At 46.8% G+C, this 283,414-nt stretch overlaps 8 protein-coding genes and 1 pseudogene across 20 annotated transcripts; 4 read left to right on the top strand and 5 right to left on the bottom strand.

The window, feature by feature from the left end:
* Positions 1–78,983: 78,983 nt before the first annotated feature.
* FZD2 (frizzled class receptor 2) lies at positions 78,984–80,920 on the bottom strand. Its single transcript, XM_045526746.1, has one exon. It carries the CDS (start codon positions 80,793–80,795, stop codon positions 79,089–79,091), a length of 1,707 nt encoding a protein of 568 aa, XP_045382702.1. The 5' UTR covers positions 80,796–80,920; the 3' UTR covers positions 78,984–79,088.
* Positions 80,921–111,523: 30,603 nt separating this feature from the next.
* On the top strand, positions 111,524–205,885 carry GPATCH8 (G-patch domain containing 8). 2 transcript variants are annotated; one of them, XM_045526740.1, is made up of 8 exons: positions 111,524–111,635; positions 132,802–132,876; positions 141,483–141,555; positions 163,105–163,172; positions 163,846–163,932; positions 179,770–179,913; positions 195,824–195,954; positions 199,645–205,885. In XM_045526740.1, exons 1-8 carry the CDS (start codon positions 111,591–111,593, stop codon positions 203,519–203,521), a joined length of 4,500 nt encoding a protein of 1,499 aa, XP_045382696.1. In that variant the 5' UTR covers positions 111,524–111,590; the 3' UTR covers positions 203,522–205,885. The 2 variants fall into 2 exon arrangements, with proteins under 2 accessions (XP_045382696.1, XP_045382697.1); XM_045526741.1 differs by lacking the exons at positions 111,524–111,635; positions 132,802–132,876 and adding an exon at positions 161,038–161,082.
* On the bottom strand, positions 175,727–178,488 carry LOC123620171 (cytochrome c, somatic-like). The gene is made up of 2 exons (XM_045525179.1): positions 178,459–178,488; positions 175,727–176,047 (listed from the first exon to the last, which is right to left on the bottom strand). The coding sequence occupies exons 1-2, from the start codon at positions 178,486–178,488 to the stop codon at positions 175,727–175,729; spliced, it is 351 nt and encodes a 116-aa protein (XP_045381135.1).
* Positions 205,886–210,576: 4,691 nt separating the features above from the next.
* On the top strand, positions 210,577–224,465 carry ITGA2B (integrin subunit alpha 2b). 2 transcript variants are annotated; one of them, XM_045526742.1, is made up of 30 exons: positions 210,577–210,923; positions 212,662–212,783; positions 212,872–212,969; positions 213,072–213,237; positions 213,505–213,554; positions 213,631–213,676; positions 213,770–213,898; positions 214,260–214,307; positions 214,463–214,506; positions 214,668–214,721; positions 214,862–214,914; positions 215,114–215,325; positions 218,037–218,219; positions 218,483–218,528; positions 218,634–218,738; positions 218,823–218,878; positions 218,972–219,123; positions 219,295–219,420; positions 219,825–219,892; positions 220,027–220,174; positions 220,692–220,784; positions 221,065–221,144; positions 221,456–221,536; positions 221,661–221,760; positions 221,863–222,015; positions 222,133–222,258; positions 222,741–222,854; positions 223,094–223,195; positions 223,404–223,520; positions 224,120–224,465. In XM_045526742.1, the coding sequence occupies exons 1-30, from the start codon at positions 210,736–210,738 to the stop codon at positions 224,282–224,284; spliced, it is 3,225 nt and encodes a 1,074-aa protein (XP_045382698.1). In that variant the 5' UTR covers positions 210,577–210,735; the 3' UTR covers positions 224,285–224,465. The 2 variants fall into 2 exon arrangements, with proteins under 2 accessions (XP_045382698.1, XP_045382699.1); XM_045526743.1 differs by having other exon boundaries at positions 210,581–210,923; positions 224,225–224,465.
* On the bottom strand, positions 211,424–211,491 carry LOC123621311 (annotated as a pseudogene).
* A 2,911-nt stretch (positions 224,466–227,376) lies between the features above and the next one.
* Positions 227,377–237,033, top strand: FAM171A2 (family with sequence similarity 171 member A2). Its single transcript, XM_045526745.1, has 8 exons — positions 227,377–227,633; positions 230,884–231,111; positions 231,334–231,426; positions 233,606–233,764; positions 233,858–234,037; positions 234,134–234,250; positions 234,370–234,496; positions 235,037–237,033. Exons 1-8 carry the CDS (start codon positions 227,516–227,518, stop codon positions 236,496–236,498), a joined length of 2,484 nt encoding a protein of 827 aa, XP_045382701.1. The 5' UTR covers positions 227,377–227,515; the 3' UTR covers positions 236,499–237,033.
* Positions 237,034–237,140: 107 nt separating this feature from the next.
* Positions 237,141–244,461, bottom strand: GRN (granulin precursor). Its single transcript, XM_045526739.1, has 13 exons — positions 244,372–244,461; positions 240,917–241,061; positions 240,677–240,802; positions 240,453–240,561; positions 239,948–240,060; positions 239,715–239,850; positions 239,485–239,609; positions 239,127–239,250; positions 238,773–238,870; positions 238,441–238,686; positions 237,994–238,209; positions 237,674–237,904; positions 237,141–237,584 (listed from the first exon to the last, which is right to left on the bottom strand). Exons 2-13 carry the CDS (start codon positions 241,052–241,054, stop codon positions 237,447–237,449), a joined length of 1,800 nt encoding a protein of 599 aa, XP_045382695.1. The 5' UTR covers positions 241,055–241,061; positions 244,372–244,461; the 3' UTR covers positions 237,141–237,446.
* An 11,838-nt stretch (positions 244,462–256,299) lies between these two features.
* SLC25A39 (solute carrier family 25 member 39) lies at positions 256,300–261,749 on the top strand. 5 transcript variants are annotated; one of them, XM_045526734.1, is made up of 13 exons: positions 256,300–256,506; positions 256,622–256,783; positions 258,207–258,306; positions 258,426–258,485; positions 258,609–258,653; positions 258,891–259,024; positions 259,338–259,405; positions 259,535–259,659; positions 259,825–259,998; positions 260,596–260,705; positions 260,945–261,026; positions 261,111–261,191; positions 261,274–261,749. In XM_045526734.1, exons 3-13 carry the CDS (start codon positions 258,222–258,224, stop codon positions 261,387–261,389), a joined length of 1,080 nt encoding a protein of 359 aa, XP_045382690.1. In that variant the 5' UTR covers positions 256,300–256,506; positions 256,622–256,783; positions 258,207–258,221; the 3' UTR covers positions 261,390–261,749. The 5 variants fall into 5 exon arrangements, with proteins under 5 accessions (XP_045382690.1, XP_045382692.1, XP_045382693.1 ...); XM_045526736.1 differs by lacking the exon at positions 256,622–256,783; XM_045526737.1 differs by lacking the exons at positions 256,300–256,506; positions 256,622–256,783 and adding an exon at positions 257,200–257,333 and having other exon boundaries at positions 258,915–259,024.
* Positions 261,750–262,499: 750 nt separating this feature from the next.
* On the bottom strand, positions 262,500–272,204 carry RUNDC3A (RUN domain containing 3A). Of its 7 annotated transcripts, none has more exons than XM_045526730.1 (11): positions 271,827–272,204; positions 268,061–268,176; positions 267,546–267,694; positions 267,294–267,379; positions 265,914–266,003; positions 265,724–265,804; positions 265,431–265,596; positions 265,180–265,337; positions 264,297–264,434; positions 264,082–264,188; positions 262,500–263,066 (listed from the first exon to the last, which is right to left on the bottom strand). In XM_045526730.1, exons 1-11 carry the CDS (start codon positions 271,931–271,933, stop codon positions 262,924–262,926), a joined length of 1,341 nt encoding a protein of 446 aa, XP_045382686.1. In that variant the 5' UTR covers positions 271,934–272,204; the 3' UTR covers positions 262,500–262,923. The 7 variants fall into 7 exon arrangements, with proteins under 7 accessions (XP_045382686.1, XP_045382685.1, XP_045382682.1 ...); XM_045526729.1 differs by having other exon boundaries at positions 267,546–267,679; positions 271,827–272,164; XM_045526732.1 differs by lacking the exon at positions 262,500–263,066 and adding an exon at positions 263,262–263,673 and having other exon boundaries at positions 267,546–267,679; positions 271,827–272,181.
* Between the last annotated feature and the right edge of the window lie 11,210 nt (positions 272,205–283,414).

Genomic DNA, 283,414 nt, shown 5'->3' with positions numbered 1-283,414 from the left:
GTCTTATCTACCCAGTGGAGTAACTTCTTTTTATTTATTTATTTATTAATAGAGAAGGGTCTCATTCTGTTGCCCTGGCTAGAGTACCTCTCTGGAGGTTGAGTTGGGGTCTCCTGCATGACTGAAGAAAGTTTGACGTCTGTAGAGGGTTCTGGAGATGTGGTAAGCCACAGGTCCGAAGGTTCAACTGTGAGAGTGGGCAATGTTGTATACTGGGCTTGATCCTGACCTGGTGATGGAACTGGCATCTCATAATTCACTGAAGGGTGAGCTACAACCTCCTTAGGGGGCTCTGGAGGCTGACCTGGAAACTCCTGCTGAGGTGGAGAAGGTCTGACCTCTTCAGTGGACTTTGGAGGACGGCCCAAGGCTTCCTGCTGGGTCCCAGATGGTTCAACCTCCATAGGGGACGCTGGTGGCTCAGCTGGGGCCTCCTGTTGGACTGGAGAATGTATTAACTCCTCAGGGTGATCTGGAGGCTGAGCTGTGGCTTCTTGCTGGGCTACAGAAGACTCAAACATTTCAGGGAGATTGTGAAGTGGGGCAAAGGGATCAGACTGGATTGCAGAAAATTCAGCCTGTTCAGTGGAAACTGTAGACTGAGCAGTGCCCTCCCACTGGACTGGGTAAGGCTCAGCATTCGTAGTGGGCTCTGCTGTAGTTATGGTAACGTCCAAATCCACATGGTTAACTGTGGTTTTAGGCAACACTGAAGGACCTCTGAAAATCATAGACAGATCTAGAGGTGACAGAGTAATTGCATCACCAATCGGACTGAAAACCGAATAGGATGCTGGGGGCTGAGTTACGTGCTGTTGCTGGCCTGGAGACGGTCCAATACCCACAGGGGGCTCTTGAGGTAATGCTGAGATTTCCTGCTGGCTTGGAGATGGTTCCTCAAGAAGCTCTTCAGGCTGAGTTGGGACCCCTTGATGCACTGGAGAATGTTCATCCTTTTCAGGGAAGTTGGGCTGCTGAAATATAACCTCTTCTTGGCCTTTCAGAGGTTTAAACTGCTGAGGGACCACTGAAGACTGAGCTGGGGCCTCCTGTTGGCTTGGAATTTCAAGTTCATTCGTGGACTCTGGAGTTGTGGTAACCACATGATCCACAGGCTGGATTTTCTTTTTTGTTTGTTTGTTTGTTGGTTGGTTTTGAGACAGAGTCTCACTCTGTTGCCCGGGCTAGAGTGCCGTGGTATCAGCCTCGCTCACAGCAACCTCAAACTCCTGGGATTAAGCGATCCTCCTGCCTCAGCCTCCTGAGTAGCTGGGACTACAGGCATGTACCACCATGTGCGGCTAATTTTTTTTATGTATATATATATATATATATATATATATGTGTGTGTGTGTGTGTCTGTATGTTTTTAGCTGTCCGTATAATTTCTGTTCTATTTTTAGTAGAGACGGGGTCTCGCTGTTGCTCAGGCTGGTCTCGAACTCCTGAGTTCAAACTATCCGCCTGCCTCAGCCTCCCAGAGTGTTAGGATTACAGGCGTGAGCCACCGCGCCAGGCCGATCCACAGGTTTTATAGTGACATAGTGTAACATTGGAAGCTGAACTTGAGAAACTGTTACCTCATGATGCTCTGCAGGATCAGCTAAAACTTCATTTGGGAGTTCCAAAGGCTGAGTTGGTGCCTCCTGCTGGGTTGAAGAAGGTTCCACCTCATTGACTGGCCCTGAGAGCTGAGCTGTAGCCTCTTGGTGGACTGGAGGAGTTCCCACCTCTGTAGCAGGGTCTCCTGGTACGGTGAGCTGCACATCTGGAGATGTAACAACATTGGGCAAGTCTGAGTGATGAGTTTGATGGTTATCTGGAGGCAAAAATGTTACTTCATGATGCTCTGAAGACCTAACTGGTTGCTCCTGCTGGATTGGAGGAGATCTGACCCGCTCAGGATGTTGCAAAGGCTGAGTTGGAGGCTCCAACTGGGCTGTAGGAGATTCAGTCTCCTTGGTAGGCTCTGAAGTGATGGTAACCTCCACATCCGGAGGTTTAACTGTAAGATAAGACAAGTTACAAGAATGAGGTTGAACTATCACCTCATGATTTGGTGGAGTTTGAGCTAGACTCTCCACAGGGGACTCTGGAGCTTGAGCTATGGCCTCCTGCTGGGTCGCAGAAGGTTCACTCTCCTCAGGAGACTCAGAAGGCTGAGGTGGCTGCTCCTGCTCACTGGGGAACTGCCTCCTGAGGAGGCTCACTGCTCCTGCTCATTGAACTTCAAATCAATTTGCATCAAAACCTCCTGCTCACAGGAGGAGTTGAGCCTCTACAGGAAAGCCTGGAGATTCAGCTGGGGTCTCCTCCTGGGTGGCAGAAGGTTCCACCTCCTCAAGGTGCTCTCGAGGCTCAACTAGGGCCTCCTGCTGGGCTACAGAAGATTCAGTCTCCTTGGTAGGCTCTGAAGTGATGGTAACCTCCACATCCGGGCTTTAACTGTAACATGGGACAAGTTACAAGAATGAGGTTGAACTGTCACCTCAGGATTTGGTGGAGTTTGAGCTAGACTCTGGACAGGGGACTCTGGAGCTTGAGCTATGGCCCCCTGCTGGGTCGTAGAAGGTTCACTCCCTCTAGGAAACTCAGAAGGCTCAACTGGCTGCTCCTGCTCACTGAGGAAAGCTTCAGCCTCCACAGGAAAGCCTGGAGACTCAACTGGGGTCTCCTCCTGGGTGGCAGAAGGTTCCATCTCCTCAAGATGCTCTCGAGGCTCAACTAGGGCCTCCTGCTGGGCTGCAGAAGATTCAGGCTCCCTGGTAGACTCTGAAGTGATGGTAACCTCCATATCCGGAGGTTTAACTGTAACGTGGGACAAGTTACAAAATGAGGTTGAACTGTCCCGTCAGGATTTGGTGGAGTTTGAGCTAGACTCTACACAGGGGACTCTGGAGCTTGAGCCATGGCCCCCTGCTGGGTTTCAGAAGGTTCACTCCCTCTAGGAATCTCAGAAGGCTGAACTAGTTGCTCCTCCTCACTGGGGAAAGGTTCAGCTTCCACAGAAAAGCCTGGAGACTCAGTTGGGGTCTCCTCCTGGGTGGCAGAAGGTTCCACCTCCTCAAGATGCTCTCGAGGCACAACTAGGGCCTCCTGCTGGGGTGCAGAAGATTCAGTCTCCTTGGTAGGCTCTGAAGTGATGGTAACCTCCACATCCGGAGGTTTAACTGTAACATGGGACAAGTTACAAGAATGAGGTTGAACTGTCACCTCAGGATTTGGTGGAGTTTCAGCTAGACTCTCCACAGGGGACTCTGCAGCTTGAGCTATGGCCTGCTGCTGGCTTTCAGAAGGTTTACTCCCTCTAGGAAACCCAGAAGGCTCAACTGGTTGTTCCAGCTCACTGGGGAAAGTTTCAGCCTCCACAGGAAAGCCTGGAGACTCAACTGGGGTCTCCTCATGGGTGGCAGAATGTTCCGCCTCCTCAAGACGCTCTCCAGGCTCAACTACGGCCTCCTGCGGGGCTGCAAAAGATTCAGTCTGCTTGGTAGGCTCTGAAGTGATGGTAACCTCCACATCCGGGTGTTTAACTGTAACATGGGACAAGTTACAAGAATGAGGTTGAACTGTCACCTCAGGATTTGGTGGAATTTGAGATACACTCTCTTCAGGGGACTCTGGAGCTTGAGCTATGGCCTCCTGCTGTGTCGCAGAAGGTTCACACTCCTCACAAACTCAGAAGGCTGAGGTGGCTGCTCCTGCTTACTGGGGAACTGCCTGCTGTGGAGGCTCACGGCTCCAGCTCACTGAACTTCAAATCAATTTGCATCAAAACCTCCTGCTCACAGGAGCAGTTCAGGCTCTACAGGAATGCCTGGAGACTCAGTTGGGGTCTCCTCCTGGGTGGCAGAAGGTTCTACCTCCTCAAGATGCTCTGGAGGCTCAACTAGGGCCTCTTGCTGGGCTGCGGAAGATTCAGTCTCCTTGGTAGGCTCTGATATGATGGTAACCTCCACATCCGGAGGTTTAACTGTAACATGGGACAAGTTACAAGAATGAGGTTGAACTGTCACCTCACGATTTGGTGGAGTTTGAGCTAGACTCTCCACAGGGGACTCTGGAGCTTGAGCCATGGCCCCCTGCTGGGTTTCAGAAGGTTAACTCCCTCTAGGAATCTTAGAAGGCTGTACTGGTTGCTTCTGCTCACTGGGGAAAGGTTCAGCTTCCACAGGAAAGCCTGGAGAATCAGTTGGGGTCTCCTCCTGGGTGGCAGAAGGTTCCACCTACTCAAGATGCTCTCGAGGCTCAAATTGGGCCTCCTGGTGGGCTGCAAAGATTCAGTCTCCTTGGTAGGCTCTGAGGTCATGGTAACCTCCACATCCGGAGGTCTAACTGTAACATGGGACAAGTTACAAGAATGAGGTTGAACTGTCACCTCAGGATTTGGTGGAGTTTCAGCTAGACTATAAAGAGGGGACTCTGGAGCTTGAGCCATGCCCCCCTGCTGGGTTTTAGAAGGTTGACTCCCTCGAGGAAACTGAGAAGGCTGAACAGCCTGCTCCTGCTCACTGGGGAAAGGTTCAGCCTCCACAGAAAAGCCTGGAGACTCAACTGGAGTCTCCTCCAGGGTGGCACAAGGTTCCACCTCCTCAAGATGCTCTCCAGGCACATGTAGGGCCTCCTGCTTCACTGCAGAAGATTCAGTCTCCTTGGTAGGCTCTGAAGTGATGGAAACCTCCACATCCTGAGGTTTAACTGTAACATGGGACAAGTTACAAGAGTGAGGTGGAACTGTCACCTCAGGATTTGGTGGAATTTGAGATACACTCTCTTCAGGGGACTCTGGAGCTTCAGGTATGGCCTCCTGCTGTGTCGCAGAAGGTTCACACTCCTCAGGAGACTCAGAAGGCTGAGGTGGCTGCTCCTGCTTACTGGGGAACTGCCTCCTGTGGAGGCTCACTGCTCCTGCTCACTGAACTTCAAATCAATTTCCATCAAAACCTCCTGCTCACAGGAGCAGTTCAGGCTCTACAGGAAAGCCTGGAGACTCAGCTGGGGTCTCCTCCTGGGTGGCAGAAGGTTCCAGTTCCTCAAGATGCTCTCGAGGCTCAACTAGAGCCTCCTGCTGGGCTGCAGAAGATTCAGTGTCCTTGGTAGGCTCTAAAGTGATGGTAACCTCCCCATCCGAAGGTTTAACTGTAACATGGGACAAGTTACAAGAATGAGGTTGAACTGTCACCTCAGGATTTGGTGGAGTTTGAGCTAGACCCTCCACAGGGGACTCTGGAGCTTGAGCGATGGCTTACTGCTGGGTCGCAGAAGGTTCACTGCATCTAGAAATCTCAGAAGGCTGAGGTGGCTGCTCCTGCTCACTGGGGAAAGGATCAGCCTCCACAGGAATGCCTGGAGACTGAACTGGGGTCTCCTCCTGGGTGGCAGAAGGTTCCACCTCCTCAAGATGCTCTCGAGGCTCAACTAGGGCCTCCTGCTGGGCTGCAGAAGATTCAGTCTCCTTGGTAGGCTCTGAAGTGATGGTAACCTCCACATCCGGAGGTTTAACCGTAAGATGGGACAAGCTGCAAGAATGAAGTTGAACAGTCATCCCCGGAATTTGGTAGAGTTTGAGCTAGACTCTCCACAGGGGACTCTGCAGCTTGAGCTATGGCCTCCTGCTGGGTGTCAGAAGGTTCACTCCATCTAGGAAACCCAGAAGGCTCAACTGGTTGCTCCTGCTCACTGGGGAAAGTTTCAGCCTCCACAGGAAAGCCTGGAGACTCAACTGGGGTCTCCTCCAGGGTGGCAGAAAGTTCCACCTCCTCAAGATGCTCTCCAGGCTCAACTAGGGCCTCATGCTGGGCTGCAGAAGATTCAGTCTCCTTGGTAGGCTCTGAAGTGATGGTAACCTCCACATCCGGAGGTTTAACCGTAACATGGGACAAGTTACAAGAATGAGGTTGAACTATTACCTCAAGATTTCGTGGAGTCTGAGCTAAACTCTCCACAGGGGACTCTGGAGCTTGAGCCATGGCCCCCTGCTGGGTTTCAGAAGGTTCACTTCCTCTAGTAATCTCAGAAGGCTTAACTGGTTGCTCCTGCTCACTGGGGAAAGGTTCAGCTTCCACAGGAAAGCCTGGAGACTCAGTTGGGTTCTCCTCCTGGGTGGCAGAAGGTTCCACCTCCTGAAGATGCTCTGGAGGCACAACTAGGGCCGCCTGCTGGGGTGCAGAAGATTCAGTCTCCTTGGTAGGCTCTGAAGTGATGGTAACCTCCACATCCGGAGGTTTAACTGTAACATGGGACAAGTTACAAGAATGAGGTTGAACTGTCACCTCAGGATTTGGTGGAGTTTCAGATAGACTCTCCAGACTGGACTCTGCAGCTTGAGCTATGGCGCGCTGCTGGGTTTCAGAAGGTTGACCCACTCTAGAGAACTCAGAAGGCTGAACTGGTTGTTGCAGCTTACTGGGGAAAGTTTCAGCCTCCAGAGGAAAGCCTGGAGACTCAACTGCGGTCTACTCCTGGGTGGCACAAGGTTCCACCTCCTCAAGATGCTCTCGAGGCTCAACTAGGGCCTCCTGCTGGGATGCAGAGATTTCAGTCTTCCTCATAGGCTCTGAAGTGATGGTAACCTCCACATCCAGAGGTTTAACTGTAACATGGGACAAGTTACAAGAATGAGGTTGAACTATCACCTCAGGATTCGGTGGAGTCTGAGCTACACTCTCCACAAGGGACTCTGGAGCTTGAGCTATGGCTTACTGCTGGGTCGCAGAAGGTTCACTCCCTCTAGGAATCTCAGAAGGCTGAACTCGTTGCTCCTGCTCACTGGGGAAAGGTTCAGCTTCCACAGGAAAGCCTGGAGACTCAGTTGGGGTCTTCTCATGAATGGCAGAAGGTTCCACCTACTCAAGATGCTCTCGAGGCTCAACTAGGGCCTCCTGCTGGACTGCAAAAGATTCAGTCTCCTCCGTAGGCTCTGAAGTGATGGTAACCTCCACATCCGGAAGTTTAACTGTAACATGGGACAAGTGACAAGAATGAGGGTGAAATATCACATGAGGATTTGGTGTAGTTTGACCTACATGCTCCACAGGAGACTCTGCAGATTGAGCTATGGCCTCCTGCTGGGTTTCACAAGGTTCACTCCTTCTAGGACACTCAGAAGGCTCAACTGGTTGCTCCTGCTCACTGGGGAAAGTTTCAGCCTCCACAGGAAACCTGGAGACTCAACTGGGGTCTCCTCCTGGGTGGCACAAGGTTCCACCTTCTCAAGATGCTCTCGAGGCTCAACTAGGGCCTCAAGCTGGGCTGCAAAAGATTGAGTCTCCTTGGTAGGCTCTGAGGTGATGGTAACCTCCACATCCGGAGGTTTAACTGTAACATGGGACAAGTTACAAGAATGAGGTTGAACTGTCACCTCAGGATTTGGTGGAGATTGAGCTAGACTCTCCACAGGGGACTCTGCAGCTTGAGCCATGGCCCCCTGCTGGGTTTCAGAAGGTTCACTCCCTCTAGGAATCTGAGAAGGCTGTACTGGTTGCTCCTGCTCACTGGGGAAAGGTTCAGCCTCCACTGAAAAGTCTGGAGACTCAGTTGGGGTCTCCTCCTGGATGGCACAAGGTTCCACCTCCTAAAGATGCTCTCGAGGCTAAAATTGGGCCTCCTGCTGGGTTGCAAAAGATTCAGTCTTTTTGGTAGGCTCTGAGGTGATTGTAACCTCCACATTCGCAGGTTTAACTGTAACATAAGACAAGTTACAAGAATGAGGTTGAACTGTCACCTCAGGATTTGGTGGAGTTTCAGCTGGGCTATCCAGAGGGGACGCTGGAGCTTGAGCCTTGCCCCCATGCTGGGTTTCAGAAGGTTGACTCCCTCTAGGAAACTCAGAAGGCTGAACAGCCTGCTCCTGCTCACTGGGGAAAGGTTCAGCCTCCAAAGAAAAGCCGGGAGACTCAACTGGGGTCTCCTCCTGGGCGGCAGAATGTTCCACCTCCTCAATATGCTCTCGAGGCTCATCTAGGGCCTCTTGCTTGGCTGCAGAAGATTCAGTCTCCTTGCTAGGCTCTGAAGTGATTGTAACCTCCACAACCAGAGATTTAACTGTGCCATAGGACAAGTTACAAGAATGAGGTTGAACGGTCACCTCAGGATTTGGTGGAATTTGAGATACACTCTCTTCAGGGGACTATGGAGCTTCAGGTATGGCCTCCTGCTGTGTCGCAGAAAGTTCACACTCCTCAGGAGACTCAGAAGGCTGAGGTGGCTGCTCCTGCTTACTGGGGAACTGCCTCCTGTGGAGGCTCACTGCTCCTGCTCACTGAACTTCAAATCAATTTGCATCAAAATGTCCTGGTCACAGGACCAGTTCAGGCTCTACAGGAAAGCCTGGAGACTCAGCTGGGGTCTCCTCCTGGGTGGCAGAAGGTTCCAGTTCCTCAAGATGCTCTCGAGGCTCAACTAGAGCCTCCTGCTGGGCTGAAGAAGATTCAGTGTCCTTGGTAGGCTCTAAAGTGATGGTAACCTCCCCATCCGAAGGTTTAACTGTAACATGGGACAAGTTACAAGAATGAGGTTGAACTGTCACCTCAGGATTTGGTGGAGTTTGAGCTAGACCCTCCACAGGGGACTCTGGAGCTTGAGCGATGGCTTACTGCTGGGTCGCAGAAGGTTCACTGCATCTAGAAATCTCAGAAGGCTGAGGTGGCTGCTCCTGCTCACTGGGGAAAGGATCAGCCTCCACAGGAATGCCTGGAGACTGAACTGGGGTCTCCTCCTGGGTGGCAGAAGGTTCCACCTCCTCAAGATGCTCTCGAGGCTCAACTAGGGCCTCCTGCTGGGCTGCAGAAGATTCAGTCTCCTTGGTAGGCTCTGAAGTGATGGTAACCTCCACATCCGGAGGTTTAACCGTAAGATGGGACAAGCTGCAAGAATGAAGTTGAACAGTCATCCCCGGAATTTGGTAGAGTTTGAGCTAGACTCTCCACAGGGGACTCTGCAGCTTGAGCTATGGCCTCCTGCTGGGTGTCAGAAGGTTCACTCCATCTAGGAAACCCAGAAGGCTCAACTGGTTGCTCCTGCTCACTGGGGAAAGTTTCAGCCTCCACAGGAAAGCCTGGAGACTCAACTGGGGTCTCCTCCAGGGTGGCAGAAAGTTCCACCTCCTCAAGATGCTCTCCAGGCTCAACTAGGGCCTCATGCTGGGCTGCAGAAGATTCAGTCTCCTTGGTAGGCTCTGAAGTGATGGTAACCTCCACATCCGGAGGTTTAACCGTAACATGGGACAAGTTACAAGAATGAGGTTGAACTATTACCTCAAGATTTCGTGGAGTCTGAGCTAAACTCTCCACAGGGGACTCTGGAGCTTGAGCCATGGCCCCCTGCTGGGTTTCAGAAGGTTCACTTCCTCTAGTAATCTCAGAAGGCTTAACTGGTTGCTCCTGCTCACTGGGGAAAGGTTCAGCTTCCACAGGAAAGCCTGGAGACTCAGTTGGGTTCTCCTCCTGGGTGGCAGAAGGTTCCACCTCCTGAAGATGCTCTGGAGGCACAACTAGGGCCGCCTGCTGGGGTGCAGAAGATTCAGTCTCCTTGGTAGGCTCTGAAGTGATGGTAACCTCCACATCCGGAGGTTTAACTGTAACATGGGACAAGTTACAAGAATGAGGTTGAACTGTCACCTCAGGATTTGGTGGAGTTTCAGATAGACTCTCCAGACTGGACTCTGCAGCTTGAGCTATGGCGCGCTGCTGGGTTTCAGAAGGTTGACCCACTCTAGAGAACTCAGAAGGCTGAACTGGTTGTTGCAGCTTACTGGGGAAAGTTTCAGCCTCCAGAGGAAAGCCTGGAGACTCAACTGCGGTCTACTCCTGGGTGGCACAAGGTTCCACCTCCTCAAGATGCTCTCGAGGCTCAACTAGGGCCTCCTGCTGGGATGCAGAGATTTCAGTCTTCCTCATAGGCTCTGAAGTGATGGTAACCTCCACATCCAGAGGTTTAACTGTAACATGGGACAAGTTACAAGAATGAGGTTGAACTATCACCTCAGGATTCGGTGGAGTCTGAGCTACACTCTCCACAAGGGACTCTGGAGCTTGAGCTATGGCTTACTGCTGGGTCGCAGAAGGTTCACTCCCTCTAGGAATCTCAGAAGGCTGAACTCGTTGCTCCTGCTCACTGGGGAAAGGTTCAGCTTCCACAGGAAAGCCTGGAGACTCAGTTGGGGTCTTCTCATGAATGGCAGAAGGTTCCACCTACTCAAGATGCTCTCGAGGCTCAACTAGGGCCTCCTGCTGGACTGCAAAAGATTCAGTCTCCTCCGTAGGCTCTGAAGTGATGGTAACCTCCACATCCGGAAGTTTAACTGTAACATGGGACAAGTGACAAGAATTAGGTTGAAATATCACATGAGGATTTGGTGTAGTTTGACCTACATGCTCCACAGGAGACTCTGCAGATTGAGCTATGGCCTCCTGCTGGGTTTCACAAGGTTCACTCCTTCTAGGACACTCAGAAGGCTCAACTGGTTGCTCCTGCTCACTGGGGAAAGTTTCAGCCTCCACAGGAAACCTGGAGACTCAACTGGGGTCTCCTCCTGGGTGGCACAAGGTTCCACCTTCTCAAGATGCTCTCGAGGCTCAACTAGGGCCTCCAGCTGGGCTGCAAAAGATTGAGTCTCCTTGGTAGGCTCTGAGGTGATGGTAACCTCCACATCCGGAGGTTTAACTGTAACATGGGAAAAGTTACAAGAATGAGGTTGAACTGTCACCTCAGGATTTGGTGGAGATTGAGCTAGACTCTCCACAGGGGACTCTGCAGCTTGAGCCATGGCCCCCTGCTGGGTTTCAGAAGGTTCACTCCCTCTAGGAATCTGAGAAGGCTGTACTGGTTGCTCCTGCTCACTGGGGAAAGGTTCAGCCTCCACTGAAAAGTCTGGAGACTCAGTTGGGGTCTCCTCCTGGATGGCACAAGGTTCCACCTCCTAAAGATGCTCTCGAGGCTAAAATTGGGCCTCCTGCTGGGTTGCAAAAGATTCAGTCTTTTTGGTAGGCTCTGAGGTGATTGTAACCTCCACATTCGCAGGTTTAACTGTAACATAAGACAAGTTACAAGAATGAGGTTGAACTGTCACCTCAGGATTTGGTGGAGTTTCAGCTGGGCTATCCAGAGGGGACGCTGGAGCTTGAGCCTTGCCCCCATGCTGGGTTTCAGAAGGTTGACTCCCTCTAGGAAACTCAGAAGGCTGAACAGCCTGCTCCTGCTCACTGGGGAAAGGTTCAGCCTCCAAAGAAAAGCCGGGAGACTCAACTGGGGTCTCCTCCTGGGCGGCAGAATGTTCCACCTCCTCAATATGCTCTCGAGGCTCATCTAGGGCCTCTTGCTTGGCTGCAGAAGATTCAGTCTCCTTGCTAGGCTCTGAAGTGATTGTAACCTCCACAACCAGAGATTTAACTGTGCCATAGGACAAGTTACAAGAATGAGGTTGAACGGTCACCTCAGGATTTGGTGGAATTTGAGATACACTCTCTTCAGGGGACTATGGAGCTTCAGGTATGGCCTCCTGCTGTGTCGCAGAAAGTTCACACTCCTCAGGAGACTCAGAAGGCTGAGGTGGCTGCTCCTGCTTACTGGGGAACTGCCTCCTGTGGAGGCTCACTGCTCCTGCTCACTGAACTTCAAATCAATTTGCATCAAAATGTCCTGGTCACAGGACCAGTTCAGGCTCTACAGGAAAGCCTGGAGACTCAGCTGGGGTCTCCTCCTGGGTGGCAGAATGTTCCACATCCTCAAGATGCTCTCGAGGCTCAACTAGGGCCTCCTGCTGGGCTGCAGAAGATTCAGTCTCCTTGGTAGGCTCTGAAGTGATGGTAACCTCCACATCCGGAGGATTAACTGTAACATGGGACAAGTTACAAGAATGAGGTTCAATTGTCACCTCAGGATTTAGTGGAGTTTGTGCTAGACCCTCCACAAGGGACTCTGGAGATTGAGCTGTGGCTTCCTCCTGGGTCGCAGAACGTTCGCTGCCTCTAGAAATCTCCGGAGGCTGAGGTGGCTGCTCCTGCTCACTGGGGAAAGGATCAGCCTCCACAGGAATGCCTGGAGACTCAACTGGGGTCTCCTCCAGGGTGGCAGAAGGTTCCGCCTAATCAAGATGCTCTGGAGGCTCAAGTAGGCCCTCTTGCTGGGCTGCTGAAGATTCAGTCTCCTTGGTAGGCTCTGAAGTGATGGTAACCTCCACATCCGGAGGTTTAACTGTAACATGGGACAAGTTACAAAAATGAGGTTGAACTGTCACCTCAGGATTTGGTGGAGTTTGAGCTAGACTCTCCACAGGGGACTCTGGAGCTTGAGCTATGGCCTCCTGCTGGGTCGCAGAAGGTTCACTCTCCTCAGGAGACTCAGAAGGCTGAGGTGGCTGCTCCTGCTCACTGGGGAACTTCCTCCTGTGGAGGCTCAGTGCTCCTCCTCACTCAACTTCAAATCAATTGGCATCAAAACCTCCTGCTGACAGGAGCAGTTCAGCCTCTACAGGAAAGGCTGGAGACTCAGTTGGGGTCTCCTCCTGGGTGGCAGAAGGTTCCACCTTCTCAAGATGCTCTCGAGGCTCAACTCGGCCTCCTGCTGGGCTGGAGAAGACTCAGTCTCCTTGGTAGGCTGTGAAGTGATGGTAACCTCCACATCCTGAGGTTTAACTGTAACATGGAACAAGTTACAAGAATAAGGTTGAACTGTCACCTCAGGATTTGGTGGAATTTGAGATAGACTCTCCACAGGGGACTCTGCAGTTTGAGCCATGGCCCCCTGCTGGGTTTCAGAAGGTTCACTCCCTCTAGGAATCTCAGAAGGCTGAACTGGTTGCTCCTGCTCACTGGGGAAAGGTTCAACTTCCACAGGAAAGCCTGGAGATTCAGTTGTGGTCTCCTCCTGGGTGGCAGAAGGTTCTGCCTCCTCAGGATGCTCTCGAGGCTCAACTAGGGCCTCCTGCTGGGGTGCAGAAGATTCAGTCTCCTTCGGAGGCTCTGAGGTGATGGTAACCTCCGCATCCCGAGGTTTAACTTTAACATGGGACAAGTTACAAGAATGAGGTTGAACTGTCACCTCAGGATTTGGTGGAGTTTCAGCTAGACTATCCAGAGGGGACTCTGGAGGTTGAGCCATGCTCCCCTGCTCGGTTTCAGAAGGTTGACTGCCTCTAGAAAACTCAGAAGGCTGAACAGCCTCCTCCTCCTCACTGAGGAAAGGCTCAGCCTCCACAGGAAAGCCTGGAGACTCAACTGGGGTCTTCTCCTGGGTGGCAGAATGTTCCACCTACTCAATATGCTCTCGAGGCTCATCTAGGGCCTCCTGCTTGGCTGCAGAAGATTCAGTCTCCTTGCTAGGCTCTGAAGTGATGGTAACCTCCACATCCTGAGGTTTAACTGTAACATGGGACAAGTTAAAAGAATGAGGTTGAACTGTCACCTCAGGATTTGGTGGAATTTGAGATCCACTCTCTTCAGGGGACTCTGGAGCTTGAGGTATGCCTCCTGCTGTGTCGCAGAAAGTTCACAGTCCTCAGGAGACTCAGAAGGCTGCCGTGGCTGTTCCTGCTTCCTGGGGAACTGCCTCCTGTGGAGGCTCACTGCTCCTGCTCACTGAACTTCAAATCCATTTGCATCAAAACCTCCTGCTCACAGGAGCAGTTCAGGCTCTACAGGAAAGCCTGGAGACTCAGCTGGGGTCTCCTCCTGGGTGGCAGAAGGTTCCAGTTCCTCAAGATGCTCTCGAGGCTCAAATAGGGCCTGCTGCTGGGCTGCAGAAGATTCAGTCTCCTTGGTAGGCTCTGTAGTGATGGTAACCTCCACATCCGTATTATTAACTGTAACATGGGACAAGTTACAAGAATGATGTTGAACTGTCACCTCAGGATTTCGTGGAGTTTGAGCTAGAGCCTCCACAGGGGACTCTGGAGCTTGAGCTATGGTTTCCTGCTGGGTCGCAGAAGGTTCAATGCCTCTAGAAATCTGAGAAGGCTGAGGTGGCTGCTCCTGCTCACTGGGGAAAGGATCAGCCTCCACAGGAATGCCTGGAGACTCAACTGGGGTCTCCTCCGGATGGCAGAAGGTTCCACCTCCTCAAGATGCTCTCGAGGCTCAACTAGGGCCTCCAGCTGGGCTGCAGAAGATTCAGTCTCCATGGTAGGCTCTGAATTGATGGAAACCTCCACATCCGGAGGTTTAACTGTAACATGGGACAAGTTACAGGAATGAGGTTGAACTGTCACCTCAGGATTTGGTAGAGTTTGACCTAGACTCTCCACAGTGGACTCTACAGTTTGAGCGATGGCCTCCTGCTGGGTTTCAGAAGGTTCACTCCCTCTAGTAAACCCAGAAAGTTCAACTGGTTGCTCTTGCTCACTGGGGAAAGTTTCAGCCTGCAACGGAAAGCCTGGAGACTCAGTTGGGGTCCCCTCCTGGGTGGCAGAAGGTTCCACCTCCTCAAGATGCTCCCGAGGCTCAACAAGGGCCTCCTGCTGGGCTGCAAAAGATTCAGTCTCCTTGGTAGGCTCTGAAGTGATGGTAACCTCCGCATCCGAAGGTTTAACTGTAACATGGGACAAGTTACAAGAATCAGGTTGAACTGTCACCTCAAGATTTGGTGGCGTTTGAGCTAGACCCTCCACAGGGGACTCTGGAACTTGAGCTATGGCTTACTGCTGGGTCGCAGAAGGTTCACTGCCTCCTAGAAATCTCAGAAGGCTGAGGTGGCTGCTCCTGCTCACTGGGGAAAGGATCAGCATCCACAGGAATGCCTGGAGACTGAACTGGGGTCTCCTCCTGGGTGGCAGAAGGTTCCACCTCCTCAAGATGCTCTCGAGGCTCAACTAGGGCCTCCTGCTGGTCTGCAGAAGATTCAGTCTCCTTGGTAGGCTGTGAAGTGATGGTAACCTCCACATCCGGAGGTTTAACTGTAACATGGGACAAGTTACAAGAATGAGGTTGAACTGTCACCTGAGGATTTGGTAGAGTTTGAGCTAGACTCTCCACAGTGGACTCTGCAGCTTGAGCTATGGCCTCCTGCTGGGTTTCAGAAGGTTCACTCCCTCTAGGAAACCCAGAAGGCTCAACTGGTTGCTCCTGCTCACTGGGGAAAGTTTCAGCCTCCACAGGAAAGCCTGGAGACTCAACTGGGGTCTCCTCTTGGGTGGCACAAGGTTCCACCTCCTCAAGATGCTCTCGAGGCTCATCAAGGGCCTCCTGCTTGGCTTCAGAAGATTCAGTCTCCTTGCTAGGCTCTGAAGTGATGGTAACCTCCACATCCGGAGGTTTAACTGTAACATAGGACAAGTTACAAGAATGAGGTTGAACTGTCACCTCAGGATTTGGTGGAATTTGAGATACACTCTCTTCAGGGGACTCTGGAGCTTGAGGTATGGCCTCCAGCTGTGTCGCAGAAGGTTCACACTCCTCAGGAGACTCAGAAGCCTGAGGTGGGTGCTCCTGCTTACTGGGGAACTGCCTGCTGTGGAGGCTCACTGCTCCTGCTCACTGAACTTCAAATCAATTTGCATCAAAACCTCCTGCTCACAGGAGCAGTTCAGGCTCTACAGGAAAGACTGGAGACTCAGCTGGGGTCTCCTCCTGGGTGGCAGAATGTTCCACCTCCTCAAGATGCTCTCGAGGCTCAACTAGGGCATCCTGCTGGGCTGCAGAAGATTCAGTCTCCTTGGTAGGCTCTGAAGAGATGGTAACCTCCACATCCGGAGGTTTAACTGTAACATGGGACAAAATTACAAGAATGAGATTGAACTGTCACCTCAGGATTTGGTAGAGCTTGAGCAAGACTCTCCACATGGGACTCTGCAACTTGAGCTATGGCCTCCTGCTCGGTTTCAGAAGGTTCACTCCCTCTAGGAAACCCAGAAGGCTCAACTGGTTGCTCCTGCTCACTGGGGAAAGTTTCAGCCTCCACAGGAAAGCCTGGAGACTCAAGTGGGGTCTCCTCATGGGTGGCACAAGGTTCCACCTCCCCAAGATGCTCTTCAGGTTCAACTAGGGCCTCCTGCTGGGGTGGAGAAGATTCAGTCTCCTTGGTAGGCTCTGAGGTGATGGTAACCTCCGCATCCAGAGATTTAACTGTAACATAGGACAAGTTACAAGAATGAGGTTGAACTGTCACCTCAGGATTTGGTGGAATTTGAGATACACTCTCTTCAGGGGACTCTGGAGCTTGAGGTATGGCCTCCTGCTGTGTCGCAGAAGGTTCACACTCCTCAGGAGACTCAGAAGGCTGAGGTGGCTGCTCCTGCTTACTGGGGACCTGCCTGCTGTGGAGGCTCACTGCTCCTGCTCACTGAACTTCAAATCAATTTGCATCAAAGCCATCTGCTCACAGGAGCAGTTCAGGCTCTACAGGAAAGCCTGGAGACTCAGTTGGGGTCTCCTCCTGGGTGGCAGAAGGTTCCAGTTCCTCAAGATGCTCTCGAGGCTCAACTAGGGCCTCCTGCTGGGCTGCAGTAGATTCAGTCTCCTTGGTAGGCTCTAAAGTGATGGTAACCTCCACATCCTGAGGTTTAACTGTAACATGGGACAAGTTACAAGAATGAGGTTGAACTGTCACCTCAGGATTTGGTGGAGTTTGAGATAGACTCTCCACAGGGGACTCTGGAGTTTGAGCCATGGCCCCCTGCTGGGTTTCAGAAGGTTCACTCCCTCTAGGAATCTCAGAAGGCTGAACTGGTTGCTCCTGCTCACTGGGGAAAGGTTCAGCCTCCACAGGAAAGCCTGGAGACTCAACTGGGGTCTCCTCCTGGGTGGCACAAGGTTCCACCTTCTCAAGATGCTCTCGAGGCTCAACTAGGGCCTCCAGCTGGGCTGCAAAAGATTCAGTCTCCTTGGTAGGCTCTGAGGTGATTGTAACCTCCACATCCGGAGGTTTAACTGTAACATGGAACAAGTGACAAGAATGAGGTTGAACTGTCACCTCAGGATTTGGTGGAGATTGAGCTAGACTCTCCACAGGGGACTCTGCAGCTTGGGCTATGGCCTCCCACTGGGTTTCACAAGGTTCACTCCCTCTAGGAACCTCAGAAGGCTCAACTGGTTGCTCCTGCTCACTGGGGAACGTTTCAGCCTCCACAGGAAAGCCTGGAGACTCAGTTCGGGTCTTCTCCTGGGTGGCACAAGGTTCCACCTCCTCAAGATGCTCTCGAGGCTCAACTAAGGCCTCCTGCTGGGGTGCAGAAGATTCAGGCTCCTTGGTAGGCTCTGAAGTGATGGTAACCTCCACATCCTGAGGTTTAACTGTACCATAGGACAAGTTACAAGAATGAGGTTGAACTGTCACCTCAGGATTTGGTGGAGTTTGAGCTAGATTCTCCACAGGGGACTCTGGAGCTTGAGCCATGGCCCCCTGAGGGTTTCAGAAGGTTCACTCCCTCTAGGAAACTCAGAAGGCTGAACTGGTTGCTCCTGCTCACTGGGGAAAGGTTCACCTTCCACAGGAAAGCCTTGAGACTCAGTTCGGGTCTCCTCCTGGGTGGCAGAAGGTTCCGCCTCCTCAAGATGCTCTCGAGGCTCAACTAGGGCCTCCTGGTGGGATGCAGAAGATTCAGTCTTCTTTGTAGCCTCTGAAGTGATGGTAACCTCCACATCCAGAGCTTTAACTGTAACATGGGACAAGTTAGAAAAATGAGATTGAACTATCACCTCAGGATTTGGTGGAGTCTGAGCTACACTCTCCACAAGGGACTCTGGAGCTTGAGCCATGGCCCTCTCAGGGTTTCAGAAGGTTCACTCCCACTAGGAATCTCAGAAGGCTGAACTGGTTGCTGCTGCTCACTGGGGAAAGGTTCAGCTTCCACGGGAAAGCCTGGAGACTCAGTTGGGGTCTTCTCCAGAATGGCAGAAAGTTCCACCTACTCAAGATGCTCTGGAGGCTCAACTAGGGCCTCCTGCTGGGCTGCAAAAGATTCAGTCTCCTTGCTAGGCTGTGAAGTGATGGTAACCTCCACATCCGGAAGTTTAACTGTAACATGGGACAAGTGACAAGAATGTGGTTGAAATGTCACCTCAGGATTTGGTGGAGTTTGAGCTACATGCTCGACAGGAGACTCTGCAGCTTGAGCTATGGCCTCCTGCTCGGTTTCACAAGGTTCACTCCATCTAGGACACTCAGAAGGCTCAACTGGTTGCTCCGGCTCACTGGGGAAAGTTTCAGCCTCCACAGGAAACCTGGAGACTCAACTGGGGTCTCCTCCTGGGTGGCACAAGGTTCCACCGCCTAAATATGCTCTAGAGACTCATCTAGGGCCTCCTGCTTGGCTGCAGAAGATTCAGTCTCCTTGGTAGGCTCTGAAGTGATGGTAACCTCCACATCCTGAGGTTTAACTGTACCATAGGACAAGTTACAAGAATGAGGTTGAACTGTCACCTCAGGATTTGGGGGAATTTGAGATACACTCTCTTCAGGGGACTCTGGAGCTTGAGGTATGGCCTCCTGCTGTGTCGCAGAAAGTTCACACTCCTCAGGAGACTCAGAAGGCTGAGGTGGCTGCTCCTGCCTACTGGGGAACTGCCTCCTGTGGAGGCTCACTGCTCCTGCTCACTGAACTTCAAATCAATTTGCATTAAAATCTCCTGCTCACAGGAGCAGTTCACGCTCTACAGGAAAGCCTGGAGACTCAGCTGGGGTCTCCTCCTGGGTGGCAGAATGTTCCACCTCCTCAAGATGCTCTCGAGGCTCAACTAGGGCCTCCTGCTGGGCTGCAGAAGATTCAGTCTCCTTGGTAGGCTCTGAAGTGATGGTAACCTCCACATCCGGAGGATTAATTGTAACATGGGACAAGTTACAAGAATGAGGTTGAACTGTCACCTCAGGATTTGTTGGAGTTTGTGCTAGACCCTCCACAGGGGACTTTGTTGTTTGAGCTATGGCTTCCTGCTGGGTCGCAGAACGTTCGCTGCCTCTAGAATTCTCAGAACGCGGAGGTGGATGCTCCTGCTGACTGGGGAAAGTTTCAGCCTCCACGGGAATGCCTGCAGACTCAACTGGGGTGTCCTCCTGGGTGGCAGAAGGTTCCACCTCCTCAAGAGGCTCTCGAGGCTCAACTAGGCCCTCTTGCTGGGCTGCAGAAGATTCAGTCTCCTTGGTAGGCTCTGAAGTGATGGTAACCTCCACATCCAGAGGTTGAACTGTAACATGAGACAAGTTACAAAAATGAGGTTGAACTGTCACCTCAGGATTCGGTGGAGTTTGAGCTAGACTCTCCACAGGGGACTCTGGAGCTTGAGCTATGGCCTCCTGCTGGGTCGCAGAAGGTTCACTCTCCTCAGGAGACTCAGAAAGCTGAGGTGGCTGCTCCTGCTCACTGGGGAACTGCCTCCTGTGGAGGCTCAGTGCTCCTCCTCACTCAACTTCAAATCAATTGGCATCAAATCCTCCTGCTGACAGGAGCAGTTCAGCCTCTACAGGAAAGCCTGGAGACTCAGTTGGGGTCTCCTCCTTGATGGCAGAAAGTTCCACCTCCTCAAGATGCTCTCGAGGCTCATCTAGGGCCTCCTGCTTCGCTGCAGAAGATTCAGTCTCCTTGCTAGGCTCTGAGGTGATGGTAACCTCCACAACCAGAGATTTAACTGTACCATAGGACAAGTTAAAAGAATGAGGTTGAACTGTCACCTCAGGATTTGGGTGAATTTGAGATAAACTCTCTTCAGGGGACTCTTGAGTTTGAGGTATGGCCTCCTGCTGTGTCGCAGAAAGTTCACACTCTTCAGGAGACTCAGAAGGCTGAGGTGGCTGCTCCTGCTTACTGGGGAACTGCCTCCTGTGGAGGCTCACTGCTCCTGCTCACTGAACTTCAAATCAATTTGCATCAAAATCTCCTGGTCACAGGAGCAGTTCAGGCTCTACAGGAAAGCCTGGAGACTCAGCTGGGGTCCCCTCCTGGGTGGCAGAATGTTCTACCTCCTGAAGATGCTCTGGAGGCTCAACTAGGGTCTCTTGCTGGGCTGCGGAAGATTCTGTCTCCTTGGTAGGCTCTGAAGTGATGGTAACCTCCACATCCTGAGGTTTAACTGTAACATGGGACAAGTGAGAAGAATGAGGTTGAACTGTCACCTGAGGATTTGGTGGAGTGTGAGCTACACGCCCCACAGGAGACTCTGGAGCTTGAGCTATGGCCTCCTGCTGGGTTTCACAAGGTTCACTCTGTCTAGGACACTCAGAAGGCTCAACTGGTTGCTCCTGCTGACTGGGGAAAGTTTCAGCCTCCACAGGAAAGCCTGGAGACTCAACTGGGGTCTCCTCCTGGGTGGCACAAGGTTCCACCTCCTCAAGATGCTCTCGAGGCTCAACTAGGGCTTTCTGCTGGGCTGCCGAAGATTCAGGCTCCTTGGTAGGCTCTGAAGTGATGGTAACCTCCACATCCGGCAGTTGAACTGTAACATGGGACAAGTTACAAAAATGAGGTTGAAGTGTCACCTCAGGATTTGGTGGAGTTTGAGCTAGACTCTCCACAGGGGACTCTGGAGCTTCAGCCATGGCCCCCTGCTGGGTTTCAGAAGGTTCACTCCCTCCAGGAATCTGAGAAGGCTGTACTGGTTGATTCTGCTCACTGGGGAAAGGTTCAGGTTCCACAGGAAAGCCTGGAGACTCAGTTGGGGTCTTCTCCTGGGTGGCAGAAGGTTCCACCTCCTCGAGATGCTCTCGAGGATCAAACTGGGCCTCCTGCTGGGGTGCAGAAGACTCAGTCTCCTTGGTAGGCTCTGAGGTGATGATAACCTCCACATCCGGAGGTTTAACTGTAACATTAGACAAGTTACAAGAATGAGGTTCAACTGTCACCTCAGGATTTCGTGCAGTTTCAGCTAGACTATCCAGAGGGGACTCTGGAGCTTGAGCCATGCCCCCCTGCTGGGTTTCAGAAGGTTGACTCCCTCAGGAAACTCAGAAGGCTGAACAGCCTGCTCCTGCTCACTGGGGAAAGGTTGAGCCTCCACAGGAAAGCCTGGAGACTCAACTGGGGTCTCCTCCTGGGTGGCAGAAGGTTCCACCTCCTCAATATGCTCTCGAGGCTCAACTAGGGCCTCCAGCTTGGCTGCAGAAGATGCAGTCTCCTTGGTCGGCTCTGAAGTGATGGTAACCTCCACATCCAGAGGTTTAACCGTAACACAGGACAAGTTACAAGAATGAGTTTGAACTGTCACCTCAGGATTTGGTGGAATTTGAGATACACTCTCTTCAGGGGACTCTGGAGCTTGAGTTATGGCCTCCTGCTGTGTCGCAGAAGGTTCACACTCCTCAGGAGACTCAGAAGGCTGAGGTGGCTGCTCCTGCTTACTGGGGACCTGCCTGCTGTGGAGGCTCACTGCTCCTGCTCACTGAACTTCAAATCAATTTGCATCAAAACCTCCTGCTCACAGGAGCAGTTCAGGCTCTACAGGAAAGCCTGGAGACTCAGCTGGGGTCTCCTCCTGGGTGGCAGAAGGTTCCACCTCCTCAAGATGCTCTCGAGGCTCAACTAGGGCCTCCTGCTGGGCTGCAGAAGATTGAGTCTCCTTGGTAGGCTCTAAAGTGATGGTAACCTCCTCATCAGGAGGTTTAGCTGTAACATGGGACAAGTTACAAGAATGAGGTTGAACTGTCACCTCAGGATTTGCTGGAGTTTGAGCTAGACCCTCCACAGGGGACTCTGGAGCTTGAGCTATGGCTTACTGCTGGGTCTCAGAAGGTTCACTGCCTCTAGAAATCTCAGAAGGCTGAGGTGGCTGCTCCTGCTCACTGGGGAAAAGATCAGCCTCCACAGGAATGCCTAGAGACTCACCTGGGGTCTCCTCTTGGGTGGCACAAGGTTCCATCTCCTCAAGATGCTCCCGAGGCTCAACTAGGGCCTCCTGCTGGGTTGCAGAAGATTCAGTCTCCTTGGTAGGCTCTGAAATGATGGTGACCTCCACATCCGGAGGTTTAACTGTAACATGGGACAAGTTACAAGAATGAGGTTGAACTATCACCTCAGGATTTGGTGGAGTCTGAGCTAGATCCTCCACGGGGGACTCTGGAGCTTGAGGCATGGCCCCCTGCTGGGTTTCAGAAGGTTCACTCCCTCTAGTAATCTCAGAAGGCTGAACTGGTTGCTCCTGCTCACTGGGGAAAGGTTCAGCTTCCACAGGAAAGCCTGGAGACTCAACTGGGGTCTCCTCCTGGGTGGCAGAAGGTTCCACCTCCTCAAGATGCTCTCGAGGCACAACTAGGGCCTCCTGTTGGGGTTCAGAAGATTCAGTTTCCTTGGTAGGCTCTGAAGTGATGGTAACCTCCATATCCGGGTGTTTAACTGTAACATGGGACAAGTTAGAAGAATGAGGTTGAACTGTCACCTCCGGATTTGGTGGAATTTCAGATAGACTCTCCAGAGGGGACTCTGCAGCTTGAGCTATGTCCTGCTGCTGGGTTTCAGAAGGTTGACCCACTCTAGGAAACTCAGAAGGCTGAACTGGTTGCTCCTGCTCACTGGGGAAAGGTTCAGCTTCCACAGGAAAGCCTGGAGACTCAGTTGGGGTCTTCTCATGAATGGCAGAAGGTTCCACCTACTCAAGATGCTCTCGAGGCTCAACTAGGGCCTCCTGCTGGGCTGCAAAAGATTCAGTATCCTTGGTAGGCTCTGAAGTGATGGTAACCTCCACATCTGGAAGTTTAACTGTAACATGGGAGAAGTGACAAGAATGAGGTTGAACTGTGACCTCAGGATTTGGTGGAGTTTGAGCTACACGCTCCACAGGAGACTCTGGAGGTTGAGCTATGGCCTTCTGCTGGGTTTCACAAGGTTCACTCCGTCTAGGACACTCACAAGGCTCAACTGGTTGCTCCTGCTCACTGGGGAAAGTTTCAGCCTCCACAGGAAAGCCTCAGACTCAACTGGGGTCTCCTCCTGGGTGGCACAAGGTTCCACCTCCTCAAGATGCTCTCGGGGCTCAACTAGGGCCTCCTGCTGGGCTGCCAAAGATTCAGACTCCTTGGTAGGCTCTGAAGTGATGGTAACCTCCACATCCGGCAGTTGAACTGTAACATGGGACAAGTTACAAAAATGAGGTTGAACTGTCATCTCAGGATTTGGTGGAGTTTGAGCTAGACTCTCCACAGGGGACTCTGGAGCTTGAGCCATGACCCCCTGCTGGGTTTCAGAAGGTTCACTCCCTCTAGGAATCTGAGAAGGCTGTACTGGTTGCTCCTGCTCACTGGGGAAAGTTTCAGCTTCCACAGGAAAGCCTGGAGACTCAGTTGGGGTCTCCTCCTGGGTGGCACAAGGTTCCACCTCCTCAAGATGCTCTCGAGGCTGAAATTGGGCCTCCTGCTGGGCTGCAAAAGATTCAGTCTTCTTGGTGGGCTCTGTGGTGATGGTAACCTCCACATCCGGGGTTTAACTGTAACATAAGACAATTTACAAGAATCAGGTTGAACTGTCACCTCAGGATTTGATGGAATTTGAGATACACTCTCTTCAGGGGACTCTGCAGCTTGAGGTATGGCCTCCTGCTGGGTCGCAGAAGGTTCACACTCCTCAGGAGACTCAGAAGGCTGAGGTGGCTGCTCCTGCTTACTGGGGAACTGCCTCCTGTGGAGGCTCACTGCTCCTGCTCACTGAACTTCAAATCAATTTGCAACAAAACCTCCTGCTGACGGGAGCAGTTCAGCCTGTGCAGGAAAGCCTGGAGACTCAGCTGGAGTCTCCTCCTGCGTGGCAGAAGGTTCCACCTCCTCAGGGAGCTCTGGTGTTTGAACTGGGCCTTCTTGTTGGCTTGAGCGAGGTTCACCTTCCTCAGGAGCTGGGGCCTCTTGTTGGGTTGAGGAAGGTTCTACCTCCTCAGCGTGCTCTGGAGGCTGAGCTGCGGCCTGCTGCTGGCTTGGAGTAGGTTCAATGTTGTTACCTGCCTTTGGAGTTACTGTAAGCTCCAGATCCACTGGTTTAAGGGTGACTCTGGAGAAGAGTGAGTGCTGAGCTGCAGTCCGACTTGGAGATGGAGCATGCACTTCATGATGTGTTAATGGCTGAGCTTCACCTTCTTCAGTAACCAGGTAGCTGCTGAGCTGGGACCTCCTGCTGGGTTGAAGAAGGTTCTACCTCCTCAGGGGATTGTTCTGGGACTTCTTGCTGGAGTGAAGAAGATTGGATCTCCTCAGCGGTCTCTGGATTTTGAGTTTCATCCCCTAGGTGGAATTGAGAAAGTTTAGGGGGCCTTGGAGGCTCATCGAAGTTCTCTGGGAATTCCAGAGGTGGACCGGTAGGATAAACTATACCCATACTTGGGTCTAGCTAAGTATCATCCTGTAGAGTTTGTGGTTGATGCTGAGGTTTTGATGCAAATTGATCTGAAGTTCCAGGAACCACCTTAGCAAGCCGTCGATGCTGACCTAGATCATTCTTCAGGTTCTTTGGTGAAATAATAAACCTTCCTGGTCTTGAACTCTGACTATCCACAGGTGGAACAAGTATTTCATATGCTTGGTGATCTGCAGCCTGACCTAGACCTACAGCTTGAATCTTACTTCTGAGTTGGGAAGCAGAGCTATGACTTGAGTCTGATCCCAACCTGGCACTGGAACCACCTCTGGGAGCCTTTGTTGTCGAGTCAGCTTGTCATTCGGATCCCGATGTGGAACAGCAAACCCATCTGGCCCTGGAGGCAGCTCTTGAGCTGAACGGGTGTCCAGGAAGGGAGCCAAAGTGTCAGTCAACTCCTGAGGCGGGGCCGACATCTGGGAAGAAGCAGAGGACCCCAGGTAAGCAAAGCCCTCGGAGTGTGCCGAGGGTGTGAGCGCATGGGGCGATTCGGGTGGCGGATCAGAGGAGCGAGAAAACCAGGGCTCGGTCGGTCCTCGGGGTTCAGAGGGCAGCGGGACCGGGTCCCGGGCCCACCCCCGAAGCGGAGCTGCCTGGATCAGCAGCCACAAAGATTCCCACGTGAGAAGGACCCGTAGGGTCCAGAGGCTCAGTAGGGACATGACGTGCGGAGGCTCCTGCGCGAGCGGGAGCCAGAACACTTCTGGCAGCCCCGCCCGCGACCCTGTAGCAAAGGCGCGCGCGGCCCCGCCCTTTCTCTGTGACACCTGTATTTCCGCAGTGGCCTTTATTTAGCTCTGGTCGTCACTGAGTGGTGCCTGCTGGCCTATAAGGAATGACGTCCATTCTCCCAGCCGGACATAGGAGGCTTTGCTGGCCTCCTCTTCTCCCTGAACGGAATCTGCCACCTCCCTTAAGTCACCAAGCCATGCCGTGCCCCGGGGCTGGCCAGCAAAGCAGAATGTCCACTCGGGGAGGGCACGGGAGGCTGGACCTCACCCAGCCCCGGTCCTACCTGGCAGGACCTCTCAGTTAATCCCGATGGGTCCCCTCGTGTGCTGGCCTGCGGGGTGCGCTCTTCCATCTCTGCTGCTCTGGTCCTAAACAGACAAAGTACCTTCCCTATGGCACTGCTGGGCTGAACTCTTGAAAAGGGACTGCTCTAGAGCTCTGGACACAAAACGGTCACAGGCCCAATGTGCTGTCCTGCCTCGAGGCAATCTGGCTGCACCCCAGGGGGACCTCCGTGACCCTTCTGCATCTGGCTCCTTCAGGCCCTGCCGCAGAGACTGTCTCATCCCGGGACCCAGGACGATCCTTGGCTCTAAGGAATGAAGGCCAGCGAGACTGCGCAAGTGTTCCTGCACCAGGTTCTGGGCAGTGCATGTCGCACATCTCAGTTTATAATCCTAAGGAGTTTCTGAGTTAGGCGTTAATGTCCTACCTTTACAGGTGAGCACGTTGAGGTGAGCAGCTTGCCGACGATCATGCAGTAGGAAATAGCAGAGCTGGGGTTCTCACTCGGGCTGTCTCCCTTTTCATGTATTGGCTTGAACACCTGCTATGTGCCAGGCACTGTGCTGGGCGCTGGGCATAGGATGGGGAGAACAACAGAGTCACCACCCTCCTGCGCTTATAGGATAGTGGGGGGAGGGACACACAGCAATAATCATGATGTGTAAATGTAAAACGACAAACTGAAATAGAAGCGTATGGGTCTCTGACGGTGTGTAGCAGAGAAAGCTGACCCAGCTGGGCACTCAGAAGAGCTGCCTGAGGAATGGTTACCTGGGCACAATGCTAAGAGATGACTAAGCAAAGGGAAAGAGAACTGCAAAGTGGACACAGCATGTGCGAAGGTCCTGGGGTGGGGGTGGGGGTGGGGGGAGCATGAAACATTTGAGAAACCCAAGGGAGGCCAGTGAAGCTGCAGTGCAGAAACTAAGACAGCAGGTAGGCACGAGGCCCAGCGAGTGTTCCCTGAATGTTCACTCTGAACAGACTCTGTTCTCACAACCTTGCAGGTGTCATCTCGTCATCTGCCCAGCCCCCCTGAGGCTGGTGCTGCTGTTGCATCCCTATTCTCTCCAGATGAAGAAACCAAGACACAAAGGATCAACTGATTACCCAGAATCCTCTAGCATGGTGGAGCTCAGATTTGAATCCAGGTGGCCTGACTCCAGAGCCCACACTCCCAGCCACTGAGCCACACTGCTTCACGAGAGGAGGCAGAGGCGTGGGCAGGCCATGCTAAAGCTTGGGGTCTTCTCCTTGGGCAGGTGAGATGGTTTCTAAGCAGGGCGATGATATAATCAGGTGTGTGTGTTTAAATGAGGCTGGGGGGAGTGGGGGCCACGAGGATGTGGGAGGCGGAGGGCTGGGAGCAGCTGCAGTGTCCAGGTGGGAGACGTTAGCCCCTGGGGCCGGGGAGGGGCCCTGGCTGGAGAGGAGGAGTGCGGCAGAGAGGAGCAAGGACAGGACTTGGACACAGGTCAGGTAGGGCGGTGGGCAGAGAGGGGGAGATGGAGGGAGCAGGCCACGTTCCCAGGTTCCCGGCTTGCCTGGCTGGGGACATGGTGGAGCCTGTTCCTGGGACAGGTAAAACCCTGGAGGAGGACAGGTGTGGGGAGGAGCATGAGTCCAGTCTCGGACTGGGGACTGTCCCAGAGCAGACGTCATCAGGTTGTCAAGGGGATGCTGGGGTTGAGAGTTTCGAGGGGCAGCCATGCCTGCTCACTAGTCACTGATGCGGTGGGTGTGGACGGCGACATCCAGGGAGGGAGGCCAGGGAGAGGAGGGCTGGCCCCACGGGCTCTGCCCTTACTGGCCACGCAGCAGAGAATGGGCTGCTTGGCCAGAGGTAGGAGGAAGATGAGGCTGCGGCATCGTGCAAGCCGAGAGGAAGGGAGTGTTTCCAAGGCAGGAGAAGCCAGCAGAGGACAGGGCATCCCCAAGAGGACAATGACTGTGAAGACCCGAAAGTACCCAGCAGACATGACGTGGAATCTCAGTGGTCTGCTGCTGTGTGGGGGTTGGGGAGTGAACAGGAGCAGCACGTGGGGACAGTGAGTGTGGAAGACTCTTTCAAGAAGTTTGGTGCGGAGGAGGAGGAGGAGGAGGAGTAAGGCGGGCAGTTGCAAGGATGTGGGGTTGACAGAGGATTTTTCAGAGAGAGAGACTTGACCACGATCCCATGGTTAGGGGAAGGGGCCTGTTGGAAGTCAGAGCGGATGCCATGGGCACCACCCATAATCCCTCCTCCAGGGCTGAACGTGAACTGTCCCAGCTGCAGGGGGTCGGAGGCTGATGGCTCTCCTGAGACCCTCTCTCCAGGACGCACCCTGGGCCGAAGAGCCCTGTGGCCCAAATCCGTGCCCTCCCTGCCCCAGCCCTGGAAGGCAGTGGCCTGACTCTGAGGCTGTCCCAGCTCCAGAGCTTCCCGTGGGGTGGCTGAGGCCTTACATGGGCCTGCGTCACAGCTCAACTGTCCCTCGGCCCCGTCCTGCCTGCCCCAGCACAGGTGTCGGTCCTGAGAGCATGCCCAGTGAGCTTCCTGCTCGCTGATCTCCGTCTCCCGGGAACCTCAACCCCAGACAGCAGTTCAGTGAGCAAGACAGAGGAGCGGTCAGTGATCGTGGATATTTCCCGAAAGTCAGAGATCAGCTGTGCCCTAGAGAAATGTCTGGTCTGAGCTTCCAGGGGAGAGGAGGCCGGGGAGGGTGGGGTGAGGGAGGTCTGAGCTGGATGCTGGGACAGGTGTTTCCATTTTCCTGGGAGGTGGAGGCAGGCCCTCTGTTGAGAGGGTGGGAAGGTCGGGAGGGCCAGGGGCTTGAGGAGAACGAAGACCCGAGACAGCTGTTGCAGAAAGGGAGCGAGAACAGAAACCCTCCCGCACTCTGGCAGGTGTCAGTCGTACCGCTGAAAACAATCCGATGGTCCCTCAACAGGCTCAACTCAGTTACCTTATAATCCAGCAATTCCACGCCTAGGTATGCACCTGAAAACACTTAAACATGAGTCATGGGCTGAATATTTGTGTCTCCCCCCCCCCAATTTATGTGTTGAAGCCTAGCCCCTATTGTGATGGTATTTGGAGGTGAGACCTTTGGAAGGTAGTTAGGTTTAGATGAGGCATAAAAATGAGACTAGTGTCCTTGTAGGTAAAGGAAGAGACCGGAGCTCAAGCTCTCTCTGCCCCGTGAGGACACAGCCAGAAGGTGGCCGTCTGTGAACCACGAAGAGGATCCTCATCAGAACCCGACCATGCTGGCACCTTGATCTTGAACTTCCAGCCTCCAAAACTGTGAGAAACAAATCTCTGTTGTTTAAGCCACTGGTCTATGGTACTGTGCTATGGCAGGCCGAGCTAAGACAATATGTGCACATAAAAACTTGTACACATGGCCGGTCGCGGTGCCTCACACCTGTAATCCTAGCACTCTGGGAGGCCGAGGTGGGAGGATTGCTCGAGGTCAGGAGTTCAAGACCAGCCTGAGCAAGAGCAAGACCCTGTCTCTACTAAAAAATAGAAAGAAATTATCTGGACAACTAAAAATACATAGAAAAAATTAGCCAGGCATGGTGGCGCATGCCTGTAGTCCCAGCTACTTGGGAGGCTGAGGCAGAAGGATTGCTTAAGCCCAGGAGTTTGAGGTTGCTGTGAGCTAAGCTGAGGCCATGGTACTCTAGCCCGGGCAACAGAGTGAGACTCTGTCTCAAAAAAAATAAAAATAAACATAGCAAATATTGTTATATCTAGGTGACAGGTATAATTGTATTCATTTAAAAAAATATTCTTTTTGAGCAGCCTGAGCAAGACCCTGTCCCTACAAAAAATAGAAAAAATTAGCCAGGCATGGTGGCACGCACCGGTAGTCCCAGATACTGGGGAGGCCAAGGTGGGAGGATTGCTTGAGGCCAGGAGTTCAAGACCAACCTGAGCAAAAGTGAGAACTTGTCTCTACAAAAAATAGAAAAATTAGCTGGGCGTGGCAGTGCATACCTGTAGTCCCAGTTTCTTGGGAGGCTAAGGCAGGAGGATCACTTGAGGTAAGGAGTTCGAGGTTGCAGTGAGCTGTGATGACACCACTGCACTCTAGCCTGGGTGGCAGAGTGAGACTCTGTCTCAAAAAAAAAAAAAAAAAAAAGAAGAGAAAACAAATTGAAATTATGTTTTTTACATATTGGGTTAAATAAATATTAACATTAATTTTACCTTTTACTTTTAGTTTTTACATGAAGTTACTAGAAAATTTTAAATTATGTATGTGGCTCTCATTATATTTCTTTTATTTTTATTTATTTTATTGAATTTTTTAGAGTCAGGGGTTTACTAAGTTGCCCAGGCTGGACTAGATCCCCTGGGCTGGAGGGATCCTTCCACCTCGGCCTCCTGAGTAGCTGGGACTACAGATGCATGCCACCGTGTCCGGCTTCAGCTCTCATGTTTATATTGGACAACGTTGTTCTAGACCACAGGTCTGCAAACTCAGCCCGCGGGCCAAATCAAATGTGCCCACCTGTTTTTGTACAGCCCATGAGCTAAGGATGGTTTTAATTTTTTAAGAAGTTGAAAATAAATTTTTAAAAAGAATGATATTCTCTAACATGTGAAAATTATATAAAATTCAAGTTTCATTGTCCATAAATAAAGTTTTATTAGGACACGGGCACACTCATTTGTATATCAGCTATGGCTGCTTTTGCACTACAATGGCAGAGTTGAGTAGCTGTGACAGGGCCTCTAGGGCACGAAAGTCTAAGATATTTACTATCTGGCCCTTTACAGCAAGTGTGTACTGGCCCCTGTTCTAGACTCTGTTAGCTTCCACGTACTCCCTGGAAGAGGACTCTGCTTTAAACTTACTCCTATTTTGTGTTCCCAATTCTTGCTTAGCTTTTAGGGCCAACTCCTTGATATGCTACTGCCCAAATCTCACTGGAATTTTGGGGTTACAAGATTTGACCTATGCATTATCTAGGCTACAAAGAGGTAGGCCAAAAATGTTCTTGCCTTCCTAGAACTCCACATGGAATCGATGAAGCTAGCAAAAGGGAAAAGAGAAGTGTTTAATAGCTTCTTTTTCCAAAGGTAGGGACTTCCTTCTCAGAGGACAAGAGAACCCAGGATTGACATTTCATCAGATTGAGACGGGAACCTATGATTTAGGGCTAGTCTGTTTCTTTCTTAGCTCAGCAACACCTCTTGAAATAAAACTCATTCTCCCTTTCCCTCCCCTCCCCTCCCCTCTCCTCCCCTTCCCTTCCCTTCCCTCCCCTTCCCTTCCCATGCAGCTTAGCCTACTCTCAGCCAGTTTAGTTGGCTTCTGCATCATCTTGTCCTGCCAGATATATTGTGGAAATCACCATGACATTTTTCCACTCCAGTGAAGCAGACATCTGGATCCCGTTGTGAGCCTCCTGGACCCTATTCCCTACCACCCGCACCAGTGTGCAGCCAACACCTGTTGGCTCAATTTGTGAATCTTTATGTTCTCATTTTATAGGATCCCCAAAGAAGAGAAGTAGGGCTGTGGTTTTCAGAATGTTAATTGATAATAGTTCTTGGCAACAGTGCTCTTATTGGCTTTCCTTCCTTAACCTGCTCCTTCCACCTACAATAACATCATTCCTTAATAGACTGGCACCAGTCTGGAAAGAGTCTCTCTATCTCTCTCTCTTTTTCACACACACACAGTTCCTGTATTTTTTTTTCCTTGCTCTACTGATTATACTTAGGACTGTTTAACTTTCTAATATTATTTATTATTATACTATAAATGGTTTATTATATTGTAATAGTTTATATATTAATAGTTTGTAAGAAAACTTCCTGAATATTGTAATTATGTGAATATTAATAGTTAAAATTAAAACTTCCAAAGTTGTTGGGGGGGGTCCTTATATCTTTATTCATTTAAGAACCCTCTCCTTGAGACAATTTTCTTTAGATTTTATAGTAGACTTGAATTTAGGCCTGGGAGTGGGAAAGGCAGGAACCCTATCATATAGGTAAACCCTAAACAAACTTGTTTCTCCTGTCCAGCTTATAGTAAATATTGGGTACCAAGAGAGGCATCTATTGAGGGTTTCTATTGGAAAACAAGCCAGGGGATCAGGTAGCCTAGTATTTTATTCCAACTCTTGTCCAGATGATCTCTGGCCTTTGCCTCCTCCACGTCTCACTTTTCTCATCTTTAAACTAAAGGGTCTGATTAGTTAACCTTTACATTTCTTTCCAACTCTAAATTATTCTGATTCCAGCTATGTAGTGATGGTGTACACGCCTGTAGTCCCAGCAACTTGGGAGGCTGAGGTGGGAAGATCTCTTGAACCTAGGAGTTTAAAGAAAACTCCAGTGACTTATGATCTCACCACTGTACTCCAGCCTGGGCAAGAGTGAGATCCCATCTCTAAAATAAAAATAAATAAGTAAATAGTTCTGATTCCACAGCCCCATTTACGGCCTAGAGACAATCATCTTATCTTCCTCATTCAAAGATCAATATTAATGAAAGGCAAAAAACAAAAACTTGTTGAACTCCTCAGAAGAGAGATCATTGACCATCTCTTACTCAGAACGAGGAAGAAATGGGGTATTCCAATTTATTCCACGTGTTGGTTAATGAAAGTTGTTATATACTGTATATGCATTAGCAAATATTTAGATAATTAGAACATAGTAAAATACACAAAGTAGAATTAAACATAATATGAACGTTTTGATTCACCCTATTATAGTGCCCTCAGAACAGAATCCTGAAACTCTTGTAACCATTGTACAGCCCTGCAGCTATAGATAAGATTGGGCTGAATTAATGATAGCACAATTGCTTCTTGAAAGTTTTGTTTACATGCAATTTTTCTTTCTTGTCAAATTAGAATGTAACAATTCAATCAATTTATTAGGACCATAGAATTAAAGAATTTTGGATCTTGAGGGCACTTGAGGATCCTTTGGCCCAACCCTCAAATGTACAGCTAAGAATCCTAAAACTCGGAGAAGTCCAATTCCAGGGCTGCTGGTGCCACAGCTGACTCTAGAATTCACATTTCATACAAAGGTTGCCTTCTGGAGAAAGGGATGTTAATAAGATCACAGTTACTTTGTTTTTAATTCTCAGTCTATAGTAAAGCCTCATAATCTTCTCATAATAATCTGCTCATGTAATCACCATCATAATTGCATCTGTCATTGAGATAATTTCCCAGTAGCAAGACACTGCGTCTGTCTTTTGGAAATAATCATTAAAAAATGGAGCAAGTAGGGCTACATTAATACTGTTTTTTCTAAAAAAATAAAATTGAAGTTTTTTGAAACCAACATTTTAGAGCTTAAATGGCAGCAAATATTTTATTTGCAAAAATTTTCATTTTTCACCTAGGTGTTTTGACACTGTATACATCAGACTTCCTGACTAATAGTTAGGTCTTTGCCTATAAATTCAGAAACAACTGTCCTGAGTTTGCCCCAATTTCTTTCATAGGAAGGAGAACAAAATATACAATAATGCTTTTTCTTACTGTCCTTTGTCCTTTCTTTCTATATATATCTAGGATTTTATAACTAACACACTCAAGGACTCCAGGACCATAAAAAGTAGCTCCTCCACATACAAATGCTGGGGACCTTTGGAATAAGACACCAGTTTTGTGTGGCTATACTCACATCCATTTTGGAAATCAAACACATTTTGAAAATTAAGTTCTGTGCCATTCATCTTGTTCTGATCTGCCCCAGTCATACTTTTTGTGTCATAAGCAACATGGCTGGCTTCAACCAACAGTTGAATAATTTTATCTAAATCAATGGTTCTCATACTTCAGTTTAAGTCAGAATTACCTAGAGGGCTTGTTAGAAAACAGATTGGCCCAACACTCAGATTCAATAGATCTGGGGTGAGGCCCAAGAATGTGCATTTCTGGGGTGATGTTTATGCTTCTGGCATAAGGGACTGCACTTTGAGAACTACTGTTTTATCTCTGCCTTTCAGCCAAGAGACTGCTAGTGTGCTGAATGATGAATTCAACACATGATGCAGGTGATGGTGAGTTTGATTGTTATTATTTTTGCTATCTATAAGCCAAACCAAGAACAATGTCATCATCCTATTGTCATAGTAAACATAACTCAGCTATCTGAGATCAGGGGTTCTTGAAGCTTTTGTTTTTTTTTTTGAGACAAAGTCTTACTCTGTTGCCTGGGCTACAGTGCAGTGGCATCAGCCTAGCTCACAGCAACCTCAAACTCCCAGGCTCAAGCAATCCTTCTGCCTCAGCCTCCCGAGTAGCTGGGACTACAGGCATGCGCCACCATGCCCGGCTAACTTTTTCTATATATTTTTAGTTGTCAGGTTAATTTCTTTCTATTTTTTAATAGAGACTGGGGTCTCGCTCTTGCTGCTGGTCTCAAACTCCTGAGATCAAGCAATTTTCCTGCCCTCAGCCTCCTAGAGTGCTAGGATTACAGGCGTGAGCCACCACGCTCAGCCATCTTGGAGCTTTTAACAGGGAGGTTTGATTGTCTGGTCCAGCCCTTGTCTTTGTGCAGAAAAGGCATTTATTCCCCTCTTACCACAGGCTCAGAGAGGTGAATTGTCATGTTCATGATTACACAGCTGTTAACAGCAGTACCAGGACCAGAACCTTGGCCACTGGCCTCCCAGTCCTTTCCATTACAACAAAATTACTTTGTCGGTAGTCACTGCTCCCTTGTTGCTTTTAGAACAGCTTTCCCAGCAAATATCTGCCTGATTTCAAACAATGGATATTCTTCTGTGGTCACTGGCTGAGAGGATTTAGAACTTCCCATTAATGTCACTGCTCTTCAACCACAGTGTGTCCTTATAGAGCCAGCCAGCCATTGGCCAGGTCTGTTAAAGTGTGAGTAGATTAGAGAGTATGGACACAGCAATACAAATCCATCTACACTTTTAGAAAACAAATGTATGTTTCATATTAAAGATAAACAAGCCTGGCTTCCTATAGCCTTTCAACTAAAAGAGATGGATTATGAGTCATCTCTCCATACAGCGGTCAAGGTAACTATGTAGCCAGAAATCTAACTAATTTGTAATACCTGTGTTGTGAAATAGATTTTTTTTTTTTTAAGCAACCCCCTCTGCAGTTCCCCATTCCTGAAAAGAGATGACATAGCTTTGAGGTTGAGTGGAACTGGATGGAACAGAAAAAGAAGGTAGACTTAAAGACTTCATATATGGAGACAGTATGTTTAAGAGTAGAGTTCCCCCACTAATTTTTTTAAATGTTTCTAGAGATCATACTTTTTAAGAGGGTGTGGACCAATAGCAAGCCTTACACTCACAAGAGCCAGCTGAAACTGCAATCTAAGCCAGAGGTATAACTCAGAAACAACAATTTTTCTGACAAACTGTTTTTCCCCAACTAAAGTTATGTCCATATGATACAAAAACAACTGAACAAGTGTTTGGCTTAGGAAACTTAGCTGAATTTACTGGAAGAAAAGAAAAATAACGATCTCTCGAACTGAAGATCAAAGTTATTTGGCATTATGTACAGTAGACCAAAACACTGGTATCAAAAATTTCCACTTTTGACTGGGCTAGGATCATGACTGTAATCCTAGCACTCTGGGAGGCCAAGGCGGGAGGGTTGCTTGATCTCAGGAGTTCGGAGACCAGCCTGAGCAAGATCGAGACCCCGTCTCTACTAAAAATAGAAAAAAACTAGCCGGGTGTGGTGGCACAGACTTGTAGTCCCAGCTACTTGGGAGGCTGAGGCAGGGAGATTGCATGAGTGCAGGAGTTTGAGGTTGCTGTGAGCTAGGCTGATGCCACAGCACTCTAGTTCTGGGCAACAGAGCGAGACTCTGTCAAAAAAAAAAAAAAATCCGCTTTTTAATGGGTTGATATTTTATTGACATACCTATCTACCTTTATTTTTGTCATTTGAGTGAATTCCACCAATTCTGGATCTGTTTTGGTGTTACACAGACAAACCCCACCCATATAAACAGTTATATGTGATGTAGTTTTTTATCTGGTCATCTGTGTGGTTATTGCACTGTTGTAATTTAGGACAAAGGAGGACTCTGTCTGATCAGCCCTGGTGGGAAGCTGTGTTCTGTACTGGGTAGAGCTCCTCAGCAGTTGTGGTGATGTGGTTTGCTGTTAAGACCAAACCATGCCTGGAGAGTCCAGCTGTTTCTGTTTACTCAGGACTCCCAGGCTCACGCTCCCCCTGCCATCTTTGGTTGTTGGTTTTGTTGTTTGAACTTTCTTTTTGGCTTTAGGAAAGTGTCAAACATTTGATGGTGGCCAGGGGTGGGGGCCGAATGGGTCATGACTGATTATTCTTTGACCAGGACACTGTTAACATTTTTAGGAATTTCTTATGCTGGGAGCAGTTACTGAAAAACTCAAAAAATATATATATTATACCTACTTTCCACTTCTTTCTTTCTATTTTTTTTTTTTTTTTTTTGAGACAGAGTCTCACTTTGTTGCCTGCGCTAGAGTGAGTGCCGTGGCGTCAGCCTGGCTCACAGCAACCTCAAACTCCTGGGCTCAAGGGATCCTCCTGCCTCAGCCTCCCGAGTAGCTGGGACTACAGGCATGTGCCACCATGCCGAGCTAATTTTTTTTTATATATATATATATTTTTAGTTGTCCAGATAATTTTTTTATTTCTATTTTTAGTAGAGACAGGGTCTTGCTCAGGCTGGTCTCGAACTCCTGACCTCAAGCGATCCACCCGCCTCAGCCTCCCAGAGGGCTAGGATTACAGGCGTGAGCCACCTCGCCCAGCCTCCACTTCTTTCTTAAATGTGATTTTTTTCATTTTACAAAGAAAGTCCTTCTGCTTATAGAAAAGGTAATATACAGTGGATTAAAGAAAAAAGAAGAAAATTCCTAGAAAGCCCATCCTACTGTCAAAGAAGAACTTTCCGTCTCTCTCTTCTTTACATATAATATATGCATACACGCGCGCGCGCGCGCACACACACACACACACACACACAAACACACAGAAACACTGGGACGTAGTCTAACATGGTAATAGTAAGTATCTCCATAAGATGGTGCTCAAAGATTAGTTTTAGTCTCTATTCTGACAATTGTGAAATTACAGCTCACAATTCACGTAGGTGAGTTCATGCCCTATAAGGTTCTTATACAACTTTGTGTGTGTGTGTTTTGTTACATTTAGGGTGATTATAAAATTTTGCCCCTTTGGGGCTTCTAGTTATTACATTATTTCTTTGGAAAATGTTATAAAAGAGATGAGGGAGACATTGTGATATATACCCCATTTTTACCAGAAAAAATTTTATGGAAATCTTTCTAGGTCAGTATATACGTGTGTGTGTGTGTGTGTGTGTGTGTGTGTGTGTGTATCGTCCTTTTATTTTTTTATTTTTATTTATTTATTTTTTTGAGACAGAGTCTCACTCTGTTGCCTGGGCTAGAGTGCCGTGGCGTCAGCCTAGCTCACAGCAACCTCAAACTCCTGGGCTCGAGCAATCCTCCTGCCTCAGCCTCCTGAGTAGCCAGGACTACAGGCATGTGCCACCATGCCCAGCTAATTTTTTTTTCTCTATATATATGTTTTTAGCTGTCCATATAATTTCTTTTCTATTTTTAGTAGAGACAGGTCTCGCTCTTGCTCAGGCTGGTCTCGAACTCCTGAGCTCAAACAATCCGCCCGCCTCGGCCTCCCAGAGTGCTAGGATTACAGGCGTGAGCCACCGCGCCTGGCCTGTATCATCCTTTTAGATGGCTTTGAAGTATTTCCTTATTTCAATGTTCTATACTTTATAATTCTAGAATTTAATTGTTTTATTTGATTGTAAAAGTAATACATGCTTGCTGTAAAACATTTAAGATAGTACAGAAATGTACAAAGTAAAATTTACATTCCAGACTTTTTCTTTTTTTAGAGACAATGTCTTGCTCTGTCACCTAGGCTGGAGTGCAGTGGCATGATTATAGCTCTGTAGCCTTGAACTCCTGGGCTCAAGCAATCCTCTCACCTCAGCCTCCCAAGTAGCTGGAACCACAGGCATGGAAAATGTCAAACATTTGATGGTGGTGGGGGGGGCCAACATGCTCAGCTAATTTTCCTTATGTTTTTGTAGAGATAGGGTCTTGCTATATTGTCCAGGCTGGTCTCTAACTCCTGGCCTCAACCAATCCTACTGCCTCAGACTTCCAAAGTGCTGGATTACATACGTGAACCACCTTGCCTGGCCTGTTTTTTACTTTTGATACAAACAAAAGTAAGTGATCTATAGTTGGGCTTTTAAATTTTAAAAAGATTTTACAAAAATAGAGTCATAGTACAGTGTACTATGATTCTGCAAATTTTTTCAACCAACACTATATCATGGTATATGCTTTGGTTTTTTTTTAAGTGATTGCTTAATTTTACAGTAGTATTACACAGTCTTCCACTGATTAACAACATTTAGGAGGCTTTTTCTCTTGATTTTCACTTTTTGTTTGTTTACTTGTCTTATTAACTCTTTTGGGGTTTTGTTGTTATTGTTGTTGTTGTTCAGCTGGGGGTCTTGCTATGTTGACCAGGTCAGTCTTGAACTTCCGGGCTCAAGTGATCCTCCCACTTCAGTCTCCCAAATTGCTGGGAATATAGGCATGGTGGCCACCATGCCTGGCCTTATTAACTCTTAATGATAAAGTCATAATACCACCCCCACCAACCCCTGGCAACCACTGATTTTTTTTTACTGTCTCCCAGTTTTGCCTTTTCTAGAATGTCACGTAGTTGGAATGATACCATGTGTGGCCTTTTCAGATGGGCTTTTTTACCTCAGTAATATGCATTTAAGGCTCCTCCTCAGATTTTCGTAGTTTTATAGCTCTTCTCTTTTTAGTGCTGAATAATACTCCATTGTCTGGTGGTTCCACAGTTTTGTGAAGCAGGCTTGCTGGCACTGGGTACCAGCTTGTCTGAGTCTAGTGAAATGGGACATCCACACACACAACAAATTACATGAAACAGATTTATTACTTACACATAGGCAGCCAGGGACAACAGAAGCCTTGGATTCATGATGAGCCAGTCTCCCAAGGCTAAGGGAAGCTGCCTGGGGCCGATGGAGTCTTGTCTGTGCATGTCCTGCTTGCACTGAAGCTGAGGGACTGCAGAAAGCGATCTGCCCTAGGTTTTATATCCTGGGTGACATAGGATTTGCTGGGCTAAAGCATTGAAGGACATCCTGTTTCTAAGAGGGACTGGAACAGAGCTTAGGCTGTTCTGCTCAGTCCCTCCTGGTTTCAGGATGTTGCATTCCCAGTACATTCTGTAGTTATTCCTGAGAACTACAAACAAGAAACAGGGAGCACTGGGTTAGCCCAAGGCTACCTGGAGAACTGTCCTGCAAGTCTGTTTATCTATTCACCTATTGAAGGACATCTTGGTTGCTTCCAAGTTTTGGCAATTGTAAATAAAGCTGCTATAAATATTCATGTGCAGGTTATTGTGTAGACATAATTTTTCAGCTCATTTGGGTAAATATCAAGGAGCTTGATTGCTGGATTGTATGGTAAAAGTATGTTTAGTGTTGAACGAAACGGCCAAATGTGTCTTCCAAAGTGACTGTACCATGTTGCATTCCCATCAGCAATGAAGGAAAGTTTCTGTTGTTCCACATCCTCACCAGCATTTGGTGTTGTCAGTGTTGCAGATTTTGGCCATTCTAATAGGTGTGTAGTGGTATCTCATTGTTGCTTTAATATGCATTTCCCTGATGACACAGGATGTGGAGCATCTTTCCGTGTTCTTACTTTCTATCTGTGCATCTTCTTTGGTGAGGTGTCAAAGTCTTTGGCTCATTTTTTAATTGGGTTGTTTGTTTTCTTATTGTTGAGTGTTAAGAGCTATTTGTATATTTTGGATAACAGTCCTTTATCAGATATGTCTTTTTGCAAATATTTTCTACCAGTCTTGCCTTCTCTTGACGTTGTCTTTCTCCACCTGCACACTCATTAGCAGAGTTTCTCAACCTGCAATATTCAATCCATTAGTGAGTTGTAAAGTCAATTAGTGAGATGTAAATAGTATTTTAAAAAAGAGGGATAGAATGGAATAGAGATCAGAGTGCATCACTGGTAGGAAAGGTAAATAATGTCTTGAGAAACTTTTTTTCCCTTATATATTTATACAAGTGTATGTGATGTGGGTCATATGTCAAATATATTTCTTACTATGGGTTATGATTTTTTTTAAATATTTTTTAGAGGCAGAATCTTGCCCTGTCACCCAAGCTAGAGTGCAGTGGCCCAATCATAGCTCACTGTAACCTGAAACTCCTGGGCTCAAGTGATCCTCCCACCTTGGCCTCCCAAAGCACTGTGATTACAGGTGTGAGCCACTGTGCCTGCCCCCAGGTTCTTATACTCTAATGAGTCAATAAAAGCATAAATGTCTATGAATTAATTAAAGAATCCTTTGAAAACGTTATGGAATAGGTCAGTTTATACCAGTTTTTCTCCTGTTCTCAGGGAATGTGAGGGGCTAGATGTCTGACTGGTAAAGTAGGGAAGACTTGGCTCCCACAAAATCCTGACCCTTCATGTTCCACTCTCTGCCTGGTGCCTGGCCTGTTGCCTTCCATTTTCCCAGCCTGGAATCTTGTCCCCTGACCCTTGATTTCCCAGACCACACCTTGACTGTCTACCCACACCAAGCCACCTGCATTTTCCTTTCTGCCCTAGTGGAACCCTGGACTTGACCTCCTGTTTGCTTAACCTACAGCTCATTTGTGCTGCTACTTCCATCCTTTACTTTCTTCTCAGGATGTGATTTCTTGTCCTTCCAACTTACTTAGCTGCTTTGCCCGCCTGCACCCTTAACTCTGACTCCTCTTACCACTATGTGTTTTGTTTTGTTTTGTTTTTTTAAGATGGGGTCTTGCTCTTGCTTAGACTGGTCTTGAACTCCTGAGCTCAAATGATCCTCCCACCTCGGCCTCCCAGAATGCTAGGATTACAGGGGTGAGCCACCATGCCCGACCACCCTACCACTATGTTGTTACTACTTCCCTGCCTTACCCTCATTCACGTTCCTGATGCCTTGCTCCAAACCGACAAGAGGTTGAGACAACTATTTGCCAAGTACCCTGTCTTCATTTATCACTCCCCAAGAGTCACCTGATGTACTGGGTTGTGGCTGGAGGACATTGCCCGTCTCTCCTGGCTTCTATTCCCCCTACAATAGCAAGTCATCAACAGGAAGAATTTTAGACTGGTTGTCCTGAGTGCAAAAAAACTCCTTAATCTTCTCAACTCCACTGGACCCAGGGCTTGGCATGGGAGAAGTCTGGAACCAGGGTGATTCTTCTCTTTAGCTATCTACAATGGCACCAAAAGGAGCAAAGGTATAACAAGCCATTTTGTCCATTTGGAACAATTACTTAGACTGTTCCCACCAAGACGAGAATGTTTCAAAGTCAAGATGTCTGTGAGCAGGCACCGGTTAGAAGGTTCTTGTGAAAACCCGAGATGTAAGGACAAGAACCCACACTGGAGAGAAAGCAGTGAACAGATAAGAGTGAGCAAGAGACAGAAACAAGATGTTTTAATGAAAAAGAGCAAAACAGCTAGGAAACTAAATGGATATGGAGAATGGAGAGAAGGATCGGTCAACGCCAAGGCTATTGTTGGAAGTAATCAACTTATCTCCAGTTGGGTGACCCCTGAGCAGCTACAACCAATGAGTCTAAAACTTACATTCAGTGGTTCTGTCACTGCCTCAGCTTCCCCCATTTGAAATCTTGAATGGTCTTTGACTCCACCCACATATTCTTTCTTAAATCCAGTAAGTCACCAAGTCCTGCTGATGTTTTCTTTAAAATATCTCTTAAAATACACCCCAGCCTTTTATTCCTAGCGCTCCCACAGTGGTTTAGGGTCTCTGAGCTTCTAGCCGGGTCTCTGAGCTTCTAGCCAGGTCTCTTGCTTTAGTTCTGCCTTCTCCCTTGCTTCAACCCATACCATACACAGCCGCCACGTAATCTTCCCAAAATGCCACTTTCAACACACTACCTCACAGCAAAAGATAAATAAGTACAGAAAAATACACCCATGACTTCTGTCATGTGGGAAATTACCTTGCTGCAATAGTGGCCTCCAAGTTCATTACCAGAGAGCTATCCCTGAGGTCGCAGAACAGAATGGCTGACGGATCAAGTAAAATGCTTGAAGCACATGGTTTATTAAATCAATTAAAAATATACAGCAAGATGCAAGGGGAAAGGGATGAGACTACCTAAACAACTTAGGGCAGGGCACAAGCAGGGTGGAAGGACCACACTGCCTGAACCTGGGCTGCACACTGCCCATCTGTTCTGTATCTTTCTTTATTGCACCAGCCTTCCCTGATGATGATGTTACAAGGACCAGAGTTAACATTCAAGCAAGGGTACCCACAAACAGAAGGTACCCTTGGCCAATGACACACACTTGCTTTTTCAGACAGACAGAGGAACAGGTTCACAGGGCCATAACTAATTAGCAGGCTAATTAGCAAGCTACAGCTGTATTTGTATTTATATATCTTAGGCAGAGGACACATGGGACCAGAGTAAGTTCACCAAGGGGTTGAATTAAAACCTCACGAGAGGTGATGGATATGCTAATTGCCGTGGTTTGATCATTACGCAATGTATATATGTATTGAAACATCACACTGTTTTCCATAAATATGTACAATTATGTGTCAATTAAAAACAAAACTCATTTTTTAAAAGCCTCATAAATATTAAGTGCTTGTACATATTTAATGCATCCTAAATATTAATACCTTTGGTATATTTAGTGCCTTGCATATCTTGTGCATGTTTAGGATATTGTGACTATTTGGTACCTTTTGTGCATTTAGCATACCATGGCAGTTCCGCACCCAGGTGCCTCATGAATATCAGGCATCTCTTGGTCCTTCCTATTGTGTTTGACACACAGATGCTCTGCCCTACTTGCTAACTATTTAACACCTCCTATGGCTTCTGCCTAACAAACATTTTGCTTAAACATCTGAAAATGTTTCACCCATCTTTTCCAAACTTTGAACTTACTTATCTTTTAGAACAGGATTGAATATTCTCAAGGTAAATATACATAACAGCCTTCTCTTTGCTCCCTCTGCCCTAAATTAAACTCCTGATCTATCCCCCACCGCCCAGGTCTCTGCCTCCTTCCATCTTTCCAATCCTGGAAGCAGCATTTCCTAACCTCAGTGTCAACCTTGACTACAAACTCTCCTAACCGTCCTCATACCCAGTTTGTCATCAGCACCTCACACTTCTGTTCCCAAAATATACTTCTATGTACTTCTCACCGTTTCCATTGCCACCCAGTCCAAGCTATCATCAATTATCTGAGATGACAGCAATTTGCTCCTGTCTTCACTCGGCCACTCCAATCCACACAGCAGCCCAGAATGACCTTTCGCAGATATCAGTTGGATCACGTCACTCCCCTGATTAAAACCTTTCAGTGGTTTCCCACTGCCCTTAGGAACAAATCCAAAACTCTCAACATGGCGTGTGAGGGACCACATGGCATCGTCTGTGCTATCTCTCTAGCCTCATCTCACCTTCTTGCCTTCACAAGGCTCCGCCATGTGATCTTTAGTTTCTTCCTTATGGCCTTCCATAATGCATTCTGTGTCTTTCACCTGGAATCCTCCTCCCCTGCCATACACACACCAATCCTACTCATTCTATTTTTTCTCCTTTCTCTGCCACCCAGGCTGGAGTACATTGTCTCGATCATAGCTCACTGCAGCCCCGAACTTCTGGGCTCAAGCCATCCTCCAGCCTCAGCCTCTTGAGTAGCTGGGACTACAGGTGTGCCCACCATACCTGGCTAATTTTTAAAAGTCTTTTTGTAGGGATGAGGGTCTTGCTATGTTGCCCATGCTGTTCTCAAACTCCTGCCTCCTGAGCAACTGGGATTACAGGCACGAGCCACCATGCCTGGCCAATCCTACCCATTCTTTACCTTCAGTTTAAATGTGATTTCTTCAGACAAGCCTTTGCTGACTTCCCAATCTAATTAGGTCCTACACCATTCTCTCTCACAGCACCCTCTCATTCCTTCACAGCATTTATTTGGGTGTGAAATTTAAAATCTATTCAGCCTTCCAAGCCATAAAACTCCATAAGGGCAGGGATCATGTCTGTTTTATTCACCATAGACTAGCCAATACTTAGCACAACGCCTAGCACATAGTAAACACTCAATAATTATTAGCTGAATGAATGAATGGGAGAATAAAACTCAGATTTCCTTAGCCTGATATTTCTAACTTTAGTCCCGTTATGTGGATTTTGTGGTCAGAGTTCTGGGTTTGAATTTTGATTCTTCCATTTGCTATGTGACCTTTGGTTCTCAACATTTCTCCTTTATAAAATGAGGATACAGAGAAGTGCCTCACAGGTGCTGTGAGGACCCTGTAAGATTAGGTCTGGGGCAGCGGCTGGCGTTGTAACTGACGCAGGGTGGACAAACGCTCGCTCCTGCTCGCTGCTCTCTAGATCTGCACATTTCCTCTGCTCTCCTCCACCTGGGCTGCACCTCACTCTTCTTGGCTCGACTAGTGCCTCAAAGTCATGTCCTCACGGAGCCCCTTTCAGCAGCCCAGCCCTTGGTGGGTGCGCACGCCTCAAGCTCTTTAGCTGCTCATGTACGGCGGTGACTGTTTTTTGTTTGTTTAAACCTCTTAGGCATCTATCCTGATTCTCCAGTTAGACTCCAATCCCTTTGGCAATAGGGTTCCCATCTCACAACCATGTCAGGACTGGCTCAGTGCCCTATGTAGGGACGTACAACTTAAATTGGCTAACGCTGTGTGTGCCCATGGGATAGCAGGCCCTGTGCTTGGCTTTCACATTCATTATTACCCAATTTCATTTTCCAAGATAACCCTGGCAGGTAAGTATCATTATGCCTGTTGCAGAAACAGAGGCTCAGAAGGTTTAGTCATCTGCTTAAGAGCACCCAGTTAACTCCATGTTATGTTTATAGCCTGGAACACAATAGGTACTCAATAAGCACTTGTTAGTGTTCTCTCTACCACACCATGTTGCCTTGGGAAATATTTATTCAGAGCGAGGAGGGTAATTACCATCATGTTCTCAATTCCTGCACCCCAACAGCTTGACTGAAAATCCCCCATCCTTGATCCTCTACCCTAAAGTTTTTCCAGGGTCCTGTACCCCTAATTCTCACTCGGTTTTCTATTAGTGCCACATCTCTTTGCTAAGTTCTTCTACAATCTGATGTAAGATGTGCCTCTGTTTCCCCACAAACCCCATCCTTCTCCATATCTTCCTCCCAAAGCTTTTCCTCGTGGTCCTCCTTCCTCTGTTCTCCATCAAGCCCCGATTTAATTCAGGTTGTAGCAATTAAGACACACACACTTCTACTGGGAATGCCCTCTAAAGCAGAGCACTTGTGTCCGGGGTATGTCTAGGGTTTGTGGAGGGGGAATGATCACTACTCGTTAGTTGGGTGGTTTGGACAAGTTTTGTCCCTTCTCTCCCGGCCCCAATTTCTTCCCGTGTAAAATGGTACTACTTGCTTTAACACATATCAAGCACCGCATAAGGTGCGTAAGCATTGCATATGTTAGGAGAATCAGTAATAGCAGATGCTTCCATAGCACTTACTGTGTGCCAGGCACTATGCCAAGTGCTTTATATATATTTATTCACTTCATCCTCACAAAAACCCTATGAAAATGTTATTATTAACCCTATTTCACAGATGAAAAGCAGAGGTCTCCAAATTAAATAATTCACCCTACCTCACCCCAGACGGTGGTGAAGCTGGGCTTCAACCTCTGGCGGTTCTGGCTCCAGGGTCCCTGTCTTAACCGCTGCCCTATACTTCCTCTCATTACCTCATAAAATGAGGGGGGCTAGTTAAAAATAATCCCTTAGCATTTTTATAGCACTTTTCTAATTCTAACGCACTGTTCACATTCTGTGCCCTGTTTGATCTTCACAAGAGCCCTCAGGGTAGACATTATTAGCCCAGTTTACAGGGCAACAGCTGAGACTTACTAGAAAGGTCATGTGTCCGAGGGCACACAGCTGGCAAAGGCGGATTCGGTGTCAGACCCAGGACGGCCAGGCCCAGTGCCACTCCCGCTCTACCTCATGCCACACGGCACTTCCTGTCCTTTCTGAGTCTCCTCCAGCTCCGACAGCTACACTACTCTATCCTCTCTCCGTCCTTCCTTAAAGAGGCTCCAGAGTTCCCTCAAAGAATCCCCAGCCCTGTCACCCCGCACTCCCTCCGCTCAGCGCGTGCTCACGACCAGCAGCAGGGGGCGCTGTAGACTAACAAACTGAAACCGGCCGCCTCCGTAACATTCTCTTCTTTTTAATCTGTTTATATTTTTTAAATGTTTTTCGTAAGTACCACTTGTACATAGCATAAAATTCAAGAGGTACAAATGAGTATACAATGTACCTGCTCCCCAGCTACCCTTACTGGTGGGACAAACCCAGGAAGTTTTCCAGTGTCCCATTCTAGCCATAGTCTATAAGCAAAAACGTATTTTTCCCCACACCAATGACATTATTATATAAACATGCACACGTTGTTTTTTATTATTCACACAAACGGTATCATCCTATACACACTATTCTTCCCCTAGCTTTTCAAGGTAATTTTGCAGAATAGTCCGTATCATAGTTCATAATATTTCATTAAATGGATAAACCATAATCAATTTTTTTTTTTTTGAGACAGAATCTCACTCTGTTGCCCGGGCTAGAGTGCCGTGGCATCAGCCTAGCTCACAGCAACCTCAAACTCCTGGGCTTAAGCGATCCTCCTGCCTCAGCCTCCCAAGTAGCTGGGACTACAGGCATGCGCCACCATGCCCGACTAATTTTTTCTATATATATTTTTAGTTGTCCAGATCATTTCTTTCTATTTTTAGCAGAGACAGGGTCTCCTCTTGCTCAGGCTGGACTCGAACTCCTGACCTCGAGCGATCCACCCACCTCGGCCTCCCAGAGTGCTAGGATTACAGGCGTGAGCCACCGCGCCCGGCCAACCATAATCAATTTTACCAGCACCCTATTGTTTTCCATCTTGTACAGTTACAAGCAAAGCTGCAAGAAACACACTTGTACCTAGGTCACTTTGCACATGTGCATTTCTGCAGGATAAATTCCCAGAAGGGAACTTGCTTGCCTGCACTGGGCACACATTGGTAATGTAGATCAATATTGCCAAGTTGCCTTGCACAGAAGCTGCTCACTTACCGCTACATCAGAGGGGCACACAAGGGTCTCTTTGCTACATTCTCACCAACACAGAATCTTATCAAGCTTTCTAAATCTTTGCCTATCCCACAGGTGAAAGATGGTTTCTCACTGCAGTTTAAATTGCATTTCTCTTAGGTTGATGAGCGTTGCCTGACCTCTGGGATTCACCCACGCAACCCATAAATTATTAGCAGGTATTTTGTGTGCCAGGCATTGTGTTGGGGCATCCTCTTCCAGCTGTCCCTGGTCTGACTGTCACTGTCATTTCTTGCCTGCCCTGTACTTTCCTTCCTTATCGTATCTTCCAAGAAGCTTTCTTCATGGCTTGGCCATCCTCACCAGGTCAAGCAGGGATGATCTCACTTGACCTCTTCTCTAGAGGGTTAGGAATGAGGGGAATGTGGTTTCTTGGCTTTTCACTGTTTCTCCAGACTAATTCCTGTAACCCAATTAAGCCAATGGAGAGGTAGGGGACATGTGTCTTGAGGGCAGAGTTAGCCTTGAGTCCTTGGGCTTCCCGGACCCCCCCCCTCCCCAGTCCAACGGGTCAGTGAGTGCTTCAGTTCTTGCATGCTCGCTCCTCTGGGGTGTTAGGAAGGTGGACTTGCGGCCAGTACCTGGACACGGGGGTGTGTTAAGTGGATGTTGTTTGCTTCATGACTGGCTGGTTGAAATTTCCTGAGATTAAGTGTCGGCTAAACATAAAATACATTTGCTGGCATTATTATTTAGATTAAAGTGGAGCAGAGAAGTTGGGATCCATGTTTTTTCTTCTATGTGGGAAACCGCTGCACCATTCTCAACTCCCCGTTTCTTTGCAGTCCCAGAGCACTTTACATTGACAGGATGAGTCTGATCTACCTGGTGGGGTAACGGCTCCTTTTCCTGCCTTCTCCCTAGGGCTGGGAATCCACTAGAGGCTCTCTCAGAATAAAGGCGGGATCAACACGTGGCAATTTTGAATGACTCTTCCAGCCTTCCAGGTCCCAAGAATGCCATCACTGAGGAGGCCACACCATTCTCTAGTAGCTTAACTAACTTAACGGGACCTCCAGTTCATCCACTGCAAGAGTTTTCCTCCTTAAAGCACACTTCTAATCCAGTCACTCCCGGAGGTTCCCCGTGGCCTACTAAATGAAGTGCAAATTCCTTAGCTTGGAATTTAAGGGCCTCCATGATATGGCTCCAGCCCACCTTTCCAGGCCTTTTTTCCACTACCTCACGCTCCCGCTCCCGCTCCCATCGAACTGAGTCATTCCACATTTCTCGAATGTGCCCGCATTCCCTCCCAGTGCCTCTGTGCCTCTGCCGACAGCATGAGCCTCTTCCCTCCCTCCCACCACTGATGCTCTCCTCTGTCTCTCTCTTCCCACCCACGCTTTGTTTAGAAAGTAAGGGTAATAAGGGTTTTCCTTAAAAACAGAAAGACATACATTTTACATATCCTTCAGGGTCTTTCCCAAACATAACTGCCCCACAGACACCTGTTCTGATCCCCCAGCAGGATATGACCCTTTCAAGCTGGGCTCCCCAGGCAGGCTTGTGTGTCCTTCTCCCCAGGACAGGAGAGATGGAGAGCCAGCTCTCTGCTCCTGGCCTGGTCTCCCCTGAGTGAGCAGCTGGACACAGATACTTCTCTGCTAAAGGCTTGCCTGCCGTGTTGGGTGGTGACATGGTGATGTGTGCACTGGCAAGGCCGGAGGAAGACAACCTGGTCCCCTCTGGGGCTTTCTTCTGGTGCCTTCTGCAGAGGCAAAAGTGGGACTGTGGAATTAGAATACCTGAGTCTTAGTCCTTACTCCACCATTCAACAGACTCAACAGATGACCTTGACCAAGCCCCTTAATCTCTGTCAGCCTAAAAATAGACATAGCTGCACCTTCTCTATCTTCCACATGGGCTTTTCTGAGCATCAAAAGAGAAAATGGGTGGGGCGTGGTGACTCACGCCTGTAACCCCAACACTTTGGGAGGCCGAGGTGGGAAGATCACTTGAGGCTAGGAGTTCAAGATCAGCCTGAGCAACATAGCGAGACCCTGTCTCTACAAAAAATAAAAAATTAGCCAGGTATGGTAGTGGGCACCTGTAGTCCCAGCTACTCGGCAAGCTGAGGTGGAAGGTTCATTTGAGCCCAGGAGTTCAGGGTTATGGTGAGCTATGATCTCACTGCTGCACTCCAGCCTGGCTGGCAGATCCTGTCTCTGAGAAAAAATAAAAAATAAAAATAAAATAAAAAAGAGAAAATGTATATGAGGGTATTTTGCAAATCATATTTTTAAAATGTTATTTATATCTTGCCTTTTGTGGGATAGATTTACAGAGGCTTAAAAGATACGTAAGATGTAAAGATAGCATCCATTTCAAAGTGGGAGTAAGGAAAAAAAGAGTGAGGACATAATGAGCCAGAAATGGGGTTAAATGCATGCCACATATTAATTGCTGGGGATGGAGTTCAAGGTTGTTCGTAAACTGTAAAGTGCTTTCTGAATCAGCGGAAGGGGTCACTTGAGGTGGTAGTGTTTCCGGGTCTCTGACATGGAGATTGAAGACTCCTAACAGAGCTGAAAAATTCTGTATAGGTCTTGGAGCTTCATGGGCAGACGATGGTCCCAACCTCACCCTTTTCACAGACACCGCTGCTTTAGTCCAAACCCAGATCCCTTTGAATCTGGAGGCAGCCCAGGTCCTTCTAACCATCTTATCCATCCCCCAACCCACTGCACACAGCCATCGTTGCCTTCCTCCAGGGACAGACTCACTTACCTTCTACCCAGATACTCTTTTAAAAAAAAAAAAAAACAGTTTTATTGATACATATATATTATATATACCATAAAGGTCACCCTTCTAAAGCATGTATTAATAATTCAATGGTTTTGAGTATGTAAACGCTCTTGACCTCTTGTGTTAAACGCCATACAATCCAGCCTTCTTTGCCCCAGTTCTTTTTCTTTGCTTTTCCCTGCCCTAATTCTTAACTCCCTAAGAGTTCTGGACTCAAATTTTGCAAAAGCTGCCCCATATTTCCTGCATGTTCCACCTTTGACTCATCTCTTCAGCTGGGTTCCTGCATTAGACTGACTGAAAGTAACTGAAAGTAACACCTGGAGCTGCAGCGGCCGGTGGGGAGCGTGCAGAAAAGCCACCAGTGTGACCTCCACATTTGTAAGACTGAGGAAGGCCCAGCAAGCATCCAGGCTGCAGGAGGCTGCAGGCACGGCCAGCCCAGTGAGCTGCAGCACTTGACAGATAACATTGTTAGACTGTGACTCACTGCTGCAGTCTGGAAAGCTGGATCTCTCAGCACGGCCTTCACAGGAGGGCCACAGGGACGGTGCGTGCGTGGGCCCCGAGAGCAGCCCTCCGAGGTCCCGACCAGGCACGCAGAGTCAGGGCCTCTTCATTCCTGAGCCAGACTATTTCATACCCCTTTACCCCACAGTGAGAATCCCACACGTTAAGAAATTACGTGTTGCCAGCCTGGGGGGAGGAAAACCTTGTCCTCTTTGTGCTTTACAAGACAGAAGGAGCCGTTTGAGCTCCTGACTCTGCCCAGAGACTTGGCACCTGGGTCTCTGCTGACCCACTATAGGGACCCAAACCCCAGCTCTGGAGTCAGTGAGAATCAGGCAGGGGCCCCTACAGCAGCGGTCCCCAATCTTTTTGGCACCAGGGACTGGTTTCATGGAAGATAATTTCTCCATAGAATGGGGGATGGATGGGGAGGGGGAGCTGAGGCGGTGAGGTGAGCGCTGTAAATACAGATGAAGCTCCCTCCCTTGCCGGCGCTCACCTCCTGCTGTGCTCCTTCCCTCCTAAGTTTCACAGAAGCCAATGTTTCCATGGATGAGGTGGGGGTGGGGAGCGGCGGAGCTCTGTGGCTGGTCCCTAACAGGCTACACCAGGTTGGGGACTGCAGCCCTACAGAGCCCGCCCATTCGTTTCTTCCTCTGCTGAAGGGTGTTCCTTGACCTTGTGGTGCTCATATACCCCTTTTAGCTCCTTCTCCTCTTCCTACCCCCTCATTTTTGTCACTTTGCTGTTTCCCATGAGCCACATATGTCCGTCAGATCTTTCACGACACAAGGGGCAGTCTTCCTTTTCCATCTTACTACGTCGGCTTTGGATTCCCTCTATTTTGAGTGCTCACTGAAGTCCGGATCTCAAACAAGATTGTCCCACTCTGAAGGCGCAGGGAGGGGCTGTGGATCTTTGCCATCTCCAGTTCTAGCCTGTCACACAGTCCTGCTCTCTTTGCATTCTTGGGCCAAGACCTGACTGGAGTGTTGAGAGGGTGACCCAGAACTCCCTGTCAGAGAGGGAGACAGAGTTTGGTCCCTGGGAACTCCCAGTCTGGTGGAGGAACTTAGACTAAAACAATGAAAGACTGTTTTACAGAGCAATATGTTCTCAATTGCAAATCCTGCAAAATGCTGAAGCTACAGAGGGTGATTTGGCACTGCGGCAAGGCTGTCTAGAAGCAGGTTTTAAGCAATTCTGAATCATGAGGGGGGCCAGGATCCTTTAAAAGCTCCTTCCTTAAAGCCCTTGTGGGAACCATCACACATATATGGTCACAATTTCTAACGCTCCTTAGGGTTCCACAAAGCCAGGTGGAAAATGTGTCCGTTGTGCAGGGAAGTTAATGCTGAGCTGAATTAAGGGAAGCTATCCTTGGGTTAGGTATCTTTAAGAACAGGAAGGGCCGCCAGATCGAGTGTCTACTACCCCAAGCCACTACCACTGACTCCGGATGATATGGAGAATGTTGGGAGTGGGCATGGTGGTGGGGGCTGTAGCAGGAACGTGAAAAGGCCTTGGGTGCGGTGAGACCTGCTCTGTCTAACAAGGGCAGACGGATAAAGAAGTTGACTCAGGTTTCTTGAGACAGTATTTTCTCTTCTGTGGGATTAGCCACAAGTGCATCTGGATAAGCAGAAAGAGAACTACCTAGTTTGGGAGAAGATCGGCCACTTGTACAAGTTGGGACACTATCTCATAGCCAATAATGACACTGGTGTGGTCATTTTCCCCAGCTACACAAGCACAAGTCACTTCCAACTCACAAAGTGATGTTGCTGTTATTACTTCCATTTTCTTTCTTTCTTTTTTTTTTGAGACAGAGTCTCACTGTGTTTTCCGGGCTAGAGTGAGTGCCGTGGCGTCAGCCTAGCTCACAGCAACCTCAAACTCCTGGGCTCAAGCAATCCTCCTGCCTCAGCCTCCCCAATAGCTGGGACTACAGGCATGCACCACCATGCCCAGGTAGTTTTTTCTATATATATATTTTAGTTGGCCAGATAATTCCTTTCTATTTTTAGTAGAGACGGGGTCTCGCTCTTGCTCAGGCTGGTCTCGAACTCCTGACCTCGAGCAATCCACCCGCCTCGGCCTCCCAGAGTGCTAGGATTACAGGCGTGAGCCACCGTGCCCAGCCATTACTTCCATTTTCCTTTTTTTTTTTTTTTCCTGAGACAGGGTCTCACTCTCTTGCCCAGGCTAGAGTGTAGTGATGTCATCACAGCTCACTGTAACCTCAAACTCCTGGGCTCAAGTGATCCTCCCATGTCAGCCTCCTGAGTAGCTGGGACTACAGGTGCACATCAGCACATCTGGCTAATTTTTCTATTTTTTATAGAGACGGAGTATCGTTATTTTGCTCAGGCTGGTCTCAAACTGCTGGCCTCAAGCAGTCCTCCCATCTCAGCCTCCCAAAGTGATAGGATTACAGGCGTGACTTACCGCACCCAGCCAATTACCTCCATTTTCTAAGTCAGGTTCCGAGAAGTGAAATCACTGGCGGCTGGCTTACTGCAGATTTGGGACCCAAGCCCAGGTCTTCTAATTGTAGGTCTGATGCTTCCACTATGCTGCTTGGTCACCCCATGAAGCTGGTGTCTAGGGTCATTACTGGCTCCCAAGTCCCCATTATATGCCTGTCCCTGACCCACTCGATTTCCCTATGCAGTGTTTTGGGGGAAGGCAGGAAGGCTCATCCCCCGGCCCATCAAGCTGCGTTTAGACTTGGTTTGACACCTCCCTTCCCCTACCCACCTACACCTCCCACCCACACCCCTCCTAGCTCTAGCTGACTTGGAGGCAGGGAGAGGGAGGCAAGGCCAGTAGGCTTTTGTTTTCCAGTGATGGAGAAATGGCTGCAATCCCGGCATCTCCCACAGAAGACAGAGGCAGCTCTGGACTTCCTGTTGCTCTCAACATAGGCCAGATAATTAGAGACAGATTTTTGGGCTTGGGTTGGGAGGTGAAGCTTGAAATACAGTCATCGGGCCTCCTGTGAGTCTGTGTGTGTGTGTATGTCCACCCACCAGATGCGTGGTCACCTCCCTGGACAAGACTGGCAGGTAGATTTCACTCATATGCCACCTCACAGACATTTCAAACTCGTGTACGGCCGGCCTTTTCTCATTAGGCTTTTTCTCATTGACCACCATCTTCCAGCCCAGCCCCCACATTTGGCCTCCTATTTCCCATATCTTTCTCTCCTCAGGCAACTTCTCCGTGACAGCCCGGCGACTCGTTTCTCCAATGCCGCCTGCAGGAATTATCCAGAGTGACAGTAAATCAGATGCTTCTTCATCCCTACTCTCCTCTTCCAGTCACCCCTCTACCAGCCCACTCCAGCCCACAGCCCCCACTGCACCCCTCAAAAGCAGGAAGTAGCCAGAAAGACCGAGGCACCCTATTATCACTAAAAGGCCGGAATGTAAGGCTGGTGGTGGGCACCGCTCCCCTCCCTAATGGAAAAAGAAGAAGCCCCTCCTACTCCTCCATACCTGCCCTAAAGCTGAAACAAAGAAATTCCTCACTCTTCCCGGCTGTCCGAATCCTTCCCTCCAGAGAAACTCCCCTCCCTCACCCCTAAAAAACGTATATAAGCCCACCCAGACTTCTGGGCGGGCGGCTTCTCTGGTTCCACTCGTGGGACCACGAGGCTCGCCCGGGCCCCTCTCTTGGCACCCATTACCCCCACCCGGGAGCACCCCAATAAAGCCTCTTATCCCTTTCAACTCTGCTCATCTTTCTTTCTCTGGCGCTGGCCACTCCAAAAACCTTACATTTGGTGCCGAAACCCAGGAGGGTGCTTTGACTTTCGACTGCACAGCCCCTCCCGTGGACTCCGGTCTTAAAACCTTGCAGTTACAACCATGACATGCAGGGATGGAGTCCTTCCGGGCTGTGGTGTTCTAGGAGCCATAGAAGTCTCCATTTGCTTGGTAAAAATAAGAGCCCAGTTTTGAGAGATGGAGTTAAGATTAGGAGTGGACTCAGCTATTGTCCCTGCCATGGGACAATGGGAAAGGCTTTGAGTCGGAATCTCCTGCACTTCTGCACATACTTGTGAACCAAGAGCGAGGGCTTTACAGGAAACTCTTGTCTAGGAACTTGGCTAGGCAAGGGCGAGCTCCCTGTTGTATGGACTCTCCCATGGGGAGCCTAACTAGGGCTTCACCTCAAGATGTGGAAACTCAGAACGCCTGGGCATGGGCTCCCCATCTTTAAACCAGTGTCTTTAATGCCTTAAGGAACTGATCTCCTGATTAGGAAGGAATGTAGTTTTGAGCCACCCTCTCCCAGGGTGGCCCCTTGGCTCAGTCATACAGCAGGTGCCACCCTCTGCACCCCAGCCCGTTGCTCTATGCTCACCCCACCTTAGCAGACTGCTCATTAGTTAGTAATGTTAATGTGGCTGCAGCTGGTGATTAAAACCATTGGTTGCACTGAGGGTTGGTGATCAACATCCCTGCTTAGTCGCTAATCCCTTGGAAACACGTTTTTGGTTATGATTATAGGGGAGGAGGTCAGGGTGGGTGGTCCTAGGAGCTGGGATCCAGTCATCTCCTGCCCCCCACCCCCAGCCCTCCATTCCTGTAGCTGCTCCTGGGCAGGCACTCTGGGGTGTGTCGGGCACGAAGTTGAGGAGCCTGGCCAACTCCACAGCAGCTGGAGGTGGTGCCGGGTGCACAGCTGCCTCTGTTAGCACGACAGGGACAGGGTTATGCCAAGGGTGAGGCCGGGGTGGCTAACTGAAGTGCTCAGCGTCAAGAGGCTTTAGCCACGTGCAAGGATTAATTCTGAGCCTCGTACTGCTCACTTCTATGCCAAAGGCCCAGGGAGGAACTGCAGGTTCCAAGGGTCCCCTCACCAAAGCAACCTCTGCAAACTTCCTCAATCTCTCTGTCCTTAGCAGAGCCTCAAGTCAGAAGGGATCCATTCCCACTCCCTTAGGTTCCTTGGTGCCCCCATTTGTCCCATTCAATCATTTAATTTTCATAATGCCTTTAGTTATATATAATGGCTATATTAATAATAAAATAGTGGGCACATAATGTAAACTACATATGAATATATTATGTGCAATAATATAATCATTATGGTTAACATTGTACTGACTGCCTACGTTGTCAGTCCGTTTCTATATATTACCTCTTATGGTCACAGCATTCTGCCAAACAGGCCTTATTATCCCATTTTATATATGAGAAATCCAAGACTCAAAGAGCCTAACTTGCTCAAGGTCACAAAACTAATAAGAGACAGGGCCAGCATCAACCCTAGGTCTCTGGCTAACCCCAAACTCACTCTAATGCTGGAGGGAACATGAAGAATGAAATGATACGTAGTCAGTGCTATCAAAACTCTGATGTCCCGGCTCCCCAGACACAGCACATGCACCCCAAACGTTAGACCACAGTACAAAATAGCTTTTGGGGGGCTGTTACTAGGCAGTGTGGGCGAGGGCCCAGAGAGTGAGACTGGCAGTAAAAGCCACAGGTGTGGAGGAGAGAGGGGTCACCAGGACAGCAGGGATCACTGATGACTTCACAGAGGACAGGGACTTACAGGATGGGCTGGAGTTGGTGACGGTGGGAAGAGAGGAGCAAAGGCAGACAATTCAGGGGGACCGAACAGCAGTGCGTATGTCAGTCTGGCTTATTCCATCCAGATAACTTGTGTCCCCCAATCCCCGATCCCTGCAAGCAGGCCCGCCTTTAACATTTGCAGGGTTTGGGGGAAGAGCACAAACAAAAGGCCACAAACAAATTTCCAAATATTTAAAACTAATAAATCAAGCAAACTACTAAATAAAATATATCCTGTCCTCTTACTTGACCAATAGCCTCTCATAGTGAGTTTTGCACAGGACCATGGTGGAGCTGCGCCCTCCTCTGCCCACCCACCTTTTCTTCACACCAGCAGTTCCTTTCTGCTCTGCGCCTGCACAGACCAGCCCATGTGTCCCAGTGCCACCCGCCCCCATGGGCAGCCACCCCTCGACCACCCTGCAACCCCGAGGGCCCTTGCAGCTTGGCCTGTCCTCAGGAGGATGGATGGGGCAAGGGGCTCCTCAGGCCTTGGAAATAGGCTGGGGTCACTTGGACGGGGAATTCTGGAGTCCAAGAGGGGACCAGGACAAGGGTGAGTCAAGTGAGGACCTCACCTCAGGTGCAAAATTTCAGGTACACAAAAAAAACTCAGTAATAAAGATAAATGATATTTTAACACAATGTTTTAAAAATCAAAATTAATGCAAAATATCTGTAATAAGATATCAAATTTTTAAAGACAGGATCAGTATGACTAATTTTTTTTTTAATGTCTCAGACTCTAATAAGGTTTCACACAGCCCTGGGCCAGGAACTCAGAGCAGGGTCTAGAAGGGAGGATGGAAGGGGCTGTGCGGGCTCTGGGTATGCACATCCCACTGAATCCTTGCTCTGTGGGCTGGGGGCAATTGGAGGCTTCCAGAACAGGGAACCTTCTTGCCCAGAGCCTGAGAGTCTCAATAACTGAGAGCTCCATGAGGGCTTCAGCACCTAGCTGAGTATCTGGCATTTACAGGCCCTCGATGAATAGTTCTTGAATAAATAAAGAAAGAATGCTAACTTTTCCAAAATCACCTTCGCTGTCCTAGTCATTACAAGGGTTGCCAGGTCGGTGGCTCTCACTCAGCCCCGGTATCCTCACGTTGGCAGGGTCAGGAGCTTGAGCGGGGCTGGGGGCAGCCAGGATCCCGGAACAGGCGATATGGAGGCCAAGGTCCCGGCGACTCACCCAGCGCTGGGTTTAGAAGGCAGGAGCGGGTGCGGAGTGCAGGGTTATGGTGCAGGATGGAGGGATGACAGAGGGGCGGGCCAGGGAGTGAGCACCGGCAGGGAGAGCACAGGGGTCTGGCAGTTGTGTGTTTGCTGGGGGTGGGTTTCTGCACAGTGAATAGGGGCCTGGAGAAGGGGAATCAAAGGCTCAGAGTGGGCATCCCAGAAGGTCAGTTCCTCAAGGATTCCAGCAGCCCCTCCCAGTCCACTCGGGTTACACGCGGGTGTTTCCTATTTCAGCCCTAGGCTCTTGCCAAAGGCCCAGCCTCTCCTCCCTCCCTCTTGCCCCCACCTTCCCCAGGGAGGGACAAACACATTTGATATATGAAGTGTTTCCACCTAGACGCTTGGGAACCCCACAAAGGCTTCAGTGTGTGACAGCCCCTCCCCCTTCTTCCCCCAGCCCCTTTCTTTCGTCCTGTTTGGGAGTCTGTGAGTGCCTCCTTTTCCTGGGGGTGTCATGGAGAAGGAGCACATGCAGTGGGTGGGGACGTTCCTTGTCCTCTCCAGGCCCCCAGCTCGGGTAGGCTAGTATGGGTGAGCGCTGGGGGTGCAGGGTGATGATCACCGGCTTCCCAGTGTCGGGGGGTGGCTCTACTTTTGCCTCTTTGCAGACCCTGCCCACATGGCTCCTTGCTGCCAAAGCCCCTCCCACTGGTCAGGGGGAGTGTTGCACACCCCGTTTTCCCCCACACAGAACCCAAAGGAGAAAAGAAACCAAATTTTCAAATGCTCCCTATGTACCAGGCATTGTGCTAGGCCGTTTTATAAAAATCGTTTCAATTCCTTCCTGGAAAGCTTCTGGGGTAGGTATTTTTACAGCTGAAGACACAGTGAGGTAAGTGGAGTTGCAGGCAGCGTGGCACGGTGTTCAAGACCACCGACTTGGCAGCAGACAGACCTGGGATCAAATCCTACTTCTTGGCCTCATTGACTCTCTGAATGGGGCAAACCTCAGTTTCTCCATCCCTAAAGGAACGATAGAGGGCTCTCCATAGAGTTGTTAGAAGTATTATATATAGTATTGTGCATTAAGTACCTGGCAGGTAGCACATGGTAGGTGCTAGGATCGATATATATTGCTATATTGATCAAGATTGACCAATATACCAATATATACGGGCCCTGCAGGCTTGGACCCGGATATTTGGGCCAGGCAGAGGAAGTGTGTGTGCAAGGGAGGACTCCATTCGATTCCTAGGAGCCCTCCATGGAAGTAGATGGTGGCTGGACTCCAAAAGAGCCTGAAGTCAGGGGCCCTCAGGACACAGACATCCCACCTCCCACCCACAGGCAAGGGGGAGGACCCACTCCACTGCAGTGGGTGGTCTCTCTGGCTCAGGGCTCCTCCTCTGACTCAGGGAGAAGCTGCAGCTGGCCCTGGGCCACACAAGCCACTCACACTGTCCTCACACCACATGTGTCTCTCACTGTAACTCCTCTTGCCACCAACGGCACAGTGAAGAGGGGAAATGGGCACACTTGTGTGTTTGGAATAATGTCCTGTGTGTGAATGAGTGAGGTTATACGCTTTGGGTACATGTGCCTTATATCCTATTCTACATGTAGGGGTGCATGTGTATGTACATCTTTGTGGTCACACAACTCCCAGACTCACCCTGGGCTCCCTGGGTGGATGGGTGTGCCATGTGCCAGGATGTCGGCATGTGTCCACGTGTGCGCCTGCTTGTCAAACAAACTCCCTGGAGCTGGGGCTCTGCAGGAAGGGTCAGACAGCAGTCTGAGACACTTTTCATGTGTCAGGAAAACCAGGCTCCCCTTTCAGGAAGGCTCCCCAAGGAAAATAAACTAGCCCAGCTCCTGGGGCAGAGGGGGAGGGAGCTGGGACGGGAAAGAAAGAAGGTGGCCAAGAGTGGCGAGGAGGTCACAAAGCAAGGCAGTCTGATGACACCCCTTTGACCCCACCGACCCCTCTGGAGAGCCTCTTCCCTTAGCTCTGTCCTAAGAGGGCTTTCTCCTCTGTCTCCTCTACAGATTCTTTTTTCTCCTCTCCATCTCGCTTCTGTCTCCCTGCTTTCTCCTCTCCCTTCTCTTCCCTCTGCCCTTCTCCCTCCATCTTTCTCCCTTCCTCCCAACTCCCACTACTTTGCAGCTGGCTGCCTGCCAATCACCTGTCTCCTCTCTCACCTCCACCTTGGGAGCCAAAACTATAGTCTACCTATGAGAGCAGGTGGTCAGAAACGTCCCCAAAGCAGCGGTATAGTTTGTTTTTAACTTTTATCCTTTGGTGCCAAGTTGGCCACAAGTCCCTGGCTATTGCCTCCAATCATAGCTGACTGCACCATTTTCCATATGTTTGTTAAGCACCTGGTTTGTGCCAGGTGCTGTGGTTGGCTCTGAAGCCGCCATGGTGGGCAATGAGCAGGAGAAACGAAGGGACTCTGCCCCACAGAAATTTCAGACTGATGGGGAGTCAGAAATTGATTAAAGTCATACACATAAATGTAAAATTCAAACATCTTAAGGCGGTGGCTCACACCTGTAGTCCCACACTTTGGGAGGCTGAGGTGGGAGGATCACCTGAGCCCAGGAGTCCAGGCTGCAGGGAGCTATGAATGCGCCACTGCACTCCTAGGAGACCCCATCTCAAAAAAACAAACAAAACTCTTAAGGGCTGCAGGCAGAGGGGTAAGTATATGTACACAAGAGCCTCTAATGGGGGAATTAACATGGCCAAGGGGAGGGGAAAGACTCCCTAAGGAAGCAATTAGCCCAGGTTTAAGGGACAAGTAAGGTGTGACCAGGCCAAGGAGTAGGGGGAGTGGGTGTGAAGTGAGGCAGCTTATTGCAGGCAGAAGGAACAGTAAGTGCAAAAGCCCTGCAGCCAGAAGGAACGAAGCCTATGTATGTCATTGAAATGAGGACTGGGAGGGAGAGGGGCCTGGAGGAGGCCGAACTACAGCCCAGACCAAGCCTTGCAGGCTCTCAGGCTATGTCAGGGACCCTTCATCTCAGGGAAAATCACCTTGACAAAAAGCCAGTTATATTTCGTAAGTGGGATATATCTTATAAGTTTTTAAAAGTTAAGAAAGTAGGCCGGGCATGGTGGCTTACGCCTGTAATCCTAGCACTCTGGGAGGCCGAGGTGGGAGGATCACTTGAGCTCAGGAGTTTGAGGCCAGCCTGAGCAAGAGCGAGACCCCCGTCTCTATTAATAATAATGATTTTTAAAAGAAAGTATAAATTCATCAAGAGTTTTAAGATAATTTTATGTTTTTTCATCATAGCAGCCAGCCTCTACACACATTTGAAGAACAACAGGGCACAGACCCGCACAGGCCACGAGTGGCAAGTGTGCAGTCTACAGAATTCCCAGGACGCCCCCGGGCTGAGGGTCACTGTGCCAGAGAAGAGAGGAAAGAGGAGGCTAGAGAATCACGCCAGCGTGTTGCTGGGGCCTGGGTTAGACGGAAGAAGCCAGGCTGAGCCCGGCTCCACAGCTCCCCACTTGGGCTCCCACACACTCTCCCGCCGAGGCGTCTGACCCTGGCCCTCAGCCACCCCTGCCATGTGCTTAGCCCCTAACAGCTGGGGTGGCTTGTGCTTAGGGAGGGGTGGAGGACAGGCAGGGGCTGGGAGAGGGATGAGACAGCTGAGCAGGGAGGGGGAAAGGATTATAGCGCTGCCCACAGAGGGGCCGGTGGACCGGCAGCATCAGCATCTCCGGGAAACTGGCTGGAAGTTCAAGTTCTCAGGCCCCACCTAGACCTACAGAATCAAGATCACGGAAGGGAGGGGCCTTATGCACTGTGTGTTCTAACAAGCCCACTAGGCGATGCTCAGGACGCTAGAGTTGAGAACCAGTGCGTAGAGGGCAGAAGGTTGGTGGGACATGCTCTAGGCTGAATGAGTGAAAACAGGCGAGTCCTCCATCTGTTACGGCAAGTGTTACAGCGAGTGGTCCCGAGGACAGATCGAGCGGCACACGGAGAGTCGGAGAATCAAGGTTTATTCGCCGGCGGGCTCAGAGGGGTCTCGCCACCAAATTCTGAGCCCCGTCTACCCAATTTTTCCCATTTTTATTAAGTTGGGGTGATCCAAGGGGAGAGGTCTCAGGTGACTAATGCCCGCCAGGTAATAAGTTTAGGTTAGTGTCTTGCACCAGGTAATTAGGTTTAGTGATATGCTGATGTACTAGATGTTAGGTTAGTGATATGCTAATGTGCCAGGTGTTACGTTAGTGGTATGCTAATGTGCCAGGTGTTAGGTTAGTAATATGCTAATGTGGGTATTCCGTGAGGGGTGGGGGGTCTCAGGTGGCTGCTGTGCTAAGTAATAGATGGGAGTTTTCCTTATCACATCCAACCACCCAGCCGTCATCTACTGCCACCTCCTCCATGTCACCCAAGCGATTTTCGTGTAAGCCTTTCTGATAGAAATGTGCAAAGATGGAAATGACCTGGCTTCCTCAGGCCAACCCTTCTTTCCTCTCTCCCTGGTCTCTTGCTTTGGGTGGGTGGAGAGCACCCCCTCATCACAGCCCGAGTGTGTGGGGGGAGGAGAAGTGTCTCGGGAGGGTGTCAGGCAAGGCTTTCTGGCAGACCCAGCTGTCCCTTCCAATCCACACCCCCTTCCACCTCCCTCACTACAAGCACACCCAGCAGCTGCAGAAACCACCCAGCCTGGCCCAGTGCTAGCCCCAATGTCCCCAAGCTCAGAGGAAGTGGAGTTCAACCTGTTCTTCCCTGACAGCCCCTCCCAGACCTCCCCAAGGGACCCAGACCCACCACAGCCTGAACCAGGACACCTCCTGAACCCTTCTCTCCCTCCCCACAAGTCTCCCCTTCTAGAGGATTTCGGGAAAAGCTGTTGAAAGTCAGGTCCTCACCCCAGAGCCCCCACCAAACACCACCCCACGCTGTGGGTGGGATCTCATCTCCACACAGGCCAAGCAGCTGGCTGGACCACCTGCCTCAGGAGAGACCAAATGGAAGGCCAGAGGAAGGGCAGCGGTGGGGAGGCCCTGAGGGAGAGGAAGCAGGGGTGAAAGGGCCGGGCCAGGAAGTCCAGGATGCTAGAGCTGGAAGGATCTGAGGGACCAGCTAGGGCAGTCTTGATATTTTACAAGCTCAGAGAGGTTGTGTCTTGCCCAGTGTCACACAGCAAACTGGTGTCAGAGCCCAGCACAACCTGCTCTCCCAGTCTGATGCTCTTCCCACAGCTCTCCCCCAGGGGACAGTAGTCAGGGGGTCCGTGCAGAGAAAAGTGCCCCCCATAACCTGCTGTAGTCCCCTCTATTACCCGGGCCTTCCTCCAGGGAGCTTTCTTTAGTTAACTCCCCCCTTCTCCCCGGTCACTCACTCCGCTACTCCCGACTGCCTATGACTCGGTTTATGAGTTTGCCTCATATCAACTCTACCGTGTGTGTGTGTGCGCGTGCGCATGTGTGTGTCCTGCCTCCACCATCAGACTAGGGGATAGCCCAAGGACAGAGGGCATATCTCTACAATCACACTAGGTGTTCCTGGAGGACAGATGATGTCCCCCTTCCTTTAGAATAGGAGCTTCCTGGGGGCAGGGGCTGTCTTCTTTATTAGACTGGGGTCCCTAAAGGCAGGAACTGAGCCCCCAGAATTGTGCATGTCTCCTTCTCACCTCCACAGTTCTCTTCAGCTGAGACGGCCCTGGTGTTAGACCTCAAGAGCAGGGTGGCCCCTCCACAAGCAGTCCCCAGTTCAGAGACTCTCTATGCCTGAAATGGCTGGTGGCATTGGAAGCCATTGAGGCTATCACCTTGGGACATGACTTAGGGATTCTCACACAGCTGTTCCCATTCCTTGCCCATCCCAAGATTTCAGTTTTTCGTCACAGTAACTACCAGCCCTGGTTTTCTGTGGTTTCTGTCCCTCCGGCCCTCCTGGGAAATTCTCTAAAATTTTAAAGGGACCTCACTGTACCTAAGTGGACCCTCTGAACCAAGGGAGTCTTGTGGACATAAGGGGTCAGAGGGGAGCTTTCTTCCTCCCCTTGACCAAGGCCTCTGGGGATGGCTAAGGCAGATGACCACCTCTCCAAAGCCACCCCTGGTGCCCGCCCCACACGTGCCTTCCCTCCCATATGCCCCTGCCCCAGCCCTCACCGACGCCCACTAAGAGCTGGGGCTGCAGTTCAGCAAAGGCCATCAAAGCTAACCTTCTCTCTGAGGACCTGGTCATGGGGCCTTCCTCCTATTTCTCAGACAGGGTGCTGGGACTTTTGTCATAGCTCCCAACCTCGCCACGTCCTAGTAGAGTCCTTTCTGGAACATTTCTGATATCATCACCTGAGCATCTAACAGCCCCAGGCCCAGCTGGAGGTGTGTCAGGGTCTGAGTGAGGGCAGTAAGTAAAGGGGACCTCAGCTCTGTCCCAGAGGACCCACACGGTGCTGGGCCTCACAGATGTCACCCTAAGAACACATGTGTAACAGGCTGGCGAGCAGTGCTTCCTCTGTACCTCACGGAGGGTGACACTAGGTTACAACACTACCGTGAGATACATAGGACAGACCCTATTCCGATGCATGGAGAAAGGAAGTAAGGCTCAGAGAGATTTAGAAATGGATCCAAGGCCCCACAGCTAGTCAGCCAGGCTGGACCGCCATGCCAGCCCTTTTGTTTCAGTGCCACCACCCTTTATACCACATCTTACAAGCTGTGCCAGCTTGGAACCAAACCCAGGCCCCCAGACTCCCAGCCTACACCCAGGAACACTGTGTGTGGTTGAGCAGGTTGTACACTGCACAACCCCAAGGGGTGCTGCTCATATTGGAGTCTCGGTAAATGGCATCCCCTGTAGTTGTTGCAGGACATGGCCCTCACAGCTGCATGTGGAGGCCCTGCCTCCACACTCACTCCTCAGCCCTGCTTGTGCATGCATTCAAACACTTAGGACAACACGAATTCATGCCCTCCTTCTCCTCTTCCTCCACTCGTTAGGGAACCAGGCAGCAGGAGGTCTTGAGCCAAGGTGAGGATCCCTGAGGAGTATGCAGCCCCACCCCCAGGACCACTGTGTGCCTCCTGTCTCCCCAGGTAGGGGCACTTTCTGTCAAGCCTCGCCATACTCCCAGAGCCCCTCACTGTGCCACACCCGCCTGCACACTCATCTCCCCACACATGTGGGTGCACACACACGTGCACCATGCGAGCGAGGTGCTGGGCCCCAGATCTCCAAGCTCCTGTCTGAGACTCCACCAAGCAGGGGGCTGAGGGCTGGGGGCTGGCCTCCCTTAGCAGAGCCCCCTCCCCCTCCACTCGTGTGCAGGGCCCTGGCCCCTCCTGGGGAACAAGGCTGGGATTAATAAGCGCCCGGCTCCCTCCCCTAATGGGCTCCAGCTGCACAAACATTCCCAGAATTCAGAGCCGGCTCTGTCTGGGGCGGCCCAGGCCTCAGCCCCAGCATTCCTGGCCCCCTCCCCCCAAGCCTGGGACAGCTGCTCCGGAACTTTGGCAACTGGCTGGGGATCGAATCCCAATTCAGCTTCTCCAGAGGTGGGGGGCAGTGGAATGGCTGGGGCTGGGGGTGGGGCGGGAGGAGAGGAGAAGGGAAGAGGTGAACAAATTCTGAAGGGTCAGCTCAGTTCCTGCCCTACCTGCCCCTCCCCTGCCGCTCTCTGCCAACCCACCCTTCCCCCAACACTGCTCACACTCCTAGCAGTAGGTACTGGGGGCCCAGCTCCTTCTTGCCTCATTTGTCTCACCAGGCAGTGCCCTTAGCTGGCAATGCCCAGGAGGAGGTAACCTGGCAGGGCTGGGAGTGAAGTTAAACATCTCCCCTTGTGCTTTTAGAGATCCCTCAGGGTCTCTGCTGGACTCTGTGGCCTGGCAGGAGCTTAGTTCAAACAGATTCTTATCTAGAAGGGGGGGAGGGTGGCAAAGGGAGCAGGAAGAAGGAAAGTGGGGTTCTCACCTCTTCCCATTATCCACCTAGGGAGTGACATTTAGGGACCCAGTGGCCAGAGTCCTAGGTGGGACAAAGATGTGCCTGTGCTGATGGTGGCTCTGGACCTGTCTTCTCTTTCCCACCTCCAGCTCCTGGGCCAGAGGTGTCATGCATCTGTCCTTGACCTGTCGCTCCCAGTTATGCCAGCTGTAGACACCAAGGGCTGAGGCCAGGTACAGAGTCCTGTGACCTGTATTGGTGCCAGGGCCCACCTGAGTGGGGGGACTCGTGGAGAGCACACTCCCTGATGGAGCTACGTGCGACTCCGCCCGTGCGCGTGTGTCTTAGGAGCCAAGCAGACGCAGCCGGGTAAAGCAGCCCTGCTTGGCGTGTTTGGACGTGGATGAGTGTGTGCAGCCACGCACATCGCCGGTGTGCAGAGATGCTGTAAGTTCCACACTCAGAACGGCTGCCTGCCGGCCACCCCTCCGCCACCAAGGGGCATGTGCCAGAGGGAAGCTGAAAAGAGAGAGTGCAAAGAAAAGGGAGGTCAGTGAGGTGAGAGCCCTGCAGGACGCTCTGCGGGCAGCTGAGGGCACCGACTGGGGAGTCAAGACATCAGGGCATGTGGGTCCTGGCCTCAGCTCTGCCATGGACCAGCTGGAACCTTTGGACACGTCACTTCCTTAACCTGGGCCTCAGTTTCCTTCCCTTGAATATGAGAAGGTTGGGGAAGAGTCTCTCCTGAGTCCTTTCTCGGATTCCACTGTGACAAGAGCTGGGTTGGGGGACTAAGGGAGGAGGCTCCATCCCCTCAGAGCCACAGAAATAGGGCTCTGGAGGGGCCACCAAGAGCAGTCAATGGGGACTGCATGGAGGGTCCCCAGCTCTCCCTGGCTGGGAGGGGAATTCAGAGAAAGGGGTATGGTTCCTGTCCTGGGGAGCCCCAGGCTCTAGGGAGGCCAAGTGCACCACACGGTGGAGACAGATGAGGCAGACTATCCCAGCTGGCTGAGCTCCTGGCGGCAGCCCTGGGTTAGGAGAAAAGAGGGTCACTGAGTCAAAGAGCAAGGGGCCCCTCGCCCTCCACCCTCTCTCCCTCATGTACATGGCAAACACGCTCCTCCCTAGGCCTCTCCTGAGGAATGCAGACAGACCTCTCCAGGTCTTTGTCCCCATCAATCACACTGCCCATGCATGTCACATCACCTGCTTCCTGGCCGAGTCACAGAGGGGATGGTGCTCTCATGGTGTGTGAGCCCTTTAACGCATCACTAATTTATATCTCTGCCCAACCTACGGGACCAGAGGGTGAGGTGAGACCTTCTCCTTTGCAGAAATGGATAAACTGAAGGGCTTTAGGTGGGGACAGGAACTCAGGAATCAGACCCCCTTTAGGATTTTACCCAAGTGAGCCTCATCTGGCATTTAGTGAACAGCTACTTTGTATTTAGCTCTGTGTTGGAAACTGAGGAACACAAAGAAATCACATATTCCCCAGGTTTATGAAGCCAGAAAAAAAAAAAATCTTTCCCCAAACCAAAGGTAGATTGGAACCAACCCTAAACTGACCCAAAGAAACAGAATAATCAACATGCAATTGTAGTTGGAGCTGTTTATGTGGGGCACCCGAGAGAAAACAGACTGGACACCTGAACCTCCTAGACGGAGGCTCTGGACTACTAAGCTGTGGATGTTTAGCAGGGACACTTCTGAAAAGAAGAAAGCAGATGACCGTGGTTTTGGAACTCTAAGGTGTGGACGGGCAAGAAACTGAATGCAGTCTCTTTGCCCCTCCCCCCTCCCTCTTTCAGTTACCTATTGAGTAACAATCCACACCAAAACTGAGTGGCGTAAAACAACAGCACACAATTCTGCGGTTTTAGCAGTGTTCACTGTGCACAGCCTGCCTCCGCTCCATGTGGTGTTGGCTGGTTCTGGCGCATCCAAGATGGCTTCACTAACATGTCTAGCACCTCCACTGGCGGTGGGGGGGCTGGAAGAGATGGGGGCTGGCTGGGCCTCTCTCTCTCCCTTCGTAGTCTCCCATCCTCCAGGGCTTCTCTCTCCTCGGGATGGTAGGACTTCTTTACATGGTGACTGGCTTCCTTCCGAGAAGGCAGAAGTAGAAGCTGCCAGGTCACTTAAAGACCTATACCTGAACTGTCAGGGCATCAGTGTTGCTGCATATTATTGGTCACAGCAACTCACAGGCCACCCTGACTCAAGAAGAGGGAGAGCGGACCAAGGAGCTGCGTGTGGCGTGAGGGAAAGGCATTGCAGGCAGCCCTTTGTGCAGCCCAGCTCCCCTGTTGTTTCTCTTTGGCTCACGGAAAGGCACTATCCTCCTCCCTGGGTGTCATCCTTAACTTCCTTTCTCATACTCCGTGTCTAATCAGGCCCCGTGTCTAATCAGGCCCCAAGTGCTGTTTTTTTTTACGTTTCCTCCATGTCTCTGAAATCATTTGCACAGTCGCTATTGCTATCCTCTCTTACCTGGAAACCTCAACAGCTTCCTGAAAGTGTCCCATTTCCACTCTTGCTGCATTGCTTCACACCATGTTGCTTTCCACCTTGCAGCCACAGTAAGCACCCTAAACCCACACCTGCAGGGAACTGGGTGGCCCAGGGATGGGAGAGCCAGGGGGACTTGTGCTTCAGTATGTGCCCTTTTGTACCAAGTGTGTACCTTTCCAAAAACTAAAATACCTTTTAAGATTTGACTCAAATTCAGCTGGGCGTGGTGGCATATGTGTGTAGTCCCAGCTACTCAGGAGGCTGAGGTGGGAGGATCCCTTGAGCCCAGGAGTTCAAGGCCAGCCAGGGCAACATAGTGACAGCCCATCTCTTAAAAAAAAAAAATTGACTCAAATCAAATTTAATAATAAATAAACCAAATCTTCATTGTGTCACTGTTCTACTGAAAACTCCTCAGTGAGGGCCCCTGGCTCCCCGGGTAAGGTCTGGACTCCTTCATGGAGCTGAGGAGGCCCTTCAAGATCTGCCCTGCAGGCGCTTGCTCTTCCCAGCTTTGCACCCTGTGTGCCAGTCAAGTGGAACTTCTTTGAGCTTCTTGCAGTTCCTCGAAAACATCATTTTCTCTCTCGCTTTGCAGCTTTTGCACAGGCGACTGCTCACAACACTCTATTCATCCCTCAGGTCTCAGCTTAGTTATTGTTTCCTCCAGGAAGTCTTCTGTGGTCCCTAAATTGGGGTTTGACGCCTCTTCCACAAATTCCCATAGTGCCCTTGACTTTTCTAGCATTGTGGTCATCACGTTCTAGTGTCATTGCCTGGTTCTTCCCCCATCCCTCCCACCAGAGCGTACACTTCCAACAGGGCAGGGACCAAGGCAGCACTGCTCACTGCTGTTTCCCTATCCCCTGTGCAAAGGTGCTGACTACACACAGATGAAAGGAAGAAAGGGAGAAGGGGAAGAAGAAAGCAAAGGAGGAGAGAGGAAGAGAAGGAAGGTAAGTTGGTTTAAAAGCTGCAGCAGCTCAGAAAACTAATCTTCGAGCATGAAGGGGAGAGTTTTATGTGATTACGTGATTCAACCACATGGATGAATCTCATAGACATTAGATACAAAAGAGGACATATTATATGACTGCTTTTCTAGAAGTTCTATAACAGGCAAAATTAATAACGATAGAAGTCAGAATAGTGGTTACCTCTAGTGTAGGACTCACTGGAAGGTGGCAGGAAGAAAATGTCCTGCATCTTGAGTTAGGTAATGTTTACGTGAGTATAGACACACACAAAAATTCCTGAAACTGTACTTAAAATTAAAATGCACTTTATGCATTTTACTCTATATCTCAAGAAAGTGGAAAGAAAGGAAGGAAAGAACAAAGAAAGGAAAGGAATAAGATTATGTGGCCAAAAATTTAAGTCAACTGCCTAGTTGGAGAACAGCGATAAGGCAGTTACAATCTAGAACAGAGGCATAGAACAGGGATCTAGGCAGAAAAAGCCACGTATGCATGTTTGTGTGTACACAACTGTGCATGCAAGTGAGTTCATGAAGAAGCTGGTTTATATTGAAAGGAAAAAAGTAATTCAAAAAAATTGCCTATATATTCTTTATGCATCTACCTATTCCCTTCTGAAAGCTTCCACTGGTTTTTCTATAATTACAGCATAAAGCCCAGTCTCCTTGACTTGGCATTAAAGCATTCCACTACATGCCCCCGCATCTGCCCTTCCAGATGTATCTCTGTTGCCTCATGCCCTCTCTCCCCACATCCACCATACCATGCATGCTTCCAGGTACTCTTTATCTGTATAGGTGTCCCAGGCCACAGAGATCAGCTATCAGTGCTCTTTGCTTATGGGACACCAGCTACCATTATGGACTACCTGCTCCTTCATCTTTCTTTTCATGACACTTTGCTTGTAGCTGCTTAGCATGTAACTTGCCCTCTTGTGGATCACACCTATTTGTGTATGTTACTGTCCCCGTCTATAGCTCAAGAACTCTAGAAGGCAGGGACGATGTCAGTGCCCAAACCTACAGTTCTAGCTCCCAACTCTTCTCCGCATCAGAACCACATTGCCAACTGCCTACTGTACATCTCTTTCTTAAAGTAAATGTGTTCACAACTGAGCTCATTATAGAAAGCCCAGAAATAAACCCTCACATATATGGTCAAATGATTTTTGACAAGGGTGCCAAGACTATTCATGGGGAAAGGATAGTATTTTCAACAAGTGGTGCTGGGAAAATTGGATAGCCATGCACACAAAAGAATGAAGTTGAGCCAGGCATGGTGGCTCGTGCCTGGAGTCCCAGCTACTCAGGAGGTTGAGGCAGAAAGATAGCTTGAGCCCAGGAGTTCAAGACCAACCTGGGAAATATAGTGAGACCCTGTCTTCTAAAAAAAAAAATAATGAAGGCTAATTAAAAAAAAACAGAAAGTAACAAGTGTTGGTGGGGATGTAGGGAAATTGGAATCCTTGTGTACTGTTGGTAGGAATATAAAATGGTATAGCTGCTAAAGAAAACAGTATGGCAATTTCTAAAAAAAATTTTTTTTAATTATTATTATATCAAGCCGGCCATAGTGGCTTGTGCCTATAGTCTCAGCTACTCAGGAGTCTGAGGCAGAAGGATCACTTGAGATCAGGAGTTTAAGCGTGTAGTGCACTATGATCATGCCTGTGAATAGCCACTGCACTCCGGCCTGGGCAAGACCCTGTCTCTAAAAAGAAAGAAAAAAAAGATATGATCCAGCAATTCTACTTCTGGGTATATACCGAAAAGAATTGAAAGCAGGATCTCTAGGAGACATTTGTATACTCATAGCAGCATTATTCACAGTAGCTAAAACATTGAAGCAACCCAAGTGTCAGATGGATGAATGGATAAACAAAATATACACACAATGGAATATTATTCAGCCTTAAAAAAAAAAGAAGAAAATTCTGGCCAGGAGTGGTGGCTCACACCTGTAATCCTTGCACTTTGGGAGGCTAACATGGAAAGATTGCTTGAGACCAGGAGTTCAAGACCAACCTGAGCAACAGAGCGAGACCCCATCTCTACAAAAAATAGAAAAATTAGGTAGATGTGGTGGCACGCACTGGTAGTCCCAGCTACTCAGGAGGCTGAGGCAGGAGGATCATTTCAGCCCAGGACTTTGAGGTTGCAGTGAGCTGTGATGACACCACTGTACTCTAGCTCAGGCAATAATGCAAGACCCTGGGCTCAAGGGATGCTAGTTCTTAAGAAATGCTGGTTGATCTAATGATTGAATGAGCAGCTATGGCTCCCAGATTCAGCAACTATTTCTCCTCCATGTCTCCGCTCTATCCAACTCCACCCCAACTCCCTGGGCCCGTATGAGAAGGGGCAAAGGTTTCAAAGGCCGCGGTGGAAAGTTAGGGCTGGATTCTTGAGGAGTCAAGCATCTGCAGAGTCTTTGAAAACAGGAAAGGACACAGTGCTGTAGAGGTGTGGCCAGCAGACCCCCAGGCCCTCACACCCATAGTGGGAAAAAACTGGAGAATTCTGCAAGGTTTTTCCATTTGGGGGGAGGATGTCTGAAAGTCTTTGTGCCTCAGTTGAAATAGTCCGTAAACGTTGGGTTAAGTGTTAGGGTCTGTTGGAAATACTTAGACCTGGGCCTGAGCCAGCACCTTCCTGGAAGAAATGATTCTGGCTGCTGAGGTGGGGGCAGATGCATGAGAAAAGAAGTCCCCCAGACCAGTGCTCCTCACACTTGGATGTGCAAACAGATCTCCTGGGAATCTTTTCAAAATGGAGCTTCTGACTGAGAAGACAGGAGGTCAGACCCAAAAAGATCCTGCTTTTCTAACAAGCTCCCAGATGATGGCACTGTTGGAAGGGTGAAGAGTGGGGCCCGAAGGCAGTTGGAATCACACTTCGAGCAGCAAAGACCTAGAAAACTAGCATTATGATCCAGACACTGAGGTCTCAGGCCTTAAAGAGAGAAGCTGCCATCAGCAACATCAGAAAAACATTCAGGAGATGATGCAGGAGACAATATAGTATAAAGCCAGCCTGACAAATATCTGCCGTGCTTGCCAACCCTTACATTCTTTGATTCTATGACCATGGCAGACACCACTAGTAGATGTCAGCACTATCTCCCACTAAACCAAGAGGATGTCTCATAATCCATCTCAACACAATACTCCAGGCAGCCACCCAATTAATTACAGCTGGCATGAGAAATAACCCCATTTGCTATTTCTGGTATTGTGGTTAAAAGTCTGTCTTTGCTCCACTCTGGCTAGTTTCATGCCCTTAAAACTGTGGTTTCCATAAACTTCAGTTATTTTAATATGCTGTAATTTGATGGCCAGTCACGGTGGCTCACACCTATAATCCCAGCATTCTGGGAGGCCAAGGTGGGAGTGTTGCTTGAGCCCAGGTGTTTGAGGTTACAGTGAGCTATGATTGTGCCACTGCTCTTCAGCCTGGACAACAGAGCAAGACCCCATCTCTTAGGGAAAAAAAACGCAGCACTCATTGCATGGTTACTTTGAACATTAAATGAGATTATGAATGTTGAGTGTCTGGCACATAGAAAAGTACAGGTATTCAATAAATGGTGGCTACCACGTAGAGGGGTGAATATGTGGGCTGCACAATTAGAGGGGATGTGATGGTGAGGCAGGAAAGAGTACGGCAAGGGAGAAAGGAGCCAGGGCTAGGGGTGAGGAAGGATAGGTGGACAAAGGCTGTGCCAGCCAGCGATGGCTGGAGGGTTTCCAGCTCCCTGGATGGCACTGGGCTCCCTACTGGCGCTAAAGCTCTGATTGGAAGGGGTGAGTGGTACTTGTCATCTTGAAATATATGAGTACAGAGTACAGAACTTCTTGTCAAGGAAAGTTTTCAAAGACTTTAAAATGGTCAAAAAGATTACTGCCTATCCTTGTATGTTATCTCTTGAGCTGTTTTACAATTCAGGTAACTGATAATAATAGAAATGATTCTTGCCCATAGAAATGCAGATTGTCTCCTGGAGATGCAAGTGTGGTTTTTGCCCAATCTGGCATCTATTAAGCAAATTTACTTAATCATTCTTGATGACCTAGATATGTCTCTGCTCTTTGAATTGTCTTTTGAACTGTTTGTAATATCTTACTGGTTCCTTCATTAATTAATGAGTTACAGGCTAGAGTGCAGTGGTGTGAATTCCTGGGCCCAAGGGATCCTCTTGCCTCAGCCTCTGGAGTAGCTGGGACTACAAGTATGGGCTGCCAAGCCCAGGGTTTTTTTGTTTGTTTGGTTTTTTTGTAGAGAGCCAGTCTCGGTACGTTGCCCAGACTGGTCTCAAACTCCTGGCCTCAAGGGATCCTCCCACCTTGGCCTTCCAAAGTGTTGGGATTACAGGCATGAGCCTGGCCAGAAAAAAATGTTAACATTCCCATTAGCAGTGAGGATTGGCCAGGAGTATTCTAGGACCCTCTGGCCTGCACAAGCTTTTCCACATGCTCCAAACACCATTACATATGTTAGGTTTATAAGGGATTGTCCCCAATTTCATTGCTTGTTTTCCACTATCCAAATAGATACATAATGACTATATTTGTGCTAGACACATCTTCAAACACTTACATGAGCTTATTTAACAAAACATATAACAAACTCCAAGTACTACACCTCATATTTATCCATCTATTCATTCATTAAACAAACTAGATAGTAAGCTGCATGTGGGCAGGGACTCAGTTTCTGCCCCTTTAGGGCTTAGCAAGTGCCTAACTCATGGCAAGTACTAAGTACACATCCACTGAGCCAAAAACATGAATGAATAAGTGTAACTAGCATGTATTAAGTACTTACTATGTGCCAAGCACTGTTTTAAACACTTTACTTGAGTTAGTTTGTTGAATCCTCATACCAGTTGCAAAGAAATTACAATTACTATCTCCATGTACAGGTAATACACAGAGAAGTTAATTAACTTGCTCAAAGTCAACAGCTAGCAAGTGGCTGAGGCAGGATTCAAGCCCTGGTAGCCTGGCTCCAGAGCCTGTGACTTTGGGTACCCACCTAGCCAGGGATCTTGCTAGGTTCTGAGATACAGAGATAAAAGACACCAAACACAGACTCTCCTCAAGGAAGTCACTCTCAAGAAAGAGACAAATAACTAACAATCACATCGTGTGCTCTGACAAGTGAGAACACAGTGCTGGGGACAGAGGGTGTCAGAGGGCTGGCCAGGGGTCTGGCTGTCTGCAGAGGGGCCATCTGGCCTGAGGTCAGTTCCAAGGCACTGGTAGTTAAAGTCCAGAACAGAGGAAGCGAAGGGTATTCGAGCCACAGGGACAGTGTGTACAAAGCCGTGAAGCATGGTTGGTCTGAGAACCTAAGAGTTCCAAGGCCAGAGCATAGGTGTGCAGGGAAGAGTGGTGGGACATGAGACTGGGGAGGTCAGAGCCAGATCGTGAAAAGCTTCGTGTGCAGAGGGAGGGAGTTTGGATGCCCCTTAGGGGCCTCTTGGGATTGTAAGGTAGGGAGTTATGAGTTCAGACCCCACACTCTGCCCCCCAACCCAGAACACTAAACCCGGTACACAGAATTCCCTACAAGCCATATCCCACCCCAGAGTGCTCTGGGAGGCCTAGACAGGAGGGAAATGCTATTGGAGTGTGGGGCACACCCAGTGCCACCTGGCAGCAGTGGCTGGGAATCCTCTCCCCAGCCCTCCCACTGCAATTTCTGCAGTCGCCCCCCAGCCTGCCAGCTCAGGCACATTTCCTCCTGTCACATCCCCCATGAGGCCAGAGATAAGAACATCCCCTCCCTCGCCCCCCACCTCCATCTGAAGCAGCTGCGGAGCCTGGCACACCCCAGGCCCCAGTCAGAGGAGGGAGAGTGGGGAGACAGACGGTGAGGGGAGCTTCCTGGGGGGCCCTGGCTCTGGGCTGTACCCTCCCCTCCCATAGGACTGAGGCTGGTGATTAGTTGGGTTAATTATATCCAAGCCATTTCCGATTGGCATAAGCCCACCCACCCACAGAGCCTGCCCAGAAGGCGGGCAGGCTTGGCCCAGGGTCAGGCTGCTGGGGCACCCGCCACTCTGGGAGGGGTCCTGTCCCCTGTGATAGCCAAACAGAGGCTGGCTGTCCTCCCTCTCTCCCAGGTCTCCTTCTCATCACTTTCAACCCCCATCCTCCTTTATTGCTTGTCCCCACACAAATCCCTTTCGTCCCCCCCTTCTCCCCTCAGGTTTGGAATGAAATCATGGGGCTCTGAGTTCCGCACTAGGCCCCAACATAAACACTCTGATTGGGGCTAATTATAAGGGCCAGGTTGGGAGGCTGGAGCCTTTAGAAAGCTTTGGCTTTCAAACAAAGGGCCCAGGGCTCAGCCCCCAGCCCAGGCCGGCTCCTTTCCAGGCTTCATGGGAATAAGGAGGGGTCCCGGGGGTAGGCAGTCCTCTCCAAACCCAGTGGTCTATGGCCCTATTCCATGTCCCAAGTCCCATCTTGTCCTTTCTCTGTTGCTTGTTGCTTTCGTTCACCTCAGCCCTTCCAGGCCTCAAACCCTGGGGCCTTCCCAGATGGCCTGGGGGAGCCACAAGTCTGCAGTGGAAGGCAAGGCAGCTGGGGAGAGGCTCTCAGACTATGAGGGGCTGGGGCAGGGGGTGGCGCAGGGGAAGCCAGCTGTGACAGCCCCAGCCCTAATTAGCCAGCTTCAAAGCTGGCTGGAGAGAGAGCCCGCCCGCATGTGTGCCCTGCTCACTCAGGCGAGTAAGACATTTCTGTCCTAATCAGGGGAGAGAGAGGTAGAAAAACACTGCCCAGCACCACCCTGAGGAGCCGCTAGACACTGGGCTGGAACCCAGAGTCAGGTAGAAAAACTGGGAGCACAGGAAATCATTCTATTCAAACTATCCCTAATGACAGGTTATAAAAGCTCTCAAGAAATGCACATCCTTTGAGTTGGTGATTCTATTTCTAGAAATTTATCCTAAGTAATTACAAAAGTGCTACAATTTATTGAACTTCCACTATGTGCTGGTTCTACACATGCATCATCCGATCTAATGCTCACAACCACCTTGCCAGACGGGTACTATCACCTTTTTATATGAGGACACTGGGGCTCAGAGGTTAGGAAACTTCTGCACACAAGTGCTCAAGGCTGCTGCGGCAGTGAGCCGAACCAAAGCATCCCAAAGCCTCTGCTTCCCATACATGGTCTGTCTCTGTATACATCCTTCTCCTTTTTACCCCAACTACAAAAGTATTACACATTCATATTCCACTCTGCTGCATCAAGATTGTCCATTAGTGAGGGCAGGCTTGGACTGAGTGAATAATGTGGTTTGGGGCTGCTCCTGGTTTTGCAGGCCCAAAAGTTTTCCCTCCTCATCCCCTTTCTGTAGCAGAGGTGCTTAGAAACTGGGGATGTTGAAGTCTGGAAGGTTAAGGCTGTCCCTTGCAGAAGTGGAGACAGGCAGCAATCAGGACTGGGAATGTCTAGACCAGGGCCTGGAAAACTAGCTTGGGTGTTGGAGGAGGGAGAGGAGAGGGTATGGACTGATGGTCTAGAAACCTCCTAAAGCTACACAAAATATTGTGTTCATGTGATCTGGCCATTTTTTTTTTTTCTGGAAGAGGTCCAAAGATTTTTCATATTCTTGGTGGCCCCCAGAAGGTTAAGATTCATTTAGAGGTGAGGAGGGTGACCTAGAGGAGGAAGGGACCCGGGTACAGTGAACAGCGAGACTGCAGAAGGGAGGACTCGCCTCCCTAGGCATGTGCCCCTGGCACCTAGACAGCCTCTCCCCACTTCCAGAATCCAGCCCAGATCAGGAGCCCCAACACTCCCTTGGAGAGGTTTCTGGAATAATCCAGAAGTCTGGCACCTCTGGATCCCATTGAGCAGAACCCAATCCTCACTCTTTGGGGAGAAGAATTTTGTCTTGGAAAACATTAGTGGCCTTTTCAGGGTCTGGCTCTTAAAGGATCCTCTTAAAGGACAAAGAGTTTGTAACAAATGGAAAAGATTTCAGGAAGGAAAGTCTGATCCACAGGAGAGGGAGTCTCCAGGAGAAATGTCCCGCCCAGGACCTCGAGAACCAGCAGTGTTGCTCCTTTGTGGGATGGGGTGAGGGCGGGAGAGCAGGTAGAAACCAGCTGCAGGCCTGAGACCTGCCCCAAGCCCAGGGGCCTCAGGTGAGGGGATTTCTTTCTTGGCTCTGACCCTCCACCAAACACAAAGCCTCACACAGGGACCAACCCACTTGCACCGCAGAAACCCTCTCCCACCCAGAGGGCGACCTAGCAATCCGCACAAGCAGACCTTCAAGCCCGTTTTTAACTGGGCTTTTCTGAACGAGGGAGTAGAGACACCCTCTCCTGGAGTGGCATTGAGCTCAGGTGATTTACCTCTGGATCTCCCTACAGGACACGTTTTCCCCACTAGCCTAAATTCCCCTACTGTGGTCTAAAGCTTCTCTTCTTCTAAGAGTTGCTTCATTCATTAAAGGAGTGCGGGCTAGGTGTGGGAGGGAGTGTTCCTCCACAACCTCCTGTAGAGTAATTCAGTCCCTGGCTACCCCCTCGAAGAAGAGGAGGGATCTATGAGATCTATTCTTTCCCAAAGAGGCAATTACCTTATAATCTATCCTTCTCCCTAGTCATAAAACCTATTCTGTGCGGGTCTTAGGCCCTCTTCCCCTGTGGTGGCAGGAGACTTTCAGGCGGGGGTTGCTAGTCCACCACCAGTGTGAGGGCCCAGGGACAAATGTACCCAAAGCATGTACAGAGAGCTAACATCCTGGGGGAGCTTAGAGGTGGAGAGACTCTCCCCAAATCTTGCACAGAGACCAGCACTCCTCTTCCCACTGGGCTCAATCCCAGGCACTAGAAAACCCTAATGGATTCAGGGGCTTTCACCATTATTACCTGCAGAGGCACACAATTTGTTTGTAATTTAACTCTTTCCTGCAGCCCTTGTGGGGTTCCTTTAGAATTTTGCAACAAGTGGAGCTAGGGCGGTGACATATCTCCCTGCCTGCTGCTTTGATAGTTGAAGTAAACTTATGTTGAGATTTCACACTCATCATCATTTAATAAAAAAAAAACTAGGTTTAAGTAGCCACCAACACAAAAGTTTGGGGGGGGGATTATATATTTTGGGATGGGGGCTCTGCTGAAATCCCTAGGCTTCATACAATACCAAACAAAGCCCCACATATGACTTCAATTACCACCAAACATTTCCAGTTCCCCTCCCCCAACATAAACTAACACAAGCAAACACTTCGAAGTAAGTGTTCTAACTTACTTTCTCCCTAGTCCCTAAGACAGCCAACAAAGGATGGTAAAGCACCATTTTCTTCATAACCATTTAGCTAAAAAAGCAACCTCTGGGGCTGGGAACACTCTTCTCTGCCCCACCCCCAACCAACTAGGTAAAGGGGAGAGGGGAGGAGGTGGTGTGGTTTGGTTAAACTAATAAAATGTTACAACCCTGTTAAATACAATTAAAGGGCTAGATCTCTCTAAGATAATTAAATGCACTTTATTATTATGATTATTAGCTTTTAATTTGCACTATCAAGAAACAGGAAATGGTGAAAATTGAGTTATGTGGCACACTTGTCTTCAAATCAATGTTTTGGAATTAAAATTCTAAGATATTCCAAATAGTTGAGGGAAATGATGTGTGTTGGAAACTGGAATCCTCATACCAGCAGATACTTTATATTATACATCACTTCTCAGGCAGCTAACTTAAGAAAAGTCTTGACTTTAATTTGTGGGGGGTAGGGAGAAGATAAGAAACATCTGTTACAAACATTCTATCAATCTTGCGATATAGAAAGTCTTGTAAACACTCAACCCCACCCCCACAGCTACAAAGAGCCTGTCCAGAGCCTTCTTCTAAAGCAAAGATACCCACTTTTTTTTTCTTCTGGATAAGTTTTAAAGAAACCAGTCTTTTGTCAAAGAAAAACTAAAAATCCCACCAGCCCAGCAGTCCCCTCCCTCCTACCCAACCCATTTTTATTGCTTTTTGAAACAACAACAAAAACCCACACACTGCTAACCTGCATGCCAGATATTTTCTATTGGGGAGACAGCAGACGGCAGGGAAAGAAGGGGAGGGGTGCAAAGAGATTTCAAACCCCCAAACTTTACAAACAAATGCTCAAAAGCTAATGCTTCCCCTACAAACGCAGGCGGTCAGGATCAGTACTCAAGGTGGCGAGCATGTTGTGTGCGTGGGAGGGGGGGGATTGGTTTCAAAACACACTTCACAAAGCATTTTCTGCCCACTCTAAGCGCTTGGTGCAGCCGGTTGAAAAGAAAAGTCAGAGAGAGGAGAAAGACCTTCCAGCCTGCAGGGGAGTGGGCCGGGGGTGAAGGCCGTTCCTCAGCCGATCTCCGCCCCCTCCCCCCGTCTTTTTTTTTTTTTTTTTCCACGTCTTCATCTCGGTTGGGAAGTTTCCAAAGATCGAGTGGAGACAGGACAAGTGAGGAGAGAAAGAAAGGGGAAAAGAGAAATAAAACAAAACAAATCTTGTTCGAAAATATCCAACAGCGTTCACAGGCCCCGCGTCTGTGACGAGGCTCGAAAATTTGGCTTTTATAGAAGTTGAATGGAACAAACTCCCAACTCACAGCTCCCAGAAACAGCGCTCAGGCTGGGTGCCTCTCCCAGCAGGCCCGGCCCTGGCCCTGCCGTATCACCCCAAAATTCCAACCAAGGACTTGCAGTTTTTAAAGGGCATGTAAGAAAGCAGGGAGCCTCCCCAGCTCCCGCTTCACCCCCTCCCCGCCCCGTAGTCTTCAGCCCTGGAGCCCTAACCGCTGTGGGCTTTTTTTTTTTTTCCTTTTTTCTTTTAAATAGAAAATATATAATTAAATTTACAAAGACTATTTACAGTTTTAATTACAAACCTTGTGGGAGTGTTGGGCAGAGTTCTTTTTAAAAAGCAAACCTAAAAAAGAAATGGTTTCGATTGTTCTTTATTTAAAAAAATAAAATAAGGAGTCTGTGGGAGCCCCCCCCCCCAGAACGAAGGAAAGCGCGGTGCCCGTCCGGCCCGGGGCGCCCCTCACACGGTGGTCTCGCCGTGCCGGCTGTTGGTGAGACGGGTGTAGAACTTCCTCCACGAGTGCAGCGTCTTGCCCGACCAGATCCAGAAGCCCGACGTGATGCCCACGATGAGCGTCATGAGGTATTTGATCATGTAGACGGTGAAGTCGGGGGACATGCGCGGCGTGTAGTGCGCCGGGCACGGGATGGCCAGGCTCTTGCAGTGCTGGCTCACCCACGAGCGCTCCCAGTGCTCGCGGAAGGCCTGCTCGTAGAAGTAGCAGGCTATGACGATGGTGGCGGGCACCGTGTAGAGCACAGAGAAGACTCCGATGCGCACCATGAGCCGCTCCAGCTTCTCAGTCTTGGTGCCATCGTGCTTCATGATAGTGCGGATGCGGAAGAGCGACACGAAACCAGCCAGGAGGAAGGACGTGCCGATGAACAGGTACACGAAGAGCGGCGCCAGCACGAAGCCCCGCAGTGGGTCCAGGCTGTTGAGGCCGACGAAGCACACGCCGCTCAGCAGGTCGCCGTCGATCTGGCCCATGGCCAGGATGGTGATGGTCTTGACGGCGGGCACGGCCCAGGCGGCCAGGTGGAAGTACTGCGAGTTGGCCTCAATGGCCTCATGGCCCCACTTCATGCCGGCTGCCAGAAACCAGGTGAGCGACAGGATGACCCACCAGATGGAGCTAGCCATGCTGAAGAAGTACAGCATCATGAAAAGGATGGTGCAGCCCTCCTTCTTGGTGCCCTGCACCACTGTGCGGTAACCGTCCTCGGAGAATCGCTCGTTGCACACCACTCGCTCCTGGAGCACGAAGCCGGCGATATACGCCACCGACACCATAGTGTAGCAGCCCGACAGAAATATGATAGGCCTCTCTGGGTAGCGGAAGCGCTGCATGTCCACCAAGTACGTGGTGACAGTAAAGAAAGTGGAGGCACAACACAGCACCGACCAAATGAGGATCCAAAGGCGCGCAAAACGCGTCTCCTCTTGCGAGAAGAACATAGAGCCATCGGGCCGCGCCGGTTCGCAGGGCGCAGCACAATCACGCTCACCCAGAAACTTGTAGCTGAGATAGGATGGCACCTTGAGGACGCGCGGGCAGTGGAACGGGTGTTCCAGCGTGGCGTAGCGCGGGGGCGCACCGCCGCCGCCGCCGCCGCCCGGGCCACCCGGGGTGCCGCCAGCGCCCGGCTGCAGTCCCTGCGGCGGCGCGGTGGTGAGCAGCGCCGGAGCTCCGTCCTCGGAGTGGTTCTGACCCACGCAGATCTGCTCGGCGCCGTGGCGCGGGAAGTGCTCGCAACGCAGGCGCTCGGGCCACTGGAAACCAAACTTGTTCATGAGCGCCTCGCAGCCCTGGCGCGCGCGCTCGCAGATGGAGCGGCACGGCGGGATGGCCTGTTCCAGCACGGTGCACACCGGTGCGTACATGGAGCACAGGAAGAAGCGCAGTTCAGGCGAGCACTGCACCTTTACCAGCGGATAGAACTGGTGCACCTCCAGGCCCGCGTCCTCCTGGTTTGTATGGCCCAGAAGGTTGGGCATGATGGTCTGGTTGTAGGCGATGTCCGTGCACAGCGGGATGGAGATGGGCTGGCAGAAGCCGTGGTCCGGGATGGAGATGCCCTTCTCCCCGTGGAACTGGGCCGGCCCGGCGGCGGGCAGCAACAGCAGCGACAGCAGCAGGCGGGGCAGGGCGCTGCGGGGCCGCATGCTGGCCGCCGCCCCCCACCCGGCTCCTGGGCGGCCCCCCGCCCCCGCCCCCAACCCCGAGACCGCGCGCCTTCCCCGCCGCCTCCTAGCTGCGGCCGCCGCCTCCCGCGCCTCTTAGCAAACTTTGCTCGCGGCCTCAGAGTTGGGGAGGCCGGGCGGGGGAGGGGGCGGCGCGCCTGCCCGCTAGCTCGCCGCGGTCCGACTGAGCCGCCCGACACACCGCGCGCCGCTGCCCTCTCTCCTCCTCTTCCTCCTCCTCTCGCCTCTCGGCTCCCCCTCTCCCCTCCCTTCTCCACCCAGCGACTCCTTTGTGCCTCCTCCAGCCCTCACCTCGGCCTCTCGGATCCCAATTAGTCGGTTTCAAGGGGGCCCCCGCTGGTGGCCCCGCCTTCGCCTCAGCCCCCCCAAAAAAGGGATCCTTGAAACCGCCCCGTCGAGCTCTAAGCACCATCCCAAAATGTGCTTTCAGCCAATCAGATTTAAACCCGAGGACCAGCCCCGAGGGCTGGATTGGTCGACCACAACATAATGAGATCAGAAACCAGATGCCAAGAAAACTTTCCCCCCTCTTTTGCTTTTTAAAGAGACAAGCTATTATTACATTAAGGGCTGTTTGCCCAGCCCGGGATTTCTCCGGAGTTGCCGCGGCGAGATCCGGAGACACATTCCCGAGAGCTGCGGTGGACCCAGGCCACTCGACCCCATCACTCCTCTTCCGGGGGCCAAGGCGCTCTGCCGGGCAGGGGCTCTTTAAATCCTTGCTCCGGCCCCGGCTTCTCGAACCCCACCTATTCCAGTCCAGTTTTTCAAATCAAGTGAAAAATCTCAAGTTTAAAAATTTTTAAAACCCCCCCAAACCAAGAGACTTACAACCTAACAGTTTACAAAGACTTTTCTCTCCACCCCTTCTCATGGATCCCAGGCAAAAGTTCCACTTCACTTTACACGTAGACCCCCTAGGAGTCCGCCCCTCCCCTCCCCCTACACACACCCTTAAATAACCCTCTGAAAAAAAAGGGAGCCTGTCTCTTTAAGAGGCTCTTAAAGGGACCTGGACTCCCGGGCGTAATTGCCCCGTAGCGAGCACAAAGGAGCCCATTATGGTTCTTTGTGTTCGGTGGCACCTCAAAGTGAGAAAACTCAGGAACTCCGAGGCCCGGAGCTAGAGGGTTTTGGGGGGAGGTGTCGGCGAGGTGAAGGAGAATGGCCCCGAGCTTCGGCTTCTCCCGCCCCCTTCTTCCGAGGCAAATCTTAATAATGCAAAGTAAAGTTTAGTTGCCGTAAGGAGGAGGTCTTAATCGAAAATTAATGGTGGAGGGTTGGGGGGTGACGGGCAGTTTTGAGTAAAGAGACGACTCTCTTAGGCCTGACGAATGTTTGGGGGAACTTTCCTTCTGCCTCCGCACCTCTGCCTCCGACCCCTAAAAGCTTCCAGATACAGTCTCCAGGGAGAGAGGGGAGTTTTACCCAAACCTTAAGCGATTCTACACCAGAAAAGGGGTGGTGTGTGTGGCGACGGAGGAGGCTGGGGGTTTTGGTGGATTATTCTCCTCTCCCCCTCTCTCACCTGGTTGTGGGGTGGGAGGTGGCCGGCAGAGTTCCTACTGGTTTAGAAAGAAGTTTCTTCCCCCCCTCTTCTAGGATTTTAAATTTGAGAGGGGGTCTGGGGAGGAGAGGAGGAATTTGTATGTAAATCTCCTGGGTCTGGTACTGGCTGATGGATCAATTATTTCTGTTGTCTCTCTGGACTGAAAGGGGAGGGAAGACTTAAAAAGAAGAAAGAAAATTCAGTTTAGAAAGCCCCTTTGCTTCTCAGTATGGGCCAAATCCTCCCAGTCTGGAGAACTGTTTCCTGCTCTAATATAGAAACAGATTGCTTTAAACAACAGCAGCAGCAAAAAGAAATTTAAAAGAAAGAAAGGGCCGGGCGCGGTGGCTCACGCCTGTAATCCTAGCTCTGGGAGGCCGAGGCGGGTGGATCGCTCGAGGTCAGGAGTTCGAGACCAGCCTGAGCAAGAGTGAGACCCCGTCTCTACTAAAAAAATAGAAAGAAATTATCTGGCCAACTAAAAATATATATACAAAAAAATTAGCCGGGCATGGTGGCTCATGCCTGTAGTCCCAGCTACTTGGGAGGCTGAGGCAGTAGGATCGCTTAAGCCCAGGAGTCTGAGGTTGCTGTGAGCTAGGCTGATGCCACGGCACTCACTCTAGCCCGGGCAACAAAGTGAGACTCTGTCTCAAAAAAAAAATAAATAAATAAATAAATAAATAAATAAATAAATAAATAAATAAATAAAAGAAAGAAGAAAGGGGTGGGGAAAAGGAAAGAAAATAAGTAGATGGATACAAGGATGCAGGTTTGACAGGATTCAAAAAAAAATTTTCCTGATTGAATAAATAATATAAAGATTTTCAGGTTCTTTACAACTTCAAAATGCTCCTTGTTGTATCTTGGAGAAGTTGCCTTTTTCCTACTCTAGGAAGAAAGGTTTCCTTTAAAATCAGGAGAATCAGTTAAAATGGCTTCTATCAAAAGACAGGCAATAAGAAATGCAGGCAAGGATATGGAGAAAGGAGAACCCTTGTACACTGTTGGTGGGAATGTAAATTAGTGCAACTATGGAGAACAGTACGGAAGTTCCTCAAAAAACTAAAAATAGAACTACCCTATGACCCAGCAATCCCACTGCTGAGTATATACCCAAAGGAGGAGAATTCAATTTATCAAAAAGATGTCTCCACTCCCAGGTTTATTGTAGCACTATTTGCAATAGCAAAGATTTGGAATCAACCGAAGTGTCCATCAACAGATAAATGGATAAAGAAATTGTGGTACATATATACAATGGAATATTACATAGCCACAAAAACAGTGACATCCTGCCATTTGCAACAACATGAATGGAACTGGAGAACGTTATGTTCAGTGAAATAAGCCAAGCATGGAAAGACAAACCTTACATGTTCTCACTCGTATGCGGGAGCTAAATATTAAAAACAATTGATCTCATGGAGACAGAGAGTAGGATAATGGTTACCAGAGGCTGGGAAGGGTAGTGTAGAAGGCAATAAGTGGAGATGGTTAATGGGTACAAAAATATAGTTAGATAGATAGAATGAACAATATTTGATAGCACAATAAAGTGACTATAATCAACAATAAGTTAAGGTATACTATGAAATAATTAAAGGAGTGGAATTAGAATGTTCCTAACACAAAGAAATGATAAATGCCAGGGGGTGTGGGGCTAAGAAAAAAAGGAAAGAAATGATAAATGCCTGAGGTGATGGATACTCCAATTATCCTGATTTGGTTAATTCACATTATATGCCTGTATCAAAATATCACATGTGCCCTATAAAGATATATAACAATTATGTACCCATAATAATTAAAAATTAAACAAAACAAAATGAGGGGGATATGACTTTTTTCTGTCCATCCCATTTCCATTCTAACCCTAGCTATTCTACCCACAAGCCCATTTTCTCCCAGAGCAGACTAGAGATGAGAAAGTTGTCCCCTCAAGTTGTTCCCTCTCTTCTCCACAGGGCCCCATCTGAGCCTGAGCTATTGCTCCTTCTGTCCTCCCACCTAGGCCACCTCGAGGCATCTTTAGAGCTGGTACCAAGCCCTGGAGCTAAATGGTGGAAACAAAAATGAATAAGACAGACTCCTCCACCCCACTTAGGAACCTCACAGTCTGGTAGGAAATTGAGCACAAATCTCCAATGTAAACACAGCATCTTCAATTTATTTCCATGACAAATCTGTTTTCCTGCCCTAGGGCCAGGCCTACATGACAGTTATCCCTTCCCCGGCCACCCCAAGGCAGAGGGAAAGCTGGAGCTGGAAAATGGAAACCAAGGGCATTCTTCCATTCACTCCGTCAACCTTTCATTCCTTCAGCACACTTTTATTGTTTCCAAACCACCATAGTAGGCGCTGTGAAGAATGCAGAGAAAGATGGCACAGCTGCCCTTCAAGAGTTTATAGTAGCCTAGGAGAAAAGTGATAATGATACGGAAAACCCCCATCTATTACTTGGCATATCAGCCACCTGATACCCTCACCCCTCACAGAAAACACTCATCAACATAATACTAATCTATTACCTGGCGCATCAGCATAATACTAACCTATTACCTAGAGCATCAGCATAACACTAAACCTATTACCTTACCCATCAACTAACCTATTGCCTGGCGCATTAGCCACCTGAGATCCCACCCCTCAGACTACCCCAACTTAATAAAAGTGGGAAAAATCAGGTAGATGGGGCTCAGAATTTGGTGGCAAGACCCCTCTGAGCCCGCCAGTGAATAAACCTTGATTCTCCGACTCTCCGTGTGCTGCTCGGTTTGTCCTCGGGACCACCCACAGTAACACTTGCTGCAACAGTTCCACAAAGATCTTACATTTGTCTAGCATTTGTACATGAAATACATAGAAATCACAATATTTCATGATTACTCTTGCCTTTCATGTGAGGGACCTGAGTATGAACAGGAGCAGAACCCACATCCCCAGATCGCAGGCCCACAGCACTTTCCACTCTGTCAACCTGCCTCTGGACAACATGTGCAAGGGCAGGGTGTGGTGATCGTGCGAAACAGATGGAATGGGCAGGGAGCACAAAGTACCTTGGCCCTGTTAGAGCCCCACATGCATCTCCAAGAGTGATGGCAGAGGGGGCTCTAACTAGGCAGGGATATTAGGTACTTTGCACACAGTCTGGGCTCCTGGAGAGTTTAGGAAAGGCCACACTCGAGTTTTAGATAGTGCCTTTGGGCAGCTTTGAGGAACATGATGGGAGAAGCCTGAGATATCAGTTAGGGATTGATCACAAGAGACCAGGCAAGAGATGGAGAGAGCAGGAGCTGAAATGTGGCAGTGCAGACCGTGAGGAGAGAAAGTAAGGGAGGAGACCAACCAAGGCTTCTGACCTAGGTGCCCTGATCCACTATCCAGCTTGGGGAACATAGAAAAAGGGCAGAGAATGGGCACAGTCAAGCAAGGCTGAGCCTGTGGTACATCCATGAGAAGGCGTCCAGAAGGCAGGTGGCTATTCTAAGCTAGTGCCCAGGTGGGAGCTTTGGGCTAGATTTAGATCCGGTACTTTTAGCCTATGTTTGGAGGTATGAGCATGGTGGAGATCATGTAGGGAAGACAGATTGGGTGGGAAGGCCAAAGCTTGGGCAGATACCCACACTTAAGGGCCAGGGGGCCAAGGAGGAGGGAAACTGAGGAATGATCAGGCCAGGAGTGATTCTAGATTCTAGCCAACATGAATATGTCACAAGGCTCAGACTCTTCTCTTGCAGGTCTGAGAGCCTTAAGTTAGATTTTTTTTTTTTCCCCCGAGGCAGGGTCTCTGTTAGAGACAGGATAGAGTACAGTGTCATCATCATAGTTCACTGCAACCTCAAACTCCTGAGCTCAAGTGATCCTCCTGTCTCAGCCTCCCAAGCAGCTCGGACTACAGACACGTGCCACCACGCCTGGCTAACTTTTTTACTTTTTGTAGAGACAGGGTCTCACTATTGCCCAGGCTGGTCTCAAACTCCTGGCCTCAAGCGATCCTCCCACCTTGGCCTCCCAAAGTGCTAGGATTACAGACATGAGCCACCGTGTGCCCCACCACAAGTTAGAATTTTTATTTGCTCTGTTTGGGTTGTGAGAATTCAATGAGACAGTGTATGACACTCACTATGACCTTGTGCTACACAAAAAAACTTGGTAAATAGTAGCTATTATTTTTATCCAACAAATTGTTGAGCACCTGCTATATGCAAAGCAGACAGTCTGCAGAGACTCAGGCTCCAGCTTCATGGAGTCTACAGTCTAGGGGACCATAGTCTGCTGCTCCTCCCTAATGATCATTTCTGCTTGGTCTTAGGCTTCTGCTGTGGGCCGGGAGCCTACGTGTCCCCAAGACACAGAAGTGCCACTTCTCTCCCAAATCCTGGGGCACTACTGTCAATCATCTCAGCTTATAAATCTGATATCTGGGATAATTGTTGGGTTCCCACTGTAAATCTGCCACACGCTCCATTCCATGGCATGGGAGGAGGGCTTCGCTGGAGCAGAAATCTCAATGTGACAGGAGAGCAGAGGAAATAGCTGACAGAGAGGAAAGAAACCTGGTCTGGGGCTCAGAATGTCTGGGCTGCAGGCCTGGCTCCACCCACCCTGGCCTACTGGTAGCCTCAGGCAAGTCACTTTCCCTTCCTTAGCTTTCGCTTTCTCATCTGTGTAAAGGGATCATCAAACTATTTATTGATTTTACCTTTGGGCCAGATGTAGGGGGCTGTGCAGATATTCAGATCATTGAAACTGTCCTTGCTTAATGCCACCCAAAGAAGATGAATGGCAGCCAGTCGGCAATATCCAACACACACAGGCAAGCTCAGAAGAGAGCACAGAGGACCACTCCCAGCCCAGGGGTTCCCCACCCGCCCTCAAATCCTCCTGTCTCCAGCCTTTCATCTTGCCACAGGCACAGTAGTTGCATATGTCCCTGTAATTGCATATGTCCCCTGTCCCTTCAATCCTTACCACGGGAGCCCATTCCTTCCAGAGAAACCATCCTCTCTCTTTCCTCTGTGTGGCTCTTCTAAGGGATAATGGCTGGTATGGTGACTCTCCAGGGAATCCCCCTGCTCCAAGAAGCCCTGGCAGAGGACAGGACCCCTGTTTGTTTCCTCAGTTCTGGGTCAGTGTTCTTTCCTTTGTTACGGCAAGTGTTACAGTGGGTGGTCCCAAAGACAAACCGAGTGGCACACGGAGAGTCGGAGAATCAAGGTTTATTCACCCGTGGGCTCAGAGGCGTCTGGCCATCAAATTCTGAGCCCCGTCTACCCAATTTTTCCCACTTTTATTAAGTTGGGGTGATCCAAGGGGTGGGGTCTCAGGTGACTAATGCCTGCCAGGTAATAGGTTAGGTTAGTTGTTGCACCAGGTAATAGGTTTAGTGTTATGCTGATGTGCCAGGTAATAGGTTTAGTGTTATGCTGCTGTGTCAGGTAATAGATTAGTTGATGGGCCAGGTGTTAGGTTAGTATTATGCTGATGCGGATCTTTCGTGAGGGGTGGGGGTCTCAGGTGGCTGCTGTGCTAAGTAATAGATGGGGGTTTTCCTTATCACCTTCCCGCTGAGGTCCCTCCACCCTAAAGGGGGAAGGGCTGTGTGCATGTTTAGGAGGCAGGGAGTGAGGAAGAGGACATAATTTCAGATACTATAAGACTCAAAGATTTTTTTCTCTAGGTAACAATATCCTACTCTAAATGGGATAGATCCTAGACACTTTGTGGACAACAGGTCTGACCTTCAGAGAATCTATTTAATAGTTGGCTACCCCCTCCCCTGCCCCACACAGTTTTCCTCTGCTTTGGGTGAACCTATCTTTCCTCCCCTCTTCCGAGCCTGTCCACCTGTCCACCAAGACCTTGAATCCACCTTGAGGTGAGATACCAAATTCCCTCTCCCTGAACTCCAGCCTCCATTTAGCTCTCAGGGAAATGGCCCTTATAAACTGGCCACACAATAATCAGGAAACCTAGGACTCCTGGGGCACCACTTCCCACCCACTTGTGGGTCCCTTCAGTGCACCTCACCCTACCCCAGCCTGGTCCAAGCCTGCCCCTGGCTTTGGGGCAGAGGGAGAGGAGACTTGGCAGAGTCTCCCCTTTATCTGTCATCCCCTTTATCTCTCCAGCACCCTGCCCCAAGGGCTCTGCAAGGCAAAATGGGTCATAAAAGGATTAAACAGATATAACAGATGATCTATTAATTAAGGACTTTAATTAGCCCAGGCCTAGGCTGAGCAAGAGGAAAGGGTGGGCTGGCGCAGAGCAGACTGGGGAAAACGAAGCTGAAAAATCAGTGCTGGGTTAGGTTAGTGAGGTTCTTGGGTTGACTCTGCCTTCTAGATCTGGGAAATAAATGTCCATGGGAATGAATGGGTTAGAAATGTTGTCTCCAGAAACTTCTAGAGCTTAACACCATGAGGAGAGGGACAGGAGAGCCTGAATCATAAGCTTGCGGGTGTGGAGGGTTCTCCAGGGTGGTGGGTGTGGGGTGCTTGCTGGGGAGGGAGGACTGAGGCAGGTTGACTCCCAGCTGGGGCTCCCCTCCTGCTTCAGCAGAGCCTGCTGTTCCATCCTGGCCCCCCCATCTCACTCCCTCTTCCTCTCTTTCCACTCTCCCTTCTCCCCCTCACTTCTCCCAGAATTTCTCTTCTTCCCCCCAGGCTGGGCCACCTCACCCCTCCCCTTTCCCTTTCCTGTAACTGAAGCTGTTGTTGGGAGTTGGAGGAGCTGGGCTGGTTTGAAAGGAGGCCCCGCTGCTTTTCAGGGAGGAATTGAAACCGTGGAGCTGGGGGTGAGGGGAGGCAGCAGAGGGGGAGGGGGCGCCTTGAGAAATCAAAGCGGCTGCAACTCCATCTGGGAAACCAACTTTGATTTACTAGCGAGGACCTGGCTCGCCAACTACCCCCACCCTTGCCCACTCCCCCTCCTTCCCTGAACTTTGCTTTGTGGCGATAACTGGGGGATGGGGGCACTGACCCCCTCCCCCAACCTGCAAGCCTGCTCTTATCCTGGGAGGATCAGCCTGAGGAGGAAGGCCTGGGGGACCCCGGCTAAGCCAGGCTGCAGACACTTCTGAAGGCGGCCCAGCATCTCAGGAACTGGGTAGAGGGTACCCCTGGGAAGCAGGGAAGGCCAGAGGCCCAGGCAGACTTGGCCCTGCTCTGGCTTTGGGGCTGAGATGAGGGTGCCGAGGGGAGGAGGCCAGGGCTTTTTCCTCTATGGCCTTCCTCTCAGAACTGGGGGACGTGGGGGCTGGGGGTGGGTAGTAAGAGCCAAGAAAAGAAAGTGACTGCGAAGAAAAAGGAAAATCTATTCTAACCGACTATTTTGTGTTGCAATTCAGTGTGAGCTGTGGACAACACTGGGTTGTGGTGGGGGCTCAAGCCCATTTTGGGCAGAAGAGCTCCCTCTCTCCTCCAGTCCTCTCTTGTCCCCTCTGTTTCACTCTTCTTCTCTGTCAAATTCATAAACTCCTCAAGGTTTAAGACTCTCTTTAACCAAACCCCTGCAATCAAAATAGGATCCTGAAGATCCTAAGCCCCAGGGCCAGAGCTGATATTCAGAACAAAGCAAGTCATAACTTAAGGAAATGCTTCTGTGTGTTGCTGGCAGGCTCCATGTAGGCCACGTAGCCATGGGACGGAGGGGGTTTAAGCCTGGGACTCCCAGGTTCTAGACAGAGCCCCCTTCTCCGGAGCCTCCACTGCACCAGTAGTTTTCAGAAATGCAGGGCTGGGATTTTCCTATTAGGAATACAGATTCCTGGGCCCTGCCCACTGATCCAAATTTATAATCCCCAAGTGATTCTCATGCACACTCTAGAACTATCTGTCTTCCAGACCACTCAGCTTTTGGAGCACTGGTTACTCTTGGCAGCTACTTAGTCCTGCTCTGTCCCCTACTCCAACACATTCAAGGCCCTTTAAAATCTAACCCCAGTGGATCTTCCCAGCATTAACTTCTACTGTACTCTCCCCACTGTGATGGACGATGGATGGATTGGCCCTCAGCATCCATTTCCCCCTCCTTCCTGTACTGCAGAGGTTGGAAGCCAAAAACCTCATCTCCCAGCTTCCTTTGCAGCTGGACCTCTGGATGCAAAATGTACTCTTTTGAGATTTGGAAGATGGAAAAGGGAAAATGAGGCCATGCTCCTCTGACTATTTCTGCTGGCAGTCAAGGCCCTGGAGATGGCGTTTTTCTTGCAGCAGCACCCAATGTTCCGTCTCTGTGACAGCAGTAGCAGCAGTGGCACTGATTCTGAGGTGCAGCTCTGGGCCTGCATCCTTGCCTTAGTTCCATCAGCAGCCTCCTCATCCCCCTTACCTGCTTGTGGCGGAGGTGGCAGCTCTTACTGGAGGATCATTTCTGTGGCTTCGTTGTAGAGTCTGCTCCTCCAGTCCATCCAACAATTTTATAAGCACCTAGTTCCCTGTTGTCTCAGCCAGCTTGGACTGCCATAGCAAAATACCATGGATTGGGTGGTTTAAATGACAAAAATTTGTTTTCTCGCAGTTCTGGAGGCTGGAAGTCTGAGATCAGGGTGCCAGCATGGTTGGGTTCTGGTGAGGGCTCTTTTCCTGGTTTGCAGATGGCCACCTTCTTACTGTGTGTTCATGTGGCCTTTTCTCAGTGCTGCCTGTGGGGACAGGGAGAGGTGAAGGGGGAAGATGAAGAGGGGAGAGGGGGAGAGAGAGAGAGAGAGAGATTTCCCTCTCTTCTCTTATAAGCCCACTAAATCCTATCAGACCAGGACCTCATCCTTCCAAACTCATTTAACCTTAATTACCTCCTAAAAGCTCTATATCCAAATACAGTCACACTGGGGGTTAGGGCTTCAACATATGAATTTTGTGAGGACAGAATTCAGTTTATAGAGCCTGTATTAAATCCCCTTTTGCAGCTGAGGCAGGATCACTTGAGGCCAGAAGTTAAGACCAGCCTGGGCAATAGTGAGACTCTGTCTCTACAAAAAACATAAAAATTAGCGGGTGTGGTATTGCACATCTGTAGCCCCAGCTACCCAGGAGGCCTCAGCCTCAGCCTCTTGAGTAGGTGGGACTACAGGCATGCGCCACCATGCCCAGTTAATTTTTTCTATATATATTTTTAGTTGTCCAGCTAATTTATTTCTATTTTTAGTAGAGACAGGGTCTCGCTCTTGCTCAGGCTGGTCTCGAACTCTGAGAACTGATTTCTTATTTCCATTTTCTTATCTATCTCAAGAAACTGGGTTGACATGCATGTCACTTGAAACCAGGAAGGCAAAATAAATAAAAAGCACTCGTAAATACACTTTCTTAGTTTTACATATATGTGTGTGTGTGTGTGTGTGTGTGTGTGTGTGTTTTTCAGACAGAGTCTCACTCTGTTGCCCGGGCTAGAGTGCAGTGGCATCAGCCTAGTTCACAGCAGCCTCAGACTCCTGGGCTCAAGCAATCCTCCTGCCTCAGCCTCCTGAGTTGCTGGGATTATAGGTGCTTGCCACCATGCCCTAATTTTTTTTTTTGTTTCTATTTTTAGTTGCCTGGCTAATTTTTTCTATTTTTAGTAGAGACAAGGTCTTGTTCTTGCTCAGGCTGGTCTCGAACTGAACTCCTGACCTCAAGCGATCCTCTTTCCTTCTCAGCCTCCCAGAGTGCTAGGATTACAGGTGTGAGCCACTGCACCCGGCCCAACATAGTCTCTTGAGGGCAGAGGCTATGTCTTAGTTTTTGTGCACATACCAATGCCTGGCATACCATAGGCAGTCAAGAAAAATTTGTTAAATGAATCAGGGTGCTCTGTAAGTAGGGCAAGATCTGAAGAGCTTCCTGGGTTGGGTCTTCTAGAGACTCAGGCACCTTGCCCTGACAGCCAACCCGACTCGCTTATCTGGAACATTTTGCCCCACAGAACCCACACTTAGGGAGGGCAGAAGCTGAACTCTGAGGAGGAGAAATGGGCTAGCCAGCTTTCCAGGGTCCCGATTTCTAGCCTATCACTAGATTATCTAGTTCCTTGAAGCCACATTTAATTGCAAATATGTTCTAGTCTCCAGTCTGAGAAGGGGGAAAGTGAAAAACAAATCTGACATCATGGTGAGAACCCACTGAGTGGACATGGGACATCTAAGTGTTTGGGTCCTGGCCTTGGTGCTTAGCAGCTTTCTGACCTTCGGTGTGTCATTTTGCTTCTTTGAGGATCAGTTTCTAATCTCATAGATTATTATGCAGAATGGGCATAAGAAATCCGTCCTGTTCCCTCTGGAGTGAGGACTGAATGAGAAAATGGATTTGTAGGGACAAATGATTTGGGAAAGGAGCTTGGGCGGTACCTGCTGCCTTGTAACCCCGGAGCAGATCAGCCTGGAGGCCTGACCAGCCAGAGGAGTCGTGGGGCGTGTGCTGGGGCTGGGCAGGGACTTGGATTGGCCTGAACATGGACTGGACAGAGTTAACTCTACTTCCTTACTACGTTCCCTTGGACAGGACACTCAAGCTTTCTGAAGCTCAGACTCTTCATCTATACGATGGGGATATTAATCATCTCTCTCAAAGGGTTGGGAAGATAAGATAAAAGGGGTAAGTAACTTCACTTAAGGGGACACTCAGTACAAGTCTTTAGTGTTTGCTTTTCCTCCTCTCCCTAGATCAGGTAGGGGCGGCTGGAGAAGGAAGTTTTTCAGGGAGTTGGGGCAAGTGTCAGACTTCTAAGACCCTGGAGGTTGGGGGTTTCAGGTTGCTTTCTCCCATGGCTGGGTCACTCTGATTAATCCTTGAGGAATTCTGTGGCCTAGGGGTTGCTAGTCTAGACAGACAAATACACTAATGCTGGGGTAAAATAATCTACAGGGAACTTCAGTTTTGGGAACAGACTGACGTGGTCTTTTTGAAGCTGGGGCTGACCCAATCACTCTCCAGGCATCCCTCTTTTGAGAACCCCCCCCAACTCTTCTAAACATCTCTAAGCATCCCAAAAGGAGGGAAATTGCCTCATTAGGAAGCAAAGAAAGAGACCAGGGCCTCAGCTCTGAATATCTCCTTTCATGCCCCTTGGGAGGGACTCTAATATTGAGGCAGCTGGAGGGGGGACTCAAGGATGGAATTGGGCGAGGCAAGTCCTATGGTCCTACCCCACGGATGGGGTCACTAGGAGGAGGAGAAAACACGCTTCCCTCCTCTCCCCAGGAAGCTTTCCTTCCCTGCAGCGGGTGCCCCAAGGATCCCCGCCCCCTATCCCAGGCCCTTCCCTTGGAGAGAGCCTGCTGAGCCTGGAATGAGAAGAATCTGAACTACAAACAGACCTCCCAGAGGCACCCCCAACTCTGCTCTAACCACTCCTAGGCAGCAAAAGGCCGGCTTCCTGGAGCGAGATTGGGAGGCTGGGCTGGGGTTTGGGCTTTGGAATAGGAGCCTAGATGGGGAGATATTTTTCCTGGAGAGAGAGGGGAGGGAAAGGTTGAGGGCAGGGTAGGGACTAAGCTATACAAGAACCATGTTTTCCAAACCAAAAAATCAGAACCAGTAAGAATATATACCTGCAGGAGCCATGGGATTAGGGGTTTGAAATCTAGCCTGTCCTAGAATGGTCCAATCTGTGAGGTCCTCACCCCGCGTATGACAAACAGACACCCAAATACAGGAAGAGAGACTGAATCTGTCGGTTTCGCCTGCCCCGCACCCCTCTCCTCCCCTTGGCCTGGCTCTATTCCCATCTGAAACACTCAGTTGCAGTGGTCTCCAGGGCACCTGCTCTCTGGAGCCTCAGTCTAGGCTGCATAACTGAGTCTGAGAAGGCTGCGAGTGGGCTGTAAGGAGCTGGGGGCAGGAGCTAGAATGGAGGAAAGATGTTGAGACCAGCCAATAGGACAGGTGGCACAGAGCCAGAGGGGCCCCTCCTGCCTGCCACACTTCCCCAGTCCCTGGCCTTCTGCCCACTGGCCCCCTAGCGTCTCTCCCCTCACCTGAGGCTTTGATGTAAGTGAGCCAGGACTGGCAGTTCCCAGGGATGCCCAGGCAGTATATACTAGACGGGGAGCCCTGGGGAGGGGGCCAGGGAGGAGAGGCTGCTGGAGCTGGAAGCTGCCTTAGGCACGATGACCTCTTTGCTGGGGCCTCTCTCTCCAGCTTGTATAACACAGCTCCTGCCAAGGGTGGTATAGAAAGGCACAGAGCCCGCAGCAGGCTGGGGAAGGCCGCTGAAAAGGCAGCTTAAGGGCTTCCTGCTGGGTGAGATGGATTAGGGGCCTGTGGGGAGGGAGCCCGGCAGTGAGAAAGGCACTGGCCCAACACCAGAGCCCCTTGGTGAAGGCCCTCTGGGACCAGGAGCCCCTGGGTGTCTGGCAGGCAGGGTCACCTGGCTGAGGAGCTGGGAGAATGGGGGCCCAGCCAGGGTGACACATGGGGATGGATAGATCATGGGGCCCCCATAATAGCGGGGAAGGAAGAAAGGTGACACTCCTGGTTGAACAAGTGGACTTCCAGCAGGAAAAGGGAGGAAGGAAGGAACTGACTTACCCAGCTATTTCACTTGTGTCTCCTGCGGCCTCCCAGAGTGGAAGGTTTCATCCAGGAGGTTTCCCAGGTGGGAGGGGAGGGGACACCCCTTCCTACCCTACAGCCAGCCCTCTGCTTCTCAAGGACCCCAATGTGGAACCGAATGAAGGCACATGGTGGTAAAGTTTCCATACAAGCATCGATTTAGGGGAAGAGGCCAGGTGGCAACTAAGACAAGCTGTGCAACTGAGAACCCCTGGGTGGTCCCTTGGACTGTGACAGTCCAAGGCTGGTTTTGTTCTGGTCCTGCGCTCTCTGAAGCCACGCTGTGGAGTGGGACAAGTACTGGGGCAGGACTTACCCTTTTGGAATCTTGGCTTTGCCACCAATCAAATATGGATAAAAAAAATTCTGTTCTTTTTATTAGGTAGCATATTGTTAAGAGATGACACACGCGTGCTGGAAATTGTAAAATGTTATATGAATGTGAGGTATCATTATCCCTGGAGTGTATGTGTACAGATGTTCCAGGGTAGGGGAGAGGATGCATTGAGAACTAGGGACTGCCATGCAAGGTGCTCTGCATCTCTGTATATCTGCCCAAGGATTTTAAGAGGATGTTATTGTTGCCCCCATTTTACAGATGAGAAAACTGAGGCTCAATAGGTTATATAACTTGCCCACATGTACAGAAGCTCATAAAATGGGGCATCTGAATTAGAAAGCAGGGCTCTCAGGTCTTTAACAGGTTATATGGCCCCAGGATCTGGAAGCATTATTCAAATGTCCCTATATTTAGAACAAGGGTTTCTCTAAAGGTTTGATTCCTTCTTCTCCCTCAGGTTAGGCTTGGTTAGGAAGTAGCCTTAGCTCCTCAAGACCCATCCCCCACAGTACAAATGGTTAGAGAAAGTTTGCAAAGTGGGTGAGAAAGTCTGAATTGGGCTGAGATGACCAGATAAGATACATGTGGCCACTTAGGACATTCTCTGGGGAGAAGGGGCTCCTGGGCTGGGTACTTCAACCTCAGGGTATCCCTGGATCGGAGCTGCCCTGTCTCCCAACTCAGCTGGGCCAGCCCCCTTCTTTGTGCTCGTTTTTTTCCCACAGCCCAACGTGGGGGTGTGCTGGATCCCAGGCCCACCCCCTCCTGCTGGACAGCACCCCATCAACCCCCACATAAAAAGCTTGAGAGTGGGGAAGGAGGGGGGACGTTCTCACTCTGAGGGGGGCTCAGCACCCTTCTCCCTTTCTGGGGAACAAGAAACTTGCTAATGGCTTGGGCCCCTTCCGCAGCCCCTGGCCCCAGCCCTGGCTCCCCCAGACAAAAAGCTGCTTTACATGAGAAGAGCGGGCTGGCCTGGCCTTACCCGGGCACTCAAAGAGGCGGTAGCCCCTGACAGCCGCGAGACTGCCCCTTCCCCCACGCCGAGGCCTCGTTTAGTTGCAATTAGCAATTCTTTGCATATCCGCCCATGGGGCTGAGAGGGACACTTGCCCTCACCTCCTAAACCCAGCCTTCAACCCTCCGCAGCCTCCCAGCCTAGACGTGTGTGGACGTGGGTGGACGTGAGTGGATGTGGGTGTACAATAGTGGATGTGAGTGGACACGAGTGGGCATGTGTGGACATGAGTGGACAGGACTGGACATGAGTGGACGTGAGTAGACGTGGGTGGACGTGAGTGGACATGGGTAGACGAGAGTGGACATCGATGGACATGAATAGACATGGGTGGACATCAGTGGACGTGAGTGAACATTAGTGGACATCAGTGGATGTGAAGGGACGTAAGTGGACATGAGTGGACATGAGTGGATATGAGTGGACATCCGTGGACATGAGAGGATGTGAATGGACATGAGTGCACATGAGTGGACGTGGGTGGATGTAGGTGGACATAGGTGGACATGAGTGGACATGGGTGGATATCAGTGGACGTTGGTGGATGTGGGTTGACAAAAGTGGACACAAGTGGACGTAGTGGACGTGAGTGGACATGTGTCGACGTTAGTGGACTTGAGTGGACATGGGTGGACGTCGGAGGATGTGGGTGGACATGGGTGGACATGAGTGGACATGGATGGACGTGTGTGGACGTGGGTAGCCATGGGTGGACATGTGTGCACGTGGGTGGACATGAGTGGAACCCCATCCTGGTGACAGCCCCTCCCTCTGACCCACAGTCAAGGCCTCCACGGTCTGGGTCAGTGGGCTCCCTCCAGACTTGCCTTACTAGCTCTCTCCTCTGCTGTTTGGCTTTGCTGTCGCCACTGCTCTTCTCACCAGGGCAGAATCCTGCAGGTCCTTGGAAATCCAGCTGGAACCTGCCCCCACTGAGACAGCCTCCTTGAAACCCCCTCCCCAAGGGGTCCCCACCTCTGGGCTCCTACCCCACGTTGTTGTTCTCACTTCTCAGAACACAAACTACATTTCCCCTTGCTTTAGAATTGTTTGAATTATGCTGTCTGTCCTTCCACTGAGCTGAGAGCTCCCAGAGCATCTCTGCCCCACAGAAATAGAATGCAAGTCACATATGCCATTTAACATGTTCTAGTAACCGCATTTTAAAAAGTAAAAAGAAACAGGTGAAATTAATTTTAATAATACATTTTAGTTAGGCGTGGTGGTGCATGCCAATAGTTCTAGCTACTCAAGAGGCCGAGGCAGGAGGATCTCGTAAACCCAGGAGTTCAAGTCCAGCCTGGCTAATATAGTGAGACCCCCATCTCTAAAAAATAAAATAAGTTATATTTTATTTAACCCAGCAGATCCAAAATAGTATCATTTTCGCATATATGTAATCAATATAAAATTATTAATGCTGTATTGTACATTTTTTTCAAACTAAGTCTTTGGAATTCCGTGTATATTTTGCCGTTCAAGAGAACAGGGAGGGACCCCCAGGTTTATACCAAAAAGTACAGATAACATCTTGTTTAAAAAGTCCAGTTGTTGGAACCAGACAGCTTTGAATACTAGCTGAACCACTAGCTTATGTGACCTTAGGTATGTCCCTTAACCACTCTGTGCCTTAACTGTCTCACCTGTAAAAACAGGCCTAACAACCCTCATAGAGTTGTTGTGAGGATTATGTGAAAAGCTCAGAACAATGTGTGGCACACAGTAGGTGCTCAGTAAAGGTTATTGGTCTTCATCTCTGCAGGATGCTAACCTCAGCCCCAAACAATTGTTTGCTGGAAGATTGGATGAAAAAAACAAGTCCTTTGCCCTCCAGCAGATTGAGGCAGAAGTGAGAGCTGGGTGGGGCGAGTGCGTTTTGCCTGGAGAAGTTGGACTAGGGCAGAAGACGAGCAGGCTGTGGGTGGCAGAGGCTCTCTGGAGGTTTACAGCTGTGCTGCCATGGAATTTGGAAACAGTAACAGAGCAAGCAGCATACAGCCTGGATGATTCATCCCTGAAATGAAGGTTCTGGAGCTCAAAGAGGGCTGGAAACACTTCATGGAGCAGGGTGAGGTTCGGAAAACCAGGAAGCAGTAGGTGATGTGGAATTTGCCTAGTGCTTGGAGAGAGGGAATAATTGGGACAAAGGGTCTGATTGGAGTCAGGCCTACTGCCCCTGCCCGGGACCGTCCCTCCCTAGCCCTGCAGGTCTCCTTGGGAGGGAAGGGGCTGAGGATTGCATTTTGAGCCCACAGCGCCCTCTGCTGTACTTAGGGCCTGGGGGGGTAGCCTCAAGAGTGAGTGGTGGTGGAGATTTGGGGAGCCGGTGTGATAAAATTCTGTGCAGGGAAAGTTCTGTGCCTATTTCCCAGACACCCCCAGGAAGATCACACAATGCAATTTCTTAATGAGCGCATAGGAAGCTTATGCAAAATGAGGAACACCTATTGCTTCATCTTTATTTGCTCACAGTTGGTAGAGGTAAACTTGTAATATATTAAATTCTTTGGCTATGGGTTAGAGACAAATAATAATAATAGCAGTTAATGCTTATATAGCCCTACTATGTGCCAGATGCTATTCTTATGTTATTTTACAGATAAGGAAACTAAGGCACAGAGTGGGTTAAGTCACCTGCCTGATGTGACACAGCTGACAGATGCAAGAGCCAGAATGAACTGGGCAGTCCAGCTGCAGAGTGTGTGCACTGAACCACCAGGCCACCCACTGTTTCTCTGAAATAATCAAGACCGTTCCCTCCGCCCCTTACATGAGATATGGTAAGTCCTGGTGCTTCTGTGTCTGATTCTTGGACCACTGCTAAATAGTTTTTAAAAAATCAATCACTTATTGATTTATTTGTTGTGCATGTAGAGGAGAAAAAGTAATGTTTCTCCCTCACCTATTGCAAGGTTCATGACCGACACCACTATAACAAAAGGCAGATTAACAAGAAAAAGGCTTACAAATTTATTTAACCAAAGTTTTATGTGACACAGGAGGCTTCAGAAATGGTGCCCAAAGACCCAGGGAAAACGGTATTTTTACGATAGTCTGATGAAAGAAGTGGATATTTGTGGAACAACATGATTAGAGAAAAAGGGGTACAATCCAATAAATCGTAATAAACTAGGGAGGAACTCAGCGAGGTGTATTTTTTCAGATTCTTATCTGTGTCTGTGTATGACATTCCTTCACCTTCCTCTCCCATTCCCTGGCTATGAGGCAGGACATCTGTCACATGAGGGTCTTAGGACCTATTTTCAGGGGAGATGGGTCAGAGAATTTTTTTATGGACAGCTTTCACACAGCAAGACCAGAGAAGGTCTGAGAGTGACCTACCTCCAAGGTGCCATATTTTGGGGTGCCGTGTCCTCACCCTGACATGCACTAAATACATGGCAGGCACCGTGCTAAGCACGCTGTAAGATTATCTCACTTCAGCCCCATCTTGGCCCTATGAGATGACTATTATTATTTTCCTCCTTTTACAGATGGAAAAGTGTATTAGTTTTCTATTTCTGCAGAACCAATCATCACAAACTTAATGGCTTAAAATGACACACATTTATTATCCCATAGTTTCTGTGGGTTAGACGTCCAGGCATGGCTTAGCTGGGTTCTCCACTAAAGGTCTCACAAGGCTGTATTCAATGTGTCAGCCAGACTGTGTTCTCATCTAGAGCTCTGACTGGAGAATGTGCTTCTAAATTTGTTCACGTTGTTGACAGAATTCATTTCCTCACGGGCATAGAACTGAGGGTTCCACCTTCTTGCTGGCTGTCAGCTGAAGGCAGTTCCTTTCCATGTGGGCTTTCCCAACCTATCAAAGAACTCCAGAGAAACAGTAGGACACACACACACATACACACACGTTTATTTCAAGGAATTGGCTTACATGATTGTAGGGGCTGGCAAGTCTGAAATGCATAGGGGAGACTGGCAGGCTGGAAACTCTTATTAGGCAGCAGCTGATGCCACAGTCTTGTGGCAGAATTTCTTCTTTCTTTCACGGGAAACTTTAGTTTTGTTCTTAAGCCCTCTCAACAGATTGGATGAGACCCACCCCCATCGCTTAAGAGAATCTTTATTTGAAATTCAACTGATAGTGGATATCAACCACATCTACAAAATACCACCATAGCGACATCTAGATTAGTGTTTGATTGAATAACTAGATACAATAGCCTAGCCAGGTTAACATGTAAAGCTAACCATCATGCCCAGCATGGCTGCTTGCTTCAACAAGCCAGCAAGGAGAGTCTCGAGAATGAGTTGGCTGGCAGGAAGGAGTCTATTGGGCCGGGCATGGTGGCTCATGCTTGTAATCCCAGCACTTTGGAAGGCGAAGGTGGGAGGATCACTTGAGGCCAGGAGCTTGAGACCTGCCTGGGCCAATATAGCAAGACTCCCATTTCTACCAAAAAAAAAAAAAAAAAATTAGCTGGGTGTGGTGGTACTTGCCTGTAGTCCCAGCTACTTGGGAGGCTGAGGCAGGAGGATCGCTTGAGCCCAGGAGTTCTAGGGTGCAGTGAGTAGCACTGCTGAACTCAGCCTAGGTGACAGAACAAGACCCTATGAATAAATAAATAAAGTTTCATTGTGATGTATCTCCATGTGGATTCTCTCTTATTTATCCTGCTTGAGATTCTTTGGGCTTCCAGACTTGTGGATTGATGCCTCATCAGAACTGGGAAATTCTCAGATGTTATCTTTTTAAATCTAGCCATTGACACATTCTCTTATTCTTTCCTTCTAGAACTCTGATTAGACTATGTTAGACCTTTTCAATGTATCCTCCATGTCTCTCAAACTGTCTTCTCTTTTTGCCCCTCTTTTCTGCATCCTGGTTAGTTTGCTCTATCTTTCAATGCCTTTCTGGGATCCCATTTTCCTTTAGGTGTTGGCCTGGAAATTCACCTCTCTTATCAAATACCTATGATATTGTTAAGGATATTTTAATTTTTAAAATTTTTTGTCATGTCCCCCCCCCCAGTTAAGGATATTTTTTAAAAAAATCCTTTATCCAGCATTTGTATTTTTTTTTTTTTGGAGACAGAGTCTCACTCTGTTGCCCAGGCTAGAGTGAGTGCCGTGGCGTTAGCCTAGCTCACAGCAACCTCAGACTCCTGGGCTCAAGCGATCCTATTGCCTCAGCCTCCCAAGTAGCTGGGACTACAGGCATGCGCCACCATGCCTGGCTAATTTTTTCTATATATATTTTTTAGTTAGCCAGATAATTTCTTTCTATTTTTAGTAGAGACGGGGTCTCGCTCTTGCTCAGGCTGGTCTCGAACTCTTGAGCTCAAACGATCCACCCGCCTCGGCCTCCCAGAGTGCTAGGATTACAGGTGTGAGCCACCAAGCCCGGCCTGTATTTGTTTTTAATGGGAGGGTTGATCTGAGTGCCTTAGCCTGTCATTACTGGAAGTGGAAGTCCTGCCATCCTCCTCATTTTCTGTGTTGGCTGTGTGTTCTGCCTTCCCTGGTGGTCTCGCAGGGCCACCTCTAGTTCCACCTCTTCCATCAGCCTGCTCTGTCCTGCCTCTGTTGAGCTTTCCTACTCCAGGACTAGAATCCATTGTCTCCTATTCATTGGCAGCACCTTGGGATCTTTCTTGCATTGTTTACTTATCCAGTAATTTAGGGATTGACTTATTGTCTCCCATTGTAGATGATCAGCTCTTAGAAAGCAGGAATACTTACAATTAGTGACTCAAAATCTTGGTAAATCAGGAGATGCGGCGGGGTTGGGGGAGAGTGGGTTCAGTAGGTTTGTAATCTTTTTTTTTTTTTTTTTTTTTTAGAGACGGGGGTCTCACTCTTGCTCAGGCGGGTCTCTCGAACTCCTGAGCTCAAGGAATCCTCCCACCTCAGTCTCCCAGAGTGCAAGGATTACACGCATGAGCCACTGTGCCCAACGGGTTCGGTAGGTTTGAAGCAGTTTCTGGTACCTGACTAGGCATTTATTGGTGGAGGTTAAGACCCTCTGCCCCCCGCACTGCTGCTTTAAGCCCCTATTGGCGCCCAAGGGACCCCCTACCCAGAGCCGGAGGCTGCTAAGAGAAGGAGCTTGGGTCTGGAAACCCGGGTCAGACGTCCACCTGGAGCAGGCGAGGAGGCTCGAAGGCGACTGCATTGCCTCAGAACGACGGTAGGTGGCAGCACACGCATACCCATCGCAGACCCGGGAGCAGTTCGCGCACTTCGAGGTCGGGCCCGAACTTCACTGGTCATGAAGGAACGTGACTGCCCCAAGTTGGGCTCTCTTTCAGTCCCCAAGACCCAAAACAGGGTAAGGCGAACGGCCTCCTCTCCAGCCCTCTCCCTGTCCCTCTCCTCTTGAGCCCCATGGTAAGGGGCGGTGCCCCATCTAATTACTGTTCCTGGGCCATTGTCCTTTCTCTTGCCTGCTTAATCTTTGCCTTTGCCGTATGTGCTACCTCCTGAAATGCTCTTTCCATGCGCTCTCCTCAAGCATTCTCAGTTCAAAAAAAGTCTTGCGGGGGAGTGGGGAGGAGGCCAGGCGTGGTGGCTCATGCTTGTAATCCTAGCACTCTGGGAGGCTGAGGTGGGAGGATCACTTGAGGTCAGGAGTTCGAGACCAGCCTGAGCAAGAGTGAGACCCCCATCTCTACTAAAAAATAGAAAGAAATTAGCTGAACAACTAAAAATATATATAAAAAATTAGCCGAGCATGGTGGCACATGCCTGTAGTCCCAGCTACTCAGGAGGCTGAGGCAGTAGGATTGCTTGAGCCCAGGTGTTTGAGGTTGCTGTGAGCTAGGCTGACACCACGGCACTCTAGCCCGGGTAACAGAATGAGACTGTCTCAAAAAAAAAAAAAAAAAAAGTGGATGACAGCCTGGGAAACATAGCAAGACTCCATCTCTACCAAAAAAAAAATATATATATATTAGCCGGGTGTGGTAGCACACACCTGTAGTCCCAAATACTTGGGAGGCCGAGACAGGAGGATCACTTGACCCCAGGAGTTTGAGGCTGCAGTGAGCTGTGATGATGCCACTGCTCTCCAGCCCAGATGACAGAGCAAGACTGTCTCAGAAAAAGCAGAGAAGAAAAAAAGCAAAAAAAAAAAAAAATGGATGAATACAAACTGAGTCATGGACATGGGTTACCTGGTTGGAGGAGAAGGAGAGCAAAAGCTAAGTTTAAAAAAAGAAGACTACTATTAAAAAAGTGTGGAAGATAGGATTACACCTATGTATTTAGGTAAAATCGTTTATGCTGATATGTGATAATATTGTTTAAAAGAATAAAAAGGAAAAAAACTCTAGTTCAGACCTTCATCACTTCCTATTAAGTCTTCCCCTGTCAAGGAGAGTTGAGCTCTTCTGAGTCACACCTCAGCCCACACTGTGACCCTTACAGACTCCTTCATATCCCTACACCTGGCCCACAGACATTGAGGATCACGTCTAAATCAGGTCTGTTCCCACAAAGTCTGGGTGCTCCTGGGAGTCAGGGGCCATTCACAGTAATGTCCTAGCATAGGCCATCCCCAGGTTAATATTCAGTAAGTCTCTGGAGGTCACTGCTTCATCACACAGCCTGGCGAGTCTGTAGAGGGAAGGTGACTGCCACAGCTCCTTGCCTCCCAGAAGCTCTTAAAGCAGTCGGCCTCAAATTGTCATGGCATAAGAGTCATGGCTTGGGGATGGGTTTGGGAGTGGTACTCTGACTTGGTAGGACTGGGTAGGCACAGTAGTCTGCATTTTTCACAAGCACTCTCTTGTCATTCTGATCCCACTACTTTGAGAATCTCTTCTAAACCCAAGATCCACACAGACAATTGATTTTTTCATCTCCATTTAAACTCAGAGACATCTCTGATTTAGCATGTCCAAAATGCAACTCTTGAGACCCTCCCAAATTTCTCCCTCACCCACCCAACCCTCCCAACCGCAATAAAGGACTCCACATTCCACCAGCAGGAACCTGGACGCCATTCTTCATTCCACCCTATTTCTCATCCCCAACATCTAATGTGTTATCTTCTTGCCAAGTCACTTTCAAAATCTATCTTAAACTTGGCTCCTCTCTATTTCTATTGTCACCACCTTAGGCCCACACCATCTATCATCTTGCATGGAAATGACTGTAACAGCATCTTATCTGGTCTCCCCACTCCCGTTCTTGTCCCCTTACAATCCATACTCCCCATACAGACAACAATGCGTCTCTTGAAAACGGCAGCATAAGCCGTGGTGGTCTCTGGACAATGTAAATAAGATCACATTGCTTCTCTTCTCTAAATCTGTCAAAGGCTTCCCTCATGTGCAGAATAAGCTCCAGTTCCTTTCGGTGACTTCAAGGTCCTCTGAGGCGAGCCGGTCCCTGCCTCACTTCTCCACGTCACCTCTGAACCTTTTCCCCACCTCTTCTTGTGGTGCCTCTAAACAGAACTGGCTTCATAATATGTGGAGCCCAATGAAAAATGAAAATGTGGAGCCCTCGTTTAAAAATTACTAAGAATTTCGGCTGGGGGAAATTCTGGGTGCGGTGGTTCATGCCTGTAATCCTAGCACTTTGGGAGGCTGAAGCAGGAGGATCACTCAAGCCCAGGAATTCGAGACCAACCAGAGCAAAATAGAGAGACCCTGTCTCACAAAATATGAAAAAAAAGTTAGCTCGGTATGGTGGCGTGTGTCTGAAGGCCCAGCTACTCAGGAGGCTGAGGCAGTAGGATGGCTTGGGCCCAGGAGTTTGAGGTTGCAGTGAGCCATGATGATGCCACCACACTGTAGCCCTGGTAATAGAGGAAGACCCTGTCCTTAAAAAAAAAAGAAATTATTATTATTAAGAATTTCAAGATGCCAACATCAGAGTGTGAAACCAAGTGTGGGGCCCTTCTGAGTGTGGATCCCTGTGCAAGTGGCCCTGCTGCTAGCCTAGCTGGGGCTGTACCTCTGCCTGGAATGCTCTGCCCTAGTTTATAACAAACAGCTCTGAGCTCAAATGTCACCTCCCCCAGAGGTCTCACCTGACCGTTGCTGAATTTAAAGTAGCTTCATCCAGTTCTTCTCTACCACATCATTAGGTGTTATTATCTCCTTCACACCTCGCTCTGCCTGAAATGATCTCATTTGTTTACTTGTATATTGTCTGTCTCCTCAGCTACTCCCCTGGCCAGAACATAAACTCGATGAGAACAAGGACCTTTCCTGCCACGGTCACCTTGGCGACTCCAGCTCCTGGAGCAGAGCTGATTCAGACTAGACACATGATAAATATTTGATGAATAAAAGAATATGCTGAAAAATGCACTCCAGGAAACTAGTCTAGTGTACTGGCTGCCTGCCAGAGGGGTCTTGCTTGATCAGTTGTGTTTTCTATTCTTTTTCCTTTCAAAAATGCTCCTTTCCACTCACTGCTTTAATTCCATCCAATTCACACATTTATGTTCCCCTGTCTTTCCTCTGGGCTTGCAGGGAAGGACAGACCACATTTGAATCTCAGTTGTGTGACCATGAACAAATTATTTGACCTTGGCTGGGCATGGTGGCTCACACCTGTAATCCTAGCACTTTGGGAGACTGAGGCAGGAGGATCACTTGAGGCCAGGAGTTCAAGACCAGCCTGGGCAACATCGAGACCCCGTCTCTACAAAAAATAGAAAAATTAGTCAGGTGTGGTGGCACACACAGTAGTCCCAGCAACTTGGGAGGCTGAGAGGCAGGAGGATCACTTGAGCCTAGGAGTTTGAGGTTATAGTGAGCTATGATGCTGCCACTACTGCAGTCTAGCCCAGCTGACAGAGTAAGACCTTGTCTCTAAAAAAAAAAAAAGAATAATGATAATATTGGATTTTAAAGTTGAAAAAAAATCCATGAGTCCACAGTGATATCCTAAAAAGGTGAAGGACAGGAGGAGAAAGCTCTTCTTTATAGAATTTCTACTAAAAAATGTAGAAGAAATGATACAATTAGAGAATTATCATTTTGTAACTATTGTTTGCAATAAATGATTCAGGCAAGGATCCTCAGTGGATGATAAAACTGTTGAGTGAAATGTTGTTGAAAAATAAGGTATTCACATGGTCTCAAAGTACCAGCCTTTACAATGGAGCAATCTGGCTGACAACACCTTAACCAAGAAATGAAATTCAACATCACCAATAATGGGGACAAATGAATACCATGTGCCTCCTCCTGTGGCACACAGAGAAGAACACAGTGTCGCCTATTTAGCATTCTTGCAAAATGTTTAACCTGAATCTAGTCATGAGCCAGACAGATCCCAGTTGAAGGGTGTGGTACAAAACAACAGGCCTGAGCTCTAAAGATGTCAATGCCACGAAAGACAACCAAAATCAATGGAACTGTTGTAGACCAAAAAATATTGAAGAAGCATGACAGCTGAAAATAATGCCTGATCCTTGCTTAAATCCTGGATCAAAAGCAAGTAGCTATAACAACCCAAATTGGAGGACTTTGAATATGGACTTTATATTAGATAACATTATTGCATCGATGCTACATTTCTTGTGTCATAATGGTTTTGTGGTTATGGAGATGGATGTTTTCATTCTTTGGTAATATATGCTAAAAGTATTTAGCTATGAAGTGTCAGAATATCTGTAACTTATTTTCAAATGGTTCAGGAAAAAAAACCAAAACACAAACACATACACAAAAGGAGAAAAAGTAAATGTGGCAATTTAAGAATTGAAGAGTCCTGAAGTATATACCCGCAAATGGTCAAAATGGTAGATTTTGTTATGTATATTTAACCACAGTTTTAAAAAAAAAGAATTACTGTACCCCCGTAATATGCTGAAATAAAAAAGGAAGTAATAAATAAATAAATAAAAACACCCTAGTTAAAAATAAAGAAAGAAAGAAAGAATTGAAGAATCTAAGTGAAGAGTATGTGGATGTTCACTGTTCTTTAATTTTTCTGTATGTTTGAAAATTTTCAGAACAAAATTGGGCAAAAAATGTTAACAAAAAATTTAACAACTTGCTGGGGTCGTACACCCCCAACCCCTATCAGAATTGACCTGGTTCCGGCCAGGTGCAGTGGCTCATGCCTATAATCCAAGAACTTTGGGAAGCCAAGGTGCAATGATCCCTCGAGGCCAGGAGATTGAGAGCAGCCTGGGCAATATAGCGAGACCCACCCCCCTATAAAATAAAAAAGCTAGCCAGTCGTGGTGGTGTGCACCTGTAGTCCTAGCTACTTGACAGGATCACTTGAGCCCATAGCTAATCATATAATCTATGATTAACAGCCAGTTCTATTTACTAAAAGTTGGAAACTTTTTAATATTTTAACAACTGCTGCTGCAGCAGTGTCTGTGAGTACTGGCTTTAAATTAGCTCCCATTCTAAAATAAGCTCTGCTCACGTCACTTCCCTGTCCAAAAACCTAGAATGCCTCCCCATCACCTGCCTAAAAGATGACATCAAATTCTTTAGTTCTACCATCATATTAAAAATAACCATAATAATAATAACAGTGGCTATCACTTTTCAGGAGATTATGATAGCCAGGACTGTTGGGTACTTTACATAAGAATAGTTAACATAATTCTTCCAACAACCATCTGAGGTGAGTGTTATTCTCCAGATAAACTGAGGAGGAAAATTGACCAGCTGCTAAGGGACTTGACCAGCATCATACAACCTGGCTGTATCTTTCACAGCTGCAGGAGTCAGGGCAAGTTTCTTATTTCTAAACTACTAGACCACCAGGGAATATACTTTCTTTCTTTCTTTCTTTCTTTTTTAAAGAGATGGAGATCTCACCATATTGCCCAGGCTGGAGCGCAGTGGCTGTTCACAGGCATGATCATAATGCGCTACGGCCGAGCAAACTCATGGGCTTAAGCTATCCTCTCACTTCAGCCTACGAGGTAGCTGGGACTACAGGTGTGTGCCACTATGCCCAGCTTTTTAATGTGCTTTTCCTTCCATTTTTCCCTGTTATTCTTGGAAATCCTATTGATACTATTCAGATGTTGGATTAATCTTCACATGTTCTTTCCTATTTTCCATCTCATCCATTCAATGACTTTTTATTTAGTGCCCACTATGTGCCAATCATTGTTCTAAGAGCTGGGGAGAGAGAAAGGAACAAAACTGAGAAAAATCCCTGCCCTCATAGAGTTTACATTACACATTAGAAAGTGACAAGTACTATGGAGAGTGATAAAATTCGGGAAAGACGCTAGGGAGCTCAGAACGTAGGGCTCTATTTTAAATAGAGTGATCAGGGAAGATCTCACTGAGAAGGTAGTTTTTGAACAAAGACCAGAAGATGAGGGGGCAAGCCATGTAGATATCTGGAAAAGAATGATAGGCAGAAAGAACATCAAATACATAAGCCAGTAGGTGGGGCAGGCTGAGGCAGGAGTGGTCCTGGTGGGATCAAGGTACAGCCAGGAGAGAGAAGGGAAGCAGGGAGGCAGAGAGGAAGATGAAGTCTGAGTGGTGAGGTGGTGATAGGTGAACTTTATATTGTGAATGGCATGAAAAACCACTGAGGGTAGGAGCAGGGGGCTAATGTGATCTGATTGACCTTTAACAGGATCACACAGTGCCTTTGTAGTGTGTACGCTGGTAGAGCAGAAGCAGAACGATTAGTAGCTACTGCAATAATTCAGGAGAAAGTGACGGTGGCTTGGACCAGGTGTCTTTCCACCCTGTTTCCTGGGAGATTTCCCCAACTTTATTTTCTAACCCTTCTATTGGGTTTTTCATTTCTCTAAAGAAAATTTTTAGCATCTGAAAGTTTTTTAACCTCTGAATATTCTTTTTTCTTCTTTGGCATCCCATGCTCCTTAGTGTGGTCCCTTATTCCCTGATGTGTTCCCTAGTATCCAGATGAGATCTTAAGGCTGGGTGTGGTGGCTCATGCCTGTAATCCTAGCACTCTTGGAGGCCAAGGCGGGGGGATCCTTGAGCTCAGGAGGTTGAGACCAGCCTAAGCAAGAGCGAGTCCCTGTCTCTACTAAAAAAATAGTAAAAATTAGCCGAGTGTGCTGGTACATGCCTGTAGTCCCAGCTACTCGGGAGGCTGAGGCAGGAGGATTGCTTGAGCCCAGGAGTTTGAGGTTGCTGTGAGCTAGGCTGACCACACGGTGTTCTAGCCAGGGTGACAGAATGAGACTCTGTCTCAAAAACAAACAAAAAAACCCCAAACCAGATGAGAGCTTATATCTCTGTGGATATTGATTATAATTCTTTTGATGATTTCCTCTGTTCCTTTCATTATCTCTGGTTCCTATGAATTCCTTTTCTTGGAGGGGTGTGCTTTTGTTTTTCCTGTTACAGGTTCCCTTCAAATGTCTGGTAATCCTTGGCTATCCATTCATACGTAAGAGTGAAGACACTAAAAAGCTGAGTGGCAGCTCTGTGTGGATTAGGCTTCCTGAATGGTGGACTTCTCTGTAGGGTACTTGTGCAGGAACGTTACCTTTATGTTGAGGAGACCCCACCACCACCCTGCTCCCATTGTTGATGCATGAAGGTGTTTCTTCCCTAAGCCAGTCAATTTTCCAGAGAGGGTTCCTACGGTCTCTCGTTGGGAGAAGTCTGACTCTCTGACCAGAATGTCAGCTTTAATTAAAGCCTCTCATCTTCAGCATGGTATCACCTCCTCAGCTGTGCCAGGTATGTTAAAGTCCAATCTCTCTGGTTCATCCTTTCCAGAAGGAAAATTTTCAGTTTGCTTCCTAAGTAGGAAAAGGGATTTACAGTCTAACTGCTCCTTAAATTGCCTTGTAACCAGTCTTCCTGCTTTCAGCTCCATCTACACCCTCGCTTTCAGTGGTACCAGGTGCTTCCAATTCCTAAGCCTTTCTGGGGCACTTCAGCATTAATTAACTTCTTTCTGGCTTCTTCCACTCCATAACTTAGTTTTCTCCATTCTACTACAGCCATTTCCATTTATTTATGCTCTCCAGTTCCCAAAATATTGTTGACATCTGTTGTCTGCTATTGTCCCTCCTCCAGGTCTCCTTGTCCTGTGAGTTTATGCCTTTTTTATTCCTTTCCTGTCATTTTAATGGGGTTTTGAGAAGGAAAAGAGGTAAACGTGGTGTGTGTATCCAAGTGATTCAATCTACCGCATGTACCCTAAAGTGTCTTTTCCATGTTTGAGTTCTGTGTGCCCTATCTCCCCTTAGATAGGGAGCTTGGGCTTAGGGTTGGGTGGGGCAGAGGGTAACAAAAGAATAGAAGATACACACCCTTCCTCCAAAAAATTGCATTCCATTTGACTCTTTCAGGGTAGCATAAGGACCATTTTTCTATTGTGTGATTTCAGCCAACTATTCTTTTCAGAAGCAGGGAAGTCCTACCACCCTTCCTATGAGTTTTATGTATTTTGGCTAAGGGTGCTGGAGGGCTGTGGGTGAGGTCCTCAGAAGGTCATAGGATGGAAAAATCTCATTCTTGACCTACACAGTGTTAGACAGGAGCAGTAGAGATGACTAAATTCAATTTCCTTATTTTATAAAAAGGAAACGGAAGCCCAGAGAGCTTTAGTTCATTTTGATCAACTTCTGTCCTTTGAGAAATACTTCTCTCAAAGGATTGCTTTGAAAATGTCAAGCACTTTGTAGTCCTTGGGCATTTAGGTGTAAAGGTCTCTATGCCCCAAGGCTGGGGACCCCTCGCTGTGCCTCAGGTCAAAGGTCGTTTTAGAGGTTGTCCCTCTTACCACTGCATCGTTTTATTTTTTGTGGCACTCATTAATATTTAAAATTATATCACTCTTGTATTAGTTATCTGATTTCTCCCACTGGAATGAAAGCCATATGAGAGAATATTTCTTTCCTGTTAACCGTTTAATCCTCAGGGTGAACTGAGATTCGAAGCCAAGCAGTCTGGCTCTAAAGTTCGCGCTTTCAACCACAACGTTATTACTACTTGGGGAATAAAGTACAAGATGGACTTCCGCGTACTCAGGGAAGTAACAGCGAAAAACAAATATTGCACCCGGAGAAGTGAGCAGGTGGAAAACATCCAGACCCACCCGCACTGTGCCCTCTGTGACCTTTCCCTCCGGAAGCGCTTGCGGCTTTCGGGCACGAGTGCGCACGCGCGGCCGTCGGGTTTGCTCTGGGCCGCGCGCGCGGAGCGGGGACGCGAGGGAAGGTTCCGCCTCCAGGGCTGGCAGGCGCCTGCGCCCGCGGGGCTCCCGTCAGGACGCGCGTTCTCGCTCGCTCCCTCCCCCGGCTGCGCGCGCCCGGTGGGCGTGGGAGGAGGCGGGGAACAGGGGAGGAGCGGGTGTCGCGGGAGGGAAGGAGCGAACCGGAGAGCGTCGTCCTGAGAGGAGTGAAGGCGGCAAAATGGCGGACCGCTTCTCCCGCTTCAACGAGGACCGAGACTTTCAGGTAAACACTGGCGTCGCTGAGGAACCAGGGAAGGTGCTGATCCTGCCCAGAACCTCCTTCATCCCCGGCTCCCAGCCGTCTTTCCTTCCTGGCTGTGCTCCGGCTTTCGAGCCGGCTCGCTCTTGATTTCTCCCGGGGCCTCCCGGTTTGAGGCGAGGGCGCATCTCTTCTCACCCCGCATTCTCTCACCTCTTAAACCCAGGCCGCCAGGTTTGCGGCGTCCGGCTGTTTTGCGTCGGGTTTCGGAACCCCAGCCTGGGCACTGTGCTGTGTCTCCTCGGGGTCTGCCCGGCTTGTGCCGTCAAGGACTGGTCCCAGGGGGAAAGGGTTGGGTTGGGTTGGGCTGGAAGGGCTTCCGAACCTCTGGATTTCGCTCGCACGGATCTTCTTGGGATCCTTCTCCCCTTTTTCTTCACTCTGATAAATAAATCCCTTTCATTGTCTATTTTTCCTTTTCTTGCTTGAGAAAAAGGTTGCCTTACTTAGCAGACGCCTTCTTGATTAGTCAAACATTGAGATTTCCTGGGACGTAAATGTTGCTTTTGTTACGAGGCCATTAATTGGGCTTGGAAAACAGTGTTACAGGACTATGGTCCAATGTAAGCTTAACCTCAAATCCTACTTCGAAAGATTTGTAAGAAGCCTAATGATAATGAGCCTTCCGAGCGTGTATAACTAGGGCCAAAAGCTTGATTTTTCTTTCTTCATTCGCAAATGTTGGTATGGAAAAACGCCCTTGTGATGGCAAGCTTTATTGAGGAAAAAATAAAGGCCAAATTAGAATAAGTCGTCTTTTGGCTGTTTAGAATACCTTGCTCTTGAGCAGTTACCGCGGAAATCTTGGAGACTAAAAGGAATTTAGTAGAGATTGGCTATTTCTAGGTAAAATATATCCTCAGAGTTATAAAGAAACCACCGCATTACTACCGCATATCCTGGCAACTGCAATTTGGGTCAGGGGATGAACCTCAGAACTCCAAGTTTTTATCCCACTCTAGATCTTACTCATAGTAATACGGGAATACTTTAGATGTGTTTCAGCAGGCAGTTTAAAGGGATTGAGTTCCCTGAGGTGATTGGGTTGGCAAATAAAACAAGTGAAGCAGTTTAACAGTTTTAACACAACATTGTTAAGTCTGATAGGGAGAACGCTCATGAGAAGTTTTGCAGCAATAAGGGATCTGGGGGCTGTTGAAAAGCCTTGTGATCATGGGCCTGCTGTGTAGCTGCAGCACAGTACAGAATCTCAAGGTGTTTTAAGGATATAATGCAGTCCACTGAAGTTTGAAGCAGTTCATATTAACCTTTTGATCCCTGAGAAATGTGATTTTTTTTTCTTTTTTTCTTTTTTCTTTTTTGCAAACACCATAAACCATGAGTAGGCTACAAGGTGTATGAGCTTTATTGGTAATTTTTTTTTTTCTTTATTGGTAATTTTTAAAGAAATATATTGATAACTAAAAACCTCAAATGCTTTTCAGAGGAGAGAATTTCAAGGTGACCTAATAAAATTAAAAATAGATACTATGTACAATTAAGTTTTGAGGAAAAATAACTGTCAGCCACAGAATTACAGCAGACTTAACAAAGAAACAGGATCTTCAGGGCTTTGGATGAAGATTTTGAAAATTGGACAGCAAAGTATGAATGCTGTCGCCTGAAAAAATTGAGGAGGTTAGCCTCTACCTTTTCAATACCCAGCTTCTAAGTAAAATGACCCGTTAGTCTGATGCTTTAGTTGGGTTAATGTAAAACCCGATATTGGTTACTTGGTAGTCCTTTGAAGATACTATGTATATTTTAACTTTATTTTCTGCCTTTATGTTGAAAGAACCAATTCCTGTAGTGGATCAGCCAGGAAAGTGTTGGTTTTCAAAATTTAAATGCCCTAGCATTTTTTGATAAATAGGGTATTGAGAATGGAAAACTTTTGGACAGTTATAAAATGTTAAAAATTTTATAAGTTGTTATGCCAACATTTCTAAAAAGCATTCATTTAAAAATACTTAAAGTGGGTTTTCTCCTGGATGTTTTAATAAAGGGAAAAATACAGGTAGACTTTCATTAATGGTATTTTTTGATTTAAAGTTACTGGAGAGAGAATGTAATGTAATAGGATGTGCCTGTGAATAATGTATGTGAAACATTTTTCAACTTCAGGTTATTCAGAATTAAATATGGCCTCCTTTTAAGGGTTTAAGTGATAAATGAAGTGAAACCACTGACTACACTTGAAAACAAAGCCATAATCCAGACATAGTGGATAGATCCTGTTGCTTTAAACAGATCTTATAGCACTATATAGCACTTACAGCACTGGAAATTTCTCTGGTGGTCTTCTCTGGTAAGTTCTAGATGACTATCATTTTCTTTGCCTTTAATTTGTCAGGATAATTTAAAATTGTAGAATTTCACTCTTTATACCAGTTTGCTACCAAGGGCAAATTTTGGAGAGTTTGAATGTCTCTTGAACTTAGTGTGTAGTCAGAGAGTTGGGCTCACTTTCAGAATTTGTGAACACCTAAAGTTTCAAAGGGTGTTTTGTTTAATATAGTGAGCAGCTTAACTGTGTTATGCCATTTGAAACATTTATAACTGTACACAGTAATCATTATCAGGGACATACATTTTTTTAAAACTTGGTAACTTTATTATAATAACAAATAGGACAGGCTTTATGTGTATTATGTCATAATCTTCACAGTAGGTAATATTTCTCACATTTTCAGATGGGGCAGCTGAGGCACAGAGAGTTAAGTAACTTGGCCAAGTACACATACCAGTTAAATGGCAGAGCCTGGATTCAGATTGGCTTTTGGACTCCTGAACTTATACTCATGACCATTATGTCTGCTGATGGCAATTATATATTTTATATAGCTGTAATTGAATCATCAAATGTGGAGGATAAACTTATAGGTCACAAAGAATAAGTGAGCTTTTAGAAAGATGATACGATTACAGTTTCTACTCTGTTCTCTTTTGTCCAGCTTTGTTACTTGTTAGTCTCCCAAGAGCTTCTTGGGAGGCTTCTGACAGAGATAAGTTACTCTGTGTCATAGAGGATATATTGTTAACTGTTCTAGTTTAGACATTCTTTTGCCTAGCCTTTTTAAGTGGTTTTTATCTTTGAAAATCTTAGTAATCTAGTCTGATGTATTTACTTATTTAAATGTTTTAAGAGTTTTAACTACTCCTTTAAGAATCTGACCTCAATTTCTGAATGAGACATTACTTCTGCCAGCATTTACCAGGTTAAGAAATATTTGTTCACAGATTGAAGAGTAACACAAACTAATGGAAAATATATAATATAACTTAAGATACAGGTGTATTCAACACTTTGGATTACAGCTTCATTAGAGAAAGTTTTGTTTGTACAGTGATGTACAGCTGTAAGATGCCATTAAGATACGGTGCTTAGCATTTTACAGTTATGCAGCTATTATTGATGATGCAGCTGAATGCCGTGAGGAAATGTTTTTTGTGTACCTGCAGAGGAGTGAAGATTCTTGTTCCAAGTGTTCTCTGCATTATATTTCTAATGAAAAGAAACTACAGTGATAGATTAGTGAGTGATAATGTGATGAGAGAAACAAGAAATATTATCTTATTAAAGGTCATGGTAAAAATACAGAAATTGCCCAAGAATTTTATATAATCTGTGTACGTAGTTTTAGTGATAAATAGCAATAAGCAAGTCACGTGTTACTTCAAGTCATGTAGTATGTTTGTAGGATTGATTCCGCCTCATGTTTCATATATGATGCCAGGATGTGACCATTGGGCAATTCGTAGTTGAGACCATTAAGTGGGGAAATTCATAGTTTTAAGATACTTAAGTCACAGAAGCATATTAGTATATTTTTTATGTGCAACTGTGTAATAGAGTTGGCATTCTAATGCAGGCATGCCAGAGATGACACATAGGCAAGTGTTCTAATGTTTGTTTCCTGGGTTTCTCTCCTGTCATCTGGAAGAAATGCCACAAGCTATGGAAATTAATGTCAGCTTGGCTTACTTGGGATATCGAAACTTATGCAAAATCATTACTGTTCCTGTTTCCATAGGATGATAGGTGGAACCAAAGCTGCACCAGTTTCAAAATACTGATGCTGAATTGACATGATCATTAGCAAATGCAAATTGATATTGTTTAATATATTCTCAGGGGGTCAGGAGTGACCAAAAGTAAGGTTGTCATAAGAGACATTTCCCTGGAGGTGATTTGAAGGGTAAATGGTATATATTTAAGGCAAAATCACTTTTAAAATGTGAGACATACCAACAAATAACATCACAGAGAAGGACATAAGATGTATTGGGGAGAGATTGGGTTTGAGAAGAACTGTGATCATGGGGCTTCATGTGATGGTATACTTATTTTCAGAGTAGGCAGAGGAGGCCAAGAAGACACAGATCTGGGCAAATATGCCATTAGGGTGATTATTATTTTAGGGCTATTCTAGTACAGTTTAAGTGATAGAAAAACAGGTGTCCCTGTTGTATTCTTTCCTTTTCTTCTATGCAGGTTGTACTGCAGAAGGATTCTTTTATCACATTTTCTCAGGTCTTTATGATAAATTATATAACCAAAGCTAAAATTTGTGACTTAAGAATTTTTAAAACACATATAATTAGCTATCCTGATTGTGCTGCTTTGTAGCTGAGATAGGGTTCCATGTGATTTCTATTTGGGTACATGATAACATTTTTAAACAGGACAGTGTTTTCTTGATGTGGTCAAGATTACCATTTTCTGAAAAGGGGTAGCAGAAGTTCACGAAATATTGAATTATGGATCTGAAACCATGTAGAGGTTTCATCTTTGTTTTTGTTACTTACACAGTTTCTAGCATTTTATTGATGAAAATGGATTCTACTTGATGTAAATATCCAGTTCTTGAATTCTATTAAAATTCCTTCCCTGAAACAGTTTGGTACTTTTGCTTGTATGTCTGGCTCTAATTCTCTTTTCATATTAGCATTGCCATTTAGCAAAGTGAAAGCAGATTCATGGTAATTACCAAAGGAATTACAAATGCCCACCACAAATACTGAAAGAAGGCATTGATTTGATATTGCAGTGAATACCAGAGGATGTTGTAATGAGTTTCCACTTATAAAAAGTGAATTGTCCATTTAACTGTGAAAGTCTAACCAAATGTGCTTAGTGCATATTGTGTTAGTTAGTGCTAATAGTTAAGTATGCCCAGGCCAAAAGAAGGCATATGCTGTATGGGCGCTTATGCTAACTGATTTCTTTGGTATTTAAACAAATATGTTTAGTATTTTATAACTAATTTGGAAATGTGTAGAAGAAAAAGTAGCTTAAGTTGCCCTGGCATTGTACGTAGGTTAATAACACATGATATTTAATAAGTACTATAGATGGTTAGGAATTAAAGTTGTTTGGGAGCAAAACAGGAGTTTCCTGTTATTTGCCTCAATTCTTTTTTGACAGTTTTGAGGTAAGATAAATCCTGTGTTGTGTGTCACTCAAATAACCAGAAAGTATCTTTGTAATATTACATTTGCTCTTGTCTTATGAGATTCCAATTATTTGTTGTTATCCTTGCCACTCTTTGGCAATTACGATGTTCAAAGAGGAATTCCAATTCATCTCAGCATTTCATAAAATTGAAACACAAAACAGCTCTCCAGGTTTAAAATTGTAACAGAAAAAAGTGGATATTGAGTTTTCTGACTGACATTTTAATAATGATTGTTGGAAAAGTCAGTACCTACCTATGGTTCACATAACGTTATTTTTCCAGAGTTAACGAGAAAAAAGGAGCCTAATTTTTCATCCTTTTATAGGCAGTGTTGATCAAAATCAAATTAATTTGGTACTCTAGGTCTTGACTAGAGCAGAAGCTAAAGCTGCTGCTTTTGGATTATATGCTGTAGTGTCAGTAATTTCTCTTGTTGCTATGAGTAAAACTGTAAGATTATGAGGTATTTTAAAAGAAAGGGCAAAAGTGGTTGAATATATAATTGGTTTAATGTTGTTTTAGGATATCATCTGTGCAGGAGATACCAAGCGGTATATTTACCTTGAGAATAGTTTGTAGAATATAGACTAATTTTTGAAAATTTGCTTAACACATTGCCACACTAGAAAAATTTTTTATTTTCCTTGGGGCCACACTGTTTTATTATGAAAATAGAATAAAAACTTCAAAAATAAAATGATCCTTTCTAATTCAATGAAAAATAAAATTTATTGACTTCATTTAATGCACATTTTTAGAATTAATTTGTCAATATTAATTGTAACAGTAAGAACATTAGCAAGTAAAATTTTCAGGACCCAACTGCAGGGTTTTGCGCAGATTTTGCTTCACGAGGCCCCGGGCTCAAAACTAGCATGAGTTAAATACAACTCACATGGCAGTTAATGTGTTAAGTAAAACAATATTTGAAGAGTGGTTGTACTAAGAAGTATGTACAGTGTAAGTATATCTATATGGGAAGTTAGTTAAGTAGTTTTTTATTCCAAGGAACTTTTGTTCTGAATGGTGAGATAACAAAAGTAATAATAATATTTAGTTCATTACTTATAAGACCAGCATGGTTATCAGATGAATAATACAGTCAATAAATACAAAACGCTAAGGAAAGGAGACTCCTTAAAGTGGGCATGCTTTTATGAAGAAATTAACATTTAAGGGGGATCTTCAAGGATGGGATTGCATCCTTGCAAAGGAAATGAATGGAAGGACATCAGTTGGAGAAAATAACCAGGGCAAAAGTAAAAGAAGTGGTACAACAGAATTTACTTTTATTTATTTTTTATTTATTTATTTTTATTTTTTTCAGAGACAGGGTCTGGCTCTGTCACCCAGGCTGGAGTGCAGTGGCCAGAGATAGCTCATTGTGACCTTCAACTCTTGAGCTCAAGCAATCCTTCCTCCTCAGCCTCCCGAATAGCTGGGACTACATGTACAGCCCCAAGACCCGGCTAATTTTTCTTTCTTTTTGAGACAGAGTCTTGCTTTGTTGCCCTAGGGGCATCAGCCTAGCTCACTGCAGCCTCAAACTCCTGAGCTCAAGCTATCCTCCTGCCTTAGCCTCCCGAGTAGCTGGGACTACAGGTGTGCACCACTACGCCTGGCTGATTTTTTCTATTTTTAGTAGAGACGGATCTTGCTCTTGCTCAGGCTGGTCTCCAGCTCCTGACCTCAAGCGATCCTCCAGCCTCGGCTTCCCAGAGTGCTAGGATTACAGGCTGTGAGCCACCACACCTGACCGAGAATTTGTTTGTTTGTTTTTTTAGGGCAATGAATAAGTCATTGGGCATAGGGAAAAAGTGAAAGGGCTGCAAAGATAAGTTTTATTTGAATACTTTAAGCAGGCACTAGCTATTTAAGGTGCTTAAATTGAGGGATAGATATCAAAGCAATCTTTTTTTACAAGAAGATTAATTCAGTTATAGTTGTGTTAGCTATGCTATACCCATACAGTTAAAGTTCTGATAAGTAGTCTCTGTTAAGCAGAGTTAATGTGAATAAGGGTAATGGAGTAGAGGGTGTATACAAGGGAGTTATTACAATAATAGACTATGTGATTTTAAGCTTGGTAAGGAGATAAATGAGGACTTTTGGGGAGTGCTGCAGGTGTGGCAGCCGCCCTGGTGAGGGGTGAAAAGTTGGTAGGATCGGTGGATTTTAGGTTCTGATGGGGTTTAAGAGTTGTTAGAGTTAGGAGTGCTAGAGAATGAGCTAGAAAGATAGAAGGTGGTGGTTGGAGAGGACAGTGTTTGAAATAGAGTTTATGGAAGGATTTAGATTATTGTTAATGACCATGAAAATACATGGCTAAAGCAGAATGGAGGACAAGATCATTTTAGGAAAGGAAAGGTACTGAGGTACCAGGATGTTATAAGATAATCTGACCTGGATATGAGAATGGTAACATGGTATAGTTGTATACTGTCATGATGTAATATATGTTCTTTTCTGATTCTTCTAGTAATTCATTGAAGTAAATAGAATAGGTAGTAACCCTATTTTATAGATGAAGAAACTGAGGCCCAGATAAGTTTTTTGCTTAATGTAGAGCTGAAGTTTGGTCTTCTGACTTCTCTTTTTCTTTTTTTTTTTAACAGATAAGATGGGACAGGGCGGGGGTGGGGGAGTCTTGCTATGTTGCCTAGGCTGGACTCAAACTTGTGGGCTCCAGTGGCCCCCTTCCCTCAGCCTCAGCCTCCTGAGTAGTTAGGATTATAGTCATGTACCACCATGCCTGGTGGATTTTTTTTTTTTATAGTGTTCTTTCTGCTGTGGTATATATATTGGCTTCTCTTCAAAGAAATAAGTATTGATATTATCTACAGTATGCAAAAAGCATTATTCTCTTTAATACATGGCAGCATTTTCGACCAGTTAGTAAACTAATAGCAAATGGTATGCTTATTAAAGATTATATTTTTTGTTTCAGAAACATCTCAGTATTGTAAACTTAATTGGTTGTTTATGACAAGATTCTTGCTGGTCTTTTCACTGTGTGTGGGTCTAGCAGAAAATCCCATTCAATTTCCCAAACATTTCAGTGCCCATTTTTTAGCTTGGCCTCATGTAAGGATAAGAAAACAAGACAAAAATCAGTCCATTTGTTCCAATAAAAGAGTAGGTTGGAGAGGAGAATGGTACTTCTGCTGGATACTGTCAAGTTAAGGTACTATAAACTTAACCTTGACCATTATACCTTCAAAAGTTGACTGCTGTGATATCTGGTGAGGATAATATATCACCTACTATTTTGTTCAGTACATATTACATGCCAGGCCTGATGCCAAGGCATCTTAGAGATATGTATCTAATCTAAGTAACCCTCCAAACCAGGTGGTGCTATCCCTCATTTTACAGATGAAAAACTGAGGCTCAGAGAAATTGGGGCCACACAGTAAACTCAGATTTGAACCTCACTCTCTCTTAACATGTGACTTTCCCTGTGGTTCCTGTTGTCTAAGGTATAAGATCCAAACCCACTAACTTGGCTTATAAAACTCTTAACTGTCTGGTGCCATTTTAACAACTGTGTCTTTTTTCTTTTCTCTACATTGTTCTGTCATCCTGTTGTTTCTTTTGTTACCTGGACGTGGTAGGCTCTTTCATTATTGCTTTTGCATATGCTCTTAGCTGTCTAGAATGGTCTTTCTCTAGCAAGTTCCTACTCATTCTTCAGGACTCAATTTGATGTCACCTCTAACATCTTCCCTAGGCAGAGTTAATTGCTTAATTTTCATTACTCCCACAGAGCTTTGGTCATATTTCAATAACAGCACTTTTACTAGCAATAGTAGCAGCTAACAGAGCACAGAGCACTTACTCTTTGTTAGGCACTATGTTATGCACTATTATCTCATGTAATCTCCCAGTAACTCTAGAAAGTAGATTCTATTATTATCCCCAAATCAGAAACTTATCCAAGGTCACACAGCTCACAAGTCAAAGAGCTAGCTTTCAGTTAGTTTGGACCTGTCTCAGCCTTTAACCACTGTGCTGTTCTACCTCTTCTACTGTATACTTTTTTTTGGTTTTTTTTTTGTTTTGAGATAGAGTCGCACTCTGTTGTCCAGGCTAGAGTGCCATGGCGTCAGCCTAGCTCACAGCAACCTCAAACTCCTGGGCTCAGGCAATCCTCCTGCCTCAGCCTCCCAAGTAGCTGGGATTACAGACATATGCCATCATGCCCGGTTGATTTTTTTCTATTTATATTTTTTAGTTGTCCATATAATTTCTTTCTGTTTTTAGTAGAGATGAGGTCTCGCTCTTGCTCAGGCTGGTCTCGAACTCCTGAGCTCAAACGATCCGCCTGCCTCGGCCTCCCAGAGTGCTAGAATTACAGGTGTGAGCCACCATGCCGGGCCTACTGTATACTTTTTATAATTTGTTTTATCTATCTGGACTTAGAACTTGAATGCAAAGTCTTGTTTTATTCATTTTTTTAGTCTTGAGTCAGGGTCTGGCCCATAGAAGTTGCTCAGATATTTGAATTAGTGATTGAATAAGGCACATGTATAGGATGGAGAGGCTTCATAGAGTCTGAGAAGAATGTCCAGACTTGGGAGCTCAACTCCATGCCGTGCCATGGATTATCTAGGTTGAGCTATTAGTTTCTGTGATATCCTGTAAAACTAGTTGAGGGATATTCAAGAATGGAAGTTGTGTTATGGGTAGTTATAGTCACACTTTATTGTAGAAAATTACAGCAACCACCCTTTAGTTGTGAGTTTCCTTTTGTATGACACATTTTACATGCACTTGTTTTTCTGTGGACTGGTGCAGAACTTTTGTCAAAACACCTTAAATAGATAGGCGTCTATCATACCAGCCAGTGGTAAAAGAAATAATAGCCATTACCATAGGTTCCAGAGGAATTCTTAACTATTACCTGCCTACATTTTTGAATGCCTCAAGAATTGTTGGCTGTATTTTGCATGCATTTCTGGAAAAAGGTCAATTTCTCCTATGGAGTTTTTAAAAGTTAACATTTATATACATTTTATATAGAGACAGTCTCGCTATGTTGCTCAGGCTGGACTTGAACTCCTGGGTTTATGGGATCTTGTGTCAACCTCCTGAGTAGCTAGGACTACAGGTACATGCCACCACCTGCAGCTAAAAGTTAATAATTTTTCAGTGCAGTTCTTTTTTTTTTGGAAACCAGTTCTTTCTTGCCCTAATCAAATTATCCAGAAAATTTGTTATGTCAAATGGGTGTATTTTTAGAGAAGTGTATGGTATGTTCATACCCTTGACCCCGTGTAATGTGTTTTCAGATTCTTAGTTATTTGCTGAAATTGCTAGCCAATTATCTTTTCTACCAATTTACATACAATTGAGCTTATATAATAAGGGAAGTTTATTCCTCTGGGTTATTGACTGGCCTCAACAGTGCTTTAAAATAATAATTTATTACTTTGTACCTCTTTAAATCTCACAAACTATGTGGCAATACTGTAGTGGATTTGATGGGGGGCGGAAATGAGCCTAGAGAGAGATTTGGTAATTTGCCCAAGGTTGTACAACCAGCAAATGATAGAGTAATGATTTGATTTCTGGTGTCTCTGACTTCAGAGGGCTTTGGTTTTTATAATAATATACTGGAAATTTAAAATAAGACTATATGATTATGGAAACAACAGTGAAGAATTGGGTTTATGAGGAATTGATCACAGTTGTGTTTTCTGTCTACCTTCTAAATTGAAAGAAATTTTAAGTGTATTAGTGAAATGACACCAACAATCCTCAGAAGGTCCATTTATTTTTGGATAGGTTTTTCCTCCTGGGGCATTTTCTTTTTAAATTTTATCATTTAGGCTAGAATTTTATTTGGAATGTGTAGGGGAGAGGAGGACAGAGATGAAGTCGTATTTATTTGGGACAGAGGAGGACTGGTTTTGTTCACAGATGGAATATGAAGCTATCCTATCTGGTTCTATCTGCTAAACATACTATTTTTTTGTCCATGGCAGTTTAAATCAGCATGAGTATTATGTTTTGAATTTTAAAAGTTCAATATGTAAACAAGTATGTTACTTGAGTTGTGAGATAGGGCTATGATTATTACATCCACTAAATAACATTAGACAATCTCTAAGGAAATAATGGTACATACAGTACAAAAGAAAAATTTTAGTTGGTGAGATTTGGAGCAGGGAGAAACAGGAAAGTGTACAATATGGAACTTAATAGCCAGAGACAGGTGTTAACATGAGTGGTACAATATACTGTCAAAGATAAAACTGCTTTAGGCCAGGCAGGTGGCTTACATCTGTAATCCTAGCACTTGGGGAGGCCAGCATGGGAAGATCACTTGAGGCCAGGAGTTCAAGACCAACCTGGACAGCATAGCTACACCCCATCTCTAAAAAAATAAAATAAAAAAATTGCTAGGCATGGTGGTGCACATCTATAGTCCCAGCTACTCTGGAGGCTGAGGTGGAAGGATCCCTTGAGACCAGGAATTAGAGCTTGCAGTGAGCTATGATTGTGCCATTGCACAATAGCCTGTGTGACAGAGCAAGACCCTGTCTCAAAAACAAAACAAAAAACCCCCCCACCTACTTTAGAGTTGGTTCAGACCTAGTCTAGATGGGAAAAGTCAGATGGGATTTAAAATTTTTCTCCATGTAAGTGTAATCCATATGTTAATAATTGATTTGACTATCAGAAATTTAGAATCCACTGACTTTGGGCAATATTTTTCATTAAAAATTAAAAAAATTTTTTTTAGAGACAGGGTCTTGCTGTCACCCAAGGCCATCCTCCTGCCTCACCCTCCCTAGTGGCTTTGGCTACAGGCATATACCACCACACCTGGCTAATTATTTAGTTGTTTTTTTTTTTTGTAGAGATAGGGCCTCACTATGTTGCCCAGGCTGGCCTCAAGCAGTCCTCCCACCTTGGCCTCCCAAAGTGCTGGGATTACAGATGTGAGCCACCCTGCCCAGCCTTAAAAGAAATTATCTTAAATTTTAACAGTTATAGAAAGAGGGAGGAGAATAAGATCAACTCTTACGGAATTTCAGTTTTGTGTTTTGCTGTTTGAGATTATGGGCTGTTAATTGTGATCTTTAAGAGTTGTCCTGATAATCCAGCTCTAATTTCTCCCTGCTAATTACCATATAGTTAATCACATAAAGGGTACATCTGTGGGATTATGTGGATGCCAAAGTCAGCACTGGTTAGCAAATAAGATTCCACTTATCTGGATAAATTTAGTGCAATCCCTGTCTCTATTTATACTTAAATGATCACCACAGCTAAATTTGTAATAGAGAAGTTTCCACATTTGTCCTGTGTTTGGAAGCAGAATCCTTGACCTGTAAGGAACTAGAGTACTTTGTATTTTAATAACATTCAGGGTAGGTCAGCCAGGTTGTATTCATTTGCAATTAGACTTGTCACAAATTGGAGCTTTTTTTTTGAGAGAGGAGGCAGTTGAAGGAAAATCAGATGGGTGTATGTGTATATGTGTGTACATTTAAAAATCTTTAACACATTTTTTGTAGAAAAGTGAAATTGCTTCTAGTCTGATCCTTTTGAACTTAAATTTTTGATCAGTATAAATGAAAAGCTATATTTCAACTCTGAAAGCAGATACTATTGAGAAAGGAAGAGTTGATGTAGATAATAGAATAAATGTAGTAGTCATTGAGACTAAATTTTAGGAATGCTCTAACATAGGATCTGTGAATTTTTACTAGGATGACCATGTGTTTTGGTTTATGCATTTTGTCCTGGAATAATTACTGTTAGCACCCCTTTTTACTCTCAAACTGCACTGGTTTTTATGGTACATTATATGATTAGCTTTAAAGGGCTTTGAGAGATCTAAGTGAGATTTTCAAAGCAAGGTAAAGCAGCGGCAAAAACTTCTTTTCAAATCCTGTTGAGGCCTTCAGATATTCAGATGCTGTTGGGAAAATAGGCTAAGAGACGTGAAAAGTTTCAGGAGTTTTGCAGGGCTTTGCCTTGAAGGAATCTTTGGACATGTTAGTTCACAGAATAGAAACTGCTTCCAACAAAGACAGGCATTGTCAGAGCCTGTCTGCACAGCAACATTTCTTCTTTGCTGCCAGCCATCGCCTTGAGCTTTTTTGCAAGGCAAAAAGCTCGGTTTGGGTCCCTGGTAGAGAAGCTGATTAAAATGCCTGCCCAGCAGATAATTTGTAGCTGAAACTATCCTAAACTTCAAGGCTATTCCTGCTTCACTACTGACTACATGTCTCTGTGTTTAGAAGAAATAGATTAGAGTAGTACACAGACTCAGTGTTCTCATTTTATACATTTTATCTTTAATTTGTATGCTCAGCTAGGTCTGTTTCTAACTTAGGGCTTAACATGCTTATCCTAGAAAAATTTTGTAACCATCTATTCTTATAGACAGAATTAGGTAAGGTTCCCCTGGAAACCTCAAAGAATGAGCTGTACACATAGTTCTTTAACAAAAGATAGCTATTTGCTGTAACAGTAAATACTGATGTGGGATTTCACTGGGGGCCTCACAGCTCACAGGAACGCTGGAAGACCCCTGACTCCCCCATCAATTTAAACTGCACTTTTCCTCCATCTCAATTATTTCTATATCTATATTATTTTTCTATTTCTATTATTTCCAAATCACAATCCTGCCTTGGGGCCTGTTTTGATGGGAAAGTGTCATGCTGTTTTTAGAAAGAATTATCCTAATAAGTCTAAGTTCATCAGAATGACTTAAAAAATTTTTTGGGGGGGGATGGGGAGTCAAGAAATAAAATATTCATTATTACCAACACATCATCATCATCATTTCTGCTACTGTAGTTGTGAGCTAGGGGTTTGAAATCACGTTTTCCTTCTTCCTCCTCTTCCTTTTGCTTTTCCAGTATAACAAAAGAGACAAAAGGGATTCAGAGTGGAAAGTAAACCACTTAGTTACCCTTCTCAAAGACAACCACTATTTCCAATTGATGGAGGGAGGAGTTTCTTTCATAGATGCATTATCCATATACAAGCATTCTCTACTTTTACCTTCCCACAGAGGGTAGCATGCCAGCACATTTTCCAGCAGTTTGATTTTTTTTCCTCCCCTCCTCTCCCCTTCCGTCTTTCTCTTTGACAGGGTCTTTCTCTGTTGCCTGGGCTAGAATGCAGTGGTGGTGTCATTATAGCTCACTGCAATCTCAAACTCTTGAGCTAAATTTTTCTATTTTCAGTAGAGAACAGGTCTCGCTCTTGCTCAGCCAGTCTCCAACTCCTGGCCTCAAGCAATCCTCTAGCCTCGGCCTCCCAGACTGCTAGGATTACAGGCGTGAGCCACTTCACCTGGCCCTTTTTTCCTCTTAATAAAATGTCCTGAAGATTATTCATAACTAGAAAGAAGTTTGTGTTTTAATTTTAGATTTATAGAATAGTTGCAAAAACAGTAGAGAGAATTCCACTCACCCATCTTCCCTTACTGCAATATCCATACCATAACAACAATACAATTATGAAAACTAGGAAATTAACTCTGGTACAGAGTTTATTAACTAAACCACACACCTTATTTGAATTTTACCTGTTTTTCCAATAATGTCTTTTTTTGTTGTGGGATTCCATCTAAGATTCCACATTGATTGCATGGTTATTTCTCCTTTGTCTCCTCTAGTCTGTAATAGTTCCTCAGTCTTTCCTTGTCTTTTATAACTAGAAGATTGACTACTTCTGCTTTCTTTTTTAAAAAGTTTTTATTTTATCTATTAATGTTATTTTTAGACCACGGGGTCTTGCTATGTTACCCAGATTGGTCTCAAACTGCTGGCCTCAAGAAGTCCTCCCATCTCAGCCTCCCAAGTAGCTGAGACTACAGGTGTGAGCAACTTTGCCGGGATAATTCTGCTTTCTATAGAGAATATTGTTTCAGAATTATGGAGATAAGGTTATTCTTTTTTTTAAGTCTTTCAGTCTTGTATAGTATACTACAATGGTGGTAATATGGGACTAAGAATGAGAAACCTTTGTTAATTTGTGAGTTAATCTCTGTATCAGTTTTCTTTTCTTTTTTTCCTTCTGAAGACAAGGTCTCGCTCTGCCGCCTAGGCTGGAGTGCAGTGGCTTGATCATAGCTCACTGTAACCTCCAACTCCTGGACTCAAGCGATCCTCCTGTCTCAGCCTCCGGAGTATCTGGGACTTGTGTGCGCCACCACACCTGGCTAATTTTTCTATTTTTTTGTAGAGACAGGGTTTTGCTATCTTGCCGAGGCTGGTCTTGCACTCTTGGCCTCAAGTGATCCTCCAGTCTCAGCCTCCCAAGGTGCTAGGATTATAGGCGTGAGCCACTGCTCCTGGCTAAAATGCATAGTTAAAAACAACACAAATGTAAATGTGGATATTGTTAAAAGTTCAGGCTACGTTGTTAAAAGTAAAAAATGAAAGCCCACCTTTCTCCATTTCATTTCTTGGAGAGCTAACCATTGTTAATCAATTTGTTACTTTAAAGTTTTGTAGTAAAGTTTGAAAGCAGACATGCTGTTTGGAAGAAATGCTTTAGAGATGTTGAACATGGGTTTATTCTAATTATTAACTTTTGTGTTGTTTACTTTTAAAAAATATATAGATTTTAATTTTAGGTTCACAACAAAGTTGACCTGAAAATACAGAGTGTTCCCCCCTTCAGAGGCACAGCCTTCCCCACCGTCAACATCCTGTGCATTTGTTATGATCCATTTGTTACAGTACATGAACCAACATTGACATATCATTATCAGCCAGAGTCTACAGTTTATATTGGGGTTCACTCTTGGTGTCATAGTTCTGTCGGTTTTGACAAATGTATAATGACATTTATCTACCACTATAGTATCATAGAGAATAGTTTCACTGTCCTAAAATCCCCTGTACTTCACCTGTTCATCCCTTCTTCCTCTCAGATCCCTGGCAACCACTGATTGTTTCACTGTTTCAGTAGTTTTGCCTTTTTTCAGAATGTCATACATATATTTGGAATCATAGTATATATGTAGCCTTTTCAGATTGTCATCTTTCGCTTAGTAATATGTATCCAAGTTTCCTCCATGTCTTTTCATGGCTTGATGGCTCATTTCATTTTAGTGCTGAGTAATATTCCATTGACTGAATGTATCACAGTTTATCCATTCAGCTACTGAAGAACATCTTGGTTGCTGCCAAGTTTTGGCAGTTATGAACATATAAAGCTGTTACAAACATCTGCAGGTTTTTTTGTAGACATAAGTTTTCGACTCCTTTGGGTAAATACTAAAGAGTATGATTGCTGGATTGTATGGTAAAAATGTTTAGTTTTGTAAGAAACTGCCAGACTGTCTTGTCTTCTCATTCTCTTGACAGTATCTTTTGCAGAGCATAAGTTTTAAATTTTAATGAAGTCCAGCTTATCAATTCTTTCTTTCTTGGATTGTGCCTTTGGTATCTAAGTGTCATTACCAAACCCAAAATCACCTAGTTTTTTTGTTTACTTTTACTTGGTTTTTATGTCATTGTGTTGAGGCTACATTCATTTTGGGGCTAGATAGAAAATGTTTTATGCTTCACTACCAAAGACTACTGCTGTTGTGGTTAACATTTTGCTTTTGAAGGAGTTGATAGTCTTAATGTTTTTGTGTTAAATTTAAAACAATCAATTAGCCTTTTTCTATAGGGTAAATTTAATTTAATTCAGCTTAAATCTACAAATTTGTGGAATTTTAGACCAAGAAATGACATAAAAGAATGCCTAGTTCAAGTTCTTCACTTTATAAATGAAGGCAGAATGAAAAATATGATGTGATTTGCTTGAGATCATACAGTGAGTTACTAATAAAAACAGGACTTAGAACGGGTGATAACCAGTTTAAGGAACTGAGATGACAAATGTATTGAATGAAAATTACTTCTTTTGAATTATAGGTGTTTATTTCTTTGTGATTTGGTGTTGTTTCCTAATTTTTAAAAGGGTATGTTTTAAGTCAGTGAAAAGTATAAACAGCTTTTACATTTTTCAAATGTTGCAGCTAATTGGTTTATTTATTAGGACAAATCAAACAGATACATAAATGTTGGGAAGCAATCTCTCAATTCACAAAGTTCATTATTATTTGTACCTTTTTTTTTTTTTTTTTTTTTTTTTTGAGACAGGGTCTCACTCTGTCACCCAGGCTGTAGTGCAGCAGTTCAATCATAGCTTACTATATAATCTTGAACTCCTTGGCTCAAGCAGTCCTCCGGCCTCAGCCTCCCTGATAGGCTAGGACTGCAGGCATGAGTCACCATGCCTAGCTTATTTGTGGAATATTTCTTTATAGGCTTTTAAAAGTCTGCTGCCATCACTAAAATCAGATACTTAAGGGTTTTTTTTGTTTGTTTTTATTTTTTGGTTTTTTGGTTTTTGTTTTTTCCGAGACAGAGGTCTTGCTCTGTCGCCCATGCTAGAGTGCAGTGGCATCATCATACCTCACTGCAACCTCAAACTTCTGGGCTCAAGTGATCCTCTTGCCTCAGCCTCTGGAATAGCTGGGATCTTAAGCGTTCATCACCACACCCAATTAATTTTTCTGTTTTTTGTAGAAACGGGGCTTTGCTATGTTGCCCAAGCTGGTCTTACACTCCTGGCCTCAAGTGTTTCTCCTGCCTTGGCCTCCTGAAATGCTGGGATTACAGGCATGAGCCACTGTGCCTGACCTGTTTTAACCACTTAAAAGTATACAGTTCAAGTCATTAATGGTGGCATGATGCCTATAGTCTCAGGATGAGGCAGGAGGATCACTTGAGCCCAGGAGTTTGAGGCCAGCCTGGTCAACATAGTGAACCCCTCTCTTTTTTTTATAGTGTACAGTTCAATGGCATTAAGTACATTAACAATATTGTACGACCACCACCACCACCCATCTATTAGGTCATTAAATATGAAATGTCCAATTTCGAATCAAAAGTTTAGTTTATTACATCTCAAACAAGAAGCAGTACAATTAAAGAATAATCAAACTATCAAACTATTGACACAGTTTTGCCATCTTAATGGTAGCTTGTTTATGCCAGCAGTGAAGAAACCTGGAGAGCAAGTGGTGATGAAATTGCAAAAGGCGTTTTCCACAGCTTGTTGAGAATTGAATATTTTTCTTGCAAGAAGTGATCCAAAGCCTGGAGGAATTGGTAGTCAGCTAGTGCAAGGTCTGTTGAATATGGTGGATGACAGAGAGTTTCCAAGTCCAGCCTCTGTAGTTTGAGCAGCATTGTTTGTGCACCATGTGGTCCAGCATTGTCTTGCAAGAGAATTGGCATGTCTCTATTGCCCAATCTCAGCCGCTTTATCACAAGCATCTTCATCATTTCATCCAGCTGGTTGTAACAGACATCTGTAATCGCTTGAGCAGGTTTCACGAAGCTGTAGTGGGTACACCGGCCAAACACTATTAGCTTTGTTTGATGAATGTTTGGTTTTAGCTGTGTTTCGGCACTTCATTTTTTATCTAACCATTGTGCTGAACACTTGCGATTGTCAAAAAGCATCCGCTTTTCATCACACGTAACAATACGTTTTAGAAATGGTTCGCCTTTATGTCAGCAAGGAAAGGCAAGCTTTGAGATGGTTTCTCTTCTGAGGCTCATTTAATTCATGTGGAACCCATCTATCCATCATCTTTACCTTGCTGATTTGTTTCAAATGGTCCAATGTTGTTGGAATAGTAATGTCAAACCTTGCTTCTAATTCATGCGTAGGTTGAGATGGATTCTCTTCCACTACAACTTTAAGATCATCGTTATCCACCTTGGTGTCAGGTCTCCTACGTGGCTCATTTTCAAGATTAAAATCACCAGAACGAAACTTCTCAAACCATCAACGTACCATGCGTTCATTAGCCACATCCTTCTCAAACACTTCGTTGATATTTCCAGCTGTCTGCACTGCATTGGTTCCACATTGGAACTCATATTTGAAAATAACACCAAGTTTTTACTTATTCATGGTCACAAAAATTGCTCTAAAAAATTTTGAAAGATAATCACAAGCTAAACAGTGAGTGCATTTGAAAGACTGAGGATGTACCTTCATAATAAAAATAAAACAAGAAGTGTCAAAGTGAAATGTCAGAGATACCAACTGTCAAACTTAGTACTTAAGGAAATTGGACATTTCGTACTCAATAACCTAATAGTTCCAGAAATACTTCATCACCAGCACACAATTTTAGTACCTAGTTGTCCTCTTATGTTTAACCACCATATTAAGTTATTAGGTTTCCAAAGGTAGACAAGACTCAGTTCTTGTCCTTAAGGACTTCATAGTCTGGTGAGGGAGACCTAATATTTATGATACAATATGGCAAATTATGTTAGTGCTCTCCATCAAGTTTTATTTATTCAACTAGAATTTTAATTTTACTTGAAAAAGCAAAGTAACTTTGTTAGGTTTATCAAATTGTCATTTCATTCCATACACTGAATTAATTTAGGCTAGACGGAAAGACTAAAATCTTTACTATTTTGACTTAGGTCAATTCAAGACCCACAAGTCTTCATGCCCTCTACTTTATAACAACAACAGAACCAGAAAATTGATATTTTGATTTAAAGTCACATTATGACCTATTCCTTCCTAATAAAGCAGGGAGATATGAGAAAACCATGATTAGAGAGAACTTCCTAGTTGTCTGTACCTATCATTTGGATTTTTTTGTTTTGTTTTTTGTTTTGGAGACAGAGTCTCACTCTGTCACTCCGGGTAGAGTGCAGTGGTGTCATCGTACCTCACTACAACCTCCAACTCCTGTGCTCCAGTAATCCTCCTGCCTCAACCTCCAGAGTAGCTGGGACTACAGGCATGAACCACCACCTGGCTAATTTTTCTATTTTTAATAGAGACGGGGTCTTGCTTTTGCTCAGGCTGGTCCTGAACTCTTGAGCTCAAGGAATGCTTGTGCCTCAGCCTCTCAGAGTGCTAGGATTACAGGCGTGAGACAGTGTGAATGGCATGCACCTATCATTTGTCAAACTGTTTTGACATATTTGAGTTACAGTGAGAGCTTGCTTGATTATGACCAAATATTGTATTGTACAGGCATGTTTATCTTGCTTGGTAGGACATCTTGAAGAATAGTTGCATTTGGAAACTGTGTTGGGAGGTGGTTTTTTAATTCCTTGAAAACCTGAGTGGTAGCAATTGATCATTTTAAGTTGAATGTTTTAGCAGTTTTAGTTAAAAGTAATATTATCAACTGAACAGTATTATAGATTTTATTTGCATTCTTCTATTATGACTTATTTTCCTTAGTATTAAAAATTCAATACATCCTCTTGCAAGCCTTTAAAAAAATTCGGTACAATATTGTTTATGAAAGTAAAACAGCATGGCCCTTTGTTTTTAAGATTCTGCAGTATTCCTAGTGTAGTCAGTCTGAGAAGAAATTGGTATCCCAAATGGTTGATACTGTCTTAGTTTACAATTTCAACACTTGTCAGGGGAAGAAGTTCAGATTACTAGTCCTACCCTTCTAATAAGTTGTTCTTACAGATTTTTAAAAAGTTTGAATTTGCCTGAAGGTTTGATTGTCTACTGAAGAAGAATAATTGTAGAGTCTCCTTTTAGGTTTAAAAAAAGGTTAAAAATACCCGCTAGTTTGGTTAGGCTATTAATAATTTTACTGTTTTTGAAAAATAACTGTAGTTGTCTTTTTTCAGGGTAATCACTTTGATCAATATGAAGAAGGACACTTGGAAATTGAACAAGCATCACTTGACAAGCCCATAGAATCGGTAAGATGATCAGTGCTTAATTTTGGGTCTTAGCCAGTTAGTTAGGTAGTGTTCGTGTGACACTTGATGTGAATGAAGTTAAATTTATTAGTAACTGATAGTACAATTTAGAGCTATTTTCTTGCATGCCCTACAGTAATCAAATATAGTTTTGGATATAATCTAATATTTTATATGTTGGGCAGTCAGTCCAAGAATAATCTAGAAACAAATTAGAATTTTTATAGAAAAATATCTTTTTGGCCCATATCGATATTCTGTTAAAGATAGCAAGTTTAATGTTTTTGTAATTGAATAAAGGAGTGAAATGTATTTTGATCCTTTAATAGGTTCACCTTTCCTGGGCAGTATACTTATATATGAAATGTTCCTTTAGAAACAGTTAAGGAATAATATGTTTTATTTACCAGACTCTTGTGAAACATGGTAAACTTGGTCTCTGTAGCTTAACAAATGTCTGGTTTTTGTCAAAAGTTGGTTATTTCTATCTTTTCACACTGCTTAGTTTTAGACATTAATGATATCAAGCAGTAGAACAAAGAGATTTATTTACCTGGCTCTTAATTTTTAAAAATCTTCTTAATTTTTGAACATTATTTTCATTTTGAAAAAATGCATTATTTTAAAATAACACAATCCATTGTTAAAATGTCTAAACTTGTCATTGTCAGCATTTAATATTTGTGATTGTGTACATATTTTATAAGGGTTTCAGTTGAGTTATTGATAAAACTTGAATGGGGGAAAAAGTCAAAGAGGGAATCTTAATCTTTGTAACAGTCTAGTCCCCCCTCCCCCTTTAAGAAACACTATTTTTTTTTCTTCCTAAGGAAAATAAGAAGGCAATTTAGAGAGCATAGATATTTTAACTTTAGCTTTTGTTTTCAAAACTGTAACATAGTAAAGGATCAACATATATTTATGTTCCTAATTAGGTTGGTGTTGTGTGTGTTTGTGTGTGTGTTTAGATGTTTATAGAAATTTACACAACTTGGGGTGTTCGACATTTTTCTTCCACAGCAGTTGGCCCATATTAGCTAAGCAGCCATGATCTGGTTTGTATTGCACGGTCTGCCTTTTTTTAATTTCTTCTCTAGGGTTTCTTTCTCCCCCACCTCCCCTTCTTATTTCTGTCCTTCTGGTCCAGTGAACACTGCATATAGTACTTTCTGTCTTAATGTGCTGGCATGATGCTAGACTTAGGCATGGCAGTACTTGATGACGCATGTGATAATGCTGCAGAGGGAGAATTCACATTTAATGTTTCGCTGAATGTCCAGTTTTGTGTTTTGACATAAGGAGAAAATGCCACGCCCACTTTGCTAGTTAAAAATCACTGAAGTTTGTGCCTTGTTCCATATTATCTTGTGGATTATCACAAGGCAGAATTTTGTAATGAAATCTGTAGGCTAGATCAGTATCTTGTACTTGAAAAATAATTTAAATTTTCTACTTTAAATATTTTTTTGGGTGGTCGGAGTTTAAGAACAGAACTGTCAGAAGCAAGGCCCCAGTACCATATTGTGCCAGGTGCATGGTTAGTTAATATTCTTATATAAGCTATCTATAGTTTTGTGGGTATGCTGACTTGACAGTAGCAGGAAATTTAGACTAAGTTTGCAGCCTAGTATTCATCATTACTATACTCAACAAAGATTTTTAAAAACCACTAAATTAAATATTTAACATTTTTAAAGCCTTCTTTTAGGGTTACTTTGAAAGATTTTCGGAAAACTCATTCCTGTGGCACATGAGGATAATGCTATTTTACCTCTCACAGTGTCCAGGATTTTTTCCATCACGTATCGTAGAAAGAACACTATCAGAAATAGTCTGATTGAGTAAAATCATTGTTGAGTAATCTCAATGAGTAGGAGTAGAATTGATATATGCCTTACTCGTTAAGTTGTATGTCTTTTCCATTTAAAATAGCAAATGGTATAGTACTCAGACTGGATATTTAATTTTCTTATAAGTGAAGGTATGCTCAGAAATGTATATTATATTAATAAATTATACTTCTAATTAAAATTTACTCCTGAAACAAATAAATATATGCATTATTTGTGATGTGGTAGTTTAGGTAGTAGTAGGAGGAACTTCATAGCCTACATTGTATTAGATGGAAGTAGAACACACAAGATAGGAGGGATCTTACTTCTGCTACCTAATCATTTGGGAATAAAATTTAAAGTTTTAAAAGAAACTCCTATAATGATTGGCATAAAAGTAGGGTAGTGTTCCCTCTCCCCCTACTGTGGCCCCCTCCAAGAAAAGAAGTCCCCTGTCACCTCAGAAATGCCCACCAAATAATAAGTAAATAATGAATTATATGGCTGGCTGGCTATATTGAGCTGTTTTGTTCTTAGGGGGAAATGGCATTGCTTTTAACACAGAAAAGAGTCTCTGCTGAATTAAAAATCTTTCTCTGCAGCAATATCTATTGAGAGGTGCTGACTGTTTTGCTACAGCATGCAACTCAAAAGTGGCTGGAAATATGCAGCTTTGGGAGTCTACAGATCATTGCAGGAGCTAAAGGTCTAGTCATTTTTTTTTTTTTAACAAAGGTAATCTGCAGCAGCTGGTAACCGTGGAAGTCTCTGCACAGGTTTGTGCCAAGAATATGCCTGTGTGAAGGGTTATTGTGAGTATAGGATTAAGGTCTTTTTGTTTTGTAGTAGGGTAAATTTGATGCAAACCAACAGAATGGGAAATGAGATACAAAGATGCAATAATGTATTATGTTTTTAGTGAACTTCTAAAGCCTAGATTTGTTAGTGAGATGATACAGGTATTTCAATTTCAGTAGGCAATTGTTGAAAACACATCAAAATCCATCATTTGTAAAGTATTTAATAATATGTGTTTTAAAGTTTTATTTTTCCTTCTTTATTTCAACCAACCACATATCTTTCAATAAGATTTCTGCTCAAGAATAAACCACTTTTCTAAGAAAATTATGAAAGAATTGCTAGACAACTTGATTATCTGAATTAAAGAGACTTTGGAAAGTGTTAACATTTTATCCTTATCACAAAAACTTTTCTTGAACTAGAATTTCAAAAGTAATTATTGCTTTAAGAGATTTTTAGGTCCTAGCCAATATAATTATGACCTCCACATACTTAAAGATAAAATATTTAGAAAGCTTGATCTAAAGCCATAGTCCAGGGTAGGATTCCATTATAGTTACAAGAATTGGTTGATGTTATTTATGGTCCTTCATGACCTTTATCAGAGTTAGACGATAAGAAATCAAATGAAAGAATGATTTTAAGCTACATAGAAGGCAAAATGCCTGCATCATTGACTTAAAATATGTTGTCATTTTTGCAGTTGGAAGAACAGCTACCCATCAGCCATTAGTTGGTCTTTGTTCTACCTGATTAAAATCCTGTCTTTATAGTTGTCAGGTTAACGGAACAGGTTTTAAAAATTAGTGTTTAAGTTTTCAAACTCCAGTTGCTGATGTTTAGTTTTGTCATCTAGGGATTTAGGAGTATTTGTATATTTGGGTTTTGTCATGTTTCATATCTGTTTAGATCTGTGGACTCCATTAGTTCCAAACTGTAACTCTGTAAGACTGCTGATTTGATATTTAGCAGTGACCATATGTGGACTGCACTATAAATATTGTGCTTCTTGGAGCTGAATGGTGTAGCATTACTATATGGCTTTTCTCTCTAGTCTTCATTGTGTCATCTGTAGTGAGCTATAGATTTTTTTGTTTTGGGACCTTTTACAACTTGTTGTTTGCATGGGTTCACTTAGTAGCATTTGGTTCTTGCTTACAGAGTCTTTAATACACAATCAGCAAAGCTTACAATCCACTCAAGAGACTTACATTTTTGTCACTGTTGAAAATGGGCTAAATGGTGTAAATTGAATATGGCTGTCAACTAAAAGAAAATTCGGTATGGAATTAATATTCATCCAGTCATTGACATACCTGTAGTATAGTTTTCTCTTGAGACGTGATATTTTTGTTTCCTACTATAAAAACTTGTAGTCAGTTCCATACAATAAAGTAAATTTTATCTGTGTTTTGGCAGGCTCCCATCATATAAATTGGTGGTGCTGTTGCCAAAATGGTCATTGTTACTCTGGTGGTATACAGCTTCATGGAGCAGAGAGATGTTCCTGGGAAAGTTCCTAGTTGATATTTAATTAATAAATAAAAATGTTGAGGAATAGCTGAAACAGTTAATAATGAGGTATTTTTAATTGCTGATATTTTTAACATGTTGGTAGTTGTTTATAATATACATTTCTTGCCTTCAGAGGTCTTCCCATTTAAAAATTATATCCCTCTTTCACATTTAATAGACAGGAACAAAGGATAAAAGTGTAACATTTAAGAGCAGAAATAGGAAAAATAAATAAATAAAGGCCAGCTGAGGTAATCTAGGTGAAAAATCTTTAGATTTTCCTCTCAGCTTTGTGGTTTAATCAGAATTAGAACTTCATTTCCAGCCAAAGAACATACTACACTGCCACCATTTTGGGGTCTTGAGCAGAGAGGGTAACAAATAGATGGGAACTCTTTATGAATTATGTAGAAAATCAGCTTTTTGCTTCCCACTCTTGGTCAAAATTCAGTTGCCTTATTAATTAATTTAAAATTAGAATTTCCTCACAGTTCTTCCACGTACATTTAAATTATAAACAGCCTACCACTATCATGTATCTTTGTTAGTTATAAACCAGATTGCTTTATAAAAGAATAAAATTTCCATAAGTTGTTTTTGGTTGTGTGAGATTATAATTAGCACATTAACTGCCAGGTGAGTTGTATTTAACTCACGCTAGTTTTGAGCCCAGGGCCTAGTGAAGCATATGTAAGTCACAGATCTCTTTACCATGAGATCCTGGAGAACTATTTTTCAAGTTGCATATAACTCGCGCACATAAAACAATAAAAAAAAATTTCATTAAATTAGGACAGATTGTTTTGTTTTCCAAGTTTTTATTCTGTTTTTGTAATAAAACATCATGGCCCCAAGGAAAAAAAATTGTTTGCTAGTGTGGCAATGTGTTAAACCCCAGATTATATATTGTATTTAAAAAACAAAAGCCAAAAGATTTTTAACCACTATTATTAGTGACTGAAAGTTAACTATTTAAAAAAATTTCTTCTTTTAAAAAGGTGACTGAGTTAATATTTAAAAGAATTTCTTTTTAGTTACTATTTTAGAAGTAAATTTAGCTCTGATTGCCCTTGTTCTGTCTAAATTACCTGTGTGAGCAAAAAGTTATTTGTGCCACCTTACTGTTATAAATAGCATCCGTGGGAATAATTGGCAAAAATCACAACCCTAAATAGAATAGACGGCTTATTTTCTACAAGTGGGTGATTGAGTTCCTTGTGGTTGTGCAGTAAAAGTTTTCATCATTTCAGAGGTAGACAAGTCTGATTTGTTCTACTTTGTTATAAGTTATTTTGGTGTGTCTTACTTGTGTTACCCATCCTCCTTAAGCCTGCTGAGTTTTTGGTGAGTGTTTATAAAACCTTTTTTCTTTCTTTGATAGGAAAGGGGACCGTACTGAATACTAGCCCTTTCTGAAGAGTCAAAAAACTGCCTTTTTTTCCTCCAAAAGCAGGTAGTTTGAAATGATAGGAATGGTCCAGATTTTCTGTATTAGTCATTCATTTACTCTAGGCAGTTGGTGATGGGAAGAGATTCAGGGAGACATGTCTATTTCTGTTGCCTTTATTATAATCGAAAGGGCTTAGAGTGGCATGTTAAATATTTTAATATAGCCCCCAACATTTCAATGCCTATTCATACTTGGGAATGTGGATTTAATTAAAGAACAGTTTTAACCTAAAGTTTTCTAGAAGAGAAATGCCATTACCATTTTGTATCAATAGTTTTTTTCTGAGAAGGTGACAGCCATCCTCTTGAGTGGTTTTGTAAAAGTGGTGCTAATGTGTATAACCCTAAAGTTTTCTTTTTTTCTCCCTCTCCCTTTAACATTTGCTTTTCCTTTCACTGTTGTCAGTCACAACATGCTGCTCTTGAATCTCTCAGCTGGTCTTGACTCGTGAATTTACTTATGCTTTCACTCTTCTTTAATAAATACATTACTTGCAAGCAGTGAATTGAAAACAAGACAAAAAAAAAAAAACGACCATTAGTGATTGGACAGTTTCTTACTTTGTGTTACATTTAACTGTTCTTTTGACAGCCCAGTTTTTAAAGCCAGGTTCGTATGGAAATGCTTTCACTCCACTTGCACTGCTTTTGGAAATAGCATACTGCTTCATCTGTCTGTTTATTTTAGTGCATTCATAATATAACACAGTCAGCATAATGTCTCATCTCCACTTAGCCAAAGATAGAGTTTTCTTTAGAACAAAAAACCAAAACCAAAATGGGGTGGGAGCAACAATTTTTATCAGCATTGTTTAATACCTAAATCTTTATGCCGAGTATAGTTATAACATTAGTCTGTTAGGAGATCAAACAATAACTTAATCAACTATATGCTCTTAGAATCATTTTGCTATCCCTATCCTTTCTAGAATTACTCAGTTGTAGGAATTATGATATGAAATAAGGATTGTATGTACAGGTAAGTTTGTTTTCATAGTAGTAAAATAAGGGCCTCTTTACCTTTCCATTTTCTGCTAACATTAATTATATTGAGACTTTTAATCTTTTTTTAATAATAAAGTTATTTGTAAATAGTTAAGACATTGAATAAGGGAATGCTTTTACTGGCAGTTCAGTTGGGAGAGAAGGGACAAAGCAGTAGCAGCCGCAACAGTGTTGGATTAAGCTTTTGTGATGTCTAATAATATAGAAGTCATCACCTGGGATTACATATACCATAGTGTTTCTTATTATTTCAGTTCTTAGCAGAAGTAATTTGTAGTGAACTTTTTTGCTCTGTAACGATTATATATATATTTAAAACAATAATATGTTTTGTTTTAGAAACAAGTTTTTCATTATACTTTGCCTTTACTTTTTGTTTTTTACAAAGTGTCCTGATTTTCTCCCCAGTGATGAAATAATCACCTGCTCAGCCTGGTTTTCTAGTTTGCATGCTGTCATAAACTTGTCCTTTTTTCAAAACAACAACGGAAAAAAAACAAAGCATTGGGGAGGCTTAATAGTTAGTCTTCTAACTTCCTGTCAGAGAAAATAACAGTAAAATGATGTTTTTCCTCTGTGACATCAGAGAGCATTTTATCATTGAGTATGGAATTGGAAGACAGTTTAATATGAGAGATACTTGGGCTTTTGTTTTTTTTTGTTGTTGTTTTTTTTTTTTTTTTTTTTTTGAGACAGGGTCTTGCTCTGTTGCCTGAGCTAAAGTGCAGTGGCATCATCATAGCTCACTGCAACTTCAAATTCCTAGCCTCAAGTGACCCTCTTGCCTGAGCCTCCCAAAGTGCTAGGATAACAGGCATGGGCCAGTATCCCCAGCCTGAGATACTTGGTTTTAATGCAGAGATTTGTGGTTTTGTTAGCATAATTTTCAAATGGTGATACCAGATTATACTATAAATTACATTTTAATACATACAGAATACTTTGTGTTTAGGATTTTTCAGTGTTTTCCTTTGGATGACATTTTTTCTGTTAACAGTTAGTGGTTATTTTAGCTTTATCTTCTTGGTACTTCACAATAACTATAAAAAGCAAAGACTTGGACAAAGGGCTGCAGATGTTTTTGATACCATAATCCCTTAAACAAAAGCTGATATTTAATTGTTGTTTCTGGTGTTTTTTTCATACAATTTTCATTGAAATACCTTTTGCAGTGTCCTCCTGGGAAGATGAGACATTATGTATGTTGGTTTTTCCCTCCTACATGCACTAATGGTTCTTTACTGTTAACTTATTGCTAGGCCTGTTTCATTCTAACATCTTAGCATTTTTGTTAGACTACATGTTGAAATGCATCACTCAGTCTGTGCTTGAGCTCATTTTATTTTTCTGTTTAATCAACTTAAATTCTTGTTTTACTAACCTCACTGTTTTTTCAGTTTAATATTGGCTGCATGCTAGTTAAATATTTATATTATATATATTTATATATATAAAAAAACCAATCAAGTCTAGCCTGGATTTTGCTCTGATTGTTTTTTCATTTCTAGTGGTGGGGCAGTCTTACACTTACACCTTCCTTTGTATCATGAAAGCCTGACACATAAACAAAATAACTAAACACAATGTAGATTTTCTTTTTGGAAAAAAAAAAATCTTAAAGTGGTGCTGTTTAGGTGGTGGATATGATTGTATAAGTACCTTGATCTTATGCTTTTTAATGTTAGTTTTAAAACTTCATAAATGTATTCTACCCTTTTCCCCTTCCCTTTTTTCTCCTTTTTAAAGTGTTATGTATAAAAGTTGCCCAGCACACCATCAGAAAGGACCCTTACCCCCATATGTTCTTTCCATATAAAATACTAGCCAGCATTTCTTTTTACATTAATGTCCCTTTTATTGGGCACATTTTACCCTATTATTAGCACCTTTTTGCATGCATATTTGTAGAATTATCTCTTGCTCATCACCTGTTTAAATGTCACTAGGAAGGGAAGAATATATTATTGGAATATTTTTGGTTTGTCTCTCTGTTCTGTCTGTCAGGATAATATTGGACACCGCTTACTCCAGAAACATGGGTGGAAGCTGGGCCAGGGATTGGGAAAATCTCTTCAGGGTAAGTTTTTAAAATTTACCAAAGAAAAAGAAAGAAAGAAAACTATATTTCTGATTCAGATCTTATACCTGAGTATATTTGTTGTCTTTTTTAAAAGTGTTTGGGTTTTTCCCCCCTGCCTTTTCCTCCCTAGAATAGTCTATTTTTCCTATAGCCATAGTTTAAGTCACTGTTAAACCTCCATATTTGCCAATAATTTGCAAGAGTAAGCTGCTATGTCATTAAAACTTTCAAGTCGAACATATTGTGTGCGGCTCAACCTGTTTTAAATTTTTTTGGTGGAGGTGATAGGTGGGTGGAGTAAAAGGAGTACATAGTATCAGAATGTGCTTTCTTTGTATCATTTAGTGATGTTGTGTTGTGGCTTCAGTATTGTAAAGAGAATCATTCAACAGCAGATTTTAACTTTTCGTCCTTCTAAATTCTCCCTGAAGCTGGTGATTGCCCTGGCTCTTTTGCTCTGCAGTGAAAATTAACCCACTGGAAACATAAATGAAAGCAGAGATTTCCTAGAACTCTCTGAATAGAGAAGCCATTTCTAGGGTTCAGATCAAGCTCTGGAAAGTGTATGGCTTAAAGTTTCCATTGCATTTATTACTCCGTTTAACTGTACCAGTCATTTGGATAAAAACAAAATACTGATATTTCTGCTTCTGAGTTCTTGTTAGATGGAAACCAACCAACTACATTCACTTTTAGCTCTCTCAAATTGAAGAGATACTGTTTGTTTTTTGCAGATGTGATGTGACTGCTACTTCAGAAATGATGGGAAATCACTGTGCCTTTATATACATCTGGTCATGGAAGGGCTCATTGTTTAAGGGGATCTTTGGGGAGAGGTGTGCTACTGTTGACTAATTCTTTGAATTTTGGAAATGGATTTTCACAATTTGAATGTGGAAGTCTAATTAATTCCATTAAGTTAAGATGAACAAGCAGAAAAGACGTAAAATAGGACATTTCAATCATTAAAATTGTACTTTACTTTTAAAATTGTACTTCTGCAAATTCTGTTCCATGGTGACACACGGGAGATGCTCGATAAATATATTTTGACTGAATATTTATTGCTAAGCAGTAACCTATTCTTTGGGGGAGATAGATTTGATTACCTTTAAACTTGTTTTCCAAGTGGCACAAGGACTCTTTGCAAACAATACAAAGAATACTCTAAGAGCAATTTGTATAGCATAGACCACAGATTTTATGAGTCCAGAAAAAAGATAGGGTAACCAAGGTTGAAATAGAGATGGTTTTTTGATAGAACTTGTCCTAGTTTTTTGCATAGTTCGATTATATTGAATTGAGTGGAGATGATTGCTCAGAAGAAGGTCGTGAGACTAGATTTACTCTTCCCTCCAATTTGAAAGACCCCTTCTATTCAAGGATGCCCAGGAATATTATTGATTGTTACTCTCTTTGTTTAGCCACACAGGATGGGTGAATTTCATAAGGGCTAGCAAATCTGTTTGAATCCCAGGACTTTTCAGTTTAAGCATCAGAGACTTTAAAATACAACTAGAACTTGCAGAGAGGGAGGGGATAGGGGAGAGAGTTTTTAAGAAAGGGTAGGTAAATGGATACTCACCTACTTTGGATAATCCAAAATTGTTGTTAATTTTTGTTTTTAAGAAGAGTTTAGAGGCCGGGCGCGGTGGCTGACACCTGTAATCCTAGCACTCTGGGAGGCTGAGGTGGGTGGAACGTTTGAGCTCAGGAGTTTGAGACCAGCCTGAGCAAGAGTGAGACCCCGTCTCTACTAAAAATAGGAAGAAATTAGCTGGACAACTAAAAATATATATAGAAAAAATTAGCTGGGCATGGTGGTGCACGCCTGTAGTCCCAGCCACTTGGGAGGCTGAGGCAGAAGGATTGCTTGACCCCAGGAGTTTGAGGTTGCTGTGAGCCAGGCTGATGCCACGGCACTCTAGCCTGGGCAACAGAGTGAGACTCTGTCTAAAAAAAAAAAAAAAGAAGAAGAGTTTAGAATTTTGGTTCTCTTTAAGCTTTGAGCTTCTTGAAAAGAGAAATTAGGTTTTATTCATATTTTACCTGCCTCTCCATGGTAATGGGCATGTATATAAGCACTCAGTAGCTCAAATCTATTATTCATTTAAAACTACAAGAGAAATTTGAAGCACATTTGAAGATTTTTAAAAAAATAACAAAATTTACCTTCTTAACTATTTTTAAATGTACAGTTCAGTAGTGTTAAGTGTATTCACATTGTTGGTGTGAGGTCCCTCTGTTTTAAATGGCTATCTTTACCTTTCAAAAAGAATGGAACCTTATTCTGTTTCCAATATTAATGGTTGAGTTTGTTTTATAAATGGCTCACTATTTCTTAGTGTCAGATTCAACAGTATACAGGCATTGTACTGGTTTCTTTCATGTAGCTCTTTCTGTAATAACCCACATGATTTGACCTAGAATATAACCACAATTATGGCATATTGAGGCAATTTATGACAGATTTCTTTGACTGTACTAAACATTTGCTATAAATAACCACTGAGGAAAGTTCTGTTGATCCTAGTGTAAGTGATAATGCCTCCTTGGTATTTTATAGACCAGTCACTGCATGTAATTTCTAGGCTTACACTTTGTAAGTTCTCTGCATTTATTTGAGTTTAGGACTCTCTAACATATCTAACATGCAAGCATCTACTAAAATTTAAACCTGGTCTCTTTGGGGTTTTTTGTCAAAGTTTCAAAAATTATTTTCATTCATGCAAACCTTTTGCGAACAGTTCTAGTCCAGTGCAGGTATCTTGTCACTGGATAGATTGGGGAATAGGGCATGCTGGCTCAGAATGAAGTTATCTGTTTGTAGGATATAAAATTATACCTTGAAAACTAGGTTTATTTTTGTACTTGAACTTTTCCTCCGTGCCTCCCTTCCTCTCTTTCTTCCTTCCTTCCTTTTTTTGAGATAGGGTCTTTCTCTGTCTCCTGGGCTAGAGTGCGGTGGCATCACCATAGCTTATTGCAACCTCAAATTCCTGGGCTTGTGCGATGCCGCTGACTTTTCTCTTTTTTGTGGAGACAGGGTCTCGCTCTTGCTCAGGCTGGTCTTGAACTCCTGGGCTCAAGAGATCCTCCCACCTTGGCCTCCCAAAGTGCTTGGATTATAGGTGTGAGCCATCACGCCCAGCCAAATTTTATTATTACCTTTTGTTCTCCCTTAGTATTTATTAAATATTTCAGAAGTTTATGCAAGATGAAAAGAAAATATTTTAGAAGTTTTAAAAAAAGAACTTTTATTGTATGTGGCAGATTAATGATAGTATTAAAAAAAAAAAGGCCTGTAGTAGAAAAGATATATTGACAAGGTATCTGAAGGAAACAATATAAAGAAAGCTCTGTTGATGAGACATATTATGGACAATTGCTTATTGTAGAGGTAAAGGATGTGTTTAATTTAGAATAAAGCAACAGTGAATGATATTTGTATTTTGTGGCAGTTAGACTGGATTCGGTTCCCGAAATTGTTTTATAACCTTCTGGCAGCTTTGAAATATAATGGACTGTAGCTCAAAATCTTTATTTTGCTATGAAATAACGTTTAGTCAGTAGATGTAGCCCAGAAATGGTGCCTGAGGTTTCTTTGTTACATTGTCTAAGGGCTATTTGATGATACGGCTCCTTCTTTGGTCACAAACAAAAGTTCAGCCCCTGGGAAAAATGAATGGGTTCTGATGTTATTTCATATTTCACCCTATCTAGAAGATTCAATCAATACATTTAGACAACCCGCAAATATTTACTGACAAAACAGTATATTCTACTTATACCAGCCATTAATAGCAAAAGACATAGACAAAGTGAACAAGATATAATTCCTGATCTTCAGGTTTATTTTCCAGTCCCCCAAGTCTTGCTTTTTTAACTGAGTAGACCTTTGAAGGTTTCTTTTTTTGTTTGTTTTTGAGACAGAGTCTCGCTTTGTTGCCCAGGCTAGAGTGAGTGCCATGGCGTCAGCCTAGCCCACAGCAACCTCAAACTCCTGGACTTAAGCGATCCTACTGCCTCAGCCTCCCGAGTAGCTGGGACTACAGGCATGCACCACCATGCCCGGCTAATTTTTTCTATATATATTTTAGTTGGCCAGCTAATTTCTTTGTATTTTTAGTAGAGACGGGGTCTTGCTTTTGCTCAGGCTGGTCTCAAACTCCTGACCTCAAGCGATCCACCCACCTCTGCCTCCCAGAGTGCTAGGATTACAGGCGTGAGCCACCGCGCGCGGCCGACCTTTGAATGTTTCTTGAGGCCAGGGACCCTGTTTTACTTCTATGTATTCCTTTCATGCTTAGAATTAAGTATGTGATTGTTCTGAATATTAGTTGACAAATTGCTTCAAGCTCCTTGAGAGTAGGGATTCTCATTTGTTTTTGTGTAAAAGTAGTTGGTGTAGAGTATGAAGGCAGTGTGTTAACAACATTTAGAAATACAAGATCTGGGTTGGCTCACACCTGTAATCCTAGCACTTTGGGAGGCTGAGGCAGGAGGATCACTTGAGCCCTGGAGTTCAAGACCAGGCTGAGCAAGAAAAAGACGCCCTTCTCTACAAAAATAGAAACTTAGCCGGGTGTGGTGGCACCCACCTGTAGTCCCAGCTACTTGGGAGGCTGAGGCAGGAGGGTTGCTTGAGCCCAGGAGTTGGAGGCTGCAGTGAGCTATGATGATGCCACTGCACTCTAGCCTGGGCAATAGAGCTAGACCCTGTCTCAAAAGAAAAAAAAAAAAATCTGGATTTGAGTTGGGTGCTGCCATTTCCTTTAAGTAAAGGGGCAAGTTACTGTCACTGAATTATTTTCTTTGGCAATAAATGGGAATTATAATCTATGCCCATTTTCTCACAGAGTGGTTATGTGAGTGAAGTAAATTAATGTAAGTAAAGTTGCTTTATAAAAACTGTAAGATTAGGCCAGTGGTGGTAACATTTATGGGAGGCCAAGGTGGGAGGATCACTTGAGCCCAGGAGTTCAAGACCAGCCTGGGCAACATAGCAAGACCCCATCTCTAAAAAAAAGAATTTAAAAAATTAGCCAACATGGTGGTGCATGCAGAAGGATCCCTTGAGCCCAGGAGTTTAAGACTACAGTGAGCTATGATTGCACCACTGCATTACAGCCTGGGTGCCGCAGCCAGACCCCATCTCTTAAAAAAAAAAAAAAATTATTAGGATGAGCAATGGTAGAATTATTTTAAAAATAATTTTTGAGTAAGAAAAGCTTTTCCAAGTTTAACCCAAAACAGAAGCCATTAAGAAAAGGACAAATTTGGCTGTATTTCATCATAAACAAAGTAAAAAAAAAATATCTGTAATATCTCATAGGCTAAGGACAACTTTCCTTCATGTATTTATTTATCAGTTTGAGAAATACTTATTGCAAAGTATACAAAGTAAAGAGAAAAGATGAATGCTGTACAGAAAAGTCACGCAGATGGCCTTTAAACATAGGAAAATATTCTCAACCCTTCTCATAGTAAGAGATGTGTTTATTAAACTACAAGATAATCACTTGAATAGGAAAAAGTAAAAAAAAAAAAAAACACAAAATTAGCCTGGTCAGATTATGGGAAAACAGGTAGTTATAACAATGAGAATATAAATTGGTAAAACCACTACAGAGAATAATTTGGATGAAAATTAAAATGCATGTATCCTTGAATCCAGCAATTCTATTTCTAATTATCTAGCCTAAACTTATTCTTGTAATGCACAAAATAATGTATAATTGAAGGTATTCATTATATCACTGTTTGTAACAACAAAAGATTGGAAACAGTCCACCGTGTGTCATTGATTCTAAGATACTTTTCTTGTATTTTAATAAAGCTAAAATCAGATGCATCTTATCAGTGGTATTATAATTTTATAATTGGCAGCTTTTTAAATTTCTTTCTTAGTGACACATAAAATAATGTGTTTTATGGTTAATGGCATTTTAGGTTTGAAGAAATAGAATACTAAAATGGTATAAAGGGGAACTATGCAGCTTTAAAAGGACTGAAGTAGTTTGGAATATACTCAATATGCACAGAACAATTTCTAACATATTAAGTGAAAAAACAAGGTGCAGAACAGTGTGTAAACTACCATCTGTGTTAAATGGTAATAAATCTATAGATATATATGCACCTCCTACTTAAAATCAGTATTTTGTTCCTGAAAATCAGACTTTCTGTGTGAAAACCTTGCCTGGGAACCTGTTTCCCATTATTTTAAATGGATTGTATGTCAAGTCCAGTTTTTGACTAGTTTTCAAAACAACTGACATAGAAAGCCACCTATGGGTAAAATTTTTTAAAAATTTAGGATATAAAATACTTAAGCCTTTCTTCCTGATTAATAAGTAATTAATATGGTTATTAACACAGTTGCTTTTTGTGCAATAATGTGTACATCCCTTTTGTTGATACAGAAGTAGCTTTTTCAAAGTTCTATATTAGTTTTATTTGGAATGTATCTCCAGATTTCTCACTCATCTTTTCAAGAACGTTGTGTTAAGTTTTTGAGATTGAAACATTAAAATTTTACTATATAAAATCATTGGCTGAAAATGTGTTGAGTCCAGCCTGAGCAAGAGCGAGATGCTGTCTCTACTAAAAAAATAGAAAGAAATTTTCTGGCCAACTAAAATATATATAGAAAAAATTAGCCGGGCATGGTGGCTCATGCCTGTAGTCTGAGCTACCCGGGAGGCTGAGGCAGTAGGATCGCTGAAGCCCAGGAGTTTGAGGTTGCTGTGAGCTAGGCTGACGCCACGGCACTCACTCTAGCCTGGGCAACAAAGCGAGACTCTGTCTCAAAAAAAAAACAAAAAAAGAAAAAAAACAAAAAATGTGTTGAGAGAGATGAACATCCTTTATAGTTCTGGTATTAAAACTAAGACATTCTACTGTGAAACATTAAGAGTACATTCTGTAGGTATACAGGTGTACCTGTATATTTATATTTGTATTTGCTTGACCATGCAGAGAATAATCTTTGTAAAGATGAATCTCTGAAGGGAAACTGAGTTGCTTTTTAATGTATTTTTTTGAGTTTGATATTATGTACTTGTATTACTATTCAAAAAATGTAGAAAATAATTGTTTTGGAAAATACCTAGAATAGGCAGAATCAAAGCAGAGTGGTGTTAGGGGTATTTCTTTGGTTTTATGTATGTATACCCCCTTCTCACCACAGGACATAAATGGTGAATTTAATAGGGTAAGGCCTCCATTGGATAGTGTTTTTACTATATTTCATGACTAAAGGAAAACTAGACTTGGAATTCAGTACAGTAGAGCAGAAATATATAATGTTACAATTCAGACTTTATTTTAAAATCAGAATGTTGGTCTTTAAAACTTCACTAACTTCTTAAGAAAAACCATTCTTTGGTTGAGGAAAAAACAGCTTCCCCTTAATATTATAGTGACATAGATATATTTTTATAGATAGGGTCTTTGCAAAAGCTAAGTTGTCCTTCCACCTAATTTTCCCTTTGAAATTTATGTTTTCCTTTGGAAAAAGGAAATAACATTGAGTACACATGATATGCCAAATATTGATCTAGAATCTAGATGTTTTACATTGTCCCATTTAATAAAATAGGTATTAGTGTGCCCATTTTATAAAGTGAAACGGTTTTGGAATAGTCATATAGCTATTAAGTCTCTGCCATTCAAATGTAAGCCTGACTTTGGAATCAGTGTTTCTACCTTTATATGTTTTTTTCTTCTTAGAAAAAGCTGATATTGAAAAAAGGAGTGGGTTGGGGGAGGACAGGAAACATGTAGCTCCCCCTAGATCACAAAGCAAGGTACGGATTGTCAGAAAGGCTAAGTTACACACACAGCTGATCTTCCCAAAGGAGCATGTAGCCATAATAGCCTCTGCACTTATTAAATGGGACTTGGAGTATTTATTTATACAGTTGCAAAGGCAAGCATAATTTTATTTATTCACAAATCAGATTTAGTAAGGCACAGGTTCTATAGAGCCTTTGACCCTAGTGGAAAAATATAAACAATAGAGATGAGGCCCAGAGAATAAATTAGTCAGAATTGGTAGACTACAGTAAGAGGTCTAGGTTTTAGGACTAAAACAGTAAAGGAAAGGGATTGGAGGAGAGGGGATGGAAGGGGAATGGTGAACTCAGACATTGTATAAAAAGAGACTACTTGTTTCTCAGCACAGAGATCATCACATTTAAAGGTTAAATCAAAAGACATTAGGCTGGGCACGGTGGCTCATGCCTGTAATCTTGCACTTGGGGAGACCAAGACGGGAGGATCTCTTGATCCCAGGAGTTCAGGACCAGCTTGGGTGGTAGCAAGACCACATCTCTACAAAAAAAGAAAAAGAAAATTAGCCAGGCTTGGTGGGGTGACCTGTAGTCCCAGCCACTCAGGAGGCTGAGGTAGGAGGATCACTTGACCCCAGGAGTTGGAGACTGCAGTGAGCTATGATGATGCCACTGCATTATAGCTTGGGCAACAGAGTGAGACTCTGTATCAAAAAAAAACAAAAGACATTAAATGTGAGTTAAGTTGTGGCCAAATAACAATCAGCAAAGAGTGGCAGCCAGGTGCAGTGGCACATGCCTGTGGTTCTAGCTACTCAGGAGGCTGATGTGGGAGGATCGCTTGAGCTCAGGAGTTCAAGTTCAGCCTGAGCAACATAGCAAGACCTCTGTCTCTATTTTAAAAGAAAAAGTGGCAAAATTTTCAAATGAAGATTTAGAACAGATACGTGTAGATAGCTATTTTATTGTTCTAGTACCTATTTTTAGTTAGAAAAGACAGTGAAACAGCACATTGGATATTATCAGGGTAAATTACTTTATAAGAGGCACTCACTGGTGAAGAATTAGTTGCACAATTATTGAATACTTACTATTCAGGAGACCATAAATAAGGGGATATATAATGTTATAACATACTGCTCTTTCAGAGAGTTTGCCATTTATTTTGGGAGATAAAGGGGAAAACTGTAAGAGTAAATGCTCTAAGAGCTCAAAAGAAGGAATGACTAGGGAAGATTTCACAGAGAATTCTTGAGGAGGGAGGAATAGCTTTTACCAAAGACTGGATATACTAATGTTTACAAGGTAATGGCAGTTGACAAAGTAGGCATAGCTAGTTGGAGCAGAGAATATCCATAGTGCAGTGGATTTCATATATTTTTTAACAGAATGAACCACTCCAAATATATTTCTTTAAATGTGGAACCTCAATATGTAAAAGAGAAGGAGGGAAACTCACACAGTTGTTTTGGCTGAAGCAGAGTTCTAGATCTCTACGAACAGTATGAAAACTATAACTAGAAGGCAATAATGGGAGATTGGTTAGAATAGATACAAATCTCATACTTACTGTTTACTATGTGCTAAGCACTTACCAAATATCTTATTTAATTCTTATAACAACTTTGTGAGATAATTATTGTTATTTTCCATTTTGTTAAAGAAACTGAAGCTTAGAGAAGCCCAGTAAGTTGCCCAAGGATAAGCAAATAAACTACAGAATCAGGGTTCAAACTTCGGTCTTCTGGGCTCCAAAACTGATGCTCTTAACTACCACACTGAATGTGGAAGGCTTTAATACTGGTCCAATTTATTTTGTAAGCCAAAAGCAATTTTTGATCAGAGGAGAGATATAGACTTTTATAGCAAGAAGAGATATTAAAGGTAATTGAATCTAAAGTCATTTACAGATGAAGGAATTTAGGTTTAGGATTCCAAAATGGCTTAGTGATAGTGCAGAAACCCAAACCCAAATCCTTTGATTTATAATCTAATGCTCTTTCCATTATACCAGCCAGAAATTTGTAGTGGAAATAAAATACTAGCCTGGTCAAAGTATGCCTGAAGATGGAGAAAGATGCCTGAAGATGGCTTCCAAAGAAAACCATTTAGAAAGTTGTCTGGATATGAATAGATAAGGGCTTAGAATAGAATGATAGAAATGGAAAGGAAGGTATAGAGATGAAAGATGATAAAACAAATCAACTGTAAAGCCCAGTATATAGTCAGTTCATGCGTATGTCTGACTAGCAAACTCCTATTCGCTGGATTTAGTGTTACTTTATAATAGCTAGCATTTAAATGTTTACTGAATGCTTGCACATGGATAATCAAATTTAAATTCTCTTTGAGGTAGACATGATTCCCATTTTACAGATGAGGAAATTGATATTTTCAGCAATAATTTGCCAAAGCTCTTATATCAAATAAGTGGTAGAATCATGGTGCCAAACCCTGTGCTTTTAATCAACATACTGTAATGTACCTATATTATAGGCACTGGCTCACTTCTGTCACCTAGACAGAAAGGATGGTAGTGAGAAATACCAGTACTACAGAATTGAAATACATAGTAGTGATTCTGGCCAGAAAGATAGGCATTAACTCTGAATGTGATGTATTTTCTTAGAGCACTTGAAGTGGTCATATATATTCTTCATGATTAGTATAAATTTACTAGAAACTTGAGGCTAAATTAATTGGCAAGAACTTTTGCCAGATTTTTAGGGATGGTAATGGCCTGGGGGGTGGTAATAGTGTAACTTCTGTCTCATACTTTTATTTCCTCCCAGGTTTCTTCTTACATGTTATGTTTCTCTCCTGTGGAATTTTTAATATTCTATCTTGTATAATTTATGTGTCTCTTTTGCCCTTATTAGACTATGAGCTCCTATAGGATAGTAATTACTATGTATTTATGTGTTCTCTGTTGTTGGCTTTTCTTGTTTTGTATTCTGCATATGTTTATTGAATCCTTAGAATGAGCCAAATTTGTACTAAGTCTTCAACAGTGAATAAGATATAACATCTACCCTCCCGAGGCTTATGCTCATCTGCAGGCAAATGTAACAAATTTAATATGGTATAATGACTATTGAAATTCTGAAGTGAAAGTTACAGTGGGGGCTTAATAGAGAATTGAGCAATTTAACTTAGAATTTCAATTTATTTCTTTAATGAATAGCAAGTGAAAAGTCTCAGATTGTGAGAATAAGGAAGCAAGCAACTATTTCACATCTGTCCAGCTACACTTGCTAACAGATACATGGAACAGGTATCTGTGCATTATTGGAATCTCTTCATTCTTCCATGAGAAGTACTGGTATTTTAAAGTAGGATGAAATGTGAAAATGGTAAGAATACAAAGCAAAAAGTATGTTTTATAAGAAATCTATTTTATTAAAGAAAAAGATAAAAGAGTTAATTAAAAAATTACTACCAAAATTCAAAATAATGGGACTTAACCATTAAAAGAGAACAGGTTGGGCATGGTGGCTCACACCTGTAATCCAAGCACTTTGGGAGGCCAAGGCAGTAGGATGGCTTGAGGCCAGGAGTTCAAGATCAGACCTTGTCAGAGTTAAAGATCAGCCTGGGCAATAGCAAGACCCCTTTTCTACAAAAAATAAGAAAATTAGCTGGGTGTGTCCCATCTACTAGTGGGAGGGCAGCTGAGGCAGGAGGATCGCCTGAGCCCAAGAGTTGGGGGCTGCAGTCAGCTATGACAATGCAACTGCACTCCAGCCTGGGTGACAGAGCAAGACCCTATCTCAAAAAAAGAGAACAGGCCGGGTGTGGTGGCTCACGCCTGTAATCCTAGCACTCTGGGAGGCCGAGGCGGGTGAATCACTCAAGGTCAGGAGTTCGAGACCAGCCTGAGCAAGAGCGAGACCTCGTCTCTACTAAAAAAATAGAAAGAAATTATCTGGCCGACTAAAATATATATAGCAAAAATTAGCCGGGCATGGTGGCACATGCCTGTAGTCCCAGCTACCCAGGAGGCTGAGGCAGTAGGATCACTGAAGCCCAGGAGTTTGAGGTTGCTGTGAGCTAGGCTGACACCACAGCACTCACTCTGGCCCGGGCGACAAAGCGAGACTCTGTCTCAAAAAAAAAAAAAAAAAAAAGAGAACAAAATAATATTATCTTTCTTGTAGTTCACCAGTTTTTAATCTTTTACCAGGCACAGTGGTTCATCCCTGTAATCTCAGCACTTGAGAGGCTAAGGCAGGAGGATAGTTTGAGGCCAAGAGTTTGAGACCAACCTGGGCAATATGGTGAGACCCCATCTCTACAAAAAATTAGGTAGGCACAGTTGTGCGTGCCTGTAGTCCTAGCTGCTTGGGTGGCTGAGGTGGGAGGGTTAATTGAGCCCAGAAGTTCAAAGTTACAGTGAGCTGTGATCGTGCCACTGTATTCCAGGCTGGGTTTACAGAGTGAGACCCTGTCTCTTAAAAAAAAAAAAAAAAATCCAATATTTCCATTTTCAATATGTCTTGCCAAACCTGTGAAGTAGATAGCTATCAAATGAGAAAATCCAGTGGGAGTTCAGAAGGAGGGAGCAAAGAATGTAGACCTTGAAGTAGGAGCTGGGGCCAGGTGGTAACATAACATGGTTGAAGCTGACTGAATGTAAGATAATAGGAAGTGGTGCGAGCTATTTAGAAAGTAATAATTGCCACTCAGTTCCTGCTGATTGTTGCCACTTATGATTGTAGTTTCAGTGTTCCAGATCTTCTGAAATTTTAAAGGGAGCCAGAAATTCATATTTTTTCTGTGAGATTTTCTAATTGATAAATGTTGGCTTGAAGTTTAAAATAGTGTAAAATAAATAAAACATATACCAGGCCTGTATTTGACCCACAGGCTACCACTGTGCCCTCATTTGAAATTTGGCTTGGGTTTAAATTCTAGCTCTGCAACTATGTTCAATATACCCATATTTTGAAAAGATTTGGGGGGGTTTCAGGAATTAAATATCATGGGATATATGTTTTATATACCCACATCTTTCTTTCTTTCTTTCTTTCTTTTCTTTTTTTGGAGACAGAGTCTTGCCTTCTTGCCCAGGCTGCAGTGCACTGGCTTCATCTTGGTCACTGCAACCTCAAACTCCTAGGCTCAAGCGATTCTCCTACCTTGGCCTCACGAGTAGCTGGGGCTACAGTCCATGCCACTACACCCAGCTAATTTTTCTGTTTTTTGTAGAGATAGTCTCACTCTTGCTCAGGCTGGTCTTGAACTCCTGACTTCAAGAAATCCTCCTACCTTGACCTCCAGACTGCTAAGATTATAGGTGTGAGCCATTGCACCTGGCCTGTACCTGTGTCTCTCTTATTTTTCTCCTCAGTATGTGAAGCCAGACATAATGCCACTTAAAAGATTGAGAAATTTAAGTGTTTATCTGAGTTCAAACCACTAAGGATAAGAGCCTTGATTACAGCACAAATCTTCTGACCTCTCTTTCAGTGCTGTTTTCGTTAGACTTAGGGTTCTCAGCAGAATCATTTTAGGTACTTGTTAAAAATGTAGATTCTGACCGGCACAACTAAGTGGGTCTAGGGTGAGGTTCAAGAAATTATGTTAAATAAGCTCCTCCCCCCAAAATTATAGTGCAAATGGAATGGACGTGGCTGGAAAACCATTGCTTTGGACCATATGAATCAAATAGGCTTCTAAGCAAATTACCTTCCTTATAGAAAGTAGGGTGGACAGTTGATTCTTTTACGCGTGCAAAATATATCACCCTGGGTAGAGTGCAGTGGTGTCATCGTAGCTCACTGCAACCTCCAACAACACCCAGCTAATTTTTCTATTTTCAGTAGAGAATGGGTCTGATCTCGGAACTCCTGAGCTCAAGCAGTCCTCCCACCTCAGCCTCCCAGAGTGTTAGGATTACAGGCGTGGGCCATTGCGTCTGGCCCTAAATTAATTTCCTTAGATGATCTGAACTATATGTTTAATTTGGATAAGGTCTTGCTAAAATTGTTTCTTTAAATTTATTTTGGCATGTTTTAATATTTGTATAACATTGCTTTTCAAACTCAATAGTCCGCCAGGTGTGGTGGCTCACACCTGTAATCTTAGCACTTTGGGAGACCGTGGCAGGATGATCACTTGAACTCAGGAGTTTGAGAGCAGCCTCAGCAAGAGCAAGACCCCATCTCTACTAAAAATAGAAAGAAATTAGCTGGGCATGGTTGTGAACGCCTGTAGTCCTAGCTACTCAGGAGGCTGAGGCAAGAGGATCGCTTGAGCCCAGGAGTTTGAGGTTGCTGTGAGCTAGGCCATGGCACTCTAGCCCAGGCAACAGAATGAGGCTCTGTCTCAAAAAAAAAAAACGAACTCAATAGTCACTAATTTGCTTAATGGAATAATATGTGGGAAGGACTTTTGGGTAACACTTTGAATAGGTAATAATTTTTTCCATCTGTAAATGGGGTTTCATTACTACCAAGTTGTGTGTAAAACATCTAGAATTTATCATAGCTTCTGTTTTAGAGTATCTTTCATTTTAAGGTATTTATTTTCAAAAACCCCAAATTTGGAAATAAAAGGAATAGTAACTTTTTTTATTTTCTGAAGCCTTGAGGAGCATTCTGTATAGTGATTTATAGTTTACAAAGCTTCTTTCATTTGTTATCTCTTTGATCCTATATACTGTCCTAAAAGTGGGATAATATTTTTATTTTGCAGAGGAGGCTGCTGAGACTCAGGCTCTAGTTGTCAAAATTTACACGGATGTTTAGATAGTAACTCTTGCTGGAGAACTGAGATTTGTAGCCCAGTCTTTGTAGGGACTACTTAGAAAACTATAGAAGGAAATTAAAGATGAAATTGGCGGGAGGGTTATTATAGAAAATTTAAATGAAACTGGAAAGTCTTTTAGGGTTATAGAATGATCCTGGAATAGTAAAAAATTCTCAGCGTAGTTATGGAAAATGTAATGAATAGTAAGATAGTACAGTTCTTAAGAAGGCATTCAATTGTTGGATTCTTATAACACCATAGGACTGGCCACTATTTACATAATTCCCCCAAATATTTTCTACTCAAATAATTTCCACTCTTCAAACTTTAGAATTGAATTAAACCATATAAACTATTAATATTAGGTCTAACTTTTATTTTTGGATCATGAAACTAACATAGCTAATAATATGTCACATGCCCAGTTAATAAGAGAACTGTTATTCAAATCCCCTGAGTTCCATGTTGCCGCTCTTTAAAAGTGGCATTTTTGGATTCTTTAAGAGATGTGACATTCTTTTGGATTCTTTAATTAAGAGATGTCCATGTAGATTGGAGTCCATTGGTAATTTTTGATCCACCTACACGTACATAGGGATGTACTAATTAGTTTTCACTTGGAGCTGTTTTTTTAAAAAGGGAAAAATGTTTTCAGAATTTTGAATAGTTACCCTAAACTAATTTCCTGGAAAACCCCATTATTATGAGAGCTAACTTGAGATTTTCCATCACTGAAATTGGTTATGGCAACTTTCCAATTCAGATTTTTATAAAAGTTTTTTGTCGACAGATACTGAGTTTAAGTTCCTTCTCCAGTATTTTTTTCTTAAACATTTGATGCCTCCTTCCCTTTGACTCCTAGTGAGTGATGACAAAAAACAAATTGAACAAGCCTCTAATGAACAGTATTATAAAACTCAAATATTCCATTATAACAGCTTGCATATTTTTTGAGACATGGAGACTTGTATAATACAGTCATGTGTCCTGCTTGATAAAACAATTCTTTGATTAAAATCATTAGTACGTTGTGATGTTAAGCAGAAAGCGCTATGATGACTAAATATTTACAGCTGAACAAGTTTCAGACCCACTCAGAAAACAGATAGTTTTTAGTTAAAAGCTGCTCTGTCCCATGTACTGTGTTAGGTATTCAGGATACAAACATAAGTAAAACTCAGGGCACAAAAGTACTAACACTTTGTTTTTTGGTTTGTTTTTTTTTTTTTTTACACTAAGGACCTTTTATTGTTTTTTTTCCTTTCCCTTAAGACCCATGCTTTGAACTATTTTACCCCAAAATTGTATTCATTGAATTGATTTTCCCATTTAAAAGATAAATTGATCTTAGCATAGTGGTTAGCATGAGACTAACCTTCAGCAAGTCAATATAATTTTAGCCAAAGCAGTTGTATCTCAGGTAAAAGTATGATTTCCTTTAGGCGATTTAAAAAAAAATTTAACACATTGACTGCCACACTAGAAAAAAAATTTTTTTCCTTGGAGCCACAGTGTGTTATTACAAAAATAGAATAAAAACTTCAAAAACAAAACAATTCTTTCTAATTTAATTAAAAAAATTTTTTTATTATTGTTTTCTGTGTGTGAGTTACATGCAACTTGAAAAATAGTTCACACGGCTCCCAACATGGCTCCTAGGGTGGCTCCTGAGGTGAAGAGAAGTGAGTTACATATGCTTCAGGAGGCCCAGGGCTCAAAACTAGTTTGAGTGAAATATAACTCAGAGCAGTTAATGTGTTAAGTACCTCATGAATTCTCTTGATTGCATTTTGTAAGGGTTTGACAATTGCATGTCATCCCTGGATGAGATATCCTTTCCAGGCTTAACATTCTGATTCCGTAACACTTTCACTAAAGCCTTTTTGGCTCACCTTTGTACCTGTTTATTAATATATTTGGTTATATTTTCTTATATGATTAAAATTGAACTATTTTATCCTAGAAAGTCAGCTTGGATACTTTGGAAAGTATCAGATGGAGATTCCTTTAGGTCACAATGAAACTTCTGTGCCTTAGAAAACAACCGTTTTGAAAATCAAGTTAATCTGGTTGTTATATCCATCACTAAACAGGCCATGGCAAGAATATAGTTAGTAGTTTTTGTAGTACTGGATAATTTGAAGTCTATTTTGGGCAGAAAGTCTTTTATTTTAACCTTAAAAACTCTGTAGGGAATTATTAATGTGCTCAGTGTTTCCTGAGAGGTAGCATATATCTTACAGTTACTTAGAAAAATATCTGAATGATGCTGAAAATAATTATTGTTTTTAGGCCACTGAAGACTATTATTTTCAGGAGATATTTGCAAAAGTAAAGCTTTGGTTTAGAAATAGATGTACCATTTTTTACTTAGTGTTTCTGAAAGTTGTATGTGATCACTGATTTAATAAATGAAATTATATTTAAATGCACCAACATGGCTTGTTTTAGAGTCTTATTTTGAATACTTTTGCAAATCAGAGAATAATCACCTATCTAATGTTTTATTCTTGAATTCACGCATGTATTTCAGTTACTTAAAAGAAGGAATAAATAACCTTTACAGATGTCAGCATAGGTTCTTGACCTTTATCAGTTTGATCTTTTGGAAGTTGATTTTGTGACTTTTTGATGGCTTTTATATTTACTTCTGCTTTATTAAGGTCAGTCTTTAAAGATAAGATGACTTTAGACATTTTAAGCTTTTTGGACTGCTTATGTGTTAGTTCCACAAATGTTCTTTCTTCCCTTCTCATGCCAGAAGTTCAAGTTGGTAAGATTATTTTGCCTAATTATAGGTAATTCATGGGGCATGGCACTATTTTTTGATCACCACTATATGCCCAGTGCCTAGAACAGTGCCTGCTATGTAGTAGGGACTCAATAAATATTTGTGTTGAATGAATCTCTGTAAGGGGAAAGGAAGCAGAGATAAACTGTGTTCTTAGACAACAGGTATTCTTATATCTGTTAACAATCCATCTGTATATTAATCAGTTTGGAAGCTTCTTCATTTCTAATTTATTTCTACAGGGAAGTCATATGTCTTTTGTTTCTTGAGTTTGTCTGATTATCAGATTCTGATTGTCCTTTAATATATTCTTCCCAGTTATTCTATTCCTAGAGTTTGTCTCTTTAAAAATAGTGTTTCTCAAAAAAAAAAAAAAAAAAAAAATTTTTTTTTTCTCTATAGTTCAGTTCTTTGAGCCAGTTTTGTAGATTGGTATATATCCTTAGGCATTTTAAAAATCAAAACTGATTCTTGTGAGATTGTTCTCAGTGACAGGGTAGCTATAGACCAATCAATGGATTTTTGTATTTGACCTTATTCTCTCTTCAGTTATAAGTCATAATGCCTTCACATTTTAGCAAGACCTGCACCTATATAAGCATTTAGGAACTTCTATTATTATAGAAGCAGAAGTACTTTTTAAAATACAGACAGTAAAATTTCAGTTAGTGAAACATCATTTCAAGTTTTGATTTAGAAAATATGAATAACAGTTTTTTACATCAGATGAATACATCAGTGTTGGCACAGTCTTGATTTGGCATGTGCTTTTTTTTTTTTTCCCCCTCTTCTCTCTTCCATTTGGCCAGAGTACAGTAAAAGTGACTATAGATTTTACACTGAGGAAAAGAAATTCTTTTAAGAAGGGTATTTAGTGTTCTGGTTGAAGATGCTTCCTTTGGAGTGAAATAAACAGCAACTATTTTCTCAATATTTGAATAGATTTAAAATAATATTTATCTGACTTTAAAAGAAACCAGGAAATATAGAACCTGGACTTAGTTCATTTTATTTTAAAAAGAAGTTGAGTTTTCTAGAGCATACATATTAACAGACGTTATATTGCTACCTACCGTGAAAAGTCATCACTACAAATTGTTATTCAGGTATTCTAAGTGATGTTCTTTTTGACAGGATTTATCATTGATAGCAATGAATATCTTGAGGGGATTTTCTTTTTTTTTTTTTTTTAATGCTGCAGCCTCTTCCTGTTTGGTGTCTTTTCCCACTGGGATTTTTCCCTGGTCTGTATCCTCTTTAATAATATTAAGAAAGTACTACTTGGCCTAGACAGTAATGTCACCTTCAGATTGCTTTGAAAGTCAGACTGTTTATTTTCTGTGAGTTAACTGTGAGTGGAGTAATTTTAAATATGACAGCTTTTTTGATGGCATTTTCTCTGGACTTTCTCTGGCACTGTCTTTTAAGGTTGGCTTTGTTGTGTGCAGAAAGAAAGAACTTGGTGGACCTGGGAAATCTCCATAAACAGAAAGCAAGACTCTGAGGAGAGCCACTTAAGAGTTGTATTCATGTATAACAGAACTCAAATGCACAAAGTTCTTTGAGCACTAAAGATCTAAGGTTATTTTCTAGGCCTCTTAATTGTTATATATATATATATATATATATATATATATATATATATATATATATATATATATATATAGTTGGGTTTTTTTTTTAAGAGGTCTTGAGGACACCCCCCTCCCCCAAGCTTCCTAGAGTTCTTTTGGTGAATCAAATGACTTGATCACTGTCCAGTTGATCTGATTGAGTCTTTGATGTGATTTATTTTAAGGAAAAGTCCCACCTTGGTCCCTGAATACTGATTTACCAGAATGAATAGTTAAATGAGAGACTGGAAGCTAGAGCTAGTTCTCTCTTTAAACTGACACCCTACGCCCTGCATTATTGAAGAGGAGGTGGTTCATGTTCTCAAGTAGCAGTACAAAAATCTCACACCCTGGTCTGACCAGTATGAGAACAGCTGCTGCAGCACAAAATGTCCTTCCTCTGTCCCCAGCTGAAATTGGGGGAGGGACAAAGCCCAATTGTTACTTTACCCCATCCTGTCTGCCTGCTAGAAGGCCTGTTTCCTACCCTAATGGTTTCTGCCTAACAAATGGTGTTTCTTTTTTACAGCATTATGATCCTGGACTTGTTGTGGTGATGGTAAACTTAGCAGTGGTAATTTTTTATTTTCAGACTGAATTACTCCTTTTGTCATCAGTGCACCAATATGTTAGGCTTACTTTCTCTGTTGTAGCCTTCATCCTTCTGCTTGGTCTTTTTCATTTTCCTTTCCTTTCCTTATGCAACTTGTCTGATCCTTGTTCATTAAAGGGTAATGTTAAGAAGGGATGTATCTGTTTGTGTTAGAAATGCCAACAAAATCAGTTAAAACATTAAATTCTAATACTGTCAAAAACTTGATTTCCCTACAATATAATGGGCACTAGCACTTGCTACTGCAATTTATAAATAAATTAAAACAAACTTTGACTGCCTTAGAAGGCAAAAGTACTAATGCAGAGTTTATAAACAGGGGTTTACGGAGGTAATGAATTTGTACCAAAACTTTGATTCTTGCAAAACAAATTCTGACAGATCAAAAAAAGATACCAAAATAAATTCCTATGACATTTCTTTTCAATTCTTTCATTGGACCATTTGTTTTTACCAGTAAATCCCTGATTGAGACGTTATGAAAGTGATATTACACCTAGGAAGTCATTTTTATAACCTGTCTTTAATTTGGTCCTTTTGCTAAAGATTGCAGTCACTGCTTATTTATTATACCATTGGGCATAAGGTAGTGTTGCATTTTCATTTTATTTTCCTGGCAGTCTTTGATAGTATCTAAAAGAAGGCTATATTCTAGAAGCTTTCTTTTTCTTTCTTCCTTCCTTTTTTTTTTTTTTTCCTGGCATGGGATGTTTATTTACTAAAACAGTTTTTTTTTTACTGTGATAATTATTATCTTCCTATTTATTGTTTAAAAACAATAATGGGATATTGGTGATAAGTAAAACTTCTGAATTCGTTTTTCATTACATTTTAGAAGACAAAAAATTAATCCCACAAATACAAAGCAACTGGATACAAGCAGTTGCTGGTCATTTTGAAAATGGTTTCTTTCCTCTTTTTTCTGCAGGACCAAAACCAGTCATGATCATGGCATTTATTTAAAAAAAAAATTTTTTTTTTTTGGTAGTACTTCAGATTAGCCTGACAAAACTCAGTGTTTAGCCCAAAGGTATAATATATATGTGTGTATAACAACAACAAAAAACCAATTGTTTACACCAGCCTGAGTGAAATGATAAGGGAAGTAAACATTGTGTTTTTTCACTAAAGGTGTACAACGGATAAGGTAAGTCCTCTTTCCAGTGGGCTTACATCACAATAAAAAGCGCAAGTTGTGATGTAAAACAGCTGTGGTAGTAAAGTGCTTGTCTGCCCCATTTTGCTTTGTTTGGCTGGTTATGAGTGGATTAAATATACATTTATTTTAAAAATCTCCAGCATAGATCGATTAGTTTAAAGTCAATTTTCTTCGCAACTAGTCCTTTTCACAGCTTACCGATTACCGCAACTAGTGTTAAATCCACACTAGGAAATGGGACTTCAGAGCACCAGTTTAAAAGTAAAACTATTCTTTGTACCTAAGGACATTTTTCTTTAAACTTTTCACAGTCCCATTTAATTGTACAGCATCTCTTAAAAACAAACAAAACAATTTAGCATACTTCATCATGTTTGAATATGTGCCTTTTCTATTTAAGCATGTCAGTTGAGATATTTATTACCAGTTTAAAAAGTGTGTGTGGGAGGATATCAGTGGACAGAGTGAAGTGATTCTTGATGGGAAGTTATTTGGGGATCTTTTTAAAAAGGAACTTCTAAAGTTAAAAATTTTGAACCACCTGTGCCATTGCTTAGAATTGCTTTTTGCATTACTTATTAATTTAATTTTACCATAGTACTCAAGAACTATCCCAAATGGAAGGTCAGTCAAGGTGGTTAGTTGGGTTTAAACTAGGAAAAGAAGGTTTGGGTGTAAGCTGTGAGAATGGCTTGTGTTTGGTTCACTGTAGCTTTCTGGTCTCTGCACTCCAAGGCAAGATCTCTAACCACCCAAACCCAATGTGTAAAGTGAGCTGTTGGCTTGGCTTGGCATCTTACCTTGATTATGTGTTCCTGTTACAGGGAGAACAGATCCCATTCCAATCGTTGTCAAGTATGATGTCATGGGCATGGGCCGCATGGAAATGGAGGTAAATTGATCTCATTAACTCATGAGTTTTATGGGATATTTAAAATTGATATTAATTCCAAATTCAGATGCCAGTGTAAGAATGTATTTACTAGATGAGATGTAGTTTTAATATTTTTCTTTGAGCAATGAAAAAATATATTTTACATTCTCATTTAGTGCTACTTTTGAGGCAAATAGGATGGAAATAATGCCCTTGTTTCAACTGGGGCATAAAGAAGTGTTTTGCCCAGGATTATACAGCAAGGCAAGATCAGTCTTAGACCCAGGCCCTGGGGCTTGTTTTGGTAGCCACTGTTGCTCAACTCTTAAAACATTTGCTGTGGTAGAAGCTTTGCGCTTGTATAATTGTGTACAGCTGTCATCAGTGATACCTGCCTTTCATTGCCTAAAACGTTTTCTCTTTACTCTTAATTTTTTGGCAGTGAGCAATGAAGTGAGAGGTCTGTTCCATAGATGTATGTGCCTGTTAGGAACTACCAGCAGAAAAGGATTAATGAACTCATTTTGCATGCTATTTTCTCTGTGGGATGACAATAAAGCAAGCAGTAGCTGAGCAAAATAGAAAGGTTTTTTTGTTTTCAAACAATACTGTAATTGTGTAAATAACTTTTTCATAGCTAATCTTGGGGTACTTTAGGAATTAAGACTAATTGTATTTATTTTTTGTCAAGCTTGATTATGCTGAAGATGCTACTGAACGTCGCCGTGTCCTGGAAGTGGAAAAAGAAGACACGGAAGAGCTGAGGCAAAAGTACAAGGTACTTAAATGAAGCCATTCTTGTGTGGGAGGTGCTCACACTGAAGAAGAGATACTCATTTTTGGTGCAGAGTATCTCCATTCATGACTGTTTGTTTGACATTTGGTGGTGATTAGTAGTAGATCTCAGATTTCTGTTACATTCTTATTTATTGCTTCTGTAAAAACTGCAGAGAAAATAAAACCTACTTCATAAGTTTGTTGGGAAGATTACATTAGTGTTTGAAAAAACAATGCCTGGTATACAGTCTGTAGTCAGGTAGTAGTAAAAATTATTAGTTAAGAGTTCTTTGAGAGCTTGATAGCAATTGTTAAGGCTTTACTTTTTCTTTTTTTTTTTTTTTATGGATGAAGTATTTTAAGAATAACAAATTGAGACCTTTTTCTGTTCATTGTTAATTAAACTCAGTTCTAAAGCAGAGATTCATCTTGTCCTATCCAAGTATCAAGTTGAATTTACTCTTAGTATTTTCCTTTCTAAAGAGGCTAGTTATTGAAAACTGCAGTTTAGAACATGTTGTAAGTTAGCTTTCAAAAAGGCTGCTAAGGAACATGCCCTTCAAGGTGTTATAGTGTGCCTAATCTCTACCATAAAATAGGTAAATTTGAAAATAAGAAACAGGCATGATTGAGATTATCATATAGAAACTGATTTTGGTCACAATACTTAAGTTGGGTAAAGAGAAAAGGGATTGATTTTTTTAACATGTGTTCTACCATAAAAAGGAGAAGAAGAGAAGCTATAGTCTTTCTGGTGGGTGATTTACCTAGAGATCTATAGGGATCTTATAAAGTCTCACAACTGATTTGAACTTCCTGTGAATTTGGTCTAGGTATCTTGAATTTCCTAAATTGATGAGAAAAAGGGAAAGGAGTGGTACACCAACCTGGGCAATAAGAATCAGTTGTCAGTCTTGGAAATCAAGGATTTTTTGTTTCCTTTTGTTTTTAAGATATATATAAAATTGGGTATATAGTAAATTAACTAGCCTAAAGACTTGAAGATATTTGTTTCTGTTTTGAATTTTTAGTGCTGTCTGGATCATTTTTAAGTGATTATAGATTCTGTCAAGGGAGTGTAAATCTAGAGTTGACTGTACCTACTTTAAGATTCTAAATGATTGCATGTGAAGAAAAAGGCATTTTCCCTGCCTCTTTGTTATACCTACTCCAATCAGTAATGGAAAGAAATTTTAGGAAGTAGCAGCTGTGGGAGGCAATTTATTTCTTTAATACAATTAGTAGGTAAATGCTCTTCTCCTTCCTCTTCCACATTATATGTGGTGAGTATTTGAGCCTCCTTGTAGTTTTGGGGAACTTTTTCTTGCCTTTAAATACTGAATTTGAAAAATATGTTTAATATGGTATCTTTAGTTATTCAAAGTTTCATCCAAACACAATTATTTTATTGCTTAATTCAGTCTGTGGTTGCTAACCGTAACAGCATTGTTTGCCATTCATTCATTGGATCTCAGAGTTTATTTTAGGTCATTCAGCAACTTGAAACAGTCATCTTAGGTTCTATTATCAAATATCCTTCTTTTTGCACTAGTGAACCAGGGCATTTGCAAAAATATTTGGTTTGGTTACAAATTGCATTTTACCTTTTTTTAAGGCATGGATTAGATGAGAAAGAGGTATGTGTTTTCTAAAGCAACACTAAATGGTAAATTTATTTTTTCAGTTCCTTTTCCAACAGCACCATCATTTTTAGTGAGTACCTTTAAGATTCAAGTGACAAAGTTTGTATGAGTTTTGAAAGCAATCTTTTTTTTTTTTATTATTTCAGGATATTATGGGGGTACAAACATTTTGGTTACAAGTTATGACTTTGCCTCACCCAAGCCAGGATTACAGGTGTGTCCTTCCCCCATGCAATGCTAACTGCATCCATTAGTTGTGAGTGTACCCACCCGCACCCCCGCAACACCCAATGAATATTACTACCATGTGAGCACCTTAGTGTTGATCAGTTAGTACCAATTTGATGGTGAGTACATATGGTGCTTATTCTTGGATGGGCTCAAGCTCTATCCAGGGTAATATAAGAGGTGCTAGATCACCATTGTTTTTTGTAATTCAGTAGTATTCTATAGTATACATATACCATATTTTATTAATCCACACATGGATTGAAGGGCACTTGGGTTGTTTCCACAGCCTTTGCAATAGTGAATTGTGCTGCCATAAACATTCGAGTGCAGATGTCTTTATTATAGAATGTCTTTTGTTCCTTTGGGTAGATGCCTAGTACTGCTATTGCTGGATCATGTGGTATTTCTATTTTTAGCTCTTTGAGGTATCTCCAAATTATTTTCCACAGAGGCTGTACTAATTTGTAGTCCTACCAGCAGTGTACGAGTGTTCCTATCTCTCCACATCCTCACCACGATTGTTGTTTTGGGACTTTTTGATAAAGGCCATTCTCACTGGACTTAGGCGATATCTCATTGTGGTTTTGATTTGCATTTCCTTAATGATTACAGATGTTGAGCATTTTTTTATATGTTTGCTGGCCATTATTCTGTCTTCTTTTAAAAAGTTTCTGTTCATGCAATCATTTTTTTAAGGTTTATGGTTGAAAATTCTTAAACCATTAAAATATTTGAGCTAATCATCTGCTGCAAACAACTAAAATGCTAGACTAAAAGAAAAGCTTCTTAAAAACGTGTAAGAGTGGGCAAGATAGGAAGGACTTAATAGGCCAAAATCTGACAAGATAATTTGAACAGTAAGATCATTTTTTCACTGAGAGCATGGCATTTTCCAAACCCAACAAACTCGAGCTTTTAGTTTTCAAAGCCTCAGAGGGGGTATGATGTAGAAAAAAGACTAGAGCTTTGTCCATGTAGAGAACATCATAGGCACTGCTTATAAAGCTGGGCCCCCAAAGGGCAATGGTCTTATTTTAAGGGTATACCTACCACAAGTTAACTTGCCTCACCTCCCCTTTTCCTGCAGAAGGACTAGTAGGAAAATAATATTATTCCTAAGCAGAAAAGTGTTCACAGAGCAGCTTTTGTTTGTCTGAGACTTTATTACCACAAAGTGGTCCTCACTTTGGATTTGAGATCCGGATTCACTAGATAGTTCAGAAAACCTCAAGTTGTGATTTTAGTTTAAAGTGATCCCAGCTGGTAGTTTTCCCAGGTGCTTAATAGACACAAATGGAATTGCAAAAGGGAAATTAAGAAACATGGAATATAGAATGAAAAGTTCTAATACAAAGAGTGACATTCTAAAAGAAAGGGAAAGAACGAGGCAGTAGTAGTATTTGAAGAGATAATGGCTAGGATATTTTAGCACTTACGAAAGAACCAAGTTAGAAATGTGAGAAGCCCAAAGAATCCCAAACCAGATAAATAAAATTCAGGATGTGCGTGGTGGCTCATGCCTGTAATCCCAGCACTTTGAGAGGCCAGGGTGGAGGGATTGCTTGTGCCTAGGAGTTTGAGACCAGCCTGGGTAACACAGTGAGATCCAGTCTCTACAAAAAAATAAAAAAAAATCAGCCGGGTGTGGTGGCATGTGTCTGTAGTCCTAGCTCCTTGGGAGGCTGAGGCAGGAGGATCACTTGAGCCCTGGAGTTGGAGGTTACAGTGAGCTAGGATCGCACCACCACACTCCAGCCTGGGCTACAGAGCCAAGACTCTGTCTCATAAAAAAAAAAAAAAATCCAAATGTAGATATCCTTTTGAAACTTCAGGACACTAAAATAAAGTCACAGAGATCTTAAAAGTGGTTTAGTGAAACAATGATTTTCTCTAAAGGAATAACAGACTGATTACTTCTCAAAAGCTGTCCTCTCAGAAGCCAGAAGATAGTGGAATGATGTAGGCAGAGAAAGTATCTGCCAACCTAGAATTATATGCCAATTGAAATTATATACCAAAAGAATGAGGGTGAAATAAAAGTATTTTTAGACAAACAAAAGCTGTGCGAATCCACTAGATTTGGTGAGACCTTCACTAAAAGGAATCATAAAAAGATGTACTTCAGAAGGAAAGTGATCCCAGGAAGAAGGTTTGAGATATAAGAATGAATGATGAATACAGAAAATGGTAAGTAATTAGGTAAATGTAATAAGTGTTATATAAGAAATAAGTCTTATGGAGTTAAACCAAGAATTAAAATTCATGAAAGCAATAATATGAGTTTGGAATCGAGTAAATGGAGTAAGGTCCTTGTGTTCTAAAGTCCTTATTATCTCTAGGAGGAAAATAAGAGAATTAGGATTATCTGAAAGAAGAAATGAGAGAAAAGGAAATTTATTAAACTTAGGATACTTAAAAGCATAAAATAAGGTGGTAGATAGTAACCAGACATAACAGTAATTACATTAAATGTGAATAGACTAGCTCACTGGTTCTCACACTTGTGTGTACATTACAATCACCTGGAGATGTTTAAAAGTCCCGAAGCCTAGACTGTACCCTGGACCAATTAAGTTACATTCTCTAGGGGTGGGACACAAGCATTACTATTTTTTCAAATTTCCCAGGTGATTCGCACATGCAGACAAGTTTGGAAACCATTTCACTAAATAAATCCTCTAGTAAAAAGGACAAAGATTGTTAAACTGAATTAAAAAAAAAAAATCCAACTCTGTGCTGTTTACCAGAGATGTACCTAAAATGTAAGTTTACAGAGAAGCTGAAAATATAAGGGTTGGAAGATATATACCAGACAAATCTAAACAAAGTTGGTTGTAGGTATTGTCAGACAAAATAGACATTAAGGTATATAGTTTATTGATAGAGTTCACTTTGCCACTAAGATAAACACTATTAAATTTGTATACACTTAATAGCATTGCCTCAAAATATATAAATCAAAAACTGACAGAACTGTAAGGAGAAATGTTATATCCATCATAATATTAGGAGATTTTAACATACTCCCTCAGTAATTGATGGAAAAAAGCAGAGAAAAAAAATTAGCAAGGATATTTAGAATATTTGAACAACACAAGTAACAAATTTTACCTAGTGGTTATATAGAACTATGTACCTAATTACTTTGAAAATAAGAAATTTCAAACATGTGGAACATTTAAACAAAATTTTATTTGGTTATATCTGGAGTCATAAACCAAGTATCAACAAATTTCAAAGAAATGAAATCAAGTTATCAAGCTGTAAAACAATCAGTTTTAAAAATGTAATAAGAAAAACCTTTATTTGGAAATTAAGAACCATTTTTACATAATCCATCTGTCAAAGAAATCACAGTGATAATTCGAAAGAATTGTAGACGGAAAGATGAAAATACTAGATGTAGGATAAGCTAAAGCAGTATGATAATTGACAGCAAATATACGTCCTTAAATGCTTATATTAGAAAAAAAGAAAGGTTGGAAATAAGTAAACATTCCTTTCACGAAGTTGGAAACAGTAGCAAAATAAAAACAAAGAATGTAAAAAGAAAGAAAGATAAAGAACAGAAATGAATGAAACAGAAAACAAATTAAAAAGCTAAAAGTTCTTTGACATACTTGTGATATTAAGGGGGAAAACATAGAAAACCAATTTCAATAACAAAAAAGAAAACGTAATTGTAGATGTAGCAAGCACTAAAAGATTAAATAAAAATATAATGAATAACTTTATGCCGTTAAATGTAAAAATTAGGTTTAAGTGGACAAATTCCTTAAAAAAAACTTGCTAAAATAGATTCAAGAGGAAATAGAAAACCTGAATAATTCTATAACTATTAGATAAATTGAATCTGTAGTTAAAAAAAAAATCTTTCCATAAATCCCAAATAATAGAACCAGTGAGTTCTATCACAATTCACAGAAGAAATAACTTTAATCTTAACCAACAATTTCTAATCTTCCGGAGAATTGAAAAAGAAAAACTGGCTCATTTAATGAGAGACTAGTATAACCTTGATGCTAAAACCTGACAAGGACAGTATGACAAGAATAATTATATGTCATTGTCATTCCTAACACAGTTGCAGATCTTAAAACACTAACAAAATCTATCAAGATACATCATGACCAAGTTATCCCACAAATGCAAGATTGATTTAGTGATAGAAATCAATTTATACAACCAACCACATTAAGAAATTAAAGGAAAAAGATTTTATATGATGATCTCAATAGATGTCCCCAAAAAAGCATTTTATTAAATTCCTCTAGCCAGCGGATTTTCCATGTGCTTGTAGTTTTTTAATCTAGTCTTCTAAACTCTTCCCTCAGCGTAGTGTCTTTTTTCTTTTGTTTTTTTTTTTCCTTTAGAGACAAGGTCTCACTATGTTGCCCAGGCTGTCTTGAACTCCTAGCCTCAAGGAATCCTCCCACCGCAGCCTCCCGAAGTGCTGGGATTACAGGCATGAGCCACCATGCCTGGCTCCCCAGTATCTTAATTGGAGCATTTAGTCTAAGTATAGTTAATATCATTTCTGCCATATTTAGATTTAAATCTTCTATCTTGCCTTCTCTTTTTGTTCTTTCCCCCCCTGCTTTTTCTCTTGTTACTTTTTTTTTGGATTGATTGTTTTTATCATACTCTTATTATTATTTTAGTAGTTACTCTAGAAGTTACAATGTATATACCTAACTTACCAAATTTTACTTTACCTTCCCCATGGGCAATATAATATCTTGGAATATTTTTTAACTACCTTCTGTCGTATACTAATAATAGGTTGATTTAAAAACTAGTAATTGGGCCAGACGAAGAGGCTCAGAACTGTAATCCTAGCACTCTGGGAGGCTGAAGCAAGAGGATTCCTCGAGGTCTAGAGTTTGAGACCAGCCTGAGCAAGAGCAAGACCCCGTATCTACTAAAAATAGAAAAAAAAATTAGCCAGGTGTGGTGGTGTATATCTATAGTCCCAGCTACTGGGGAGACTGAGACAGGAGGATCATTTGAGCCCCAGTAGTTTGAGGTTGCAGTGAGCTATGATTACGCCACTGTACTCTACCTGGGACAACAGAGCAAGACTCTGTCTTAAAAAACAAAAAAACCAAAAAAATATCTGGTGATTGATTAGATGTGAAAGATATAAAGGAAATAAAGATGAAAGAACAGATTGTCTAGATGGGATGAGTTTAATTTGGGGTATCTTAAATGTGTGGTGCCTGATGTATAGCCAATGAAGACAGCCATCAAAATATTGAACTCTAGAATGTGGGGGTGTCTCAGCAAGAGATACAGGTTTGAGAGTTATCAGCATATGGATGATTCTAAAGTCACAGGCAATGAATTAAATCACCCAGCAAGAGAGGAAAAGTACAGTATCAAAGATGAAGAATTGGTTCAGTTAGCTTATCAGCAGACTAGAAACAGAAGATAGACTGAGTAAATTTGAAGACAAGTTAATAGAAATTATCCAAACTGAAATTGAAAGAAAAAAACAAAAAAGTAGAACACATGCATGGGACAATATCAAATAATTTAATATGCATTAATTGAAGGGGAGAGAAAAGGGACAGTGGAAATATTTCAAGAGATAATGATTAAGAATTTTCCAAGATGAATTAAAATGTAATTGTCAGGGTCTTTCTTTCTTTTGTTAAATGAGACATAAAATAATCTGACATTTTAAGAGTAAATGAAATATACTGCTTTAAAGTGGTCTGGGGCAGATAGTGCTCTTAGGAAGACGCAAACTCAGACTTCGGCAGAACAACTTAGATTTCAAAGAACTCCTACATAAATAAAGCTCCAAAAAATAGGGGATTATAGTCAAAATATCACAGACCTAATTGGTAAACTAGATTCCATGGGCTAGAGTTGGAGGGGGAAAAAATAGATCCATTGAGATTTTAGATATTAGAATTATCAGCTTGGATACAGCATATAAAAGGATCATATTTAATATGTTTAAAGAAATAGAAGGGATTAAAAATATGAGTGAAGGGCAAGAGACTATATAAAAACTCAAAGAATTAAACACAAAACCAGCCCTTTGAAGCCTTGCTCCACCACTGATTTTAAACAGCCTCATGACTGTCCCTCCCTTTTTAGACTTTTGACACAACTGACCAGTATTCCTTCCTGATAAGAGACCACCGACTATGGAGTGGTTCTGGCCAGTCTCTGGAGGATATTTAGTGAGGATCTTCCATGTCTTCTGCTTCACTTTTTGACATTAGAGGGCCAAAAACTCCACCCTCGTATCATGCTAATGCCACCATTTTTTGCACATGCAACCCATGAAGGAGTATGAAGTTCATTTGCATGTGCGCCATGTTTTCTCTTTCACAAATATTTATGACTCCTCCTATAGCTATGTATATTCAGCCACCCTGCTCAGCAAAAATTACTGTTCCGTTTACCCTTCCCGGGAAGTGCTTGCTCTTGGCTTCTGCCCAATGCTATGCTTCCCAGCCTGCAAGATGGCTGCCTATAGGCTGCAACCCCTTATGAGAAAAAGCTCTCCCTGCCAGGGGAAGGAAAAAAAAACCTCAATGAGAAGAATTAATAGCAGATTATACAAAGGTGAATATTAAATTATTATAACATTCCTGAAGAAATATCCAGAATGCAGCAGAAGGTAGAAAGAAGGGAGGGTGAAAGAGAAAGAGAGAAATGGAAAATATGTGAAAGAGGTTAAGAGTTAGATGACTATGTCTAGACAGAGTTCCAGAAAAAAAAGAATGAAACAAAGGTAATATTTGAAGACAAGACTTCAGAATTCATGAAAGACACCAACTCAACAGATTCAGGAAGCCTAAGGAATTCTCAAGCAAGGTGAAATAATCTGCACATTGACACATCCTGGTAGAACTGCACAATGCCAGTGAAAAAGACATAATCTTCAAAGAAATGTTACAGCAACAAGGAAGTCAGAATACAAATGTGCTCTGAGCAAATAACCATTAACCTAGAATTGTGCACCCGGCAAAAATATCTTTAAGAACAAAGATAGTTTGGGTGCCATGGCTCATGCCTGTGATCCCAGCACTTTGGGAAGGTAAGACAGGAGGATCACTTGAGGCCAGGAATTCGAGACTAGCCTGGGCAATATAGGAGACCCCATCTCTACTAAAAATTTAAAAATTAGCTTAATGTCGTGGTCCTAGCTACATGGGAGACTGAGCCAGGAGGATCACGTGAGCCCAGAAGTTTGAAGTTGCAGTGAGCTGTGATCATGCCACTGCACTCTAGCTTAATGACAGGTGAGACTCTGTCTCAAAAAAAAATTTTTTTTTAATTTAAAAAGCAGAACAAAGATAAAAATAGATAAACTGTTAAAAAATTCGTTTGCTACCAAAAGACTCTCACTAAAAGAAATTTCAAAGAAAGTGCTTTGGGGAGAAGAAATGTGATTCACAATGAAAGGCCTGAGATGCAGTAAGGAATCTCGTATGATCAACATTTAATTGGGTTGTGTGTGTGTGTGTGTTGGTTTTTTTTTTTTTTTAATCCAATCTCTCTCTCTCTTTCCCCCCCCCTCTAGCTACATTCTTTAAGTGACCAGTCTCTTTTTTGGAAGAGTAAATCTTCCAAATATGTATAAATGCTAATCTAAAAACAATATCTTATAGAATTAAATAAAAACCAAGGTAGAATTAAAATTTGCTTCTGTAGCTACCATTTCTGGAAGATGAATTCACTTTGGCACCTTCATACTGTTCACTTTTCTTTTTTTTTTTTTTTTTTTTTGAGACAGTCTCGCTTTGTTGCCTGGGCTAGAGTGAGTGCCGTGGCGTCAGCCTAGCTCACAGCAACCTCAATCTCCTTGGGCTTAAATGATCCTACTGCCTCAGCCTCCCAAGTAGCTGGGACTACAGGCATGTTCCACCGTGCCCGGCTAATTTTTTCTATATATATATATTTTAGTTGTCCAGATAATTTCTTTCTATTTTTAGTAGAGACGGGGGTCTCGCTCTTGCTCAGGCTGGTTTCGAACTCCTGAGCTCAAACAATCCACCCGCCTCGGCCTCCCAGAGTGCTAGGATTACAGGCGTGAGCCACCACGCCAGGCCATATACTGTTCACTTTTAAATCAAAGTCTCCTGTGGATACACCTGACAGGAAGAGGGTATAGATCATATGTCACATGTCTATACCCTGCTTTCAAGGGAGGTTGGGAAAGTCAGCTTTCTGACTTCTGTCTTGGGGAAACCACTGATAAGGAAGAAGATCCACAAGTTGTTTGACAGCTAGACAACATGAAACTGTCCAGGATTCTTCCAGAAAATTATTGTGAAGTATTGGATAGGGCAAAAATAACAATGTGCTATACATATTCACTTTTCACTGGATAGCTTTAATAAGTCTATCCAGACTAGTTAATACTACCACTCCAGGAAATACAACAACCTTTTATTGCTTACTGATTAAGTAGCTCATGTGAGAAAATGGTAGAGGTGATAAATAGTAGAGCTGCTTTGAAACTGTCCTGTGACAAAAAACTGAATAGAAGAAAGGCTGATTTTATGAGCCTTTGAAACAAGACTTACCCTTTTTTTGAGACAGGGTCACTGTTGCCTAGGTTATAGTGCATTGTCATCATAGCTTACTGTAATCTCAAACTCCTGGGCTCAAGTGATCCTTCTGCCTCAACCTCCTGAGTAGCTGGGACTGCAGGCACGTGCCACCACACCTGGCTAATTTTTTTTTTTTTTTGTAGCGTCAGGGTCTCACTATATTGCTCAGACCAGTCTCCAACTCCTGGCCGCAAGTAATCCTCCCACCTTGGCCTCCCAAAGTGCTGGGATTACAGGCATGAGCCACCCCACCCAGCCTAAGACTGACCTTTTTAGGACAGTCAACTGGAAGGAGCTTCTCATTGTGAAAGTTATGTATCTACTCTGCTCTAAAAGTCTAGCAAGTAATCATTTAGCATTCCTCTCCCTCTTTTCATCCTTCTGTGCTACCTTAATATGTATATACTCAACTTGCTTTGAGGTATCTTTTTGAATTTTTATATTCTAATTTTTTAATTCATGATCTGTGATTTTTTTAATTATCTTAAGTTATGATCACACATAATTTTTAAATTTGTGTATATCTCCTCTACTTTAATCCTTCTAATGAGTTGGTAAAAGTACCATTACCAATCACACATATACAGAAGTTTGCAGTTTTATGTGTTTCTGAAGAGCTGTTTAAAGACAATCCTAACTTAGTCTGACTTAGGTAGTAAAGAATTCAAAAGTTTAATTTGCTATTTCTTGTCACATTGACTTGTAAAAGGATTTAACCTTATAGATTGTCTATAAAATGTGGGAAGTGTTAAATATTCTTTATTTAATATTACACATAAACCACACTAAAATGCCTTTCAATAAATAAAAGGCAGCATTTTAGGAGACACAGGAAGATTATTAGATTGGCATTGTGAAGACCAAAAATATATAAAGTAAACATTGCTACCTTATCTCCTCCAACTCTTGCCTTTAACAGGCTGATAAACACAAATTAAAACACCAGTGAGTCTTGCTTGGTTCCAAGACAGTGAAGGGATTTCCCTAGTATTTAAATATATTCACATAACCAGTTATATAAATCTAAATATAAAACCAGTCTTCAACAGGTTTTGAAATGGCAATTTACCATCTTTGGGAAAGTTGAACATTAGTACTTAATCCAATCATATCTTTAGAGGGAGGAAAGTAGTGATAGCATTTACTGAATGGAATTACTATCAAAATTCAAAAAACCGAATTAACCACAAGCCAGTCTTACTTAAATCAGGACTGTCCAACAAAAATATTCTGTCACTCTTCCGTGATCTGAATTCTGGTGTATGAGACCAGTTATATTATGGTACACATTTTAAAAAGTCGTGAGATATTTCTGTTTTGTAATAAATAAGGCAATGGCCAATTATTACTCATTAGTGGCTTTTTTGAGATAAGCTATCAAGTCTGCCCTTTCTCCCTTCTTCTTAGTGCCAGTGAAGATCATTTTTGTTCCAGGGATGTTGGGTTTCTCCAAATACTTCATCAGTGTATCCTCTCCCCAGGTGATGCCTTTGTTTTTATGGGCGTCTATATAAGAGAATCCAGCGGCCTGACCTGTCTTCCACCCAAAGACACCATGGAGCTTTGGCTCAGTCTTGTGCTTGCCTCCCTTTTCCACAGTGTGGCACTGGGCACACTTCTGAACAAAAATCTTGCCTTTCTCAACATCACCGATATTTAATTCTCTCTTTTGTTGGTGATGGTACAAAGGTTCCTGGTCGGAAGCCGGATGTCCCGCTCTCTGATATTTTAATTTTTTTAAGAGACAGGGTCTTGCTCTGTCACCCAGGCTAGAGTGCAGTGGCGTGATCATAGCTCACTGCAATGTGGTGTCTTTTGATGTCTAGTTTTTTTTTTGTTTGTTTATAGAGACAGGGTTTCACACCATCGCCCAGGCTAGTGTGCAGTGGTGTGATCACAGTTCACTGCAACCTTGAATTTCTGTGCTTAAGCAGTCCTGCTGCCTCAGCCTCCCACATCGTTAGGACTATAGGTGTACACCACCATGCCTGGCTAACGTTTTTATTTTTTGTAGAGATGAGGTCTCCTATATTGCCCTGGCTGGTCTCGAACTCCTGGCCTTAAGCTATCCTCCCACCTCAGTCTCCCAAAGTGCTGGGATTACAGGAGTGAGCCACCGAGCTCAGCCTGATATCTAGTTTTTAAGTGGAACTGCTGAGGCAAATTGGACTGCCTGTAGTGTCAGTCCCACAGTTTTGAATCTCGTTAAGATCAACAGGTAACCAACATATCTGTGGGTTGGATTTCCAAGCAGTACAGTTTATTTGAAGAATGACCTTATAATATTTAACTCCATGACCGGCCACAGTCTCAAGTAATGCTTTTTGCCTTAAAATTGAAAAACTGGAAATAATAGCACAGGTTGAGCATCCCTTATCCAAAATGCTTGGGACCAGAAGTGTTCTGGTTTTTGGAGCTTGGAATATTTGCATTATACTTATCAGTTCAGCATCCCTAATCCAAAACATCCAAAATCTGAAATGCTCCAATAAGTATTTTCATTAAACATCATGTCAGTGCTCAAAAAGTCTTGGATTTTGGAGCATTTTAGATTTTGGATTTTCAGATTAGGGGTGCTCAACCTCTTCTTATTAGTACTTGCCTGGCATATCTTTTTCCATTCTGTAACTCTCATCTTTCCAATTCATCATGTTTTAGGCAGCACGTAGTTAGACTTTGTTTTTCTGACAGTTTTTTTTATTATATTTGCTATGTTAGCTACCATTTTGCTTTTATCCCTTTTTTGTCCTGCAAACTAGAAGTTATAGTTTTGTTACTGTTATATTATTACTATTAACCTATATATTTATTAATTTCATTGCTTATCATTTACTTTTAATATTTCATACCTTTTTTCTGGCATCAGTTTTCTTCTTCCCTAAAGTGCATCCTTAAAACAGTGTGACTTTCAAGTCCACAGTAAGAAACACATTTAATATTGCAACCACATACACATACCTGAAACAACAGTTTTGCAAAACAATATTTACCCTTTTTATGTGCAATAAACTATTTTTCTGTTCTTGTTTTTTCTCTTTTTTTATGCCTGTTACAATCTACTAAATTGATGCCATGACCTACTAGTGGGTCACAATCTATGGTTTCAAAAATAGTGCTTTAGAAGATTTTTTAAATATTTATTTTTTAGAGACAGAGTCTCACTCTGCCACCCAGGCTTGCATGCAGTGGTGCAATCATAGCTTACTGCAGTTTGGAACTCCTGGGCTCAAGTGATCCTCCTGCCTTAGCGTCTCGAGTAGCTGGGACTATGGTTACGTGCCACCGCACTTAGCTTACTTTTTTTTCTTTTTTCTTTTTTTGAGACAGAGTCTCACTCTGTTGCCCCAGGTAGAGTGCAGTGGGGTCATCATAACTCACTCACTGCAACCTCAAACTCCTGGGGAAAGCAATCCTGCCATAGCCTCCCAAGTACCTGGGGCTACAGGTGTGCACCACAACTGACATCTGGCTAATTTTTCTATTTTTAGTAGAGATGGGGTCTTGCTCTTGCTCAGACTGGTCTCGAACTCCTGAGCTCAAGCAGTCCTCCCACTTTGGCCTCCCAAAGTGCTAGGATTACAAGCATGAGCCACCTGGCCTGGCCACATTTTTTTTTTAAAAAGAGATGGGGTCTTGCTATGTTGCCCAGGCTGGTCTTAAACTCCTGGGCTCAAGCAATTCTCCCAGGTCTCTGGGATTACAGGCATGAAACACCATGCCCAGCAGAAGTTTCTTTTTTATTAATCTGTGTAGTAAACTTTATCTGAAATGCCTTTGTTTCATCAATTCTGAGAAGTATTTTCATTTGGTACGTAAGTAAATATGTATTTTTTTTTTAGCACACTGCAGATATTATTCCACTGTAGTTTCTATTATTGCTTTTGAATCTGCTGTCAGTCTGATTGTAGGTGATATTTGTTTTTTCTGGGTAGTTTTATGATTTTGTTAACTTTGGTCCCTTGTAGTTTCACCAGAGTGTGTTTAGGTGCGTATTTTGTTTTATTTAGCTTGCTTGTTATACTTTGTACTTCCTGTGTCTGTGGAATCTTGTCTTTCATTGGTTTGGAAAAACCTCACCTTTTGTATCTTCAAGTATTTTTCTCTCATCTTTGCTTCATTCTGTGTTTCTAGGATTTCAGTTGTATATGTACTATTCTATTTTCCATGGCTCTTAACCTCATTTTCATTATTATCTGTTTCCTCATCTCTGTGCTACAATCTGAGTAATTTATTTTAATCTGTCTTCTAGTTTACATCTGTTTTTGGAAAAAATTGAGATATAATTTATATACCGTAAAATTCAATTCAATGGGTTTTTGTATATTCCACAAGATTGTGCAACTCTTCCCATGACCTGATTCCAGAATATTTTTATCACCTTATTACATCTCTTGAGCTGTATCTAATCTGTTTTAGGGGTTTTTGTTTGGGTGGGGGGTTATTTTTTTACAATTCTGTTTTTAAGTTGTAAAAGTCTCATTTGTTTCTTTCTGCAGTTTGCCTCATTTTTTATAGTGTTTTATGCTTGCTCATTGTTGTAATTCCACTTTAAACAATTTATAGTTGCTTTATATTCTATGACAGACTATATTTGAGATCTTGGGGGGCTAAATTTGTTGCTTATTTGTTCTGACTCTCAGAAGGTAAATCTTATGATAGATTTATTTCCTGTGTGTATGGTGATACTTGATTGTAATTCCTGGTTAAACTTAATCTAGGAAAATTTTTAGGGACAAAATTGAGGATGCTTTCTGGGAGGATTTTTGGTTCCCTCTGCCAAGACACAGAGCTCCTAGGATCTCTTCAGCCGACTTCCTTCCATGTTCTTTTGTTTAATGACAGATCTCAGGTTTAGCTCTCCACCTTGCTCAAACCCTGAGCCCCAGTTTTACCTGTATGTCCTAAGGAGAGCACTTTCCCTTTGGAACTCTGACTTCAGTTTCAGACCCAGATCATAGCTTAGTTTTGTTTTATTTTGTCTTTCTCTTCTCCTCTCTTGTCGCCCCTCTTGGGGATTTTCTTACTTCCTGTAGTTCCAGCAATACAATAAAAATTGTTTTATTGAATGTGGTTGGTTTTTAGCCAAGGGTAGGAGATGGGGATGCCAGAGTATCTAGTCTACCATATTGCCAAAAGTGAAGAAAAATTAAACTCTTCTAAACATTTATTTACTTGAAGCCAACTGTTAGTACACCCATACACATATTACCCCACCAAATTGTTACTTGTGTTTCATCCAGCTTTGGTTGGTACCACTAAATTTTATGAAAAGCCCTTTTTTCTCTTCTCAGGTAGACTGGTTTTGTTTTGTTTTGTTTTTTAATAACATTCAGTTAAAATTCTACTAAGTTCATTTTTTTGTTTGTTTGCATTTTTTGGTTCTTACAGGATTATGTTGACAAAGAGAAGGCAATTGCCAAAGCCTTGGAAGACCTCAGAGCCAACTTTTACTGTGAACTCTGTGATAAGCAGTATCAGAAACATCAGGAATTTGACAACCATATCAACTCCTATGATCATGCACACAAGCAGGTGAGGAGTAGTTACTTGCTAACAAAGAAAAAGATACTTTATTGTTCAGTGTTGAATTTTATGAGTGTACCCCAAAAAACTTGTGTCTGCCGATCTTTATCCAAGATCTTATGAAATACTTGATTTTTTTCCAGTGGCAGAAATCCTGATAATAGACACCTCCTATCTTTCCCCCCACTATTTAACGCATTAACTGCCATGTGAGTTGTATTTAACTCAAGCTAGTTTTGAGCCGGGGGCCTCATGAAGCAAAACCTGGGCAAAACCCTGCAGTTGGTTCATGAAAATCTTACTTCTTGATGTTCTTATTGTTACAATTAATATTGACAATTTTGGCTGGGCGCGGTGGCTCACGCCTGTAGCACTCTGGGAGGCTGAGGCGGGTGGATCGCTCAAGGTCAGGAGTTCAAGACCAGCCTGAGCAAGAGCAAGACCCCGTCTCTACTAAAAATAGAAAGAAATTATCTGGACAACTAAAAATATATATAGAAAAAATTAGCCGGGCATGATGGCGCATGCCTGTAGTCCCAGCTACTTGGGAGGCTGAGGCAGTAGAATCGCTTAAGCCCCAGGAGTTTGAGGTTGCTGTGAGCTAGGCTGACGCCACGGCACTCACTCTAGCCCGGGCAACAAAGCGAGACTCTGTCTCAAAAAAAAAAAAAAATATTGACAATTTAATTCTAAAGACGTGGATTAAATGAATAGAAATCAATCAGTTTCATTTTTCTATTTGTGCTTAACTTTAAATTATACTTAAGCCTGACGAGTCAAGGGAAACACTTTACCCTTATGAACTATTTTTCAAGCTTTCACATTACTTTTTACATTACTAATTTTCAAGTTTTTATATCTTTTTTATCAAAAAACACAGAAAACAATAAAAAATAACAGATTTTTCATTAAATTAGAAAGGATCGTTTTGTTTTCAAAGTTTTTATTCTATTTTCCTAATAAACACCATGGCCCCAAGGAAAAAATTTTGGTTTCTAGTGTGGCAGTCAATGTGTTAAAGTAGAATGAAGAATTGTGTTTTATAAATCTTATATTGTGTTTTTGACTTTGAGTGATTTCTAAACTTTAATTTGGTAATCTGGCTGAGAATCACTGGGAGCTTTATTTCCATTTCTTCCCTTTTCTGGACATGTTAAAACTTTGAAGAGTTATCCCAGACTGTGGCCTTTTTCAACTTCTGTATGAAAGAGTTCATGTTTATTGGCTACTATTTCCTATCAGGAAGTCATTTTGTTATTTAGTATACCTTGGGAGGTATACTAAATCTTGAGAAAGAAAATAAAATTAGATGCTGTCTTGACTTTAACATAAAACTCTGATGCTGCATGTTGAAGAGCTGAGAAATGAATTATACTTTCTTTATAGTCTTTTTTTTTTCCCTGTTGTTTTAGAGAAGAAATTTGTACCTAACTAGTTACTGTATATGAAAGATGGCAGTAATTCCCCTGGGAGATTTTAGTGGAGGGTGGGGGGGGGATGAATCATTAGGTCTATAGGACAGTTGTGGCTTATTAAAGAATTTCGAGCCATTTGATCTTGGGTGACTTTAGCATTATTTGCTAGGTCTTGGGGAGGGTATAATAGTTGCATTTGTTAAACTTGGAAAATTTATGAGCATTGTTGGAATGATATTTCTTAAGCTGGACCTGTTAAACCAAGATTTTTTTTTTATCCTTCATCTTCCAACCAACCGTAAGATTTCAGTGCACAGGTAAAAGGCAATCTTTTACCAAGTTTTGCTCATACTAGAATAAGTAGAGTCTATAGGCTGGTTGTGGTATTATACTTTTTTGCAACAATCTCTTCCACATTTAACCACACCTAACCAATTTAAGATTCTTCCACTGTGATAGCATTGTATTCAAGACAGCTTTTCAACTTATTACACACCTTTGGATGTTGTTTTAAAATATTGTGAGCTCCGCTTGATTCAAAGAAGAGAAATTTAGAGAGCATATATATGGACGAAGTACATTGGCTGTTTCCTTACTCTTTCAAAGAATCATCGTTCAAAAAAGGAAAATGCAACAGTGATTACTGCTTATCCAGGAACTTTTCCATTTTTTCAATGCTCATTTTTATGAAATTAATAACAAAGACACTTAGCGTCTTAAGTACAAACCAACATTTTTGGGCTCTTCAGAATTTCTTCAATTAAGAAGTGTCTATGATGTATTAAAAGACCCCAGAAGATACTTTAGGCACAAAAAGGACATTTAGAAAGGTCTTTTGAGTAAAGTCTCAACTAGAAAAAAGTAAACCAAGAAAAGTATACCAGGAAAAGTAAACCAGAATAATGGGCCAGGCAAGGTGGATCATGCATCTCTAAAAATTAAAAAAAAAAACTTTTTTTTTAATTAGCTGACCACAATGTTGTGCACCTGTAGTCCCCAGCTACTTGAGAGGCTAAGACAGGAGGATCACTTGAGCCTGGGAGTTCAAGGCTAAAGTGAGCTATGATCACGCCACTGCATTGCAGCCTGAATGACAGAGGAAGACCTTAACTCTAAAAACAAAAACAACTTGAATAATGTATAGAATTGCCTTTTTTTTTAAGGTACCTGTACCTGAAATGTAAGACTTGCTTTTTTCTTTTTTTTGTTTTCTTCCTCAAACTAAGGAAACAAAGGACTTGCTTTTTAAGGGAAAAAAATTCTATCAGAGCAAAACAGATTTACAAATTAAATCTGAAGAAAAAGTACAGAACTAATATAATTCACATTGGCAACATCAATTTAATGTGATATATGATGTTTTAGTGATTTTGCTCTCAGTGTGAGTGGAGCAGAAATTGTTACAGCTGTGGTTCATTTGAATTTGACATGTTTGTTCTCCCACACACCTTATATTGACTCGGTTCTCTCACTGCTTTTCTCTATTGCAGTGGTTCTCAACCTGGGGAAATTTTGTGCCCCATAGTGCACTTGGCAATGTCAGCAGACATTTTTGGTTGTGACAACTAGGGGATGATGCTACTGGCATCTAGTGGGTAGAGGCCTGAGGTGCTGCTAAACATCCTGCAATGTACAGGAAAGCCCCTCAAAACAGAGAGGAAAAATGGCAATCAGTAGTGCTGAGGGTTGGTGTGGTGGCTCATGCTTGTAATCCTAGCACTTTGGGAGGCCAAGGTGGGAGGATCACTTGAGGCCAGAAGTTTGAGACCAGCCTAGGCAGTAATGAGACCCCAGCTGTACAAAAAATGAGAAAAATTAATTGGGTGTGGTGGCACACGCCTCTAGTTAGTCCCAGCTACTCTGGAGGCTGAGGCAGGAAGATCATGTGAGCCCAGGGGGTTGAGGTTACAGTGAGCTATGATGCCGCTGTACTCTAGTCCGGGCAACAGAGCAAGACCCTGTCTCAAAACAAACAAACAAACAAACAAAATAATTAAATAAATACAGGTTGAAAAATCCTGTTCTATTTGAACTACTGAAAAACTTTTAAATGTATACGATATTGTGATATCATTTGGCCTTTGCTTACTACAAACAAATCATTATCATTTTATGTCCCCAGTTATGTTGTAAACATTTATAAGGTGCTCATCTAGATTATTCAGAATATTCAACTATTACTCTTTTTGAGATTCTCATCAAAATAAAAATACAAAATTAAGGATTTCTTGTAGAGAACTCAAGGACTACCTATCCACTAATATAGGATATGTCTGTGATCCCTGGTCTGGGAAAAATCTTAAGATGGTATGATTCATGAATACATGTGACTTTATTTCTTCACTTAATCCAAAGGTCATATTAGTTATTAAAAAAAAAAGAACAGATATAGACCAGGCGCAGTGGCTCACACCTGTAATCCTAGCACTCTGGGAGGCCAAGGCAGGAGGATTGCTTGAGCTCTGGAGTTCGAGACCAGCCTGAGCAAGAGTGAGACCCAGTCTCTACAAAAAAACAGAAAAATTAGCTGGGCATGGTGATGCACACCTGTAGTCCCAGATCTCAGGACACTGAGGCAGAAGGATGACTTGAGCCCAGGAGTTTGAGGTTACAGTGAGATATGGTGGTGCCACTGCACTCTAGCCCAGGTAACAAAGCAAGACCCTGTCTCAGAAAAAAAAGAAAAAGAACAGATGTAGTATGAGCTTGTTTTTTGTTTTGTTTTTGGTGGAGTGTTCTTCATTTTGTTGAAATGTAGGCTTTTTCACCTTTCTTTGTACTGCAAATGGTAAAATCTTTAAAAAGAATGTTATGAATATATAAATAAATAAAAACACAGTACTAAAATTTTTTAGATTTCAACTCTTCCCTGCACTTAGAATTTCTAAGGAACCTTTAATTGACCTTGGTACAGAACAGTTAAATAACCCCTAACAGGAGGAAGGGCAAATTTTTCATTCCTCTTTGATGGACATGAGCTTACCATACAAATGGAGCTACCATTTTTCCAAATTTATGCTCTAAAATCATAAAGACACCCTGTCTTGTCTTCCAGGAAGGCACACAGGATTATTATGAATCTGAGATAATAGGTAAGTACTTTCAATCCCATGTTAGTAATCCCTAGTTTGCATCTTCCATCAAATTTTCACCATTAAAATTTTTTAGAGAAATAATCTGATAATGGTAAACTACTAGTAGAGGCAGGATCCTAAACATACCTTTACCTTTATTAAGCACAAATAATCTCTCAAAAAGGAGTTCCATGGTCACTCATTCATGGTGATTTTTTTTGGAGGGGCAGGGAATGTTATATGCCTCTCCCTATAAATTTTCTAAGATTTTGTGAAGAGTCATTAACACAAAAATATTACAGCCCAGCTTAATCTTCAAAGTTGTAAAAGCTAACTGGACGTTTGGCTCTTTTTAGTACTTTAACCCTAGTTTTCAGGTGATCAATTTTAATACATTTTGAAATTTCCAAGAGTAGGCCTTTCTGTTTCTGGAGAGATAACCCAATATATGATTCCATTTTATATAAATTAGTTCTGATATGCCTGACATGCCTAAGTGCTCAGTAAACATTAGTACTGGTCATCAGCTACTTTGTTGGCTTAGTATAAGTTACTGTTAACTCTGAAACTAAAGATTTTTTTATCCCTACCTCTTGCCTCTTTAATTATTTTGCATGCCTTTTTTAAAAACTTGTCTTTGAGTGGATATCATTTTCTTTAGCTTTTCAGGGGGCTTAAAATTCAAAGTCCAAAGAATATTCTCTTTCCCAGAAGTAAATCTGTAGCAGCACATTAACAGTCAATGCTTTAACACTTTTTTTTTTTTGGCTTCTTTCTTGGTACCTCTTCTGTTTGTGCCACTAAGGGCCCTTCTAGTAAATAAACAAGAGATCACAAATTGTCTCACAGATATATCTGGCCTTCATGGTGTTAGTTTTTCCCTCTTTTATTTCAATTGGTTCCCAATTTTTTTAAATGAGATTTTACATAATTTAGGCTGTGGCTTGTCTTGAAACATTGAAATATCTGATGACATTGGGCCTACATTTCAACATGATCGACTGGAAATGAATAGTTGCTGTCTCTTTGCTCATTCTCCAACTAGCTGTGCTCTCTGCTTCATCTTTTCTCTTGTACCAATCTGGGCAACTCATTATGATGCCTACTTGAATGCCTCTAAACATTTGAATTTATGACTCAGGCCTAGACCTTTCCATCCTTCCCACACAGATTCCCATGGGTTCTGACTGACACTGGGGAAGTAGCACATTGAAAACTTGCCTTCTTACCGTTAGTGTTGGGACCAACCTCCTTGCAATTTCAATCTCTGGTAGTCTGATCCAGTTATCAAAATCTGGTACTATAAAGCAGCTTCAGAAATTCCCTTAACTTGTAGAAGGAATCGGTATCTTAGTCAAAGGAAAGAATACTTTCAGCCTCCCTCTTCTTCCTGCTAAAATAGCCTTAGTATGAAAACTCCTGTACTTTTTACATTTTCTGAAAAGACTGAAGTCTTTAATACCAAGGTCTGTTTCAGCTGTTAACAAAAGTAGTAGTTTCCTAAGCTTTAAATAGCTGAACTAAAACAGATGAAGCCTGTAGCATCCACCAGTGACTTCTCTATTCTAAATTGTACAGAATAGAATCTATTAATATACGATTTAGTTAACTTCAACTAAACTGTTGCAGCTGCATTTTGACAGCATTACTCAGTTGACTATTTCAGTACTCAGTAGTGTATATTACCAAGGGACAGAAATATTAGAGTTTTCCTCATTCAAAAATGAAACAGGTTCTGAATTGAAGTATTTTCTGAGAATTTTCTTGGTGATAGAAGGAATAATCATTTTTCAACTTCACAGGACTTCATTGAATTTTGAAGTGGTCACTTTCCACTTGAATTTTCACTGTTTACTGATTGGATTTTTGGCTCTCAAGATGTTTTACAGCATTTGATCCTCTATATGTTTGATGCATATAGCATCAGGACAGTAAGCACATTAAAACCAATTGGACCTCTGCTAAGCCAATGCAGATTTAAAGAAATGCAGGCTGGGTTCCTTTTTCAGTGCTGCTTTGACATTCGATATAAAACAGGCAAGGTGAAAAAAGATAATTCTAGGGCTAAAATAAAAAGAAAATTACATTTCTACGAAGTGAAACCGCCAAGATCAGATACCCATGAAGATATTCCATAGGTACTCTATGTTTTGAATATTTACAAAATGTTTATCCTTAGAAAACTAAAAAATTGGCAAAGATATAAAATTTGTTTGGAAGTCATAAAGTACTTACGAATCCAGAGCTTCATAAATGTTAAACAGTACAGTTCACTTCTGAAGAGATTATGTTTTGAAAAGCAAAAGAAGTGTGAAGAGAGAAATGCATCTCAGAACTTGGGCATATTGTAGTTTTATTCAATAACCTTTAGTAGAGAGGTGAAAATGTTAGATTCAGTGGTGCTTTGTTACCACTATGGATGCCGTTTTCTTTGGAACTGCTTTAACAAGAGATGTGACATCGTTTGACCTGTCTTCCAAAAATTGAACATGTTTTCCACCCTTTCACCTGTTAAAACTTAGGTACTTGCCCCCCTCCTCCCACCACCCCCCCCACCTCCCTGCTTGTGTTGTGAGTAGACTTGTTCTTACACCCAGCAATCACAACCTAGTTAACTTTGGAAAAATCTGTGTCTTCTCAGGGGAGCTGTCTGCTTTTGTGAGTATGGGTAACCTTAAACAGACTCTTCAGGAGCTAATGTTGCAGGTTAACTAGGCATTTTCTTACTGTGAATTTCTAGCAGTTCATCTTGGCATACAATCCAATGTGCGAATAAAAATGATTCTACCTTATTCATGTTCTGCAGTTTCAACCTTTCTGTCCCTATACACTTAAATTGATCACAGTGATGCCTTGTGGTGGAGATTCTGGGATGAGGCTGTGTGTTCCATTGTAGTCTGAAAGGTTAAAGTAACCTAAATAATAATAAGTTTGAGAATGACAATGCTGTAAAGAGAGCTCCAGACTGGAGTTCTGCTGTTGCATTTGCTTTGGGCCTAAGCAACTCTTATGAATTATGTTCTTTCAAATTTTACACAAAGGGTAAATCTTTGTCTCCAGATATGATCTGGAGGGCTATATAGATACAGGTTGAGCATCCCAAATCGAAAAATCCAAAATCTGAAATGCTCCAGTCCAAAAGATTTTGAGCACCAACATGACGCTCAAAGGAAATGCTCACTGGACTATTTTAGATTTTCAGATTTGGGATTCTCAGCGATAAGTGTACAATGAAAATACTCCAAAATCTGAAAGTCCAAATACTTCTAGTCCCGAGTATTTCAGATAAGGGATACTCAACCAGTATACTTAAAACTCATTATCTTCCATCCCAGCAACATAGTGAGACTTCTTCTCTACAAGATATTAAAAAAATTAGCCAGTCATGGTGGCATGAGCCTGTAGTCCCAGCTACTTGGCAGGCTGAGGCAGGAGGATTCCCGGAGCACAGGCATTTGAGGTTACAGAGAGCTATGATCATGCTACTGCATTCCAGCCTGGGCAACAGAGCAAGACTCTGTCTCTTAAAAAAAAACGAAAAAAAAACCCTATCAACAAAACCACAATATCATACCATTTTACACCCACTAGGGTAACTAAAATAAAAAAGATACAATAAGTGTTTGAGGGAAATATAGAGAAATTGCAACCCTCCTATATTACTAATAAGATAGTGAGATAGTGCAGCCCTTCTGGAAAACAGTAGAGTTACCATATGACCAATATATACCCAAAAGAAATGAAAACATACATATGTTCACACAAAAGCGTGTATAAAAGTATTTATAGCAGCATTATTCAACATAGCCAAAAAGTGGAAAGAACCCAAATGTCTATCAACTGATGAATGGAGAAAATGTGGTGTATCCATACAATGGAATAATATTCAATAATAAAAAGGAAAGACTTGCTGGTATATATAACATGCATGAACCTCGGAAATATACAAAGTCAAAGAAGTGAGTCACAAAAGATCCCATATTGTATGATTTCATTTATATAAAAAGTCTACAATAAACAAATATATAGAGACACAAAGCAGATTAGTGGTTTCTTGGGGCTAGACAGAGGGGGAATGAAGAATAGCTACTTATAGATATGGAGTTTCTTTTGGGGGTGATGAAAATGTACCAAAATTAGTGGTGATGGTTACACAATTCTAAGAATGTACTAAAACCTACTAAATTGGACACTTTAAATGAGTGAATTTTAGAGTATATAAATTATATCTCAAAGTTATTTTTAAAGTCTCATTATCCAGCTTAAATTTTCATGGTGATAGTTGTGAAAATATATACTACATATACATATGTGTGTATGTATATTCATTTATACATCTATATACATACATATATAAATACCTTGAACCAGGAATACCTGGTGCTATTAAAGAATATACCATACTTGTAAGGCTTGCTGAGTTCTTGAGCATAGTAAAGCAAGTATTACCTGGTAATTTTTTGACTAATTAATTTTATATCCACCTAATGATATTATTAGTCATTATGTTGCAAAGTAATTGGGCGTTAATGGTTAAGTATTGTCATGAAGAGTGCTACTCTTACCCAGCAAAACGAATTTGTATTTTCTTTTTCTCTCATTTTTTCAATATCTGTAATTGGCATTAGTATTTAGTTTTGTCTGTTACCAAATATTTGGTTTTCTCTGTTACTGAAAAAAATTAATTTTTATCACTTACTGGTAAGCATGTGCTAAAAGAAAGAATTACATCTAATGGCCAGTAACTTGGATTTCTCTAACCATTCATATATAATCTTCCTTCCCTGGGTAGTTGAATGCTGGACTTTCTATGCTCTCTGCTGGTCCTTTTCCTCCCTCATCACATGGTGATGTCCTGGATGGTCTTATCTGGAAGTATCCAACATTGAGACATGAATCAGTGTGACCTGGCCATCAACAACTACAGCATGATTATTTCAGTTTGGGAGGGGAGAGAAGACCCACATTAATATTTTGTTATGAAAGGAAGGCAAAAAACAGTGAAGAAAGGAGGCTGTGGTTTTGGTATGAAGGGTTGTTGACATAGAGGAAAAGGAATGGTTGAGGTTCAAAGAAGACCAGGTTATCCTTAGCCAGAAATAAAGGTCAGGGTACAAACAACCACCCCTTCTTTATTTCCCAGCTCTGTTCATAACCAACAAATAATGCATAAAAGTATATATATGCTTGTTCCTTCTCCCAACAACTCATTTTAAAACCGATAGCAGTTTGATAGAGTATCTCTTCTGTGCCATAAACAGCAATGTGTGCATTGCAGAGTTAGTTACAAAGGAAGACTAAGTCTTGGTCCCTGTTTGGGAGAGTGGAATTGCTATCTGGTGAGAGAAAGAAACCATGGATAACATTTTGACTCTAGGCCGGGCGCGGTGGCTCACGCCTGTAATCCTAGCCCTCTGGGAGGCCGAGGCGGGTGGATCGCTCAAGGTCAGGAGTTCGAGACCAGCCTGAGCGAGACCCGTCTCTACTAAAAATAGAAATAAATTATCTGGACAACTAAAAATATATATAGAAAAAATTAGCCGGGCATGGTGGCGCATGCCTGTAGTCCCAGCTACTCGGGAGGCTGAGGCAGTAGGATTGCTTAAGCCCAGGAGTTTGAGGTTGCTGTGAGCTAGGCTGACGCCACGGCACTCACTCTAGCCCGGGCAACAAAAGTGAGACTCTGTCTCAAAAAAAAAAAAACATTTTGACTCTAAAGACAAAATCAGGTTTTCTCTTCAGAGCAGAGTAAATATAGAGCGTAGGATTTTTAGTGGCAATAGGAAATACTCTGCCTTAAATTCTGCCCATTTTCTGATGCCTAAAATTCCTTTCGACATGGAAACAGTGTTTATTCTTTAAATTTAGATAATAGATTTGAAATACTTGAGAAAGATAATCAGACTTATTCCTTATACTCAATCAAATATAAATATAAACTCCTAGTATCAAATTCTATTATTGATAGAAAGGCATAGCACAAAAAGACACCAAAGAGATTTTATAGACTCAGACCCTTATTATTTTTTGTTGTTAGGAAAAGCTGTGTGCAGAAGTATCTGTCTTACTCATTCCCAACCCAAACACAGTTTAGCACAAACACAGTTGATCTTTACTATTGACAGGGCAGTAACTGTCTTAAAAGTTCTAACCAGTGTAGAAGGAAGCCATATTTCTTGAGGGCCATTTAAAGAATCATCCTTCTACAAAGCTTGATTGTCACAGTTCCCTTTTATTTAGCAGACACTGTGAGGCAAAATGTTTCAGCTTATGAAGTTAGCATTAAAAGAGAAGTAGGTAGCTATTTGGATGAACCTTTTCTGCAGATTTATTAACCATATTCACATTTACCCAATTCATATTACCTTGGCTTAATCTGTTCAGAGTTAGTAGAGCAGAAGTTTGTGTCCAGAGTAAAACATTTTTTTGCAACATAATGCTGTTTAAGCTTTTTTTTTTTTTTAAGAACCAGAACATCAGTTCCATTTGAGGTGGTCGTTAATGTGGATCCTTAACTGGATCATTTGTTAAGGTCTTCCCTCTCTACTGGTCTTTTGCAGAGTTTATTGGAAATCCAACCACTGTGTGATTGGGGATCTGTGGGGAATGTTCCTTTGATTTGGTACCATGCCACAAATGTATGCTTTTTGGGGAAAATGCTATTGATTTTTCAGGAAAATAGGATCTTCACATCCTTTCATTTTGAGTGAGGTTCAGTCTCCTTTCCTTGAACCAAAATATTACCCAACTAAAAATAAGTCATGTGGCTCAAATTTTTGTTAATAAGCTTTAGTAGCTAATAAAATAATTTATTAGTAACTCTTCAGAAAGCATACTTTATCATTTTCAGAGATAAGGCCATAATCATAGCTTTTGAGTCACTTTAAATGATTAATTAAACCCATTCAGATTAGACTGTGTCCCAGTCTGGTGTCTGTCTGACTTGAATTTTTGTGTATGATGTGGAATTTGCTCAGCCTTTGACAAGAAATTGATGACATATCTGCCAGTTTTGGTATTATGTGAGTTCCATCTCTCCTTTGGTAAGCAGCATGTTGCTCCTCTTTTCTCACCTGAAGAAGTTGTCTAAAGTTGTGTTCCTCTCTAGAATTTATGAGAAAAGTACAGGTACAATTCACAGAATTTCATATGGGCATTCAGTGGCAAATGAGCCAGACCTTGGTAGCCTTTTGGAGTAAAATAGGCAATTTTGGAAAACTCTGATTAGGGCCTTGTACCTTTATAAAAATTACTTTTTAGATAGGAAGTTGAGAAGTTTCTGGTCAGTATCTTTCTTGCCATTTGGCCCAATTCTATGCAGAAGTAAAGGGTTTAAAGTTTCAGGCTTTTTGTTTCTCTAAATAATGAGACTTCCTTACTATTTGAAAGTAATAGCTAAGAAGACCTTATTATATAACTTCAATATGTCCCTAGTGGAGATAAGAGAATATTTAATGTCAGTTTTTCCTACAAATGGTAGAAAAATTTATTTGGGGAAAAATGAATAATCTAATGTTTAAACCAAATTATTCATTGGGCATTTACCAAATAGATATAGACTTCGTACTATTCCATGCACTGCAGGGTTGGTTATAAAGATAAGCCATAGAACCTGCCCCATACAGAGGGGAGGCAGGCTGGGCATGGTGGCTCACACCTATAATCCTAGCACTCTGGGAGGCTGATGCAGGAGGATCGCTTGAGGTCAGGAGTTTGAGACCAGCCTGAGCAAGAGTGAGACCCTGTCTCTACTAAAAATAGAAAAAATTAGCCGAGTGTGGTGATACGCACCTGTAGTCCCAGCTACTCAGGAGCCTGAGGCAGGAGGATCACTTGAGCCCAGGAGTTTGAGGTTGTTGTGAGCTAGGCTGACGCCACAGCACTCTAGCCCAGGCAACAGAGCGAGACCCTGTCTCAAAAAACCAAACAAACAAAAAACAAAACAAAGGGGAGGCAGTATTGAAAAGTTGTGACTTATTAAATGCTTTTTATTTATTTTGATATTTAATCTTGCAAATCTGTTGATAGATAACCCCATTTTTCTAATGAGGGAAATGGAACTCAGGTGAAATCACTTAGCTAGTAATTAGTAATTAATGGATTTGAACCCAGGTCTTTATGACTTTGAAGCTTTACACAGACTGCTTTTCTTTTTTTTTGAAACAGAGTCTGGCTCTGTTGCCCAGGGTAGAGTGCTGTGGCATCAGCCTAGCTCACAGCAACCTCGGACTCCTGGGCTCAAGCGATCCTTCTGCCTCAGCCTCCCGAGTAGCTGGGACCACAAGCATACGCCACCATGCCCGGCTAATTTTTTCTATATATGTTTTTAGTTGTCCAGCTAATTTCTTTCTATTTTTAGTAGAGACGGAGTCTCACTCTTGCTCAGGCTGGTCTTGAACTCCTGACCTCAAGTGATCCTCTTGCCTCGGCCTCCCAGAGTGCTAGGATTACAGGCATGAGCCACTGCACCTGGCCCAGACTGCCTTTCTGAAAGACAGGAATAACTGGCCAGAGAGCAAAATATGATGGCCGGTAGATGAGTGCTATGACAAAGTTCTACTAGGGACAGTTCAGAAAGAACAATCCTGTCTTATGAAGGGTCAGGAGAGACTTTGTGAGGGGAGTTTAGTTTGACCTTGAGTAGGCAGGAGAGACTTGGAATTAGGCATTCATTCTGGTAAGGGAAAATGTGAACCTTAGCCAGGCGTGGTGGTGCGCACCTATAGTCCCACCTACTTGGGAGGCCAAAGCTGGAGGATCACTTGAGCCCAGGAGTTCTGGGCTGTACTTCGCTATGCTGATCACGTGTCCACACTAAGTTAGAGATCAGTATGATGGCCTCTGGGAACAGGGAACTACCAGTTTGCCCTAAGAGGGGTCAACCAGCACAGGTCAGAAACAAAGCAGGTCAGAGACCTGTGCTGATCAGTAGTGGGATTGTGCCTGTGAATAGCCACTGCACTCCAGCCTGGGCAACATAGTGAGACCCCCATCTCTTCAAAAACAAAAACCTGTGTTTTGCCTTTTTTATCATCAGAATGTATTCATCCAAGAGAAACCTCAGATATACGTATTAGGTTTGGGAGAGTTTGCTGAGCCCTGTCAATAGGTTGGGATTAAAATTCTGAGGTTCCCAATTCTACTCTTGAGATCCCAGACCTTACTATAAAGTTTGTAAAGGTGATGTGGGAGTTTGCTAAACTTTATAGAGTACTAGGATAGGTTTGCCAGAAGGAGCCTCCAATTGGCTTTGTTTTATTGACATCATCCCATTTTCTTCCATCTCTACCTCCAACTGTATATACCTGTGGTAGGAGTTTGAGGTAGGATGTCTTCAGGATGATGTGGACATGGTCCTGTTCCTTCAGCTTCAAGTATGTACCAAGTAACTGCTGAATGATTGGAAAACCTAATCTCTGTCTGAGTCAGCCTAGACATTCTAGACTTTGATAAAATGATTGCTCTTTTGGACAATGTCCTGTAGTTTGAAAAATGCCTCCTGAATGTAATGAATTATTTGTAAGAGGGGAGGAAATGACTAGGCCTGGGAGGACTTTCCAGGCTTATGAGGTGGCTAGAGAGAAGATGGCAGATATGAGAAAAACATATGTTCTATTTAAATCTTGGCTAAGAAGCCTATTAAATGGGGAAGAAAAAAGTAGCTTTGTGGTCTAAAATATTTATATGATAGGCTGATGGGCGCTTTCTCTTTGCCCCATTCCCCTCAGAAGGAGAAAATTGGGATTGATATTTACTTAAAGTACTTGATCCTTCATCTTGAAGTGGTTTTATAAAAATCATAATTGTGGGCAGCCAGGCTCAGTAACAGTTTTGCCAGCTTTGATTACTTGATCTTCCTTAAAATAAAGGTAAATGAAAACAAGACTAAATGCTTTTAGACCATAGTGGTCTTTTCCAAAGTTCTGTAATGATTTTTTTCCTGGAAGAGATATAAATAGTGTCATTTATCTAGGTGGGATTAGTGTGTCAGTCTGTGTGTATGTGCACATATATATGTTGTACAGGTGCTTCCCTCCTCCCCAGCCCTTTTATAGTTGACGGCTCTGTCCCTGATTGTTCAGTATAATAGTTTGCAGATTCACTAAGAGAGCTTGTGTAGTAATGCTTGCTTTATTTTTTTTCTCTTCTACTCTTGTTTATTTTTTACTTTTTTTTTCTTTGTGATGTGACATTTTCAGCTGATGTATTGAAAGCAAATCCTTCTAATTTGGGAGCCCAGATCACAAGAGTGAGTTTTTCTACTAGTGTCTTTAGCTGTATATCTTTTTTTGTGTGTGTCTTTCTACCCTTCCCCCTCCTGATTTAAAAAAATTCAAAACACATTTCATAAGTATTAGGTATGAAAATTCCTCTGTTTGTTGAACATCATGCCTTTCCACAAAGCAATGTCCACTTTATATTGGGTCAAATTCCTTTCCCCAGTGCTGTTGTAAAAGTATAGGCTAATGTGTATGTCTTGCTTTTGTTTTTGTTTTTTATATTACCTAATGTATTGAAAATATATTTTAGTTCTGTCTTCATTGCAGATAGATGTTTCTGGACTCTTGTCACCAGTGTGTCATGGCACTGTTCTTTTTTGGTTGTTGTTTCTTTTGTTTTATTTTAAGGAAAATTATACAGTAGCTTCTGAGAATAAAAGACCCATTCTGTTAACTGGATTTTAAGTAATAAAATCTTTGACTTATCTCTGTTCTCCCTCCTCATCCCCTGGATATTCCTCTTAGGGCCATGAAGGAATGAAAAGCTACACATGCTATTTTCAACAGGCTGACCAGGTGAAAGTGGTCAGACTGGTGAGCTCTGAACATGCTAGCAGTGGAAGACCTCTCTTGGGTTTGTTTAGTAGTTACAGGAAACCTCTGTTCATGCTGAAAAGAAATAATAACACCTTTTTATGGTGAAATAAAAGTATGCTTTCTACTTGTTACTTCTGATTCAAATACCAGCCCCCCCCCCCCCATGTAAGCTGTACATTGCTTTCTAAGATTTTATATCTGGGTAATTTTCTGTACTAGCCTAACCCCTTTCTGTTCTCTTGGCTTGTGTTATTACGATTTATCTCATGTTCTGTTTGTCTAGTTTTGCATCCTGGAAGAGCGAGTGATTAAATAGTCCTTTTTCTTTCCTCCTAGTGTTCTAAAATTTGCTTGTTGCTTTTGAAATCATTTTATTTTGCCTAATAAAGCAGACAATATGCTGTCCTAATTAGAAATGCAGATACTCCAAGTGTGTTATACCCAAAGTAATCAGCCATTGTGTTTTCAGTCAACATAAGAGAATATAATAATGTATTCTACACTAGTACTATAACCATGAGGGTTGAGGGTAAATATTCTAAAGGCTTTGCTTTCAGATCCCCAAGTTACTGTAAATCACCCACCCTCTGTTCCTTTTTTTCTGTTAACTCAGAGATTAAAAGATCTCAAGCAGAGAGAGTTTGCTCGAAATGTCTCTTCAAGATCCCGCAAGGATGAGAAAAAACAGGAAAAAGCCCTTCGGCGGCTCCATGAGTTGGCAGAGCAAAGAAAACAAGCTGAATGGTGAGGATATTTTCTCTCAGAGGGTTCTACAGAAAATTATAATCCATAAAATTTTAAATTATAAATATAAGATCATAATTTTAGATTTAAGAATTATAAACATTAATATTTTAATTGACAAATAATCATACATATTCATGGGGTACATAGTGATGTTTCAATACATGTAACGTATAGTGATCACATCAGGATAATTGGCATATTTATCATTTCTTTGTGTTGGAAACATTCACTGTCCTCCTCCTAGTTATTTGAAACTATATATTATTATTAACCATAGTCACCCTGCAGTGGTATAGAACACTGGAACTTATTCCTCCTATTTAGCCATAATTTTGTATCGTTTAACACAGTGGTCCCCCCAACCTTTTTGACACCAAGGACCGGTTTCGTGGAAGACAGTTTTTCCACCCACTGGGTTTTGGAAGGGGTCACTGCTGCCTGGCTCCAACTCAGATCATCAGGCACTGGATTCTTATGGGGATCCCCAGATCCCTTGCATGTGCAGTTTGCTCCTATGTGGGTCTGATGCTACCACTCATTTCACAGGCAGGGAGGGTCTTGGGAGCTTGGGCAGTGATGCTAGCGATGGGGAGCAGCTGTGGGTGCAGGTGAAGCTTCGCTGGCTTGGTCAGCGGCCCCAAGGTTGGGAACTGCAGCTGTAACAAATCTCTCCCTATGCCTCTCTTTTTCCTACCCTTTTCAACCTCTAGTATCCTTTGTTCTACTTTTTACTACTATGAGATCAATTTTTTTTAGCTTCCACATATGAATGAAAACATGTGGTGTTTAATTTTCTATTCCTGGTTTATTTTGCTTTAACACAATATCCTCTAGTTCCTTAAGATTTTTAATAGATCCTCCTTTCAAACTCAAAGCATATCTATACTTGGAGTATAATATATGGATTAAGTATGCACACTTTTGAGGCCATATCCTTCTTACTATCTGTGACTTAGTCAAGTTATATCTAAACTGTCTATACCTCAGTTCCTTATCTGTAAGGTGAGCATAATGACAATTTACTTCTTACAGTTGTGAGGACTAATTGAGTTATTGCCTCGGAAGTGCTTAAAGGAGTGCCTGGCACATTGAAGATAATAAATGATGCCACTATTGCTGTTATTCCCATTTTCCAACATTCCTCTCACCTAGAAAAGCATAGTATTCTATTTCATAGCTAAAAAGCACTGGGAGACAGATTCAAGTGTTATAACTACCTTTTTAAGTACTATACAGTTAGTACTAAATTATCTAAAATCTACAGAATTTTATCCATTTATTTCTCCACAGGTTTCTGCCTTCAGTGTTCTTTTTAATATTCCTTTATAGTTTTTTCTGATTATCAATTTTTTGGCTGGTGTTTAGCCTGGGGTAGAATTCACCTCACCTAGACTTCTAAGGACCCTATCTTGAACATTTGAAACTGCTATAGGATTAGTAAGATATGTGCTTCCATCAGAAAGAATTAGGCCCCCTTGTTTGTTTTTAATGGCTATTCAGTACCAAAAGAAGGAACTGGTTACAGTAGAAGGAGAAACAATGATTGTGGCTTTTAAAAGTTTATAGCAAATTAGGGGTCAGAGTTCCCAAGTTCTTGCGCTTTGTCTTTAGGTTCTTTTTTACTTATTTGTCTGTGTTTTGGAAGAGAAGGAAGGGAGAGAACACATACAGTGTAAGTTTTAAAACAAAATTAACCTATGAGTGCTAATATTGAGTTAAACTGCCTATAAATTGATTCTAATTCCTTCTTTGGCAACTCTGTATGTAGTAAACACATTCCTCTAGGGCATGCTGCAAGAGTACCCCCTTAAAATATGTACACCAGGACACTTTGTAGTTCTGGACATATTTTAATACATGTTTTCTTCATGGATGACTTTCTGTTCTATTTTATAAGTGAACAGTTAAAAGATGACCAAGTATTCTCAGGAGAATAAAAAAAGGTTTTGATTTATCATCAGGTACTTCATTGTCCTAGGAGTAATGCATGGCCCCATAGTAATTATTATTGAAGTAACATGGCAAAGACTAAGCAAAAGATTGAAATGAATCCTCTTTTTATTCAATTTGAGGGGTTTCGGGTTTTTTGTTTGGTTTTTGCTATAGGGAGTAGATTTTATAACACAGTGTAAGTATCTCTTGCTATCCAAATCTATTGGGTTTCCATCTTCTAATAGCAACAGTTTAGACAGCAAGGGATACCACATTATCCAAATATATTTGGTCCCTGAGTTGAGAACAGCTAATAGCTAGGATTCAGATAACAAGGACATCATCCAAATAGATACCTAATTCTATTTAGTTCTTGATGTGGAATTCAGGGGATATACCTATATAGTCTACGTACTATAAAAATTTCAGACAGTGTAGGTGGTTTAAAACACTGGCATTGAGGCTCCCCAGTGTTCCTTTTGTCAAAGCTGAAAGAATGCGTAGTAGCATTATGGCTATAGTACTGAATTCCCAGAAACCAACACAAAAACCAAAGCAAAATGTTTAGAGGTGGTGCCCGGGAGATGGGCACAGACTCTTTAAGTTCCTACAACAGACATTCTGGCCATAGACTGCCATAGAGTAGCACAGTGGAGGTTTCTAACTATGTTTAACTCAGAATATGTACATTTTTAAAAAATGAAATTTGAAAGCTTAGGGAAAATTAGATTTTTTTTCCTTTAACTGAATGAAATACGACCTTTGTGAATAGATGTACCACAATATGTTCATTACATACTGATGGGTAGGATGATAGAATAAGAAATGAAATTAGGCCAGGGGCAGTGGCTCACAACTGTAATCCTAGCACTTTGGGAGGCCAAAGCAGGAGGATCACTTAAGGCCAGAAGTTGGGGACCAGCCTCTGAGCAACATAGCAAGATGCCTTGTATCCACAAAGGATAGAAAAATTAGCCAACCATGGTGGTGCATACCTGTAATCCCAGCTACTCAGGACGCTGAGGCAGAAGGATCAATTGAGCCCAGGAGTTTGAGGTTGCAGTGAACTATGATGATGCCACTGCATTCTACCATGGGTAACAGAGTAAAACCGTATCTCAAAGGAAAAAATAAAAGGAATGAAGGGCTGGACGCAGTGGCTCATGCCTGTAATCCTAGTACTCTGGGAGGCCGAGGTGGGAGGATAGCTTGAGGTCAGGAGTTCGAGACCATCCTGAGCAAGAGTGAGACCCCCCCATCTCTACTAACAATAGAAAAATAAGCCAGACGCAGTGGCATCCACCTGTAATCCCAGCTACTCAGGAGGCTGAGGCAGGAGGATCACTTGAGCCCAGGACTTCGAGGTTGCAGTGAGCTATGATGATGCCACTGTACTCTAGCCAGGGCAACAGAGCAACTGTGTCTCAAAAAAAATAAAAAAAGGAATGAGATCAGAAACAGGTCGTGGTAGGCTGTACCATATAGTAATGATGGGATATTTGGATTGTGAGATAACCCTTTTTTGTATTTTAGACAGCTTAAAAAGAAATAGCAGTAACTGGCTGCCCTGGGAATTTAGCTTGGTAGATTGACTACCCTCCCCTGAGAAAGTTCCATTCGTTAGTGTAGGGCTAGGAAATGACCACCACTCAGTGTCTTTGAGACCTACCTGTGATGAATAAGTATTCTATGAGATGTATGTAATATACTCCTAAATCTGTTTTGTGTTTTTTATTTTTCTAAACCTTTGTGTAGTGCACCTGGAAGTGGTCCCATGTTTAGACCAACCACAGTGGCTATAGATGAAGAAGGTGGAGAAGATGATAAGGATGAATCAGCTACAAATAGTGGCACAGGTGCTACTTGTGGCCTGGGATCTGAATTCTCCACAGATAAAGGAGGCCCTTTCACTGCAGTACAAATGACTAATACCACTGGACTAACACAGGCTCCTGGGTTAGGCTCCCCAGGCATCAGCTTTGGCATTAAGAATAATCTGGGGACCCCACTGCAAAAATTGGGAGTATCATTTTCCTTTGCCAAGAAGGCTCCTGTCAAACTCGAATCAATAGCATCAGTTTTCAAGGACCATGCAGAGGAAGGGACCTCTGAAGATGGAACAAAACCTGATGAGAAGGGTTCTGACCAAGGACTGCAGAAGGTGGGAGACTCTGATGGTAGCAGTAATCTTGATGGTAAAAAAGAGGATGAAGACCCTCAGGATGGAGGGTCCCTTGCCTCAACATTATCCAAATTAAAAAGGATGAAGCGAGAAGAAGGTGCTGGGGCTGTAGAGCCAGAGTATTACCACTACATCCCCCCAGCACACTGCAAAGTAAAACCTAATTTTCCCTTCCTGCTCTTTATGAGAGCCAGTGAACAAATGGAAGTTGACAATAGTACGCATCCAAAGAATGTCCCAGAGAGCAAAAAAGGCAGTTCTCCCAAGCCTAAAGCCTGCATCAAGATGGCAGCAAGCCAGGGAGCAGAAAAGACAGTCAGCGAAGTCTCCGAGCAGCAGAAGGAAACCAGTGTGACCGAGTCCTCAGAGCCTGGAAGCAAAGCTGAGGCAAAGAAGGCCTTGAGAGGAGATGTAAGTGATGAGAATTTAGAGGGTCAAAGCCAAAAGGCTTCAGAGGTCCAAATGTGTGAGTCTAATCCTTCTAAAGAAACTTGTCTGGCCATCACAACAGGGAAAGAAAGCCAGGAGGGACCCAAACATCCTACTGGTCCCTTCTTCCCAGTTTTGAGCAAAGATGAAAGTACTGCCCTCCAGTGGCCATCAGAACTATTAATTTTCACCAAGGCAGAACCCTCCATTTCGTACAGTTGTAATCCTCTGTACTTTGACTTTAAACTTTCAAGGAACAAAGATGCCAGAGGTAAAGGGACAGAAAAACCAAAGGATATAGGAAGCTCCTCAAAGGACCATCTCCAAGGCCTAGATCCTAGTGAGTCAGTTAAAACCAAGGAAGGGGGAGAGAAAGTAGTACATTCCTCAGGAGGCAAAATGGATGCACTTGCTTCAGGATCTGCCTGTAGTGGCCTAAACAAGCAGGAACCTGGGGGCAGCCATGGGTCAGAGACAGAAGACACGGGGAGAAGCCTTCCTAGCAAGAAAGAACGATCTGGGAAGTCCCACCGACACAAAAAGAAAAAGAAGCACAAAAAATCCAGCAAACACAAACGTAAACACAAGGCTGACACAGAAGAGAAAAGCTCTAAGGCAGAGTCTGGGGAGAAATCTAAGAAGCGCAAGAAACGAAAACGAAAGAAGAATAAGTCATCAGCCCCAGCAGATTCTGAACGAGGACCCAAACCAGAACCCCCTGGGAGTGGCAGTCCTGCACCACCAAGAAGACGGCGGCGAGCTCAAGATGACTCCCAGCAGAGATCCCTCCCAGCTGAAGAAGGAAACAGTGGCAGGAAGGATGAAGGTGGGGGTGGTAGCAGCTCCCAAGATCATGGTGGGAGGAAACACAAAGGTGAACTTCCAACTTCATCCTGCCAGCGAAGAGCTGGCACCAAACGGAGCAGCCGGTCTAGCCATCGGAGCCGACCCAGTAGTGGAGATGAGGATAGCGATGATGCTTCATCACACCGGCTGCACCAGAAGTCTCCGTCCCAGTACAGTGAGGAGGAAGAGGAGGAAGACTCAGGCAGCGAGCATTCCCGTAGCCGCTCACGGTCTGGCCGACGCCATTCCTCACATCATTCCTCCCGGCATTCTTACTCAAGTAGTTCAGATGCTTCTTCAGACCAGAGCTGCTATAGTAGGCAGCGCAGTTACTCTGATGACAGCTACAGTGATTATAGTGATCGATCACGAAGGCACTCCAAGCGTTCCCACGACTCAGATGACTCAGACTATGCCAGCTCCAAGCACCGATCCAAACGGCACAAATACTCATCTTCTGATGATGATTATAGCCTCAGTTGCAGCCAATCCCGAAGCCGATCTCGGAGTCATACCAGAGAACGCTCAAGATCTCGGGGACGCAGCCGCAGTAGCAGTTGTAGTCGCAGTCGGAGTAAGCGGAGAAGCCGCAGCACCACAGCCCACAGCTGGCAACGGAGCCGGAGCTATAGCCGAGACCGCAGCCGCAGCACCAGGAGCCCTTCCCAGAGATCAGGCTCCAGGAAGGGATCTTGGGGTCACGAAAGCCCTGAGGAGAGGCGTTCTGGGCATCGAGACTTCATTCGTTCTAAGATCTACCGCTCCCAGTCCCCCCACTATTTCCGATCAGGCCGTGGAGAAGGTCCTGGGAAGAAAGATGATGGCAGAGGAGATGACAGTAAAGGGACAGGCCCACCCTCCCAAAACAGCAACATTGGTACAGGAAGGGGGTCAGAAAGTGACTGCAGCCCTGAAGACAAGAACTCTGTCACTGCCAAACTGCTGTTGGAGAAGATCCAGTCAAGAAAAGTGGAGAGGAAATCCAGTGTGAGTGAGGAGGTGCAGGCCACCCCTAGTAAAGCTGGGCTCAAGCTCAAGGACCCCCCTCAAGGTTATTTTGGGCCCAAGCTCCCCCCCTGTCTTGGCAATAAGCCTGTCCTTCCACTGATAGGGAAGCTCCCAGCTACCCGAAAGCCCAACAAGAAATGTGAAGAGTCTGGCTTGGAAAGGGGGGAAGAGCAAGAACAGTCAGAGACGGAAGAGGGCCCCCCAGGGAGTGGTGATGCCCCATTTGGGCATCAGTTCCCCTCAGAGGAAACAGCTGGCCCCTTATCAGACCCACCCCCAGAAGAGCCAAAGTCTGAAGAAGCTACTGCTGATCACCCTGTGGCTCCACTAGGCACGCCAGCACACTCTGACTGCTACCCTGGGGACCCAACCATCTCCCATAACTACCTCCCTGACCCCAGTGATGGGGACACCCTAGAATCCCTGGATAGCAGCAGTCAACCAGGTCCTGTGGAATCCAGCTTGCTGCCTATAGCACCAGATCTTGAGCACTTCCCCAGTTACGCACCTCCCAGTGGGGAACCTAGTATTGAGTCAACAGATGGGGCCGAGGATGCTTCACTGGCCCCGCTGGAGAGCCAGCCCATCACCTTCACTCCTGAGGAGATGGAGAAGTACAGCAAGCTCCAGCAGGCTGCTCAGCAACACATCCAGCAGCAGCTTCTAGCCAAGCAAGTAAAGGCGTTTCCAGCCTCAGCTGCCCTGGCCCCAGCCACACCAGCCCTACAACCCATCCACATTCAGCAGCCAGCCACAGCCTCTGCCACCTCTATCACAACTGTTCAGCATGCCATCTTACAACACCATGCTGCAGCAGCTGCTGCTGCTATTGGCATTCACCCCCACCCTCATCCCCAGCCACTTGCCCAGGTACACCATATTCCCCAGCCCCATCTGACCCCCATTTCCTTGTCCCACCTCACTCACTCAATCATCCCTGGCCACCCTGCCACCTTTCTCGCTAGCCATCCCATCCACATCATTCCTGCGTCAGCCATCCATCCTGGGCCCTTCACCTTCCACCCTGTCCCACATGCTGCCCTCTACCCTACACTACTTGCCCCACGGCCTGCTGCAGCAGCTGCCACTGCCCTCCACCTTCACCCATTACTTCACCCCATCTTCTCAGGTCAGGACCTGCAGCACCCCCCTAGCCATGGCACATAGTTGGGATATGGGATCTTAGATAGGGCCAGGAAGGGAAACCCATAAATCTTCCCTTGGGGGTGTTGAGCCATTAATACCAGCAAGTAGAAGCTGGGATGGGCAGTGTCTGACAGCCAAAGAATAGAGTTTTGGCTTGCAGGAGTGGGTTTAGATTTGAAGTTTGCTTTGGATTTACTATCAGGGATTTTTTTCCTTTCCTCCTTTCTATTTTTCCCTCCTCTCCTGTGTTTTCTAAGCTAAGGAACACCAGTAAGTGCTACCCACCCGTCTGCAGCAACATCTCCAAACTGTCAAGTTTAGATAGTCCCCACATTCCCTCTACTTTGTATGCTCTGCTCTTCCCCTCTTTAAATTTTAAAACATTTTCCTTCTCTCTGGCTGCGTGTTGTCACCAAAGCACTTGCCGTGGGCCCTTCTGGTCCTGCCTTCTCAGTGCCACAAGGAAGACCAAGCTGTTCCTCTGATGGTGAAAGCACCACCACTTTTGGGCAGTGTCTTTGACCGTCCGTTGGTGACTTTATGTTATCGCAGGTGAGATGGAAAGGGAGTCTGACCTAGAACCAGATGCAACTCAGGCTACAATTCGATCTATTTCCCACATAAACAGAGCCACATATTTGGCGCTGTTGTCCTGGTGTCCCTTATCCTACAAGAGGCATCTGCATATCCCAGAAAAGAAGATCTTATCATGAATAGAAGCTATGCGGAACATAGAGTCACCCATGTGCTTCCCCAGAGAGGAGCTCATGTGTCTGAAAGGGTATATTTTCTTCTGTCGTGTTGATGTTTCCTTCTTAATTTATAGGATTTTTTAATGTAAAAAATTGCACTGAACTCTATAAACATAAATGCTGCTTTTTGTAGCTCATATAAAAAAGGTTCCATATTTGTAGTATACTGCAATAATATTTTTTACATCCAGCTCTTTAAGTGATCCTTGTTCTGGTGGCTTTGTGTAAATATGTTTGACCTAGTTGAATTAAGAAACTTTAAAGGTTATAAAATGAAAACAAAAAATAAAGTATTTGTTTTCTGCTAGATGCAAAAATGACTAAGCATGTATATTTTATCAAGCTCATGTATTTTTTGAAGTTAAGAACTATAAAATGTTAAAACATTTTTTGCTGGGACAAAATGTTAAGTAATTTGCAGTAAATGGTACCCCCAGCACTGGGATTTCTGAGCTAATGGGCAGCAGTCAGCTGGGGATGTTAGATGGATAGGCAGTTCTGAGTCTCCCTCATGTACTTTCTTTTTATACAGAGAAACAGGTGGACCCCACAGAGGAGGAGGGGGAGATTCAACAGCTTTATTCTCTGGAAGCAATGAGATTCAGTGGTTGTCTGGGGAGATTCCTGGGTTTCCCAGGGTACCTTGTTCCAGGCAGTCTATTTGCCTTCCTAGTACTTAGTTAGCCCTCTCTGACAAATTTTTTCTTTTTTAAATGTGCCTTTTGGGTTGGCTAGAAAGTGAAGTAGAAGTAGACCGGAGGATGATAGAGTTGGGACAGTTTTTCCCTCCTTTTGTTGGGAGGTGAGCACATTCATAGATAACTTTAAATTCTTTTGCTTCATAGTTTCCATGCCTTCTGCCCAGCTCAATTTAAGCAGTAGAGGTTCCTTTTTTCTTTTCTCCATGACCCTGACCAGAGGAATTACCACCTCAGCCTCTTTTTCCCCTTTCTCGCAGGCTCTCAGCCGTAATTAACACACTGACCCAAAGGTGCTTGTATTGCAAGTCTCATCTCCTTTGGTATAGTTAGCAGTTCCCTTTTGGCATTTTCCTACCTACTCCTGTGCCTAGAATTGGTTAGGTGGTCACCTGACAGGAGAAGCAAACCATACTTAACGTGGGCCAACACCCTGTGTTTCTGGCCTTTCTTCTAAATTCCCAAAAGAGAAAGATTTTGAGTTTATGAGAAGCAAGTGTTGGGCAAACAAGGCTCTTGACTGAGCCCCCCTCCTACCTGTTCAGTGCTCTTTCTCTGATTTAGAAACATCATTTTTTGTATAACTAGCACTGGGAAAATGAAACCATCTGTTTGAAGTGAAGGAACTTATTTTTCTTTGCTTTCAGCCCATGTAAATATTTAAATAATGCAGTATTAACATTTTTGTGCTGCTTCCCATTAGCTTGTAGATTGAGCCATACTCTGGCCGCCTCTCTGCCTTTCTGGGGGCAGTTTCTTTAACTTCCAGAATAGTGATTTTAAAACTTAAAAAAGAAAAAGGAAAAACAAAATAACCTATCCTTACTTACAAGCATAACAGATTGTATTAAACTTTATCACATATGATAGAGATATATATGCTGTAAAATGAGGGCAAGGAACTTTCTAATAAACCAATGATTTGTGGAAACTTAGCAGAGTCTGTCGTGATTGTTGCCCTGTCCACTCAAGTTGGGAAGGGTTATAAATAACATCTTGTTTGAAGCAGTCAAGGAATAAATTTCTGTGAACCAGTTTGAGATGTTTGGAATTGTGCTTCTGAAGGCTCAGGCTGCCCAAGGAGAGAGGAAGTAATAGTTAAGTTTCTCTCGGTCTTAGGTAGATGTCTTGGAATGTATACCTCCTTTCCACTCCATCTTTCCCACAAGAATATTCTTCTATTTCCTTTTTTTCCATTTTAGATATATAATTTGTATGTCATAGAATACATGGCATGTAGGGGCTCACTAAATGGGTTTGGAATTTGTGGCTTTGAATTTTAGGATTGTGGACAATAGGATTACAAGAGTCATCTGCCTGGCCTTTTCCCTCCAGGTGGAGTTCTGTATACCAGGCTTGAATTACTCTCCTCAGCCCTTTAATATTACTGTGATGTTTGAGTGCCTATACGTGGTATAAGGAAACATGCCCTAATTGTTACTGAGAAAATAAAAGCCCCTACCTAGTCTTCTATGTCAAAAAATTCACAAAAGAGGCAGGGAACATTTAGCGTGGAAAGCTATCATATATTTCTCGTGGTTAATTTCCCCTTTTGCAATGTCTATTTCTTTTCTACTCTCTTTGATACAGCTATGTTCTCCCCTCAATTAAAGAGAAGCTCTTCAACTTGAACCTAAGGTTGGGTTCTCAGATCTGCCTGTCTAAAATAGCAAAGATCCCTGCCCCTAAAGAAAGGATGTTAGAAAATGAAAAGTGATTTTCTGAGAGCAGGGAAGATGACAGTGGAAGAGGCAGACTGGCCTATATAGAATATGCTATGTGAAGTTATGTGCAGCTGCCTTATTCTGACAAGGCCCCACCCATCTAGCTGGAAACATGGAAGTACTCTCTTCTCTACACCCTTGATGACTAATTCAGGCCTTGTCAACCATTTCCATTCTTCTTTGCCAGAGATACCTTCAATTCACCCTTATCAACTCATGTCTGAATTATTGCAGCATTTTCTTGGCTGGCCTCTCTGACTCCAGGCTCTAATTCCCTGTCCCATGTAAACTTACTGGTGTTTCAGAATCTAAGTGCAATTCCGGTAACATTGTGACCTCTCAGAGGACAGGAACTGATTCTTATACTTCTTTATTCCTCCCTTTTGGGTGCCTTACATAGAGTTGAGTACATAGTAAACATTTTGATTATATGTTCAAGAAAAATATGAGCAAAGTAAAATACCCTTAGCTGAGGATTATACATCAGGATTTAGCAAGGAAATACTCAAAAATGATTAAAAAATTTTTTTATCTCTCTAACCTCTACATCACTTAGCTCAGTGCCAGGCATATAGTAGAAGCTCCGTAATTGTTGGCCTGGCTGAGCATGGTGGCTCATCCCTGTAATTCTGACACTTTGGGAGGCTGAGGCAGGAGGGTCATTTGAGGCCAGGAGTTTGAGCCCATCCTGAGCAACATAATGAGACCTTGTCTCCATAAAAAAAATTTAAAAATTTGCCAGGCGTGGTGGCACACACCTAAAGTCCCAGCTACTTGGTAGTCTGAGGCAGGAGGATCACTTAAGCCCATGAGTTTGAGGTTGCAGTGAGCCATGATAGTGCCACTGCACTCAAGCCTGGGCAACAGAGTGACATCTGTCTAAAAAAAAATTAAAAAAGTTGACCAAATGAAGGCTTAACAGAACTATAAATTCATTGAAGGATTCTAGCACTCTGGTTGATGAGATGGGAACGATGTGTCAGCATTCCTCTGCCCACCGTCTAGAAGGGAGATCAACCCAGCTCTGACACCAAAGGAACACAATCCATACTGAATACCAAACTCCTCTCCTCTCCTAAATCTGAACTTCCCTCCACCTGTGCTTCTAGTTTTAGTTAATGGTACCACTGTCTACCAGCCAGCCAGGCACCAAAGCTTTGAATTACCTTTGACACATCCAATTACTGATTCTGTAATCTCTGCTTGCTCTCTTTTTCTTGCCTGGTTCAGGCCTCATCACCTGGGACCCAAAGGATTGCAGTCACTACCCATCTGGTCTTCCCACTAAGTCCTTTTCCAGTTCCTTCTTTCCACAGGCAGCCAGTGTAATCTTCCAAATTGGAGCACAGCTGATAATTAAATCTCTTATCCCCTGACTTTAAAAGTCTTTATGATTTTCTGTCTCCTACAAATTAAAGTTCAAATTCCTTAATATGGCATTCAAGGACCTCCAGTTACTTGGCCCCAGACTTCCTTTTCACCCTTGTGCCTCAGTCTACCCCTTTAAGCACTCTATGCTGAGTCAACTACATGCCCTTCCCTGTATTGCACCTCTGTTCTTTTGCTGCTCTCTTTGCTTATGTTATTCCCTGTGCCTAAAAACTCCATTCTCTGACAAAAGGTAACTGGAACATGGGTTCAGGTGCAACCTGTGTTTGAACCCTAGTTTTGCCATCTATTGGCTGTGTAAACTTGGGCAATTTACCTAAAATTCTCTTGTGCCACAGTTTTTGCGGTTGTAAAATGGGCATGATAGTACCTATTTCATAAGGTTGTTAGAGAGGAGCAATGATATAAAAGACTTTCATAATCTATATCTTTTTCAAGGCATGCTTCACTATCCCTCTGCTGCAGTTATGTGTGTTTATGTCTTAACTTCCTCTGGACTAAGTTTGTTAAGGATCCTTGCTGGTTATCTTTGTATCCTTTACCATGCCTCTAACAGAGTAAGTACTTACCGAAAACTTGAGTGAAATGTGAGTTAATATTGGTCTTACAGGATACACCAGTAATACAGTAATCACTCAGTTGAGGACAGTGGGAGGATGGAGGGTAAGTAGAAGACTGGGTTAAGTATTCATCCTCACAAATTACGTGCCTACCATGAACTTGGCACTGGGAATTCAGTGAAGAAAGCCCAGACTAGGCTGGGTGCAGTGGCTCATGCCTGTAATTCTAGCACTCTGGGAGTCCAAGGTGGCAGGATCACTTGAACTCAGGAATTTGAGACCAGCCTGAGCAAGAGTGAGATCTCTTCTCTACAAAAAATAGAAAAATTAGCCAGGCGTGGTGGTGTATGCCTGTAGTCCCAGCTACTCGGGAGGCTGAGACAGGAGGATTGCTTAAGCCCAGGAGTTTGAGGTTGCTGTGAGCTGTTCTGACACCACTGCACATTAGCCGGAGTGACAGAGTGAGACTCTGTCACCAAGAGAAGAAAAAAAGCCCAGACTAAAGTTCAAGGAGCTTCTAGCCTAGTAAAGTATTGGATTCTTAGCTGTGCACTGAAGTGGTGAAGTATGAGGGGAAAGGGAGGAGCTGAGGAGACTTCAGAATGGCACAAAGTGGTTGACCAGGATAAGGCTATGGTTACGTTTGATCAGAAAATAGAAATCAAAAGGAGGATGTGGCTGTGTTCCTTTACCCCTAGCAGACCTCTTGAATCTCCTTCCTGAGAACCTGCTTTTTTGGGAAGGCATAAGTACCAGTAAGTCTTGGCACTCCATAGAAAATTACTTTGCCAGCTGGGTGCAGTGGCTCATGCCTATAATCCTAGTGCTTTGGGAGGCTAACGTAAGAGGATTGCGTAAGGCCAGGAGTTTGAGACCAGCCTGAGCAACATAGTGAGACCCTCTCTCTACAAAAAAATTTAAAAATTATCTGGGTGTAGTTGTGCACACTGCACTCCAACCTGGGCAGCAGAGTGAGACCCTGTCTCTATGTAAGAAAAAAAATGACCTTGCCTTTCTGCTCAAAACTTATTTCTTTCCCCTGTCACCCTGTTTGCATCTTGCTTGCATCCTCAGTGTGTGCTTCTGTTCAATCTTTCAGGTATTGACCTACTGCATGTTGTACTCTTGGCTAGGCTCTGGAGCTGCAGAAAGGAGCCCATTCACATAATCCTGTGAACAGACCGAGACTAAACAGAGTAATCAGTGCTGTGCCCTTGTGTGTTAGCTCAGAAGGCCAGCCGGAGGAGTCAGGGGAGGCCTCCCCCAAGCAAAAACACCAACCAGAATCAAGCCTTGGTGGTTGGACAAGAGCTCCATCACCCAAAAAGGAGTGAAGGCCTGCCTTCAGCTGAGCAGCTAGTGCATAATCTCAGAGCCTGTGAGCCAAAATACCCTGGAAGGACTCCACTTTATTCCCATCTCCTTGCACCTTAGGCCAAAATCCATTCACCACCAAGTCCCTCACACTGGCTCCACTGGTGCGACCACACTGAGACTTGAGGATGGTGCTGCACTAATATGGCTGGCTGAGGCTGCCCAAGGCCTTAGAAGGAGGAAGTGGATAAGTGGCTTATCCAAAAAGATATAGCAGCCTCAGGTCATATCAGGGGGCAGCAGCAGCTTCCTTCCCCCCTCTCTGGCCAAGTCACAAAGTGCCACAGCAGTGCAACCAGCTGGATGAGGGAAGGGAAGAGATGGAGAACTGTGGCCTAGAGTAGAGCTGTATGGACCTGTTCACAACTCCACCATCCCAAGCAGAAAGTGATAGTAGGTCGGACTAGCATGGTGGTAGTAGAGGTGGGGTTAACATTCAAGAGACATAGTTGAGAGGCAGAACCAACAAGACTTGGTTATAAACTGCTCTCAGGAAAAGGGAGGAGTCATGGCTTTCAGCCATAAGCATCCACCCCCAGGGTGGCCTCATCCCCTTCCTGGCAATCCTACAGACCATATGGGTCCAGGCGCTATAGCCCTTTGCTCACTGCTCAGCAAGTTACTTTGGGTTCTAGTCTGATAAAAAAAAAAAAAAAAAGAAGACTTCCTGTAGTGGAAACTGAAGGGAAGAGGAAGGATCTGGCCCATTCCTGCCCGAGAGGTTGTGGGAGAAGGAAGATGGCCAGAGCTTTGTGTCTACTACATGCCCTCTGGCTTCTGGAGTGGGCGCTGCTGCTCTTGGGACCTGGTACTGCCCCTCCTGCCTGGGCCTTGAACCTGGACCCAGTGCGGCTCACCTTCTATACAGGCCCCAATGCCAGCCACTTTGGGTTTTCACTGGACTTCCACAAGGACAGCCATGGGAGGTGAGCCCTGGGGGAAGTTTGGGTGTTGGGAGAGAAAAGGACCCCTCCCTATCACTGCTTCTGTGGGCCTCAAATTCCCCATTTGTGATAGCAGTTGCGCAAGGTGATTTCTGGGGTCTATTCAGGTTGAGCTCTTGTCAGGAATGCTGGGGAGGGATGGGCTCAGGTGAGGGTGTCAGGGAGGGGCACCAATGGGGAGATGGGCACTGAAACTATAGCAAGAACAAAGGGAAGACAAAAATTGATGCCTTTTTTCTCCCAAGGGTTAGTTGTATGACCCACTCCACCCTCAACACCTCAAAAAACAGAGAGGAGCACATGTCCTAAATTGATTTGCAAAACTGTAAAATTGTCTACCATTCCATCCTGCTTTTCTAGCCCATTCCCTCTACCCCATCAAAATTATAGATATTTGAAAAGCAATAGATCATTAATGGTTAGTATTGATCAGTCCTGACTCCTCCTCATAGCTGTATACCCTGAGCTACTTTTTTTTTTTTTTTAATGTTCCTCTCCACAGAAATCTTTAGTAAAAGGCAAAAGATGTGTTCATTTTGAAGAGAAACCAGAGCATGCCTGAGTTACTTAATTGTGGTGGACACTGTGCAGCCCACCTTCGGCGTGTGGCAATGGCAGGTAGCCTTCAGCCAATGGGGGGTATTTCCTCTGCTGAAGAGAGCCACTTCACCCAAAATCAAGTCCCCTTACCACTGTAGCCCATATCCGATGAGTGATCAATGAGAAGGGAGTTAAGGTTCCAGCCCTCCTGGGTCAACTCTGACAATTCTGAAGGATCCTTCTAGCTGTAGAGCTCCCAGGCATTGCCCATGTTGTTATTGGGCCTGAATCTCAGCTCAGCTCCTTCCTCTGCCCACTGCTACTTCTCCCCCTCCTTTCTACCAGAAAGTGCCATGGGCACTACTTAAACATCCTTCATGCTAAAAAAATTACAGCTAAAAAAATTATTTTTTCAAAAGCATGATGACTGGGACCATGCTGTCACTCATACACTTATTACATTTAATCCTCCTCCTGACAGCATAGATTGGTATTTATTATTCCTAATTTACATACGGCAGAACTATGATTTAAACCTAGATCTGGCCCAGCACTGTGGCTCACACCTGTAATCCCAGCACTTTAGGAGTCCTAGGAGACAGGGGAGGATTGCTTGCGGCTAGGAACTGCAGATCAACCTAGGCAAAATAGTGAGACCCATCGCTACAAAAAAATTTAAAAATAAAAATAAGTTTTAAAAAACCTAGATCTGCTAGGATCCTAGGCTCTGTCAGCACCTCGCCTCCCACTTTAGAGGTACCCTCTAGCTTCCCCCAATCCTCACCCTTAAAACCAGCTCTCAAGAAGGGATCTGGTAACAGTCAAGACAGGCGTTCTAGGGAGCATGTGAATCCCTGGTTTTTGTTAGAAGTGGAAGGGTGGAGATGGTGTACACAGTTTAAGAGATCTTTTTCAGCAAAGCTATCAAACCCCTTATGTTCAAATCAAACCAAATAGTTGTAGTCTCACTTTACTTTCAATTCATTGGGTTACTTTAGACACGTGATTTCTCTCGCAGAGAGTCAGTTTCACTGACTATAAAATGAAGAGTATTTGTGAAGTCTCATTGAGGAGAGATGGTCCAGTGCCCCTCCCCATGCCACACCGCCTTCTGGACAGTGGCACTGGGGCCTGGGATACGCCGGAATCTGCGCCGTGCTCACCCAGCTTTCCTATGCAGTGTGGCCATCGTGGTGGGCGCCCCGCGGGCCCTGGGCCCCAGCCAAGAGGAGACAGGTGGCGTGTTCCTGTGCCCCTGGAGGGCCGAGGGCGGCCAGTGCACCTCACTACTCTTCGACCTCAGTGAGTCCCAGTCAAAGAGGGAAAGGGAAGGTACCAGAGGGACTTGGACAGCGGCTTCAGCGACCCCACCCCTTCTTGTGCCCTCTAGGTGATGAGACCCGAAACGTAGGCTCCCAAATTTTGCAAACATTCAAGGCCCGGCAAGGACTGGGGGCGTCGGTCATCAGCTGGCGCGACAACATCGTGGTGGGCCCCCGCGGTACAGGGCACAGGGAACAGTTGGGGGCAGGGACATGGGGGAAGCCCAAGTCTAGCGCCCTTCCCCACTCTCCTGTGGCCCTGCTCCAGGCTTGCGCCCCTTGGCAGCACTGGAACGCCCTAGAAAAGACCGAGGAGGCTGAGAAGACGCCTGTCGGTGGCTGCTTCGTGGCTCAGCTCCAAAACGGCGGCCGCGCGGAGTACTCTCCCTGCCGAGCGAACACCATGAGCAGTGTTTATGCAAAAACTCATTTTAGTAAGCCCCGCCCTACGTTTTGGCTCCGCCCGCTCGCTACCGCTTAGCTCCGCCCTTCGTTTGTTCCCTCCCCTGACCTAGCATTGGATCTGGCCACCCAAGGGCCCGGGTTCTGGCCCCGCCCCGCCCCCGCCGATTCAAGTCCACGCCTCTATATGATACCCCATAGCGCCGCCCCTATATAATTCCGCCCCCGCCCTGCTCCAGGCTTCAGTGCACTCTTCTTGGTCCGCCCCTTCGCTGACCCCTCCTCCTTGCCTCCTCTAGGCCTGGACAGGCGATACTGCGAAGCTGGCTTCAGCTCAGTGGTCACCCAGGCGAGTAGGGAGCAAAAGCGGCGTGGGGGCAGCCCCTGAACAGGGCCCCCTCTCACCTTCAGGGCTTCCCTTTCAGGCTGGAGAACTGGTGCTTGGGGCTCCTGGCGGCTATTTTTTCGTAGGTACGTGCCTATCAGTACACCTCCTTGCCTTCTCGCTGCCTGGAGAGACCCCAGGCATCTGGACCCCCACAACCCCTGTCCCTCGCGCCCTAGGTCTCCTGGCCCGAGCTCCAATTGCCAATATCATCTCGAGTTACCGCCCGGGCACTCTTTTGTGGCACGTGCCCACCCAGGGCTTCACCGAGGACTTCAGCAGCCCAGAGTACTTCGACGGCTACCGGGGTAACCCTGGGCACCTCCCTTCCAGGCTTCCCAACGCCCTAAGGGTCCCCACCCACCACAGATAGTCAGGTCCTGCCCCCTAGGTGCCAACCCTAGCTGCCCAGCCCCGGTGCCTAGTCTCCTCCCTCTGCTCTTGCGGCTGCCCCCGAAAACTGCCCAAGTCCCACGCAGGCCACCTCTCCCTTCCCGCCGTGGACTCGCAGCGCAGGCTAGGGCAGGTCTTGGCGTCTTGATGGCCTCAGTTTTCCCATCTGCACAATGCAGGGTTTGGGCTGGTTGGTGTTTCAGTCCCCTGGCTCCTTGTCCTCGTCTGCTCCCTGCCTCGCTCTCCCTTAAAGGCTAATTAGCGCTGTGTCCTCAGGGTACTCAGTGGCCGCGGGCGAATTCGACGGGAATCTCGAAACTACAGGCAAGAAATTCACTTAGGGGCGGGGGTTGGGAAGCCCAGTTCGGGAGGAGCACCTCCCTGAAATCTCCTGGGTACGGAAATCTCCCCTGAACCAAAATTTTCCCTGGGTAGGGGAACGGGGAGCGGGAGGGACGAGGTTCTATGGCTCTCCCCAGAGTATGTCTTCGGTGCCCCTACTTGGAGCTGGACCCTGGGAGCGGTGAGTGCCCCCCTCTCTGCCGCGCGGCATCGCGAAGCCCCCAACCCCAGTCCTCAGGGTGACAACCCCTCCCTCCCCCAAACCTCTTGCCTTTTCTCCGCTGGAGCGGGAGGCTGGGGTAGGGAACAAGAATGACGCGCGCCCGTGCGCTGTCCGTGCAGGTGGAAATTTTGGACTCCTACTTCCACACGCTGCACCGGCTGCACGGAGAGCAGGTAGGGGCTGGGTCCCGACGCGAGTGGCCAAAGCCGGGCAACTGAGACCCCAGAATATTTCGCGGGATGTGAGAGCCAATATCTAAGAGAGGGTGCAGGGTCGGGTGGCGTGAATTAAGATGCTCTTCATCTTCTTGCAGATGGCTTCGTATTTCGGGCACTCAGTAGCAGTCACTGACGTCAACGGGGATGGGTGAGGAGGGGGACTCTCCACCCCTACCCAGCTGGGTCCCCAATTACCAGAGGCAGGAGCTGCCCTCAGTCTCTTACTTTCCTAGCCCCCATCCTCACGGGTCCACCCAAGGGAGCTGGAGAGCGCAGGTGGGCGAGATTTAGCCCTAGCCCCAACATCCCCCTAGCCCAGCCCCACGTAACCACCCATGTGGCCCCAGGAGGCATGACCTGCTAGTGGGTGCTCCACTGTACATGGAGAGCCGGGCAGACCGCAAGCTGGCCGAGGTGGGGCGTGTGTACTTGTTCCTGCAGCCCAGAAGCCTCCACACCCTGGGCTCCCCCAGCCTCCTGCTGACCGGCACACAGCTCTATGGGCGATTTGGCTCTGCCATTGCTCCTCTGGGCGACCTCAACCGGGATGGCTACAATGGTGAGGAAAGAGAAGAACCCAGCTTGCTGCAGAGGGGTTAACAGCCACAACAAAAAGCATGGATTTGACCTTAGGGCAGCTGGAGCAAGGATGGGCTTTAAGCAGAGAGTGATTCCATCATATATGTGGTTTACATACTGGGACCGCTGAATGGAGAGCAGACAGATGAGTTAAAGGAGACCTGTTAGGATGTGTCTGCCTTAATCTAGGCAAGAGATGGTGACCACCTGGATGTGGATTTTGGTAGCAGAGTTAGAGATGAGGGTGGCTTCACAGATACTTAGGACTTAGATTAGTAGGACTTGATGGGAGGCTGGATGTAGGGCTAAAGGAGGGAGAGAAGTTAGGTGGGTGTGATGCTCTTCGCTGCCTGGCCCTCAGGCCACGCAGCAGGTCTAGGGGCAGGAGGGATATCAGCTCTGGACCTGTGGAGCTTGAAGAGCTTGGGAACATTAGGTGGAAATATCCAGAGGACAGTTGGGTGTGGCTTCCTCCCCTTCCACAAGAGAGGTCTGAGTGGGAAATAGGGGATTGGGGAGGGTAGATGAGGTCCTGGGAGCCTGAGAAATGAGAAGAGGCCTGGGATAGTCCTGGGGAACACGAGCATTTAGGAGACTCCCAGAGGAGGTGAGTCTGAGAAGGAGACAGAAGAGTGTCCAGAGAGGTGGGAAACCGGGAGATCTGATGGCCCAGAACTCAAAAGAAAGCAGTGCTTCACGGGGGAGGAAGGGGGAGTCAGTGGCTCCTGCTGCTGCTGAAAGGCACCATTGGATGGGGCTGGAGAAATATCCATGGGCTTTAGCAAGAAGGAGGTCACTGGTGACAGTGACAAGAACTGATTCAGGCCAGGATAGGGACAGAAACCAGAATGCCATGGGGCAAGGTATGAATGGAGGTGAAGAATTGGAGGCAGCCAGGGTAGACAGCTCTTTCGACCAGTTTGAATAGCCCAGCCCCATACAACCACCCAGCTGGTCCACAGGAAGCCGGACCTGCTGGTGGCGCTCTGCTGTACATGGAGAGCCGGGCAGAGAGCAAGCTCTTTCCTTCATGAAAGGAACAAGAGAAAAGATGATCGTGGAAAGGAGATGAGTGTCAAAGGAAAATTATTTCCATTTGAAAGAATATGGAGTAGGGACCGGTGCAGTGGCTCACACCTGTAATCCTAGCCCTCTGGGAGGCTGAGGCGGGTGGATCGCTCGAGGTCAGGAGTTCGAGACCAGCCTGAGCGAGACCCCATCTCTACTAAAAATAGAAATAAAAATTACCTGGACAACTAAAAATATATATAGAAAAAATTAGCCGGGCATGGTGGCGCATGCCTGTAGTCACAGCTACTCGGGAGGCTGAGGCAGGAGGATCGCTTAAGCCCAGGAGTTTGAGGTTGCTGTGAGCTAGGCTGATGCCACGGCACTCACTCTAGCCCGGGCAACAAAGTGAGACTCTGTCTCAAAAAAAAAAAAAATAGATGGAGTAGGTTGAATGTGGAAGAAAATGGGAAATGTGGGGATGAGCCAGCAGCCGTCTCTGTAATGCCTGGAGCAGAGGAGCACTCAGCCCAGTGGCAGTGTAAAGAAGGGACACCTATTCCAGGATCAGATGGGGAAAGAGGAGAGAAAGTAGTTGCGGACTTACAGCACAAAAGTTGGGCTGCTTCTCTTTGTGAAGTGAGAGATGAGGTAACCCACTGAAGGAAGTGGGGGCTGGGAAATCGACCAAATGGAGAAAGTTAGAAATAGGTGCTAGAGCCAGGCACGGTGGCACACACCTATAGTACTAGCTAGCTACTGGGGAGGCTGAGGCAGGAGAATCACTTGAGCTCCAGGAGTTCAAGTCCAGCCTGGGCAACTTAATGAGCCACCATATCTAAAAAGAGAAATAGGTGCTGAGCAGACTGGGAGAAGGAGCTGAGCAGAAAGCCCTGCAAGGCTGCCTCTAGGCAGCATCGAGGTTCCTAGTGAAGTCTGGAAATCAGGAATCCATGGTGCTCCAATCTGCTCTGTCTCTCCAGCAACCCTGGGTTGAACTAGCCCAAGGTGGGGTCTGGCCAGGCTTGCCTAGGACTGGCAATGGGGCAAGAAGGCTGAGGATATGGCAAAGGTGATCAAATGGTCAGGAAATAAGTGCAGAGATGAGGAGACCAAAGATCAGGAGAGAGTGGAAGCCAAGGGCCTGCGGATAGGACTGTGGTCAGAGTGTGGTCTGTTCAGATGAGCTCTTGTAACTTGATCAGAAATATCAATAAAGATATTTAAAATAAAAAAAACTGCACAGAAAACATATGATAAGCAAAGTCAGAAAACAAAGACAGTTGGAACATATATGTCAAACATCTTAATTCCTATTGTATTCAAAGAACTCTTACAAAATAATAAGATTATTATGATTAACAAGTTTTCAAAGGTAATCTTAAAAGTTATTAGTGATGAGGAGCCCATGGCCTGGCTCTGAGTTTTTTCATCTAAAATGGGAATATAATGCCTAATTTTCAGAATTAAATGAAATCTTGTCAGTATGTTTTCCTCAGGAGATGGCCAGGGCTGTTACTGTTTTTATAACAACTCTATTTCACATGGCTCTCACCTACCTGACTGTAAACCCTTTCCTGGTCTCCTGGGATCTGTCCAGAGATGGAGCTCAGGAAAGTTTTACAAAGTCCCCTGGGGGGATTAAATAATAAATTGCCACTCCCTTTCTGTTACTCCTTCCAGATGTTGCAGTGGCTGCTCCCTACGGGGGTCCCAGTGGTCGGGGCCAAGTGCTGGTGTTCCTGGGTCAGAGTGAGGGGCTGAGCTCACACCCCTCACAGGTCCTGGACAGCCCCTTCCCCCCAAGCTCTGGCTTTGGCTTCTCCCTTCGAGGTGCTGTAGACATTGATGACAACGGATACCCAGGTGACCCTGGACTGCCCCCAGCTAGAAATGCCCAAGAAAGGTCCTGTGGGCATTTGCTGGAAGTGCTGAGAGATACAGCCAGGGGCCCATGCCTGACTTGGTGCCCCATCATGGGCTCTGGCCCGTCTGTACAGCTGGGATGCCAGGGGGGCCACGTCAAACCTCCAGTGGGGAAAGCAGTATGGGGAACCCCTGGGAAGATGAGATGAGGACCCCATGCCCTCTCTACTTTCTAATTCTGACCCCTCCTGCAATGTCTATAGACCTGCTGGTGGGAGCTTACGGGGCCAACAAGGTGGCTGTGTACAGGTGAGGGCTGGCACCAGGCGCAGGGTGGGGAAGGGCCCATACCATCAGAGGAGGCTGGGCCAGGATAGGCCACAATGGCAAGCCTCTTCTCATCCATCCTATCAGAGCTCAGCCAGTGGTGATAGCCACTGTCCAGTTGTTGGTGCAAGATTCACTGAATCCTACTGTGAAGAACTGTGTCCTGCCCCAGACCAAGACACCAGTGAGCTGGTGAGGAGGCGGAGGGCTTGAGCCAGGCAGGATCTGGGACCTCAGAAAGGCCCTAGCTCCTGAGCCCCACTCATGTCTTTGCAGCTTCAATATCCAGATGTGTGTGGGAGCCACTGGGCACAACATTCCTCAGAAGCTGCGTGAGTGGCATGGAGGGGGCAGGGGGGAGGTGGGCCTGGGCTCCTCTGGAGGCTGGCCAGGGAGATCCTGACTCTTCCTGCTTGCCCCGCCAGGCCTAAATGCCGAGCTGCAGCTGGACAGGCAGAAGCCCCGCCAGGGCCGGCGGGTGCTCCTCCTGGACTCTCAACAGGCGAGCACCACCTTGAACCTGGACCTGGGAGGAAGGCACAGCCCCATCTGCCAAACCACCACAGCCTTCCTTCGAGTACGTGCAGCTGGAGATTGGCAGGGCTGGGTGTGCCGAGCTCATCCGCCGCGGGGCACTGGGCTGGCTGCTATGCATCCAGGGGTAGTCGGTAGAATGCGGTGCCTACTGGACCGGAGAAGGTGGGGTGTGCACGGTAGCAAGATGCCCTGACTCTTGCTCCCCTCCTAGGACGAGGCAGACTTCCGGGACAAGCTAAGTCCCATCGTGCTCAGCCTCAATGTGTCCCTGCCCCCCAGAGAGGCTGGAGTAGCCCCTGCTGTCGTGCTGCACGGAGACACCCATGTCCAGGAGCAGGTAGGGACAAGCAGGGGCAGGCAAGGAGGTGCAGGACCCCTGATAGAATGTCAGGGTTAGGGTCAGTGCCCAAGTCATAATGTGAACCCCAAAACTTTGATGTCACCTCTAATATCTGATGTCACTCTACACCCTAATGGAAACTGCAAAATCTCAATATCCCCTAAACTCTGATATAAATCCATAAGCCCTGATATCACCAACAAAACTCACGTTGTCCTAAACCTTCATATAAACCCCAAAGCCCTGATGTCATTTCCAAACTCCCTTTCATCCTCAGAGCTTCTTATTCTCTAAGCCCTGATGTGAACCCCAAGCTCACTGTTGTTTTCCTAACCCTGATGTGACCCCCCCAACTTCACATGCTCCCAGCTCACCTGCACACCCTGCTGTGCCCCCTCTAGACCCGCATCATCCTGGACTGTGGGGAAGACAATGTGTGTGTGCCCCAGCTTCAGCTCACTGCCAACGTGTAAGACCTCCTGCTCTGCCCTCCTCTGGCCTTCTCTGCCCCAGTGATACACGCTCCCCACCTGGGTGCCCTCCCCTCCTCCCCGCCCCTGGGCCTGGACCCAGCCTCCCTGGCTTCACCTTTTCCCCCTACAGGACGGGCTCCCCGCTGCTAGTTGGGGCAGATAATGTGCTAGAGCTGCACATGGACGCAGCCAACAAGGGCGAGGGGGCCTATGAGGCAGAGCTGGCCACGCGCCTGCCCTCGGGGGCCCACTACATGCAGGCCCTCAGCAACCTGGAGGTGAGGCCCCACTCTGCGAGCATTGCCTCTCATCTCCCTCCCTGAGAGCTCCCCGTTCTCTTATACTTTGCTGTAAAAGATGTAATTTTTTTTTTAATTTGGAAGAGGTATACCTGCTAATGGCACAAAATTCAAGAACTCTATTGGCTCGAGAACCAAATGTTAACAGGAACCTCTGTTAACATTGGATGGATTTCCTTCTAGTCTTTTTTCCCAACATTGACAGGCACTCACATAGGTATATATTTATTTTTTTATTTGATCAATGTAGTTTATAACAATGGGGTCAGACTCTATGTAATGTTTTGTCTTTTAATTTCCAAAATGAAAATTCATAAAAAATAAAAAAGTGCTACAGCAATACATAGAACAAAACAGAATAGTCCCTTGAAATCTCACCCCAAGAAACCCGTCCTGCCACCCTGGCATGCAAGTCTTTTCCAGACTTTCCAAGGAAGCTTAAGTATATACAGGATGATCTGTAACCAACTTCTTTCTCGAAACTGCCTCCCTGAAGGGCTTTGAGAGGCTCACCTGTAACCAGAAGAAAGAGAACGAGACCAAGGTGGTGCTGTGTGAGCTAGGCAACCCCATGAAGAAGAACGCCCGGGTGAGGCCACCGAGTCGTGGGTGCTGGGTCTCCACCAGGGACTGATGGACAGCCAGGTTTTAGGGGCTGGGTTTGAGAGTCAGATAGCTCTGGGCTGGAATCTGTCCTCACGCTCCCCAGCAGCATGCTCTTGGGTGAGGGACTTTCCCCCTCTGAATGGGCTTCTAGGTAAAATAGAGATAATGGTGACCTTGGAGGGTGAGGATGAGATGCCATTTTCAGGGCAGGGCTGCCCAGCATGGGCATGTGGGTAGTGACTTTGGCTCTCCCTGTCTCCCAGATAAGAATCACGATGTTGGTGAGTGTGGGGAACCTGGAAGAGGCTGGAGAGTATGTGTCCTTCCAGCTACAGATCAGGAGGTACTGACCTGGGAGCACTCCTATCCACCCCCATCCCCTGTATGACCTTGATGCAGAGCCCCTCAGGCCCCTTCTGCAAAGAAGGGTCTTCTGAGATGCCTGGTCTTCAGACCTCCCTGTTCCCTTTGTTCCTCAGAGACTTGTGACTGAGTCTTGGAGTCCTAGAGGAAGTTCTTTCCTAGATCTAACTTCAGTGTGGCATGATGTTTGTGGAATTAGCTCTCCCTGAGGCCTCTAAAATTCTGGCCCCATTCCAGAGAGTCACTGGGCTGGTGTCACTGACCTGCTTCTCTGCACCCTCTCCCCTCTAGCAAAAACAGCCAGAATCCAAACAGCGAGACTGTGCCACTGAATGTACCCGTCCGGGCAGAGGCCCAAGTGGAGCTGCGAGGGTGAGAGGCCAGGGCTGGAAAAGGGAGATGGCAGGGAGGGCTCTAAAGTTCACGGGGCTCTGGGGGACCCTCCACAGGCCAGTCAGGGGATCACACTCTCTCTGGGGGGCTTGGGCACCTGTAGGAACTCCTTTCCAGCCTCCCTGGTGGTGGCAGCAGAAGAAGGTGACAGGGAGCCGAACAGCTCCGACAGCCTGGGCCCCAAAGTGGAGCACACCTATGAGGTAGGGAGGGGCCTCTGGGTCTAGGGATGAGGTGAGAGGGTCCTAAGAGCTGTGGGCTGGATGGGGAGCCCTCTGCCGTCCTGCCATCCCCACCACCCCCAGCTCCACAACAACGGCCCTGGGACTGTGAGTGGCCTCCGCCTCAGCGTCCACCTCCCCAGCCAGTCTCAGCCCTCTGACCTGCTCTACATCCTGGACGTACAGCCGCAGGGGGGCCTTGAGTGCTCCCCACAGCCCTCCCCCAACCCTCTCAAGGTGAGAGCCTGGGTGGAAGAAAGAGCTGTGGGGGAGGCCCCGAACCCACAACTGGGGCACCTCTGCATGGGGCAGATGGGCAGACCGCCGGGCCTGACTGCTGCTTTGCCTCCCCAGCTGGACCGGAGGCTGCCCACCCCCAGCCCTTCCCCCGTTCACCCCGGGCATCACCGGCGGGAGCGCAGACACGCCTTCCCACCGGGGCCCAAGCAGCCCTCGAGGCTTCAGGATCTGGTTCTTGTGGTGAGCAGACTCTGTGGTCTCGGGCTGGGACCACCCTGGGGCCCAGGGACAGAGGGGATGGGAGGCGGGCAGAGGGGCCCAGAATGTGGGGTGTGATGTGAGCCTCATGTGGGCCACCCGAGCACTCCAGGTGAACAGGAAGGGGTATGCTGACTTGTAGCTAGGGTGGGATGAGAGACACTTGCCTTTTTTAAGCTTCCCGGAACATTAAAGAAAATGAAAAAAATGCCAAGGCAGGGTTACAAAAACTCTGGGTATTGAATGCTGCAGGATGACCCACTTCTTCCAGCCCTCTCCCTGCATCTCTGGGAGTATGTGAGCAAGCCCGCGTAGAGATAGCATCAGAAGCTTGAATCCGAGCCCCTTCCCCAGGGGGAGGCCCGAGCTTCCTGACCTCCCTGGCTCCCTCTGTGCTGGGTCCTTGGGGTGAGGGGGTGATGATGGGCCAGGAGGGGCTGGGGACTGATGACTCGTCCCCTCAGAGCTGCGACTCGGCGCCCTGTACGGTGGTGCAGTGTGAGCTGCGGGAGATGGCACGCGGGCAGCGGGCCATGGTCACCGTGCTGGCCTTCCTGTGGCTGCCCAGCCTCCGCCAGGTGGGGCTGGGCTGGGTGGGCGTGACCAGGGCGGGGCCTTTCGAGACGGGACGGAGTTCGCTCCCGGGAGAGACGGGGGGCGGGGCTTCAGGGGGCGGAAAAAGAGCTAAGTCAAGGTTGGGGGTCGCGGGCGGGATCAGTCAGGGGCGGGGCCCCCCAGCGGGCTGTCTGGGGCTTGGACTCCTGCAACCAATAGGCCTCCCGTGGGTGTAAATGGCTTTCACCCCCACCCCATGCAGAGGCCCTTGGATCAGTTTGAGCTCCAGTCCCACGCTTGGTTCAACGTCTCCTCCCTTCCCTACGCGGTGCCCGCGCTCAGCCTGCCCAGCGGGGAAGCTGTGGTGAGTGGAGGGAGCGAGCAGAGGAGATGCGTCCTGCAGGACCCACTGGTCTTCCTGTGGCAGCGCCCAGCAGCCTGGGGGCGGGGCCTCCCTGGGTCCGAGAGGTGGTGCGGGTGGTGGCTTGTCTGGGGGTCACCAGCCCCAGGTTTGAGTCTTTGTGAAAGGCAGGTGTCAAGGTGACTGAGGAGACACGAGGGTTTGCCCCCAGGTGCGGACAAAGCTGCTTCGGGTCGCTGAGGAAAGGCCTATTCCAATCTGGTGGGTGCTGGTGGGCGCGCTGGGCGGCCTGCTGCTGCTCACCCTCCTGGTCCTGGCCATGTGGAAGGTGAGGCGTGAAGGAGGGTGGAGTCCCCAGGTGGGCACAGGGAGGCAGGGAGAGATGGTGGCTGAGGGTCTGTGTCTCCACTCTTAGAATGTCATTCTCCAGGGGACCTCTTCCAGGCACATACCCCCTGGAAGGGGTGGCACCTGAAGTCCTAAGGCCTTTAGCCCCCCCAAACAGTCAGAGGGAATGAGTCCTGCCTTCAGGAGTTCCTGGTTGAGGAGGACAGGGTTCACCTTCTCACAGCTCTGTCCTTCCCCTCGAGTGAGGCAGGAGACCCAAGGACTAGTCCAGACCCTGCTCCTTCCTCCTTAGGGGCCCTGAAGGGTCAATCACTGCTCTGCACCTGGAGACAAGTGTTCATGCCCTGGGAAGACATGGTGCTTTTAGGGAAAGCCACACATTAGACCTATAATAATCAAACACATATCATAATGTGCTTGAGTCATATAGACACAAACATCAGTATTTAAGAAAAATTCAGGGGAGAAAAGCCAAAAATTAAAAAAGGAAAATCAACTATTTGGTACATGCATTCTCCCCAAATGGCGAGAGGCCTCTGTTTGTGCACACAGTGGGGTCTGTGTTCTGTGCTGGTCCAGGCAGAGGACCTCGCAGCTGGCTGGCTTCTAGCATACTTTCTTACCGATGCTCGGGGGCCTAAGGATCATCTCTACACCCTGACCCTGGCCCCTGGGCACCCCCAGCTTGGCTTCTTCAAGCGGAATCAGCCACCCCTGGAAGAAGAAGATGAAGAGGAGGAGTGACGGTGCAGCCCGCTCTGTTCTGGCAGGAAGGCTGGGTGTGGTGCCTGCTGTGCAGCTTCTCCAAGGAGTTGCCTCGGAGCTCTCATACCCATGGGTTGGATTTGTTCCAAGGTGTTCTTCCCCTCCCAACACAGCTGGGCCACCCCCTTTCCTGCTGCCTAATAAAGAGGCTGAGCCCCAACCCCCAGCATGCTTTTGGGGCCAGAGGAGGAGGGGGGACCTAGGGCTGGTGGAAGTGTGAGCAGAGAAGGTCTCTGCCAGGGCAAAGGTTGCAAATCACCACCATTGGGGAGTGTCAGAGAGTAGAGCACGGTGGGGGGGCAGGTATGAGAGAAATGAGGAAGAAAGGGGGGCAGGGCCAACAGGAGAGATGGAGGATGTGTGTGTGTCTGTGTGTGGGGGGGGATGGGGATGGGTGGGATGAGGGCAGGAGCATCAGGGAAGGCAGGGTCCCTCGTGGGCAGCTTGAAATATAATAGTATACATATTTTATGATTTTGAAGAGGTAAACCTCATGATGACCTGAGGCTTGGGAAAATAACATGCTCTCCCTGCCTTCCCGCCAAAAAAAGCCTTTAAAGCTGTGTCTGGAGTGAGGAGGGGCAGAGGGAGGCTGGCTAAGCCCTTAGCCTGAGGAGGGCAGTGTGACACGGGAGAGGGGAGCAGACCCTGCTCCCTGGCTACCCTGCTCTTCCTGCTTCCCCACCAAGAAGGGTCTTCAGCCAGGAAAGAGGGTGAGGAGTGGAAGGCAACTCTCCAACTGGGGCTATTGGAATTGGGGACAGAGGTGGGGAGGTTGCCTGTAGTCCTGGGGGATTTGTTGTTTCATGCATTCAATTAATATTTAGTGAGCACCTGTCTTGTGCCTGGTACTATTCCAGTGCTGGGATTGAGAGTGAACAAAGTGAAGTCCTGGTCCTCATGGAACTTACATGCAAATGGAGGTAAAAAGTAAATAAATAAGTGGTGGTCAGTGGTGGTCAGTGCTGTGAGTGAAAATGAAGGCAAGGAGATGGTGACAGGACGTCCATGGGTGTAGGGAGGCAGTTGACATTTTAGGTAGTGTGGTCAGGGAAGGCCTCCCTGATGGGGTGAGCGAGAAATGAGTGAATGGGCCATGGGCCGATGGGATAAAGCGTTCTGGGCAGGAGGAGCAGCCAGCAAAGAGGCTGAGGAAGGTGCAGGCTTAGTGTGTTTACCCAGCAGCAAGGAGGCCCATGTGGCTGGAGGTGGGTTGGTGAGGGGTGTGGGAGATGAGGTGGGGAGCAGACAGGCACACCCTGTGACCATGGAGAGGACTTTGGACTTGATGCTAAGCGCTGGGGGAAGCCACTGGTGAACAGATTTGCCTCACAAGAGCTGCTGGTATTTTATTTTGCCTAAAGGGGTAAATGGTAAATTCTGAAAAGAACAATTTGACATCCATGCATGGCAAGTTTCAGAACAGGTTTCTAGTTGGGTGACTGTGAGCATTTAAGAAAAAAATTAAGCCGTGATCCTTAAACACCAGCCAAATTCCCTCCCCCTTCTGTCATTGCAATTGGATGGCCCCAGACCACTTATTTTGATCCAGCAAAGCACTTGGCATTTGTCCTTATAGACAAGACAGAAATGTGAGCTGGATCGTAAAGGCTCAGATTTAGACCTGAACGAATCCCATAAAGCTGAAGGAGATCCCAAAGCTCCACCCTGGCCCTGGGCTGCCTGGCAAGGTCATGAGCCCTTTGGAGGCAGAGGAAGCCACTTCACCCTGCAGATGGCTGCCGCAGGGAGGGAGCTCCAATACAATGGGTGAAGCAGATTCAAGGCAGCCTTGACAGATTGTAAAGTTGGGTTGAAACCAACAAGATGAAATTCACCAGGGATGAGTGCTAAGTCCTGTGCTGAGGTTCCAAAAAATTTGTTACATAATAATAGGACTGGGAAGTCTGATTAGATGGAAATTTCTGTTAAAAAGAAAGAGAGAAAGGAAAGGAGGAAGGAAGGAAGAGAGGGAGGAAGGAAGAAAGAAAGAAAAAGAAAGAAGGAAGGAAAGAAAGGAAGGGGGGAGAGAGAGGGAGAGGGAGAGGAAGAGAGAGAAGGAGGAGAGGGAGAGAATGCTGTTTTTGTTTTGTCTGCATGCTTTTAACAAGGTCAGAGGACCCAACCAGTGGACCCAACCAGGAGGGAAGCCTGCTGTTTTCTGGGGATGAGGTCCCTGCCCTAAGTATCCAGTCCCCTCCTGGGCACCACTGTGAGAAAGAAAGGGTAACAAGCCAGAGAGAACCAGGAGAGGGATACCAGATTAGATGAGGATTTGGCCAGGTGGAAACTGAGTGATACCACAGCCAGAAACATTGAACTGGAAGGAAAGAGAGCTCGGCTGGGGGTAGGGCAGGCCAACTGCTGTCTTGTGAATTCAATGGCTGAGGAAAAAGGAAGAGACCTCGTTTGTCATTCAGAAAGCCAGAACTAATGGGACCAACCTGTTATTTTCAGCAGGCGAGAAAGGCTGCTTCCACCTCCAGAAAAGCTTCCTAACCTTTACTCCTGCCCACCTATGGACCTGAGTACCTGGGCAGAGGTGACCCCCCCCCCCACCTCACCCTGGGTCCACGACAGAGCCATTTGTCGCGCCCCTGCTCCGTCAGGCTTGTGCTAGACCCTAAAAAGAAGACGGAGGACCACAATGCTCAGTAACTTGCCCGTGGCTTCGTAGGAGGCTCAGAAGTGGGCTGCGCAGCTGGCCCCCTAGCACCGCATGAGTGTTTGTGCGGAGAGAAGGGGCCGTAGAGCAGGAGGTTCTTACACTTTTTTGAAACTCTCGTGACTGTACTTTTTCGAGAGTGTGTTTTTTAGCCATTATCCTTCCTCCAAATTTTGCACCAAATTGCGGGGGTTCTCGAACTCCCCAAGAACCCTTGCGATGGGACCCTAATCACTGCAGTGCCCGGCAGCTCGCAGTCGGGGAGCGCGGGTGGGGGCTGCGCGGTGGGCCGGCGGCTGGCAGCGCTGGGGGGCGGCGGGCGGCGCGGGGCCGAGAGGGGGCGGCGCCGGGGGGCCCGCGGTGTGGCGCGCCGCCTGCAGGGGGCGCTGGCGGCGGCTCCGGCGGAGACAATCGCGCTGAGCGGGCGCCGCAGCCGGAGCGCGAGCCGGAGCAGCGCGGCGCGGCGCAGAGCTGGGGCTGAGCGGGGCCAGCCGAGCGGGGCCGGGCGGGAGCCATGGACCGCTAGGGCCGGGCCGAGCCCCGCGATGCCGCCGCCGAGTGGCCCCAGCGTCCTCACGCGGCTGCTGCCGCTACTGGGGCTGCTGCTCGGCGGCGCCTCCCGGGCTCCCGGCAAGTCGCCGCCGGAGCCCCCCAGCCCACAGGGTGAGTCTCCGCCGGGAGGGGCCGCGATCGCGGGCCTGCGCCCCTGGTCAGGCCCCCGTCCGCCAGCCCCCTTTTCGCGGCGCTCGTGAATTGGGGGGTATTCTGTTCCCTGGATTTGGGTGGGGGGAGCTAGGCGACCTGGGGTAGGCGCTTATGGGGGACAGAGGAAGAGGGGGAGAGGGAGGCCGTCCGGGGCGGGGGTCTCGGGGAGACACAATGGAAGGGAAGGGGTCCACAAGCTTGCCGTCGCCGCCCCCTCCCGACTTGTTTTCCTACCTCCTGGTCCGCGAGGCGCTGCTGCCTGAGCCATTGTCTACCGAAGACACCCGCCCAGGGGCGGGCTGGGGCGGGCGCCGGCCCCGCAGCCCCTGCGGGTTCCTCGCTCCCGACCCCTGCTGGGTGGGGGCGCAGACATGGGCTGCTACCCTAGGCCCAGACGGGGGCTGGGCGCCTAGAGCTGGGTTTGAAGGGGGGAGGGGAGAAGGGGGAGTGGGTGAGGCTGTGGGCGGGATTGACTGCTCTAATGGGGTTCTGCGCCCTGGAGGCTGACAGCCCCCAGCCGGCCCCCGGGTTTAGAATTTGGGGTGCACCAAATGAACGCTGATCAACCCATGATGGAAGAGGGGGCTGAAGTTGGGGGGCTCTGAGAAAAGGGGTACATTGTGATTCCCAGCTGAAGGCGCATGGCAGGGCTGTGGTCGCGGAGCCATGCTGAGCTGGCTGGCTACGGGCAGTGCTGGCTTGGAGGGCAGGTGCCCGGGTTCCCGTCCGGCAAGCCTGCCATTCCTGTCCCCTGCCCACCCCCAGATCACCCCCTCCTCATCTCCCTTCTCCTTTGCAGTGGAGACCCTCCCAGCGCCTCACCGGGCCCAAGTGGGTGTGTTAGGTGGGGGTGGGGCCGGCTCCTGCAGCGGGAGAGCAAGACCGTGACTCCACACCCCACAACCCGGGGCCTGGCCGCTCAGGGGCTTCCACCCACTCCAGCCCTGCGCCCACTTCCCAGCCTCCTGCCCTGCCACCCTGGAGACTGCTCTCGCCTTCCCTGCCTGTGGGCCCCATCCCTGCCCAGTGTTCTCCTCTCCACCCCCTACCCCCACCAAGGAGCTGGCAGGAAAAGCAGGGTAGGGGGTCTGGATGAGGGAAGTAGGGTCCGTATGAAGGGAGGGGGTCGTATTTCCTCCTGGAGTGAGGCAGGGCTGAAGCCCCAGAGCAGGCAGGGGTACTGTGTGGAATGTCAGGCTTTGAGGAATGGGAAACGGTCTCCCGGTGCCTCAGTCTCCCCTGCTCTCTGGGGGAGGAGAAAGGCTTCATAGGAAGAGGCCGTAGTTTCTCAGGAAGCTCCTCCCCCAAGTCCCTGCACTCCAGGGGAGAGGGCCCAGGGAATTGGCTGGAATAGAGCCAGGATAGGGGGGTCTCTCAGGCAGCTGGCTGGGAGCCCAGGTTGAGGGGAGGGGGGAAGAGAACTGCTAGAGCACCTAAGCTTGGCATCGATGCCTCCCTCAGGCCTTACCTGCCCACCCCTGTTTTGTTTCCCCAGCCCTTTCCCTCTTCCGAGGCTTTGGCTCTTGAACCCAAGGCATTCCCACAAATGACAGTATTTCAGACTCTTGGGTCCCCTCTTCCCAGCTGCTCTGTCCAGCTGCTCCTAGCCCAGGATAGGGGTGGGGATTGGCCAGGCCCTTCTAGCTTCTCAGAATTCCTACTGGGTGGTGGTGGAGGGGGAAGGCCACCAGCTCCTTGGAGAACCAGAGAGTGGGTCAAGTGCATCCACCCACCCAGCAGGGCTGGGCTCTTGCCTGGGAGGGGAGGGGGCGGTGGGCTCAGGCGAACAGCTGGATGGGATGCCAGGGGCAGGCGTGGTGCTGGCCCCGGGTTGGAAGCCTGAGATAAGACACCTGTCACTGTTGAGTGTCAGGCTCTACTCTAAGGCCTTCCCCTTCCTGAAGTCTCCACAGAGCCCCCTGACCTCCCTGTGCCCTGCTGCTCTCAGCTCTAGACTCTTCCTTGTCTACCCAGGCTCCCCTAGGTTTGCATCCAGCACCCAGCCCACCCCCCACCTGCCTCCTGGGCCTCTGTTCCTTTCCAGGCATGACACTCACTATTAGCAGCAAGGTAGGAGTGAGGTGTTTCTTGAGGGAGGGGCCATGCTAAGTGGGAAGGGGTCAGAGAGGCTGCTTGGGGAAGGCCTTGTCCCTCCCCTATCATCCCACTGAGCTCAGGACACCTGCAGGACAGCCTAGCTGGACTGTCCTGGGGCCAGGGTAGAGGCTCCCCCTGGAAAGCAAAGCTTGGACTTCCCTTCCTGTCCCCTCCACACTAGCTTCCCTCGGGTCTGGGTCAGCCCACCCGATCTCCTTCCCCTTGCCAGGGCCCCAGCTCCCTGCCTGATCTCCTGGGAGGAATGAGGGCGTTGCCATGGTGACTGACTGTAGCTGACCAGCTGGGAGGGGGCAGGCTGTGCATATGAGAGGGAGGGGCAGGGGGTACTTGTTTGGGCACAGGGTTAGGGTGAGCAGCCCTAAGTCTGAAGGGACACAGGCTTGTGCAAAGGATTCTGGGAAGAGGATGAGTCATGGGAATGACCAATTTCCTAGTATCCCCTTCTCAATTTTTTTCCTGAGAACCCAAACTCTGGCCTAACCTCCACCCTCCCTTCCAAACTGCTGGGTCTTGACCTCCCTCCTCTCCCACTGCAGGTCACTGCTTCTCCACTTGTTCATCCTTTCTCAGCCCTCCCTTCTTTCTCCTCTCCCAACACTGGTCTTGTAGGATCCAGTGGTTAAGAATTTATGTTCTAGAGGCAGACTGCCAGGTTTGGATCCCAGATCTCCCACTAACTGTAGTGCAAGTATCTAAACTTGTTGAGCCTCAGTTTTCTTATCTGTAAAATGGGCTAAAGGCATATTTAATCAAATCTAATACACCATTGACTGTACGATGCACCATTATCTCATGTACCAGTATGAAAGAAAAAATGCTGCCAATTGTAATTATGACATCATCAAGCATAGACATAGCCTGAGTCCAGAAATGTTCAAATGTGCAAAAGCACATGTGTTAGACTTGATGAAATATAGTAATGGTCCCACCTACCTCACAGGCCAATGTGAGGTTTAAGCTCTATAGACTCTGGCTCTTACCAAACCTGCTTTACTCTCAGCACCAACCAACACCCCTTCCTCTGATCTTGGGGCTCCCCCAGTTCTCTTCCCCTTCCCTCCTCACTCCCCTTGCCCCATCTTGCCCACAGAGATCCTGATCAAGGTGCAGGTGTATGTGAGCGGGGAGCTGGTGCCCCTGGCCCGGGCCTCAGTGGACGTGTTTGGGAACCGGACTCTGCTGGCGGCTGGCACCACAGACTCAGAGGGCGTGGCCACTCTGCCCCTCAGTTACCGCCTGGGCACCTGGGTGCTGGTCACTGCTGCCCGCCCTGGCTTCCTCACCAACTCTGTGCCCTGGCGTGTTGACAAGCTGCCCTGTAAGTGTAGGGGCAGGTGGAGGGGGGGACAGCAGCTGACCCTCCATCAGCCCCTTCCCAAAATAGTCCTTGGGGGCGGAGGGGCAGGCTGTCCAGCAGCTGCTGCCCGGGCTGGGGTACGCAGAGGGGGCTGAGGGAGGATGAAGCCACTGGGACTCAGATGGAGGGGGTGCCTGGTGGGGAGTGGCTTTTTCTGGAGCTGACAGGCCACCCCTCCTGCAGTGTATGCATCCGTCAGCCTCTACCTACTCCCTGAGCGGCCGGCCACCCTCATCCTCTATGAGGACCTTGTGCACATCCTCCTAGGCTCTCCTGGTAAGGCTCCTCCTCCCCATCCCACCCCAGCTCCTCTTCCTTCCCCCTGACCTGGGTGTAGAGACTTCCGCTCTTTTACACATTAGCTGGGTGTCCTTGAGCAAGTCACTTACCCTCTCTGAACCATAATTTGTTCATTTGTAACATGCAGAAGGATCAAATTAAGGTAAAGATTAAATAACATCGAACATGAAAAAAAAAAAACCAGCATAGAAGGTGTTCAATAAATGTTTATAGTTATTGGGGCTTCTCGTGCTTTCTATTTTCCCTCTATTCCTACCTCCCTGCCACCTTTATCCTTAGTGGATCTGCGCGGGTTTGTTGTGCACCTGCTGAGTGCCTGGCTATGCTCGAAGGCCACAGGTGCTACCTATCAAGTACAAGGCAGAGTAATCTCACGGCGGTCCTTGTCCACCCATGAGCTTTCAGTCTCAGTCAGCTAGTACTTACTTCAGCACCTATGCTGCGCCAGGCATCGTGGCCAGTGCCGAGGAGCAATGGTGACGAAGACCTGCTCCCTGCCTTGTGGAGTTCTCAGACAAGTAGGCAGATAGGCAGATCACTGCAAACCCTGAAGTGGTGACAGAGCAGGCAGGGCAGTGGGGTAGAGGGCAGCTGCTTGCAGTGCTGAGACAACCCTACCCTGCAAGTGTAGCCGGGCTGGCGAGAGCTTGATGAAGGGAACAGTGAGACTGTGTGGACGCAGGAGCGAAGAGGGAGCAAAGGTGTCTTCACCAGAGAGGAAGGCCTGGGGGAGCCATCGAGGTGCAGGGCAGAAGGGGACAGTGAGTGAGCCAGACTCCACCCGGCTAATGCTAGAGAGCCACAGTGGGGTTTGGAGTGGGAGAAATCCCTTCCCAATTTATATTCTCAGCTGGAGCCCTTGTCACCACGTTCTTGTGTGCTCATTTTCATCACTCTGATCCAGAGGCTTCTAAATGTCCCTGCAGGTTTCTAAAATGCCGAATGGGCCCTTTGTTGCCCCCTAGCTTAAAGTCCTCAGTACGAAGCCCAGGCCCCTTTCCAGAGCTGGCAGGGCCCTCCAGGGACGGGGCAGCGGCGGCACGCTGGCCCTGCACTCCAGTCACCTGCCCCTGCAGTTCCTGGACAGCCCCTGCCCCATGCCGCCGGACCTTTCTCCCTCTTTCCCGGCTGAGTCTTACTCATCCTGCAAGACTCCCCGGGGGCTTCCCCGAGCTGGTGGCAAGCTCCCCGAGGCCCCTGCGTCCCTCTGTTTTAACAGTGAGGCCGGATGGAACGGTGGGGTGGGCGAGAGGCTGGGCCCAGGCGCCAGACGGCCTGGGCTTTAATCCAGGCTCCAGGGTTGTGACCTTGGGCAAGTTACTGAACTTCTCCCTCCATTTCTGTACCTATAAAATGGGATTGATAATAATAAAGGCACCTACCTCAGGGGCTACTGTCCTAATTACAGGGGTTAATATAGGTAACAGTGTCCAGCATATCCTGAAGCTTCATAAATGTTAGCTATGGCCATACTGCATTGGAATTCTGTTTCTATGTTTGTCCCTTCCACCCCGACACATGTGCACACGTGCATACGACTTAAGCTTCTAATGCAGTAGCCACTAGCTACATGTGTCTGTTTAAATTGAAATTATTTAAATTAAAAATTTATTAAATTCTTAAAAATGAATAATATTAATAAATCCAGTTCTTCAGTCACACCAGCCACAAATGCTTTACAGCCATGTGTGCCTAGCGGGTACCGTAATGGGCAGCACAAATAGAGAACATTCCCAGCACAGCAGCAAGTTCTAGTGTGTACCGGAAAGGATGGCACCACCTAGGCTGTGAACTTGAAGGCAGGGAGCGATGTCTTACTCATCTTTGCATCCCCGGTACCTAACCCAGTGCATGCCACACTGTAGACAATAATTGCCTGATGATCTGAACCTCAGCATTTTACAGGTTTTTAAGGAAACAATGTTTCCAAGAGAGCAAGTAACTTGCTGAGGGTCACATAGCAATTCCCAGTCCATGTCCCTTCCAGGTTAACATTCTATGAGTGCCCAGTTCTCTCCCCAGGGCATCACCCTCCCTGGCCTTCCCAAGTGGCCTGACCCAATAGCTCCCTGTCTCCTTGGATACTGGCTTTCTGCTCCAGTCCCTGGGAAACCTTGTCCCTGGCCAGGCCACTGCAGCCCCTCTCTCCATCCAGGCGCCCGCTCCCAGCCCTGGGTGCAGTTCCAGCGCCGGGCTGCCCGCCTGCCTGTCAGCTCCACCTACAGCCAGCTCTGGGCCTTGCTCACACCTGCCAGCACCCAGCAGGAAATGCGGGCTTTCCCTGCCTTCCTGGGCACCGAGGCCTCCAGCTCAGGTATGCTGGATGCCTGGCATGGAAGGGGTCTCCCCCAGATCCCCGGCCACCACCCTAGGATTGGCCCTCAGCCTTTGTGTCCTCTTCCCTCAGGCAATGGCTCCTGGCTGGAGCTGATGCCCTTGGCTGCTGTGAGTGTGCACCTGCTGACAGGTAATGGGACAGAGGTGCCACTCTCAGGTCCCATTCACCTGTCCCTGCCTGTGCCCTCAGAGGCACGTGCCCTTGCCGTGGGCACCAGCATTCCAGCCTGGAGGTTTGATCCCAAGAGTGGTAAGTGCCTCTGGGGGTTGCAGGGCTGGAGCTGGGGGAGGAAAGTGGGACTCAGATGGGAAGGACATTGAGTTTGATCCAACCGCTGCCTCCCAGGGCTGTGGGTACGCAATGGCACTGGCGTGATCCGGAAGGAAGGCCGGCAGCTCTACTGGACCTTCGTCTCCCCCCAGCTGGGGTACTGGGTGGCTGCCATGGCCTCCCCCACAGCTGGTGAGAGCAGTGGGTCAGTGGGGGTGGGGGAGAGGGGGAGAGGGAGGTGGGAGAGTGGACTCATCCTCAAAGGCAGGAAGAGCATCCACACCTGAATGCTAAGCCCTCGCCTGGCACAGGGCTGGTCACCATCACATCGGGCATCCAGGGCATTGGCACCTACCACACCATCTTCCTGCTCACCATCCTGGCAGCCCTGGCCCTGCTGCTGCTCATCCTGCTGTGTCTGCTCATCTACTACTGCCGGTGAGCGCCCAGCCTCTCCGCCCACTGGGGCCGCACTATGCCTGGTCGTGTGCTGGGCAGTGGGGCCCCACAGATGCATCAAACAATTCTGGTCCTCAAGGTGTGGAAAGGACAGGACTTCATATGCACATGCAAAGCCCTGAAAGACTAGTGGCTAAAGAGGGGCAGCAGAGTGGGGCAGGGGGTGGGGGCAGGCAGGAGGCAGGACCTGCAAGGCCAGCCCCTCCAGCGGTGAGCTGCGGCTGCTTCTTCCAGCCCCGCTCTCACTCCCAGGGGACCCCCGGCCAGACACCCTGTGGCTTAGGTCTCTTTCCAGGTTCTCATGGCACCTTCTACTAGTACAGGCGTGCACAGTTCACCCCAGGGGATCACAAACTAACGCAGCTGCTGATGAATGGGCCCAGGCATTCTCCCCAGCCCTCCAACTATGCCCATCCCTCACCTTGCAGCTTCGGGGTGTGAGGTGGGGGAGGTTGTGTTAGGGAGCTACTCTGGGCCTCCCCGTTTCCTGAGGATCCCTATCTGCTCCCTCCTCTCCAGGAGGCGCTGCCTGAAGCCCCGGCAACAGCACCGCAAGCTGCAGCTCTCCGGACCCTCCGACGGTAACAAACGAGACCAGGCCACTTCGATGTCCCAGCTCCACCTCATCTGTGGGGGACCCCTGGAGCCCGCCCCGTCGGGGGACCCCGAGGCTCCGCCTCCAGGCCCCCTCCACTCGGCCTTCTCCAGCTCCCGGGACTTGGCTGCCTCCCGGGACGACTTTTTCCGCGCCAAGCCGCGCTCTGCCAGCCGCCCGGCAGCCGACCCTTCGGGTGCCCGCGGGGGCGAGGGTGCCGGGCTCAAGGGCGCCCGCTCGGTCGAGGGTGCTGGCGGCCTGGAGCCCGGCCTGGAGGAGTACCGGCGGGGGCCCCCGGGGGCCGCAGCCTTCCTGCACGAGCCGCCCTCGCCGCCGCCGCCCTTCGATCACTACCTGGGCCACAAGGGGGCGGCCGAGAGCAAGACCCCCGACTTCCTGCTGTCGCAGTCGGTGGACCAGCTGGCGCGGCCGCCGTCGCTCAGCCAGGCGGGGCAGCTCATCTTCTGCGGCTCCATTGACCACCTCAAGGACAATGTCTACCGCAACGTCATGCCCACCCTGGTGATCCCCGCGCACTACGTGCGCCTCGGTGGCGAGGCGGGCGCCGCGGGCGTAGGCGACGAGCCTGCCCCGCCCGAGGGCGCGGCCCCCGGCCCCGCGCGCCCTTTTCCCCAGCCCGACCCCCAGCGCCCGCTGATGCAGGGCCACTCGGGCGCGGGGGGCGAGGGTGGCGGGGGTGGCGGCGGCGAGGGCTGGGGGGGCGGGCGCTCGGCGCCCGTCAGCGGCTCCGTCACTATCCCGGTGCTGTTCAACGAATCCACCATGGCACAGCTCAACGGGGAGCTGCAGGCGCTGACCGAGAAGAAGCTGCTGGAACTGGGCGTGAAGCCTCACCCGCGCGCCTGGTTCGTGTCTCTCGACGGGCGCTCCAACTCGCAAGTGCGCCACTCCTACATCGACCTGCAGGCGGGCGGCGGGGGCCGCAGCACCGACGCCAGCCTGGACTCGGGCGTCGACGTGCACGAGGCGCGGCCTGCGCGCCGCCGGCCCCCGCGGGAGGAGCGGGAGCGCGCCCCGCCTGCTGCCCCGCCGCCGCCGCCCGCGCCGCCGCGCCTGGCGCTCAGCGAGGACACCGAGCCGAGCAGCAGCGAGAGCCGCACCGGCCTCTGCTCCCCGGAGGACAACTCGCTGACGCCGCTGCTGGACGAGGTGGCGGCGCCCGAGGGCCGGGCGGCCACGGTGCCCCGGGGTCGGGGCCGCAGCCGCGGGGACAGTTCCCGCAGCAGCGCCAGCGAGCTTCGGCGCGACTCACTCACCAGCCCGGAGGACGAGCTGGGGGCGGAGGTGGGCGACGAGGCGGGAGACAAGAAGAGCCCGTGGCAGCGGCGGGAGGAGCGGCCGCTCATGGTGTTCAACGTCAAGTAGTGTCACCGCCGGGCCTGGAGCCGCCTCGGGGTCTGGCCCCGCCCCTTCCACCTGGGCCCGTCCCCAGGGTGCGCTCCCCGGGGGCCTGCGGGGGCCCTCGCTCTTAGCCCCGCCTCCGGCCGGAAAGGTGCCCAGGGCCCTGCGGAGCCGGTCTGTGGTATGTGCTGGGTAATGTTTTGGGAAGGGACCCTGTGTCTGCCTCCAAGCCGAGGGAGGGAGGGGTCGGCCCCCCACTGGGAGGTGCTGGGGAGGAGGGCTGGGGGGGGAAGCAGTGCCTGTATAGACGTGGCTGTACATAGAAAGCTCTATTGTGGGGAAGCAGAGGGGCGGCCCAGCCTGAGCTGCTAGTGTAAGGGCTGGGAAGGGAGGGGGCGTTCCCTGTGGACCCCTGGGAGGGGAGGGGGTGCTGCTTGCTGACTAGCCCACCTCTGGGCTACAATGTCACAGGGCTGGTGGCTGGGGCAGCTCTGGGGACTAGGGGGTAATGTGATGGGGCCGCTGTGAGCAACAGCAAATATAAAACTGGTGAGGTTGACACGTGTGTCTTTCTGTGGGGTGGGGGGATGTTGGCACTGGAGGAGGACCCCTGCTCAGGGGGCCCCTGGAGAGGGCAGGCACGGTGGCCAAATCAGACACTGTTAAGAAAGTGTACAAACTTTATTGGAACACACACACATACACACACCCCCATGGATAGGGAACAGCACCTGGCCACAGGGTCCACAGAAATTGGGGGAGGGCACGGCAGCTTGTAACGTGGCTTTCGCCACAGCCCCCCTTCTGATAGGGAAGGCCTTAGAGTGAGGCCCCACCATCCATGGTGCTGGAAGGACTCAGCATGGTGGGGGTGGGGAGAATTTCCGTGGGGAGAGGTGCTGGGGAGGCCTGAGCAGTGGGCACCCGCTGAGCAGGGTCCCGAGGGCTGCAGAGTGTCTTCAGTCCTGTCCCTCACAGCAGCTGTCTCGGGGCTGGGTTCCTCAAAGGGGTGTCCCAGCGCAGGATCCCCCTGCGAAAACACTTGGTGCCCCTGGCCCCACAGCGGAAGCCAGCAGGACAGCAGTGACGCTGATCTGCACAACAGTTGCCCTGGATGGTCAGAGGGGGGTGAGAGGGTTGGACAAGGCAGGACCTGGCCCACGGCCATGACCAGCCCGAGGGTGGGGAATGACACTGACCTGGCGGTAGGGACAGCAGGCCCAGCCCCCTCGGCTGTCTCGGCAGCAGGTCTGGTTATCATGGCAGAAGTGCCCTGACCCGCACTCCACGTCCCTCACACCCACATGAGGCCCCTGGGCCAGGTGGGCGGCAGGCTGGGCGGAGGCTACTTCCTTCTCACAGGACCGGGCCTTCACGTTGCAGGTGTACCCAGCTGGGCAGCAATGCTGGCGATCCTCACAGCACACAGCCTGGGGGGAGGGGCGGGGATGGCATGATGCTCCTGTCCCGCTAGACTTAGCTCCCTTATCCAGGGGCGGGCAGGCAGGCAGGCACTCACGTGGGGCAACTGGCAGCAGGCCCAGCCCCCAGTCAGGCTTGGGCAGCAGGTCTGCCCCACCGGGCAGCTGGTGTGCTGGTCACAGCCAGTGTCTCTGGGGCGGGCAGGTGTCTTCTCCAGTCCAGCCACTATCTTGTTCCCCCTCTGACACTGCCCCTTGGCCGTGCACGTGTAGCCCTGGGGGCAGCAGTGCTGCCGGTCCACACAGCAGACAGCCTGGGAGGTGGGCAGGAAAGGGTGATCTAGGGAGCTACTATGTGGGGCGCAGTGCAGAGCCCCAAGCTACCCCAGCCCACCTCTCCTGATCACAGCTGACAGAGCTGGGTGTCACCTGTCACCTAGCCAGAGCACAGAGGAGCAAAGCAGTAGGAGTCTGGCCACCCACCTGCCCAGGTCATGCTACTGCCCCCTCCCCCCGCCCCCAGTGCTGTCCCCCTACCCATGCACCTTTGGGACAGGACAACAGCCCCACTCCCCAGACAGGAGTTTGCAGCAGGTACTGGCAGAGGGACAGCTGGTGAAGTTATCACAGTGGACGTCACTCTTCACGGCTTGTGGGTCTGGCAGGCTGTGGTGGGCGGGGGCCTTCTCCATCCAGGGCACCTGGTAGGACCCCAGTTCACAGGTACCCTTCTCTGTGTCACACCTAAACCCCTCTGGGCAGCAGTGTATGTGGTCCTCACAGCACACAGCCTAGGGTGGATGGAGAAGGGTCAGTGGGCACAGGGCCCTAGCTGGCTGCCACCTCTACTCGCCTACCCACCCCCATTCCTGGGTACCTGGGTAAAAGGGCAGCAGCCCCAGGCCCCCGTCTGTAGGCGGCAGCAGGTGTAGCCATCTGGGCAGCTCACCTCCATGTCACACTTCACTTCCTGCACTGTGAGGGAGGCAAAGAGGACAGGTTAGGAGTGACACCGGGGACCCTCAGGGCTACCCACTCTTGGCCAGCTCCACAGCTGGAAACAGGTGGTGAGGATGGAGGTTACCACTTACGCCACCCTACAGTTATTCTAAGGCAAGACCCAGTGGGGAGGAAAGGGAGCCCCACCCCCAAACCTGTGCCCAGAACAGCGTGGCGGGGACCCCCTCCTCGCGGTGCAGGTGGGATGAGGTCTGTGGCCTGCCCCTGGTACCTGTGTGTGCGGGCAGCTTGGTGAGGAGGTCCGTAGTGTTCTCCTTGGAGATGCACTTACTCCGGACCAGGTCACACACAGTGTCCTGGGGACAGCAGTGCAGGTGGTCAGAGCAGCAGATGGCCTGTGTGGGAACAAGGGCGGGTCTTTGTGACTTCCAGTCTCAGTTGTGTGCAGGGAGCAGACAGGCTGACGGCTGGCACTGCCCCAATCCCCCACTAGGGGGTGGCATGAGTCCTGAGTCAGCCAGGCTCCCAGCAACCAGCCAGCCAGCCCCACCCCCTGGAACCCAGGGAAGGCATGTGCCAGGCCAGGTGGCTGGGACACACAGCCAAGCTGGCTCCAGCCCCTCACTCACATTGGGCATTGGGCAGCAGCCATACTTCCCACTGGGCAGCTCACAGCAGGTAGAACCATCAGGGCACTGGGACCGGCCATCGGGGCACAAGACCGAGGTAGACACGACCGAGGTAGACAAAGCCACTGGAAGAGGCGTGAGGCATGAGGGGCAGCCAGGGTGAGGGGAACTTCTCCCAGCTGGAGTCAGATGAGGCCTCGCCCCAGCTCCCAGCCCCTGCTCTCCCTCACCTGCCCGATTAGTCCTCTGTGCAGGGATCTTCTTTGCCAGGGGGTGGGTGCCCTTGGGTGTGATGCAGCGGGCATTAACCAGGTCACAGGAGGTACCGTGGGGACAGCAGTGCACCCTGTCTTCGCAGCAAGAAGCCTAGGAAGAGATGATCCTGCCTCAGTCTCTGCCCACCCCCAGCCCCTAGCTCTGCGCCTGCCACCTTCCACATACCCCCATCTCCCCGGAGCTGTACCTGGGGTATGGGGCAACATCCCCAGGAGCCATCAAGCATAACGCAGCACGTGGAGGAGTTGGGGCATTCGAACTGGTTCCCGGGGCACTGGACAGCACCCAGGGGGGTGTTATCTGTGGACAAGATGATGCAGGATCGGGATTTCACCAACCCAGCCGGTGAAGGTCATTGCCCCATCGCTCAAGGAGCTGGTGCAACAGGGCCTGCAGGCCCAGCTGCAGGGGGTGGGGTGGTACTAGAGCTTGGTGATCTCCCAGGCACCCCTAAAGCCACCCTCCTCACAATCCGGTCCCTGCCTCAGCAAGACCAGACAGTGGGTTGACCTCCCCCTACCCCACAATCCCTGGACCTGGCCTGGAGTCCTGCATTCTCTTCTGTCCCCTACTATCCCTAGAGCTGCCCGTCTGTCGAGAACAGGGAATTGCTTAGTAGAGATGCCACGTGAATGAGGGCACCAGGGCTAGAACCGGGGCCACCAGGCTCCACATGCTGCCCATCCACCTACCCTCCACCTGTGACCCTGCCACACCCGCTCTTTGGAAGCAGGATCGCCCATCAGTACTGCAGTGGAAGCCCCGTGGGCAGCAGTGGTGGCCATCCGCGCATGACACGGCCTGTGGGACACAGAGAAGCCTGCATCAGTGAGGCCCTTTTACCTGGGGGTAGGGGAGTGCAAGAAAAGTATAAATGCAGACATGAGCCCCTCCATCGAGCTAATGGCACACTCACCTTTGAGAACGGGCAGCAACTGGAAGTCCCCAAGACAGTGCGAAGGCAGGAGTAGCCAGCAGAGCAATGGGCATCAGTCTGGCAGGGTCTGCCCAGACGCCTGCTCAGTGCTGTGAGCTGTGCGTCCTGGGAAGAGAGGGGAGAAAAGACCTGTGCCCGGCCGCCTCCTCGGGCCAGTCCAAGATGACCCTTTGGGGAAACCCAGGCTGCCAGCTCTTGCCTGGGTTGAAGGGCACTCACCAGAGCGGGATTGCAGCAGCTGTAGCTGGCTCCTCCTGGGTCCAGGCAGCAGGCCACAGGGCAGAGCTGACCATCTGGGCACTGTGTTCCAGCCACCAGCCCTGCCACTAGAGCCACCCAGCTCACTAGGGTCCACATGGTCCACCTGCAAAAACCAAGGAGCATCTGGCAACTAGCTTAAGCCCATGCCGCCCTCAGTTCTGAGGCCACTCACTCACCTAGCCCTGGGCCAAGGTCCAGGCCCAGGACTACCTGAGCCTCTCCAGCAACTCTCTGTCCAGGCAGGCAGAACGCTGTGGAGGTAGAAAGCTTCCTACCGTGTCCTCTGTGTGTGTCACACATGCACGAGCACATGCACACCATGAGCATGAATACTGACATGCATATATGTGTGGGTCTGAGTTCCCAACACATGGCCTGACACCCAAGTCTCTCTGAGCGAGTGTGTAGATGCAGGCCTGTGACAGTCAGGGAGACGTGATTTTTGTGGGTATGATCTGTGGGGATGTGGGCCACCTCCAGGGGTGGGGGAAAGGCATCAGTAGCCATGGGAGAGGATAGAGCTGGGGTACAGGGAGGGAGTAGCCGGCCCCTCCAGATGCCCCCTCACCTGACACTGTGCTCATACCTGCACCCCACTAAGGCCTTGGCAGGGGGAGAAGCCCCATGATGACATGGGAAACCACACAGTTGAGAAAGTTGTGAAAAAGGAAGTATGGTGGAATCTGGGCTGCCTTCCCCACAGGCCAATCACCACCTGCCCACGACTGTCCCCTCTTTGCCTACAGAAGAGGACACAGAGGCTGGGTCAGCCTTTGAGACACTTGTATTCTGAGGGTCCCCCAACACCATCAGGGCCCTTTCAGACTCCCCAAACATACCATCACCACCACCCACCCCCACCTCTCCCTCTACCCTAGAAGTGAAAATCAGCCACATGTGGAGAGGAACCACATGTGCCTCCTGGGCTGCCCGTCTTGAGTCAGGAGGAGGAACCCAACCTCTCACTTCCTACATACTTCTTCCCCCAAGCTCAGCAGTAGCTCAAAGGGCAGCCCCAGAGGTGTTACCTACTTGGAGGAGCAGAAACAGTAATGCCTGATGAACCTCTTGGGAGCCAGTAACAACACTCTCCATTATTTTATTTCTTTGCAACAATGATTCAATGTAGTAATTATTACCTTTACTTTTAGAGATGGGGTCTGTCTATGTTGCCCAGGCTGGACTTGAACTCCTGGGCTCAAGCGATCCTCCCGCCTCAGCCTCCTCAGCTGGGACTACAGGCATGCGCCACCTCAGTCGCTTACCTTACTTTTCAAGGAGGAAACTGAAGCTCAGAGATACTAAGTACAGTCAGCCCTCCCCTCCGTATCCCTGGGTTCTGAAACCGAAGATTCAACCAACCACAGATCAAAACTACTTCTAAGACATTCCAGAAAATGTTAATGTTGCTGAAGTGTACTATGTATATCTCATAGGCCTATATGGGTGCATCTGTACGGAACAAGTACAAACTTTTCTTGTCACTTATTCCCTAAGCAATACAGTATAACTATTTACATGGCATGTACACTGTATTGGGCATTCTAGGTAATCTAGAGATTTAAAGTACGTGGGAAGACGTGCATAGTTATATGCAAATGCTACACCATTTCACATCAGGGACTTGAGCATCCACAGATTTTGGTGTCTGAGGAGGATCTTAGAAACCAATTCCCACAGACACAGAAGTCATGTCATCATCAAGTCCTGGTGACTGGCTGGACACAGTGGCTCACGCTTACAATCCCAGAACTTTAGGAGGCCAAGGCAGGAGGATCGAATGAGGCCAGCAGTTCAAGACCAGACTTGGGCAACATACAAGATCCCATTTCTAATTAAAAAAAAAAAATCAGCCCAGCATGGTAGAATCTGCCTGTGCCCTAGCTACTTGGGAGGCTGAGACAAGAGGATCTCTTAAGCTCAAGAGTTAGAGGTTGCAGTGAGCTGTGATGATGCCACTACACTCCAGCCTGGGCAACAGAGCAAGACCCTGTCTCTAACAATAACAACAACAAAAAAAGGCACAGAAACCGGCTTTGATGTCTCCAGAGCATATTGGACCTAGGCTCATCTTGCAAGTGGCACCCTGGGCAGTGCCTAGGAATGGGCCCCAAACCCCAGGGGGGTAGATGCAACAGTCAGGACAGAAATGGGGGTGCACGGACTGCCTGGAAATTGCACTTGGGTCCTAGTCCTACAATTGCCAGCGACCAATGGCAAGGGCCTCAGAGGCTGCTCCTTGCCTGTGTGCCTCAGTTCCTCATGAGTCTGTGTGGCCCCTGCTGGGGAGGAGACACAGGAAACCCACCCACCTACTCACCCAGATCCTCTCTCCTTCGATGGCTTTCTTCAAGTGCTCCCTCCCCTAACTCAAAGAACATCTCCAAGAGGCCACCACCTGGCCAGATAAGGATGAAGAAGACCGGTCCTGGGCCACTGCCCTTCTCACCCCCTCCCCACCCCACAGCTCTCGTGCAAAGCAGCTACAGCTGGCTCCACCTGCTTCCTGGGCGTACAGCCTCAACCCTCAGCAGGCCATCGCGGTGCCCTGGCTTGTTGGGGAGCGGTGCCTGTCTGCACAGGAGCACTGGCACTCCGGTGAGTTCCCTGTTTTTCCTGAGGCTAGGAGTAGAGTCTGCGTCCACTGAATACACGCACGCGCACACAGGACACGGGGCAGAGGGGGCCGATTCCTCTCCACAGGGTTGTGAACTGCAGCCTCTCACCCCTACCCAATACTGGCAAAACAACCCAGCGGAACCCGAGCCTCTTCAAGACCCTGCTCCGTCATCTTCCACTAGGTGGCAGCCCCCCAATTCCGAGTGCCAAGGGGAGAGGAAATTCCCCAAAGGGGAGCCTACTCGGCTGCGAAAGAGCAGGAAAAAGTGGCGAGGAGAGGCGGAAGTCAGCTCGTCCCACCCCCTACGAAGGAAGTAAGGAAGACCCAGACGCAGCGCAGAGATTCAGTCACCACTCCCAAGTCCCCACCACCTTTGGGAAGCCAAGGTCTCAAGTCCCGCTCCCAGCCCCTCCGAGCTCCCCGACCAGGGGCGCCTTTCCGGCTCCAAGAGCCGCGGGGACCACCTACCACAACGCCACAAGGAAAGAGCCGGCACCTGCCGACAGGGGGAGAAGCTGGCTCAAGAATGGGTGGTCCCTGCTTTGGGGGAGCAGGCTGCAGTCTCCCGGGATGTTGGGGAGGGAGAGAGCCCCCTTCTAATGGGGGTCACTGCAGTTACTGCTTATTCGCTCCCAACCTCCCTCCAGTGCATCAGAAACCCCCCAAATGAGTTTCTGTAAGCGGGTCTTCCCTTGTCTCCAGGCTGAGACTCCAGAGGAACCTCAAGCCCACACGGCCCTGGCCGGGCCCCTGGGCAGGAGCAGGCGGGAGGTCTGCGCGGCCGCCTTCCTACCTGCGTCGGGTCCGCGCTCCCGGGGCAGCAGCCGGCGGCCAGCTCGCGGACTACGGCCCCTCGGCGCGATGGCCCGCCCACCTCAGTTGCCATTGGCCAGGGGTCCAGGCTGCTGCGCTTCCATTGGTTACTCGTCGACATGGAGGCGGGGCCATCCAGGAACGCTGTGTTTCTTTTCCTACTCAATTCACTCTCCACCCCCGCTTCCTCTCTCTCCCTACACCCGATTTCTACGGATCATGTGACTGGAGAATCATGTGACACCATGGCCCGCCTCAGCCCGGCAGCAGGTGCTCGCCTTGACGTTTTTTTTCCCCCCATCCTGCGGGAGCCTGGGAGAGTTTGCTAGACATGACAGCGCGTGTCTGGGGACACTGACAGCCCAGGGGACTGCTCCTTCTAGGAAGTTCGGTCACGGGCGTTTCCAGGATGTCTGCTTCTGGATTTGGGATATTTGTGCATCCCTTTCTATTCTATTCAGCATCCTCTGATGAAAGGCTAGACAGCCCCAGAGGAAGTTGAGGGGTGGCTGTGAGGACAAAGATAAACAGCTCCTAGGCCCGGCGCGGTGGCTCACGCCTGTACTCCCAGCACTTTGGGAGGCCGATGAGGGAGGATCGCTTGAGGCCAGGAGTTCAAGACCAGCCTGAGCAACATAACGAAACACCGTATCTAAAAAAAGCTTTAAAAATTAGCCAGACATGATGGCGCGCGCCTGTAGTCCCAGCTACTCAGGAGGCTGAGGCAGGAGGATCGCTTGAGCTAGGAGTTCGAAGCTGCAGTGCAATCCAGCCTGGGACAAAGTGAATTCGGTCTCTTAAAAAAAAATTAAAAATAACCGCCCCCAAGCCCTTTCCCCAAGGTGTTCATGGGAGAGGGAGGAACAGGCTCACACTAAATCTAATGTAAGGTACAAAGTCGTGTGCCAGGTGCTGTAGATGTGTGTGGGGCGAGGCGGTAGATTGGCTGCAGGTGGGGAAGACATTTAATTCCACCTTGGGAGCACCTCCTTGAGCCGAGAGTCTGGGCAGATTTAAACTGGCAGGTGGGGAGGGGTTGTTGGAAAGAGCCCTAGGAAACCAGATGGGAAGGGAAGCCTTGGCAAAGATTGAATGCCACATTCAATGCCAGTGGGCTTGAGGAGCTGCTGGGTGCCTGGCACAGGCTGGTCTGGGTGGGAGCTGACAGCGGAAGTGGCTTCCTTGTCTCAGTCGGCCTTGCCTTCGAGGAATTGTTACGGTGGGTGAGGAGAGAAAATGTACCACACAGACCAGATGAGCCAGTGACAAGAGCCAGACTGCTCAGTGCCAAAGGGCCTGGGCCAGGCAGAGATGGGTGATGGGAGATGGGCCAAGCGAGAAAGCCTGGTGCTGGACGGTGGAGGAAGGGCAGTGTTGCTTACCCAGGGCTGGTGGAGAGCCCTGCAGGATGCACCAGGAGCTTGAGCTGAGGGCCAGGCAGGAGCAGGGAAGGAGTGACTGAGCATGGAGTCGTGTGGCAGGGGCTCTTAGCCTGGCACTAGAGAGTGTCCAGAGAGTGGATAAAGCACCTGCAGAGGGTCTAGGACGAATCTGTGCCCTGGTGACACATTTGTGCTTATTTTCCTTCCTGTGTATCCAGAGGCTAGGGAGTATAGCTTATGCTTCTATTGAAACACACGCACACACACGATTTTCATGAAATGCTAGGCAAATCAATAAATGAACTTAATCACAACTACACAAAACCAGAGAAAAATACGAGCAGGAAAAAAATCCCCAAACTAACTAAAACAGGGATCACAAAGTCTACACTTCAAAGCAGTGATTCTCAAACAGGGACAATTTTGCCCACCAGTGACATTTGGCAATGTCTGGAGACATTCTGAGTTGTCACACATGGGGGGAAGGGATACTGGCATCTGGTGGGTAGAGGCCACCATCCCGCTAAACATCCTACAATGCACAGAACAACCTCCCACGACAAAGAATTATTCTGCTCAAACTGTTAATAGTGCTGAGGTTGGGAAACCCTATTCTTTTCTTAAGTATCACAAACTTCTTCTATGAGAGAGCTTAAAGTTTTTCTTGCACAGAGCCTTTTTTCTCTTATTTCACATACTTTTACTAACTGTTGTTATCTGATTTCTCAGCAACAGTAGATTCTAGAAAGACTAAGGTATGTGTGCATTGAAGTTTCCAGAAGCAGTCACTTTGAGTTTAGCCAGGATTAAAAGCATTGAATAAAAAAAAATAGCAAAAAGAAGACTAAAGAACTTTAAAGGCCGGTATCCTAGGGACATTGACTGTAGAGGCAAACAGTCCTGGATCCCTAAAGGACAGTAACTAATAGTCAAGATATGAACCTGAGCATTCAGAAATGTTCGAATCATGCAGTTACTCAGATTACCATGGCAAGGAAGTGTGAAATACATTTACTAAAAGAGCTTGTCACATGGATGCAGTGAACCTGGGGCACTTCAGTGGTGAGGATATAGTTCCCCTGAGGACTGTGGGAGCCTCCTCAAGAATGCCTCCATAGCCTGAGCACGAGTGAGATCTCGTCTCTACAAAAAAATAGAAAAATTAGCCAGGTGTGGTGTTGTCCACCTGTAGTTCCACCTGCTCAGGAGGCTGAGGCAGGAGGATCACGGGAGCCCAGGAGTTTGAGGTTGCAGTGAGCTATGTTGATACCACTAGCCTGGGCAACAGAGTGAGACCCTGTCTCAAAAAAAAAAAAAGGATACTTCCAGTGTCCTTAAACCCTCTAATTCAGAAGTCTTTCCCACTGCTTTTTGTTGTCAAGGACAGAGTATCCTTTTGTGAACAGGAGTACCAAAGAGAGGCAAATTCCCAGAGTAATAAGGAGATCTGACATCAAGGGGTCAGTACCTATTTGTCCCCTTCCCTGAGTCAGTCCCCTTCCCTTTGGACAGGCCTGTGGTTTCCAGGATTCATCCTGCTTTCTCCACATGGCCTCACCCCTGCCCAGCCTGGCAGTTAGTACCTTGACCCCTCTCCCTTTCAGCTCACAAGGAACTAAATCACTGTCTGCAACCCTTGCATCTGCATCCCAAGTTCCTCTGTCCCTGGGAAAACCAGCGCTGGCCGACTCTGCAAACCCTGCTGCTCTCCCTCCTGCCTGCTGCTGCCATGTGCCCAGCTGCCTGGGCCAGCTGTGAGGGTCTAACCTGCAACTACCTCTGCCCAGGCTCCTGCCTCACCCCCTTCCCTGAATGCCCTGGCCTTCAGCCTGAGGCCAACGTGAGCACCGTGTCCCTGACCTTCTACTGGCTGCTTTGGCTCCAGTGTGGAGAGGGCAGCCCAGGAGTTTGAGGTTGCGGTGAGCTATGATCAGGCCATTGCACTCTACCCCCAGCAACAGAATGAGGCCCTGCCTCAAATACAAAAATGAGATCCTACTGCACGCAATGTTTTACAGTTTGCTCCTTACACTTCACGATGCGTTTTGGAGACCATTCCATGTCAGTACAAATAATCTTTCCAGTTTCTTTCCTTTTTTTTATAATAACTTCTTTATTGAGATATGATTCATATACCATAAAATTCACCCTTTTAAAGTGTACGACTCAATGGTTTTTAATATATTAACAGAGTTGTGCAATCATCACTACAATCAAGTTAAGAACGTTGTCATCACCCCAGAAAGCTTTAGTTAGTCACTTCCTATTCCATGCCCTCTCCAGCTCTAGACAATCACATATCCACTTTCTATCTCTACAGATTTGCTTATTTTGGACATGTCATATAAATGGAATTTTATAATATGTGATCTTCTGTGACTGGCTTACTTCACTTAGCATTTTTTCAAAGTTTATCTCATAGCATGTATGTCATTCCTTTTTATTGCCAAACAATATTCCATTGTATGGATGAAGCATAACGTTAATCATTCATCGGCCAATGGACATTTTGGACGTTTTCACTTTTTTTTTAGGTTCAGGATTTCCCATTAACTCTTAATAGCATTTCGGTATTGTAGGGCTTTGCACAACTACTGTAGCACTTACTAGATTCAAGCCAATGTCCAACCTATCCACATATCTTTGGGGTTGGAACACCAGTGGGGTGCCTTTCATTTCTTACTTGAGTAAGTTCTGTTCTTGAACTTTTTCTGATATCGTTCTCTGAGTAGCAATTGTTCCTGGAAGGGCCATTCCAACTCTAACCTCTTCTCCATACCAGAGGGATGGATCCAGATTTGCAAATATCTTTTCCCTTCTCTTTTCTTCTCCTTCTGGAATGCCCATAATATGAATATTTGTTCACTTACTGGTGTCCCATAAATCCTATAGGCTTTCTTCCTTCTTTTTTATTCTTCTTTCTTTCTTTTCTTTCTTTCTTCTTTCTTTTTCTTTCTTTCATCTGCCTGTGTTATTTCAAAAGACCTATCTTCAAGTCCAGAAATTCTTTCTTCTGCTTAATATAGTCCATTGTTGAAAGTTTGGCTATTATAAATAATGCTGCTGGGAACATTCTTATACAAGTTTTTGTGTGGACATATGTTTTCTTTTCCACCTCAGAGTGGAGTTGCTGGGTCATATAGCAATTCTATGTTTAACCTTTCGAGTAACTACCAGACCATTTTCCAAAGCAGCTGCACCATTTTACATTTGCACCAGCCATGGATAAGGGTTTGATTTCTCCTTATCTTCACCAACATTTATTGTCTTTTGTTATCATCTGTTTTTCTTATTAGAACTAATTCCTAATTCCTCAGTGTGGAGTGGCAGTCTTGAGACTCAGGAGGCCAATGGTGCAGTTGAAGTCTGAGGACCAGCAGTCTGCTGGTGGGAATTCCTCTTGATTGGGGAGGCCAGTGTTTTTTTGTTTGTTTGTCTGTTTATTCAGGCCTTTAACTGATTGGGTGAGGCCCACCCACATTTTGGAGGGCAATTTGCTTTCCCAAAGTTCACTGATATAAACGTGAATCTCATCCAAAAACACCATCCAAGTAGACTTACAAAATTAACCATTGCACTATCCTCTGATCATTTTTCTGCAATGTTTGTCTCTTTTTTGTTGAACTGTAGGATCTGTTTATATATTCTGGGTATTACATTTTTAATATATGTTGTAGACATTTCCTCCCAATCTGTTGCCTTTTGTGTTGTTATGTCATCTGAAATCTATTGATCAATCTTTTCCTTTGTGGCTTCTGCTTTTTTCTTCTTCTTCTTTCTTTCCCCTTGCTTAAGTTATAAATATGCACTTCCTGGTCTGTTTCTATTCCTGCTGCAGCCCCAGCTATACTGGGCCCCAGCTGCCAGCCCTACCCTGAATTGAGGCACCACAAGTGACAGGAGGTCCCTCACAGGAGCCTGGTGTGGAGAGGGCCCTGGGGGGGAAATCAAACCTCCCTCCTGTTCTATGTGTCCCTCGGACTAGGAGTTTCTTCCAGGTCAGCCCCTCACTACTCTCCGAGGCCGACATCCGGGCGAAGGCCTGGCCAGCTTCTCTCCGTCCCTCCTTCCCCGTCTTTCACCCTCTCTCTCGTTCTTCCACTGGCCCCTTCAGGGTTTTCTTCATTCAGAATTACTATTCTGCACCCACAGAGGAGCCACAGCTGCCCCAGGGCGGGGCCTTCCCCACCCCCAGGATCTTGAGTTGCCAGATAAAATGTAGAATGCCCAGTTAAATTTCAATTTCAGATTAAAAGTGCATTTTTTCAGCATAAGTATGTCCCATGCAATATTTGAGACATACTTACACTTAAACATTCTTCATTGTGCATCTAAAATCAAACTTACCTGGGCATCTTGTCTCTTTATTTGCTAAATCTGGCAACACTGCAAGGCCAAGGCTGGAGGGAGGGCACAGAAACAGCTGCCTCCCTGCCCCCACCCCTTCTTTCCCTTTGCCTCTTGAGTCACATTGGTGTGAGCAATTGTTGCCCCAGTTCCTGAGCCGCCTGCTCTCATCCTCTGGCACCTGACGGGCGTGCCTGCGGGCTTGGCCTCCAGCTCTGTCCCAAGGAGGCATGAGGGGTAGGCTGAGTCATACCCTGAAACTCTAGCTTGACACAGGAGACTGGATGAGTCCGGAGAGAGTCACACAGTCACCCGTCCTTTCTGGACTTCTGAAGCGTGGAGGAGGGGAGAGGGCCAGGAAGCCAGGGTGGGAGGGCTGGTTTAGGGAGAGGGTACCTGGGGAGGCCTTGGGGATGGGAGCTTTAAGCTGTTCCAGAAAGCTCACCTGGAAGGGAGATTGGTGCTCAGTGCTCCACACATCACAAGAATGGAAACTGAGGCTCAGGGAGGCTCAGGCCAAAGCTGCAGGGTTTATAAGCTGTAAAGTGCCCACGCCAGGGCTCTGGATCTTGGCAGGGCTGGCTTCGTGGGCATGTGACCAGGTTCCCGTGCTTGGAATAAGCCTGTGCTTTGTTTAATGCTGTCTTGAAACTCTTGATAATTTTTTAACAAAGGACCCCATGCTTTCATTTGCACTGGACCCTGCAAATTATATATCCTGTCCTGGCTGCAGGCTCAGGTCACTCTCAATCTCTGTCTCTGCAAGTTAAAATGCAATGAGGATTCCCAGGGAGTCTCTTCCTCATTATAAAGATCAAAAGGGATTAGGGATAGGAAAATGCTTTGTCAACTGAAAATGCTCAAAAAGCAGCAGGCATTTTCTAGTTCAAGCAGTAGCTGGGACTTGTGCCCAGGTCTCCAGAAGCCCCCACGCTGGACATGACCCCCTCCTCCCCGGGGTTCCATCTTTCTGGCTAGCTCCCCACAGGCCAGGCAGGCAGAGATGGCAGGAGCAGACAGAGTGTCCTTCCCAACCTGTTCCAACGCACAGGTGGGGGTGGGGTGGGGGATGCTCCATTTCAAGGCAGAGTGTCCCTTTTTGGGAGGAAAAGAGGACACCAGAGCTGGGGGGAGGGGTGGGGGAGGGGAGGCAGGCTCAGGCCAGCACCCGGGTTAGAGGCTGTGGCAGGGTATTTGGGGACAGAGGAACTAGCTGAAGTCAGGAGTCCTGTGTTCCATCCCAGCATAGGCCATGAACTTGCCCAGTGACAGTGGGCAGGTCACTTTCCTGTTTCATCTGCTTTTTACCCCATGACTATTTTAAACAAAATGTCACGTGCAAATACATTTTAATTGAATTGTAACACGAAGTAGCCCTCTTGTCCTCTCATCTTTCTCCCAGACAGGCAGGTGGCAGGTGCCAGAGGACAAGAGTCAGCTTTTCTCCGCAAGCCCGGACGGTGGGCTGGGATCAGAGCAGCCAGACGTCTTCACTGCCTGCTGTGCTCGAATTCTAGCTCTGCCCCCTGCCCGCTGGGTGACTTTGGCTTACTTCCTTGACCCTCAGTGCCTTCATCTGTGACATGGGGCATTGTAGCACCTACTCCCAGGGCGTTCGGGAGGACCGAATGTGGTAAGTCACCTATATGAAGCGCGTGGCACACGGCAGTTTCTCAATAAACTGTCACGTCCTTCTCCATCACTCCTATGTGTGAAAGAATTTTGACAAGCAAATTCCATTTATTCAGGACAAAGGAATTCATTTTCTGGTTAAGTTTTACAAAATTCATGATATAAAATCTGATCCCATTAGAGTGGAAAGAAAAATAACCAAACCAAAGACAACAGGGACTGAGGTCCTGTCCCCTTCCTGGCTCCTCCATCATACAGCCTCTGGGCCCACGTCTAAGGACACCCTGTCCTTCCCCTGTGAGGGGGTGGCCACTGGGCCTGGAAGACACAAGAGGGGTTAGGCCCCATATGGTGGTCCGGCCAGTGTCATGCGTCCCTGTGAGTATGTTGGGTACTCCTCCTCACCCTGTGCCTTTTTCTGAACGGTGGTTGGGGATAGTTATGCCTGCAAGTGGTCCCTGCAGAGCTTGGGGATTCTAGGAGTTGGAGCCCAGCTGCTGTCCAGGGCAGCACGTGGACAGTTTGAGTTGTGGCACTGTTGGCTCACTGACTGTTAGACCTGGGCGCTGATGAGCTTAGGGAGCCAGAGGCAGGAGTGGCGAGAGCAAGAATCAGGACTGTTCTGCATGCAGAATTCTTAGCACAACACACAGAGCACCACCGCCATTCCACACGTGCACGAGATGCTGAGGCTTCCCCAGGGTCGCCAGCCAGGCAGAGTGGTGTCGGCATCTGAGTCCAAGTCAATCTGATCCCAGAGCTTTTGTTCATGTCACCAGCTCCACTGGACACTGACAGCAGCTCTGCTCACTGCTTGATCCTCCCTCACAGCCCTTCCAGCCCCCATCAGCACCCCCAGCCCCTCCGGGTAAGCCCCCTGGGAGCCAGGAGATATCTGCTCCGAGTAACTTGTGCAGGCCACTTAACTCCTCCAAGATTCAGTTTCCTCATCTGTAAAATGGGTACACAGTGACCCCCATGTGCCCTCTACACAGTCATGTGAGATTCAAATGGGATGATGGATGTGAAGAAATCTTGTAAACTGGCACATTAAAAACAGGAGGGATTCTTTTTAGAACATCAAAGGAGTTCCTCTTGTTAACATGGTGACCTGTCTCTGAAGCAATGGGCCAGGGCCCAGTGAGGAAACTGTCCTCCCCAAGCAGCTCAGAGAGGTCAGGTCAGAGTCTCTGCAGGAGCGCAGAGAGGACCAAAGAGGAGACAGCTGCAAAGAGAACCCAGGGGTGGAAGGAACTGCCCACCCGGGATCCCTTTCCCAGTCACCAACCACCTTCCCAACCTCAGCAGCCCCGGGAGGGAGTTGGGCCAGGAGTATCATTCTTTTCAGTTTATAGATGGATAAACTAAGGCCCAGAAAGGAGACCAGGTTAGTTAGCAGAGAAACCTGGACTCCATTGTATACCAGGGGACTCTAATTCAATCTCATATGCTAGGATAATCGCTGGCATATTTGATCCCAGCGTTTTTAAAAAGTAGGTCCTGCCCAGGTGTGGTGGCTCATGCCTAGCACCTTGGGAGGCCAAGGTGGGAGGATGGCCAGAGGCCAGGAGTTCGAGACCAGCCTGGGCAACATAGGAGACCTGTCTCTACAAAATAAATAAATCAATAAAATTAAAAGTAAGTCCTGCTGGTGCTTGTTGAGATTTATGTTGTGCCAGGTTCTCGTTTAATCTTTAAGTTCTTCTTTAATCTTTAACACAACCCTCTGAGGTAGGTACAATCACCATTCCTGTTTTACAATGAAAGAACTAAGATTCAGGGAAGTTAAGCAACCTTTCTGAGGTCACACGGCTGGGCTGAATCCAGGTCTGACCCAGAGCCTGTGTTCGTCAATTTAAGTTAATATGACATCCCAGGGTCTCACTTGCATGCCTCCCTCAGCCCCCACCATGAGTGGCCATGAGTGTATCTCTGTCGATGTTCCTTGAGCCCCGGGCTCCGCTATTTCTAGTCTGGCCCAGGCACTCTCCATCATGTGACCCTGTTGTTTTTGCCCTTACAGGTGCCCTGGCTGCCTGCCATTGTCTTATTTATTTACTCAGTTTTTTTTGTGTCTCCTGCACTAGAAAGTGTGAGGAGGGACCTCACATGGCCTATTCCCTGCTGTATCCTGGTGCCTACAATGGCGTTTGGCTCACCACAAACACTTAAAAATTTAAAAGGAAAAGAAAGAAAGAGAAATACCCAATAACACAAAAAAAGAAAGAGAGAGACGCATATGGACCTGGCCTTTGGTGTGTGCCAAAATAAGACAAATGCTCCTCCTTTGGCACACTGGCCTGGTGACCAGATTACTCCAGACAGCCTGGGTCACACTGAGTAGCCGGAACTGCAGCCCCCGGCAGGCAATGCCAACACAGGGGACTGGGTCGTGCTTGGTGAGCTCATGGGGTCCTCTGCTTTTGGTAATACCTGCCTTCTAGCTGTCTTTTAAGATTCAGAAATGATATTCATAGATAATATAATTTTTCCACACACAACATTTTTAGAAACCCACAGAAAGGTCAAGCCGTAATATAGAGGAAAAATAAAAGATAATAAAATAATGTATCTCTGCATGTAGAAGATCAGGCTTGACTACACATGAGAATGTAAGTTGACAAACACACACGATCTCTGCTGCTGGGGTGTTGTGTCAGTGACTCAGTGCACACAGGCCAGGTGGTCACCAGGACGAGATTTCCTGAAATGGTAAATGATCCTTGGTAAAGTTCTTTAGTTTTTTTGTTGAAACAGAGTCTCACTCTGTTGCCCGGGCTAGCGTGCAGTGGCGTCATCATAGCTCACTTCAACCTCAAAAAATTCTTGGGCTCAAGCGATCCTCTTGCCTCAGCCTCCTGAGTAACTGGGACTATAGGCATGAGCCACCATGCCCGGCTAATTTTTTCTATTTTTGGTAGAGACGGGGTCTTCCTCTTGCTCGGGCTGGTCTCCAACTCCTGACCTCCAGCGATCCTCCTGCCTCGCCCTCCCAGAGTGCTAGGATAACAGGCGTGAGCTACTGTGTCTGGCCCTTGGTAAAGTTCTCATGAAGACCAAGCCTAAACTTCCTGAGGATTGCACGGTGGTTTTATTTCTGGAAAATTCAATGTACACCATATTAAAACTGTTCAAAAAAGATGTGAGTAAAATAGATCTAGCTTCCAGGTCTCATAATTATGAACAAGTTTCTCATGCATGTGATCGTCCAGAAAGAGGAGAACTGAGAGGTATTCTTGTTGTGGAAAGTCCTTGCTGAACATTTAGCATCCCTGACCTGTCATCTCTCAGATGCCAGAAGCTCCAATCTTGTAACAAACAGGAACGGCAATGGCCTCAAAAATTTCAAAAATGTCCCCTAGAGGGTGTAATGCTGCTGTTCAGAGCGACTGTGGGGCTCCCTCTCAGGGCCTGCTGTTTAATTTAACTGTCTTTGAGATTGTTTTACATCGTGATGTAGAGATCTGTAGCCCTTACTAGCCTGTGTGGTATTCGTCACGAGGAGATATTGTCATATACTTAACAGTTCCCTTTTGAGGGACATTCTATTGTTATAAACAAGGCTGCAATGATGAAGGCCAAGTTCATATATCATTTTGCACTTGTATGAGCAGGTGACTAGAGAAATTCGTAGAAGTGGCCTGGCTGGGTCAAGGGTCTGGGCATTTAAAATTTTGATAGTTATGGCCCAAAGGTGCCTTCCACCAAGGGACATTAATCCACATTCTCCCAGCAAACCAGAGCTCTGTAGCCAGGTTGGCTCATTTTATAAATGGCGAAACCAAGGCTTGGAGTCCTTAAGATACCTGCTAGCAGGTGGCAGCTAAGGTGGGAAGCCAGGTCCCTACCTCCTATGTGCCCTGATCTTGTGGCACGCAAGTGGTGCTGCTGGAGCACAGTGTTGGTTGACAAGGGGACAGGGTGGGAACCTGTCTGGGTCAGGCAAGTAACGGTTAGAATTCTGGCTCTTTTATTTGGGTGATCTTGGTGCAATTGCCCTCTGGGGCCTCCCTTTTCTCATCTGTGAAATGGGAGATTGTTGTGGGACAAACTGGGTTTTACTCCACACTAGGAAAGTCATGATACACAAGGACCTCAGTTTCCTCCTCTTTAAAATGGGGAGAATAATCTCTTGGCTGTTGGCTGTGAAAGTGCTAGGTGAATGAAAACTTTGAAGTGGTAAAGAACGTTAATGGGCCTGGGTTCTTTCCTTAAAGATTATTTTGTGTCATTGCTGAACTCAGCTTGAGGATGGAAAGGAATGCAAAACGCCCTTTAGACCAGCACCACTTCACAGGCCACAGATCGCTCTCTCCCGGTCCCCAGAGCTGGGGTTTCCGAGCCGTGGGGAGCTCTACGGCCTTTTCCCAGGGAAAGCTGACAGTTGGCCTGTCGGCATCCACGTGCTAACCCGGCACGCGCCGGCAGCCCGGGCGACACCAGCGCCGGACACAACCAGTTGGGGCCTGAAGGGCGGGGAAGGCAGTGACGTCAATGCCACGGTCTACCCTCCTTAAAGGCGCAGGCTAGCACCCCGTGTTCCTTTTTTTTGTGTTGGGGCAAATACTCCCGACGACGCGAAAGTTTTAAAGGCGAGGTGGGCGGTGGGGTCACCGGGCGAGGCTGACCCCGGAGAGAAACGCGCCCCCCGAGAAGAGGGGTCGGAGACGCCGCCCGGGGAGGCAGTCTTCAGGGATGAAAGCAGCGGCCGGTCCGAATCCCGGGCTCTTCGCTTCAGGCCTGTTTCACCTTCCGTAAGATGGGGCAACACATTTGAATAACCACCTACTTAAAAAAGTTTTGAAACTCGGAAGAAACGATGTGAGAATGACCCACACGAAACCGTCGATTCCCTGTCTCCCCACGCAGCGCTGCCGCAACGAGCCCGAGGGCGCACGAGGGGCCTCCAGGCCCGCCGCTGGCCAACTGGCTTTGAGCTACGGCTCGTCCCTAGCCTGCAAGCGGGGATGGTGCGAATCCCGCCCGGCTAATCTCTGCGAAGCGGCGACACCTCGGCGGGCAGCCCGGCAGGTAGACGTGCGCCGTGGCTGCCTGATGTTCGCCTTGAAGCCTCGCTGTCGCCGCTGCCACCGCGCAGCGCGCGTTGGGCAGAGGGACGCTGTTATCCTCGCCGTCCCAAGCGGTTGGCGTGGGCAATGAGGCTCCCGGGCGGCGCTCGGCCGCGGTGTCGGTGGGGTGGGGCTTCTGAGAATATGCGGCAAGTGCGGCGCCGCTGCCGGATCAAGCGCGACGCGGAGTCCGCGACCTTGCCCTGCAGCTCTCAAGGAACGCCGGGCGGGAACGCGATCAGCCCGGGCGGCCGCGGCGCAGGGGCGGGAATACCGCGGGTCGGGGCGGAGGACGCGAGTGGGCGGGGCCTGAGGCTCTACGGGCGTGCGGCCGGTCGGCCCTTCAGGGGGCGGGGCCGTGCGGCGGAGTCTGGGGGCGGGGCTTACTCGGCCGCTTTCGGAGTCGGCTTCGGAGCTGGGGGAGCGCGCGCGGAACCTGCACCGGCCGCGGAGCGGCTATGGGCCGGTGCGGCCCCCGGTGCCGCGCCGCGCGAGCACCGGCCTGGAGCCAAGTAGGCGGGGCGAGGCCGGGTCTGGGGCTGGCTGGGGGCAGAGGCGGGAGTAGGGTCTCTCGTTGGGTCCCTGGAGCCTGGGCTAGGGGCCTAGAGTCGCAGGCCGTCAGGCCGACGTAGTCTGTCTCACCCGGCGGCCCTGCGCGCGGGTCCGAGGCAGAGAGTGTCACGGGGGGTCGAGGAGAGATCCCTTTTCACCGTCCCTGCTTCCAGCCTCCAGGCTGAGTCCGGGGCCTGTATTTGTGGAGAGGGGGCAGAAAGACTGTCCTTCCCAGCCAGGCCCGGGCCTGACCGTGTGGCCTCGCGAGGTTGGGTGCGGGGGAGCGCCGGGCACCCCAGCCTGCAGGCCCGAGGGGGGTGACGGCCCCTTCATCAGATTCATTTACCCGTTTCCCACGAGGCCCGGTCCCACCTCTCCACGCCCGCCCTCGGGGGCTCCACGTGCCCGCCCCGGGGCATGGTGCTGGAGTGGAGGGCGCTGTGGCTCAGGTGTTTTGATATTTGGGCCGGAGGGCCGAGGCCGGCATCTGCGCTTAGGAGGTGCAGAGTAAGCGCACGTGATGTGGCTGAGGGAACGGCCTCGGGCCGTTATTGCCACTAACCAAAGGATGGCTGTGCTAGCTTCCTTCCAAACTGCTCCCGGAGTAACCTTGGGCAGGTCACCTGCTCTCTCTGAGCCTTAGTTTTCTCATTGGCAAAGTGGGGCTGACGGTAACTTTAAAAGGCCCTCGTCAGGGTATTGAGGTAATTCATGCTTGGTGAGTGATGCGGGGCGGGGGGGTTAAAGTCCCTCGCCTGTGCCTCCTTTCTGGCCCTCCGGCTGAATTCTGTTTAGTGAGCTGGTGCTCCATGTGACTCAGGTTTGGTTTTCAGGATTGAAGCTACAAGATGGCTGACCAGGACCCTGGGGGCATCAGCCCCCTCCAACATATGGTGGCCTCAGGCGCTGGGGCTGTGGTCACCTCCCTTTTCAGTAAGACCTGCGGAGGTGGGATGCGGGCAGCTGGGGATTGGGCAGACCAGACATTGGAGGCAGCTTGGTCCTGGGGGAGGGGTCACAGGTGGGGTCCTGAGACCTGCCTCCTCTCCCAGTGACACCCCTGGATGTGGTGAAGGTCCGCTTGCAATCTCAGCGTCCTTCAGTGGCCAGTGGTGAGTACCTGACCCTGGAGCCGATGGGGGGTGGTGCCTGGGCAAAAGAAGGCTCTCCCAGAGATGGGGTCCCTGGGGTGGGTGGGGGACTCTCCTAACTTGAGGGGTTGCCTTATATTTTAGAGCTGGTGTCTTCCTGTAGACTCTGGAGCCTCTCCTATGCCAAATGTGAGTGCCCCAAACTATAGGAAGCCTGGGAGGGTGCAGGGGAGGGACAGTCCCAGTGTCCCCAGGGCACCAGTGGGTCCCACAGCCATGGACCAGCACTTACTTCCAGGTCACCTCAGCCAGCATAGTGTCCACACAGGGATCTCAGCCTCTGCTGGCTTTCCAGGGACAGGGGCTCCCCACCTCCCTGCAAGGTTCTAGGGCCTTGTCATCCTAATACCCCCTGCCTTTCCCCAGTGCCCTCCTCTCTCCGATCCACAGGGAAGTGTCTCCTGTACTGCAATGGTGTCCTGGAGCCCCTGTACCTGTGCCCAAATGGTTCCCGTTGTGCCACCTGGTTTCAGGACCCTACCCGCTTCACTGGCACCGTGGTGAGGAGCAGCTGTGGGACCATGGACATTCCCCAGGGGTTCATTCTGGCCAGGCAGCAAACCCAGGAAAGAATGGGTAGTGCGAGGCATGTGGAGGTAGCCCATTCAGTTTGGTAAGGGCTTCCCGGAGAAGGTAGTGCCTCTAAGAGGTTTTGAAGGGTGAATAGGAGTTCACGAGACTGGGGACCTGCATATGTGGAGGGCTGTGGGCAGAGGCTGAGGGTATCAGGCAAAGGCCCAGCTTGGGCCAGCTCCATCACAGTCCTCCTTCGTGTCCATCCTCTTCCCCCTGGACTGGCACTCGCTTGGCCAGGATGCCTTCGTGAAGATTGTGAGGCATGAGGGCACCAGGACCCTGTGGAGCGGCCTCCCAGCCACCCTGTGAGTAGCCTAGTCCTGTGCGTTGTCCTCCCCTCGTACCTGCTGATCCCTTGCTTCCCACTGGCTGGCTGGGCAGGGATGCATAAGACTCCGTTAGGAGTCCTAGCTAACCTCTGTCCACACCCCCAGGGTGATGACTGTGCCAGCTACCGCCATCTACTTCACTGCCTACGACCAACTCAAGGCTTTTCTGTGTGGTCGAGCCCTGATCTCTGACCTCTACGCACCCATGGTGGCTGGTGCACTTGCCCGCTGTGAGCACAGCCCTGGGCCCTTGATCTCCTCTGTCCCCACCTGTGCCCCAGCCTCTGCCAGACTGTTGTGGGGGGGATGTTCCAGGCCCCCAGATCCTGGGGCAGCAGCTGGGCAATGCCACATAGGGCCTGTGACCTGACCTCTCCCCATTATTCCCCCCACAGTGGGCACCGTGACTGTGATCAGTCCCCTGGAGCTTATGCGCACAAAGCTGCAGGCACAGCATGTGTCCTACCGTGAGCTGGGTGCCTGCGTTCGAGCTGCAGTGGCTCAGGGCGGCTGGCGCTCACTGTGGCTGGGCTGGGGCCCCACTGCCCTTCGAGATGTGCCCTTCTCAGGTAGGCACCCAGCGGGGCAGGGAATAGGGTAGGGGTGATGATGCACGAGGGTGTACTGCCAAGTCCCTGCTTTGTTACTGCTGATCATGAAGTCACTTTTTTTTTTTTTTTTTTGAGACATAGCTTCGCTCTGTTGCCCGGGCTAGAGTGCCATGGTGTCAGCCTAGCTCACAGCAACCTCAAACTCCTGGGCTCAAGCGATCCTTCTACCTCAGCCTCCCGAGTAGCTGGGACTACAGGCACGAGCCACCGTGACCGGCTAATTTTTTCTATATATATTTTTAGTTGTCCATATAATTTTTTTCTATCTTTTTAGTAGAGACGGGGTCTCGCTGTTGCTCAGGCTGGTCTCAAACTCCTGAGCTCAAGGGATCCTCCTGCCTGGGCCTCCCAGAGTGCTAGGATTACAGGCGTGAGCCACCGCACCTGGCTGAGGTCACTTTTCTGAGCCCTAGTTTTCTCTTCTGTGAAACGGGAGAGTATCTGCTCGGGTTTCTGTGAGCTAAGTCTACAGGAACTTGTTATAGGGCCTGGCACGATGAGGGGTCTGAGGCCCTCCCTACTGCCCCCCATCTCTAATGAGCATATGCCCCCCAGCCCTGTACTGGTTCAACTATGAGCTGGTGAAGAGCTGGCTGAGTGGGCCCAGGCCGAAGGACCAGACATCCGTGGGCATCAGCTTTGTGGCTGGTGGCATCTCAGGGACGGTGAGTGACTGGGCTGGAGGTGAGGCTATTAGAGGTGTCCTTGGGGGGCCCGAGGGTTGTTGGAGATGCCGGGAGGAGAGTCTCTACATAGTAGCACATCAGCTGTGTGTCAGGGAGCACGCTCACTCTCCTTGCCAGACCCTGCGAGGCCTTTGTCCCTCCCGGCCCCGGGAGCCCCCTGGGATACAAGGGGCCAGGGGTCCTGGGAATGGAGCCGAGCCCTCTCCCTACCCCACCAGGTAGCTGCGGTGCTGACTTTACCCTTTGACGTGGTGAAGACCCAACGCCAGGTCGCACTGGGAGCGATGGAGGCTGTGAGAGGTGAGGGCTGGCCTGGCAGGGATGGGGCAGGCAGGGCATGAGCAGGGTGAAATGGGGTCTGCTGAGCCAGCCTGGTGATTACAGTGACGCCCCTGCACGTGGACTCCACCTGGCTGCTGCTGCGAAGGATCCGGGCTGAGTCAGGCACCAGGGGACTCTTTGCAGGTGAGTGTGTGTGAGCGCACACGCGTGTGTCCTGTCCTGCCCTCGGGGTGGGTGGACGCTGACCTGGCCCGTCCTGCCGCAGGCTTCCTCCCCAGGATCATCAAGGCCGCCCCCTCTTGCGCCATCATGATCAGCACTTACGAGTTTGGCAAAAGCTTCTTCCAGAGGCTCAACCAGGACCGGCCCCTGGGCCGTTGAAGAGGCGTGGAAACGAGGACTCCATCTTTCCACGGATGGGGCGAGCAGGAGGAGGAGACTGAGCCAAGTGCCTTTTCCTCAGCATGGAGGGGAGGGACTGTTTCCCTTCCCTGCCGGCGACAAGCCCCGGGGGTAGGGCTGCCCTGGTGGCCGCCCAAGCCATCCTCAGACACAGCTTTCTTCCCACTCTCCAACTTCAAGACCAAATCTGCTATCTGACCCCCACCCCCCTGCTTTGTGTTTCCCTTTGTGTTTGCTGTAGCTGGGCCTGTCCCCAGGAGCCCAGAAACCCTGGGCCTGGCTTAGTCTCCCCCACCCCTGTTAACTCCTTAAGTCTAAAGATTATGAACTTCTGCCTGATGCCTGTGACTGTGGAGGCCTCGGGGTGGCTGGGGAAAGTGGGCCTTGGGGGGCTCGGGAAAGTTGGCCCTGAATTGCGAGACGGGGCATGGGAGGGGCCCTGGTCTGGCGGTGGCTGCTGGAGTGACACCCACAAAGAGGACCTCTCCAACTTAGCAAGGCCCCATGTGTTGGGTTAGGTGGAGGGCACACTTCAGTGACAGCAGAGGAGGAAGGGTAGCTTACCTGCCAGGCTCTGGCCTGACAGTTGGTTTCATGGCTGGTGGCATCTCAGGGATGGTGGGTGAGTGGGCTGGAGGTGAGGCTGGCAGAGGCGCCCTTGTGGGGGGGCCCAGGTGGGGAGGAGAGTTCCAGCATCTCATCAGCTGTGTGTCAGGGAGCACGTGGGTGGGGTTGAGTGGGGTCTGCAAGTTTGGGCCAAAGCTGAATTGCTCAGGTCAATGTCAAGGACATTGGCCCAGCCAGAGCACATCTCCGTCCTGCCCCGAGTGCTCGGCCTCCTCTCAGCCTGGGCTCGAGTTATTAAAGGATGTCAGGGTGAAGGGGTGCTTATGTGTCTCGGTCCTGCTCTGAGCAGACCTAATACTTGGGGACGCTTAGTACAAAAGCCACCACTTCTTGCGTTGTGGCCTGCCTGCTCCAGGGCCCGCGCTAGTTCTGTCCGACCTTGGTTATGGGCCTGGCACCGGCTCCACTGCCTGCTGACCCCAGGACAGAGCCCCATCCAGCTGCCCACAGACGAGGCTGCCCTCAGTCCTCTGGTTTTTATTTGCCTGATCCCTTCAGACTCCCTGCCCCAGGGCTGGGAAAGGAGTGACTCCAGGGGACACATGGGACAGGAGAGGCATGGGCCACCAGCTCCTGAGGAGGGTCAGCGAGATGAGCAAGGAAAGTCCAGAAGGGAGCTGGCCGGGCATAGGGAAGAATGAAACAGGCTTCCCCAGGGAACTCCTGTGACCTTGGTACCCCTGCCTTCTGGCTCAGCCAGCTTGCTGTTGCAGCTGCCTTGGCAGGAAGCTAAGACAGGCAAGAGGATGGGGTTGTCTTCCCCGAGAGACCCCTGGCTGGGTGGGCAGCGTTCTCTGGAAGGATGGCCTGGATTGGGGGACTCGAAGAAAGGTGGTAGGTGTCCATGGCCCCTGGCAGGTGGGGCTGGCACTGCCCACGCCGTTCCTCAGCTGGGGCTCAGTGCTGGGCTGCCCTCGGGACTGTCGCTCACCAGGCACTCGTTGGATTTGAAGCTCGCCAGGGACTTGCAGCTGGGGATGGAGGCCAGGGAGCCGCAGAGGCCCAGCATGGAGGGCGTGGGGTCCTTCCCTGGGGAGAGAGGGTGGGTGAGGCTGGGCCAACGGGTCTGCATGTGTGTGAGTTGGGAAGGGGGTGGACAGAGGAGGGGCAGCCCTTAAGTCCCGCCCCCCAGACTTTGTTGATATCTTCTGGATCATTTGCCATGTTCAATTAAACCTTGATTAAGCACCTGCCCATGCCATGCACAACGCTGGGGACACTGTATTGTAATCGTCAGTTTATGTCTCTGTCTCCCCCTGAGGTTCACCCTCTGTCCATTTATTAAACACACAGTGAGCACTTGCTCTGTTCCAAGTACTGGGGATACAGAGAACGGACGAGACACGGTCCCTGCCCCCACGGAGCTCACAGTCTGGTGGGGAGACAGACACACAGACAATCACAAACACAGTGTGACAGGGTTACATGTCCACAGCCTGCCTTGTCTTAGAGAAGATCTAGTGTCATCCGATACAGTGTGGTTGGTTATAAAAAAGAGAAGACAGGAAATCCAGGCACAGGGAAAACTAGGATGGGTAAAACCAAGATGAAGCCAGGGGTGAGGTCAACACAAAATGCATGCGTTGAAGTCCTGGGCATTCGCTCGAAGGGAGCCACTAATTTGGCTCTGAGCTTCCTGGCAGCCAAAGAAAAGGGGGAAACAATGGTCAGGCAAGTAGTTCAGTGTGCATGAGACAAGAGCGAGTCAGTTTGGCTGAGGAATCCCACAGAGTTTGTGAGCCCCTTGAGGGTGTCACGACACCGAAAAGCATCACACCCTTACCACATGCCAACACTGGTGATTATTTTGGTCGACACCCCCGTTTTACAGATGCGAATGGGCTCAGCAAGGTGAAGTGACTGGCCAGGCTCACACAGCCAGGATTTGCACTGGGTTCTGCCTGACATCCCAAACCAAGCTCTTAATTGCTGTGCTAAGCTCTCAGAAAGGGCTGCGCGAATGAGAACTGGTCAGAGCCTGACTCCAAGGCTTTGTCTCAGCCCTTCCTGGAGGGGTGCTGGGTGCCGGGTTGGGGGCGCTCACCGATGGGGCCCCAGGGCTCCTCGTCCCGCTTGCCCTCTCCCAGGCGCTGGGAGTCCGAGCTTAGACTAGCTTCAGCTGACAGCGGGTCCGAGCTCATGAAGCTGTGTCTGCAGCAGAGCAGAGAGCTGGCGTTCGGCAGAGGCCTGCCGCCGCGTCGCCCCTCTTCCCCGGGGACACCCACACTCAGGCCCGAGCCCGGCCTGGCTGGAACTTACCTCCGGTAGAGCTTGGAGTTGCTGGCACCCTCTGCCCCACTGAGCGTTCCCAGCGAAGGCCACTGGTTGACCAGGGGCGTGGTTAGCTCCTTGGAACCCTGGGCCAGGGGGGCGTGGTCACCGGGGATCAGACCTGTCCTGGGAGGGGGAGGAGGGGTCAGGCCTGGCTGGGAATGGGCGACACGTGGGGAAGGGAGGTTCAACAAGGGGTGGAGGAGGGCCTAGGAAAGAAATCTGAATAGCAAAAGTGGGGATACAATGTTGGGATCCGTGGGGCAGGTCCTGGAAGGCAATGGACGTGACCCTGGGGGGGAGGGGTGATGGGGTTGGTGCGCTAATACCGTCAATGGGAGTAGTGGAGTGTTGTAAGAGTCAGTTGGGGTGAGGGGGGCGTCAGTGGAGAAAAGTGTGGGAATCCCTGGAGTCTTGCGGGGTCACGATGGAAAGGCAGAGTGACCAAAGGATGTAGGGAAGAAATGTTACAGGGATCAGTAGGGTTGGGGTCTGGGGTCGGGGGTCACGGTGGGTGATGACAGGGGCCTGTGATGCAGGTCAGAGGGGTGCTGAGCAGCGGGAAGGGCGCGGTCACGCTGAAGGTCACTGAGGAACAGCAGAGGTCCTTGTGAGTAATGCTGCGTCCCTGCAGTAATGTTGGATGGCCACTCTGGCCGGTGCCGGGAAATTGAGGGTGAAGGTGGCGCTGTTGGAAGTCACTGGATCTTATGTTAAGGACAATGTTAGAAGGTCATTGCGGGGATCTTGGGGTGGAGCTGGCCAGATCAGAGGAAAGGCGATCCAAGAGTCGATGGGGGCGATGAAGGGGTGCAGCGGGGTGACGTGGTCGGGGTGGCGGGGCAGGGGCAGGGCAGGCGGCGGCGCTCACAGCTGCTCCTGCAGCTCCAGGATCACGCCTTCCAGCTCTCGCTTCTCGCGCTGGTTCTGCGCTGCCGCTTCCTCCAGCTGCAGCTGCAGCCGCCGGTTCTCCGCCTCCAGGTCCTTCAGCTGCGACTCGCGCAGACGCACCAGCTCCTCCAGGTAGCCCTGCGGGGCGCCGGCTCAGCCCGGGCGCCAGGGCCAGTCCCGGCTGCGGCCCGCGGGGCCCGGTCCCCCGCCCCGCCCGCCCCCGCCGCGCACCTTCTGCGCATAGACGATGCGGAACTTCTGCTCCATCTTGTGCCACTTGCTGTACCAGCTGTCCTCGTCGGTGACGAGCGGCAGGTACGGGTGCTCGGGCGAGTTGTCCTCGCTCGTGCTACTCTCGGCGCTGTGCCGCTCCTCCTCGTCCGTCAGGTAGTCGTAGCTGGGGAAGGGAGCAGTGGGCACGGCCGGCCCCCTCCCACCGCGCGCCGCGCCAACCCCCTCGGCAGTGGAACCAGGATGTCCGCCTGCCCCCTCTCCGCACCCACCCCAATAATCGGGCTGCTCACCTCTGGGTGAACTTTAGATAGGGCGTGTAATCGATGACCACGGGGGTCTTCCCGTCCAGGACTTCGCCCTTCAGACAGAAGCTGGGGCAGAGGAGCCACAGGGTTGGGGGCGGGTATGAGGGGACAGGGGTGTGGACATTTGTTGGGGAAGCAGCCCCCTCCACCACCACCACCACAAGGCAGACCCCACCTGAAGTCGATGGCGCTCAGTCCGATCAGCATCCCAGTGAGGACGGTGGCTTCTTCCCGCAGCATGATGGCTCCAGAGTCATAGAACCGTCTGTGGGGAGAGGGGAAGGGGATGGTGCAGCACCCCCCCCCAGGGAGCCCCCACCCTCAGGACTTGTCTTGTGCTCTTACTGCAAACCTTTCCTGCAGGAAGTAGGTGTCTCCTTCCCCACCCCACTCAGGTGTAGATCTTGTCTCACCCTCTCAGGCTGGGGCTCACTGGTGCTGGAGCCTACACCAGCATGGGTGTTCCCTGAGAAGAGACTCCCCCAATCCTCTGAGCTACCCCCTCTCCACCAAGTACTGGGTCACCCAGATCCTTCAAATCAGAAAACTTAGTCTTTTTTTTTTTTTTTTTTTTTGAGACAGAGTCTTGCTCTGTTGCCTGGGCTAGAGTGCCATGGTGTCAAGCTCACAGCAACCTCAAACTCCTGGGCTTAAGCAATCCTTCTGCCTCAGCCTCCCGAGTAGCTGGGACTACAGGCATGTGCCACCAGGCTAATTTTTTTCTGTATATATTTTTAGCTGTCCAGATCATTTCTTTCTATGTTTAGTAGAGACAGGGTCTCGCTTTTGCTCAGGCTGGTCTCAAACTCCTGACCTCCAGCAATCCTCCAGCCTCGGCCTCCCAGAGTGCTAGGATTACAGGTGTGAGCCACCGCGCCTGGCCAGAAACTGAGTCTTAATCATTAGTGCTTGGCATACAGTAGATGCTCCAAAACTATGTCGACGTGAACTCTGAAATGCGTAGACCGGGGATAAAATACAGTAAAAACATCAGGCTGGGTGTGGCCACTTGGGAGTGGGAGGTACTGCCCCCTACTGTGCCCAGACACCTTCAAACACATCTTCCCACACTGGCACATTCTGCCTTGGGACCCCATTGCCCCAGCGACCCAGCCTCCGTGTGAACCCACAGCCTGGGGACTGAATCCTGCATGCTGGGACTCTGGTCCATGGGTGGCAAGTACAGACCTGCTGCCATTGTTTGGAGAGCAGGTAGGGCTGCGTGTTGTGAGTCACAGAGCAAAGCCCACAAGTGAAAGGGCACATGGCTGAGGCTCCTCCAGAGGTTGTCCAAGGGCAGAGCTGTGCATGACAGGACTGGGGCTGGGCAATGACGGTGAATAATGGGCCATAGAATCTGACTTGGAAGTGATGGTGGTGGTGCTAAAAGTGTATTTCCGGGACTGTAGGCCACGCTGGAAGAGGGAAACTAGCAGTGTATGCTGGGACTTGTAGTCTAGGTACTGAAGGTTGCCGCAGGAACTTAAGGATCAGCTGTTTAGGCAATAAACATGCATACTGGGACCTCTGGTCTGAGTTGCCTGAGAGTTCTGACCTGGTGGTCCGGGTGTCCCGCAGAGCTGTGGTGATGTATTCCGACATGCGCTTCTCCATCAGCGCCACCCGGATCCATGCCCTGCCCTGGAAGGCATGCTTACCTTTACTTGCTGCTCCAGAGGGACCCACGTGTCCAGCATCGAGTGTACCCTCTTGTGGCCCCTCTCCCCAGTGCCATGGGCAGAGGATAAGGACCAAGGAGCAGGCAGGGCCCCTATCCCCACTTCACGGTACGCCCAGGGCCCCTCACCTTGGCTCGGGCTGTGCTGATGTTCTCCATGTTCTCGATGCTGCTCACACAGTTGTTGGGCACTTTGCTGCAGGCCAGCCGGATATAGTCCCAGAAGCCCCGCTGCCCATCTGAGCTGAACCAGCTCACTGGACCTGCTGGGGCACAGGCTGAGCCAGGGCAGGGAGGGGGCTCAGCAAGACCAGGGAGTCTGGAGAGGCCCATGTCTTGGGGTACTCACATGCATAAGGATAAGCAGTCACACACACGCAGTGCCTCCCCCAAACGCATGTGCACATACATGCATGTATGCAAAGGGCATGCCAGCAGGTGGCTGCAGGCCCATTGATGGGGCTTGTGGGCAGAAGACCTGTCCCCACTTCCCAGCTCTGTGCATGAGCATCTGTGCATGGCCCAGATTGGGGGCCAGGGTCAACGGTGGGGTTCAGAAATCCATGGGGTATATCAGGGGCAGCTGGCAGCTAAAGGTGGGAGACGGGACAGCTAGGCAATGAAGGGTGGGATCCCCGGCCCACCTTTGAAACGGTGGCTGAGGATCTGCTCTAAAATGGCTGCGAAATTAACAAACTCCTCGGATGAGTCATCGATGGGCTCTGCCGTGTACTTCTCCAGCAGTGTTTTCACAGAGAACCTGGGTGGGGCAGGGAGACGGGGCAGTGGGGTGCCAAGTGAGGAGATAGGGTGATGGTGATAGAGGAAGGGTGCCAGGCAGAGAGAGGGAGGGATGGGCAGAGAAGTGTCGGGAAGGGTGTAGATGCGGTGGGGAGACAGAGGGGACAGAGGGAGAGACAGGTGAGACAACAGTGACCATGGAGGTGCCACATCATGTGGCATGAGAGGGTGGCAGGTGGGGAGGAAGGGTGGCAGGTGGGAGACTGATTGACAAAGTGGATGACAGGAGAGGAGGCAGAGAAAGGAAGCTTCGGGAGCAAGGAATGAGAGGGGGATGACACGATAGGTAGGAAAATGAAGCACCAAGAGCCCCTTCCTCCTCGACCACCCTTTGGAGTCGAATTCGCTGTGTGGGTTGGGAGTCAACTAGGAGTTAGAAGCCAGTTTGTGCTCCTGCCCTGAGCTGTCTTCTGCTATTGCCGAAAAAACCGTCAGTCCATTCTGGGGATGGGGTCACCTGTGCCAGGGCATGTGAGCTGGCACCATGCACATGGAGCATGGGCATGCGTGGATGGTCAGGTGGGCTCCCAACACACAGATGCCCCCTTCCCCCTTTTCCTTCCCGGCTTGGCCTCCCACACACCAGCTGCCCAGAACAGGCAGTGCAGAGCTGGCTGGGGGGCAGGGGGAGGTATAGGGAGCGGGCATGGACAGCAGATCCCTGGAAGGGGTTTGGGGGCCAAGACACTGGCTTCTCAAGGAGGAAGGGGATCCCAGGCAAGCCAGTGGGGCTGGGGGACTAGAGCCAAGGCACCCCAGTGCCTCTCCCCAGTCCTGTCAAAGCCTCAGGCTCCCTCTGCAGTCTCTACCCCTGCAATCTCCACCTGCCATCCCTGCAGTGGGGTGGGGCAGCGATGAGGACACAGCTTCTAACATCCCATTATTGTCCTGTTGTGGGTGGCAGAGCAGAGGCAGGGTGTCCAGGGATATGGGAGCTGCTTGGAACTGTCCTTTTTTCCTTCCTGTGTTCATCAAGCCCTGTGATGTGCCAAGCACCATACTTTGCATGTGTCACCTCACCCATCATCACCACAGCCCTGGGAGGTAGGTCCTCTTGTTAGCACCATCACCCCCATTTTACAGATAAAGAAACTGATAGTCCAAGAGGTTAACCAATCTGTTCAGGGTCACACAGCTCATGAGGAATCAAGCAGGTGTGTCTGATTCCAAAGCCCTTTGCTCTTTCTGCTACATCTTGTGGCCTCCTGGTGGCTGTCACTATTACTGAGGCCCTCAGCCCCTGCTTCTCCTCCCTCTGTCCTTCACTCCACAAGGCTCTAGCCCTGGAGCACTGGCCTCTGAGGCCCTCAGGCCAGGGGCACAGTGGAGGCTCCGCCCAGCTAGAGTTGGTCTGGCCTGAGATCAGAGCTAGGTAGTCTCGGAGTTGCACTGGGGGGAGGCAGCCTGCTGGATTCAAATCCTGTTTCCTTGTGACACTCACATGGCCTTGGTCCCCTCCCCGAGGCCACTCTTTCCAAGTGCAAACAGGAACAATAACACCTGCCTCATGAAACTTTGGTTCGGATCCCACGCAGGGCTGGGAGAAGGTGGGTGTACATGGGCTTCGGGGCAGGGGTGGTGAGGCGCTGGGCTGTGCGTGGGAAGCTGGCCCTGCCGGGAGGGAGCCTGTGTTTGGGGTATTATCTAGGCCTCACTATGTCCCCCCCACCAACTGGATAGTTGCTCCTGGTCATCTGGGTCAGGTCTCGATGGGGGCCTAGGGTTGGGTTCAGTGTGGCAGCCATCTGGTATCTGTCCCCAGGGTGCTGCAGAGCTGGTCATCACCCCTGGAACCCCATGGTGTGCTCCCTGTTAGGAGGTACAGTGGCTGCTGCAGGTTACCATGGAGACAGGGAGGCCAGGGCCCAGGGGAGCCCATGGCCTGCTAAAGGGAACTGTTCTGGGAGCTGTAGGCAAACCACGTGACAGTGATGAGGCAGCAGGGGCCTGAGGGGTTTCTGAGCCTCTGTCATGTCCCTGATCCCCCAAAACTCTATCCTTCACCCCCCTGGCTCTAACCCCACTCCAGTCCCCCAGAATCTCTGCTTCTCCAGCCTTGGCTAAGGAGAGTCTTCTTCCCCCACATACTCAGGAGTCTCAGCTACCCTGGCAGGCAAGAGAAAGGACAGGAACCTAGCAAAGGAAGAGAGAAGAGAGGGACAGGAAGAGTGTCATCAGGACAGGGCTGCTTTTGTGCACCGACACTGGGCTGCTCCTGCATGGATTATGCCATCACCATTCTTTGGTGTGGCTGCCACATCCAAAACGGGGATGGTGGGGCACCCAGTGTCCCGAGTGGTTAGGAGACTTCTCCAGGGTTCTGCAGCTTATAACTACTGAAGTAAGAGCTTCAACCTAGGACCGTCTGGCCCCAGAGACAGAAATCTTTGTTTTACACCACACCAGCAGGGCTTGGGGGGATGAGAGTAGAAGCAGTGGCCTGCACTTCGGGTTGAGCCACTGCTGCACTCACTCCTTCCATACATTCCAGGCATGTTTAAGGAGGCCTGTGCGCACAGCGCTGTGCTAGGCACTAGGGACATAACGCTGTGAGAAAGACGCAGCATGTTCCTGTGGGTGCCCAGGACCCCCGGAAGGAGGGATGGGAGCCAAGAGCCAGGGCCTCAGGTGGGCACTGATTCCTGGAGGAGGAGCAGGGCTGAGGCCTGTGTCCAGGCAGGGGGGGCTGGCAAGGGAAGACAACTGAGCCCTGCCCCCAGGAGCACCTGTCTTGAGAGGGAAACACCCTGTGGGCATGAGGGCAGGGGGGGCTGCAGGTGGAGAAGGCAACTGGCTTGGGGATCACAGTGGGAGAGGTGAGTGTGGGGTGGGGAGTGGGGGAGGGGCTGCAGAAACAGTGGCTGAGCACCTGGGCAGGGCAGGGCAGGGCAGGGAGGAGGGTGAGTCACTGCAGGGTTGAAGCGGAAAGGATCAGTTCCTGGGCCCTAAGAAAGCGGGAGAATCTTCCCAATCCTGCAACAGTTCCACCCTCATGGACCAATGGCCCTGCCCTCCCAGTCTCCTCACCTTGAACCCAGGAGACCCAAGCCCTCAGTCCTTCCCACAGCACGTGCAGTGCCTCTCTCCCTTCATGGGATGGACTCAGGGCCTTTGCCCACAAGCCCAGTTGACCCTGCCCATTCCTGCTCCAGGATTTGAGCATTGCAAAGTCCCAGGAAACCCCATCCCGGAGAGGCCAGGCTGACGGGGTGGCAATGAGGGTACTCTTGGAGGGCATTCAGTCCCCCTCATGGGTTCCCTGCTGCCCACCCTGCCACCGGCTCCCAGCAAGGGAGCCAACCATCCCCACCCCTCCCCCTCACACAATGTCACTTCCTGGTTCTCACAGGAAGCTGCAGTGCCAATTAAGCAGCCCTCACCCCCAGGCCCCAGGCCCGGCATAGGCCAGGCTCGGCCTAGAAGGGTAGGGATCAGACTTCCAAACCCCCTCCGGGTTTCGGGCCTCGGAGGGACAGTGGACGCACCCCTCCTAACCCTTTGCTCCGCGGCTGCTGTGGATCCTCCCAAGGGGACGCTCCGTCCAGGCTTCCGCAGCCCGCCCGAAGCCCTCTCCCGACCACCCATCCCCCGCCCGCCGGCGGCGCCCACCTGCACACGGTGATCAGGTTCCTACGCTCCACGGCCACGTTGCGGGAAGACGCTTTCTTGGAGGACAGCCCCAGAGCCATGGTGGTCTGGACAAAGCTCGCTTCCATCCAGATGTGCGGCCACAACTGCCGCCGCCCGCTGCCCCCCACCCCGCCCGGCGCCCAGGACCCCTCTCCGGATCACGACTGGGCCCTCTGCCCGCCGGGGCCCGTCAGCCCCACCGCGGCCATCCCGCTGCCTCTGCGCCTGGTGTCCGGCCCCTCGTTCCCTGCCCCGGCGGCTATTCCGGAGCAAAACAAGGCCGGGGAGGGAGCTCTCCGAGGTGCTGAGCCCGGGCCCGTCACCCCCTCCCCCAGCCGCCCGCCCCCCTCGGCCAGTGACGTCAGGGCCCTCGGGCCCCGCCCCCCAGCAGGCCGGGGACCAATCCGCAGAGGGTGCAGGGTTTGGGGGGAGGGGGACGGGCTGAGGCCCTAGAGAGGGCGGAGGGGGTCCCCCGGGGAGGCAGAGATTGGAAGGAGGAAGCGGGGGCCTGTGCTCCACCCCCACGCTCAAGGCCGGGGCTCCTCGCCTGGCGTCTCTGAGCTGCGACCCCGCTACTCCCTCGCTTCTGACCCGTGGTCGGCGTCTCTCTCCCATCTCCGCCTGCTGCCTGGGGAACCGAGATCCTCACGGCACGGCCCCTCGCCCCCGCCCCGCCCCCACCCGTGCCGCCTCGGCGTTCCCGGCGAGGCGGGGGCTGCGTTCCGAGAGCGCAGGTGGCCCGAGCCTGTTAACCCAGGAGGCTAAGGAGCAGCCGAGAGACTGAGTATCTGCGGGTCTGTGCCCGGGCTTGACTTGTCTGCACCAGTCGCGGGGAGCCAACCTCTCCTGGGGTGGAGGATGGGAATCCAGGATAAGCCATAGGAACCCAGCGCCTGGAACCACTCAGGACAGAGTGGGGAGCAGGCTGGCAGCTAAGGGCCCTGGACTCTGTGGAGGTTCCCTGCGGTAGAGCTGGTGCCCACGGTAGTGCCAAGGCAACTGGAGGGGGGTGGCAGCCAACCCCTCATACCACCCCGGGGCCAGCTGGCCTAAGGTTAACCCGTTGGCTGCCAACATTGCTGCATGGTGCCATCAACCCTCTCTGAATGGGGTCTTTGATCCTAGGCAAGACCAGGAGCGCCCTGCAAAACTGGTTGCAGCTTTTACCTGGGGGGGGGGAGTGGAGGCACAGTCTGGCTTCCTGATGCCCTTGGCCTCCTTATTGCTCTCTCACGTCCTTGCTCCCTCCTGATCCATTCCTCTATTCAACCTGTTCCAGGATTCTCAGCTGGATCCCCTTTCACTCATTGAAGTCCCCAGCTCCCGCAGAAAGCCTTTCTGTGCTGATTAAAGGGGCTCTACTCAATTTCTCCATCTGCCCTCAGGAATGCCCATCCCAGGGCTCAGCTCATAGCTATTCTCCAACCCTCCTGCCTACTCAGTTCACCTTCTGCTGTGCTAATGGACGGCTAGTGTCTCCACACTGATTCAGATGTGCAATCCGAATATGCCAGCAGGCAGGGACCCTCTGTTAGCACAAATGGAGGAGAGGAGGTGAGAGACCTGTAGAAGTCACACTCCCTAGTCTCACACCCTGGGGGCTGATGAGCGGTCTTGACTCCCAGCATGGGATCGCAAGCCTCAGCCTCAATTCTTAGCTCTGGGACTCAGTCTTGGTCTTTTTGGTCCCTCCTCTGTTTCCTTCCCCTTGCCTCACCTACAGAAGTCCCTCTTGTCATCCCCCTGCCTCCAGACTGCGGGGTGGTTCTGATGTTTTTGTGGGGTTTATTTTGTTGGGTTTTTTTTTTCAAATTTTTATTCTGGTAAGATGCACATAACATTCACCATCCTAACCTTTTTTAAGTGTGCAATGCAGTGGTATGATATACATTCATAATGTTGTGCAACCATCACCACCATCCATCTCCACAGCTCTTCATCCTGTAAAAATGAAATTACACTCATTAAGGAGTCACTCCCCCTTCCCCCTAGTCCCTGGATACCACTGTTCTACTTTCTGTCTCTATGATTTTAACTACTCAAAGTACTTCATGTAAGTGGAATCACACAATATGTATGTATTTATTTATTTGTGACTAGCTTATTTCACTTAGTATAATGTCCTCAAGTTTCATCCATGTTGTAGCATATTACAGAATTTCCCTCCTTTTAAAGACTGAGTAATATTCCATTGATGGATATACCACATTTTGCTTATTACTGTGGTTTGAATGTGTCCCCCAAGGTTCACATGTTGGAAACCTAATTTCCAATGCGACAGTGTTGAGAGGTGGGACCTTTAAGAACTGATTAGGTCATGAGGGCTCTGTCCTCATTAATGGATTAATGCTGTAATCTTGGCATTGGGTTCCTAATGAAAATATGAGTTCTGGCCTCACTGTCTCTCCTTGGTGCTATCTTATCCTTTTGCCTTCCGCCATGGGATGATGTAGCAAGAAGGTCCTTGCCAGATCTGGGCCCCTTGACCTTGGACTTCCCAGCCTCCAGAACTGTAAGAAATAAATCTGGGTTCTTTATAAACAGGGCCAACTTCTTTCTAATACTGACCAGAACCTGGTATTTATAACTTTTCTCTTCCATTGCTCATTTCCTTTTTGTTTGCTCTTGGCCAGCACCTGGATTTGTTTTTGGTTTTTAACCAGGTCAGGTGGCCAAAACCTTCATTCTCAAAGAATCTGAATCCTCAGAATTGGATTGTTATAATTTTTTTTTTTCTTGAGACAGTCTCACTCTGTTGCCTGGGCTAGAGTGCCATGGCGTTAGCCTAGCTCACAGCAACCTCAAACTCCTGCGCTCAAGTGATCCTCCTGCCTCAGCCTCCCGAGTAGCTGGGTCTACAGGCTTGTGCCACTTTCAATTTTTAGTTGCCTGGCTAATTTCCTTCTATTTATAGTAGAGACGGAGGTCTCACTGTTGCTGAGGCTGGTCTCAAACTCCTGACCTCAAACAATCATCCTGCCTCAGCCTCCCAGAGTGCTGGGATTACAGGCGTGAGCACCATGCCCGGCCGGATTGTTATCATTTTTCTTTAACTTTTACCACTGGACATGGAATTAGGAAGAGACACACTAGAGACTCCTCTGGGTTCCAAACATAGTCCTCCCTGCCTTCATTGTGTGGTAGTGACTCAACTTCCCCTTGGTTTTCTGAATCACTCACCCCAGAAAGTAACCCCCTTCTTTGCCCTTAGCCCAAGTGAGAGTCTTAACTCCTGGTTTAGTGGAACCATTGTTGTAACTCCCGGTGACAGGATTCCTCCTTTGGTGTAGTAGATGTTGTCAATGCCCCTCCCATATTCCCTGAGCTCTTGGATACACTGGGTGAACTTCTAACTACCAGAAGCAGCAACTCTACCTGAGAACTCTGGGCACTGGAGCCTCCTGGGTAGTCTGAAAGCTCTGGGGGATTATATTCCCATTCATAGTAACCCTCAGCCAATAACTGATGGGATTGGTGGATAAATACCCCAGCTCCCACACCCTTCTGATGGGATGGTTCTGCAGCTCACATTATTATTACTACGTTAATAATAATAATCCTGAGTTCCCCCACAGGACTAAGCTCCGGTTGCCCACATTCTTTTTTTTTCATTACACTTGCACTGGACAGAATCTATATCCTCAGTGTGTGTGATAACACACCCTTTATGAGCCTCCTTTCCGTCCTGTTTCACTTTCTCATTTGCTGGTGATTCCTAGCACCACTTCTCAAAAAAACAAAACAAACAAACAACAACAAAAAACAAAACACTTGCCTTTGAATCCTTGACTCAAGTTCTACTTCTGGAGGGGAACAGAAATCAATGCAGTTGGTATCCACAGTGGTCCTAGGAAGCGGACCCCTAGGACAGGGTTCTGGCATTGGATCATTCATCATCCACATGGCAGCAGAGATTCCGTTGCCGAGGTGCGTGGAATGTTAGTGCCGCTGGAGTGCTGCACCACCGTGATCACTGAAACTCTCCCCATGGTGAGTTAGGATGGTCTACAGGGATGCAAAACCTGTGCAATAGCTCTAGTATTTGAGATATAAGAGGAATATGGTAATTATACGGATGGTGGAGTTGGTTGGTTGCTGTTAAATGCGGTCAAAGTGCTAAAGGAAAAAAGGAGTCACATAAGGCAACTATCCACTCAAGGAAGAGCGTAAAAGCCAGAAGGCCCCCATGGCAGCATTTAAGGAAACTGTTACCTCCTGCAGCCTGTGCAGGGCAGACTATGCTGAAAGTCAGTCCCATAATCTGATTGTAAGAGTAGCAGGGTTATATATTTAAAGCCCCGGCAGGTCAGAGTCCTGAAAGGGAAGGAGTAGGACCCCAAGCCCTGCTATGCGAACGTTTTTCTGGAACCCTGAGATGATCCTGAATCCTATGGGCCAGCAGAACTGGCCTCTCTTCCTTGGTGGAAGAGAGCATTCTCCGTCTGCCTGGATAACATGAAAGTCCTCATCTGAGGCAGACACTGCACAGGGTGATACTCACCCTCTTCAAGACTTGACCCTGACTCCCCTTTGTGATTCCAGACCAGTAACTATGGTCAAGTCACATCACAGACCAAGTGGGGAAGTACTTTCCCGGCTACTGGAAGAAAGGGATCATTCACCAAAACAGTTGCAGGAGCTGGCTAACATTTACCAGCAGACACTGGGCGAACGTGCTTGGGAATGGCCCTGGAGGGTGTTGGACGAGGGTCAGAGGGTGGAATGTAAGGCTGAATAAGGGAGAGTTTATCCATATAGGATACTATCCCATGACTAAGGATTTAACATTTTAAAGGCTTGGCAAGGACACCTGAAGCCAGTGGCAATATACCTCTGGGATAGTTCTTCAAGTTCAGGAAAAACTATGGGTTACAGCAAATGAGGTGGATATGTTGAAACTTCCTTGGAAGAATACTGGGGAAAGGTTCAGAGAGGTGGGCGTGCCAGAATAGAATTATTGTTACATAAGGCCGGAGATCCTCCAGCCTACTGTGCTCTTCATGAGGGCCCATAAATACTCCCTTCGATAAAGTATTAAGAAATGTACTAGCTTGTGGAGGGCCACTGACATTTGCAGCTCAGTGGTGGCTGTCCTCTGCAGATCACAGTTCATGGTAGTGGAAGCTGCTGTGGAACTAGGCTTGCTGGAGTCAATGGGTATGACAGGAGTCCAGCGCAGAGGCCAGGTGACAGCACTTAGTTGTCAGAGGCTAGGTGGACATGATTACCATATGTGCAGAAAGACCGGAATGGTAGTAGAGATTTATTGTGATGACCAAGAGACCATGGTGTTCCTAGACAGCAGGACAGCTAAGGAGGGTATTTATTGACATATAACCAAAATTGAGCAAGAATGAGAAAGCAGAGGCTGATGTCAGCCACTACAAAGGAAAATCACCGCTTCTCACCCAGTTTCCAGATGCAAAACATTTTTCAGATATGGAGCCTGTGGATTAAAGGGGAGGCCAGTTCCCTCAGGAAGAATCTTGCAATGCTACACCAAGTTTATACCATAGTAATTATCCCATTCTTCCCCTAAAGGTGCTCACAGCTGTTTATCAGAGCAACTGTGCTCTGGGGAAAACACAGATCTTTGAAGGGTTTGGATACAGAGTCTGAGCTGCCACTTATCCTTAGGGGACCAATATGCCATCATGGACATATATTAGAGTGGGACAGACCAGGCACTCTGGCTCACACCTGTAATCCTAGCCCTCTGGGAGGCCGAGGTGGGAGGATCGCTTGAAGTCAGCAGTTCAAAACCAGCCTGAGCAAGAGTGAGACCCCATCTCTACTAAAAATAGAAAAATTAGCCAGGCATGGTGGTGCATGGCTGTAGTCCCAGCTACTCGGGAGGCTGAGGCAGGAGGATTGCTTGAGCCCAGGAGTTTGAGGTTGCTGCAAGCTGGGCTGACGCCACGGCACTCTACTCAGGGTAACAGAGTGAGACTCTGTCTCAAAGAAAAAAGAAAGAAAGAAAGAGTGGGACATACAGAAGCCAGGTGATGGAAGGACACCTGGCCCCAGACCCACCTGGTGGTTATTTCCCTGGTCCCTGAGTACATAAGTGGAATGGACGTACTTAGCAGCTAACAGAACTCTCACACTGGTTTCCTAAAATAAGAGCCATTCAGCCAAGTGGAAACTGCCCCCCACCTCCACCAAGACAGTAAATCAGAAGCGATTCCCCATGCCAGGCAGAATGGCAGTGATTATAGTCACTCACAAAGGACACAGGGGTGGTGGTCCCTTGATACCTCCATTTAACTCACCAATCTGGCTCTTGCAAAATCCAGATGGATCATTGCAGATGCGGATGAACACAACAAAGTGTTGCCCCGATTGAGTGCTGTGCCAGATGTGCCAGCTTTCCTAGAACAGATCAACACAGCCCCTGTCATGTAGTATGAGGCTGTTAATTTGGTGAAGGAAGGAAGATTAGAAACAGTTCCCTTACCCTCAGGAGAGACAGCAGTACACATTCACAGTCTGTCCCCAGGACTGTGTTAACTGTCCTGCTTTCTGTCACAAGACTCCAAAGCCACCTTGATCATCTTGATATTCCATAGAACATCACACTGTCCCCTATATTGGTGACATTGAGTAATTCTGGTGAGCAGGAAGCAGCAAGATATTTGCTTGCCAGAGGGTGGAAGATAAGTCCTACAGAGACACAAGGGTCTTTGTGAAATTTGTAGGAGTCCATAGGCTGGCACCCCCACGTACCTGCTACCACTAAGAAAGACACACAGGGGCTGGCAGGCCCCTTCAGATACTGGAGATAATATACACCACACTTGGAAATACCATTCCAACTTACCAGGTGATTCAGAAGTTTTGAGTGGGGCCCAATACAAGAGAGGTTTTTCAGGTCCCTACCAAAATACAAACTCCCCTGCCACTTGGGCTCATCTAACCCAGCAGATGCCATCTATCTGTGATTCATAGGATGCTTTGGAGAGTCTCTGGGAAGCCCAAAACATTCTGGAGCAAGGCCATGTCATCTGCAGCAGAGGACTATTCAAACTTTTAAAATCTCATGTGCTACTGAGACCTGACCACTGGGCAGGCGATCAGAGCTGCCCGTCATGAGCTGGGTATTCTTGGCAGAAGAGGCACCCAGCAACCAGGTGGGCAAGACAGCTTGGCCAAGAGCTGCCGTCCAGCTTCGACTCTTAGCCACCCAGTGTTTATTCAACGTGCCTGTGAACAGAGTAGCTCTGTCTGGTAAGGAGGACTGAGGCGATGCTTGAGTTCAACAGCAGGGTGTCCCCTCATGAAAGCTGCTCTCGCACTGCTGCTGCTGAGTGTCCAACCTGTGAGCGACAGAGACAGCGCTGAGCCCATTGTTCAAGGAGACCAACCAAGTTCAGTCCCCTTCCGCTCTGGACGGGAGCTGATCTGTCCTTCTGGGATTCGTATGGAATCTGGATATGCGTTTGCCTTTCCGTCTACGGTACCCGAGCTAACGCCACAGCCCACCACCCAGGAGTTCACAGAGTGTCTGATTTATCAACGTGAGATCCTGAATAACATCGCCTTTGTTTTCTTTTTTTCTTCTTTCTTTTTTGAGACAAGGTCTCGCTCTGTTGCCCGGACTAGACTGCAATGGTGTCATCATAGCTCAGTACAACCTCCACCTCCTGGGCTCAAGCCATCCTCCCACCTCAGCCTCCCGAGTAGCTGGGACTACAGGTGTATGTGACTGCACCAGGCTAATTTTTTAATTATTCATAGAGATGAGGTCTTGCTATGTTGCTCAGGCTGGTCTCAAACTCCAGACTCCTGAGCTCAAGCAATCCTCCTGCCTTGGCCTTTCAAAGTTCTGGGATTACAGATGTGAGCCACCTCACCCAGCATAACATCACTTTGGACAAAGGCACTCACTTTATAACAAAGGAGATGTGACAATGGCACATGACCACAAGATACACTGGTCCTACTATATACCACAACTCCCAGAATCTGCTGGCTTGGAGTTGAGATGCTGTCCTTAAAGATACAGGATCTACTTTGAACCAGTGATCATTATATGGTGCTGTGTCCACAATAGCTAGTATACATGGCTCTATCAACAAAGGAGTAGAAGTTGGAGTGGTCCCTTTCACCACCATTCCCAGGGATGTCCTGGGGAATTTATGTTTCTCACTCCCACGCTTTTCTTTCTTTTTTTTTTTTTAAGAGATGGGATCTTGCTATGTTGCTCAGGCTGGAATGCAGTGACTAGTCATAGGCACAATAGTCATGAATTGCAGACTCAAACTCCTGGGCTCAAGGGATCTTCCTGCATCAGCCTCCTGAGTAGTTGGGACTACAGGTGCATACCACCACACTCAGCTTCACCCCCAGTAGACTAGCAGCCAATTCCCATAGGTGGGCAGAGGGAATGCTCCTACCAGGCCACTCAATAAGGATTCTATTATACTCAACCTAAAGCTATGGCTCCCTCACGTTCATTCTGAGCTCCATGTGGCAGTAGGACAAGCAGACAAAGATGGCACTCTACTGGCAGGGGTAACAGACCCTGATATCATGAGGAGATAGGGTTGTGTTATGTCATGGGGGCAGGGAAGAATAAATCCAGACTGAGGACCCCCTTGTTGATCCCATGCCTGATGGTAACTGAGTGGGCAGCACTCCGTGGGTATGGAAACCTAGGGCTCAAGCCCTGCAGGAACACCCCACTGGGAAAATACCTTTAATTTACCGTCATTGGTAAGTAACATTGTACCAATTCATATATGGTACAAGAAGCGTATGGTTCATAGCAGCATTGGTCACCACAGCCAAAAAGTAGAAACAACCTAAAAGTCCATCAGCTAACGAATGGATAAATAGAATGTACAATGGAATATTATTTAGCAATAAAAAGGAGTGAAGGACTGACACATGCTACAACATGGGGGAACCTGAAAAATATCACACTAAGTGAGAGAAGCCAGTCGCAAAAAAAAACCCTAGTGTATGATTTGATTTATAGGAAATGTCCAGAATAGGCAAATCTATGGGGGCAGAGAGCATACTATATAAGTGGTTGCCTAAATCTGGGGGTGAGAGAAAAGAGGAGTGACTGCTCATGGGTGTGGACTTTCTTTTCGGGGTGATGGAAATGTTCTAAACTGAGACTGTGATGGTTGCCGAACTCTGTGAATACAAAAAGCCACTGAATTGTGCACTCTAAATGGGCGAATTTTATGGTATGTGAATTTTTTTTTTTTTTTTTTTTTTTTTGAGACAGAGTCTCGCTCTGTTGCCCGGGCTAGAGTGAGTGCCGTGGCATCAGTCTAGCTCACAGCAACCTCACACTCCTGGGCTTAAGCGATCCTACTGCCTCAGCCTCCCGAGTAGCTGGGACTACAGGCATGCGCCACCATGCCTGGCTAATGTTTTCTATATATATTTTTTTAGTTGGCCAGATAATTTCTTTCTATTTTTAGTAGAGATGGGGTCTCGCTCAGGCTGGTCTCGAACTCCTGACCTTGAGCGATCCACCCGCCTCGGCCTCCCAGAGTGCTAGGATTACAGGTGTGAGCCACCGCGCCCGGCCGGTATGTGAATTATTAATATCTTAATAAAGATGTTAAAAAAGAACCTTACAACAGTGTACTTTCATTTCCTCTCTCCCCAACTTTGAATATCTGTGTCAGACATTTCACTGTAGTTGGCATTTCCAGGCTTGTTGACGGGATTGACCGTTTTTTCAAATGCTTATTGGTCATCAGGGTTCTCCCTCCTGTCAAGTTCCTCCTCCACTATTTTGGTCATTTTCCATCAGATTATTTTTTGGTTTTTTATTAATAATTGCTTTGTAGTAGCTCTTTCTATATTCCAGGTATGAATCTTTTGTCACTTATCTGTGCTACAAATGTCTTCTCACGTTCTGTGGCTCATCATTTTACTTCTCTTTTTTTTTTTTTTTTGAGACGGGGTCTCACTCTGTTGCCCAGGCTAGAGTGTTGTGGTGTCAGCCTAGCTCACAGGAACCTCAAACTCCTGGGGTCAAGCGATCCTTCTGCTTCAGCCTCCCAAGTAGCTGGGACTACAGGCATGCACCACCATGCCCGCCTAATTTTTTCTATATATTTTTAGTTGTCCAGCTAATTTCTTTCTATTTTTAGTAGAGACGGAGTCTCGCTCTTGCTCAGGCTGGCGATAGGTGTTTTTTGGCTTTTAAGAAATCTTTCGTCCCTTGAGGCTATGAAGTATTTCCACATATTATCTTACAAGAGTTTTATACTGTGGTTAAAGTAAACTTAACCAGGGTTTTGGTTACCTTAGGTCAACCATGGTCTGATAACAGGTGAGTGTGTGAGAGAGAGAGAGAGAGACCACATTCATGTAACTTTTATTATCATATATCATTATAATTATTCTATTTTATTAGTTATTATTGTCAATCTCTTACTGTGCCTCATTTATAAATTAAGCTTTATTATAGGTATCAATGTACATGAAAAAACATGGTATATATAGGGGTCGGTACCATCCCCAGTTTCAGGCATCCACTGGGGGTCTTGGAATGTATCCCCTGAAAAAAAGGGGGAACTACTGCAGGGTTTTTTACTCTAAATTCTATAATTTTTCCGGCTTTGGCCATTGGGAACTGCGTGGCATATGTTTTCCAATCTTCTTACCATCACCTTTCAGTATGCACATTCAACAGACATTTACTGAGCACCCACTGTGTGCTCATCATATAGGATCAACACGTAGTTTACTGTATATGTGAAGGGGGGCAGGGAATGAGGAAGAAGAATGAAGCTATGGGATTTGAACGTTAGCATATGAATATTAGCCACAAGTGACAAGCTCCCATGTGGGCTTTAGAAGGTCATCCAGTTACAGGGAAGCCAACGGTTGGCTCCTTGGTAATTGGCCAGATGAGGTGGAAGTTTTGCAGTCGTTCCCAGGACTCCAGCTTGAGCAGCAGGTGGACGGGGTATCATTGGCTGGGACAGGGTGCCTTGGAGGAGGGCCAAGCTGTATGCAGAGTGGAGGGAGAAGATAGCTTGGAGGGATAGACCATGGGGAACATTGCGTGGGGCAGGGGCGATAGGAGGAAGCGGAGCTAGCCCAGAAGATACAAAGGAAACCATGAGAGAGATAGCAGGGGAGGAGGAGGAGTTGAGCTGAGAAGGGGAGGACAGCAGTAGAGCAGTGGCTCTGGGGTAAGGGAAAACTGACGGTTCTACTAGGACAGACGGAGCTCAGGCACAGGCTGCAGGGCCGGTGGGGAGACATGGGGAGGGAAGACATGGGGAGTGGGGAGGGGAGCGTGGTTAGGCTTCCAGGAGAGTAGGGGGACGCCTAAGGGAGGGAAGACCTGAGCCAGTGGCAGGAGTGGCATGGAACAGCCTGGGCCTGCTGGGACACAGCTGATGTCACTACCCATTTACAGGAGTTGGGGGAGGGGGATGATTTATTAAATTCTTCAACGTCCAAGGGCCTGTACTGAGTGCAGAGAAATCCTTACTACTGCCCCAACTTGGTGTCATGTGCAGTTTATTAACCTGAATTCATTGAATACTTGCTCTCTAATAATCACCTAAACAGAAGTTAACACTTAG

This window comes from Lemur catta, chromosome 15 (genome assembly GCF_020740605.2).
Source record: "Lemur catta isolate mLemCat1 chromosome 15, mLemCat1.pri, whole genome shotgun sequence".
Lineage (NCBI taxonomy): Eukaryota > Metazoa > Chordata > Mammalia > Primates > Lemuridae > Lemur > Lemur catta.
Note: the sequence above shows the minus strand (reverse complement) of the source record. Positions and strands in the feature narration are given on the sequence as shown.

Excerpts from the sequence above, each read along its gene's own strand:
- FZD2 (XM_045526746.1), bottom strand. The coding sequence starts at position 80,795 with ATGCGGCCCCGCAGCGCCCTGCCCCGCCTGCTGCTGTCGCTGCTGTTG.
- RUNDC3A (XM_045526726.1), bottom strand. The coding sequence starts at position 271,933 with ATGGAAGCGAGCTTTGTCCAGACCACCATGGCTCTGGGGCTGTCCTCC. Across the intron at positions 267,695-268,060 it reads CCTCAGCCACCGTTTCAAAG|CCTGTGCCCCAGCAGGTCCA; the intron begins GTGGGCCGGGGA and ends GCCCTGGCTCAG. Across the intron at positions 265,805-265,913 it reads CTGAGCGCCATCGACTTCAG|CTTCTGTCTGAAGGGCGAAG; the intron begins GTGGGGTCTGCC and ends CCTCTGCCCCAG.
- ITGA2B (XM_045526742.1), top strand. The coding sequence starts at position 210,736 with ATGGCCAGAGCTTTGTGTCTACTACATGCCCTCTGGCTTCTGGAGTGG. Across the intron at positions 212,970-213,071 it reads GCTGGCGCGACAACATCGTG|GCTTGCGCCCCTTGGCAGCA; the intron begins GTGGGCCCCCGC and ends GCCCTGCTCCAG. Across the intron at positions 213,899-214,259 it reads GTACTTCGACGGCTACCGGG|GGTACTCAGTGGCCGCGGGC; the intron begins GTAACCCTGGGC and ends CTGTGTCCTCAG.
- GPATCH8 (XM_045526740.1), top strand. The coding sequence starts at position 111,591 with ATGGCGGACCGCTTCTCCCGCTTCAACGAGGACCGAGACTTTCAG. Across the intron at positions 132,877-141,482 it reads TTGACAAGCCCATAGAATCG|GATAATATTGGACACCGCTT; the intron begins GTAAGATGATCA and ends TCTGTCTGTCAG. Across the intron at positions 179,914-195,823 it reads ATGATCATGCACACAAGCAG|AGATTAAAAGATCTCAAGCA; the intron begins GTGAGGAGTAGT and ends CTGTTAACTCAG.
- SLC25A39 (XM_045526736.1), top strand. The coding sequence starts at position 258,222 with ATGGCTGACCAGGACCCTGGGGGCATCAGCCCCCTCCAACATATGGTG. Across the intron at positions 258,654-258,890 it reads GAGCCTCTCCTATGCCAAAT|TGCCCTCCTCTCTCCGATCC; the intron begins GTGAGTGCCCCA and ends GCCTTTCCCCAG. Across the intron at positions 259,406-259,534 it reads AGCGGCCTCCCAGCCACCCT|GGTGATGACTGTGCCAGCTA; the intron begins GTGAGTAGCCTA and ends CCACACCCCCAG.
- FAM171A2 (XM_045526745.1), top strand. The coding sequence starts at position 227,516 with ATGCCGCCGCCGAGTGGCCCCAGCGTCCTCACGCGGCTGCTGCCGCTA. Across the intron at positions 227,634-230,883 it reads GGAGCCCCCCAGCCCACAGG|AGATCCTGATCAAGGTGCAG; the intron begins GTGAGTCTCCGC and ends TCTTGCCCACAG. Across the intron at positions 234,251-234,369 it reads CATGGCCTCCCCCACAGCTG|GGCTGGTCACCATCACATCG; the intron begins GTGAGAGCAGTG and ends CGCCTGGCACAG.
- LOC123620171 (XM_045525179.1), bottom strand. The coding sequence starts at position 178,488 with ATGAGAGAAAAATACTTGAAGATACAAAAG. Across the intron at positions 176,048-178,458 it reads AATACTTGAAGATACAAAAG|AGAGAATTAAATATCGGTGA; the intron begins GTGAGGTTTTTC and ends CACCAACAAAAG.
- GRN (XM_045526739.1), bottom strand. The coding sequence starts at position 241,054 with ATGTGGACCCTAGTGAGCTGGGTGGCTCTAGTGGCAGGGCTGGTGGCT. Across the intron at positions 239,851-239,947 it reads GATGTTGCCCCATACCCCAG|GCTTCTTGCTGCGAAGACAG; the intron begins GTACAGCTCCGG and ends ATCTCTTCCTAG. Across the intron at positions 238,687-238,772 it reads GCTGCTGCCCTTTTACCCAG|GCTGTGTGCTGTGAGGACCA; the intron begins GTACCCAGGAAT and ends CATCCACCCTAG.